At 50.0% G+C, this 288,358-nt stretch overlaps 3 protein-coding genes and 1 non-coding gene across 5 annotated transcripts in view; 1 reads left to right on the top strand and 3 right to left on the bottom strand.

Annotated features, from left to right (window-relative positions):
- Positions 1-7,594: 7,594 nt before the first annotated feature.
- LOC144173602 (uncharacterized) lies at positions 7,595-29,020 on the bottom strand. Its single transcript, XM_077701956.1, has 4 exons — positions 28,813-29,020; positions 19,829-20,948; positions 19,164-19,631; positions 7,595-7,975 (listed from the first exon to the last, which is right to left on the bottom strand). Exons 1-4 carry the CDS (start codon positions 28,905-28,907, stop codon positions 7,769-7,771), a joined length of 1,890 nt encoding a protein of 629 aa, XP_077558082.1. The 5' UTR covers positions 28,908-29,020; the 3' UTR covers positions 7,595-7,768.
- A 75,815-nt stretch (positions 29,021-104,835) lies between these two features.
- On the bottom strand, positions 104,836-211,048 carry LOC144156215 (max dimerization protein 1-like). The gene is made up of 6 exons (XM_077688097.1): positions 210,847-211,048; positions 210,577-210,664; positions 209,722-209,751; positions 132,933-133,047; positions 119,847-120,021; positions 104,836-110,011 (listed from the first exon to the last, which is right to left on the bottom strand). Exons 1-6 carry the CDS (start codon positions 210,899-210,901, stop codon positions 109,875-109,877), a joined length of 600 nt encoding a protein of 199 aa, XP_077544223.1. The 5' UTR covers positions 210,902-211,048; the 3' UTR covers positions 104,836-109,874.
- Positions 205,296-205,368, top strand: Trnat-agu (transfer RNA threonine (anticodon AGU)). Its single transcript has one exon. It is a non-coding gene; the product is annotated as a tRNA-Thr (tRNA).
- A 52,220-nt stretch (positions 211,049-263,268) lies between the features above and the next one.
- LOC144156213 (pseudouridylate synthase TRUB1-like) overlaps positions 263,269-288,358 on the bottom strand; it is a 356,387-nt gene continuing 331,297 nt past the window's right edge. Inside the window, exons 2-8 of one of the 2 annotated variants that reach the window (XM_077688096.1) lie at positions 287,707-287,902; positions 281,445-281,525; positions 279,075-279,130; positions 277,057-277,138; positions 275,856-276,053; positions 269,682-269,738; positions 263,269-263,538 (exon numbers count right to left, since the gene is read on the bottom strand). In XM_077688096.1, the coding sequence (XP_077544222.1) occupies positions 263,324-263,538; positions 269,682-269,738; positions 275,856-276,053; positions 277,057-277,138; positions 279,075-279,130; positions 281,445-281,525; positions 287,707-287,848 (831 nt within the window). In that variant the 5' untranslated portion in view covers positions 287,849-287,902 and the 3' untranslated portion in view covers positions 263,269-263,323. Of the gene's footprint in view, positions 263,539-269,681; positions 269,739-275,855; positions 276,054-277,056; positions 277,139-279,074; positions 279,131-281,444; positions 281,526-287,706; positions 287,940-288,358 lie in introns of those variants that run through there. The other variant, XM_077688095.1, reaches the window with a different exon arrangement.

Genomic DNA, 288,358 nt, shown 5'->3' with positions numbered 1-288,358 from the left:
TATACTGGTTCGCCCACTCCCGCGCAATATGCACCCAACTTACCACAGGGGGCGGCGGGAGCAAAGAATGCGCGCGCTCAATAAGCGACTCCCCGTCCGACCGGACATTCTTTATGTGGACGCGGCTGACTACCGCCACTATGATGCGTATGCGGTAGCAATCATTGACCGCCCTAATGCCCCGCCAGTTGACTCAATTTCTGTCCGCACCATCAATCCTGCAACGGCGGAGGAGGCGGCAATAGCGCTTGCGTTAACCCACCGGCCGACTCCCACATTTGTGATCTCCGATTCGAAAACGGCCATTCAAAATTTTGCCAAGGGGCTCGTATCCCCACAGGCACTCAAAATTCTCTCTCAAAATCCCCCCTCCACCTCAGTAGAACTGATATGGACCCCTGCTCACGCCGGGCTGAGAGGTAATGAGGCGGTACATTCTGGTGCTCGAGGGTTCACTTTCCGAGCCGGCCCCAGCCTCGTCCCCTCGCACGGTGCCAGGCCAGCGAGAGATAGCCTACTCAGCTATCACGACATACCGACATGTTTCCGCCTCGCCCGCCGTGTATATCCCCCTGCTCACGTCAGTCTCGACAACGTGCAAGAACGCACGTGGCGCCTTCTGCAGACAGGCAGCCTCCCCTGTCGCGCGCTGCTCCATCGCATTCATCCGTCCTTATTTCCCTCCCCGAACTGCCCATCATGCGGAATTCCCGCCACCCTATCCCACACCATGTGGGCTTGTCCCAATGATCCTTTTCCCTCCATCACCTGCGACGAGCACTGGGAGAGGGCGCTGGGCAGCTCTGATCCGGAGGTTCAAGCCTCCCTGACGAATCGGGCTGCCATTGTCGCCGCCAGGCTAAAGCCAGCGGCCACCACATCCCCGTAACAGAGCTTGGCTAAATAAAGTTTACCTCCTCCTCCTCCTGCTGCTGCTGTCAGCCATTTCTCAGTGAGGCTTCCTCGGGGATGGTTTTAGTAGCTTTTTCTACGCATTTGTGTAAATCCGTAGTCCAGGACTAGATGTCCAAAATTTAGCTACTCGAGCTCTCTGCTCTTCTGATATCACGGAAATAATCCCATTCCGTTATCCTTATCTTGTTACCCTTTTGTTTAGAAGTAACGGCCTTCACAGCCGTGGTTACAATAAAGTGATCGCTTCCCAAATTTTCTTGAGTGTTCAGCCAATCGGGATCCGGCGCCTTCTTGACGAAGGTCAGGTCGGGAGTGGTGTCGCGGCATACCCTGTTACCCACCTTAGTGGGGTGGGCGGGATCGGTCGCCAGAGTGAGACCCGCCTGCTGTGCGTCCATCCAGCGTCCATCCAGTACCTTCAGGCTGGGTGGCGCGGGATAAAGTAGCCCACCACGACGAATGGTTGTCTCTTGACTATGTCTGAGACGTTACGGAATATGGTTCTGAACCTGTGCCTTTTCCTGGGACTACTATATATGTGTAGAACGAAAACGCTGCCTTCGCTTCCCTTTTTGGTTGGAATAATTTCGACGAGGACGTGGTCCAGGGTTGCGACGCCAGTCTCGTCTTCCATGACAGGTAAACGGCGCCTTACTAGAGGGGCGACGGGCGTCTTGTCGACCGAAGCTTATCGTTCGATGCCGCGCGTGGCGAGCAGTATACATTACTCGCCGTGGAGAGGAGTATTAAAGTTAGATGGCCATGCTTCACTGCGCGACATACAATGTGGGAAAGCCAGTTTACAAAGACCAAGTACACCGATCCACGGAGCAAGAATATATTCTTTCTCCGTGCAACGATCTCATTAAAGTCGGCTTCGCCGGTTTTAACTCTCTCTTTCTTTCTCTAAACGCAAATACATTTCTGGGAAGGCATTTTTTAACAGGCAATATAAGTAAAAATATGGAGGCTCTAGGGCTTGTTTTAAAGCCAAGCTTTATATGGCTAGGCGAAAGGAAAATCCGGTGGTCCTGTGCACGCAGAAAATTCCTCCGGCAAAACTTGCTGAGCATGCGTGATAAGAAAAGCGTTGGAAAGGAGTTAGAATTAAGTGGGGAGAGTGTGTCTAGGTCTATCTGTCGCAGCAGGACGGGCGCACAGCGAGACGTTGCGAAGAGAGAACAGATCAAGCGATAAGGGCGGTCAGGGGAAGAATATCGGAAGTGACGAATATCAACTAAATTCTAGAAATATAACTGGGTGAAACAAAAGCATGCATAATTTACGAAATATAAACCAAAAGGAAAAGAACAGGTAGTAATCTTCGAATATGTTAAGCACTGTCGCCTCAGTGATAAAAAAGGGAAACGATGAACTAATGAAACGGAATGAAATTCATTAAACAGCGATGAATATCCATTTCGATAAAACGGACGTAGACAATTCGATGAAACCGTGTGCAATAAAATTGATTTCGATAAAGCTGGAATCTTTTCGATGAAACAGCGTTCGATAAACTTCCTGGCAAACCCTTGGACAGCTCAATAATTAGGATGTTAACTTTTAATATGTAAGTAGAACCAAAAAACATACTAAATGGGCAAAATGGCTGACCAGCGCCAGAAAAGACTGCGGAAAGGGAAATAAGTTTGAGCAACCTTGAGTGGAAAAAAGCAAAGCAAAAGGTTTCCCCCCAGACAGCAGTGGGCCCGGACGGAATACCAATGCAACTGATAAACCTACTTGGACCTAAAAGTAAGGAATCGTTTATGAGGGTAATAGATAAGGTGATAGAAACCAAACAAATACCAGAGGACTGGTTAGAAAGTAGGATGAATTTAATATATAAAGGCAGAGGAGACAAAGCCAGTATTGATTCATACAGACCACTCACAGTAACGTCAGTGGTGTATAGATTCGTAATGCAGGCGATAAAATCAGAAATTCAAGCATGGATGGAAGAAAATGAAATACTTGGGGAACTGCAGAATGGATTTAGACAAGACAGGCGACTGGATGACAATCTCTTCGTGATAACGCAATGCATTGAAATTGCGAAAGCACAGAATAGACCACTATGGATTACGTTCTTGGACATTAAAGGGGCATATGACAACGTAAACAGAGAACGGCTGTGGAGAATGCTGAAACTCCAGGGATTAGATGACGAGTTAGTACAGTTCCTTATAGCAATTTATAAAGACAATAGAGTGCACCTTACTTGGGAAGGACAGAAATGCGTCCAGCAGGTCAACATCCATCGGGGACTGAAACAGGGATGCCCTTTGAGCCCAATACTGTTCATGCTTTACATGGCAGGGTTAGAAAAGAAACTGGAAGAAAGTCAAGTAGGGTTTAGCCTAACCCATATGCTGCAAGGCGAAGTGGTACAACAGCATATTCCGGGAATGTTATACGCAGACGACATTGTTCTTTTAGCTGATAACCAAACCGATATGCAGCGGCTAATAAATATTTGCGGCCAGGAAGCCACTGACCTCGGGTTAAATTTCAGTGCAGAAAAATCAGGAATAATGGTTTTCAATGACGCTACCACCGACGTAGTGTCTATCCAGCAAGGCGAATTACCTAGAGTGAAGGAATATAAATATTTGGGAGTGTGGTTAAACGAAGGGGATAACTACTTAAGTACTCACGAGGAGCAACTTAAGGTTAAGGGAAAGCGAAACGCAGCTATAATGAAGCATAGAGCTCTGTGGAGGTATAACAAATATGAAGTAGTAAGAGGAATGTGGAAAGGAGTAATGGTTCCGGGTCTCACGTTTGCGAATGCTGTACTCTGCTTAAAATCAGACGTTCTATCAGGCCTTGAAGTAAACCAGAGAACGGTAGGACGTTTGGCCTTAGGCGCGCATGGAAAAACAACTAACGAAGCAGTTCAGGGAGATATAGGCTGGGCGTCGTTTGAAGTTAGAGAAGCTCAGAGTCAAATATGCTTTGAGGTGAGGTTGAGGGCAATGGATCAACGAAGGTGGGCAGCTAAGGTTTTTAGGTACCTATACTTGAAAAGCGTGGACACGCAGTGGTTAAGAAAGACTAGAAGGCTAACGATGAAATACGGAAAGAACAGTGGGGAATCCAAAACAGCCAAGGTAACCAAAAAAGAGGCAAGGCAGATTGAAACGAATAAATGGAGGGAAAAAATGGAAGTTAAAACGTCGTTAGAGATGTACAGGGCTGAGAAGATGAACATCAGAAAGGAAAATTTCTACGGTAATTCCCAGGGCAGTGCTTTGCTTTTTGAGGCTCGAGCAGGTTGCCTGCGAACTAAGAGTTTTGTGGGGAAGTATTCACAAAATGATGGGGTATGTGTGGTCTGCGGAAAAGAAACAGAAACTATGCGGCACATAGTGTTAGAATGTGAGGGTATCCATCAAAATCTACATTAAGGGAATATTGGGCTTTCAGAAGCTCTAGGATTTAAGGGTATCAGAGAGGAAGTTAACTTCAAGGCTGTCGAGGGGACGAAAAGAAGATTAGAATGCTGGTGGACGAAAAGCAGCGAGGGGAATATAGCCTAGGACAGTTACCACCTGTAACAGGGAAAAGAAAGTATTTCGGGCCTAATAAGCTTTAGTGCCTGCCCTAAGCAGCGCTAGTTTTAAACCAAGAGTGTAAAACATGGTTATATTAGTCCTTTTTGGTAAGATGACATGTCATCACCCCGCTTCAAAGGGGAAACCAATAGGAATCAGCATCATCATCAGCTGAGAACCCAGCTGGCTCCATGGACTGTGATCTGAGATTCCGTCTCACCGGTCGTCTGGAAGCCGCTCTTCCCGAGACCGCGAGGACAGATATCGGATTCTGGGTGACTGCGGCTTGAGCGAGCGAAAAGAGCACCCCTCCCCACTAGCGACAGTCGTGTTGTCTGGTATGTACCCTGTATTTGCAGGCAATAAAACCTCAACTTTGATTGCCGGAGCCTGTCTACCATGCGCGAGCCTTTGGATCCCACTGGGGCTAGTGCACGGGCTGGTAGTGCTTTCTCTAGCGGAGCTAGCCGGGGTCCTCTGTTATCCCGTACGTAAGCCCACAGCTTCCAACTGAATCCCTCCGTTGTTCAGCCGCATCACATTCGTTCCTGACTATATCCCAAAAATTCTTTCCAGTTCTGCGGAGAACGGGCCACAGTACAACATCTAATGTGGGGCCATAGTACAACACCTAATTTGAACCCCTACCTCTCATCCCCTCCCTCGACCAGTGGGAAGCAGCGCTGGATCTCTCAAACCTGGGTATCCAGAAGGAGCTCGCGAGCCGGGCAGCCATAGTCGCGAAGCACTACGGTCTTCGACCACCGAGCTACACAAACCTTTGTTGAATAAGTTCTCTCTCTCTCTCTCTCTCTCTCTCTCTCTCTCTCTCTCTCTCTCTCTCTCTCTCTCTCTCTCTCTCTCTCTCGTATTCTTTGACAAGGAATCAAGGAATGTGTGCCGCAAATGCCATGCTATTATGGTTCGTTACTCCCCTACAAATATATATGCTGTGGTTGTCGCGGTCTGCGACTTATATTTCTTCATGCTCTTTTTTTGCGGGCCCCAAAATAAATCTAGTTCTTCGAGTGCCGCCCCAGAAAGAACACACAAGAGGCGTTCCACGCGTTGAGACATGCGTTATACGAACGGTATGGTCCCTAGAAGGTGGCTCCTCCGTGATGCATGCAGCGGCGGCGCTGCAGGCAATCGAAGCGCGGCCGGCCAGTGCCGGCGTGGGGAGCAGTGCGGCGGACGGCTCTCCGCATCGGAACTCCACAAGAATCAGGCAAGACCGGATGACCAACATCACCCTAACTCAACGCAAAAGCCTGATCCCACGCCCCCTACCCAAGAACATGCACCCCAGCCTCCACAAAGACCGAAGGGTTGCCAGAATCAAATACCTACGGAAATCATTCAGGCACCAGAGCAACACAGTCTACACGGATGCAAGCAGAGGCGCAAACCGGAACTCAACAGCAGTAGCGGTGGACCACCTAGGCGAGCTAATAGACTGCATAACTATCAAAGACCTAGACACGGACGAAGCGGAGTCAAGCGCCGTCCTACTAGCCATAAGATGGGGCGAACACAACGACTAAGCGCTGAACATCCACACGGACTCAAAAAGAGCCATTCTAAACTTATCGGCAGGCAGAGTTCCCAAGTCCACGCAGCGGATTCTTCCTGCAACGCTGAAGCAAAAGCACACCATCATTTGGTGCCCTGGTCACGAGGGGCTAGACGGAAACGAGATGGCCGATGAGGTAGCGAGGTTCCTAACGTACCGCGCCGAGTCAGAGCACTCGTACAGCCTTCCCCCTCCTGAAACCCACCAAGAACTCCTCGCCAGGCTTCGTCTCAGCAGGCAGAAGTTTCCCCCTCCACACAAAGGCCTTAACACCTACGAAAGCCAAACACTAAGGAAAATTCAAACGAGCACCTTCATACACAAGTCTAGACTTGCTCTAATGTTCCCGAACACCACAAACGAACACTGCAAAAAATGTGGAAAGGTGGCAAATCTCTTCCACGCATCCTGGGGATGCCCCGTTATATGCCCCCCGGAGAACGCCCACGAACCCAACACACTAGAGACATGGGAGGCAGCCCTGGCCAACTCCGCCCTCGGGACTCAGCGAGAGCTGATCCGGAGAGCGAAGATCGGGGCAGCTGAAACTGGGGCCCTGGAAAGAGGGCTCCAAGCACTTCTCTAGCCCCCCTTCCCCTTCCCTTATCCCCTTTCCCACCAATAAAGTTTACTGACTGACGGCTCTCCGCCGTGCTGCTTCGTAGGTCTGGGCGGTTTCAGCCGATTTGAACTGTGTGTTTTCGGCCTCCCCTCATTTCTGTCTACAACACAGATTAGCCAAATAAATTGGTCCCTACAAATACGAAGAGTTTTTTTTTTTACCGAAGTATGAATTGATGGGAGTACGTTTTCGTCTATTATGAACGATCGAGCCAAACCACGGAATCGTGCCGCTGCGTTCTATCCTATACATCCTCTTCCGGGCAAAAGGCTTCCACACATACTCGGGGGCATCGGAAACACTGTCGGCACGGCATCTTGTGCTCACAACCCAGTAGTTTCCACAATTAATTGGAACAAACTGCGTGTGGTGCCGCCGGGCTGTGTTTGAACATGATCTCACTGTCTCAACATTGCGCGAAATGGCTCCAGCGGCGGTAGTGAAACTGCTACTCTCGCCGCTGCGGTTCAATCCTTCGGTCTCACTCGCGAAGGTCAGCGGCCGCAAATAGATAGGCTCCGTAGCCCGATTCGCGAGAAAACCGGGCCACGAAATTAAATAGTCTAATAATAGTTCTATCGCAACTCAAATTGCGAGCTGATGTACCTCGAGCCATTGGGTTTCACCGCTCTAACTGGCTGACCAACCCGGTGCACGCCCGCTCTCCGCGGCAGTAGCGCGCGGCGCAGGCCGGCCGGCGGCCGCTCTCGCTCCGACTGCTCCGGCGCTCCGATTGCTCGCAGCGCCCTCTGCGCAGCGCTGTGTGTGCATTAGCGGCGCGGACACACCTCGCGGGGTCGGCAGACTAGCAAATATTGCTAGGGACCATACGAACGGGCAGGACGCATAATTCGCGTTAAAACGAAAATGCGGTCGCTGAATGTTGATTTGAAGCGACTCCATTTATTTCGTTAATGATTCGTCGCGTTTCGGGCAATTTTTGGTGGTACAAGAAGATTCCGGAGCTGTGGCGAGGGTGGCTAGATCTTGGTCTGCGAGCTGGACAGATGAGCTGGGGAGGATGACGCAGTGGTCAGTTCTCGAGGACTCGTTGGCGCACCACTGTAGCACCAAGCGGCTGCCAGGGCGTCGCGAGGGTAGCTAGATCTTGCTGCGCGAGCTGGACAGACGAGCTAGGATGCTGATGTCGTTGATTCTCCAGGACTCGTTGGCGCAGAACTGCTCCACCACAGCGGCCACGCCCTGGTAGCCTTCCTCCAGGCACGACGGCAGCGCGGCGACGCACTTGTCCAGCTTGCCTAGGTCACTGCAGTCGGCGCGCGCCCGCTCCAGAGAGGTCAACGCGTCCTGCGACCAACGGCAGACATCACCGCGGAACTGACGTCGAGCTCATAGGCGCCCGCTGCTGACGACGCAAGCAGCTAACATGACCGCTTCCCCGTCCCCCTTCAAAAACTCCGAACCAAAAGGATCCGCGTGCACGCACCCAAAGGGAACTCAAGAAGAACGGGCAGCGGGTTGTGGGCCCCGAAGTCGCGCCGAGATACTGCTTTGAAGGGGAGTGGTGGGTGAGAGGGACCAAATTTAGGGACACTGTGGTATCTCAGCTAGTCCTTTGTGGGATTATCTTTGGAGAGAAAGTGCCGGACCCCGTAGAAAACGAATGCAAGACGATTACCAAACACTCTGCTGTGAGGCTGCGTGCAAACTGAAGAGGCTGAATCAGTTAATTATGCGCAACCCAAACGACCGCCACTCCCTTCTCCCCCGACGGCACGATATTGGAAAATTAAACACGGAAAAATTTCAACACTTAAATTTTCTTTCATTCTGGATAAACAGAATCCCTCGACTGGTCTTATGTGGCAGTCAATTTGAAGCAACGAGGTAATTATTTCGGCTGAAACGTTTTTTATTGTCCCACTTGTTAATTTTTACATCTCCTCTCGCATCGACTTTTTACTAGCTGGCTGCATAGAGATATGGTATGGGACCTCTAAGGCTCTGTCTAAATAGAGTGCCACCTAGGTCGAATGGAACCTGCTTGTCCAGATGGCTGGCTCGGAGCTGATATATCGCAAAATCACCCCAGCTTTCCAGCACACTTTCAGAGCATGGGACTGTAACTCCGCGGCGCTTTTTTTAAGCGGTATAATCACAGAGATAAGGTATCGAGTGTTGCGCAGAGGTTGTCCGAACAGTTAGCGGTCACAGTATCACGCCGTAATTGCAGTTGTAATTTAGTTGCACCCAAACGGGCCAGTGCGATGGGGGTGCAAGCAAAGCAGACAGTTAGCGGTAAAAACTATTGCGAATGAGCACCTACAAGCCTAGCCTGGCACAGAGTGCAAAACGAAGAAGCACGAAAATGATGGGGTTGACGCAGAATATAATCTGGGAGACGGTTGTGGGGAAGTTAAGAAGAAGAGTAAGAAGGAAAGAACAGATCTAAGAGGTAGATATCGCTATGGATAACATCGATGACTAAAAGTGCATGGTAAAAAAGGGGAGGCGCTTGGAAAGAAGAAAACCTGGGGGAGGGGATTAGACTGGACGTGAGCGGGGATGATAAAATACGCGTGTCACTAGATCCCTGATTGTCACAGACTCACGCGTACAGCGTCTAATATTATTGTACAGCGTCTAATATTGTTGTATAGCGTCTTATTTCTGTTTTACAGTGGCTTCATTTATTGCGCGTTTCCTTTCTATTCACCCCCACCCCCCACCCCCCTAATGCGCGCTCCTATTAAAGTCGCCCCGCTACACCGAAATACTAATCACCCAGGCATCCACGACTGTGGTCGCACCGCCCGCCCGAACTACATCTGCACCCCCTATCAGCATCTTCCGGACACGCTTTACGTCGATGCATCCCCATACCCCAACCGATCGATATATGCCGTTGCCATTGTTGACAGCCAAAAACGAATCATCGCCACTGCCTCCACGCGGGCCTCAACACCAACTGAAGTTGAAGAGGTAGCCATTGCACTCTCCCTTGCCTCCACTCGTCGCGACTATCTGACAGTAATCACGGACTCGCTCGAAGCCGGTCGACATCTCCAACAAGGCCTACTTCATCGCACTGCTTTACGCATCATTAATTGAAACACTCCGCTTACCTCCCCGAGGAGTGCCACATTCTATGGACTCCTGGCCATTGTGGGTTGACCGGCAATGAAGCGGCGCACGACGCGGCCCCAATAGTGATACACTGGACCATTGCCCCCGACCCCCCTCCAGATGCCCTGATGCCCACCTACAACGACGTTCTCACACATTATAAGCTCTCTCGCCGCACCTTGCCGTCACCTCACCATCTCTAACAAATGCTGCCGAATTACTCTCAGTCAACATGGAACCCGAACCTTCCCTCACTATACACCATGGAATTTGATCTTACCCGCCTCTCACTCACCAGAGTGCAAGTTTTGCCCCGAAAGGGGCACTCTTTATCGCATCGTATGGGAATCCTCCCACACACCCGACCTGTCCCTCAATCCCAAACCCTCCCCTCCACAGTGGGCGGCGCAGCTATCCAGATCTAAACCCGGCTCCCAGCTTAACCGGTCAGACGGGCCCGGATCGGCCAGCCAGAGCCAGGGTTTGCCTCTGGTTTGCCTCCACACACGGAGTTGGATTGGGATTCAATGAGAGTATTCATCATTATCATCTTCGAGGCACGAAGCGTTCTAGCGCGAAGAGTAAACGAGTGTCCCGGTTTTTTAGTACGCGTTACGAAACGTTCCAACGCGAGGTGCGAACGAGTGTCCCGATGTTTTATCCCTGTGACTACATGAGACGACGGTTACGACGACGGCATTAGACGCCGACAGCCCGAGCCCCCAATGGGCTTCGCCCCTCACAGGCTGCGGGGAGGCTCTAGAAGCCAACTGCGCACATTCTCATTTCGCCGGAACTCCTCTGGGCAATGATAAGGTGTGCAAAATGCAACCCTTCTATGATAGAAAATTGTGACTCTTTGTAATTTCATTAGGAAATGTGAATCCACACACATCACAACCAGGGTCCGAAGGGGAAACGACAGCCCAGACTTTGGACCTCCTGGAGCCAGAGTTTGGTTCCGAAGGCGCACAACGAGAGTACATGAACGAACACTGTTGGTGGTGAGCCGCGCTCCGCCGCTACGGCCGTTCTGCCAATGCCGTCCAGCGAGGAGCAATGAGCTCTCGTCTAGGACGACAATCGTAGGGGCACCGGCGTAACCGGCGACCCTTGAAGCAACCACATTCTGATTTTGGACTTCTTATGAGGCGTAATTCCACTACTCAAATTAGAATTACGCCATTCATAATTATACCTTTCAGATTTCACTACCGCTGGCCTTATTCAGTGTGTATTAATGCCGTTTAACCCATTTTGCTGGTCACTCATTCCAGGCGGTATTTAGCGTCAGTGGTAGGCTTAAATATGGTAATTTCTACGTACTTATCTGAAGTTGGTTGCATTTGTTTGATAAGTATAAGCGTATTCTTTATCGGCCCATTTTATTGTTATTTCAATTGTGCTCAAAATTGTAGAAGTAGAAAACAAAAGTGTTTGTAATGCCTCTTGTGAGCCGGAACACTCGCGACCGGAGTCCGTGAAGAAACGCGGGCAGAGGACAGAGCGAGTACCTGCGAACGCGGGCGTGGTTCGGTCACCTGCGGGACGCGCGATTGGCCCAGCGTCATGCATGGGTATAAACTTGGCACGCTTGTGTGAAAACCTGCGGGCTTGGATCGCTTGTATCATGCCGTAGCTCGACCGGCTCGACCGCTATGACGCACTTCACCGAACTCAACCAGCAGTTAAATGAATGTGGAATTCCTTACCATCTGTCTAATAACCATCGCTATCCTGAAACGTTGCGCTTGCGCTGCAAGACTTTATGGGCCTGCTGGAAAGTCGGGTTTAGCCAACGTTTCTACAAACGTTGGGTTTAGCATTGCGCACGCGTTATCCGCGGCCTTCAGTTTTACCGTTGTACTGTTTGTTGAGGGTCTAACGAGGGGCCTAACGAAGAGCAGGTATGGAATGAAATCAAGGAAGGAAATTGTAAAATATGGGAAAAGATGTAGTGCCCTTGTACTCTGTGAAGAAGGGTGACCTGCAAAGCAGCCCGCCCTCCACGGAATGCACAAAAAAAACACGCTTGTTTGTCATTTACGTCTTAGCATACTTTCTAGCCAATTACCTGAATAAAATTCGGAAAAAACACCCGAGCTTTATCCTAGCGGACAAACGTAGAACTGCCTCTTTCCCTCCCGCATCGTAGGCATCTTACTGTTTGTGTACCACGCCAACACAATCCACTCTACCGCAGATGACACTGGACCGGTCGCATTGGGATGTTTGACGGACCTCACGCCAACACAAAGGACATGTCATCAGTAAGGTAGGGAACCTATACCTGCGCGTGCCCGCCCTCCTCTGCCAACCCGTGCACGCATAAACCGGCAACCGGTCATGAGCAGGTGCTTGGAAGTGTAAGATACTGTCGAACATGTCGCTCTGAAAGCCCTGGCCTACACGGCCTGGCCTACACGGAATAACCCTTCGCAGTTAGGCACTTCGCTTCTAGGAATTTCGTGTCTTACATATGCATTTCGATGTTTATGTTTTACTTAACTCCTCTACTTTGTAACATTCATTGTTAAGTCTCCACGTTTGTACCATTTCTGTAACGTTTGACTCCCTCGTATTTGTACTATTTTGGGTTACCTCTCGCCTATGTTCTATGTTCTCGTTCCAGTACCGTACTTTGTCTGTTGAAATATGAATCTATCTGTGTTCGTTTCTGGTTTCAAGGCTCCGTCTCGTTGTTCCCGCTCCTGTCGGCGAAAGCCGCGCATCAGCTACGGCCACCCCTTGTCACTGGTGATCTGTGGAGTCGATGGGTTTGTTTTTTCGACAAATTTTAGTACCCATCTCCTCGGCAGCTACCCTAGAAACGGTGACCCTAGTAAATGCCGCCTTTGTTCGAAATTTCAGCAGTTCATTACAAACATGTTTTCAGTATTCCAGGGATATTCCTACAAGCGTTCGTCTAAGCCGGGTATTTGTATCCCTATACCAGGCACGCTACCATTTTTCTTTATCAACGCTAAAAGCAATTTATTTCGGCAACTTCCGCTGCCACCTAACATGCTGTGTCGAAGCATGGGGCAATACTTATCATTCGTACCTTGAACCATTATTACACCGCCAAAAAGAACGCTGCGAATTATGACGTTCTCTGCATGCACGGCTCATTCGGCACCGCTCTTTAAGCAGATAGATATAATGCCATTTTTTACTTGCACGTGACTACAAAATAGCTTGTGTCACTCAGAACATATTATCAAACAATCCCGTCCAGCCCATTCTCAATATTTATAACACCGCTCAGAAATACAAGAACGCGTTCAGGCAACAACATCAACCTTCCTACACTACATAACTGTTATGGTAAACGGACTGTGCAATATATTGGAGGTAAACTAAGGAATATTATACCCCTTCGCATTAAACAAATTCAAAATTGTGAATTTTTGAATTTGAAACAAATTTAAAATTCAAAATTGTTGCAAACCCTGTAATTCTCATTTTCTATACTGTGCTTGTTATCATTGTATTTTTAATGTAATTTATGTGCTTGCAATGTTAAAACTGTATTAAATTGCATGGGCCCGGTACTAGCATTGTTGCTGAGGGCCCAGATAAAATTTTCACTCTTGTACCAACCGGTGTTTTGAAGTAGATAAAAATGAGAAATGAGAAATGAGAAATGTAATGAAGGTCCACACATGTTCGCGAGCATGGAACACTCTCGAAGGAGTGCGTACGCGCACGCACACGCGCGCACTCACTTTCTTAAGTTCTACTATGTGGTTTTCATGCTTCGGCCAGACATTAAAGGGTTAATGAAGACAAAATACAAGTTACACAGACAGTGATACCAATTTATCGCAAACATAGTTAGGTATTTTTGCGCACGAAAATAAAAAAAAAGGCATCCGAGGCAATGGAAATGTAGTAACATGTAAAGTATCATGTGAGAATAAAAATTATAAGTCATTCCACTCTGCGAAGGTGAACGACCAACGATGCTTATTTTAATATAGCACACGACATATAGTATACGTGGCACTGAATTTGGTTGAAAGGTATGGGCAAACTTCATTTATTTCCAGCGTTGACGGCGGTCATCCCTAAGGAAGACACATACAGTAACAGCCATTTTCTGCTGATCATTCGCGATGTAGTTAGCTTTGCCGCCAGGCGCTTTTCCGCACGCATAAGAAAAATGCACGGAACCCAATCCCATGTCCGTTCCGGAGCCCTTCATCCAGTAAGTAATGGAAGAAATGCTTTCTCGACGCGTTCGGGGCGTGGGCCGCGCTGGAGCCCAAGTCTCGAGCTCCTTTAGTGAGGAAAATGGAGATACCGGTGTTTTCTACAACTGCGCGGTCACCGTCGAAATCATAGGCCGTTTGAAACATGGCGGGACACACACCAGGACGTTCGTTTTTCCGGCGTTTCGCTCTATAGAACGCCTCGTGCTTCAGACACACGCAGTCTCGGGAGTTTTCGTTGACGGGCAACAAAAATGCCTGAAACCCGAACCCTATAGCCCTATAAGCTTCGCTTAAAAAGCGTTATGATGGAACAGTCGTGTCCTTACAGACATGCAAGCAACAGAGTTGGCAAAGGAGTGGGAATCAACGAAGCTTTGATTAATGTAAGAAAAGAAGGAAGAGACAGAAAAAACGGTCACGGGCGATAGCAATGTATAAGCACCTGGAAATTGAAGACGAGAACAATAGTTCCCCAACTGCTAGAAGTCGTTCAAGTATGTGGGTGTCTGGTAAATCAAAACCTAAGGTTTCATGAAAGATAAGCGGATAAAAGGCCGAGAACACTGAAGCTAGCTTTCTTGGGGGTTCTGAATGCGGAAGCATTAACGTCCTATCTAGCGTCGCTAAGTAAGCTACGCTTAAGAGTACCGCCACTTCGTGCACCCGAAAGCGTCTGGGGGCCATTTTGTTTCTGGCGCTTGCAGTGTTGCCATCTCTCCCCACGAAACCGCCGCCGGTTGTGACGGGCAGATTGTGACCGGCCGCTCTAGCGTCCGCGCAGCAGAGAGAGAGAGAGAGAGAGAGAGAGAGAGAGACGCTCAGAAACAAAATGGCTGCGCCCATATGTAAACAAATATCACGTGGTGCCGACCGACCAATGAAAATCCTGGCGGCACATAGTAATGAGAGAAAAGAGTGCCGATACTCTAAAAGCCTTTATTTAGTGACGCTTGTCCTATCGAACGGCCGAGACGCTTTTCTTCCACCCCGTGCTCTCGAAGCGCTTCGTCCCCGTCGCTTGAGGCGATTTGCTTTGCGATCCGCCTCCGCTTTAGAATGGCTGCGATAGATCTCCTACGCGATGCGCCGCTGCTTGTTCCGGCCGTCATGAAATGGGAGAGGATTTCGCTGTCCGCTCGCTTGGCTGCCTTCTTCCTCTCCCTCAGCTCGGCCACCCTTCGCTATAGCTACCGAGTTTCAGCTCGGGCTATTGGCGGTGAGATGTTTGAGTGGCGCCCTCTGGCTCTGACGTCGTCTTAGGGATTCGGTCCGCTGTCGTCTGCTACACTCCGCTTGTGAGGGGCAGCAATGCCTGTGCTGAAATCACCCGTTTTGTTACTTTTGGTGCATTAAAAGCGTATTTCTAGTAATTCAGTTGTTTTGCAAGCTCTGAATAATTTCAAGCTGTATCCCGCACAAGTTTTCCACACACGAGGAAAGAGAGAACAACTTTCTTCAGAGCATCGGTCAGAAGATCGTGTGTAACTCGTCCTTTCTATCTTATTTGCGAGGTGTAGAGCTCAGGGCTCCTCGATAAGTGTTCAAAATGTGTAGGCTTCGCTGAAGTATTTTTTGAGATTCTCTCATGAAGACTCAAGACTATAATGCTATCAAGCAGCAAGCCCCAACACGCGCATCGTACAGCAGGAAATAAAACGGCTCTCCTCTATTTTTTTCGCTGTTGTTGACTTGTATCAGATGGGTGTTTTTGTGTTCCCAACACATTATTTTCTTATTCTTCATCGTGACAAACGGGTTATTAGGAGGTTTGGGGATGTTTGGGGGGTTCACAGAGTTCATGTGATATTTTCTTCAGGCTGCATGGCATACATTACTTCTTCACAAATTCGCTTATGTTATGGCTGCGTGAAAGAATGTGCACATCTAAAGCGTGCGTTGTTTATTTACGTGCAAACGCAGTGAGAAGGTTTGTGCTACGCCATAGCGATCGCGCCTCAGACAACGTTGTCCAGAGTACTCGAAGTCGGCGTTTGGGATCCCAATTTCTATCGTAACCATCGTTATCATGACGAACTGACTCACAACTAGAATAGTTATGGCATGATTGCGGGGTTGGAGGATTAATATACTCGCTAACGAATACAATGAATAGTATACGTGCTGGTTTCCAGTATAACAAGAACGGATGAATATTTCCAAGCAGCTCTGTAGTTTTCCAACACTTCGAGGCGTAAAGAACAAATCCTGGAATACTCGGGATGTCGTTCTATGAATTGAAGAAAATTACTCTCTTGATATGGACTGAGGATGCGGCCCACTAATCAGCTCGATTTTACTGTTGAATAAAGTTTTCTCCTCCTCCTGCTCCTCCCCCTCTCGAGTGCAGTTTTCTTGTAACGCATATCTGAATATTGGGAAGATATGGCTGTGGGAAATGTACCGAAATATCCCTCCAGGTCTGAACAAACATTGTGTCACTGTATTTTTACCGTACACGTGACTTGTTTGGCTCAATAAACCTCCACACTGGTTAGAAGCCTGATATAAAAAAAGCGCGCGATTATTCACAAAGTGGATTATTTGGAACTCAACCTACCATTTTTGCGGCCCATAATGCATGTCGGCATACTTTCATGCAGTGACAACATAAAGTGATGTGATACAATACTTTCGAGCTTTCGGCAAGGTTGCGAAAACTATTTTACTTTACGTACGATCAAATTCCTTCTGTCAAAGCCGAGAGCCCCGAAGGGCTGGAATTTGTTCTGGTCTTGCATTTTAGCTGTTGTCGGTTATTAGCAGCTGGCTGTCCCCTTTGTTCCAAAGATTGTTGAATACAGAGGCTGACGCCTAGCTCCGACTCTTCGCGCTCCGCGCAGGACCGGTTTCGCAAGGAATGGGGCGACGCCGGCAATGTTTCTTCCGCAGCGGTATTCAAAAATTTATTTCAAATCACGCCTTGAGCTAGTGTATGCGATTTGAAGCCTATTATTACGATAAAAAGTTACGCACACGCAAAATCTGCTGCGGACAAGCATCACACGTCAACCGAGCGCAACGAAACAGCAGGGAGAACGAGCCCGAGTGAAGCAGACGACAAATGCGAGAATCCCTAAAGGCGAAACCACATGCGACGTTTTGGTCGCGTCTTGCGGCCGTCTGCGGCGCCTGGCGCCGACGCGGAACGGGCGTTGGAGAGGGCGAGCAACCACAAGAGACGCGCTATAGTGTACTATAGTGTATAGTGTACTAGTACTATAGTGTACTAGAAGAGACGCGCTATAGTGTACGCGCTAATGTACTAGAAACACTATAGACGCGCGAAGAGCGCTTCTCCGATCCAAGTTGCCAGACTTACTTTGGTAAAGGCAGCATCGTTCTGTTTAAGTCATTCCTAATAAACTGAAGAATAATCAAAACTTTAACAAACAAAACACGTTAAATTGATGTTCCATTAAATAAAGTGCTAAAGACCGCCAAATAAAGAGCCGCCATGTTGCGTGCGGTGGGGGACCGGAAATTGAGGATAGCAACATCCGGCGCAGACGCCGAAAACGGACCGAAAATCTGGGATGCGCAGACACCGGCGCTCCGAGCGCGCTGCTGTGTATTTGGTGGCGCGCGCTGAACGCGCGTCGCCGCGGACGGTCTCCAAACGCGACCAAAACGTCGCATGTGGTTGCGCCTCACGGAGGCGCGCTTCGCAGCGCCGCTTGGGGTCGCGCTCACCGCCAATAGAACGCCTCGTGCTATGGAACGCTTTAAAGGCACGTGGTCTAGAAGCTGTTTGCTGTTGCATACCGTCGACGCCTACGCGGCTTATTCGCTCAATGGGACATTTCATGTTTTCGGCTTAAAACCTCTTGCAGACGTGCTCCATGCAGAAAACGACTGAAGAGTTGTCGGCACTAGGTTCCCAAACAAAGATACATACAGGAGATTGCACCACGAGGAATTATGGCAGCACTCAAGAAAATAAAAGGAAATGAAGGTTTGCGTACACGTTTCCCTGAGAACTCCGTCCAGTGCGTGACGTGCGCGCATTCCCCTTTCCACTATGAGCAACGAATCGAGCGAACAAGCAATCAGGTCGGCGGAAAACTCTGCGGAGGCGTGAACATGCCCTGCCCATTAATTGGTCGACCCCAAGCCTAACCATGTGCCATGAGCGCATATGTGGGCATAGTTCTTTTGCAGCTCCCAATGTAAAAATAAGCTCCTTATAGTAGTTTTACCGTCGATGTATTGAAATAAAACAGTTTATACCCGCATCGGCGGCTACCCTATAACCATTTCAACGTTCCAGCAAAGAATATATGGTCGCATAGAGCGGGTTTAGTTGAATGTCCTTTACGGGTAGCCCGGTTCCCTTCGCTACCTCACTAACTGGCGTATTCGGTTGGGCGTTTGCGAGCGCTCTGGAGTGCTCTGAAAAGCGGCCGCACCTACGGTTGGTAGAATTCGAGAGCTCGAGCTACCTTCGGTTGGTTCTTTCGGAGCGTCAGCCTCCGACTCGGAGCGCTCCCGACCGCTCTGACTTTGAAGTGAGAGCGTGGCGCGATCTGGCCGGGAGGACGGGTCACGTGACACAAGACGCCGCGGTTTGGCCATAGAGTGAGAAACTCTATGGGTTTGGCCACCTGATCGGCGCCATTTGTCGATGCAGCGCAGGAATGTTTGCCCGGCGGCTTCCCGCGCTGGCTGCACGGTGGCGCTACGGGCGCGCAGTTCCTGTATATAGCTCCCGCAGGGAGCTAGAGGAACTTTAGCTGCTCCGAGATCACCGATGCATTCGGTTGTGGTACGCTGCCTCTCGCTCCCGCCTTGGCATCTCGCGACTCCGAGCCAGAGTACCGGAGCGGCCAACCGAATACGCCATAAGTACGCAAATGCAGGAACTCGCGATCGCCTGAACGAAAATATTCGATTACTTGAAAGCTTTAACACACTAAAGTTGTTTTTCGTAATACCAAAATACGCACACAGATGAACTCTTAACAATAGAACACCACACCAGCTCGGACCAACCATGGACATAACTCGGACATAACACGCCTGGGAAAACATAAAAGCAAGCTTTTATGTTTGGTCTCCCTCAAAAAGGCGACGGAGAGGAGTCAAACCAGTGGGAAAGAAAAAAAAATCCCATTCAAGATTCTTCGCGATGCAGTTATTGTTGCCGAAAAGATCCATGATCGAGCAAGTTTCAGTGCTCGTCAACGTGGTCTTACCTGACGGATGCTGCTGACAGCCAATTCGAGTCCGCGCAGCCAGTCATTGATGAGGGAGCGAAAGAGCGTCACGTAAGCGTCGGGTACGGTTCGCTCTTTCCGAAGGTCCTTTAGCTTGGACAGAAGATCCCTCTTAATCCCTGCGAGGTCCTTTTGAGGTCTTTGGAGCCTGGACGGCAGGTCTTGGTGGAAGCCAACCGCCCCTAGGCATCCGACCAGCGCCTGTTGGATCTTGTCACAGGCGCGGCTGAGCTCCCACGTGCACGTCGTGGTGTTCGCCTCGTATAGCGCAAAGTGACGCAGCAGGCAGCAAGCCTGCTCGTAGCGCTCCAGGCAATTAGCGGCGCCCTGGTAGAGGCGGCTTAGAAGCGCCTGGTCTTTGTTCGCCCTGTCCTGGCGCGCCAGCAAGTCACCCAACGTCTGCACGCTCTGTTCCACAGCTTGCGCCAGAAGCAGCCAGTTCTTGTACTGGATAAAAATCGACATGAGATATAATTTGCACACCTCATACGTCCGAATGACTGCATGGTTCAACACTAAAGGAACGTTACTTTATTTGTAGTATTGTGACTTTGAATACTTTGTAATCATGGTATTTCAAAGTCCAAAGCTAAAGGTAGCGTCGCAGATAGCCTGTCATACCATTCGCTACTTATATAACTCACCCAGTACGCGCAGTTTCCCAGTGGAAAGGCTTCTGTCGGCGGTGTGGCACCGGCGTCGTCGTTACAGTACGCATCAAGCCGCGGTGTTCTGATCAAGTCCGTCTCGTGGCTCAAGTCGGCAATAATGCCCGCCTGCACGGCCTTCACTGTACTTCGTTCCAGCTCCGCTCGGATGAAGTCGCCTTCGAGCAGGTCTGTCGCCACCATAACGCTGCACAGGGTGCGTGCCCAGGCGCCATGAAAGGATTCGAGCGCTGTTATGTAGACATCGCTGATGGTGAGCCGCGATTCCTGCGTCCATGCCCGCATGAAGGTCCCCAGCAGCTTTGTGACCGTATCGTTCCAAGCCTTGAGCACCGTCGTTTTCGCCTGCAGGACGGCAGCGCTAGCCACGCAGCGCTCCGACATGAGCACGTCGTCGTGCAACTGCGAAATCATATCCGCCTCCAGGCTCTGTCTCATGTCGCCGGTGCAGACGCTGTACAGCTTGTTCATGAAAACAGCCTCCGATGGCACCTGCTCGTCATCCACGAGAGAGGCGAGCACGGAGAAGGACTCTTGGAACTCGCCACACGCACCGGCGATGTTCACCTGCGACTCCTCGGCCTGGCGTATCCAGGCCTCGATAACCGAGCTGTCCTGGCAGTTGTCTCGCAAAACGCTTAGCATGTCCCGCAGAAGGGCTAGGATGTCGCTGACGCCCTTGTTCCAGGTAACGCCAACCTCGCTGCAGAAGTTACAAAAGCAGGCGATGCAACTGTAGATGGCGTGTTGCTTGCTCCCGGCCGACTTCTGGAAGGTCTGGCCAAGGACGTTTGGGGCGTGCCGAACGTGCCCGATGATGGCGTAGAGGATCTCGTTCCAGCACGTCGTCAACCTGAGGTGCATTGACTTGGAATAAAGCTGAAAATAGTGTTTCCCTTCGTGGGCGAGGAGGAAGGCACGAATGTTTTGAACCACTCGAAGCCACACTTGTATCACTTCCAGATTCAAGGAGAGTACGGTGGAGCAGTAGATTTCGTTGAGAAGCTTCCGTACCTCATCCACGTTGTAGTTTTGCGAGATAGACTTCACAAATGACGAATCAATGCCCGAATTGTCTATAGTCCTATACTCAGACCTGCGGAGAAAAGAGGGATGGTCAGAAGTTTTAGTAAAGTGAGTAGCAAGCGCTGCATTTGGTTGAATTCAGAGTAAACAAAGCTTGCAACATTTGGGCACTCATGTTGCGAACTATAGAAAGCATGCGTTGTGCGAAGTTGTTTTATTATTGACAAAGAAATGTCAAGGGTAAACATTCTCACGGTTACGTCTTACCTGTTTATTTGGCGATAATAAACATTTGTTTAACTGTGACATCTCGGGCTTTTTTGGTATTTTCCCCTTTATTGATTCACGTATTGATGAATTGATAAAATGGATTATTAATTTGTTGAGTTATTTATTTGTTTATGATTTATTTATTTCAAAATTCATAAAGATACAACCTATACGAGATGGCGACACAAGCACTTCATGTAATTGTACATAACTATATACAGTATACATACAGTGAACAGCTGCTGTAACACTTGTATCTTGTCTGTGGCGTATCTTTCTTTCTTTTCCCGGTGATTAGGGTGCATGCCCTACATCCCTTGCCAGTCCCAATCCTGGAAGGAACCAAGGTCTGCAGGGCTGCCTGGTCCCGTACATATATTATCATCTAATACCGGTGACGCTACGCTAGGTATGTGCAGACATACTAGTCTTGAAGTGGACACAAAAAAGACTGTGAATGAAGGAATGAATCAAGGATTCAATCATTTGATTCCGTATGTGTATCAAAATACGAAAAAATAAATTAAAATTTGTGCCCTTCCACTCTGTAAAGAAGGATGATCTGCGAAGCTGGACTATGGAGTGCACCAAACAAAACACGCTTGTTTGTAATTTGCGATTGATCATAATTCCTAGCCAATTAGCTGAATAAAACTTGGAAGGACCCGAGCTTTATTCTGTCAGACAAACATAGAGCTGTCTGTTTCCCTCTCGCGTTGGCACCTTATTGTTTGTGTAACACACCAACCCAATCCGCTCGGCCACTAAGGACACCGGACAGGTCGCACTGGGCTGTTTGACGTCCGCGTTTAAATCTCCCGCCAACACAATAAACATGACATCAATAAGGGCATGAAACCTATAGGGAGGCGAAGCTAAAGTTTGCCGAGCGAGGGAAGCGCTGCCCTCTCCCCTCCGGGGGAGTACGCCGGGCCGGCGGCCTATTCGGCACGTGCTTTTTTCGCTGCGCGCGTGCTGCATTTCTCGCGCTAGGAAGAGGGCTGGGTAAAATTTTCTTTCGACTTATGAAAGCATACACATGAGCACGTGTCCAGCAAGTTCGGTTTACACGTAGAGTAGTTACTGAGTTCATTTTTGTCGACGTTTGTCTTGTCGTCTGCTACAGACGCGCCGCCTGCCTCCCGCCGCTCGACCGGCAGACTGCCCCGATTTTAAGGGGGGAAACGTGTTGCTCGGCGGTCGTCGGTTGCTCTTTTCTTCTGCAAGGCGACAGCTGTTCAGCTGGTTACAGCGTACTTTTCTCTTGTTTGTTACTCCCTTCGCGTGCTCGCGCTTCTGACATCCGGACTTTCTGGACTGCAGAAACACTGACGCTTGCAAGAAATGTGAGATAAACGTGATTGATTATGGTTAATAGGTTATTTCTTACTCTTGAAACAATCAGCTGCATCTTATAAAAACGCATTAGAAAGGCACACGCTAATAAGGGGTGCGCTGACAGCGCCGCATTTCCATTTTACTTGTCCTTGAAGAAATTTTTGTTTGCAATGTTTGTCACCCGCTTGGAGTACAAGTATGGGTTAGCGTGACAGTTCGCGGAAACAACAGAGCAGCTTGTGGCGTATAACTTTTAATTACTATAATATACAGAATTTGATGTATACCTCTTCTAATTACCAGTATTGCTAAATGTGGGAAAAAAGCGAACAACGCAGAAATCCCGTCCAGAACACAAGTCACAATGACAAGACGAACCAGAGCTACTACACCCAGGTAAATCGCTAGAAACTATTTTTTTTTACCCATGCAAAATGTCAACCTATTGTGTTATATATGGACGATATAGAACGGCACCAGCTAAACAACTCCGAAGTTCATTTATTATAGCGGAAAACAATCATTGGCAGCATGCATTAAAAAAAGTGTAGAGGGGAGGACTCGTTAGAACACTAGTTTGCATTTTCAAAGCGTAAACTGAAAGCACACAGATACAAACAAAAATGTGTCAACTTATTTCACCTTTCGAACCGCAGTGATCCATGCTTACCATCTATCCTTTTGGTGCGCTTTTGCGGGAATATGCAGAATTTAACGAATGGATCCCCTTCTTTCGCCTTGTTACTGTCGTGGCAGCTTACCATGCAACAATATGGGGGGTTTGCTTCACTTTCAGTTAATATTTTCCTTTCGGGCGAGTGAGGAGTGTTCCCGCCGCCCTTTGTACGTGCTGGCTTAAGTGGCTCGCGAAGCAGGCGGTCGCTTTCTTCGCATTCGTGAGTAGGGGGCTGGATGCCTCAGGCGGTGCGGGAGACAGCGCGAGCTGCGCGTGCACTTGCCAGACGCGGAGGAGCGGGCCGGGAGGCGACTGCTTCACAAGAGCACTCTTTATCCTGTGAAACCGCCGGGGCGCTCGGCCGTTCGAGCGGCGCGTAGCAGACGACGCGTCTCTAGCAGACGACAAGACATGCACTGGCAAAAATGGACCCAGTAGCTACTCTACGTGTAAACCGAACTTGCTGGACACGTGCTAATGTATATGCTTTCATAAGTCGAAAGAAAATTTTACCCAGCCCTCTTCCTAGCGCGAGAAATGCAGCACGCGCGCAGCGAAAAAAGCACGTGCCGAATAGGCCGCCGGCCCGGCGTACTCCCCCTCCGGGGAGAGTGCAGCGCCACCCGGCGATCGTTCCGGAGCCTATAGCTGCGCGTGCAGCACCCCTCCCCTCCACTGCCAACCCGTGCACGCATAAACCGGCAACCGGCAATGTGCGCGTGCTTAGAAGTGAAAGACACCGTCAAAACTGCCGCTCTGCTGTTTTTAACATATGTATTCTGTTCATATAAATGAGCTGCCTACTAATATTGGCTCACGCCGGCGTTCCAAGCGGGCAAGTTATTGTTCATCAGGGAGAGATTCGCACCTACTCGGCGAGCTAGAATCTGAGGCGGCAACGGCTGCAGCAGCGTTTTCCGTTGTTTTCGCGCCTATTCGCGCTTCTGTTCGCGCCGACGTTTCTTTAATTTTTGCTCTTGCTCCAAGCGAACGACATTCGCCCGTTCTATAGTGAGTTAAAACCTGGAAGGCCTCGAGCTTTATTCTAGCGGACAAACATGTGGCTGTCCCCCCCCCCCCCCCTTCCCGTCGTAAGCATTTTACTGTCTGTGTAACACATCAACGGGACCCAAAAATGCTCGATTAAGGAGGAAAGCTGACAGGCCATGAGGCTTCCACGTTTAAATCTCCCCCCAGCACAACGGACATGTCATCGGTAGCGGCATGAAGCCCAGCTGTGGGTGCATGCCCCCCTCCTTCCACCCCCAACCTCTGCACGCATAAACCGGTAATCGGTGATGGGCGCGTGCTTAGGCGAAAATACACCGGCGAAAATGAAGCTCGGAAAGCCTTTCAAGCTGGAGAACGATTATGGTCCCAAGCCAGCGTTCCAACCTGGCAAATTGCTCTGCATCCGAGAGGGATTCGCAGCTACTCAGCGAGCTGGAATTTGGGGCGGCAACGCTGGCGGCTACGTGTTCAGCGGCGGCAGCTTTCGGTCGTTTTTATGCCCATTCGCGATTCTGCTGATTATCCGCAATCATCTGATAACGGCACTACCGCCGTTGTCATCCGATTGTGCAACTCTTGAAAGAGGCATCGGCGATGGCGAGTGGAATAACAATTGTGAAAAAGGGGTCGGTGGTGTCGAGGAGAAGTCCCGGAGTGGCGCCGAATAAAGCGGCTTCACCTGAATGAAAACTGGTGGGGTAAGACATATACTGGTTCGCAGTAAAAAACAACCATTATACAGCAAATATTTAAGTGCATACAGCAATGATACAACAAATGCAGTAATACCTCGTTAACTCGAAGTCGTAAAAAAAAATTGGGCCCATCTCCCCGCGAGGGGGACTCGAGTAAATGCGTCGCATAGGGGGTGGGTGTATTGCGTTAACGTTTATGGGAGTTGGTGGTAGTGAATGCGTTGTATCAGCAGCTTCTTGACGTAGTTTGAATGAGTCAAGGATATAAGGCGCGTTCGTAGCCTCCCATTCTGTGTCGGCTTTGTGGCGCAGTGGGTAGAGCACCATGTACATTGCGTTCCGCCCGCAGGGTCGAGGGATCGAAACCAGGCGCCGGATAGTATTTTTTTTATATATGGTGTTGGGGGAGGGGTGCGGACTACGACTACGGACGTCAACGCGGGTGACATCATGAGTTACTGAAATGCTGTGCATTTAAAATCCGCTAATAATTTAGAGATAAGCGGAGTTTCGAGTATAGAAATGCCGATGTGGCCAGGTCACTGAAATAAGAGCTAGTGCTGGTAACAAAAGCTCCACTGCACAGGGAAAGCTTACGTGATAAGGGCATAATAATTCGCAGGAAAAACGAATTTTTGTTATTGCGGAAGAAAGAACTGTGCGATGCTCGCCTGTTTCACATTCTCACTTGACCCCAGCAAAGTGTTCTCGAGAAGGCATCGCTCAATCGTTGGTCGCCACCTCTACATTCTACCTTGTTGCGAAGGAAGCGCAGCAGCAGGCACGCAGCTTCGGGGGCCAGTAACATCGGACGAGCATCTTCGCGTCGCACAAAGCAAGGTTTAACGGCCCGCCGAATGCACGCCTGATGCCCTACATTTGCACCTGGTGCCGCCGATTCCATCCAGGTCTCGCTCGATGGCACAATTATTCCCCATGTCTCACAAGTTCGCATCCTTGGCTTTATCATACAATCTACTCGCAGCAGCACACACACCATCGCCCAGCTTCGCACTTACACCACGCAGATCATTGCCCTCATTAAACGCATCACGACCCGTAAAAATGGCCTCGTTGAATCTGAGCGCCTTCGCCTCCTTCATAGCTTCCTCATCTCTCGCTTCTGCTACCACCTACCGTATGCCACCCTCACCCTCACTCAGAAGCAGTCCTTGGACGCTCTTTTAAAACGTGCCTATCGTGCAGCGCTTCTCTTGCCTACACACGCCCCTACCGAACGACTTCTAGCCCTAGGTCTACACAACACGGTGACGGAGCTACTCGAAGCGCACCGCACTGCCCAAATCACTCGCCTATCCCAAACGCCCACCGGCCGCTGCATTCTTGAACGAGCGCATCTCGACCCACCCATTCTACTCGATCCTATGGCTACCATCCCTCTCTCAATCCGCTCCAGCATCCACATCAAACCCCTTCCTCGCAATATGAATCCCGCCTTCCACATTGGTCGCCGTTTAGCCCGTGCCCGGGATCATCTCAGACGCTACTCCCCTTCCCCGAGCGTCGTATATGTAGACGCGGCTGAGTATCCGAGCAAGCTCGCTTTTGGCATTGCGGTCATAGGAACACCTGGTGCCGACCCGCAAGCTTCAGCCACGGTGCTCACCTCGACCTCAGTTACCGCGGAGGAGGCGGCAATTGCCCTCGCTCTTACCCAAACACCCACCCCTCTCATTATATTATCAGATTCGCAACCCGCCATCCGAAATTACCTCAAGGGCACCATTTCATCACTGGCCCTCCAAATTCTTCGCACTCGACCCCCTTCCGAACCCGTGACGCTGCTGTGGACCCCGGCCCACACCGGCATAGGTGGTAATGAGGCTGCCCACCACCAAGCCCGAGCTTTGACACACCGGGCAGGCGCTTCTTTTACACCTACACCCGGCGTTCCCGAGATGTCCCATTCGGTACTGCTCACATACCGGGACATCACCCAACATTACCGCCTCCTTCGCAGACAACTTCCCCCTCCCCACCCCTCCCTCACCGCCGAGGCTGCCCACATGTGGCGCCTTCTTCAGACTCACTCGTTTCCTCACCGCACTCTATTAATGCATACGCACCCTCACCTCTTTTCCTCTCCCAACTGCCCCTTGTGTGACGCACCGGACACGCTCTATCACTCGCTCTGCGAATGTCCGCGCGATCCTTTCCCACCTCTACCCTCCCCCACCCTCTGGGAACAGGCTCTGGGGTGCTCGGACCGCGACCTCCAAGAACTGGTCACCGGTCGTGCCCTCGACGTCGCGGCGTCCCTATGGGCCACCGCCACTCCCCCACCCTAAAACCAGAGTTTCAATAAAGTGGATTCTCTCTCTCTCTCTCTCTGCAAATGGCGCGAGCGCGCTGCGCAGGGGCTGGTGGCCCGAGCATAGTCGGAGCGAACGCTCCTTCCCTTCCACCACCGAGGGAGAGCGATGAAATTCCGATCTCCCTCTCCTTGGTAAACAATTATACTGCAAATATTCTCATTGAGCAACAATCATACATTTAAGATGTTTTAATTGTTCTCTAGAAATTGCTACAGTGGTGAAAATGACAGGTTGTAAGTGTAATCTAAAAAATGGGTGCCATCCCGCCCTGCCAAAGTGGATGTCCAGCGCAGCTGTTGTAAACCACACACATGCTGATGGGGGAGGGTATGAAATGTTCCTCGTTGTGTCGGCGGGCTTGTCGTTAGCAATCGGCTTCTCTGGCGAAAAATGCTGGGTCCTTATGCATGCGCTCGGCGTCTTGGGCGAGACCTGCTAAGTCCTGCCTAGCCCTCGAATGGCGTCAACCCCCCTTCCCCACCCCCCCTCTTTCGAGAGAAGCTGCAAAGCTAATCTTTGCCAGAGCACATTGGGGGGGGGGGGGGGGGGGGTTCCATTGCTCACCGGCGCCTTATCATCCATCATGCGGTTTCGATGCTTGTTTTACACGAATACTGAGCTCTGTGCTGCACGCCTGATTATCCCGACGCATGCGCTCGGCGTCTTGGAAGAAAACTGCTGGGTCCTGCCTGAGTTTTTTGTTTACGACACGAAATTTTCCGACCAACGAGAGGCTAACAGCTTCGCTGTAAAACACCTACAACGGTACGGGGCAGCCCGTTTCGCGCCTTGCGCGTTTCACGATGCAACTGGACATGGGCATGCTGAGGTTGTTTACCGCTTGTATTTCAAGGTCGCGCTTGAAGACAGGGCAGCAGAAGAAGGGAGGAAGCAAGCAATTGTGGAAAGAACAAATAAAGTGGGTTGCTTCCAAAGCACATTCGACCACAACGCTCAGTGCAAAAGACAAGAGATGGCGAAGCTTGTCTCTTGTCTCTGTCTTTTGCTCTGTGCTTTCTAGTCGTTACCCACAAGCACGAGCTTCCACTCTTTCAAAGCACAATTGGTGCGGGACGCCTTCTCGGGCACTTTCGTTCAAGCTTCCTCTCCTTGGAACGTCAGCACGAGGATCCACCACTGAGTCGACCAGCGCACTTCTCAAGCGGTACTTGATTATGCAATGATTCTACACCAGCACTCTGTCTGCTTAGTAGTTTCAGGCTGTTCGCAGTCGAGCTCTCGTGAATGCCCGCTAGGAGTCGGTAACGTTTATTCGGAATAAATTCAGTCACAAAGGTAAATCAAAACTGATCTTCAGCGTTATAACAAAGTGACATTGGTCAAAGACGTCCAACGTAGACTAGAGTAATTGATTAAACTGGATGGTGCGAGGCCTGGTACGTGGGCGTCAAATTACTCCGGTAACGAACCAAAGTATCCCTTAATTAAAATGTTCCATTTCCAACGAGCGACATCGGTGAGTTCGTCGCACCATGTTATACACCCTGCGTTGTGTTTACCAGGCGCGGCAAGCCGTAGGGTTCTTTGCAACAAGCACGGCCGCGGAGGTCCTTGGCCTCGGCCGAAGAGGAGGGAAAGGGTGCGTACGTGGTTTCGGTGACGGACGCCGCGTCCTCGAGCCCTGGCAGGATGTCGGGCGCCCTGGAGGGAGAGCTCCCGGCGGCTGCGCCCGAAAGCGCCATCCTGGCTCCGGCTGCGGGGCCCTCTCAAGCTGCACGTACACGCATGCATGCATCGCTGAAACAAACCGCACGCGCCGGCGTGCACAGCAGTCGGTTGCTTTAGGTTGCTTGCGCCGCCGGCGCCGCGCGTTGAGAAACGACGAGTTGTTCCTCCTGTTTAAAACAACACTGCGCAAGCTTCGCGATCCAAACACAACACCGCCTACACTTGGGTTGCAGGAGTCGCTGTGATGGGCTTTCAACTTTTTTCATGCTAGATGTATTAGTGTGACGTTTTTCTTGGTGTGCCAAAGCGGAGAACGATGAGAGATGAGTACCCGCCGCCGTTAATTGTGAAATGGGCCCAAAGCAGTTTGTGGAACTTGGCTGTTGCCGACTGAACAAGAAATAATAAACAATGATTTCGCTTCAGCCGTGACGCAGACTTTTCCTCCCATTTATAACACAAAGCTAAGGAGAAAATCTGACCGCACCTAGAGGCAATCCGTGAATAAGCGTGCGTTCACGGGCTTCCCGGAGCTGCAGTAGAGGATATATGTGTGTGAGATGCGGTCTGCTCTGGCGGGCGTGTGAGAACAGAATTCCGCATATAATGGAGCACTGAGGGAAGCAAGATGGAGAGCCACCCTTGCTCCCATCTTTCCTGACACCGAGACGCCCCGAAGCCGTGGGTGGCAGCCGGACAGCTCCCCAGGTTGCGCTTGTAGGCTCCGGGAAAGGTATACATGATGCATATATGATCTCACATGCGGCCTTCATCCCAGAGCTTGGTGTCAGGCAAAAATAACGCCGACGGTGCAGCCTAACTTATTCACAGGGTGGTAAACCTTGTCGGCGGTCCGCCCGTGACGCGATCAAACATGCACGCACGCATACTGAGTTTTAGCGAAATTAGGTTGATAAGTATGTTTAGCAACGAAATGATACGATCGCGTAACCACGGCTGGAGGCAGCCGACAGGCTCTGGTGCCATTCTATGAGAACATTTTTTTGCCCGCACTCCCGAAAAAGGCATTAGCATGTGTTATCAAAGGAGGAGTCTAAAGATTTCGAGTCCAACGTGTGCACTTTGCTCACGAAGCGGGTTCGCTTCCACTTGGTTTTGTACGCAGTTGCGCTGTCGTGGTTTTCATTCACCGCTACTTCTTACTGTGGCTACCAACAGATGACGTGTGAAGACCCATGTTGCGAAATACGCGCTGCCACTGGCTTTAGGCGCCTTCGCCTGCGATAGCAATTCGCGCTGGTTATTGTCTCAAATAGGCCGAATTCCGCAGAACGATTGTTCGTCGCCTTCAACTGAACACACAGAAGTTTGGGGCGCTAAAACTTGTGCGCAAGCGTGGATGTGTGCGTTTGAGTGTTTTCGCGCGTGTGAGCGTCATTTCGGCGAAAATAATATGCCAGCCAAAACGAGCCTGTTGTAATGAAAAGGCAATCCAGCTTGTAATATTTGTTCGCGCAGCGTATTTTGACCACGCGTATTTTAAACGCATACTAGAGCGCCTCTAGTCTTGGCTTCGCACCGTCGATTACGCCTTAAACAGTTTCACAGAAACGGAGGAACGCGTTAAAATGCCGCATACTAAAAAAAGTATCAGCTGTTACAGGTTGTAACAGAGGCGGCAATGATAGCTGCATCCCTGTGTCGGGCCACCAAGTACAGTCGTCTGATTATGCTTTCCGAGCCATTGGGTTACCAGGGTATGTAGTAACCATGCACGTGTAAAAAAAATAATTCCCGACAAGAAAAAATACCGATAAAATGCTGTCAAGAAAAAAATGTCCTAATGCAATATTGCAGAACACAACTTCGTTGAAGCTCACTCGCTAATATTGTGCAAATACAGGTGTTCAAGGACTAAACGGTGTTGCAGTGAAGTTTTTTTTTTTTTTCTAATCAGACAGCGCGACGTTTTATGGGGTATTCTTGTAAATTGTTTGTCGCTTACGGTGGTGTTATAAGTGATATTGAAACGAAAAGCAAAGCTGAAGGTTGCATTAATAATTTGAACTGAGAGTTCAATTAAGAGCTCTTGCTATTATTACACTGCGTTTTTCAAACAAATTGATATGCGGGAAGAATGTCGGGATCTCATAGCTTTCATATTAAAGTACAAATATGATCAAATGATGGGCCAGCGATGCTGACCATCATTTTATGTCATGCTCGCCGCCATTACAATTCAGTCGGAAAATTATAGTTACGGCCATACCGTTCCTAATTAACTCCATTCCTGCCCCCTCCCCCCTCGCCTTCTAGAGGGAAGATGCAGTATCGCGAACGGCGGCAGATTTAAGAGGTGTGCGTGCGCTTGCAAGTCGTAAAAGGTAGGGCGGACATTCCGCTCCTCGCCAAGGTAATCCGGCTCCCTCTCCACAAGGAGGGACAATGTCGTATCACCCGCTCCTTATTCCGGTGAGAAGACGGGCAGATTCATTTTTTGTTGTTGTGTTTGTTGACAGCTTCGCTGTAAAACCTGTAAAACCACGCCGGCATACCCAACGCCATTATACTGAAACGCAATCTTTCTTGCAGCCTTACGTAAAATCGGCTGCCAAAAAAGTAAACATGTGTTCTCACGTCATCAAGACTTAAGTGCGTTCGAGAATTAAAAAATATGTATATAAGGGAGAGATCACACGGCGAGCGTTCAAGCCGCCGACGAAGCACGCCAATATCATGAGCATTCGCTGAAACGTCTAGCACTGCGTTTCGTAAAGAGTGACCGCGAAACAATTCGCGCAGAAACCGGGATGAACGTCTTGCTTGTAATGGCAGCAGTGCTGCCCTTTCTTGTGACGCTGCAACCTGTCTGGGGCGCCCGTTGCCTCGTGTCAATGCATCCGGCCCTGCAGTGAGCGAACGCCAGCTAAGGCGGCCGCGCGTCTGTAAGCACCAGCCAACGCAACTCGGAAGCACCAACGCGTGGTGGTGGGACAGGAATCTCGTAAATGAAGTGACGTACTTACAGCTCAGTCCGACCCGGGCAAGCATGGGCGCGGCATGGAGCCAGAGAGCGTGCGCACGCCCGCCGCCATTTGTGGGCCATCGCGATCATCATGATCATAATCTGGCGCTGCATAGCGCGGGTTGTGCTTTCCAAATCATCGTTCCCGCAGGGAACCGTTCATTCCTCGTTGGGAGCTTACTCCTTGTGATGACTGACGGTGTCCTAACCAAAAAGGCACACCATGAAAGTCAAGTTTACATAATGGGAGGGCCCATAATAATAATTATAATGATGGTGATGATGATGAAACAAGAAAACAAATGCTTTCCGTGGTCGGAATCAAACCTCGGTCCCTCGCGCTATGAAGTCGACGTCTATCCGATTGCGCCAACATCACAGTAACTTCATTTACAAATATAGATACAGAGCCACGTGAGATGATTTTAGATTTTTCAGAGAACAAAAGAACATAGCTTTACGCACGCAGAAAAATACACGGGTTCTCGAATTGCGTGTACCAAACAAGGCAGCATGTTTTGCCAGGGTAGTGAAAAAAGTCGAGGGGAAATGCTAGCAAAGCCGCAGAGGGCTGGCGGGATTTTTTCTGGGAATTCTGCCAAATGGGCGGCGGTGTCATTTGTGTATACAGCTTGAAGGAAACGGGGTGGGAGCAAAGGGATGGGGAGGGAAGCTCTGGAGGAAAGTCCGTTGTGGGCAGAAGAGGGCTATAACGCCTTCCAGGTTCCAGCCCTCAAATTGAGTCCAATCTCCTTTGCTGTTTTACCCTGAACTCCATAAAAACTCGCCTCCCCCCCGTGAGTGCGTCATGAAGCTCAGTCTGAATCAGGCCCGTCGATGGCGGCCACTGGCCACATCGCCTTCTGCACAAAATGCGTCCACGCCGACCGAGGGCGTACAGCACAGTCAACAACGTAGACTCTCGCCCTCCATAGTGAGTGGAGACCTATGCCATAGACGCAGTCACAGAGGAGTGGGCATTCCGAGGCCGCATCCAAGAACCTCAAGTTCATCCACGTGAGCTGCCAGTGTCAAAGCATTCTGCAGCTCGTCCCAGAAATATAACGCCGTGTTTCACTCCACAAAAAACACGCTCGGGCGCCCCCTGCCTTCCACACAGAAGACAGTTGGCCGACAGCAGACGGTAAGGAAGGAAACTCGCTCCTCCCGTCTTGCCTAGTAGCTAGAACCCCTGTGCTCAAGCGGAAGAAAAAATTCTTTGAACCAGTCGGAATCCGTACACGCCGTAGGGCATCACTTTTCAGGTTACCTAGAGGTGGTGTGCGGTACAGGAAGGGTGGGAGGATCTGTTCCACCAAGTTCCATTACAGCTTCCTCGGTTTCTCTGCGCACAGGTATACTCCAAAAGCAGAGTCCCTGCAAGAGAGCCACCGCCACCGAAACTTCTCTATAAAAGCTCGTTTCACGGTCACCATGTGTTAGCTCCGCTGTTGTTGCGAGCCAAGAAGCCAGGTGTAAGGCTTGGAGAGCCGCCTGGAGGAAACCGGCACGATGATCGCGGAGGAACGTAATTCGCTGCTTTGTCAGCTTAGGCGCCACATTAACGAGCCCAAGACCCCCAGCTTCCACACTTCAGAAAATGTAGGTGCCGCGCATAGGCTGATATATGGACCGCCAGACAATTACCGCAAACGCCCTGTGAATCTTGGCAACTGAGCCTGCGTCGATATTCGATACTCGGGCCGCGTACAAGATGGCCGGATATACTACGGCATTGCAGACACCTCCACTTGAGGAAAAAGCGATTTGTCGCGCTCTCCAGGGCTCCAATTTCCTTTCAGCGGCTACCAGCTCCGACTTCGAACGGAGGACAATGGCTGTGACGCTGTCCAGATTGATCCCGAGGTAGCAGGTGATGGCCTCCCTCCATCGAACTACGTAGAGCTGTTGTGGTTTGCTGAGCCATTCGGCTACCCATGCTTCCTCTGACTTCGAAAGATTGAGCTGAGCACCTGAGACATGGCAGAATGATCCCGCAAGTACGACGACCTCTATTGCCTGCTCTCTCGATGAGCACACAAACGCAACATCGTCCACCTAAGCCAAGATCTCCAGGTCTTCGTCACCGAAAACTAAGCCTTTGATTGACTTCTACGCGTGGTTCTATGTACAATTCGAAGAGAATCGGGAACGTGGGGCTCCCCACCTCCCCGTCCATGATGATGCTGGTAGTGATTTCGGTATAGCAGATCTTTATCCACTCCACCATTTCGTCACCCATCCCACACAGTCGGTGCAGCATGAACAGACAGGCGTGGTCTACCTGGCCAAAGGCCTTCCTGAGATCGAGCTGTAAGACAGCCAAGGGGAGAATGCCTGACTCTGCCACCTCACAGACAGTCCTCATGCGGTGTAGGTTAGTGTTGATGGAGCGACCCACAAAGCTGCATGTCGTATGTGGGCCCACCACACTGCTGAAGGTCATCTCGAGTCGTCTGGCCAAGATACAGGCTATGATTTTTTAGTCCAGTGGTTCTCAAATTGGGGTCCGCGGACCCCAAGGGGGTCTGTGAGAGCATTTGAGGGGTCCGCGAAGCCTCCTTCAAAACTTTTCCCCCGCCATTCTTTTCTCGATTTTGCCAGCACTTGTTTGCAATGCAAAAAGGTGGCTTCGCCGCAATACATGTACGTTTACTTTCTCCACATTACACATATTTTAACATGTGCTTTTTGCACAACACTCCAGTTACGAGAAGGAAAAAAAATAGGCGCAAAAAAGGCAGCATATGGGTGTTTAAAAGACTTTTGATTCAAGAGCAAATTGTTTAACATTATGACACGCATCGTCTTTAACGTCACGCAGAAAAGGCGGGCATCGGGTAAGTCCTTGGGCGACGTAAGCTTCAAGTGCAAATTGTTTGACATTATGACACCGATCAACTTATGCTCCATCGTGGTTCCCCCATCACTTTCGGAAGCCCAAAAGGGGTCCCCGGGGCAGTCATGGCTGAGAACCACTCTTTTAGTCTGTCGATACCAGTCTGATAGGCCTGAAGTCTTCCACATTGGGTACCTTATCATGAAAGAATTTGTACTGCGAAGCAGTATAGTATGTCTAAACCCCTCCAATTTTCATTCCGGTGAAGCCGCTTTATTCGGCGCCGCTCCGGCGTTCCTTTTCGCCGCCGCCGAACCCTCTTTCAAAACTGTTATTTGACGGTGTCTTTCACGTTTAAGCACCAGCACGTAAGCGGTTTGTGCGTGCACGTGCGGGGAGTGGAGGGAGGAAGGGGTGCACGCGAAGCTATATGTTTGACGCCCTAACTGATGACATGTCCGTTGTGCTGGCGAGAGGTTTAAACGTGGACGTCAGACAGCAGAATTCGACCTGTCTGGTGTCTTCACTGGTTGGTATGTGTGTTAAACAAACAATAAGATGCTTACGACGCGGGAGGGAAACAGACAGCCCCATGTTTGCTCCCTAGAATATATATCGAGTCCTTCGAAGTTTCATCCAGCTAAATGGCTAGGGAGTATGTTCAATCGCAAATTGCAAACAAACGTGCTTTGTTTCGTGCACTTCGCAGGTCATCCATCTTCACAGAATGGAAGGGCACTATTTTTTCGTGGGGAGGGGGGGGGGGGGGGTATGTGAGGACCAGATTACTGATCCGCATTGAAGGTGGCAGCAGCTTTGTGTTTTTAGTGTTTTCGACCAATAACAAAACAGGGCTGATCTCTTAAAGGGGCCCTGAAAGGCGTTTTGAGCACTTTAAATGAACTAGCGCAACTTGGGTCGTCAACGTCAGCGGAAAGCTCACACTTTTGTTGCAAAGTTTGTCGCTTTTTTCTCACCCTTCCCTTCGTGGTTTTGGACGCCGCCATCTTCACATGTCTACGTCATCAATTCCCAGATGTTCGTCATGAGCTAGACATCCTGCTATTGGGCGGCTTTTTCACGCACTTCCAGCGTCTGCTCATCGTCGGCTCGCCGGCTGATCTGCCAGCGGAGTGCCGGAGTGCTTGGACATTTGACGACAAACGAAACAAGTGTAAGCAAACGCTTAACCGTTTGTATCGAATGCAACACGGGCATAACACGGCATGGATATTCTCTTACCTGAGTACGTTCCATATAAAAAGCGTTGAAGCCTCGTGGCACTTCTTTCGTGTAATCGCAGAGAACGCCCTGAGCCGAATGCCCCGGTTTGACGCACACCTTTTATTCAACTTCAAACGTCTCTGCCACAAACTCTGATCCCCTTACACACGTGGTTCACGGCATGGCAAGAAGTGGTGGCGGTTAAGGTGCAACTGCCCCGGTGCGCTGTGATTCTTGTGTCGTGTTATGTGCGCCCACACAGCGGACGTGCACCTCGGCTACGATTGGGCTGGCTATCCTCCCTGCGCCGTTCGAACGCAGCCTGTCCCATATTTGTGGCTGGGGACTTCAATGCTCCTCATTGTGACTGGGGGTACCCCACCTCAAGTGAACGCGGGCGTGTGCTACTAGAACACTTCAGTGATGCTAACTTTACGCTTCTTAATGACATTTCATGCCCTACGCGCCAATGTATTCATCCTCGGATGCCACCGTACTCACCTGACTTAACATGGTGGCTTGGGGGTGATACGGTGTCATGGCAGCGAGAAGCAGACTGCTGGGGCAGTGACCATCACCCCATTACGATTGGCATTACCCCGAGCTCGACGCGTCGTCTTCGGCGTAGCTGCACGGTTGTGAATTGGGATGACTTTCGGGGTAAAACCAACACACACCTCACGGCGCTCAGCCCAGATCCAATCGCTGTTATTAGGCATGCTCTGAATGACGCCTCTCAGAAAACGTGGGTAGAGGAGCCCCGGCCAAAACCTGACCTCCGACTCTTGCAGCTATGGGCCCAGCGCAAGCAAGCTGAAGTGGCTGCCTCACGAGATCCCTCGTCTGTGGAGGCTCGAATACGCTTGCAACGCCTGACTGCGGCTGCCAGGCGTCATGAGAAACGTCTGTCAAGGCAGCGATGGCTGAGCTGGTGTGAATCACTCGGCCCATCGGCGACTACATCATCCATCTGGCGCACCTTTCGGGTGATGGAAAGTGGAGGCCGCAGTCCGGATGCGGCAGCCAGTGCATGTCTGGCATCGGGCAAGACTCCCGACCAATTCTTCACCGATGTTGCCCGCGCCTTGTACCCTGCCTATGACATCCTTCCAGCCAGTAGCCCGTGCCCGTTTCCTCTGTCACATCGGGTTGGTTCACCGCCCTCTGACGACGCGGCTCATGGAATTCAATCTACTTTTACAATGGCTGAATTCCTAGCTGCGATTGACCACGCAAAACTTCGGACGACTCCGGGACCGGACGGCATTACATATGAGGTGTACGAGAACCTCCATGAGCCAGCGCTTAGCCATCTCCTCAACTACATCAACGAGGTTTGGCTCTCTGCCCAAATACCAGAGTCGTGGCTTCACGCAGACATTGTGCCTATACCGAAGCCAGGAAAGTCACCCGACCATCTTCCCAACTTGCGCCCAATCGCCTTGACGTCCACGCTTTGCAAGCTTCTGGAGCGCATGCTGGCAGCCCGCCTTCAATGATGGTTGGACACCTTCCAATGGTACCACCCAGCCCAGATCGGGTTTAGACCTCGTCTGGGTACAGAGGATGGGCTGGGCCATCTGTCGTCAATGGTGCTACTGGGAGGTCGTTCACACAAAGTGCGGACAGTCCTTGCTATGGACATCCACAAGGCCTACGACAACGTCAGCCACGGGGCAATCCTGGAAACTCTCCGAAGTCTTTGTCTACCAGACAAGGTGTGCGCTTTCATCGAGACCTTTCTTACTGGAAGATCCTTCTCTGTACGAATCGGCGGGGCAAGCTACGGCCACTTCACACCAGTTCGCGGAGTACCTCAGGGGTCAGTTATTTCACCCCTCCTGTTTAATATTATGATGTTGCCGCTTGCCTGGCATCTGGGCTCCATACCGTACCTGCATTTCCTCGTCTACGCGGACGACATAACGGTATGGACCGTCCACCCAGACCTGCATCGCCAAAACGTGTGCCTTCAACAGGCCTTGAGAGACACGCAGACATGGTGTCAATACGCTGGAATGACACTTTCAGCGGCCAAAACAGCCTTTCTGCCTGTGGCCAGTGCTTGGGGCCGTCGCAAACTAGCGATTTCTCCCCTCATACTGCAACTTTCCGGCCAAACCGCACGCACCGCCGCATCTCTTCGCGTGCTAGGTTTGGAAATCTCTGCGTCTGGGTCGGCTGCCATGTGGCTTCGATCTGCCCGACAAAAAGCAGGACAGATGCTTCACCTGATTCGACGCATCTCACAGAAGTCTGGTGGTTCCTGCTCTAAGATGGCTCGCCTCCTGGTGAGGTCAGTACTGCAGCCTCGACTGGTTTATCAGGCCCAATTCCAGTACATGACTCAGACGGAGTGGGCCCGACTTGAGGCTATTAACAGAGCCGATTTGCGCACCATCGCCTGCCTCCCTCGAATGACCCCGATACCATCGCTCCAAGATGAGGCTCAGCTGAACACGCTTGGCGAACTGGTCGAACAACGTCGCTCAGCCCGTACGCACTGTTGCGGATGCAGCGGCCTCAGCTAGTTATATGGGGTGTTCCCTACCTGCTTCACCAGATCGCCCTGTAACCAGGCCGCCGTGGCGGTATCACCAGGTGACCGACAACCGACCACTGACTAGACTGCACACTCGAACTACCGGAAAAGCATGTGCGAAAGGACCACTACTGACGGCTGCGACCCGTACGAGGCGATAGAGGCCTTCGTGGACGCTGGTGCCCAGGATGGCGTTTTATCTACGGCGGTACAGTGTCCCGTTTATCCTGACGGCTCTCAAACTTGCCTCTACCAAACCATCTTCACCCTGCCCTCTCTACTGGCGGAGCTCACAGCCATCCAGGATGGCCTACAGGCACTAACGCCGGCCCTACAGCGCGCCCCCGTGGGTTCCATCCTACATCTTTATACGGACTCCACCGCGGCGATACGGGATTTACGCCAAGTATCGAACAATTGTACCATTTCAAGGGACATCCACACACTACTAGACACGTACCCCTGCCCTCTCAGGCTGGTGTGGGTTAGGCGGAATACGCTCCCCGCTCACATTGCAGTGGATATGGCTTGTCACCCGACGTATATTCCTCGGCCGCTGCCAATGTTAACAACCGGTCCGATAGAAAACTTTCTCCAACGGAAGGACGATCTGCGTCGCGCCACACGTGCCCTCATCCCCCCGTGTGGAACGGACCTCCCCAGTAGACTCGCTGGGAAGAGGTTTTGCTGCGCAGACTTCGCGTTGGAGTGGCGCTTTCCCCTGCTGTGCCCCGTTCGTGGCCACCACGCTACCATGCCCCGTTCGACGACACCTGCCCCTTCTGCACAGCTCCGGCCGCACAAGCTGACGCGGACCATCTCATATGGGCGTGTCCTTCACTGGCCTCAGCCAGAAAGCGACACCTGAGAGGCACAGGCCTCCATCCTGGAAGACCCCCCGACCTTCAGCGGTGGCTCTGGGGACCCCACCACCGCTCCCTTCTTGACTTCCTTCGAGAGACTGGGGCCCATGTATATTTGTAAATAAGTTATTTTATGCCGCCGGGCATTCTATCGCAAAAAAAAAAACAATCCAGAGATGCGTTTCGAATGAACACAACGTCACAACATGCGTTGCAAGTCTGAACCGCGATTGACAGACGATGGGTTGCCTCCTCCTGCCCGTCGTAAATTCGGCACTCACCTCGCGCGCGGTTTGCGGGGACGAACAGCAAGTCACTTAACTCTGGCGCACAAGCCGAGATGGCTTTTTGCCACGCACACTGCACATACCCCATGCGAGGTTGAGTCGTACGTCGCCCGAGAAAGATAATCCAAACCATGGGAAGCACTATCCACCCGCAGAAGCACAACGTCGCATTTCATCACGAAACAAAGGCGTCCACAACACACACACCATCGCCTCCTGTAATGCCAAACGCACTTCCCAATGGGAGTGAGTGGTACGCCTGTACTGCCCACATGTCGCGAGATGGGGCCCCGAGCTAAACCGGGATCACGCAACCGTAACTGACTTCTAGAGCGGTTTGTGCCTTGTTGCCAAGGCAACCGATGTTTGAGATTGTCAAAGAAATGGCGCTCGCTCCAGCGCTAGAAAGCTCAGAGCCGCGGCGGAGCCTGTTTTGCCAACGTTACCGCTCTCCACCACGCGTCGCCCCCAGCTGAACTGGTCACATGATTGAAGCGTTTTGTGCACGGGTTCTGTATCGGTTTAAAATGTCTTTTTCACATGCCGCCGGCAGGAATTACCACCGCCGGAAAATAAGACCCGGCACCAGTGGGGCCACATCTCATACGGCGCTTTTTGGATAAACAGTGCGCGGTGCATCAAAGGGAACGAGCGCACGATCCTCCCCGTGCGGCTGCGAGTTCGCCGCCGATAAAAAGTCACGTGCCGCCGATAGCAACTGCAGCAACGTACACCATGAAAGGGCAAGGCCAGGGCGCCGCACACACGCGCAATAGCGGAAGTACGTCACCGCTGAGGAGCGCAGCATCATGGGAGGGGAGGCTCCCGCGCCGTCAAAAGCGAAGAATAAGTTGAAAGAAGACGGAAACGCGGCACGACGATAATGCGTGGTTTTTTATTTACGATTGCTCAGCTAATACTCATCGCTTTGACATAATTCTTGCTGGAGGAGATTGCTAATACATTGCTTTATTTGGTTACATGTACATCCATGCATCGGCGAAAGGTATTTCAGGGCCCCTTTAACAGATTACCTGGTAGAATTCTGAAACGACCTTTTCAGACCCCGGTGACATAATCTTTGAAAGTTTCTTTATGGCTCTTTTGACCTCTCCTCGACCACTATCGGTTTGTTTATTAGGGCCTTAACGTCCTCTGGGACCGTACGTGGGCAGCTCATCAAGCACATCCGACGAAGGATCATCAAGATTATCGTGCAAGGAAAACATCTTCTCATAGTACTCGCTGAAGGCAGCCGCAACCGTCCCGCTCCCACGAGCAGGACCACCAGGGAGATTCACCTCTGAAACCGTTGTAGTGGCAGCCCTTGCCCGCTCTAAACACCAAGACGTTTCGACGGATTTAATTCGGACAATACTCGTTGCCCTCTGCTCCGCACAAGAGTCTCCGATACCGGTTTTCGAGCTCCGATCGGATCTCCTCTTTGACTCCGCAAACGTCCGCGGAGCATTGCCCCGACCTTTCCTCATCGACTTCTACAAGAAACCCCATCCATTCCACCAGTCGTCTTAGTTTTGCCTTATTGTCTCTCGCCTCCTGTCACCCGATTGTAATTGCTGCACCTTTGACGCGTTGTTCGAAGCGCTCCCGCGCCACTCCATCGATGGTTCAAAAAAGAAGTGAGCGCAAACAAATCGACAGAAAACCCAGAAAGACCAGGAGGGACTAGCGCTCACTTACAAATGCCGTTCACTGAGCGCTCGCTTACTCAGTTGTAAGTGAGCGCTTAGTTGTAAGTCAGTTGTATCAGTTTTACTCACTTGTAACTCAGTTGTGATTTGCATACTCAGTTGTGAGCGAGCGCCAGCCCCGTCTGGTCTTTCTGTGTCTTCTGTCGATTTGTTTGTGCTCAATTCTTTTTCGAATCATGAACCAACTAGCCCAACAGCATGTTCTACCAAGTTATCCGTCGATGGCTTCATGCAGCATTGATTGCTTCAATTTTGCGTCTTACGCGATCAACGAAGGTCGCGTTTTCGAGGACCATAGAGTTCTTCAGCCAACAGCTGCCTACCTTTCTCTTAATTTCGAGCTCAATTCTGATGGTATAGATGTCACCAAACCAACCATGGTCCGAGAAAGCAACAGAAATGACGGCGTAATCAATAGACAATGGCAACGCGTCCCCCGTGAAGTAAACCCGGTCTAAGCGAGCCTGTGACGGGCCACGCCATCTGATGTAGCGGGTGGTGGAGCACCCTCGTTGAAGGGTCACGTCGATCAGATCACCGTCTCGAAGGACCGCTTTCAAAACACGCGCCGAAGCGTCCACCTAACCCTTAGCTCCTGCTCTGCGCTGGCATTGACCACGCAGTTAAAGTCGCTCGCTAGCACGAGTCGACCCGGAACCACCAGAATGTCCCAGATAGAAGACAAGTCTTTACGCGCCGGCAAATCATAGATAAAGCGTGTACGCTCCCCTCTTACCAGGATGTCAACGGTAAAAAACGCCCCTCCTTCGCCAGCTCGCAGTCAGTTACGGTTAATAAATCGTGTTTTCGGATTCGAAATGCTGTACCACCCGCTCAGGTAGGTGTGAGGTTGTAAAAACACCAAAATTAGTGGGCAAGAAAGAAACGTACGAAATTTTGGGCTTCCTCTCGAGAGGCAATTTTAGGTTATTGTAGAAAAGCAACGTCTATATTTTTTCCTTCAGCAGGTCGTCTAACCAGTGTTTCTTATCTGTGAGGTTAGACTAACCACATTTAAAGTGGAAAGCGTGACTGCATTCTGGTGGGGTGCCATATTGTGAAAGGTGCTTACCAATCAGGCCGTCAACTCTGTCTTCTTCGGCTCGTTCAGCATTTCGTTTGGGTTCGTAGTGCGGGCCATGGCTTTACACTTCGGCATTTGGGGCGACGACGATGGTCTAACGACGACGATGGGTGTGGGGGGTTACTTTGCTGTCGTCCGAGTTTGGACTTTGACTCGCAGGCAGTTTGCACTTGAGATCGCTGACGCTTGTACTTTGATTGCAGCGGCCGTGACTTTGGCACTTCGCCATTTAATTTTCGCACGCAAGGAAGCTTCGCGTTTCAACCATCGTCGTCATTAGACGGAGAGGCTTCTGATTTTTTGTCTTCAACTATTGCACCTGGATTTGGCTACCGTGCAGACACAGTTATTGTGTACAGCGATAGGCGCTACGTCACCAGCCGCCGTGATACACGTAAGTCGGCGTATTGATCCATTAAGCTCATAGACTTCTGGTTCTGTACAGGTCTTGCGGCTTATCGTCGTGAATGCCTTGTCAGTTTCCTTCTGAAGGTGAACTACTTTTTCGGTCTTGAGCGAATGACTGTAAAAAAATGACGGTTTTTTTTAAAGTCTACTTCTCGTGGATGAATACGGCTGCCAAGTGCAGTACACGCTAGAAAAACACAAGGGCCAGGAAAAGCGTCTATCTAGATGCTAATTTGACTTTTCTCAACACGAGGGGCGCGGTTCACCGTTCCAGCTATTTTCACATTTCTCGAAGTCGCTAAGCTTGGCGCTTTCGTTCGGGGATATATTGTCGACCAGCAAATCTTTTAACTTAGCTAACGAAGCATACGTATTCTAGAGCTGACTATTGCAACTTCGGGAATGGAAATCTCAGAAAGTGTGAATTTCAGTTCTTTCTGCATGCGTACCTAATAAAACGGTAGATTGTGCTCGCAAGCTGTCGTTGATCTCACAGTAAAACTATCTTTATGAGGCCAGGCTATAAACCTTGTTCAGCTAGAAAGCTTGACTTTTTTTTTTTTTTGTCTTCGTTCAACGAGGCTACTTTGAGAGTATGGGCACTTGCAAATCGTTCGCTACTATCGCTGTGTCAGAACGGGGAGTGCCTGCAGTGCTTGCAACGACAATGTTGCAAGCACTGCAGGCGTTATCAATGGACAAAGGCCAGTGCTGAGAAAAGCGATGTTAACATCCTTTTTATGCATGTGATCTTATCGTAATGGCAAGATTGACCTTAAATTAGATCATGCCAATTCATGGTCATGGTCAACCTCTCTCAGCAAGTTTGCGTAAATTTTTGTATAAGGAGACGAAAAAGGTCGAGTGAATGCGCAAGTCGCCTGCCTGACCTATAGAGTGACATGCTATCTTGCTACGTAGCTGTTTTTCTGTAATACCAAGTCCACGTCTTTGGAAAGGGTAGAATGTATATATTCTAGCCTGCCACATATTCGAGCTATCATATATTCAATTCTATCATATATGATATTTGGTTTACTCTAACAGCTGTAATAGCAGACGTCCCACGCTTTTTTTAGCTAGCATGCACGCCGGGAAATAATCTCGTGAAGGACTGCAAAAACCCTTCACTGGCGGCCGGAGTAGAGGACATGATGAAGCTGAACGCAAACCATAAGCAAGTCCTGTAATGACGTGTCAACACAAAAACTCGATGGGGCGGTTTGTAACAAACAGAGCGGTCCGATTGCACATATACCTTTCTGGGGGATTACCCAAGAAGATTAATATCGACAAAAAAGCAAGTTCTATAAGAGCACTTCAATCCTATGCCTGTGAACTGCAGCTGTCGTCGCCATGGAGTTCATACCGCTGAACACGCTGTGGGAGCTCCTGCAACAGGAAAACAAAGAACAAAAAGTGTATCGCAACTCGCTTTGCGAAACGATAAATTACGCCTCTGTCAGGTCGGTGCAAAAGCCTCGCTGTGCGAAGCGCTCGGGGAAGGCACGCAGCTCCGAAAGACCCTATACGCAGCAACTGGCCCAACGCGCTGTCTAATCCCGCACCATGGGCATGGGATTTATGAGGAAATACTAGTTGTCGGGAGGAGTAAAAAAAAGCCTCCAGAAAAATACCGTATTACGCTACTGTGAACATTGAGAAAGCTGAGCATATCGAGCTCGCAAGTCATCTGTCTTCTATAGCTGATGAAATTGCCCGCGTAACAAATGGGTCTTTCCTGCTCAGACAAACCATTTACAGTCAAAACATAAATAGTTCTGAATGAGTTTGACTTCATTAAATAGCTCAAGCTATTTCTTTTCTAAATGATAAATTTCTATTAGGTGTTTGAAAATAATGAATTTCTTGTGGGTAGGTAAGCAGGTTAACCGGTTTATTCAGGGAGGAGAGAGGTCGGAAGCTAATATAACCCCGCTCCATTTCACTGAATGAAGGGTCATGAATCCAGTTGAGAAATCGCAAGTTCACGACCACAATGTTCGTGACGTCCAGTTGGTGTCCATGAAGCGTCCTCCCGTGTTTGTATTCACGCGTTCGCGGTGAAAGGCTAACACTGTCGGCTAATATTTTGAGGCGATACCTATCTATGTGAAGAATACATTTAAGGCGTGAAGAACCTTATTTTGAAGGCCAGCATCAGGCCATGGACCTAGTATAGTTGCTACACACACCATACGATGGTTGTAGCTATATACAGCCGCAGTTTGTGGTACAGTCCACGTCTTTGTCGGGAGCAGAATGGGCAGTCTAATAACACCTGAGTAACGTCTTCCTCGGGTTCTCTGCATGCGCAAGATGGGGAGTTCGCACAGTTAATTCTGAACAAAAAAAATATTCGCATAGGACACGCCGAGTCGCCACGGCAGCTCCACATTCAGTCGGAACTGTAAGGCTGGGTCTAATGCGTACAACAAGGGGCGCTTCGTGGCCTCATCAAAGCACGACTCTGCCGACCGCTACCCACTCAGCTTCCGTATACCATCGGCCAGGAGCGGAATGGCGAGCTCGTCACCTTGGTCGTATGTCTGTTTTGCAAGTCGGTCTGCTCTCTCATTTCCTAGCAATCCGCTATGGCTGGGTACCCATCCTTGTAACGTATATTTTACTACCGGGGCATACCGCTAAACATGGGGGTATACAAACAATGCGTGCTGCCGGTGACGATCCACGGGGCAGAAACTTGGCGCCTTACTAGAGACCTTGCAATAAAAATTAGACGGACCCATTGATTTGTGGAAGAACAATGATGGGAATGACGCTTGGGGATAGGAAGCGAGTGCCTTGGAATTGGGAGCAAAGTTGGATGGAAGACATCCTAGCCTATATTAAGAACAAATGTCGCGCACATGATATGCGCGACAGGACAACCTGCTGACTGTTTGGGTAACAAAGTTCACCGAGAGACGGGATGAGAAGTAAGACGGGATGAGAAGTAAGTGAAGACAATTGACTCGATTGAGGGATGAAATAAGGGAATTTAGAGGTAAATGCTGGATTCGGACATCGCAAGAAAGGAGCGGTTAGAACTTGGAAGTTTATGGTAGAGTCTTTCCTCCTGTAATGGACATCATTAGGCTGGCGACGACGACTCCACAACGCACCACGTGATTTCCGTGTGGCTTAATGCTTTACACACCTTTCACCGTAAAATGATTTTTTATCTTGGCTAATCCCCGTAAGTGGGTGCGCACCAACCAACCAACATTGTTGTAATCAACCTGCAAGTCATCGATATAGCCGCGGGACAGGCCAATGCATATTTATCCTTTGCGGATTCATTCACGCCCCTTTGCTAGCCTCGTTGCTATGCTCGGCGGAAAAGCTTCGCAACGGTTGTGACCTTCTTTCGACGCTCTAGATACATCCGCGTGTTCGTAGCCGCATTTTAGTTTGAAACACTATCGGTCACATTTCAGCAGGATCTCCTGTTATTAAAGCTATCCTCTTCTCTGTTTTGCTTCGGCTCTTTTGGGCATTTGGTTGGTCTCTTCTTGGTGCAACTGCAGGAGCTCGTGATGAAGAAAGCCACTCGGAGTTCGCCGCGCGGGATACTGGCCCTCGACTTAAAGGGGGCATTTGAAAACGTGTCCCACGCGAGCGTTCTCGGTAACCACAAGAAGACGGGATGTGGCCAACGCACGTTCGGCTACGTTAAGGATTTCCTGAGCAAGCGCATGGCGGTCATACAGATTGGAGGAGAGAAGTCGGACCCGATAGAACTGGGAGACTGCGGCACCCCACAGGGTTCCGTCCTGTCGCCCCTGCTATTCAACCTGGCCCTCCTCCCGCTGCCAAATCTACACAAACAGATCGAGGGCGTGGACCACGCGTTCTACGCCGACGACATTACGGTGTGGACGAGTCGCGCGGGATCCGAAGCCTGGACGGAGGAGGTCCTGCAGAGGGCAGCAACGACGGTCCACGAATACGCCAAGACCTGCGGGTTGTGCTGCGCACCCCAGAAGTCGGAGCTCCTCATCGTGCAGCCCAGAAGACGCAAGAACGATGCCGAGCCGAATGTGGTCGTTACAATCGACGGCGTAGACGTCAAGCCCACGCAGCAGCTGCGAATCCTCGGTCTCTTGCTACAACGAGACGGCAAGGCGGCAGCGGCCATTGCTAAGATCAAGATGGCCTCCGAACAGGTCACCGGAATGATCCGACGCGTTGCGAACCGGAACAGAGGACTTAAAGGAGCCATGAAGATGCAAGTTGGTTTTATTCGAAAGATTTCGTGTTTTATAGTGCCCCCAGCGCTTGTCCGGATACAAACGGTGCTTTATTCACTGAGAAATTAAACAATTTAGGTTAAAATTTTGATTTTCCCGCTCAATCGTGCGTTTTCGTGGTCCCAAATGACATCACAGGAACCGACCGCTCTGCAGCCTAGTGTACCTTCATTCACGCATCCGCCGTACAGGGTAGAGACACGTATACGCTGGCGCCGCCATTTTCGGTTGCTCGCTCGCCGCCGAAGCAAGTCATTGTGTCAAAACCGCGCTAAAATTATCGCCGCAACGCGGTTTACTGAAGAAGTTTGAATCATATTGTCTGTTTCGCGTTGCTAGGTCTCGTGGGAAACGAAAAGAATAACGCGTTGAGCCCGTTGGCCCAATTGCGGCGGCACGGGACCGTTCAAAGGTTGTCTCCACCCTGTACAGCGGTGTTGGTTTGTTCCCGCGTTTCTTTACGTTCCGTAACCTAGATGGCGCCACCATACCGTGGCAAGCGTTTGGTTTGTTTTTGCCCGCATTTAAACCTGGCTTGTTTTTGTTCTGGGAGAAAATATTCGTTCCCTGAAACAGTGCTCGCTCGACAAATGGGGTCACGTAAGACACCGTTGCTTGCGTCAATCGGCCAGTGTCGTCTGAGACAACCCCAAGCCCCGTAGTGCTGTGCAGCTAAACCAAGCATGCTGTGCGCAGTACGAACAGCAGAACGCATCAGTACCCTGTTGAAAATTCCATCAACCAACCATCAAGATTCATTGCTGGAAAGGTTGATTGCGTTTGATGGTCGCCTTGGAAAGCTTGATGTACGTAAGAAACTGTAATGGAAGCTGCTGGAAGGAGACGCTGGAAGGTGCTGGCAGGCATGATGGCATGCCTGCCAGCACCTTTCAGCACCTTCCAGCACCTTCCTCCATGCTGGCAGGCTTGCGGCGCAATGGCGGCAGATGTTTGCGTGACGGCAAGCTTGACTGCCGAATTGACGATGGAAAGGCATTTTCTGAATGAATGACGGCAGAAAGCCAAAACTTATACGAGAGCGAAGCGCTTGTCATAACAGAAACATAGCTTTGGCATTGACCGTTGCGAGAAAATTACAAAAGCTGCCTTTTTGAAAAGGTGTTGACGAAAACTTGGCACGCACGCTGCGCGATGACGGCAGATGTTCGCGTGACGGCAAGCTTGACTGCTGTACTGATGATGGAAAGGCATTTTCCGAACCAATGCTGGCAGCAAGCCAAAATTCATTCGATAGCGAAGGACTGATATAATAACAGAAACATAGCGGTGGCATTGGGAATTTCGAGAAGAAAAAACAATAACTGCATTTTTGATAAGGTGCTGCTGAAAACTTGGCATATTAGAGAAAAGCTACTTTGATTAGCGCTTCTTGTTTTTAAGCCAGAACTTGGAGGGCTGGTATGAAACTGTATGCCCTTTATTCGCCGTTTTTGGTGTAAGGATGGCAGTGCGGACACTTACGTTGAAAACATGGGCAGCTTTTTTTCGCTGCGACAGGGTCAAACCGTCAAACCGTACGTGTTCATTTTCGCTGCGCTGAGCCCGCGGACAGAACCGTCCGTGGCATGGCTTAAATTGTACGCGGCAGACTACGGGTCTAGCGCTTCGCCGATCCTGCTTAGTTGTAATCAGCTGCCTTGAGACAGATCTAAGCACGGTATTATTACACAACATAATTTTAATTCCGGGCGCCCATGCCATTTCCCTCTATGCCATTTCACTCATAGCTACGTTGGCTTTCGTCGGGGAGAACGGGGATGTGCGATATCTCTTTTAGGTTGAGATAGCTGGCTACACTTCTCAAGGTCAGCCTCGTTTCGGAGACTGGTGCGTGCCCAAGAAGCGGTATGACTGCCGGAATGGGTTATATACGAGAAGCAGTAAACATAACTCACAATATTTATGCATTCATGGGCGATTTAGATTGACAAACCAACTAAATGGCACTTGTTCGGGCTTGATTTCTGATTGTAGCGGTGGTGCAGTGGTAACGCGCTCGTTTTTTGTTGCAAAGTTGGTGGTTCGATCCTCAAGTGGTCTGTTTCTTTTTTTTTTTTTTTTGCTGACAGCACGATATGATTTTTTTTTAACGAAAAATGTGCCTGTTCTTGGTAGTTTTTAACCAAAAGTGATTTCCCCCAAAGTGATGTCGGAGGTTTATTCCACAACTCAATCGCTCATATACAGGATAGCCCAACAAACTCAACTTTTTGCTGGGTATGGCAACCTTATCTTTCTATTTACATTGCTTTATGTGTCTATGTTCAAGCCAGAATTTGTTTCGACGCATTTTGTTCACTTCGCGCCGTGTATGAACTGCGTTACGAAAACACCAAGGCACAGCCGAAACCGAAACCCGGCCTCAGTACTCCACTGCTCCATCCAGCAACATCGCCACGCCATCACGCCGCCGCATTCCTTTCTTCCTGGCCGCCGAGACGGTGGAGTTGTACGCGCTTGTCGAGTGGCTTTGTTGTGGTTGTTTTGAAGACAGCGGATTATTGTTTCGACGAAGATATGTCGCCTGTGATTTAAGGTAAGTGACTAGTCAACTTTTTGCACTTTACTTGTGTATTTAACAGGGCAGGGCTCTTCCGTTCCGTGTTAGACGGTTGCGTCGTCGGTTAGCCCTAATGTTTTTTGACAGCGACTGATTTTGAGGGTTACGTAGATCTGCCTTTCGACCGCGGATATTGCGTGCGGGACTAGAAACAGTAGGGCTGTTCGATTTACAGTCCCGGACTCACCGCCGATTCCCTGAAAGCAGTCAGGCATTCGATTTTCTTGTGTATCCTTATGGCTTCGGGGAATCATCGGACTCCGGCGGAATATCCGCGGTGAATTCGAGTCTGTAAATCGAAGAGCTACTTCTATGTTTACATGTGCTTTCGTAACTTGCACTGTTTGTCCCATCATTCTTATTGCTTTGTAAAGAATGTGCCCTAAATTTAAGCGCAAATCGCTCGTTCGCCTAGTTTGTAAGCTCTACCTAATTTGCGTCTGCTTCTGCCAGCCTTCGCCAATCACAGAGCTTAGCTCATGTGACATCATAGGTTCTGTTGCGGGAAATGCACTGGTGGGTCGCATGACCATTCCCGTTTTTCCTAATTATGTAGCTTATTTAAGCGAAGTTTACGTTAAAAGTGGTGTCAGTATGATTCTAACGAGACAATCTTTTGAATGAACCAAACTTGTGTTTTCTCTTCATGGCTCCTTTAAAGAAGACGACGCCTTCCGCCTGGTCAGAGCGTTCATCGTGTCTCGCATCACCTACTCGGCCCCGTATCTCCAGCTAACGAAGGCGAACAGAAACACGCTAGACACGATCGTAAGGAAAGCCACCAAGACGGCTATGGGCCTGCCCCAGTACTCGTCTATGCAGAAGCTGCTGGACATGAGGGTACATAATACGGTAAACGAGCTCATAGAGGCTCATCGTTCCAACCAGAGAGTGCGACTGAGCCAGACTGAGCACGGCCGAGTAGTCCTCCGGAAGATTGGTTGGCCCATCGAACCACAGATACCAAAGCACCCTCTACCTCCGCCGTGGAGGGAAGCGCTCAAGACTAAGCCCATGCCGCGCAATATGCAGGCCGGCAGGAACGACGAGAGGCGTGCCGCGCGGGCACAGGCACTCGCCCGACAGCTGGAAGCAGACCCCCCGGGTCCTCTACGTGGACGCCTCACTTCCCCAGCACAGCAGCAAAGCAGTGGCCGCCGTCACGGCCATCGACAAGCTGGTGACCAGCGCGTCGCTACGGACGACAGATGCCAGCCAAGCAGAAGAGGTGGCCATCGCTCTCGCCCTCACGCACGGAGACGTGCATACGATCGTCACAGATTCCAAGACGGCTTACGGCAACTACCGCAAGGGGATCGTCTCCCACGCGGCCCTAGCAATTCTCGCAAAGCGCTGCCCACCGGGACGAGACGTAGAGCTCGTGTGGGTTCCGGCACACTCGACAGTGGAAGGCAACGCCCTCGCCGACCACTACGCCCGCGAACTAGCAGACCGGGCCGAGGACGAGTCGGAGCTACCGCCCCCAGTTACGAGCTACCGCGAGATTACCACGCTGTACAGGAGCGCCAGGTGCAGGCTTCCCGTGCCGCACCAGCAAATCGACCGCAAGCAACAAACAATAGTGCGCCGCGCACAAGCGGGGTCACTGGCGCACCCAGCTTTATTGAACAAGATGTTCCCGGCAGAACACGACCCCATCTGCCCGTTCTGCAAAAAGACGGAAGGCACCCTGCCGCACATACTGGCGGAGTGTACTGAGCTCAAGAATCCCCTACCTTCCCTCCCCCTTCCCCTTCCCCCCCTACCCGAGCGATGGGAGATCTTGATGTCCAGCCCCGACCTGTCGACGCAGCAAGAGCTCGCGTCCAGGGGCCAGGAGCTATTGGACTCATATGGGACTCGTGAATAAGGTTCCACCCCGTCTGACGCCTGCGAGCGTCACCTGAAATGGGCTCAGCGAAAGTTCTCTCTCTCTCTCTCTCTCTCTCTCTCTCTCTCTCTCTCTCTCTCTCTCTCTCTCTCTCTCTCTCTCTCTCTCTCTCTCTCTCTCTCTCTCTCTCTCTCTCTCTCTCTCTCTCTATCTCTCTCTCTATCTCTCTCTCTCTCTCTCTCTCTCTCTCTCTCTCTCTCTTTCTTTCGGCTCTTTCGGTATTAATATGAACCGACTAATGCGCTTCCCACTTCCACAGCCCTTGACTATCACGTTAACTGAAAAAAATATTCATTTTAATTACAGGTTCCATAGCATGTGTTTACATTAGAAAACTAGAGGCAAGTAAAAATTTAGGCGAGCCCTATTTTTTTTAAATCCTGATCATTATTTCTTGTTACAGGTATGCGTCCCTGAAGTTGACGCTCGAATACATGGACGTTCTATAGGCTTATATTATACGTTTAAGGGCGGAGTACATAACGAGAGTTAGAGCCCGCTGTTTCTGAGGGTGGACATTGGAATGATCATGCTCAAGCGTCGTGCAACTCTTCTTGGGTAGAAAAAGGACGGCGCAGTGAGTTCTTGTGTAGAGATGCGCTTAACAAGGTCATTCGTTCCATTACGGCGACAGCAGAGAAGTGACGGCAACTTTTCTTGACGACGGGATTCCTGCCCCGAGGTGCCGGAGGGAACTGGACACGCGAGTTCTTGGAACGCCGACAAAGAGAGGGCGGTGCGAATGTATACTGCAGACATGGCCGACGCGGGTCGCACAGCGGCAAATTTTTCAGAAATATTTACTATCTATTATAACTTTGTCGAGCGCAGTAAAGAAAACACAGGACGAAGGATACATGGACGAGCGCTACTTACAACTGAATTTTAGTAACAACCACGGGACATATAAATAGAAAAGAGTCACAACACGCTCAAATGACTATGAAGGTGCCTCAACAGGACAGCCTGAAGTTTTAAGTGCGAATGCACTTCTTAAGCGAGCCTGAATCGTCCGCCGCCGTTGTCCGCATAGCAACAGCTGCGGGTGCGCGCGCTCCTCGTCTTCCTCCTCGTCTTCCCTAGCAACGGGGGGAGATGGGCGCGCGCTACTCTCCTCCTCCTCTCTCCGCTCAGTGACTGCGGGTGTTGGGCGCCTCCTCTCCACTCCAAGATCACGATATCCACCGTAATCGCGCAATCAAGAACCGTGCATTCGCACTTACACACTTTCCCCCTCGGGGAAGTGCGAGGGAATTTTTTTAGATCTGTGTCTGAAATTCTCTACTTCACATGCGTGTTGGTTGTACGAACCCCGTTGCCAGAAATCGTTATTGTCGTTTACGTCCGCGCACACTAAACTCGTGAAGAGGGGCATCGCCAGCACGTGTCTTACAAACGCGCTAAAAAAATCGTGCAAGCACCTCATGAAGTTTAGTTTTGATGCTCAAATCTGTCGCCTTACATCAGCAGGATATCCTGAGAGCATGATAGCAGTGGCCAATTCAATTCGTATGGGGAAAAGAAGTCGCAGTCAGACCCACAAGAGGGGACCCAGGACAAAAATGTAGCCGTCATCGCGTATATGCATCGCATATCGCACAACCTTAACAGGATTGGTGGAAGGGCTGGCGTGAAAGTTGTCATGCCGGCCCCTGATAATAGGCTCTGCAGCCAAACGTGCCCTGTCAGGAAAGAAAAAACAGATGCCTCGTTAATCACCAAAACCAGTACGTGCGCTGCACGCAAGGGGTGGTCTACAAGTTGCCGCTCACCTGCAAAAAAGCATACATTGGGCAGACTGGACGGTGCCTCAACACTCGCCTACGGGAACATTGCAACAAGGTACGGAAAGGCAAAGAGAGCAATTTGGGTATTCATTGCCAGAAGGGCGACAAGTGCGAGCCTATGTACGATGCGTGCTCCGTCATTTTTCGAGACGCGGATCAGCGCACGCGAGATACTTGTTGAGGCCGCAGAAATGCAACGGATAGGTGACTGCGTCAGTTCGACGTCCATATTTTTGAGTTCGAAAGAGCTGGCCTTCCTGGATAAGCATTCATCACACGTGTGTGCCCTCTGTGTGCGTGCCTGACGAGTGCGCGGGGGATGTGCAGTGATGTGGCAAATTTCATAGTCATTTGAGCGTGTTGTGATTCTTTTTTATTTATATGTCCCGTGGTTGTTATTAAAATTCAGTTGTAAGTATAGCGCTCGTCCTTGTATCCCTCGTCCTGTGTTCTCTTTACTGCGCTCAACAAAGTTATAATGGATTACTAACTCGCTCGTATCCACACGTTGCTAAACTTTACTATCTACCCGATAGTCTACTGATCTTGAAAATGTCGCCTATTGATAGTTCTCTACTCAAAATGCACTTCCATCGAAGATACGGGACACCTAAGCTTGAGGTAAAAACTATGTTTTGAACGACGTGCGACTCTGGAGGTGAGCGCGTGCGTGCACATCGGGACGTTTGTTTTCCCGTGGATGGAACTCGTGACTTTGTCTCGAATGAGGCACGAGACGCGACTGAAGCTGAGTTTTTGCCCACGCACACGAAAAATCCAAGAAACCATAGCCGTAAACTGCTTCGCTGAAAGCAAAATCATGAGCCATTCCACTCTGCTGAGGCGGATTAGTAGCGAAGCACACGACGAAAGTTTCGAACAAAGGCACGAACTCATTTACTGTTAAATAACTAATTATGTCAAGTAAATGAGACTCAGCATCATGATAGAGTCATTCTAGAGACAAAATGGTATAATTTATGTTGAAAAAGTTTTGATAAAACATGAGTCACAGCCGTTTTCTGTAACCATACTCCTCCCATAGATGCCTAGGTATTGACAACAGACGGGAATTCTGTAACGTTTACAACTTCACTGTGAGCTAACTATAGTTATGTCAAGTAAATAAAACTTAAACTAATGAGAGAGATAGTTATCTTAGGGACAAAATGTCATATAATCGTCTTTGAGAAAGTTTTGCGAAAACAAGTCTAAGAAGTTCCAGAAGGGCGTCTTCAGCGCAGAGCTCCAGAATCACCAATCAGTGTCCTAGTGTGCTAATTCGACGAATGACGTGGCCGAGCATTCAAAAAGTGCGTCTGCGCAGGGATATTGCGCAATGCAAAACGCCTTTCGCGCCTAGCGTGTTGTCCTTGGGCGCAGGAGCTTTTTTTTTTTTTTTTTTGTCAAATCATATGCTGGGCTTCGACCTTCGCCTGATTTTCGCATTTGGTCACTTAAATTGGTCATTCTGGAGCGCTGTGGTGAATACGACCAACGGGAACTTCTTAGAGTGAAGAATTACAGCTGTTTTCTTCTCGGCATTCGCGCTACAGTTGGCTTTGCCGCAAGGCTCACGCACAGGAAAAATGCACCCAACCCCAGACATGTAAAGCTTCGCCTTAGCCATGTTGCCGCCAGGTCTGCATGCACAGTTCGAGGGGCCGTCCACGCCGCTAGGGGCACGCCGTTTTCTTCCTTTTCCGCTCAGGTGTTCGTCGGGAACAGGGCCGAAGCGGCTGATGTTCTCCGTGAACCGACCGCAAGAACTGCTAGTTAGCTGATAATTAACGCCTTGTGAACCCCCTTGTACACACTTAGAGACGGGGTAATAATTGCCATTCCAAGGACAGTGTTTGTTCTCCCCGTGCCTCTCAAACCTTGTTTTCGCGGACGCAGCCCTGGCTCCTGGCTGTACTGGACTCATCGATTCAGCTTTCTATCACAAAGTGGCTTACGGTGGTGGGTTCATAAACATCAGAAGACTAAAATTGAAATGAGACGTGTGTTTGGAGGAGCTGCCGCCAATCAGAAGGAATGATCTACGTAGTCAAGGACAAGAACGACGCAATTACAGGGATGGTGACGTGGGAGGCCCTTGTAAAGCATTATCTAACGAAGCGCAGCAGAGCGCTGTCTCGACAGCAGCACGTCGCGCGCGCCAAGCGCATCGCTTCTGCAAGCGCTCCTTGGTTAAGGGTGTTCGCTTATTTCGAACTGGGAAACCAAATACGGGGTGATCATGTGTGACCGCAGCAGAGTACCGTGCACTGCTTCAAAAGTTTTCGGATTTTCGGGGAGGGGAGGGGGAAGGGGGGGTGAGGAGGCCAAGAGGGGAAGGAGCAGAACGCTCAAAAAAACTTGTTTCCCCCTTGACGCTGAAGCGACAGCCTTCTTTTACAGCCGCTCTCTGCTTGGGATGTCGCGATAGTTTCTCTGGTTAATGAGGCGAGTCGTAAAGCCACCAATCTGCCCCGTGTACAGACGGCCTTTGTTCGGTGGTGAAAGGGGCAGGCACCTGCGGAATGAACTACAGTCCGTATAACGAGTGGCACGATTCTTGTCATTTGTTGGCTAATCCTGGGGGAGCTCATTAGGTCGGCTTAGGAAACGTTCCAGCTCTGCGTTGCCCACACCTTTGGTCGGGGGAGTTTTCTCCAGTTGAGTCCTCGTGTTCCCCTCGGCGTCACAGAGCGCGTAATAACACACAAATCACGCCGGACTTGCCGTCGTGCTACCGTCAGCGATTGATGGCTGGATGGCGGAACGGAAGGCGCTGATTAACATCCATTTGTTTTTTTGTTTTGTTTTTTTTATCTTCCTTCACTTTTATCACTCGGAAATAATTCCTGATTGGCAATCGTTCATTTGTTCTAGCTTTTTATTTTCTCCTTTTACCTGAGAGCTTGTTGTATGCCTGGATCCAGTGAAAATCAGCTTGCGTGTGCGTAAGTGTATTGAGCGAACAACTAACCGGATGAGAATTAAAATATTTTCGAATTCTGTACACGCAAATGCCAGGATTGTACCATTCTTGCATATCTAGAATAGCTGGTGTATAGCAACCAAGTGAGGTCATCTCTGCCGCGTATAGTACGGACTCCAACTTCCCTGGTCGTCCACTTTCGCAAGTGAATGGCTCATGCGGCTCGCGTGCGTACTGTATGGTGCTTCAATTTTTACATCCCACCGATGCTGACTGCCCATTTACAACGTGCCTGTTCTGCCCTCCGTGCCGCTGTCAGGCTTGCGACATCAACAAGTGATAACGCTAGCATACAAGCCTTGCATCACGATGACCAAACTACTCTGAGTTAAACGAATGCTCCGCTACTATGGAAATGATGTAAACTGAGCTGTTTTAGGTGCGGAGTATCTTAGGACCGCACAATGTCCGTCCGCGGCCGTGCGCATAGCATTTGCAATCGCAAAAACTCACACAGGCACCGGCAGGATTCGAGCCTGTGTCAGTCGACTTACCCATTGGGCTACGACCATGAGTTAGTACCCGAGAGTCGAACGGCTTACTCCCTCGCCTGTAACGGTGCGGAGTACTTTAGGGCCTCCCAATGTCGGTCCGCGTCCATCCGAGCGCACACCACCATCAAGCGAAAATCAAGCGAAATTCGACTTGAGCCGTGAGTTGCAGTTTTATTTAGGGAATAATCAAGGTGGAACTCACGGCTCAAATCGAGTGGTGGTCGGGGCGCAAATCGGATGTCACTCGGGGCGCAACTTGGATGTCATTTCGAGTCCCCGCACTCCGCACCCTCGCCATCATCCACGGAGTGGAGATGCTGCCATTTTTTTTGGCGTCTACCTTTACTACGCTGCTACGCGAGGCTCCTAACGAATACTAGGGACCTGTTCATGATCGTAGACAGCTTAAAAATGCACCTGCTTTTCCGCGTATGAGGGAATTCGATTCATCCCCGCCCCCCTTTCGCTTCCTTCCCGTCGCGATAATGACCATTCAGATTTGGGTGGCATCGTAAATTTTTCCCACAGAGCATAACAACTATTTTACTTGCGCTGAACAATCTGTCCCGCGTGGTTATATATCTCAAACCTAACATAGTGTCTTGTTACCCCTGTTTCAAGTTTCAACAGTTTCAAGTTTACTGATTTTTTTTTTTCTTTCCTCGATAGGGCCAACTGAATGTTAAAATTTATTACCATTACCAGAGTCCGTCAATACCTAAAAGCATTGACGGACTGTGCCCATAATATTCGTTCATTGCCTCGCCGTTTGTTCACGCACACTGTCACAAACTCCTCCCCCGAGTAATTGCGTCCGCTTGCAAATACCAAAGGAGGGGCGCGAGACAACAGTTATTTATATTTTAGCAGGGTGGTCGGCCCGTGAGTTTTCACGTGTGCCGAGATTGCTGGGGTGAAGGAAATCACAACGGAGATGCTCGGCTACGTTTTGGACTATATAGGTTTACTGTACAAACAAAAAGACTACAGGGCAACGCCCGACACAAGAAGAGAAAAAAACCTTCACAATGCCATCGGCCTGTGCGCGCAGGCACTAATCCGCCGTGGCCTACGACTTAACCTTCTACCTCGAAAACATACTCAGACAGCCGTACGCGACACACTCTAGAGGCAAACACTTGTTTTAACCCCGACAACGCAACTACAACAAAAGTACTAACAAGTACGCAACACGCAAAAACACTCTAGAGGCAAACACTTGTTTAAACCTCAACAACGCAACTACCAAAAAAATACTAACAATTACACAACACGCAAAACCCTCTAGGGGACAAACATTGTTAGTTACGAGTGACGCTAGAAAAAAAACTGAAGGCGGATACCTTAACCCGATACGACAAACAATTCCGAAGGAGGGGGCGCGGGAAGAGGAAGTCTCTACGAGACAAGTAGAACCCGCCGGTTGAACGGCAGAAAGTCACGACGAGGTGGAGACGGCCTCGCCGGGCAGCAGCTCACGTGTTTCGGGGCTCCGGGGTGCAGAAGCTGGTCGGCCATGGGACTCGCGGCGACGGGCGAACTCGAGCGCTGAGCCGAGGCGTGGACCGGTCCGTCGCGAGCCTACCGATGTGCTTCTGCTAAAGCGCGTCACCCCCGGGCCTTTCCCCGCGTAGCACGTTCTGAAATCTTCGCCGACTGCCCCAAGCAATCGCTTGCGTCCGCTTAAATAACCTCCGCCGGCCGTCCCGTAGCCCCACTTCGAAGTATTCCCATTGTTCCTCTTTTCCCCCTCCTGGGGGCCCTTGCTTCCTTCGCCACGATCGCAAGCGCGCGTCCACGCCAGCGACCGTGACGTCACCCTCGGACAACAGCGCTGGAATGCGGCAGCTCGCATTGTCCTGGTAGCAGGCAGGACGAAACAAAGGAGGTGCGCACAAAGCTGAAGGGGGTACCCCGAATTCCCTCGCGCGGCGCAAAATGGCCGACTCCGTCCGGGAGGCCGTCCGAAAATAAAAAAATGGAGGGTCTGGCCTGCAGTTTGTGACACTTGCCCCCTCCTAAAGAATATTATCCCAGAATATTCAAACACACACAAACAACAGGCCACCACACATGCACACTGCTCTATACAGTCAATGAGAAAAAGCAAGAAAAAAGTTCGTGGCGAGTCAGTGTCCCTTTTGGTCGCACAGCTCCGAGGAATCGTGGAAACGCGCACTCACGAATCTGAGCCCGCGCTCACCTGCAGAGCACTTTTGGGCGACTGCACTGCGCAAGTTCACACGCCACCACATCGCGCACACAACTGTTCAAGTCTCTCCCTTGCACTCCCACACTAGTCTTAAACAGGGAGAACTCAACGCACAAATCTCATAAGGTGAATGAAAATAAAACTCTTCAATCCTACACCAACACTCTATCCACGTGCGGAGAAGATGCACGCCGCACGGCACACTCAACAAAGAGACTGTACAAAATGAACACATATGAAAAAAAAAATGTATCCCCGAAGCAATGCAACCGCAATGTGTTTTTTTTTCCTTTTTTTTTTTACTCGCTTCGGCAGGTTACTCCCTCATACCATACGGCTCAGGTAGTCAGCCCCCACGTTCTCACTTCCCTTGAAGTACTCTACCCTGAAGCTGTACTGTTGGAGTTTAATACTCCAGCGAAGGGCCCGGCTGTGGGCGGACCTGGCCTCCTGGATAAACCTCAGGGGTTGATGATCGGTTTGAACGAGGAATCTCGGGCCATACAGGAACGATTGGAATTTTTCTATTCCCCAAACCAGAGCCAACGCCTCCTTTTCGATAGTGGAATAGGCTGTCTCCCGGGGGAGCAACCTCCGACTGGCGTAGGCTACGGGATGCAGCTTTCCGTCGTGCTCCTGCAAAACCACGGCCCCCAATGTCGATGGCCACCCTCTGAAAAGGGGTGCCGATTATGGGCACCCGCACCATCGGCGCCCTCCGGGTGTGCCCCTTTGGAGTCGTACGCTGACACACGTCACACGAGGCCACGTATCGTCTTACATCTGCTTGCATCGCCGGCCAAAAGAACTCCGCCCGCATCTTCAGTAGCGTCCTCTTTGTTCCCTGGTGTCCTCCCATCACCCCATCATGGGCGAGCTCCAAGACCGCAGTCCGGTATTTCCTCGGAACGACTACCTGCGTAACTTCGCCGCCCAACCTGGTGGTGTACTTTCGCTTCAGAACTTCGTCACTGATAAAAAAGTGTTGGCCTTCCCCTTTCTTGTTGTTGAAAATTTTTCCGACCCGCTCGTAACATCCCTTCAGGGTGGGGTCACCCCTTTGTTCCCGGACGAGCTCACCGCGTGTAACTTCCGGAAAGTCTTCAGCCACCTTAAGCTTGCGGAACGGCGCCGCGTCGCGACTCTGGGCTCGGGTAACCACGGGGCTTGCAGTCGCGCCGTACAGGTCCGGCGTCTGGGTGCCCATGCGATCCTGCACACGCGCACCCGCGGCCCGCCTTGACAGTTTTTCCTCCGACCCCCCTCGACTGTTGCCTGTTGTCGCGTGAGAGCGGGTTCTCTCCCCCCAGTCGGGGTCCGGACAGTCGACCGGCCGGACGCCTTCAACGTTTCCCAAAACCAAGTCATACAGCGGGCTGTCTAGGCACTTGACCCTCAAGCGACCAGTGAAGTAGGGTGTGTCAACAACTATCGAGGCCTCGGGGAGCATTAAGACCGACCGGTCTAGGAGGCAGACGGGAGAGCTCGTTCCTGTTAGGTCTCTGTCCCGAACTAGACAGCGTTTCACGATGGCCGTGTTGCAACCCGTGTCGCGAAGTACACGAACCCTCTCGCCCCCGATCAGACCCTCTACGATAGGCAGCCCCGCGTCCGTTCCTGGCGCCTTCTGACTGAGTGCCGCGCCAACAATCGGCACCTCTTCTCCATCTCCGAACTCTACGGAGTGGCCCTCGACGCCTGCGGCTGCGGCTTCTCCCCGGAACCCTGGGGTCTGCTGCGGTGACACTAATCTGCAGTCCCGGCCAACGTGGCCAACTTTCCCGCACTTGAAACATCTCACGGGAGCCCCACCCCGACCAAGCTGCTCACCTCGACAGTCCGGCGCCAGGTGTCCCACACGGGAACAAAGAAAACATTGCTTTACCCTCAAGCCCTTGGCGGGGAGAGATGAAGGCGGGGACCCCGTTTTCCCATTGGTTCCGGTTGCGTCTCCCCCTGGCCTCGGTTTAAGCGCTGTGCGTCCCGCAAAGTTGCTCCACCCGTGAGCCTCGACATACTGCTCCGCCCGGGCCACGAGGTCTGTCAGACCGGAGTCCTTCCTTTCCTTCAAGAAAAGCTGCAAACTCGGGGAGCAATTGGCCAGGAACTGCTCTCTCAAAAACAACTCTAACAGGGCCTGGTAGCTCTTCTCCCCTCCCGAGAGCTCAACCCAACGCTCCAGGAAATTTCGCAAGCGCGTAACAAACTGCGTGCATGTCTCGCCGTTCAAAGGCGCGCTTTCACGGAACCTCTCGCGACAACCTTCCTCGGTCATGCGGAACCTTAGCATTAACGCCTGCCGCAACTTGTCATAATCCGCACACTCGGTTGCCGGCATGCGGCTAAAGACACATAGAGCCTCGCCACTCAGGCAAAGGCTCAGGGCCGTGGCCCACTGTTCCCGAGGCCAGTTCTGGCCCTCGGCCACACGTTCGAACCGTCGCAGATATGCGTCCAGGTCGTCACGCTCTTCGTTGAAGGGCGGCATGAATTTATGCGGGCTTATCCTGCTCGCCCTTGAAGCAGCAGACCCGTCCGACGGTGCATCCGAACCTGGGCTCTCGCGTTCCCGGCGTTGCAACAGCAGCTCCTGCTCCTTTTCCATCTCTCGAATACGCAACTGCGAGTCGAGCTCCTTCCTCTTGACTTCCTGTTCGAACGCCTCCTTCTCTCTTTGCCGTTCTTCATTACGCCCATCTTTAAGCCTTGCTCTCTCCTGCTGGACGAACTCCATCAGCTTACTTCCTTCAAGTCCGAAAATTCGGCCCTGTTCGATCAACTTGTCAGTCTCCGCCATCTCGAGCGCCGGGAGAACACAAAAAAAAATATCTGCTAGAAGCACCCTGTTCGCGGCGGCTAGTTAAGCTACTGTGGAGCCTCAAAGAACAAATGCGCGAGCCAGCGGTAAGCGTTACTACACGTGAGCCTCTCCGATTCCAGCAACCTCAGCACGTGGCCGACCGGTCCTGCCGTGGACGCCACTTATTGTCACAAACTCCTCCCCCGAGTAATTGCGTCCGCTTGCAAATACCAAAGGAGGGGCGCGAGACAACAGTTATTTATATTTTAGCAGGGTGGTCGGCCCGTGAGTTTTCACGTGTGCCGAGATTGCTGGGGTGAAGGAAATCACAACGGAGATGCTCGGCTACGTTTTGGACTATATAGGTTTACTGTACAAACAAAAAGACTACAGGGCAACGCCCGACACAAGAAGAGAAAAAAACCTTCACAATGCCATCGGCCTGTGCGCGCAGGCACTAATCCGCCGTGGCCTACGACTTAACCTTCTACCTCGAAAACATACTCAGACAGCCGTACGCGACACACTCTAGAGGCAAACACTTGTTTTAACCCCGACAACGCAACTACAACAAAAGTACTAACAAGTACGCAACACGCAAAAACACCCTAGAGGCAAACACTTGTTTAAACCTCAACAACGCAACTACCAAAAAAATACTAACAATTACACAACACGCAAAACCCTCTAGGGGACAAACATTGTTAGTTACGAGTGACGCTAGAAAAAAAAACTGAAGGCGGATACCTTAACCCGATACGACAAACAATTCCGAAGGAGGGGGCGCGGGAAGAGGAAGTCTCTACGAGACAAGTAGAACCCGCCGGTTGAACGGCAGAAAGTCACGACGAGGTGGAGACGGCCTCGCCGGGCAGCAGCTCACGTGTTTCGGGGCTCCGGGGTGCAGAAGCTGGTCGGCCATGGGACTCGCGGCGACGGGCGAACTCGAGCGCTGAGCCGAGGCGTGGACCGGTCCGTCGCGAGCCTACCGATGTGCTTCTGCTAAAGCGCGTCACCCCCGGGCCTTTCCCCGCGTAGCACGTTCTGAAATCTTCGCCGACTGCCCCAAGCAATCGCTTGCGTCCGCTTAAATAACCTCCGCCGGCCGTCCCGTAGCCCCACTTCGAAGTATTCCCATTGTTCCTCTTTTCCCCCTCCTGGGGGCCCTTGCTTCCTTCGCCACGATCGCAAGCGCGCGTCCACGCCAGCGACCGTGACGTCACCCTCGGACAACAGCGCTGGAATGCGGCAGCTCGCATTGTCCTGGTAGCAGGCAGGACGAAACAAAGGAGGTGCGCACAAAGCTGAAGGGGGTACCCCGAATTCCCTCGCGCGGCGCAAAATGGCCGACTCCGTCCGGGAGGCCGTCCGAAAATAAAAAAATGGAGGGTCTGGCCTGCAGTTTGTGACACACACTCAAGGTATACCTTTAAGCAGCGCCACCAAGACACTCTATACTGTAGATACACCGACGCCTCCGCCTTCAGTCAACTGAAAGCGTACGTTTTCACCGTGACTGACAACCAGGACCGAGAAACCAATTGTGCCACCACCTTGACTACAAACTTCGAGACAGCAGAAGAAGTCACCAAAGCCCTCGCTCTCACCACACATCAAGGGTACATCCCAATCATCACGGACTCTCAGACAGCCTGCCGTAATTACCTCATTTGCAGCATCTCAACTCAAGCACCGCAAATTCTCCGACGACTACCCAAACTTCCCCTAGCCGACATCGCGTGGACCCCCGGCCATAAGGGCCTGCGAGGCAACGAAGCGGCCCAAGATCACACACACAGGGCAGTTAACTCCACGACCCATGACAGCTCGTCTCTTCCCTCATCCCCGCCCGTGTGCACTGCTTCCCTCCCCACCTGTTCAGACATTCTCGCCCACCGCCGATTATCCCGCCGAAAATGCTCGCCACGGCGTCCGCAACTGCCTCGACACGAAGCTGCCGCACACCGAAAACGACAGGCCAACACATACCCTCACACCACTTTTGTGCACATCATGCATCCCACACAATGCACAGCTACATGTGAACACTGCCGATAATTAGGCACACTTTGCACATAAAAGTCACATAACACCAACTCCTCTCCTCCCCCCCCCCCTTCCTAACGTTACACCAACGTTACTAGAGCGTTACACCACAGCATTGCGTGGAGCCGTCCAGCGCATGCTGGTGTAGAGGGTCCATCTGGACTGGGGACACCTCTCACTAATCGAGCGCCCCAAGATATTGCTTGCTGTTGCATAAAGTTCATTCACTCACTCACTCTGCGTTGTTAATATGGGCACGTCCACTGATACATATAGCTCCTGCACTTACATGGGTAACCTGGTATATAAGCAGCTGTGGAAAAGGCCTTCCCAGAGGGCTCCCTCGCTGAGAAACGGTCTTCCTGCGTAGATTTCGAGTTGGGTAGCCCTCTTTTTTGCGGTAACCCGGGCGTGGCCACCACGATACCATGACCGTTTACCAACAACTGCCCCTTCTGTACGGCTCCTGCCGAAGACGTTGACGCAAATCACTTACCATGGATGTGTCCTTCCATGAATTCAGCGAGATCAGGACACCTTCGCGGCACAAAAATCTTCATCCTGGCAGACCTCCCGATCTCCACCGATGGCTCTGGGGGCCTCACCACCGCTATCTGCTGGACTTCCTCTGGGAAGCAGGAGTGAACTTGTACCTCTAGGACTGTTTTAAGTTATGTCAAAGGACATATTATTGAAGAAGAAAAAACTTGTCTGCTGCGCATTCTTATACATTCGGTTGTATTTTCTATGGTAGTTTTAATATCTACGCCAACGTAGTTACATTTCTTAAACAATACTTAAACAATTTTGTTCACATTTTGCCTTGTCTTTTGGTACATGTTCACCATTCCTTTAGTAGTGGAATAGCGTGTTTCCAATGCGCATTTTGATAAATTGGGGTATGCATGCGCTCTCTCTCCTTTCCATGCATTTTCCTTTCTCTATTTTCTCTAAATATTTTTCTTCCTTACTTCTCACACCCCACCGAAGTCTTCAGAATGTTTTTGTATTCCAGCTCTGTCCGAATGTACTATGTCTTGCTCCGGTGCCCCACTCCTAATGCATAGTCCTCAAGGACGGCTGCAGTGTTCGTAAGTAAGCAATTAAAAAAAAAAAAGTCGGCCGCGTATCTGCTCGCTTCGCGGCAGATAAAGTTGGAAGACGATAGTCTTGTGCCACCCCTTCAGAATGTTTTTGTATTCCAGCTCTGTCCGAATGTACTATGTCTTGCTCCGGTGCCCCACTCCTACTGCATAGTCGTGAAGGACGGCTGCAGTGTTCGTAAGTAAGCAATTAAAAAAAAGTCGGCCGCGTATCTGCTCGCTTCGCGGCAGATGAAGTTGGAAGACGATAGTCTTGTGCCACCCCTGCCACGTAAGTGCCTCTCCTCTCTCCCCCGCCCATGGACCCTCACGCTGTTCCGCTACTGTCTCCGTCCGCCCAAGATAAACGCAATGGAGCTTTGCTAGATTCAATTAAATTTTCCCGCGTTCGCCCTGCTGGCGCGCCATCTGTTGAAACTTTTTGTTACTGTCTGGCATGGTGCTCGAGCCATGATCATGCGGCTCGGGCGTGAGCCTTTTTTGTATTTAGTGCTTAAAATATTAGTTTAATAAATTTTTGTTTGCTGTCGCAAAACGTCCCCACGTCTATTATTAATTTAGAGAATACGGCTAGTATTTACGTTTGCCTTCAAATAAACCTTTTTACTTTTTGCTGAACAATGTTGACAAGTGTGGAGTATGCTACCAGATTTAGAAATTTTGACATTTTTTGCCTATATAAGCGTCTAGTTCAAGAGTTCTCTTAACTTTGGCATGGCAGCTGAATCGAGAGACATACATACATACATACATACATACATACATACATACATACATACATACAGACATACATACATACATACATACATACATACATACATACATACATACATACATACACACACATACATGCATACATACATACATACATACAGAAATAATACTTTGGAGAAGGTAGTGGCCTCAGACCCCTGCCAACGTTTTTTCAAGGCGTGATACATACATACCGGTGCAGTCAAAAGAAATTGGAGCAAGGGTCTGCGAATATCACAAAACATTTCTCTTACTGGCCTAATGACACCCATAACCACTTTACAGGAAGCTTTTTCTGGGAGAGGGGACTCTTTTAAGCATACACCAATGCCACAAGGCAGTTTCTGGAGAAGAAATTTGTGTAAAGTTACGAGACCCCGGTTCCAATTACTTTTAACGGCACATGTACATACTTACATACATACATACATACATACATTAATACATATGCACATACATACATACATACATACATACATACATACATACATACATACATACATACATACATACATACATACATACATACATACATACATACATACATTCAGCACCTGTGCTGTGGTTATTCTTCTGTCTGTCCCGTCTTTCGCGCTGTGATTAGTTATGAACACCTACCAACTCGCCCAACTTGGAACTGTCATACATACATACACATACATATACACATATACATACACACATGCACACATGCACACATACATACATACATTCACACGTACATCTACATACACACATACATGCATACATACACACATATACATAAATACGTACATACACATACATACGCACATACATACAAGCACACATGCATACATACATACATACATACATACATACATACATACATACATATACAAACATACACACGTACATACACACGTACATACACACATATACACATACATACATACACAAACATACACACGTACATACATACATACATACATACATCCATACATAAACACATACATACATACATACATACATACATACATACATACATACATACATACATACATACATACTGTCACGAAGCCAAAGATGACGCAGTTGGCTTGAAGGAAAAAATGGCTGCGGCTTAGCTCCGCTAACCGTTGATATCCGAAGCAAAAGCTTGGCTTAGTCTGGTTGAGTCTTGCTTTCACTTGATTAACCTTTGATTTAGCTGTATTGCCGACCACGTCTCAAAGCCGTTCGGTTCCGTGCAATGCTCACAGAAGGAGGCCGGGCGAACGCGGCGTTCATTCATGGCGAACGCACCGTTCCTCTTCGCCGGGCGCGAGACGAGTCACGTTGCCCGAAGCGACCCAGCGCCGCATGCATGGGAGGCTGCGGGGGTGGTTGGCTGCCTCGGCCGCAGGGGAGGTGGTGACCGCAGGCGCCAACAGCGGGCTCGGCGAATCACGCAATGCGCTTCGAGGGGTGTGTCGCCGGGGGGGTGTCTCCGGTCGAAAGGACATTTGCGCATCCTCCACGAAATCGCTGAACGAAAGTAGTAAAGCTTTGCTTCAAAACAAGTTTATTGAAGCAAACTTAGGCACACCTAACAACTCAACAAATACACAGGCGGCGAAGCAGCAGTCAACAAAGTGACGTGCACAGGCGAGTGTCGGCGAAAGGAATGCCGCGGCGTCTACTCTGTGGAAATTTATCTCTAAGCGCGGGTGTTTCTCGAACCGTCGAATTACATCGAGAACACTGTAGATAAAAGAAGACTATTCTAGGCTAGTGGCGTTAGGACGAAACATTCTCCCGCGGTATAAGAAAGAACGGAACGTTCGCTTCGCTCTGGGCACAGATCACACAGCCCGGCGCAGCCGGTCGACAAATGCACAAACATGATCGAATAAACAAAGACAATGCATGGTTCGCGGCATTACACCCCTCTAAGAGTGCATCGACCCGATGTTAAAATAAAGCGACAGTCTGAACAAACAAAAAAATAAAGTCCGTTATCGTGCGTAGAAAGGTTTTAGGCGAACCACGTGGACAACTTCGGGCCGCTTGCGTCGTCGGGATGTTCTGGAATCACCATCGGGGATCACCTCGTAGGTAAGTTGGCCAACACGTTGTAGAATCCGGTAGGGTCCGAAATACCGTCGTAGAAGCTTCTCACTGAGTCCACGTCGTCGAATGGGAGTTTAAACCCACACACGATCCCCTGGGCGGTACTCGGCGTCGCGGCGTCGGAGGTTGTAGCATCCGGCATCCACCAGCCGCTGGTCGGTCGTGCGAACTCGAGCGAGCTGGTGGGCCTCATCCGCACGCTGAAGGTATCCTCAGAGGGGGGAGGGGGGGTAATGCCCCGAACCATGCGTTGGCTTTGTTTATTTGTTTGTGCTTTTACCGCCCGGCTGCGCCGGGCTGTGGTGTCTCTGCCCCGAGTGAAGAGCATGTTCCATTCTTCCTTTCTTATACCGCACGGATTATCTCATTTGATAGGGAGAATGTTTCGCCCTAACGCCACTAGCCTAGAATAGTCTTCTTTTATCTACAGTGTTCTCGATGTAATTCGACGGTTCGAGAAACACCCGCGCTTAAAGATAAATTTCCACAGAGCAGACGCAGCGGCATTCCTGTCGCCGACACTCGCCTGCGCACGTCACTTTGTTGACTGCTGCTTCGCCGCCTGTGTATTTTTTTAGTTGTTAGGGGAGAACAACTTCAAACCAATAAACTTGTTTTTCCTTCAAGCCAACTGCGTCATCTTTGGCTTCGTGACATCTGGTGGAGGTGCAGGGTACATGCACCGTAAACCATCTGCAAGTCGCCAAGCAAGCCCCACTCGTACCAGCCGACGACTGCAAGGCCTCCTATACCCGATCTGGGCTTACTACCGGAAAAACTGACGAAGGAAGACGTCGTGACCAGCACCATGGTCAACCAAGCCAATGCATGGTTCGCGGCAATACATACATACATACATACATATATACATACATACATACATACATACATACATACATACAGAGAGACAGACAGACAGACAGACCAAGATTTTGTGCTTAAAGGCTAACTGTACTCAAATTACACACCGGCAAAATTTATTTTGAACGTACAGAACGTACCACCAAACCAACTGGGACATGACTGGTAGCCCCGTAAATGCCTTGTTAACCAGTGGGAAAAGTTTAAAATAGCTCCGTCGCAGACGACGCTGCACCTGCCAACGGATCACGCAAACAGCCATGAAGCGGAAGTGACATTGCGGCCGGCCGGGTACTTGGTCGTGCGGCTAGCCGGAACCGGTCGAGTTATGCTGGACACGCTACCCCTAGCGCTGCTGGGACCGCGAAGCGTTTGCGCGTAGGTTTGCTCCGACCGGCTGGCCGCTCGGTCTCCCGTGCTCGCTGGCTGCAACGTCACTTCAAGGACCCCTGCGACGCTTTTCTTTGAGGTACTTTTAACCCTTTACGTCTGTTGTTCGTCTCATGCAGAGACAGACGCATGAAGAATTATCAAGATCCGTACAAAAATGAAAGAGTAATTCTATTTTTAAATTTAAAAATACAAGCAAATTGAAGGTTGCTCTTTCTCTCGAAAATCATGGGGTCTGCTGCTCGCTTCCCACTCTCGCCATGACAACGCATCGCGGGACCAATGGGGGCAGCGAAAAACGCCGCCTTCGGGAAGTTTTAAGGACACGGTTGTTTGTCCTGGGAAGCTCCTTTCTGTGCTTCTTGGCGGCGTCTTTCGGCGGCAACAGCGACAACCACTCCGACCGCGCCGATACTGCGCCGACAAGTAGAACGCGGAGACAGCCCTAGTCACCTGCCCGCCGCTGCGTTGACGTGTGTTGCTAGGCTTACTTTTGTGAGCTCTACCATACTCTTCAAGCTATTTTAAAGTAAAGCTTTCTACCCCTACCAGCCAACGGTTCTTTCGTGGCGTGCGGGACAAGAACCTCCCAACGCGGCTGCGGAGGGTAGGGCGGTTTTCACTCACGGAGCACAGTGTAGATGGCGCGGCGAATTTACCCAGCGTTCCCCGCGCGCTCACACCGGCGGTCGCATCGGCGAGACCCGCCTTTGTCGTCTGCTTTAGCGACGTTTGTTTTAATTGAGCCTGTTTAGGCGCAGCTTCGCGTCCATTGCGCGCTACCTTCGCACGGCTTGATTATATTGTTCGACAGCACCTCCTGGGTAACCCGGACACGACGGAATTGAGTGGTCGTACGGCAAAGATACGTTAAAGATTGCTTTGCAGGGCACGAAAACAAAATGTAGAGACCACATAAAGACATCTGGCAACTAAACACACCCTACCTTTTGCGCACTGCTTGCCACGAATGGGACTCCGTTTTCTAAATTGGTGAATGCCAGTTCGGTTGGGTTTTAACAGGTATTACAAAATGCGAAAGGAGCAACTGGTTCTGATAAATAGCGATTATAAGAGTTCCCTCCGCTTTCTCGCAATTCTCAAACTTACTAAACTAACTAGTTTAAATCGGTATAAATGGGAATCACTAAGCTCACATGCCGAATTGTTTCGGTGTCCGCGCTTGTGTCGCGCGGTGATGTAGCCGCAAGTTAGCACATCAGGATGACTAGGTTCCGCTGTCTCACCCTTGGAATGACGGTGTTTTCTGCCGACGCACGTCCGGGCAACGGCGGCGGCGTCCACCACTCTAGCCCGGCCGTGGCCGACGCTGCTGCGCTCGCGACGCCGCCCCTACGAACTCTAGGCAACGGCAGGCAGAATCACTGGTTTCACTCTTTGTTGAGCCACGTTTGTGAATTTAAGTGACGTCGCATGGGCAATTGTTGTGGGTGTCGTTTACAGCTTTTGTTTCCAACCACCTTTACACCGTGGATTGCAGCCTTTTTTTTTTTTTGTTAACAGGGTGGCTGTTCATAACAAGGCTTACCTTGAAGATTGCTCCGAGTGACTCAAGGTGTGAAGTGTGTGCGCTGCCTTGCTACTGAGGCTTGACGGGAACTCTCGCGTCACTAAATAAAGGCTAGCTTATTTAGTGGCTCTAGGGAACTCCACTTGTGGATTCACAGAAAGGCGAGAAACAGTCGCATATACTGGTTAAAAAAAAACTTGTCAGACCCCCCCCCCCCCCCAAAAAAAAAAAAAGTAGCCGCTGCGGGGTCGAACGACCAACCTTCAAAACAAAAACCTGGGGCCCAATTCTCTAAAGCGGCGGGCCGTCGTTTTGAAACGATGGGGTAGCGCCATGCAAATGCATGTGTTCTGGGGTTGGGGCCGTCGCTTTGAGGGGCGAGAAAGCGGGCAAAATGGCACTGCGGCGCACTGGCAGGAGGGCGCAAAGTGCCAAGCAAAACGACGGGGGGCAGCGCGTGTCGCTTTGCGCCCTCCTACCGGTGCGCCGCAGTGCCATTTTGCCCGCTTTCTCGCTCCTCAAAGCGACGGCCCCAACCCCAGAACACATGCATTTGCATGGCGCTACCCCGTCGTTTCAAAACGACGTCCCGCCGCTTTAGAGAATTGGGCCCCAGGTGTGTTTACCACGCGGCCATTCCGGCACTATATGATGGGGTGCTGGAACTCAGCATACTAGTGCACTGGGCGTCAATTAGTATCTGTGTGTGCGTGTGTGCAGTTTTTGTAGTTTTTCAGAAATTGTGGCAGTGATAACGTTTGCTCATCACGAACTGATCTTGCAGATGAGCCCCGTCATGCTAATACTACAAGAAGTTAAGCCACACTCTCTCGTTTAACCCCCCATAAAAAGCTATCGCACATCGCGATCTCCCCGACGCAGGTGAAGGAATGCAGTTGTCTGCTTACAACTTTCCAACAAAAATAGCTTGGTTGAATTTGTCTCATGGCAGCCGATTGCTCCTAGAGAAACACGAAAGTGTTTTATCCCCGGTTACACCAAGATCTCACTCACATCATAGCCGTTACGGAAGTGACGTCGCCAGAATGGGTGCCATTGACGCTGCGGCGCCCGGATTCGAGCCCATGCCCTCTCGAGCCCTCGCCGCAACGGGAGGTGGTGGCGCTATACCGACTGCGCTATGAGCAGCTTTTTTTAAACAAGAACAGGTTTATTAGCGTAATAAATATTCAGAGTACAGAGAAAGGGCACATATACAGACTAATCGACATATACAAGGCCACATATAGGCATGATCAGGTGACGTACGCTAGGAATAATTAAGCACTCACACGTATCACTGACTCATGCAAAGCGTCGCGGTTGACGAACGTACGCGTAGTGTTTAATGCCCCCTCCTGGTCATTGCCTTCATAGGCGCGTAAAACGTCCTGCTTTTTTTTTTTTTTTTTTTTTGTCTTGAAGGCCACCGTGGCGCGGCAGCAGCGCGCGAGGCCTTCGCAAAGTTCTGTGTCCGAGTCGGGTGCCCCGAGCGCGCTCACGGTCCATTCTGTTTTCTGGACGAAATGCCGCCACGCTGGCTTGGCGTTGGGAGCAGCGACACGGGCAGCTCTACCACGGCCGCTGGATGAGAGTGCGCCTTTCATCCCGCGGCCGTGGCTCTACGAACGCGCCTTATGTCCTTCCCTATTACTCATTCAGATGGTGCTGCCGTCTAAAAGAGGCGAAGCAAAGTAGCGCATCATGACGCTAATGAGCGCCGACAGCTGGCGTCTCGATGCCAGCGCCTTCGTGTACGGGAGACGCGCGTGTACGGGAGACGCGCGTGCATTGAGGCACCCTCCGCTGTGGCGCTGTTCCCATGTCCGCTGTGTTTCAAGCTGCTGTTACTGTGCATGTCATTTTTGGTTTTGTTGTCCCGGAATAAGCCGGTTATTTTTTCTGTTTTAAATGCAGAGTGTGATGGACTCGTTTGGCCTTGTGGGTGAACGACGCGTAAGAACGGTACTCGAGAGGGTAAGAGAAAATAAAGTATATTAACAGCGCCACCAGAAAACGAGTCAGCGAAAAAGCGGTACAATTGCGAAGCACAACAGCAAAAACACACGAGTCCGATACCCCTGACCAGCGTTCAATCGAGGGAAAAAAAACGTCCTCACAGCCGCCTCGACGGTGGATGTTCGGCGACGTCGATGGCGGGTCGTCGCCAGTCCGACTCACGGTCGAGCGCTGGCCATCTGTCGCCAGCTTTGCCCGATCGAGACGGCAGAAGATGCACCACGTCCTACGTGGTGGGTGCAGCGGTGGTTCCGCCCTGGGCCGTCATCCCGAGTCTCGGCCAGTCGCACGATCACGCCCCGGTCGTCTGCGGGTCCCACACGGGTTGGCGGGCCCCGACTCACACGCCTCGAACTACTCGAACGGGATCACAGGAACTGCGGGTCCGCCCCCGGTCCTTGCCCGCTCGTCAGCTCCGAGTCTCCGCTGCCGCCGGAAACGCGTTCCACCTCCAGCCCTTTTCTTTCTCCTTCACGTCCTCCCGCGCCAGCGCGTGGTCCACTTTTCCCCACAATGATGGCCAATCCTCACACAGAGCATTTCAGTAACTCACGATGTCACCCGCGTTGACGTCCGTAGTCGTAGTCCGCACCCCTCCCCCTACACTATATAAAAAAAATACTATTCGGCGCCTGGTTTCGATCCCTCGACCCTGCGGGCGGAACGCAATGTACATGGTGCTCTACCCACTGCGCCACAAAGCCGACACAGAATGGGAGGCTACGAACGCGCCTTATATCCTTGACTCATTCAAACTACGTCAAGAAGCTGCTGATACAACGCATTCACTACCACCAACTCCCCAACACTAAACGTTAACGCAATACACCCACCCCCTATGCGACGCATTTACTCGAGTCCCCCTCACGGGGAGATGGGCCCAATTTTCTTGCGTGTCGGCGTCACTTCGTCTGGCGGGATCAGGCTCGCGAATCCTTCGCACATGAAGGAGGCTCCTTTAGCATTCAATCGCTCCTGTGAAGGCACCTTTCACTTTCGTGTTTTACCGATTCCTATGAAAGAGCGATCAACCACAATTTTTTTTCAGCGAACGGAATGGCGCTTCCCAATGCAAAAAGCACGTCCCCAAACGTCGAGAGGTGCTCGAGACGGACTGAAAACCACAAAGCTGCCACCCGCTCTGCGATGCTCGCTTCTTTTTTTCTTTTTTTTTTTTTAAGTTTGCGGGGCTCACAGACTGCGCTATAGAGCCACTAAATAAGCTACGCTTGATCTGGTGGTTCTAGACTCCGCCTTTTCTGGCGTCGACGCTTATATCCGCCGTGCATAGAGATCGTCATATGGAATGCAGATAGACAATTTGGCATGCATTATTACCGAAGCGCGTAGGCGCCGGACGTCGGACTATGCTGAGAGCGTAGAAAGCGGCCCATGGTAACACGGCTTGAAAGGACACACAAGCGCTCGAAGCGGGGAGTAGTGCCTGCCCTTTTCACTATCTGCGGTTAAGTTTTTATGCTTCCTTCAAGACAAAAATACGACCTAAAGCATTATTTAGGTTCGCTTGGTCGATACAATGACATTTACAAGATATTGCAAGCTCAGCCAATCAGGGTCTCCACGTTGCGTCATCATATCCGGAGGCTTCGGGTGTGACATAGGCAGTGCCGCATTTGCTTGTATTTGTAGACGTAAAAATTGAATATATTTCTTATTTGTGCACTGATCCTGATAATTATTTTTGCGTCTGTATCTGAATGACACGAAGAATTGATGTAGGGCCAGAAAAGCACCTGTAAAAAAAGCGTTGCAGGGGTCCCTTTACCCTGGCGGTAATGGCCTCGCTATATTTTGTATCTTGTCTTTTTCGGTGAACTATACGGAAGTAAGGTTTTGAAGAGGTCGAAATTTTGAGTGCAGTTGGCCTTTAAGTAGCTCGAGAAAGACTATCGTCTCCAAAATCGTATCTCACTAGCCCCTAATAACGCCGTCCGGTGCATGGAATGCACCTTTGCTTTTCATTCTTTGTGTATACAGACTCAGGGGACACGGAAAACGTTCAAGGACACCTAAGCACTTGTTCTGAGCTACGAATGCGAAAGCATTAATTTATAATTGTGCGCAAAGTGCAATGATGTTGACAAGGTTGAAATATAACCAGCCGAACTGCCGGCGCAGCAGCGGTATAAGGCCATGCCGACAAAATACAAGTTTGGTTCACTCGAAAGATTGCCTCGTTAGAATCATACTGACACCACTTTTAACGTAAACTTTGCTATAATAAGCTATATAATTAAAAAATAGAATAGCCATGCGACCCACTAGCTCATTTCCCGCAACAAAACCTATGATGTCGTATGCCCAGCTCTGCGATTGGCTGAGGCCGGCAAAAGCAAACGCAAATTAGGCAGTGCTTATAAGTTTGCCGAACGAGCTATTCGCGCTAAAATTTAGGGCCCGTTCTTTTTATATCAGTAAGAATGGTGGGGTAAACAGTAGAAGTAACGAAAGCACACGTAAACATAGAAGTACCGATGTGTACTGCTGTTGGTACTGCGCGAACTATGTTTGTTTTAGCTACACAGCAGTGAAGCGCTTTGGGGTTGTCTCAGACGACACTGGCCGATTGGCGTAAGCGACGGTGCCTTACGGGACAATATTTGTCGAGCGACCACCATGTTTCACGAAACAATTATTTTCTACCTTAACAAAAACAAGTCAAGTGCAAATACGATCGAAAACAAAGCAAAGGCAGAAAACATCCCGGGACGGTATGGTGGCGCCATCTAGAAGGACTGACGGTAAACAAGGCTCCGCAGTCCGCTGCCGGTCTTAAAGGGATCCTGCAACACTCTTTGAGCAGTGCAAGTAAACCTGCGCGACGTTTAGATTACACTGCCAGGAATACCTGAGCCAAATATTACACGTGCACATGAAGCGGTGAGCGCGCAAATCGATGTGAAAGACGCGGAAAGACCAACCGCTCTCTCTTCAGTTGTCCTCATTATGCAACCCCTGGCATGGCCTAAGGGACGTCACATAGGCCATGGCTGCCCGATCGGCTGTCACTGGTCAACTTCGCGGCTAGATTCTCCCATTTCCGTCGTCGTCATCGCTGTGTACGAACCTCTTCTATGCCTGAACCTGGAGGCACAGTTTTGCCGTTTCTTTTGTGTTTTGAGTGCGCGCGGAGTTTGAGTGATGAGCGCAATACTTCCCTTTCAACGGGACCACTCGACTACAAACGTTTATTGCTTCAAAAACGCCCTACCTGCCCGAGCGCGCACTTGCGAGCAGGCACCCATGCCTGCCTTTTTGTGGCACCAGACCGGAAATAGGCCCCTCAGCGTTGCGGAGAAAAGGAGAAAACTACCGGGCATGTGATATATCGAAGGCCGCCGAAGAAAACGCCGCGAGCCGCCCCCCTCTGCGGGAGAGAGCGCGCAGCTTTCGTCGCGTTTCCCGCGGTCGAGTTGAGATGGAACGATTATGCGCGATTTCTCATCGCGCGTAGTTTCGTTAATTGTGAACGGATTTTCATAATTCTTGCGGGAGAAGATTTCTGGGACAATAGACTTTAACCCAAAATACATTACTAGTAGTCGATGGCAAGTATTGCAGGGTCCCGCTAATGGTGCTCTAGGTTTCGCTTAAAGGCCTGTTCTAGTGACGCCATTGCAGACATCACGAAAACACACGATTTGGCGGGAGAATCAAAATATAACTTAAATTGAATAATTCATCAGTAAATATACCATCGTATGCTTCCGGACAAGCGCTGCAGGCACTATAAAACGCGAAATCTTTCGAATAAAACAAACTTCTATTTTGTCTTCACGGCCCATTTAACGTCATGATTTGAGGCCTAGCGTCGTCAACCGGTACCCGCAGCTTGACTTCCAATGATTCTGACGTTGCTGGGCGTGTCGTTAGGCTGAGCGTTAAAGGACGCGGGTTCGATTCCCGGCCGCGGCGGCCGCTTTTCTGGTGGAGGTGAAAAGCAAAAACGCCCGTGTGTTCGAGATTTCGGCGCACGTTAAAGATCCCTGCAGGTGGTCAAAATTAATCCGGAGCCCTCCACTACGGCGCGCTTCATCGCCTGTGTAGCGTCGGCGCGTTAAACCTCATAATCAATCAAGGCTAATCGTTAAGGTTACCTAACGTTAAGCCTGAATATAGGCCCAACTTAGCTTAATGGTTCCTTGCAGCCGAACCTTCGCAAAGTCGTTTTTTTACAATTCTCACTGGAAATTTTAGTAAGGATCGGCGCAATTAAGACTACTGCGTAGCTTCCTAGTTTGAAGCACAAAAATAATAAAAAAAACTAAGGCTGGACACGTGGTGGGAGAATAGCGCATAAACAGGAACCTTGATACCTGTTTCCTCACCCTCGTATGCTTAGCGGCCTATTCGTTTTTACTGCAGTCATAAAGCAACAGGCTCATCAGAACGTTTTGTTGCATCGTGTAAAAATACAGGCTGGCAACGAAGTGTGAAGTACTTCTCTCCCTCTATCTTTCCTTCCATCCATCTATCCATCCGTCCATGCGTCCTTCCGTACCCCCCATCCATCCATCCATCTCACTTCTTCCTTCCTTCCTTCCTTCCTTCCGTTCTGCCTTACTGTCAGTGTTTTTCCGAGTCATTCTTTCTTTAATTTGTTTACTCCTAGCTTATCTTGCTTATTTATCTGCCTCACTATTGTTTTGCTTCTTTTGCCATGGCCATCTTGGCAATCGGGAGCGAAATGCGAAACGAAGGATCAGCGCATCTTTATGTGCAGACCCAGCGTTGGGGGCAACCACCGCTTGGTCAGCTGGTTTCTCCAGAGTGATGAGGCCTCTCTTCGCTTTCCTTTCTCTCTCTCTCTCTCCCTCTGCCCGCTCGCCTGTGTGGCCCTTTTGTGCGGGTTGCCATGACTCCTTTGTTGAGCTTCTTTCGAGCGAAGAGCGCCGGTGACGGCAGCGGCGGCCGTAGGTTGTGCCTTTTGTCTTGGGGCACCGTGTTTACGCCCACGAGGCCGGCCGGGCATGTCGCAACGTCCCTTTGAAATCGTGCTGCTGTAACGGCCGTAGCTTCTCTCTGGCGACAAAAGACGCGAACGGACGAGGTCAGCCGGCTGCGAGCGGGTTTTCAAGAATCAGGCCACTGGTCACCAGGCAGCATGTAGCGTGGGACCGTTACACATGTCACAAAGCCACTGGTGTAACTTTAAGCGCAGACTATACAAGCATATACGTAGTGGGATTAACAATAACAGTATAGCGGGAGCTAGCGTTAAGCACGCTATTCCTTGCGCGCGCACTAGTGCGCATGCGCTGTCCGCAAAAGGCGGGTTTGCGTTTTGCGGACGCACGCAATTTTGGAGACTTAGCGGGCGGCGCTTTGCGCGTCTTGCGGGGCTTGCGCGGGTCTCGCGAGACGCGCGAGAGGGCCATCCCCGGCTTCTCAGCAACATGGCCATCCGGCGAAATGGTTCCGCGCGTGCTCGTTTTAAATGCAGAGCATTTCTTTAACTCACGATGTCACCCGGCGTTGTCGGCGTGCCTCGGCGTCCGCAACAGCCGTTCCAGGTGCGCCCTCTCCCCCGCTCCTCCTCTCCCGCATCACGCTACCCTCCTCGCTCTCAACAACAGGTCCGCACCCCTCCCCCTCCACTATATAAAAAAATAATACTTACCGGCGCCTGGTTTCGATCCCACGACCCTGCGGGCGGAACGAAAGGTACATGGTGCTCTACCCACTGCGCCACAAAGCCGACACAGAATGGAAGGCTACGAACGCGCCTTATATCCTTGACTCATTCAAACTACGTCAAGAAGCTGCTGATACAACGCATTCACTGCCTGTGGGCGGAACGCGAGGTACATGGTGCTCTTCCCACTGCGCCACAAAACCGACACAGAATGAAAGGCTACGAGCGCGCCTTATATCCTTGACTCATTCAAACTACGTCAAGAAGCTGCTGATACAACGCATTCACTACCACCAACTCCCCAAACACTAAACGTTAACGCAATACACCCACCCCCTATGCGACGCATTTACTCGAGTCCCCCTCGCGGGGAGATGAGCCCTTTTTATTTCGGCGATGACCTCGCGCTGCTGAGGGAAGTGTTGCTTCTAAACCCATTTCGGGATGCCTCCAAGTGGGAAGCCGTGGCTGGTGTGCTTAAGGAGGTCACCGGCAAGGTATTTTCCGCCCGATCGGTGAGGGACCGGTGTGATTTGCTGCTGGCCCAGTACTCGGCAAATGACAGGGCCAACCTGCGAAAGTAAGTTGCTCGCACGGACTTGAGCAATGGAAATTATGTACAAGCGGGATTGGCTGCAATTACGTGAACATCATTTTTTTTAGATCGGGAACCGAGGAGCAATACGAGAAGAAGAAGCATTTGCTTCAGAAGTTGATTGATCTCGCCCGGGAATACAACTACAAGTTTCGGGTCCGAAATGCTGCTCGACAGCAGACTGCTGCTGCTACGGTGGCCACACAGCGGGCTGCTGCGCATTCAGCACCCGATGCGGCAACAGCTTCGTGCACTCTGCAGGATGCTGTGCAGGATTCGGACCTATACAGCTCATGTAAGTAGTGTGCTATTTCAAATGTGTTCATTCGAGTGCCCCACATTAGCCTTCTTTTTTTTTAAGCTGAAGAGCTTGGGGAGCTAGTTCTGTTTCAAAGAGGTCCCTTTAAAGGAGTACTGACACGAAAATTTCGTGTTGTTTTTTTTCGCTGCATGGGTACGTACGAGCCCACTAATCATAGAATGGCACATTATATGGTGGATAGCAGCGCAAATAAATATGTACAGCCTCGTTTATTTGTGTCCGTTTCAGATTCGACTAAACGAACACCAAGGCGGCCGCCATGACAGGAGGCCGCTTGTGACGTCACCGTTATCGTCGCACCCCCGCCGGTGTGGACGCGCGCGCGCTCGTGCGCCAAGACCGGCGTGGTCTTCATCATCTCCATGCGCCGGGCAGCGTGATATCAGTCCCCAAGCCGTGAAGTGTATACACGGCGGACGTGGCCAGCGCGTTGGCCACGTCCGGGAGCACTCATGTCGGCAGCTTGGGGCCAGGAGGAGTAGATGGCGTCATGCTGATGCCGATTGCGAAAGGGTATCCGTTCTGAGCTTTCTCTTGCGCGCAAAGATTGAAGTGGATTTGAAGTATGTTATACTGAACGGTTACTGTTCAAACTTTCTGGGAGATATGTCCATATACAAAGGAAGCCTTTTACGTAGTTATTCCTGCTTTGAAATTTTGTGTCAGTACTCATTTAAGGAAGCAAAGCCACAGTATCCGCTGATAGCCGTTATCGTGACCCAGCTGCAAGAGGTAGTAAATTATGATCATTTTTATATAACTATTCAGCCAACCGATCGGTTCATTTGCGGCCATAAGATCATTTTTCGAGCCAGTGAGCTTGCAGCTTCTTTGCTGCAGACTTCGGATAAAGATGAACACAGTGGCAGTTCCTGTTTTTGTTCGCGACGGACGAAGACAGCAACGATGGTCAACTGGAGTCGATCATATAACAGCTACGCTGCAAAAAATCCCCCTTGATGTTCCCTATGGTCCTGCTCCACACCTCAAAAAGTGGGAGGTCCACTGCACTGTAAGAAGTCCCCCTAGCGCGTCTCAACCGCAATGCTCCAGATTGACGAATCGAAGTGGCCTCGTGCGCAACTTCGGCGAATGACGAGGCCGTGCATTCAGTTTGAGTGAAAGATGGCATCTGCGCTGGTAATGCAAAGCGTCTTGCACGCCTTGCGTGTTGTCCCAGCGCACATGCACTTTTTTAGTCAAATAACATGTTGGACTTCGTCCTTCGCCGAATGTGCGCACTACACACGAAACTCTTTTACACCCTCATTGCCTAAAAAAATGTGTAGGATAAGTGGAGTAAGGGTGTTGGAAATTCATTAAGCATTTTCTTAGGTTCCAACACCCTAATTTGTAGCTTTACACTCGTTTTATGTGGCGAAGAGGGCGTTGACCGTCTGCAACACCCTTGGTTTTCTGTAGGGTGTTTAAAGGGTGTACAGTTGCAAAAAACACAGCCGAACTGGGGGGCCGACCTAGCTTCTTCCGGTGTATAGGTTTTGCTAGGCTTTGCTAAGTTTTGTTGGGTTTTGCGATGTTCTTGCTACGCTAGGCTAAGTGCTGAGGGGTGAAGTCAAGTTTAGCCGGATTTTACAAGGCTGTTCCAGTGTGTCCCCCTCCCCCCGTTGACAGCGGATCCAAGGGGAAAACAAGCTAGGTCGGCCCTAGCTCCGCTGTTTCTCCAGTCTTGCATTACTAGTGCAAGCTGCGGCATTTTTTTTTTTTGCGTTTTACTGTCCATCTCCATCTCCTCCATCTTCCCCAACCTGCATACGAGCAGTGGGTGGCACGGCTGATCAGCTCCGACCTGTCCTCCCAGCGTAGCCTGGTGGACAGGGCCCGGGTGGCCAGCGCAGGCCAGGGTATCCCGGACCAGAGGAAACCCCCCACCAGGCGGGTGCCAAGACATGACCACCTTGGCTGGCCTAAATAAAGCGTACTCCTTCTTCTTACTATCCCAAAAGGCTAGTATACTTTAAAATGGTACAGTGAGAGGTGCGCATTCGCACGCGCCCCTTGTGCTCACACTCGAACAGGCTCGAAAGCCGCCTTCACTGTTATAATACCCTATTTGCGGTGGTGCACCCTTTACAGGCGGCGCATTCTTTTTCTTGGTATTTTTTTTGCTAACGCCACCGAACCTAGCTCAAGCTTAAACAGCTCTGCTGGTAATAAATTATGCCAATTCATATTGTTTTAAACATCGTGAGGTACAAAACATCCCGCCGCTTGTAGAAAATGTTCAGTCCACCCGTGTAAACGGGTATCAAATACCTCCAAAGTTAGAGGTATATTGCACCTTTTTTCTTAGTTGGCGGTCTTTCACACCTTTTTTCTTAGTTTCCAACAACCGAATTTGTAGATTTACACCTTTGTGGGAAAAGGGGGTTGAAATAATGAACACCCTTCTTGGTGGGTGTGAAATGGTATGGAATATTTGTTTGGTATTTAATAAAATTCTAGGACTTATTAACATAATAACCACCTCACGATTAATAAGTTTTTTTTAAATCCGCATGCTGACTTGTATATGCTCACATTAAAATGCATACTTCCAAAATTAACTCTAAAATATCTAATTTTTGGGACAAGCCCACCGATTCTATCAGATGACTTTCCTCTGCTGGGTATAAAAGCAAGAAGAGCACATGTATTACCACGTAAGTATGCACTCGCTCTCCCCATGCATCCCGTTGGTTCTCTTGCTCAATTCATTTGTGGTCCAAGCGTGACTTGTGCATTTTGAATGTGTCTGTATACCATGCTGCGCGCTCAGCGGATCCACATTGTCACGCGTAGCTGCGCTACCCATACCCTTTTTTTTGGTGAACACCCTTTTTCTTCTTTTCACCCTTTTTTCGCCAAAACACCTTTTAGATGCAACGCATCTCTTTAACTCGCCTTGTCCCGCGTCGTTGTCGCGGCGTAGTCCGCATCCCTCCCCCATTCTCCTCGCCGCGGCAGCTGCGCGCTCCGCCGCTCTCACCGCAGCGCCATCTGTGCGTCAGCGCGGTCAGCGCGCAGCTTGCGCTCGGCTGCGCTCGCTCCCGTCGCCGTGCCAGCTGTGCGTTAGCGCGCAGCTTGCGCTCGGTTAAAAAATTTACACCATCTTCCCGCGAGGGGAACCATGGGGTAGATGCGACGCATCGGGGGTGAACATGCTGCGTAAATAGGATACACAACAACAGCAATCCACACACTGACATCGCTAACATAACGGAAACGCAACGGCAACCCCCGATGCGTCGCATCTACCCCATGGTTCCCCTCGCGGGAAGATGGTGTAAATTTTAAAGGTGTGCGCCATGGGACAAGATTTTTTCCCCCTTTTCGGCCAAAAATGGCGTAAAAAAGATTCGTGTGTAGGCCACTCCGGTTGATCATTCCGAAGCGTCGTGGTGAAGACCGGGGAGAGGAGAGGGGGGAACTTCCTGGAGTGTGAAGATTGCGGTGGAATCGAGTGGGTTGAATATGGGCCATAATTTCTTCAGCGCTGCTTGAGAAGCAAAATCAGACGCGGAGACGGAGACGGATACAGTGTATACGTAGCAAGAAAATTGACAAAGTTGGCGAGTGAGAACCAGCTGGGTCGCAATGCCTTACTTTCGACACTGGCAAAAAAGAGACGTTTCGAGAATAGAGAGACGCAAAATAACCGCGTCCTTTCCTGTGGTTGCCCTCCACGCTTCTATTTTCATATCAAAGCCCTATCGCCGCGTGCGTCCTTCGGTATACAGTACCAACGCCGCCTGTATTAACATTGCCTGACGCGTCGCGCGCTTTTCAATGGGAAGGGTAGGTACGCTTAGTTCAGGCACTGATCCGCTATGTGGCGCGTGCCGGCGGACATCTCGCCTGACGTCACTGCTCGCGAGTCGCGAACGCTACACCCACTTCTACCACGTGTGTCTGTCAGCTTGCCTGTTGGGCTTCAAGGGCCGTTTCGCTTACATCTTAGCCGCGACGGGGCGCTAGTTCTGTGGCGCACTGGGGATCTCGTTCAACCTGTCGCTCGCTTCATACTTGCTGCATTTTTCCAAAGATAAAGACGGAGGCGGACTGAAATAGTGTAAGAACATACTGATTGCCGGGTAGACATATAGCCAACAGAAAAACGATATTTTCGGATGGGGCAGCCATTATTTTACTGATATTTTTCTTTCTGGAGTATTTAGAGAAGAAAAATTGCGTGCACGTTTTTTGTTCAGGCGCTCACTTCTACGATTACTTTCCAATATTATCACGTGCTTGTAAACTTCAGAAAATTATAGGAAACAAAAGGATAAGCAGCTGGGATCCCGCCACGCTGTCCGGGCGCTTCTACAATACAGTCCTCAATTTTAAAAGTGCGTACCGATGCGGAGTGCGAACAGCGGGGTCAAAACAATGCCTAAATGCGGAGGGGATAGAGGTGGGATGCCCCACTCAGAAAATTTCAGGGCCTGTGATCCGAGTAGATAAGCGCGCAAAGCTGGCATCAGCCTGCGGCAGCGCAAGGGATTTTGCTTCGTGACAAAGGAAGTTTTATCAGTGACAGACCAAGACAGACAGGCATGGTGAAAAACAAGAAGGCGTAGGAGCGCCGCCTCGGGAACGCTAAACAAACTTTCCACTATTTTGCATAGTCTCCGAGAAGCGGCGCTGGCTGGCGGACACGAAAGCACGCTGGAAGGCTACGGAGCGGGGAAGGGTAGGAGAGAGCAACGGGAGAGTGGCTGTTTGGCCATTTTTCGCTCATGCGTTAGGCACTGTTTATACAGGCGGCTGTGACAGTACCCACGGATCCTTCGATGGGGGCGGGAGGAGTTGGGTAGCCTTCGCACGACGCTCGGCGCTTCGCGCAGCGGCGACACCGGCCGGCATTCACGCGATTGCGGCAACAGACAGGTGCACAAAGAATGAAAGCAAGAGAAAGTTGGCGCGGCTGGCGCGGCGCTCTTGGCTCATTTGTTGTCTCGCGGAGGCTGCAGCTTGCCAAACCGCGCGCCGGCTCGCCGGCGTCGGCATGCGCGTGAGGCGCATCCGCGACGTCGAAAAGCAGCCGCCGGCCAACGTCGCTCGTTCGGGCGCCAACACCGCTGCACTGTCCGGACTATGTCCTAGTTGAATCCGTAAACACTGTGACTTTAAATAAAAACTGAGTCCGTACATCATCATCGACAGCAACAACAGCACCATTGCAGGACGAAGGCCCCTCCCATAGACCTCGAACTGACCCTGTCCTGCGCTGCCAGAGTCCATTCCCTGCCTCTAAATTTTCTCATTTTGTCCGTCCATCGAGTTAATGGCCTTCCCCTTCTCCCTCGGTAGCCACTCTCACTCCAGAATCTCACACGAGAATGTCGGTCCGAAGGCTGTCTTGTTGACGCACTACATGACCAGCCACTTCTTTCTCCTAATTTCATCTATTTTGCTCCCCGATTCGAGACGCTCGTTTCTTGACTCTGGCGTTACTCATGTCGTCGTCCGTTCAATCGCTCGTTGGGCTGATCTAAGTTCGTCTTCCAGGTGGAATTCAGTGAGGCGCGAAGGTTCTGCCCCATCAGTCAATATTGTCGAGTGCGCACCAGGGGCCGAATTCTCTAAAACGACGGGGCGTCGCTTTGAAGCGACGGGTTAGCGCCATTGAAATGCGTGTGTTGTGGGGTCGGGGCCGTCGCTTTGCGCTGCTCCTCATGAGGAGTGACCCTGAGAAAAGCAGCGTGGCAAAAGCGCGAAGCGACAAGTGAAACGATGGGGGGCAGTGGGTGTCGCTTCGCGGCCTTGCCACACTGCTTTTCTCAGGATCACTCCTCATGAGGAGCAGCGCAAAGCGACGGCCCCGACCCCACAACACACGCATTTCAATGGCGCTAACCCGTCGCTTCAAAGCGACGCCCCGTCGTTTTAGAGAATTCGTTCTAGTACACACCTGTTCTGCGCCGGATTTCTTTCTCGTGGTTGAGGCCGTAACTGACAACCTGTTCAATTCAAGGTCGTTATATTCGTCCTCGTCTTCAATCATTTCGCTTAAGAAGGTGCTCCCTGCATGTCTAATTAACATTGCTTTCAAGATATTCGCATTTATTTTACTCTATGCTACCGAGCTTTCTGAATGCAGGTCCTCCAGTATTTTTTGCAAATGTTCTCCAGGCTCACTGAACGCGACGATCTCACGTAGCTCAAATATTATCTACTCATTTGTAGTATTTGCTTCGCCCAGTCAACCTTCCTGATTACCCTTCCAGGAAGGCTGGAACAGCTATACAAGGCAAAATATTCTTACAAGGCTTAAATAATTCTATAGAACATGGTACTATCGTGGTAAATTGAAATACGAACAACGGATCCCGTGGCTTTCAGTGCATGCCGCGCTTCCTGGCAACGGGCCGCGCATGCGCAGTAACAATTGTTACGGGAGTTAGTGACCAACCTCGGTATGGAGACACCATCGCCGTTCCATCGTTTGTTGCGCGCTCGACTCAAAATTAAAAAAAAAGAGGCACATAGCTGCGTGCGCCGTTTTCACTCAGCGAAGCGACGAAGTTAGATCACGCTCGCTTGAGCGGGCGCCGAACGTGGCGGAAAGACAAACCAAAATGCGCACACGCCGAACGATGGTCTTTCTATACCAAGGTTGGACACGAACTCTTGTAACTTGACGGATGAAAAACCAGCGAAAAAAGGACGCAAAACACAAGGAGAGACGAGGCAACCCACACGCTGCACCCGACTCGATGCAGAAGGACGTCGACAGGTATACCGAGCACGTGTGGGCGATAGCACTAACAAAAAAAAAAAAAATTGACGCGGCCGTTCACAGGTTGTACACAAAGAAAAAGAGTCCAGAGGAGAAGAAATGTACTCAAGAAGCAAGGTGTGCAGCTTGCTAGACCAGTTGGGAAACTGGCCCAGCAAGCTGTGAACGGCCGCGTCAATTTTCTTGTTAGTGCTATCGCCCACACGTCATGCCGTGCTGTCCTTCTGCATCAAGTCTTGTCCAGCGTGTGTGTTGGCTCGTCTCTCCTTGTGTATTGCGTCCTTTTTTCGCTGGTTTCCCATCCGCCAATATGTACCAACTAGCCCAGCGAGATTCACTTCTCGTAACTTGTTCGTACTGCGCATATGCGGCTCGTCACCAGGATGTGTGGCATGTGCATTGAAAGCCACGCGCTCCGCTGTTCGTATTTCAATGTATCACGATAGTACACTTGACAGCTGAGAGGCACGCTGTCGGCCGGGCAGATCAACAAACTTAGAATCATAAAAGTAAGAAAATGCCTTAGGTCGTATTCTTTGATCTGGAGAAGGCCAACGACATATGTGTGTTATACGGTATCCTACGGGACGTGAAATGTTTTGGTATTTGGGATATGCTTAACACCATTGAGAGCTTAAAACACCGTTACCACCAGCGCTGGTGACCTATATATATATATATATATATATATATATATATATATATATATATATATATATATATATATATATATATATATATATATCAGGGTGTCGAACCGGAACCGAACCGAACCGAAAACCGGAACTGAACCGGTATTTTTGCCGGAACTGAACCCGAACCCGAACCGTTATTTTTTGATCACGCTGAACCCGAACCGGAACTGAACCGAAAAAAGAAATAACGGTTACCGGTTCATGCCGAAACGGTTCGACCCTCTGTTGTTGACATTGCACAGTCAATGCAATTCAGGCTTTTTTTTTCTTTCACGTACCATCAACTTCGTACCTGCTCGCTCACTTCCCCCTCCAGACAATTGAACACTATCACGCTCTATGTAACAACAAGGGAAATGAATGAGCACCAATGTAGCAATGGTCTGTTGCTGCTGGAAGCGCGAGCGTAGTGGAAGCTGACCAAAGGAAATGTCATTCTCCGCAGCTTGCAGGGGATATAAAACGATTTTGCCCTTCCCTAGCTGCAACTTTAATGGCTGCAGGAGTGCTCCAGTGTGCAGCAGCGAAAGCCCGATGTGTGCAAACCTTTTCCATTTCATAATTTCTTTAAAAGGTCCGACACCTGCAAATTGTAATATTTGACAAATTTGACCGCAGGAGCTGCTCAGTGGCTAAACCGCTTGATGCTGACCAAAAGTGGCTTCGATGTCCCTTACCCACGACTATTTTTGAGGACAGTACCGTGGACAAGCTCCGTTTTTTACAAGTACAAATAACAACAGATATGTCAGGGAAAACTGTTAAGGTGCGCACTTAATCTCTTGGCAAGAAACTGCAGTCCTCGACCTTGTCTTGGAAGCAGCAACAGTAATAAAGCAGATGACACGTGCAGAAAGGACGGCCGGTACCTCACACTGTCCCATTCGCCGAGCGATCATCTTTTCTGCTTGTTCTGCAGTTTTTTCTCTTTCAGATCTGGTTTTTTTTCGAAGGTGCACTTGTACTGACTGCCCAACTCGCTACATTACTTCTACTGCTACTCGATCCGGAGGGGAGTACTGATTTGATTTGATTGTGGGGTTTAACGCGCCGACCCAGCACAGGCGATGAGGCGCGGCGTAGTGGAGGGCTTCGAATTAATTTTGACCACCTGGGGATCTTTAACATGCGCCGAAATTTTGTACACACGGGCGTTTTTGCTTTTCGCCTCCATCAGAAAAGCGGCCGCTTCGGCCGGGAATCGAACCCGCGACCTCGCGCTCAGCAGTGCCTTAGCCACTGAGCCACCGAGGCAGGTCAGAGGGGAGTACTGCTGTGGACGAATTAAAGAGCGCCTACCCAAAAAAGTTCTTCTCATGCTCCGCGCGTAAAATTTCCCTTTCATTTTGTAACAGCATAATCTGTTATAAGATTACGCAATGTAGCACACGGAATGATGGCCGGGGGTCAGGCGGTACGATGACATACTGATTGTAATGCACACATCCAGTATAGCTTTCGCAAAAGGAATTGCAGTGGTCAGAGCAATAATGCAGTGACTGAGCGTTAACTAAAGCTTACTTTTAACAAAAGTGTGGCTAACACATTCGATAGGGTGACAGCTAAGAAATTATTCAGGGTGACCAAATGATCTAATTCATTGGTAGTATTTATGTGCCTGTAGTAGGGTTTTTCTGTTTTGTTACAAATATAAAAAAAATGTGCGCCATTGGTATTAAGCGCTGATATTTCAACACGCCAGTACGCAGACCTAAATTTAAGGCTTCAAGGTAAGCGTGATAGGCGATTCCATAGCGACGATTGCGATTTCACCAAAAAATGAAAGGGCAGAATATATATCCCACCGTCATATCTCTTGGCGGTGGCTTTATGAATAGTCGCTAGGACAACATAAAGTCTGGACGAGAAAGTAGGTAGTAAATCGTCACCACTCCATCTGTTTTTCTAATATCTCGTGATTTTTTAAAGTTTGCTTTGCAATTGCGCCACTGCCCTTGGGGAACAGCAGCATTTTGAATTTTTGTTTGTGTTTTGACTTTACTGTCGCTTTAAACTACTAAATGTTTTTTTTCTAATTTCAGTGACAATTCAAATCATCGAACCGGTTCGCGAACCGGTTCGGCACGTGATTTTGTCGAACCGGAACTGAACCGGAACGAAATTATTTCACCCGAACCCGAACCGTAACCGAACCGGTATTTTTTTCGGTTCGACACCCTGATATATATATATATATATATATATATATATATATATATATATATATATATAGTGAATCAGAATAGGACGCACCAGACTCGCGAATCGCACCAGACCGGTATTCTGGAGGTCGTGGGTTCGGATCCCACCTGGCGGGCATTTTTCCTCCACTTTCTTATTTTCCAAATTCTTTATCTTGACCAACTACATCCTCCCCTTTGTTTTCCGAGGTTTTCTTGACTGCCAATTCTTACTTCTGTTAGATTTAATAACGTTTCGGCCGAGGGATCGGCTTTCGTCCGATTACAGTGGTGGCATTTGTCGTACAGCTTATGTGTTTCAAAACCACAAATTATCAGAAAAACGTAAAACAGCAGTTGAATGAGGAAAGGGGAATTGATTGATTGATTGTAGGGTTCAACGCGCCGACGCAACGCAGGCGATGAGGCGCGCCGTAGTGGAGGGCTCCGGTTTAATTTTGACCACCTGGGGATCTTTAACGCGCGCCGAAATCTCGTACACACGGGCGGTGTTGCTTTTCGCCTCCATCAGAAAAGCGGCCGCCGCAGCCGGGTATCGAACCCGCGACATCGTGCTCAGCAGCGCAACGCCAGGAAAGGGGAAAAAAAGAAAGAAAGAGGCGAACACGAGATACAGGCGCTAGTCTAAAACATTACATAGACGCTATGGAGCCCAGCATTATCAATAAAGGTTTTCTTTACGATATCCGTGCTTATACAAAAGCGAGGCTATATTTGCAAGGTTGGCTATAAAAACACCAAGAACACGAGCAAGGACCCTAAACAGCGATAACGCGAACAATTACCTATAAATATCTAGTGAACAGCAGAACACAGTGGAATCAGATTACTACGTACTCGGGCAGCTTAATTATCATTTAGACTACGTTTCAATAACCACAGGGCACATGTAACCTCCCTTCCGTAGGCTTCACTGCTGCACACACGATGTGGAAAAGCCAGCCTACAAAGGCCAAGCAAGTATGCACCAATCTCTCAAAGTAGGCTACACTTCTGAACACAAATGCGTTGCTGGGAAGGCAGTTCTCCCGGTGCAATATACGTCATCGTGTATCACGACATGAACCTCCTGAGGCGAACAGGTGGCCGAAGGAAGACAACGCCAGAGGCGAACACACGCTGCCAGCTACGTAGCGCGCAGCTGAGAGGGCGTGCGGCTTTTCGCGTCTTACGATCGCGGAAAAAGCTATCGAACATGTTAAACGTTCTGATAAACGATAATCTAGGGCATGGACGGCCAGCTGAGGGATGTCCCACCCACGTTACAGTGTCATTTTACGTCATTACAGAAACGAGAACGTAAAAATTGGGCAAGTTGCGCAAGGTACTCTTTGGGCGAGGTCCACTGAAAAAAGTTGAAGACAGAGCTGCGCTGTGTTTTCCGCTTCCTGTGGCGCCGTCCTTGGTTCTGTTTTCATAGTAGAACGTAAAGGAAATACGGCACGAGTGGCCCTTTATTTCTGTGCTGCAGATAGCTGGTGCAGGAAACAAACTCCAACTTGTCACGGTTTTTCGTTTACGTAAGGCACCTCCACAACACTGTTGCACGCAGCCAATCTCTCGCCGCCAATCTCTCGGCGCAGCGGTGGCCGCCTGCGGGGCAGACGATCGGGTCGTCTGCGGCGGTGCGCGCGTCGCCTCGGCCGTTCCGTCGGCGTCGCCATGTGGCAGCCACGTGCGCCGCCGTCGCCGGCTCTTCTCCCAGGCGCCCTTTGGCACAACGCGGCGCCCGCCCGACCCCGGAAGAGGAGCGTCGATAAACAGTCCGCGCCGCACCAACGACCGGCTTGCTGGCTACGTACAACGCCAGCCCCTCGTCGGGGGAGAAGGGTGGGGGGAACAGCCCGATGCCTGCAGGAAAACACGCCGCGTGGCGCGGCTCCCTTGAGAAAACGAGAGGAAAAACCCAACTCTCGCCTAGCTTGGTGTTCATTGGAACTCAAACTGCAAACTCCAGCCTGCTTGATTTTCACCGCTCGTGGCTTAAACATAAGAACAGTATTCAATTAGGAAAAAATAAAAAGTAGGTACAGCGCTTCCGCAGTCACGACGGTATGTCGATTAATCAGAATACAGACACGTTTCGCTGATATCTCGATGCATGATAGAAGGTTAGTCTGAGCTGTCACGCTCGCAGAAATTTCGTAGCCATGGGCGGAGTCTACGGGGGGGGGGGGGGGGCGCACGGGGGCCCGAGCGCCCCTCCCTCGCTCGGATGCTGATCCCTGCCCCCCCCCCCCCCCCCCCACACACACACCCCGAAGTGCCATTACCAATGCCATTATCAGTTGACATTTCTTTAGAATGGCCTCTACCGTTTCACTTAATATTTTATTGCGGCTAAAAGCTTACTGCGTCATTGAATTGGCGCAGACGTGGACGGCTTACTTTCACACTTTCCATTTATTCCTTCGAACCTTGCCAGAGGAAGACAAGTGCACAGAACTGCACTGGAAGCATGTATATGTGTATGTATGATGCAGATATATATATATATATATATATATATATATATATATATATATATATATATATATATATATATATATATATATATATATATATATATATATATATATATATTTAGCGAATCAGAATGGGAAATGAGGGGCTCGTTGAAAATAATACAGAAATAAGAGTTGGCAGTCAAGAAAACCTCGGAAAGCAAAGGGGAGGATGTGGTAGGTCATTGAAACAGATAAAGAATTTGGAAAGAAAGTGGAGAAAAAATGCCCGCCAGGTGGAATCCGAACGCACGACCTCCAGAATACCGGTCTGATGCGATAACATTTTTTCTCCACTTTCTTTCTTTCCAAATTCTTTATCTGTTTCAATGACCTACCACATCCTCCCCTTTGCTTTCCGAGGTTTTCTTGACTGCCAACTCTTATTTCTGTCTTATATATATATATATATATATATATATATATATATATATATATATATATATATATTAGGGATGGGCGAATATAGATTTTGAGGTTCGAAGCGAATTCGAAGCGAATAGTGATTTGGTCGAATAATTTCGAATCGAATAGTTCGAATAGTGCACATTGCAAATCACAAAGACAAATGAGCAACTTGTGACCTGACTAATGTACACATTTTTTTCTAATAATTAGAACTCACGTAGGCACAGCATTGTGTAAAACTATTACCAGTTGAACATTTATTTCGAAATCTTACACACAGCTTTCCTTTGCTGTATTCACAAGTTTTCATGAAGAAATGCCTGTTGCGCCACATGCTCTAGGTGCAGCAGTTTCCGCCGGCTGCTCATTCACAAGTTTAAGCGCCGCCTAGAAACTCGCAGAGTTAAGCGCCGCCTAGAAGTAAGGGGGCACAAGGGTCTTTGATCAAAAACTTTATTTTTGCAGTTATGATGATGAAAATTGGGGGGGCACATGTAGTTTCTCATTCTAATTGTAGATATCAAATTTGTTTTTGAGTAAAATGATTATGTTCAAATTTATTTGGATTTTTATATTCAATTTTTTGACAGCCTTTGTAAAAGAACTGCTGGAGGGATGCAGCTAAACAGGGAACCAGTAAACTGCGCACAAATCAAAGAGTGCAATAAGACTAACATTATCATTATATCTGGTCTGTAGCAGAAGTTACGACCACTTGAAGTTTGGGCCTGGAAGGCAAAACCGGTTTTTCTGGTTGCCATCTTCCAGGCCCAAACTTCAAATGGTCGTAACTTCTGCTACAGACCAGATAGAATGATAATGTTAGTCTTATTGCACTCTTTGACTTGTGCGCAGTTCACTGGTTCCCTGTTTAGCTGCATCCCTCCAGCAGTTTTTTTTACAAAGGCTGTCATAAAATTGAATATAAAAATCCAAATAGATTTGAATATAATCATTTTACTCAAAAACAAGCTTGATATCTACAATCAGAATGAGAAACTACATATGCCCCCCAATTTTCATCATCATAACTGCAAAAATAAACTTTTTTGGTTTAAGACCAGTGAGCCCCCTTAAAAAAAGAAGTATTGTAGCCACTAGTATCCTCGGCCGTAGCCAAGCAAAGCGCAAGTGGCTGGCCGCCATTTTGAATAGGCTCGCTTAGTGCGGCGTACTGCCGCGCTGTGCGAGCCTATTCAAAATGGCGGCATGCCTATTCAAAATGGCGGCCTGTACAAGTCTGCTGGCTTGGTGCCGCGATGTTCGGAGCGGTGTCGTTTCAGTGCCGCCTTTTTTTTTTTTTTAACCTAAAGTGTGCTGGCGGCCGAGAGCTTCGTGGAACCTCTAGGCAAGGCAGCAACTCGGCAGTGCCGGCACTGATAATAGAAATGTCCGCGTCGGTGGGTCTTGAGCCAAGCCTGGGGTAACTCTCGGAAAGCTTGACCCAAAAGCTTGGCTTTCAGCTGCCTATTCGGGAGCATCGAATAATTCGAAAATATCGAATACCTGCATTCGGATCGAAGCGAATAACGAATAGAGAGCTATTCGATCGAATATTCGACAATACCGAATATTCGCCCATCCCTAATATATATATATATATATATAGCGAATCAGAAATGGGAAATTAGGGGCTCGGTGAAATAAGACAGAAAATAACGGTTGGCAGTCAAGAAAACCTCGGAAAGCAAAGGGGAGGTTGTGGTGGGTCATAGAAACAGATGACTTTTTTGAGTCAGAAAGAAAGTGGTGAAAAAATGCCCACCGGGTGGGATCCGAACCCACGACCTCCAGAATACCGGTCTGGTGCGATAACCACTACGCTACCGGCGGGGCTGTTTCCCCAGCACTTTCTCGGTGTTCATGTTAAGGTAGTTTTGTTTCCTGCACTTGGGGGTGGTAGCCAGCGCCACTCGGACTACTCGGGGTGAAGGGGACCTTCTTTTTAACACCCGGGCCGTGACTCGAGTGTCTACGACATGTCGAGAGTGGTCGACCAGCGTTGAACCCCCTTAAGCTCCCTTTGGCACCAAGACTGCCAGAACAGAGGCCCTCGCTAAGCATGTAGCGAATCAGAAAAATGGGAAATGAGGGGCTCCGTGAAATAAGACAGAAAATAAGGGTTGGCAGTCAAGAAACCCTCGGAAAGCAAAGGGGAGGTTGTGGTGGGTCATAGAAACACATGAAGAATTTTTTGAGTCGAAAAGAAAGTGGTGAAAAAATGCCTGCCGGGTGGGTTCGGATCCCACCCGGCGGGCATTTTTTCACCCCTTTCTTTTCGACTAAAAAAATTCTTCATCTCTTTCTATGACCCACCACAACCTCCCCTTTGCTTTCCGAGGTTTTCTTGACTGCCAACCCTTATGTTCTGTCTTATATATATATATATATATATATATATATATATATATATATATATATATATATATATATATATATATATATATATATATATATATATATTATTTATATATATTTATTTATATATATATATATATTCTCGACTTCCTTTCTGTCTTCCCAAATTCTTCAATGGTTTCAATGCCCTACCGCATTCTCCCCTTTGCTTTCCAAGGCATTCTTGACTGCCAACCCTTATTTCTGTCTTAATTCAACGAGCCCCTCATTTCCCATTTTGATTCGCTATATGCAGGGCCTCTTTTCTGGCAGTCTTGGTGCCACAGGTAGCTTAAGAGTGTTCAACGCTGGTCGACCACTCTCGACATGTCGTAGACACTCGAGTCATGGGCTGGGGGCTAAAAAGAAGGTCCCCTTCGCCCCGAGTAGTCCGAATGGCGCTGGCTGCGCAGAAAACAAAATACCTTCACATAAATACCCGAGAGAGTGGAGGGAAACAGCCCCGCCGGTAGCGTAGTGGTCATCGCACCAGACGCGTGGAGCAATAAAACTAGGAAGATGGTAGAGAACACAAGAAAACTTCGAACAAGGTAGAGACCACGATTTTAGTCAACGTATCAGCAGAGCGACTTGCCTTCGTCAAGGCAAACCCTCGCCTGGCTGGAGACTTATTTCAGCGCTCAGAAATTGCTTTCATAAAACCCTATTCAACGTGTATTTCTAATTGAGAGAACGGCATTAATTCTCGGTTACTCAGCTGTGCCTCAAATGTGTCCGAGGTTTCCTTTGCGCTGACCAAGGTTGAGATGTGAGAGCCGAGCCACCAGTGCCTGTAGCCGAGCCACCAGTGCCTGTAGGCAAGCGTGAATCGTCAGGTTCCGGAATGAGAAATGTAGGCGTCCAGTGGCCGCACCAAGCTCCGTCCGAGATTTTAACGAGCCGATTAGGAGCAGATTTATTATGAAAACACACGTGCGACGGTTTCCTTTTTATTTCCTTTTCCTTTTTCTCGCTTTTTTTCTCTTTTTTTGTTTTCCTTTTTTTCTGTCAAAATATCCCAGGTATGGAGTGCTGTCTGGTCCGGAAGTAAACATTATCCCGGATACCCGAGAGGCTACACTAGATAGGGTCAACCACGCTAGGAAGGCTCTTGGGGACACAAACAGCACTCCCTCACCAGAGAAGGATCTGGCCACCCTGGTGCAGTAGTTGGCCCCACCTCCCGTGACTGACCAACTAAACTCTCAGCTTTCAGTTCCCAACAGCAGAGGGTGTTAAGAATTTCTGGGTCTCTGGAACTGTGGAGCTTGAACTTGGCAACGTTCAACGGATGAACTCTCCCTAGCGAGGGAAGCTTAGCTGTACTATTACAGGAGCTCTCGGACATTAAGTGGGACATCATAGGACTAAGTGAGGTCAGAAGAACAGGAGAAGGCTTCGTGGAGTTGAATAGCGGGCATATTCTGTGCTATCGGGGACAACACGAAAAGAAAGAGCACGGGGTGGTATTTTTGATCAACAGGGAGATAGAAGGGAACGTGGATGAATTCTTCAGTATTATCGAAAGAGAGAGAGCGAGGGTAAACGTGTTTATTGCGAAAAGCAATGGTGAGGAGTCCTCAGTCCAAGACCCCTTGAGCTTCCCAAGCCTCAACAGCCAACACCAGCAGTCGCTGGTCATTGACGTCGGAGCTGGTCAGAGCTCTCTCCCAAAGCTTGTAAGAAGAAATGGATGAAATTCGCGAATGTAGAGGGGCGTGGGCAAGCACCCTACCATAAGAAAGAGCGTCCCAGGGGCTTCGCAGAAGCGGCATATAGCAGGGAATATACGGTGGGGTGAAACATATGGCATTTAGTGCGATGGGGAAAGGTATTCGTCTGGAGTGCACGGAGCGGCCGTTCCTCCTCTTTCGTTAGGTGTTAATGCGGTGCTGGGTAGGTGATACGTCCCAACTTATAGTGCTATGTTATCTCGTGATACGTGATCAGCGGGGTTGGCCTCTCCTGCTCGCTTCCCGGGGCCCGGTGGGATGACTCTCGGGCCAACAGGTGGGCGGTTTCGTTGCCCGGGGCGGCAGAGTGGGCGGGTGCCCATATAATCATGATGGATCTGTCTGGTGGACGCTGGCAGATGATTTGGTGGGATGCCCGGTGATTTCGCCCGCACGAGAAGTTACGGCACGCTTGCTGCGAATCTGTGATGATTACTCTGGCTTTAGTTTGCGTCATGGCGAGAGCGATAGCCGCTTCTTCCGCTTGTAAGGGGTCGTATCCGGGTAGGGTTGGGCTGATGACGTGCTTATTGTGCTGGACAACCACGGCTGTCATTGCTCTTATGCCGGGATACGAAGACGCGTTCGTGTTTGCTGTGGTTGGTTCCCTCCAGTAGTATGTGTGGACGGTCTTGGCTCTTGCTTCCCTCGCCCAGTGTGATGCACGGGGTGGGTGTTTCTAGGGACCGGTGAAACGTACAGCTATTTCCTGATATTGCGGTCGAGATTTCTCATTTGAGACGTCTGACGGTGCATAGGGGATGTGAGCCCCCAGACGAGAAGAATCCACCCTGTGCTTGTGACTCCTAGCCTCAATCTTTGGCTCGAAAGATGGGCTTGTATGAGATAGTCGCCCGTATTGTGCAGGCCAAGCTTCAATAGCTTGTCGGTGGCTGTGCTGACGGGAAGTCCGAGGGCCTGTTTGTACGCCTTCCGAATGATGACATCCAGCCGTTCCATTTGTGACTTGGAGAGAACAGCATAGGGTATGGCGTATGTAATTCTTGAGATTATGAATGCTCGGACGAGGCGGAGGGTGTCCGCCTCGCGCATTCCCCATGTTTTGGTGGTTACACGCATGATCATATGTGTGACTTGGTCGAGGTATGTTTCAGTCTATTTATTAGGATGGAGTTTGTTCGATCGGTTTGAAAGGTCATACCAAGGATCTTGATATGCTAGGAGGGAACGATGGTGTAGCCCTCCATGTGGATGGTGACAGTGGGTTACCTCTGGAGCAGTTTCTTTCTTGTAGAAACTAGGAGGAGTTCCGATTTTTGTGGAGCACATTGGAGGCCGCAATACTTAGCGTAATGATTTACCATGTTGGCTGCAGTTTGTAGGCGCTCTTATATCTCGCCTAGGGATCCTGTATTCGACCAGATGGTAATATCATCTGCATACAAGCCATGATGTATGCCCGGAATTGAATCCAATAAGGGAGGGAGACCGATGAGCGCAATGTTGAACAACAAAGGGGAGAGCACGGCCCCTTGGGGTGTGCCGCGGCTGCCCAGCAGGATCGGATCTGTGGCTAGGTCTCCCACTTTAAGTACTTCCCTACGACCTGTGAGGAAATCTCTGATGTACTGATACATTCTAAGCCCGCAGTCGAGAGTATTTAGTTGCATGAGGATGGCGGCATGTTTAACATTGTCAAACGCCCCCTTGAGGTCCAGCGCAAGGATGGCTGTGGGTGAGTTGCAAGTGGCAGACAGCATTACCTCTTCTTTGAGCTGGAGTAAGATGTCTTGCGTAGACAGACGAGGGCGAAAGCCAAACATGGTCGTAGGCAGCTTATCGTGATCTTCTAGATATTTTTGTAGCCTGTTTAAAACGATGTGGCCCAACAATTTCCCTACACATGATGTGAGGGAAATAGGTCGAAGGTTATCAGTACTCGGTGGTTTGCCCGGCTTAGATATGAGCCTGACTTCCGCTGTTTTCCATTCATCTGGGAGTAAGCCCGCCTGCCAGATGTGATTGAGATGATCAGTTAGCTCAAGTAGGGAAGGGGTGTCCAGGTTAGCCAGGGCTTCGTTGGTTATTTGGTCCATTACGGGCACCGTATTGCGGCGAAGCTTGCCCAGAGCAGCCGTAACCTCATGCAGATGGATGCCGTCGTCCAGGAGCGGTTGGGGCTTCCATAGTATGGGGGAAGGGGCTCCGTAGGGTGAGTGGGAAGATAGCGGGCCGTAAGAGTGGCGAGCAGGTTTTGTGTGTTTCCTGAGGGTTGAAGGATTCTGGCCATTGTGCGTTGGGATTCCGTCTTGCTCTTTCCGGGGTCTATAAGAAAGCGCAGCAGCTTCCACGTTTTTGAAGTGCTAAGGGAGCTACGCATTCCGTCGCAGAGAGCGAGCCAGTTTTCCTTGCACAATGAGGCGGCATAGCGCGCCGCTTCCTCTGTAAGCTGAGCAATGCGTTTTTTTTAACTTACGATTGAGCTTTTGTTTCCGCCAGCGTTTAATTAGTCTGCGGCGAGTTTCCCACATGTGGAGGAGCCGCGCGTCCACGCAAGGGGCGGTGGTCGCCGTCTCAATTATTTTTGTGTGGTTTTGGACAACCTGGCGGAGACGGGATATCCACTCTTGAAGAGCGAGTGGTGGATGATTTGTCGGTTTCTCTCTTGTTTGTCGTTCTTCTTGCAGTTTGGCCCAGTCAGTGAGACGCACCGTGCCGAATTTGACTCGGTACTCTGTGCCGTATATGGTGGTGGCCAAGATGGCATGGTCACTTCCTAAATATTCTCCAAGGTGCGCCCAGTCCGCATGAGGGATGTGACCAATGATAGCCAAATCTGGTGAAGTGTCCTTGGTGACGGTATTGCCCCCATGCGCGTGTGGGAGGCGGGATTGTTCAGGAGAGTTAGGTCATGGTTTTCGATGATGGCATGCAAAGCATTACCACGTGTATTAAACTACGTATAATCCCAGAGCTGGCGGGCCACGTTGAAATCGCCCGTTATGAGAAGAGGATGACTTCCCGCTTTGCGGATGGCCTGAGTGATCACATCGTGGAGGCTTGCGGCTTTACATTTTGGTCTGCAGTAGATGTTTAAAAGGAAGAGGCTGTGTATCGATTCTGTGGAGCGTGGGATGAGCTCTAGCAGGATTCCCAACTTCTCTGCTTGTTGGAGAGCGTGTCGGATAGCAGTGATTGGTTTGCTCACCAACGTGAAAAGTCTATTTCCAGTGTCTTCTCCGTACGTCACGTAGCCGGGAAGGCGAGGGGGGAATCGGTCTCTTGAAGTGCTATGACATCCGGGGGTGAGGTAGACGCAGCGACGAATTGAGAGAGTGAGTCACACTTGTTTTTGAATTCGCGGCAATTCCGTTGCCATATGGTGGTTTTGTGGTTGAGGGTTTGTTTATTCTTGTGTACTGCCATCTTCGATCCTCTTGGGGGGAAGGGGGGGGGGTGGGGGAGGGTGTAGGTCTGCTGTAGGGCTTCATGTCGCGCCGCGCTGGACGAGCCGCAGGGTGAGTTTGAATGTGAGCTTCAACCTTTTCAAAGCGGATGTAAGTTCGTTGCATGCATGTAGTTCAGAATAGTTGCGAGTTGTGAGATTTCTGCGAGTTGCGGTGCGGGTGTGAGCCGTGATGGCGGGGGTTCGACCGGGTTTGGTGGTGAGCGTTCTGTCTTACTGCGTTTCTCTGGAGTTAATTGCGGTTGCGCCTGCTGCCTGATTTCATTGCGAAGGGCATGTAGTTCTCCCAGACTGGTTATTTCCGCTTTAAGTTGCGCATTCTCTTCCATTAGTCGCGTGTTCGCAGCCTGGATTTGTTTAAGCTCAGCACCAAGAGGTGATGGGGAACGAGCTTTAGGAGAGAGCATCTGTGCCCAGCTCACCTGCGCCGATAACGGGTCTCTTCGCCTTGGGGTGCTCCGCGCTCCGCCGCCTTCCTCGGAACTTCGAGCGTGACCGAGATCTCGAAGTGCGACGCCCCTTGCCCTGGGACAGGCGTTGACCGCTCCGAGATCTGGATCGGGATCGGGATGGGGATGAGTGGTCAACCTTCTGGCGAGAGGGCGTTCTCGACCTCCGCTCGGTGTTAGGCTTCCCCTGTTTCCTCTGGTTGACTGGTGGCAAGAAGCGCTTAAGGCAGGTCTTGCTAGCTGTCGGGTGGTCGCCGCCACAGAGGGCGCATTTTGGTTTCCACTCGTGAGGATCCGAGGTGAGTCGGGTTCCACAGTCCTTGCATGTCGGCAGAGCAGGCGGATGAGGGCATACGTCCATGCGGTGGCCTATTGTGTGACATACGCTGTAGCGCGCGACGGTGCGTATGTAGAGATAACATCTCGTCTCCACTCCACCAACGTATATTGTGAAAGGCACTTTCTTGCCCATGAAGGTGATGAAGATGATGCTTGAGTCCTCGAGACGGCGGCACGTGAGGGGTTCGTATCCGGGGGCTGAGATGGCCTCTATTATTTCTTCAGGGGTGGCTTCCTTGTGAATATTGTGAATCACGCCCTTGCAGGAGTTGTCGGGAGAGGTTTCATACGACGCAAGGGCGTAGGTGGTTTCACCAATAGTCAGCTTCTTTATCTTTCTCAGCGCCGAGGCTGCGGACTGTTAGGGTGTGCTTGCTACAAGGATGTTCTGATCCTCACTGATGCGAATTTTCATGCCTGCATCTTGGGAGCGTAGCTTGGCTCCTCGCAGTATGCAAGTAGGAAGTACCATCGGGCTCAGCTTGCTCAGCATGAGACCATTGCGAGGTCGGATAGCCAATTTGAAGTCGCCGGACGGGAGAAGTGGAGGTTTCGGCTTGCGCGCCTGGCGGCTTGGTCGGAGAGCCGGCTTTGGCGGCGTTACGTTTGGAATTTGGGCTGCGAGGCTTGCTTGCCGTTTGCGGCGAATGGCTCGGTTGGTGTACCGAATTCAAGGTGCCGTGTCGCTTTCGTCCTCTTCTGTGGCATTTGGAAGGTCCTGCGACGTGCGCTCGTCCATTTCTTCGTCGTCAGCGTTGCCGGTATAGCGGCGGGTGGAGTTGAACGACGCTTGACAGAGTAGCCCGCGGACGCCATAATCGATGATTTGGCCGCCTGATTCGTGGCTAGGCCCTTCCAGCGGCGTTAGGGTTAGCGGGGCATCTCCGCCTCGAAACTCACAGTGGCTGCAAACAGAAAGTTTTTGCACTTACGGCCAAAAATTTGATATCTTCGTGCTCCCAGTAGCTTCAGACACGTGATGAAAACGCTCTTCGGGGTCTCTAAATGAGAATTTAGCAGATATTGGTCTTTGTTCAGGGAGCCGATGTAGCTACCATCTCAAAGCCTCAAATGCTGATGATGATCTTCGCATTATCGAAAGAGTCGGAGTCGTCGTGATCATGCCAAACAAGCGATACAGGTTGAGGGGCCACATGGGTCTTTGACGAAAAACTTTATTTTTACAGCTATGATGATAAAAATAGTTTTTCATTCTGATTGTAGATATAAAATTTGTTTGTGTGTAAAATGGCTATACTCAACTTTATTTAGATTTTTATATTTGATTTTTTTTACTGCCTTTGTAAAAAATACTGCTGGAAGGATGCAGCTGAACAAGGTCCCAGTGAACTGTGCACAAATCAAGGAGTGCAATAAGACTAACAGTATCAAATTATCTGGTCTGTAGTAGAAGTTACGACCGTTTGAAGTTTTAAAAATCAGAGGGAAATTTTAGAATAGTCACTCGCAACAGTCGAGGAAATACCCTGGTTGGCTGTGCAGAGAGAAATAACCTGAAACAAATGAACACATTCTTCCCCAAACGCAAGAGTAGAGAATGGACATGGCAAAGTCCTGACGGGATGACAAAAAACGAAATTGACTTCAGTTTGAGTGACAACCCAGGTATCGTGCAGGACGTGGAGGTTCTAAGCAAGATTCGGTGCAGTGATCATAGGATGGTCAGGTGCAAAGTAAGGCTAAATCTCAAAAAAGGAAAGAAGGAAACTTGTAGTCAGTCGGAGACAGGACGCAGGAGTTTAAAATAAGTCTTCAAAACTAATTCGCGCTTTTAGACGGTAGGACCGAGGACAGTGTTGACACCACAAATGACAACCTAACAACAGCAATCACAGAGTCAGCAGCGGCTATTAAAGAAGCAGCATGTAGGAAACAAACTGGAAAAGTGGCTCAGCGAACAGAGGAGCTTATTGCGAAGCGTCAGAACCTGAAATTGCCGAGTACGGTGGATCAAGTTGAATTAGCGGAGCTGTAAAAATTGATAAACAGAAGTAAAACAAATGACATTCGTGCGTACAACATGGCGGTCATCGAGGAAACGTTGGAAAAAGGAGGAAGCGTGGAGGAAACAAGAAGGAAGCATGGCTATTGGCAGAGACAGAATGTATGCACTTAGAGATGAACAGGGTAACATAACGCGCAATATGGACGAGATAATAAAAATAGCGGAACGATTCTACACGAGGCCATACGCCAGCGACGTTGGACAAGGGGAAACTACTGCAAGCTTAACTTGCGGTGTTCTGCCAGTAACTAAAGAGGACGTAGAAAAGGCGCTTAAGAGCATGAAAAGAGGGAAAGCTGCAGGTGACGACGGCATAACCATAGACCTTCTAAAGAAGGGTGGAGATACATAATACTAGAAAAGCTTACTATTCTCAGAATGTTTGAGGACTGTGAAGTTTGAAGGTACGCAAAGCCTGGAAAAATGCCAACATAGTTTTAATTCACAAGGGACGTAACAAAGATCTTAACAACTGCAAACCCATCAGCCTCCTGTCGGTTGTATACAAGCTGTTTAACAGGATAATAGTTAACCTCATAGACGACAGCCTAGACTTTCAACAACCCAGGGAACAGGCTGGGTTTAGAAAGGGATACTCTACAATGGATCACATACGTGTCATCAACTAAGTAATAGAAAAACGTGCAGGGTATAATAATCCGCTTTACAAGACCTTTATAGACTGCGTCACTAAAGCCCGTTCTACATGGTGCGATTTTCCCTGCGAATTCGCAGATGCGGCGCCGCTCGTGCGGCAAAGCGACATTTTTTCGTTGGAGATACGAAATACAAAACTCGATGGAGAGACGAAATAAGAAAATCCGGAGGCGAAGAATGAACTCGGGCAGTGCGGGACAGAAGCAGGTCCCGCACTGGGACCTGCTTGGGGGAGGCCTTCGCCCTGCAGTGGACCTAAACAGGCTCTTGTTGATGATGAGTGGCGGCACGCTCTAGTGAGAGTGTGCGGAATTGAGAGCTCACTAATACCATGCTCCGCGTAGCGCATTCTATTTATGACCTTGCGACCTGCGCACCACAGGCATGCTTCTATTCTCCTGAGCCTTCACAATGTGGAAGACTTTATGCTACCACAGCCATTTTAACTGCAGGACACGGCCATAGGCAACTCATTCTTTCTTTGCTTCTTGAAGTGCAGAGGTGCTCTGCCTGACACGAAACGTAGGACAGGGTTAATACCACAAAAACAGACAAGGTGAGGCGCAAACTATCAACTGTTTATTATCTTGCACTTCAAGAAGCTAAAACACCAACTAGCCCACTCCCAAGCCTTGCTGAACCTAATTTCTTTGCTTACGCCTAATTCAGTACGATACGTGCGCTTGCGATTTTCTCAATGCCGCCCTCTAGTTGTGAGCACGACCTAGCTGCAGAAGTCACAAAATTGTGCGAGGAGGATAGACAGGTTTTACGTATGGCTACATTGTGTAGTTAACCCATGTGATCCGCTACTTAACCTGACAGTGGCGGTCTAGTGTCCTGTAAATCTGTAATGTGCGACAGAACAAAAAGCACCATGCCCCATTTGCAGCCGCCAACTACCATACTGACATCACATTGGTTTCCAATGTAGTTTCATGCTATCTCTGCCCTCTAAATTTTGGTTTTCAGCATGTCATGGTTCTTATGGAATTCCTGGTCATTCACTCGCAGGTTCTACAGGTAGAACATGCTAGCCAATCACAATTTCGCCATGTATCGACTTATTTGAGCATCATTTTGGCTGATGTCAGCAAAAATCAGCGGGGAGGAAGGGACAAGAAAAACAGCAAACTTTTTGTGAAAAAAAAAAATGTAGGTATGATCAGTAGAAAAAAAATATGAGCCTGGCCAACACATTCTCGACTGTGATCCGGTAAGTTTTATCTCCAATGCTTACTATTCACGAAAAGGGGTTTATCCAGAATTTTGGTTTTTTTGGGGGTATCAATTTTCCCGCCATTTTTTCGCGGGGCTACCATGGTTGCCAGACCAGGACTGCCCTCTGTTGATTAGCTGGAATCATCCATAAAGGCCGCGGATCTGTCAGCCCGCTCTGGTTACAAACCCCTGCGCACTCGCCGCGCGGGCTCGGGCTTGAGTCCGGGTTTATTTTTTTGCTTCGTCCCCACGGGAGGTACTACAAACGTATGGGGCCCGTAAAGGCAGTCTGTAAAGGGGAGGGCAGTAATGGTCTGGCAACCATGGGGACGAAGCGAAAAAAAACCCGGGCTCGAGCCCGAGCTTACGGCGCGAGCGCGCAGGGGTTTGTATACGCAGAGCGGGCTGACAGATCCGCGGCCTTTACGGATGATGCGAGCTAATCAACAGAGGGCAGTCCTGGTCTGGCAACCATGGTAGCCCCGCAAAAAAATGACGGGAAACTTTTCGGGTACGCCAGCCGAAATGCTACCAAATTCTCCCGGGGGGGACGTGCATAAATCCCTGGGCAAGGTGCTCGTGGTTGTGGAATCCTTTTGGGAGTTGTATAAAGCCCTGGTCACGACTCCCTTCCGTGCCCCTTTATTTGTATGACCGGGCCTTTCATACTGCCCTACACAATGCTGCGGCATGAGGCCACGCTGCCAGTTAGCGGAAGCAGCTGCTTTCCACTCGGTGGAGTGTGCGAAGGTATGAATTGTTGCCACAGCTATACAGAAATGCAGTTAAACACACGAATTATGCTGGCACCATCAATGCCTGGCAGAATTGTGTGAGGGAGAAACTGCAGGCACCGTACGTGAAATAACGTTTTATTTTAGGAAAAATGAAACAGAATAACATCATATAGACACATGAAGTATGTACAGGAAAGTTGATTCTGAAAGACGCACTACTCTTAGAGAAGGGGGACCCCGGAGCAGCAAAGGCGGCGGGGAGCCCGGGAGCGTCCGCCCGTGCACAGTGTGATTGTGGGGTCGGGAGAGCTCGCCCAAAACACAGAGGAGATGCTCATCACAAAGCAAATCGCACGCACACACACACACACACACAAAAAGGACGCTCGCTTTCTCCTTGTACTTGCCTCACAGTTGCTTCTAAAGACATTCATTATAAATATATATATATATGTACGTATATATATATATGTATATATATATTATCATTTTATGTACATATTTATTACAGTCAGATTCTAAACACACAGCATAGGGGTGTGGGGAAAGGGAAGTGAGGAGACAGAAGAGGGCAAGGGTACAGAGGGTGTGTGTACATAACTTTGTTTTGTCGCAGGAACATCGCAAAACTGTGCTCGAGATCCTTGGAAAATGACTACTACACATTTCGAATGTCAAAGGAGGCATGGCAGCAGACATTTCTATCTTAAATGAAAGAATCACGGGGAAAGAACACGGCAATCTTCCCCAAGTCAGTTAAAAAATAACATAAAAGACAGCAGGTTTCCCCAAGTCAGTGTTATACAGAACATGTAAAGCATAGCTAGGCGCACTGCCGGGTCAGAAAAGCATGGTAACTCGGGTTGTAAGGCAAGGCACAACAAAATCGGGTGTCATAAAAACCAAAGCACGACGCTCTCCTAGAGCGTCTTCATTCAAGGAAACCTTCGCTTCACATCAGAAATTGTATCGAAAAGGGCACACAGGCCTTCGATGAGTGCAAAAAGCGGTAGACAACGTGCGGACACTGCACACTTAAAGCAGCGGCAAATTTGTTTGCTTTTCAGTTCTTCCTTCTCCGACATGGCCTACATTATGGCAGTTTCTTAAGAAAGACGGGGCCAGAGACAGCGAGATTGAGATAGAAAGAAAAGAAGGAAAGAAAGAGAAAAAAAGCACATGAGAATGAACGTGTACCTGTAAACGTTTGAAGAACCGCAGCAGTCGACAAGTCGCTTTCACAAAGCCACACACGGGAATCAAAAGAGCCGTGAATGGGACCGGAATACAGACCACCCATCCCCTCAGTTCGAACTGGCTTAATCATCGCACTCAGATATACAGCGCCCTTACACGCACTTCCTCAGGAGTATCTCAACGGCATGGAAAGTAACAGGAAGGGGGAAGGGAGAAAAAAAGGGAACGGCAGAACTGCGCGCAATGTGTCACCGGCATCTTGAAACAACGACGTGGCAGCCACTTTCAGCAGTTGTAAAGGAGAGCTGTTTTAAATGTAAACGCTTGTCAAAATAGTCTAGGCTCAGGCGAGGTGCAAAATCACACATCGAAATAGGCCCCCCATGAGAAAACCTGCTAAGCAGCGCATGTTGCAGGCTATGGATATGCTACGGCTGCCAGCCAAGTGGTTCTACTGCACATTTTCAAAACTACCGGAAGTGGTTCTACTGCACATTTTCAAAACTGCCGGCAAACACTGCACACTGTTAGGCCGACCACCGAGTTAGGCTGCAGCTGGCCTGTGCATCTGTGCACTGGCACAGTCGCGGAAGAACCACCACAGGGAAGAAAATAACAGGGATTAACCATTTAGCAAGAGCAGGCGGACTTTGTACTGAAGGCCAGGAGGCCACCGGCCGAGATTCCGTTTCTCCCAACCAGCTGTCCACGAACCTGCCGACGCTGAGGTCGACTGGAATAGAGGCCTTTCTTTGCTCTTCCCCACAGAAGCACTCTCACTTTCCTCCTTTTTTGCTCTTTTTTTTTTTTCACCTTTGGACGGGAAACTTGTCGGGCGACAATCAGGACAACACAGTTCAAAACGAAAACAACAGAACAAAACCACAGGGTTGCATGAAATGACAGGTGCGCAACACGTGACCATGCCTGAAGGGCGAAGGTGGTTGAAGGCGGGGTACGCGATTTGGTGCGATTAATGCCCATAGGTTACGCTAACATGCATATGCTCTTCTGAATTACTTGAAAGAAAAAAAAAAGTGAGTCACACCGAAGACGGTGACACCAGTTTCTCAGTGCCCGACATGGCACGATTCAGACATGGAGCCATTCAGATGTGCTCTTCATCAGTGGCCGACAGAGCTGTTTATCTGAAATCCAAGCTCTTTAGACCTGCATCCCAGCTCAACCCCACAAAGGTGTGGCAGTAGCAAAACTGCAGGCATTCTCAGAGTAATTGCCTGCATATCCCTCCGGTTTTCTTATAAATAGAAAGAGACCTGTACCTACTGCATGTTCATAAACCAAATGAGAGAAAGACATTTTCACCCAGAATGCTAGCAGTTTTGAAGCCACCACTATTCTGAAACAGTTGCTACCAAAGTCCGTGCCCGTGCTTCTCTGTGAAGGAGGTCTACACAAGGGCAATGCTCCTTAAATTATATTCTGTGACTCACTGTTTACGCATCACCGAGTTTCAATAACAACAATTAATGACAATGTGATTTTGGTGATCACCAAGGATCGAGGTGGGTAAAAGGAAAGTATATACTACAGTTTGTTCGAGAGGCGCTCTCTGCGATCAGATAATTAGGGCAATACCTCCTCACATGGATTATAGTGGGCAGCTGCACAAAGTTTGAGAAAGGCGGCTTCCAAGGAGACACCTTCCAATCACTGGGCCAGTTGTTGACTTAATAAATCACTGGGACAAAATTTCTCACCAGAGCCCATTGTATGGAAGCCCAGCAGAGAGAGAAAAAAAAAAGAGAGAAAAGCAGCACGCCACACCGCAACCAAACTGGGCAAAACCGCACAGCGAAACGGGGAGGGTCGGGCTGGGAAAATGTGGGGAAAGCTAGCACACGCCTGCTGCAAAGCACGCGGTGGCGGCGACGCTCGCCAGGCGTCCCAGGTACGAGGGGGCAGACGCATAGTTAGGCCTAGGCGCTGCAATACTGATTCTCACACAGCCGCCCACCCCAATGAGAGTCACACGGGTGGGAAAGTCGTTCCCCTGAGAATGCAGTTGTTCCCTAACAATCCCGCATTGCAGTTGATGCAAGAGCTGCCTCCAGAAATGCACTTCAATGGTCGAACGACCGTGTCGTTTTCTCCCTACATTCCCCGGGCAGCGACCACAACGCTCTTTCTTGGGCAAGGTACACGAGTCTCCCCAGATGGCGACACCGGCTGGAACCCTCCCCAAGGGCGCAACTATCACAGGGCACTCCCTCCGGCGGCCAACAAGTCCGCACTCCTTCTCATTGGATCCCTCAGCAAGAAATGCCAGCTCAAGATGACCGGGCAGAAGGCAGCAGCACTTGCCGCTTCCAAAGCTTTTCCACGTGTTAAAGGCCTTCCAGCTTTCGCTCATGACAGCCATCTCCTGCCTTGACAGTTCAAGCAATGTTCCTGGTTCTAGGTGAATAAAACATGCCTAGAGGTTTTCTCAAACCAACATTCCTCACAACGGTGACCTTGTGCCCTATCACGACCACAGCTTGAAGGGGCATTTCGCGTCTGCGCTGTCAAACGGGAGAGTGCCAGCCTGCTTCGCCCTCTGGTGCGTATGCGCGTAGAACAGAAAAATATACAATGATCATGGCAATGAAGAACACACACACAAAATAAAACAGAGCCAAGAGTGAAAAACCAAAGGCTTAGCATAAAACGAGAAAAAATGTACAATAAAGCGGTCGCTTGATGCCTCTGACAGAGCGTGCACAGTGAGAGAATAAAATTAAAAGAAGACTGCGAGCTCTACGTGCAGAAGCCAAAGCCGACACTTGTCCACACAACCATATAAAACAACTCTCACCCTGTTCTCTTTGGACACGCATGCAATCACACAACATATGCACCAGGATGTATATATTAGTTAAAAGGAACGACACACCCTCGACATAAATTGTAGAGAAAAAAAAAAAAGCATGAAAAGAAGGGGGGTGCGCCTTTGTGTGCTCGCACAAAAATTCATATGAACATTTTTTTGTTTCTTTCTTTCAGTATACGAGAATGCATGGCTCCAGCCACAAAAAAAATTCATTTTCACACAAAAGGACATTGCGTGTACATTCACTAACACTCACAAGCACACATACAAACGAGTGAGTATACATAGACCCACACAGCCGTACAGACATCTCATGCCTAACAAATATTGCAAATAAATAGTTTGTATTTGCTACAAGAAAAAAAGGAATTGCTGCTGCCCCTTGAAACCAGCAAAGCTTAAAATCATGACTTGGCTTTTTTTGTTTGCTTTTTACCCCCTTCAAAATGCGGCCCCGCAGAGGCATAATTCGGATGTGCCAGAGATGCTTAGCTGACATATTGCATCGTCAGGTAGGACACAAGATTAGAGAAAAAAAAAAGGGGAAGGGGGTGGAGGGGGGGGGGGAGGCATGTGCAAGGGGGATCTAGGACAGCATGGAAGGTGTAACGAAGCACAAAAACACAGCACAAAAGGACATTCAAAAAAAGAACAAACATTGCCCCCTTCAACTCACATTTTCTCTTCTCTCGCTCAGGCATCAAAGGGAGTGCGGAGAACAGCAGCCAGCTGTTTCACAGAGGTCAGTATAAACGGTATATTGCTTGCTCACAGCGATGCTTCGGACAGCCCGCTACACCGGCATTATTACTGGACACTTCTTACTAATAGGACTGTTCTGGTGGCGAGACTGTTTTGACAAAGAGACAAGGGAAAAAAAAAAGACTAGTTGGGAAGAACCGGGGAAAGGGAGGAGCCTAGGCACAGACCCTCAGACACTTTCGAGTTCACTTGCGGATCTGGTGGGCTGAAGCATACCGCCAACAACAACGAATGCTTGTGTGGCGGCAAAGCCAAATCGTCTAGGTGCCGTCACTCGCATGGTGCTCGGGTGCGAAGAGAGCGATCAAATGCAGGAAGGAAGGGGGGTCGTCGGTGCACAGCAGGAGGAGCAGGGCAGGGCCTAGATGGCATGCCCCTCTTCTAGACACAGCCTCTTGGTCGAAATAGCCATGCCCCCATCGCTGGTCATGCTCTGGATGCTGCTGTGGTCGTCCGTGTCGCTTTGGTTGCTGTTGTAGCCCATGATGTCGACCTCGTCTGCAGCAGTGCAAAAGGACAAGAAAAAACCGCACGTCAACCACTGCTCCCCATGTACTACTAGCCAGTATAGAAAGCCCCCATGCATGAAATTCCAACCAGCACGAATCGGATAAGAGCATGCGAGCCCCAATATGCAAAGTATGTGCATCCTATATGCAAGATATGCGCATCCCTATAAAGAGGAAATGCAGGTTTGCCATACCAATTAAACCATCAAGCAGAAACACCATTTTAAAGTCACAGCTCCTGCCAGAGTCATGGAAGGCTGAGGCACACATGGCAAATCCTCTCTTTTTCTGCTGTGTCAAAAATTGTACTCTGGTCACAAGCCTCAATAAATGTTTCAACATTCATTCAAAATGACTGCAAAGCTTTGTCAAGGCAGCAATACCTACAGCAATCACCATGGCACAGCGCGAACTCCCGAGCACACCTTATGAACAAATTTAATTTGTAATGTTGAGGAGGCACAGTAAGTGATAGCACAACAGTGTGCTGCAGAACCACATGGGATTTCTGTCGCTGTATGCAACGTCCACTTATTTTTGGTGCATTGCAGCCTGACCAAGCTCGGCTACAATCCCAATGGCTGTAAACAGGGGAAATCACATGCTGAAAAGTCAGCCAAGGCCTCGAGGCCTCACCCTGTCAATTTTATGGTGGGTCAATTGTTTGGAAAAAAAAAAAACAGTAAGCAAGGGCACATTAACTTTGAATAAATACATAGTCAAATAAATTATTGGATAACTTATAAACAACACGTCTTTTCAAAAGGACACGAACTTTAGCTAACAAACATTGTAAATAGAGACCTGATTATAGACAAATGCCTATTTTGTTCCATCTACGCCTATCCTATCACCCCACTTTGATATATGAGCATGAATTATAGTTTAAGGGGTGGTTTTACCACTATATGGTGGTTTTATAGTGCCTATAAATGCCTATGTTCAAAATCGGCCCCTATATGAAGACTATTAAGCCTAAAGTTTCCCTTTCAAGTGCAACTTAAGATCATTATATATGTTACCGGGCAGCATTCACTGTTTGGAACTCTATGGGGCTCAACATAGTCCTCTAGTTCAACCAACTCCTGAAAAACAACCACTAGCAGCATTGGAATTGTGCACTCATTCTCAGTGACAAGAGGCCCAATTTTGAATCCAGAAATCTGGAGATGGCGGTAGTTTGATATTGTTTCCACAATTTTTGCATTATTAGACTACATTCCCCATGCTCTCTAAACAGATTTCTAACATGCGCCGTGGCATCTTCGTTTCTAGAAGCGTACTCAATTACAACTCTATTTCCTACGCAACGGTTGAGCATCGAACACGTCATTGCTAGCAGATCAGTCCTATATTGAAGAGCCAACAGCAGAACGTCAATGTTCAGCTGCATTTTCTCAGCCTTGAAATTCTCACTACCGACGGGCTCTACAACATGCTTTTCCATCCAAAATCTGTTTGGCTGCTAAGCACCTTTAGAAAAATTATCTTCAAATGTGTGTAAGTGTATTTCGCAGTGTTAGGACGTCTTGTTCGAACAATTTGGGTAATATCATTGTATATAAGAAAATTGCCAGAATTACTTAACCGTTTTTATGTGCAACATGTTCATTCCTTGATAAATCGTCATCTTTCTTGCATTATTATCTCGGGCTTTTTTTTTTTTTTTTTGTGGTGTTGTACTGTGTCCGGCAAACATACAGTAGCACTTTTTTAATCAGTATTTCCACCTCTCGAGTATTCTTTTTTGTGCCCGTTTCACTATACGAGGCGCTCGAGAAAGCGACAGTAGCCATTCAACAAGAATGTGAGTAGTTCGCTTGTTGAATTAAGCCAATTTATCGCCATTTGTCCAGCAGTTTTATGAGACAACTGAGTGGTTACGTTAAACTGTTGGTGCCTTTGCGCCGCCATAATAAAATTTTTGGTTTTCCTGCCGTAGATACAGGTTGCGCATATCTTCGATGAAATTATTTGCATTGATGTGAAAATTTGTGGTGCCTATATTTACAACGTTGGAGGCCTAAAATGTTGTTTTGCCTGCCTATTTTAGGTGCCTAAAGGGCGCTTTTTTAATGCCTAAAAATCCGGCCTCCAGTTAAAAAAAAAAAAAAAAAAACGAACAAAAAAAAAAAACAGCCTCACCACAGGCAGTAGACTTTGTTTCAGTTATAATCTCGATAAAATATTTCACCGTGTTGCTGCGTTACACATGCAATCAAAAGGTGAAAACAGAGCCCACCGTACCTACTTACTATCCCTGCACCTATATACAACAGCCAGCAGCAAAAGCATGAGATTATTAACGCAACTGGAATGGCATTATATACTAGATGGCCAACTACACCCTTTTCAAGCAGCAGCAGCAGTCCCACACAAGAGCAATTGGCTATGGCCAGGCTCTAATTCGATTGAGTCAAGAAGGCCCTTTCACAGTTGACTTTCAGCCTTTGTGACATAACTGAAAGCCAATCCAGACAGGCTTTTGGGAAGATGGCAACAATCGGGAGAACAGGGCCCTGGCTCCCTCTGGGCACTTTGTGACGTGCTCTTCAACCTTGCAAACAAGGTCTTTGGCCATCAAACAAAAGCTGCTGGAGTTGCAAAGGGTGGGGATCTTTCGGTTAAAGCAAGAAGCTATTCAGTGTTCAGCATCCCTTTAAGGTCTTAGTTTCCCTGACCGCACGCCTGCGTGTTTCGCTCAAAAGATGCTCTACCAATACAAGTTCCAGGGAGAAAGTGTTACGAGGAGATTGCACGTGCTTTACGCTTTGCTCGACTTCACCACCGAAGACGGCGTTCACAAATGCTTTAATTGTATCGCCTTCCCACCCTAATCTCCAATCATCCCTTCCTGCTCATTCTACTTCCAAACTCGGGTCCGAGGCTTCGGGCAATGGCAAAAAAGGCTTTGCTTGTCTTTTTTTTTTTGTTATGTAAAGGTGCATATATTATTATATTCCTCCTGCACGCTAATTGTATAGGTTATGGCGGCTGCTTTGACGCTTTTTCGTGTGAAAAATAAGACAAACTCGACAACCACTCTTATATTGTTATTCTTTATATTTACTTGTATTATTTATTTAAATTTGTCTTTATATTTGTTCTTTTATATTTATACACTATTATATATTTGCTGTCAAATTTTCAACCCCCCACCCCAGACAGAAATCCTGGGTGTGCTAATGACAAGCACACAGCAAAAAGGGGGAGAGAAAAATGCGCTCCAGTAAAAACATCAAGAGCGAGAGAAACGCTTAGCTGCCGTTCCAGGACAGCGTGCGAATCACTAAAGATGTTGAGTCCAGGGCTCAAATCGCCCGGTGCAGCGAATCCCGGGCGCCGAACGCGGTTCCTGAGCGGCCGGCAAGATGGCGCGGCGCAGAAGCGGGGCGTGCCGCGAGCCCGGATGGCGGGCGAACGACCTCGGCCGCAGCAGCGCGCGCCGGAGTGGCCCCCTTTTTTTCTTTCCCCCGCACGCGGCCATCAATCAGGGGGCCCGGTCCACTGGCCTCCGCGTAGTAAACAAGCCGGTCCCCACGGCTTCTTCCTTCGCGCCCTGAAGACGAATCCCGGAGAGAAACGCGCCAACCCGCTGCACAACGTCCACGCGCATTCGCGAGAACGGTAGGCTCGGGCCGCCGAGCCGCCCGCGTGACAAGTCTCAGACCGACAACCTGAGAAGATTGTGTGGCCTCCAGTCAAGCTGGCTGCCTTGAAAGTTTCAACACACACCGCACCTCTCTTCGTACGCCAAACAACCCGACACTTTCGACACATTGCCGCCCTCGCTCCGTTCGTGCCAGCCGATGGAGCAACGCCCGCGGCACGAAGGTCTACAACAGCACGCAACGAAAGCAAAACGAATACCGCCGGTGAGGTGTCAAATTTCGCTAGGCTACCTATAATTTGGCGTTCGCTCAATTATTAAGTAAAACAATAGCAACAGACAAAAGCCATAAATCATTCCTCTGGCTTTGGGAAACTACTGTTTCGTACTGGAACCCACAACTGCGCGTAACGTCGATTTGGACGTGTGGCACGCATGCTGATGGACGCTACAGCGGCTACAGACAAGCGAAGCGAGGGATACACGAAAACTCGGCCTGTAGGCAAAGTAGCCATTCTCTCACCCCCGCCATTTTGTCACGTGCTGCAACGTTGTGCCTGCAAAATCTCTCAAATCACTTCCGAAACAGGGCGTCAAATAACGCGCTGATGCCCTTAAAATGCAAAAATGAAAACCGTTTTTTATCTTGAGGAACTAAAGGGCGTTTTCTATCCAAAAAATAAATCCGAGTGCAACAATACGGAAACGTTTGCACAAAATGCACTCGTACACTGTCTTCTCGTGCACCCGCGCTGTCGTCTGGTTTCTGAAAGGTAAGTCTGCTGAAAACGCCCACTTGGGCGAGACGAAAGAGACTGCGGAACTTCACGCGTAGCCATGACGTACGCGTAATGCCCACGTGACAGAAAGGCGGCGCCCGGACAAAGTCGATAACAAAGCCGGCGAGTATACCAAACGCGCGCGCGAGAACAAACAATTAACCAACCCCTCTTCTACCGGGATGCCCGCGAAGCTTGTCCAGCCCTGTGAAACCGTAAAACAGTCCCTTGTGAAATACCTGTAAAAACAAATGACCAACCCTTGAACAAACACAACCCAAACCTTTTTCTGGAGGCGACGTGGCGCGGACGAGTGCGTTGGCATGTGTTTGCCTGTGTGCTCATTCGCGTGGCGCCATCTGCGGTCTGCGTTGCGCAGCACGCGGCGACGTCCCCACAGCAGGTGTACCAAATTTCAATTTTGTTTCCTGTTAATAGGCCTTTTTTATGCGGCATGATATTTTGTTTTCTCTGGTCGATTAGCTCCGTCCCAGTTCATGAGAGATGCTGCTACCCGGTTTCTGTTTACTTTAATCTCACCGTTCCTCATTTTCTTTTTTTCCCATTTTTCTGACAAAAACGGTACGCGCGGAGCGTGCTAACCACCCTTTCCCTCCTCCGGAGAGAGGAAGCGCCTGTGATTGGCTGGGCGTATGGCGTGATCCGGCGCCAGCTGAGAGCGAGGTGCGAAAGGCGCCAACAGCATCACGTATGGCGACACGAGTAAGCCAATCCAAGGTTCGCTTGAAAAATAGAGCGAATTTGCGCGACTATTTGCTGAGATTTCATTGGCCACTGCGCGTCATAACTTCCGCCGCCGTCAAGGGGTCGGTGAAAAAGCGCGCAATCCCTCCAAACTCAGCAGATCCCGCCGCCGAACGCGCCACCGATCGCACGTGAAAACACTGCGTGCAATTTAATATGTTTAGTCTTTAGACTAATGCGCAATGTCGCACGCAAAGCACGTTACGTCACGTGTACATACACAATTAGTCACCTAATAGGTTGCCCAAATACAGCCTGTTTGTTGGGCGGCGTAGCTCCCGCTCGCACATGTGACGCGTATTGGGTGCAGAAGCTCATAGTATCCGGGCCGACGACCCCGATACACACAGGCCTTCAAGGAGAAGCACCAAGCCTCCATCTGCATGCCCCACTCGTGCGTCAGCTCACCCTTTGCGAACGACATGAGTGCCGGTGCCTCGCGCGGCGACGACGACACTGAAGCTAAAAATACTGGCACACCTCCACCGTGCGGGCAGAAAAAGTGCAAGGGGGATTGAGGACACTGCGGCGGCGTCATGCCTGCATGGCGACGCAGCGGACGGACGCTTCAAACGCTCCCCAAGCTCCCATCCCCGATAAATGTATCGACCAAAACTGCGAAAGTGCGGCACAAACAAACAGTTCACCCGGTGAAACCGGCTGCCAGCGTGTACATTTCGCTAAAGATGTTCTCTCAAAATCTGTTCTTCCTCCATGCCAGCAACTCACGCTTAGTGACACGCCAAAATGCTACAGAAGCACTCCTGGGGTGGGAAGCCCGGTCCGAATATCACCAGCTTTGTTTTTCCATCTTTACGCTGACAAACGTCACCGCCAGAACGGCCAGGAATCGAACCAGTCGCCGGAGCTGCCAAAATTAGGCGCACGCGTAAATGTGTAGGCATACAGTCGAGGACATTTGAAAACACTGCACACCGTCAGATGCACTGAGCCCACCATGACAGCCGTTGCCCATTCACACACCGAACGCGCTCTGCCATACATGCAGGAGCCCTCCCCAATCTCGTCGCCGCGGCGTGACACGCTCGGCGCTGACGGGAATGACGTCACCGGCGGCCGATCGTTAAGAGCACAGGACAGTGTCATCGCAGAGGCTCCGTCGCATACCACTCGCTATCTCATCTACTTTTGGGCGGAGTTCCGAGGGACTCGACCACTGAGTGTGGGAGTAACGGCGGCCGGAAACGCGCATGTGTACCCAAGCCGTGGTAGCTGCACTAGGGATGCACGCCGCCTCAATGTGGAGTGGAGCGAGTGAACGAAGGGTGCGAAAGAGGAGGCGGACGTTGCCAGAGGCAAGTGAGCACCAGAGCATTTGTAGGCAGCGGAAGGGCGCCATTTTATCGGCGTCTTCTCAGCGAGCACACGGGTCAGCTCAGCCCCAGTGGCTTTGCTCAGTGGCCTGCACTGCGCCTCGTCCCGCACAGCAGAGTCGAATGACACACGCGCCTGCCCAATGGTGGCTGCGTGAAGCCTCCCCGTGACTCAGCCAAAGGAGGGGTGCGTCGGTCCTGCGCGCTGCTGCTCCCTCGGTGGCTTTGTCACCACACAGTCACGGCGAGAGCGCTGCGGAGCGCGTTACGCCCGGATGAATAGTGCGGGCCCTGTGCGCATCAATCACGCGCGCAACGTCGATGGGGCCACACCAACGCCCGCGGTTCAAAAGGACCCTGCGCAACTGCGCGCGTTATTCTGAGGAACCAAAGAACTAACTCACCCGCTCCCTCGATTGCGCAGACGTAGCTTCCATAAACGACACTAACGAGTACAATCGATTGGACCTGTATCGTGAGATTAGTGCCGAGAACACAAGTACACCATTCGCGGCAGCAGCAATTCAACAGCGCAGCAAGTGCCGAGTGCTTCGATGCGACCGCGCCATTTTCCGCACAACTTCTCTGATGGCCGAGTGACTGTTTTAGCTGAATGATAAGAGTGATTTCTCTTGCTTCCGTTCCATTTTTGCGTGACGCACGTGACCACGTCACACTGGGACCATCTACGACGTGATTCAAGGCATTTTCATCAAGGGAAGTGCTGCCAGCACGGCGGGTAACAGTAAGGCACGTCGTTTAGCCACGTGACTGCACTAGGAATTTCAGTTTTGCCGCCGGCTGTCGTACTATATAGATGAACATGGACAGCGAGAAGGTTGTTGTTGTTGTTCCACGTCTTTATTTCACTTAAATTGCCCCTGGGGGGCTGCTGTGAAATGAAAAAAAAAAAAAAAAACCTTAAGGGGATCAAAAAGGAAGAAACGAGGTCCTGGGCAGTTGCGGATCGGGGGCCCACGGCGCCATAAGGGGCAACGGCTCTCGCGTCTCCTAACGGTACTTCCGACTACGCAAAACATTGGACCCAAATCGAATCTGAAACAAATCTTACCGGCGGCGATAACAGTAAAAGAAGCTGCTTAATAACGTCTGACAGCTTGTCTGACAGACAGTTCGTGCCTTTCTTATACATGTGCTTAGGAGTTCCCGCTTGCATTCAACCTGAATGTATCTGCTTTCATGTATTGGGACGAAAAAAAATAAATAAAAACCGTAGTCCGCGCAAGGCATGTATGTATCGGTGGCGATACCCGTTTTCACGCTTTTGCCATTTTCTGCGTTAGTAAGCACCTGCTGTTGCTGCATTCATCAGCCGATACAGGCCAAATTACGTGTGAAGGGGCGCGTTTGTTCCGTTTCTGCTCTTCCCACATCCGCCCCCAACTATGGCCAACTCGGTTTTTGGGTTGCGTGGGTCGGGATTGACGCCGACGAGATCCCGATCACGCGACGCAGTTTTTCCGGAGGGTCAGTACACGACAAAAGCCCGCGCACTCCCGAATGGCGGGAAACAAAGCGCGGTAGAATCGGTTACATGCGCGCCTCTTGTCGGGGGGAGCGTGGGCTCGGTGCCAAAGCAAGCAACTTGCGCGAAGAGAATGTGGGCTACCGCCGGAGTAGCCGCGAACTGCAGAGGCAGTAGTACCTCTGCACGGTGCGCGCGCCGCTTTCGATTGCCTACGCTCGGCGCCAAGGTCAGTCGGCCAAGCGCGACGCTCCCACTCGCGGATGGCAGAACGCCCGGGAACTTTTAATAGCGCCTCGCGAGATCAGGGTGAGACTGCAGCAACGGTGTGGCCCGGCGTGCACGGCTCGGCGCGCCCTATACACGGTCAGGCGGGGGCCCGCCGCGTTGCAGAGCCAACCGCTATTGCCCATCTCGTAATGAAATTGCCAGCGAACACGCAACTTCGGCTCGCAGTCTCTGCAGAGGGCGCCGGTAAAAGGACCAAGTGCATGAATGACAAGCTAAATCATCCCCCGCCCTGCCATAGATTAGGCCAGACTGATTGGACAAACCAAGGAGTACATAGCATTGAGAAAAAAACCTCCGTACGCTCAGCAAACATGGTAAGCAAGAGCTTCAGTGCGCGAACGCATTGCAGGAGGGACACGTCAAGCATTCCTTTCTGCCAAACCTTCCCTCGGACTCCAAAACGTCACCTGCGTCGTGACATCACGCAAGGCAAAACGACATGCTGGAATTGCGTAATATCACGGCACATTAGTTAAGAGAAATTAAAATCGTCACTGGTCTACTCAAAGGCTTGAATCCCATCAAATGCGCTGCGGTGAACGAGACCTCTACAAGTGTTGGCACACGATATGCGGCAACGCCAAATGTTAAAACTTGGCTTCGCCGCATCGCTTGTGAAATTTTCTCGCTTCTGCGTAATGTGGCCGCTATTTGACTGGCTGTTCTGCTGCTGTGCCGAGAAAACAAAGCATGCAGCAGAGTGAGCATAGAACTTTAGAAAAAGTTGCCTTGATGCACAAGCAGGCATCCTATCCTATCTGTACGATTTGAATGGCGCATAGCAGCTGCAGAAGGACATTTAGGTAGACCTAGTTTCAGGCTACGGGAAAAAGCAAACTAACCACGAAGCGAACGCTGTGGCTGACAAGCACGAAAACAAGTCTGTCGGTGCAGCGCCTACGCCACGGAGTAGCCTATGCGTGCATGTGTTCCCGCTTCCCACGACGCAGCTTTTTTTTTTTTTTTTTTTGCGCAACCGTGCTGCTCGGTTGGAAGGAGACGAGCCACGCCTGCAACGTGGAGAATATCGTGCTGAAATCGGCTGGCTACGAAGGGTTGCAAGGAAAACAAAATTTTGCTGTAAGGTTCCTTAGGGCAAAAAAGACCAAGACAGAGAACACACGACACAAAGCCCAACTTTCAGTTTCTGTTCAGCTTTGTGTCGTGTGTTCTCTCCTGCGCCTTCGTCTTTTTGCGCAAGTGAACGTGCAGCATGGAATACCAACTATCCCAAACCTACACTCTAAAAACATTCAAATTTTAACAAACCGCAGCTCGCGTAGTATTGCACTGATTTTCGCGCGGCTTGCCGCAATTTCGCGTTGTCTGCACGTTCTGCGGGATATCGGGTCTCACGTGCCCGTCTTCTTACAAACAAGTCCCAAACGAACCTCTAAAGTTTCAAATCGTTTTTGCAACCCGCTCGAGAATCCAGATACAAGTTATAATTAACCGCTATGGGGGGAAAAATTAGTTGGCGGCCTTTTGCAGCGGACAAGTGCGCAGCAAATAAGCACCCAGCAAAGGCGGCAAACCACAGAGCAGGCATGCGTACTGACCCGTCTCCGAGGTGGACGAGCGGGAGGAAGAGCTGCTGCACTCGCTGACGCTGCGCCTCTTGAGGCTGGGCGGGACGACGCCGTCCAGGTGGTGCAGCCGCCGCCTGAGGAACCTCTGCTCGCGCATCAGCTGCTCCTTGACCATGAGGCTCTTGCGGTCCCGCTCCTCCAGCGTCTGCGGGAAGCCAACCTTGGTCACTGCCCACTCCCTGCCTCGCGAGAACAAGGGTGGATTATGCTACATCACGGGGAACGGACGTCATATCACGCCGCGCTGTGCTGGACCCATGAGGGGTTTCTCAAACGAGCTTTGAACATGGTCAGTGAATTCGCGCAGCGGTAAGGCTTCTCGCTCAAGGTCATCTGAGCCGAGCATGGCTCTTTAACGAGCAGTAGAAAGCCCTTAAAAACACTACCGTGTTTTGCAACCCACCTCCTCTGTCTACCACGGGCCCCTGCCATTCCTAGCACCACGCACTATGGAGAAAAAAATCTATACCATTTGAGAGCGTTTTTGTGTGCGCACTTTCAGTAAGGCGCAAGCGTATTTGTTGCACCGTCCGCTTGCTGCAACAAATTTCCGTTAACCGGCGTTGCCCGGCAGAACGCCTGCGCGTTATCTGCTCGTCTGTGTTTAGCCCCCATCCCTTTAAAGGCACCTTATCGTGCGCATGGTAGCAAGGAGTGCAAGCAGGCGAAAAGGAGTTGTGAGCTCGGCTCTTTTGTGCATCGCGGCTGCTCACGTAGAAACACATCATCGGGCAGGGGGTACCGAAGCATTTGACGATAAACATATGGTCCACCGCCTCCCAACAGTATTTCTCCGTGAGTGCTAGAGGACTTAAAAATTCCTGCAAGCGGCAATGGTTGCCTGAGTACCCGCCGCGGTTGCTCAGTGGCTAAGGCGTTCTGCTGCTGAGCACGAGGTCGCGGGTTCGATTACCGGCCGCGGCGGCCGCTCTTCTGATGGAGGCGAAAAGCAAACACGCCCGTGTGTACGAGATTTCGGCGCACGTTAAAGATCCCCAGGTGGTCAAAATTAATCCGGAGCCCTCCACTACGGCGCGCCTCATCGCCTGCGTTGGTCGGCGCGTTAAAACCCTACAATCAATGGTTGCCTGAGTTCGCTATCATAGCCAAAGTGGGCGACTTTTCGTTTCGTTTGGGTATTATTTTTTGTTACAATTATCCCCACTCACACTGTCATAACGATTAAATGTCTTAAGTTCGTCAATCACGCATTCTGCGCAGACAGCCGGCATTATACACTGCTCGCGTTGAAGCACTCGGCAACGAATGCTTACGCACTGGAACTCAGCTGCTCGTGGCATCCGCTATGATCGATTTCGCTCCTCGTGCCCGCAAAGGTCTGATGGATGCTCCGTTGACGTGCGCAGCATAAGGTCGCTCATCGTCCGAGCCAGCGCGGCGAAGAAGGGACGTGTGCTCTTTTCATACACGGTACACAATACTCTCTAACAAAATTCTTGCGGTAGCGGATTACGCGAACAGTGTCAGAGGCGGGTGCTGCAGGGTCGCTGAAAGAATAATGTGCCAGCAAAAGGAAGCCCAGGCCAGCCGAGGTGTGTACTTTCAACGGAACTGCACGCGCGAAACGACACACAGTCGTCGTCCGCGCCACTCGACTCGGGACGCGCAAACACGTGGTTCGACTAACCTAGTGGTGCCACCTCCGCATGACGGAGGCCGTGTCCACGCATGCGCGCACTCCCGTCTCGAGCCTTTTTCGGCTTGCGACTGAATAGGTGACCGGTAAAAAGCGCAAAGGCTCATGGGTGCGTTGTCTGCTCTTGCCACTTCCGGTTCGAGATCTCGCCTGGCCTCCCGTACGCCGACGGCTTTTACGCGCGCGTGTGAGTGTTGTTTATTCGTCCCAGAGTGCTTACCTTTCAGAGGAGCCCCTAGTAGAATTCATCGTTGTTATTCATTGAATGCGCGAGGCATGAGCGTTTTTGTTTTCGATGGAAAAAGACAAACAACCAGCACACGTTCGCGTGAAAGCCGCCGGCATACGGGAGGCCAGAAGAGCTTTCGAACCGGAAGTGGCGGGACTCCGCAGGAGCAGACAATGCACCCATGAGCCTTTGCGCTTTTTACCGGTCACCTATTGCTTCACGCGTATTCGGAAGATGACGCGAGCTTTTATGCAAACAAGCACAATTTGCCGCACCTGTGGAAAGCGCAGACTTGCGACGGGGAGCACAACGAAAGGAAGCTTCGACGTTTCGTGGTCCTTCCGTTGTGTTCGCGCTTTCCAGTAGCATCACCTTTCACCAGCTCACTTTCTGGCTTGGAGCTGCAGCCAGCCTCCATGGGGAGGTGGTAACGTCACACGGGTGATCTCTCTCCCGACGAGCGCACCGTTCGCAGCGGGAAAAGACTGCAGAGCACGCGGGGGTGGGTGGGGGTGGTTGACGTTGGTAACGTTGCGGGTGGGGAGGCCAACCACCAAGAAGCAAAACGATCGCCGTGGCACCGCGGCCGCAACACGCCCAGCCTAGCGCGGGGGCACATGTCCGTCCGAGCAATCCGGTTTCCGACGCGGCGCGTATATCTAGCTAGTGTCACTATATACGGTTTTATTTAGTGACCTTATTTAGTGACTCTATATCTAGCAGGTTGGATGCGCGCGGGAGAGGGCGACGCGGCGGGTCATCCGGCAGTTCTCGGCGCGGAGACGCGTGCGGGAACGCATGCTTTTCCGCCCATGTGTTCGACCCTTTAAAGGGTCGGACGCATGGCGCTGTGTTTACTGTTGAAATTATCCTTAGCGATGATTGAACCCCACACCGCGTATGTAGAGTGTGCGCGATTTTTTAAAAAACCTTCTCGGCTCGCACCGGAGTGAAGTGGCTTGTCCGCCCCCTGTAAATCGCAAGAAGCGAGTGCTACCCTTACAACGAACAAGAGGCAATCCATCGCCTGGCTTCGGCCTCAAAGCGCATGCCGTGACGAGGTGTTTGTTCGAAACTATTTCTGGATAATCTTGTGCGTCAAACCGGGTCCTTAGATTAAGGGTGCTGCGTGCTGCTATGCTTCCATTATGGTGCGCACTTAGGTAAAATGATATTTGTATCATGTTATGCACGTTTTTCATTCCATACTGGCGCCAAGGCGCTTGCTAGTAGTGGTTTGGGCATTCGTAAAATCTCTAGGCACACTTCTGGCAGATGGGCCAGAAGTGTGCCTTTGCGCCATCTGTTGAATGTTTGCTTCGCAAACATTCAACAGATGGCGCAAAGCTTTACCATATCGCAACGGAAAAATTTTAGCGGTGCACGCTTTTACAAGACAAACTAACAGATGGCGCAACGTTGTTAAGCGAGTGCACGACCAGTGGCTCCTGCGGCCGCGATGGTTCGCACGGTAGATTTTAGTTTTCCCGCAAGACCACACCGCTGTCTCACTCGTTTCTGGACTCCGTTGAAGTCACGCGAAGCGTAATAAAATGGCGCAAGGAATGAAGTGCGTTTTCAATGGGCAATTCCTCGGCAATTAAAGCATCTTCGCCGCCGAATAAACGCTGCAGAGGCTCCGGCCAGTTTCATCGTAGCCCAACTTGCTATTTGCCTTCAATGTCCCTTTAAGGCCGGGAAATTAAAAGACTTTACAATTTGTATTTTTTCGTGAAAACAATTGTCCCAGGGCATTTATCGAATTACCAACACCTAGGTCTTTCAAGTGAAACCCGCCCCTTCAACTGGAGAACTATCCAATCCTGGACCAGCACATTTTGTAGTTTGCAACTCCCAACGTGGAACCAGGCCACCGTGTCATCACATGGCGTATACCACTGCTAGTTGTTCTTTGCAGCGCGTTTGACAAGGAAAAGTGTACGCCTGCCAGGGCGATATACACAGCCGAAGTTTCGTATTTTCAGCTCACGACCGCAGCCTGCTCATCCCGAAACTTTCCTACGAGCTTTGACACAAACTGATAAGCCCCCGTAAACTTCACACAAATGATTTCACATTGAAGTCAACAAGAAGGCTTTCCGATCTCTCTCTCTCTCTCTCTCTCTCTCTCTCTCTCTCTCTCTCTCTCTCTCTCTCTCTCCTCTCTCTCTCTCTCTCTCTCTCTCTCTCTCTCTCGTCTCTCTCCTCTCTCTCTCTCTCTCTCTCTCTCTCTCTCTCTCTCTCTCTCTCTCTCTCTCTCTCTCTCTCTCCCTCCTTCTGCAAATGCGGCCTTGCACTGTCATCACACAGCGCCCACGACCGCTCACGCTTCCTCAGCCGCGAAGAGCGCTCCGGCAGCAGCCTGCAGGGCCACCAGACGACGACGAACCGGCCGCACAGGGGGTGTGCAACCCTTTCTGTGCCTTGACGTCTTTCGACGGTGCGTGTCACCCTCGTAATCTCGACAATGCTCTGCTGAGCAAGTTGAATCGTCCGTGTGCCGTGAATGCCTTCGGAGGAGGGAGCGCCCGCACCTCGCGCGATGACGGTCCGACCACACAGGGCCCCCGCGCCGACACAATCTGAACTTGTCGTCGCAACACGCGGAGTATGCCTGACGATACGCTGGAATAATTTGACCACACGCTCCACTGCGCTCCGCCGGTATCGGGCCGCATCTCGTCTTCGACCGTTGCCCTTGCTGCTGCTTTCAGGAGGGACGTAGGAGCACGGCGATAGGCACTGCGCCAGCGACAGTTTCCTTCTTGCGGCGAAACAGCGAAAAAACAACTTTGCACACAACCCCGCGAGTCCCAACATTCTCCCGGCACCCATTTCGTTGGTGCGACCGACAAGGCGCGGCGCAACTGTGCATGCGAAAAACACCGTTTCGTCACTACCAGCACGATGAACACAAACGCACCTATGAGACGCCGATGGAGTGATTCAACGGAGAAGGCCTGTAAGGATAGCCGTCCAATTCCCCGACAGGGACACAAACGCACCTATGAGACGCCAATGGAGTGATTCAACGAAGGCCTGTAAAAATAGCCGCCGAATTCCACGACAGGCGAGCGGGGACGCCAGGTGAGCGGTTTGAAGGACGCGTTCCCTCCAGATTTTGTCGCTCGGTTTTATTCAAACGCCAACAACTTCCGCGCACCAGCAGTTTCTCCACAAATCCCTGCCTTGTCCGAAGGAAGGACCGATCCTCTGATGGTGAGGGTGACGCTCACAGTTCTTTGCTCGGTGCAGATCGACCTACAATAACACGAGCTAGGAGCACGTATGATTGCGCATGTCGAAACCTTAGTACGCGATTCGCTATCGTAACAAGAGTAGCAAACAGCCGTATGAGAAGCATGTCGCACGCGCCTGTCCCAAATGTGACAAGTGAACAGCCCGGAGGTCTGCTAAGAAGGCTTGAAACCTAAAAGCTGCGCTCACACTCAATGTGACTGTCACCTCGGATCAGATCAACCGACGAAAGTAACTTGCTCTCTCTCTCTCTCTCTCTCTCTCTCTCTCTCTCTCTCTCTCTCTCTCTCTCTCTCTCTCTCTCTCTCTCTCTCTCTCTCTGCAAACACACACACACAAAATATATATATATATATATATATATATATATATATATATATATATATATATATATATATATATATATTGTGTGTGTGTTATATATATATATATATATATTCCAGTCCCAAGCCACCTCCAAAGCGCCTTGATCAACACCGGATGCAACCATATAAGAGAAGGCCAGGCCCCCGCGCGCGCTGAAACTCGATTGAAGGCAGGCGATTTACGAGCGAGTAAAGTCGAACAAGACCTTTTTTACGACTACCCGCACACGCCCGGCACAGCAGCCGAAGAGGGGGTGGCAGCCGCCCGGCGACTTATCGTTTCCGGGCGGCGGTGCTTCGACCGTACGCGCGCGCTGCCGCTGCGGAAGGGACCAACGACTTCCGAATAAACGCCGCCGAGCACGCGCTCGCAAACACCCCTTCCAAGGAGTCCCCGCAGAATGTAGAGGCGAACGTTCGCTCCATATCTGCTTGCCGCCAAGGGTCATTCGCTTAGACGCGCACCCACTTCGAGCAAGGCGGTGATGGTATACTCGTCGTACGACATCACGGGGGATTGTTTACCTAGATGGTGTTTTTTTTTTCTTTCAGAAGCTCGTCTCGGAGTGGAGTTGCTGTCCTACGTCATCATTTTGCTTCACATGTTGCCAGCCTTGATCGTCAACGGAGTTCACCTAAACAGCAGCAACAACAGCAGCAGCAGTAGCAAATACCGCAGAATTTACACCCGGTCTGATTTTTAATCACATCGAGGCGTGGAAGAATCATGGAGACACTTTCGTTCCACACGCTACGAGCCTTCAATCATAATAATACAGACCAGCCGAATTTACGGCAAAGTCACGAAGGCTACGGACAATAACTTCGATTATCTCAACGCGCGCCGATATCTCATACCCACGGGCAACGGGCACCAAACACGCGGCGTTGCCAGCACGTTGCCTTAGCAACTGAAATGCAACAATGCAGAACTGTGTGGCCCTTGCGCTACTTTCCCACCACCCACGGTACGACGTTCGAAGGCGACAATGAACGGATCGTGTTGCCCTGTAAGAACCAGCCGTCACGGAATGACTGTACAGCAATCCGCGTCCAGTGGTCTGACTGCGCGCGTGTCGTCCAGTCAAGGCCAAGGCGTGGTATTTTGTGAACCTCAGGCCAAATGAAGTTTTGACAAGAGGCCGTTAAACTCGGCGCTAAATTCGGCATCACGCTGAGTGCAGTGACGCAACGGACCCTCGAGCCGGTTAAGACGAGACCCCGCGAACTTTTAAAAATAAACCTCCCTCTAAAACCTGCGTAAAGTCCGCTGCTCCGAGTACACTCGTGCAACACAGAATGCAGCACAAGCCTTGCGTAGCACGAGTCATACATGCTTGACGAACCTAGCCGGGGATACACGGAGCTACAGCGCGGTGTATACTTTTATCGCCGTTCTCGAGAAACTCCCAGTAAAGCGACTGAAGGCAGATGGGAAACCATCTCCACACGGGCTCTCGCCCGGTTCGCTGTCACCACGGCAAGCAGCCTCACCGCGACTGAGCGTGATACGGCGGAGGGTGGCACTGCGGCTGCGGGTTGGTGTGCACTGCGATGGAGAGTCGCCTCGCGACTGAACGTGGCGGTAAAGCTACCTTTCTACACTTTTTACCTGCATACGTTAGCAATCGCCGGCAGAAGTTTTAATATTTATAAGCGCGCACTGAGGCGGAAAGTGGCATTGCGACTGAAAGTGTGACACGGCGGAGCGCAGGGTCCCTTAACGGCAGGGAGACTCGGCATAACTCTCCACCATCGCGAGAATCGTAATCCATGTGTAGCTATGCCTGGTCAAGACACCCTTGTTTTGTTCATTGCTGCACTAAACTTCGGCGCACTGGAAAGACCAAAATACAGCTTACTTGGAATGCTCTAGCCGTATCGAAATTTATTTGAAAATTGAGCTCTCATCGCCAAACACTGCCAGCAGTAGAGAAATTTTATGAACGCTGCGAGGCGCGATATTCAAATCAAATTTGGGGTTTAAATTGCGCCTAAGATTGTGCTGACTACAGGCTTTCGTGCACGCAAGCACGGCAAGAGGGATAAATAAGAACGCTGGAAAGGAAGGACAATCTTTCCCCTGTTGTGCGCAGCGCCGCAACTGTGGGTTCCCTGGCTGTGCAATTGTGGGCCAGATAATCGACCGATTGAGCGCGTCAAACGCTCCAAAAGGTGCCCCTTCACCATGCCACACGTAGCCCGTGACACAGGTGAGAGCTATAGACCACCCGGGGTGCGCTTAACGTGCGTACCCCGGGTGGCACGCACGTTACACACTGTGGCGCTTTCGCGTCTCGGCGCCCAGGGATTTATACACCCCCCCCCCCCCCCCCAACACCCCAAGACACCCCCCCAGGAGGATTTCGACAACACCCAAAATCAACATTCTGGGTCAAACCCTCTCGGCGCCATAGTTGGGTATGCGCTACAGATGACACTGTAGAGATGCGGGTAACGACTGCGCATGCGTAATATAATACGCTACGCATCAACTTCGGCGATTTACACGGAACGGCTGGGATCGTTTGATGCCTAGTCCTGCGCGTCGCATGCAGTGCACGCTCAGTATTTGCGGTCCTGGCTGAATAAAATCGAGGAGCACCGCCTGTTGCTTCAGAACGTTGGTGCTGCGTGAATGGGCAAAGCATGTAACATGCCGCGTACCGCGGAAGCTACGCGACGCACCTCCCCGATCAATTACCGCAGGCGCTGCCCTAGCACTGCATAGTTCGTAAAAATACATTTGTATGCTTCCACAAACGAAAGGACAGATGAAGGATTCCGCCAGTAGCGCAAACATTACACGCTTCGCAAGAACCTCAGCGATTGAGGCCCCCAAGGAACAGAGGTGCCGCCCTTGCCCCACACATATACAGAGCTTAAGAGGTATCTGTGCAGCGAGTGTTACTGTCCCCCTTTCTTAAAAGCTCCGCTAAATCTAGCACTCCGACGTTAGCCAACCCTGTATGAAACCGCTGTAAGACGTCTTCGTACGCAGCTGCTACGGTACATGAGAAGCAATAAGTTCCGCTCTGCATGGTTACAGCCGAAAAAAGACGCTGGCTCTACAGCTTCCCGCAGAACGGTCCTTGAACCCTAAAGGGAGCGTAAAGTGCGAAACAAGCCGCCTTTCACTGTAATCCAACTTTTTACCCACTCTCGGCAAGTGACAGGAGTAGTGAATGATGCGCCCATTGTTCATAAAAATAGCTGCGTTCCCAGCGGATTCCGAAACAGCAGAATATTGCAGAGGGTCTCGCAACAAGTTATGAAATGTAGCCCACGATTTCCTCCCTTGAACTACTTACTCAGTTCTTTCTCGGTCATTAGTTCTTTACGACAGACAGGGGGAAAAGTCTTGATCATTTTTTTCCATTGGAGTTTTACTCGTCGGAGCTGCAGCGGTTATACGAGAAGCGCCGCAGAGTACCCTTACAAAAATGCTTTTTTACATTCTGTAGACGTTCTGTTGACATCCTACCAACTTTATTGCTATCCTACATTCTCTTACATTCTATTGACAGTCGTCTGTAAAAAGTCTACTGAATGTATGTTGACACCCGTCTGTTGACTGTTGTATGTAGAAAGTCTACTTAATTCACGTTGACATTTGTCTGTTGACGGTTGTATATAGAAAGTCTACCTCATTTTTGTTGACATTTGTCTGTTGACGAGCTTCTGTAGGATGACCACTAAAAGTGTTTTGACACGCTTTGTCTCAAGTTGAATTTAACGCAAACATCTTTTTCCTTCGTCCTGGAGTCCGATTTCAAGTAATTCATATTGGTTTTTGCTAAATACCAGGACAGGTTCACAATATTTGGGGACAAACTATTTACTTGACTTTAACCAAATTACGTTGCTTTGTTTGAATCAGGTTTTAAACACACACACACACACACACACACACACACACACACACACACACACACACACACACACACACACACACACACACACGCGCGCCCGAGCGCCTGCACGCACGCAGGCAGGCACGTACGCACACAGACACACATACTCTCGCTCTCACACACACACACACACACACACACACACACACACACACACACACACACACACACACACACACGTATCTTTCTCTCTCCCTCTCTCTCTCTGCATGTATCTTCACACTTGTGCAGCCCGAGAAAAAAGAAGTAGCAAAAGGGAGCAACTTTCACTGTTCGTACCTCGAGCCGCGCAGTTTCTCCCTCGGAACAACCAGTTCGTCCCACAGCCGCACGGGTTGGTACTTCACGACCCGCTCGCTTTCACTCTTCACGGTGATAAACATGACTATTCAGCGGTTCCGAACAAGCGCCAGCCAGCGGCATCAACCACGCGCAACCGCTCGTCACTGTGTTTTGATTTGCGCAAGCTAAGTGCCATGCATGGTTGAAAGGAACGAATTATGCCAGTAAATATTTTCGACAGACTACTGGACGTGTCTCCAACAACGGCGATAATCTAAAATCGCCTGCTATGCCCACTTAATACGGCCGGCGCATATGTTTTGGTCGCTCTCGGCCAACCGCCAGCGGCGCCCCTCCCTCTTTGCGTACCTCCGGGAGAAACGCGTCAATCACCGGAGGCAGCCGAAACGCGGCGCGCAACCCATTCCAGATTTCCGTTTTGTTTAGTTACAGCTTGCAACAATAAAGTAAACATGAAGATATGTGCAATTGCTTACGTTCCAGTGTTTCACGGTAATATATTTTGGAAATAATAACGCGTAGTTTTGTAAACATGCAATGAGAGGCGCGCCTCACCGCGGCATCGGCATCCCGCGGCTGGCGGGTATATATACATGAAGTGCACTGCTAGCATTTGTGCGGTGTCGGTGTCCTGCTTGCAAGCGCTTGTGGTTTTTCGGATGTAGTAAGTTTGTGAGCTGGGGTTGTGTTGTTTGTTGTGTTGTGTTTCAGAAAGTGCGAGTGTGAATGTGTGGCTCCGCAAAATGTGAACCCTCGCAGACGAGGTTCCCGAGGCCTAATCTGTTTCTGCTTTCTTTTTTTTTTCATTTTTGCTCCCACTAAACGATCTTTTAAAGGGCAATAATGACGACGTTCTATTAAGCTGTATTGACACCACGGTCTAGGAATGGCCGGCTTTTCTCACTGCATCACGTTTCGAATATCCTGTCAGAAACGCTTCGGTTAGCAACAGCGATTGAGTATAAAGTCTACAAAAAACTTTCTGTAGAAAGTCTACAGAAACGTTTCAGTTCAAACACGGTGGCCAATGGTTGACAAAAAGTTGGTAGGCTGTTGCTAGGAGGTCTATAGACAGTAAGTAGACAGTCTACTCAATGTTGGTACCTTTTGGCGACTTTTGTCAACAAACATTGAACTCAATGTTGGTAAAAAATTTTATGAGGGTAGGACTGCGGAATAATTTAGACCACCTCCGGGGATCTTTAACTTGCGTCGATATCTCGACACAAATGCACTTTATAAGCGACCCCAAACCATCCACCGCCGGCGTCGGCGGCGTCCGCAGTGCTCCTCTATATTTAATAAAGAAACAGCATCCGGTGCCAGGTTTCGATCCGAGGACTTTCGGGCCGCAGCCCGACGCTCTACCGAATAAGCCACGGACGCGACGCTGATATCGGTGTCAGAACGCGCCTTATATCTTTAACGCATTCAAACTACGTCGTCAGCGGCGTGCGTTGGCGACTCAGCGGCGTTATAGCGGCTTGATAACTGCGTGGTGTACACGTGATACTACAAACCCGATGGAAGAGATGGAAGAGGAAGAGAAGGCGGCGAGGCGGTGGGCTGCGGGGGCCGAGCGCAAGCGCCGCAAGCGGGCCGACAACCGTGCATTCGCACTTTCACATTCTCCCCCTCGGGGAAATGCGGGGGAATTTTTTCTTTGTTGTCTCCGTCCAAAAAACGGCCGCCGTGGTGGAGATTGATTCCGCGTTCTCGTGCTCAGCAGCACAACGCCTTAGCCGTTGAGCTACAGCAGTGGAAGCCAATTGATCTAGAGCGACAGCGCTAGATGTTTCGTCTCGTAAAGTGCGCGAGCACAGCTCCTATGCGTGACCTCTCTTCGGTACAGAGGGCACCAACCTTGTCTATCACACAGGTTTCGTCCTTATAGCCTTATCTTGCCTCGGTCAAAAAAACATTTGAAGAAAACTATCGTGTCATTCTGAAGTCTTGACCATATATTTTGACCTCAACGTCTTTCGTGACAAGTTTGAGTCCGCAGTTTTGAGAGGTAACCACTTGAAGTTGAACTCAGTGTTATAGACAAGGGTGTTGCGCACTGTACTCTTCAGCTAACACGTGGACGCTAGGAGCTCCCTTTGCGACTTGCCTTGGCGGAACAGACTGCAAGCTTTTCAGCGTTGACTTCAAAGCGACGTTTGAGAGACGTTCGAAAATCATCGAGGTACGGAACGAACGCCGCTCGCCTGTACCGGTTGCTGAACCCGCAGGCCGATTAGGCCGGTATTAATGAGTTCCGATTCCTCGAGGCATTTCGCAATTTCAGTCAAGTCCTGCAGCTTTCTGACACAGGCCTGTCAGGCCGCGAGACTGTGTCCGGCATGCGGTTGTTTCGTGTTTATTTTAGTCGGAAGTGTTAAACTACAGGCAGCTGGCTAATTTCAACACCTGGCAAATAACACTAGGGTAGGGACGATAAAAAGGCACGACGAACGAGCTATCCCAAAGCGCATTTCCATCTCGTGTATATTTGCTCGATCGGTTGACAAAACGCCCCGCGTGTAAGTTGATATTTCAACAGTAAACGAAACTAACGATATGTTAGCCTTCCGTCAACAGCAAAATGGAATCGCTGGGACCACTCCCCTATCCGTGTTACGATCACTCTTAATAAAAAAAATGCCGTAAACGGGTAGTAACAGCCGTGTTTACTAACTGCTTACGAACCTTCCTACCCCACGGTACGGTACGTATATGCTCTGCCACTAGAAAGTGCATGGTTAGGAAATTAACTGGGTGTAGGAAGTAGTATACACTAGATTAAGGCTGTGCTTATAACTAGGTTATGCATGACCAGTTACTAAACGTATGCAGCTCAGAAGGGTGTTAGCGCTAGGACTTTACTTGTGAAGGCAGTGGTGCTTACTGTCTGCTCCAGTTAGTAACCCTGACTAGTGCTGCATTTTTTTACTACCTCCAGTTACTAAATACCCAGTGTATATAGGGACAAGTAACTTGATAGTGTTCCGTTAGCACAACCTTTTTTTTTTTTTAATGAGTGATCGGTTAAGCGCTGCTTGGTGCGTAGTGTTTCTTCCCGCTTTGCATAGCGTACGCGAGGTCCTTTAAGGGCGAGATTTGCAAGGATACATTGTGTAGGCCATTATTGTTACCTGCTTCTCCCGACGAAGCTCGCCACCGGCACTGCGGCGCCATTAAGAGCCGCTATCTGCGCCACTGAGGAGGCCACCGACACTGCAGCAGCGCACGTGGGGGGCAAGGCTGCGGCGGCCCGCTTCCGGCAGCCACCGCAACGGAAGCCTCGCTCAAGGCGCGCCCACGATAAGAAGGGGCACAGCTGCTCACCTTGATGAAGACTTTGGCCTTGTTGAGCAAGCCTAGCGTGGTGTGGCGGTTCGCATCAGGTCCCAGTGGCACCATTTCCTTGAGCTTCTCCAGGCAGTTGCGGAGGTGGGCCCGTCTGCGCCCACCAAAGAAGCGGCACCGATTAGAGCAGCAGAAGAGCGGCTCACAGCGTCGGCACCAAGTGTTGCGGCACTTCCCGAGACCAGACTACGAAACTGGTTACAGGCTCATGTTCTGGCCACTGCGCGCCTTGGCATGTGCACAAATACCTGAGAATTTCGACCGTCTGTTTTTGATCTATTTAGATAATCAAACCACCGATTTAAAGAGGTGAGCGTAAAAATGGTCAGGGACGGTGAAAAGAAAGGCGACAGGTGCGTGTCTTTTCACCGTCCTGTCCATTTTTGCGCTCAAAATACCAACTAGGCCAATCGCTCGCGTTACCAAACTAATTATTTGTCTATTACTGCATCTACCGGTGAATTGCACTGTGTGGTCAAAGTGCAACAGAGTGACTTTTTTGTAGGCGCCCCACGGCGGGCAAGGGGCGCTCACGAGCCACCAGGAAGAGGGCGTCCCCTCCCCCCCTTTTTTTGACGGACATGATCAACAGACGCGGGCGCGTGAGAGAGCAGGTAATTAGTACAACTTCTGCGAAGCCATTCCGAAGCTTGTAAAAAAAAAAAAAAAAAAAGTTGCAGAAAAGACTACACCGGTTGTCTACGATATGCAAGAGCATTGTGTACATGACACTCGATCACGACGTAACATTTTAAAATTGAGTAGATTCTGTGCATCCACACTTTCAACGTTGTATTCAGTCATTGTGAAATGGGTAATGTTACTATTCTCTTGTAAAATACAACTCCGACGCAAATTTTGAGTGAACACTTTACAGATGCAGCCGTCGATGCTGTAGTCTTGATGGTTGATTGCTAGTGTCGATACTAACGGAGTTTTTAAACGGTCCACGTTGACATCTTGATATCAGCACGACTTAGAAATCAGTTTTCAGTTATTGCTTTGCAGCTTGGGTGCGAATTTGAACGAGTGCGTACTGCCGCTCCATGTATACGCGGCGCACGCGTTTAGCTCGCGCCGCCGCTAATCGGGCGTAGGAAGAGGGTGAAAGAATGCAGTGCTGCCTCTCCGTTTGCGCGCTAGGGCTGGTGTAGCTCTTTCATTACGAGGCCAGAAACGCCAGAGGAAGTAGTGTCGCTCCGAAGTTGATCTCGCGCTAGGATGATCAGCGGTCCGAATAGCGCGCCGCAAGGGTGCGAATAAAACACTTGGCCGAGTGACAAAGCGAGCCAGGCCCAAGGTATGAGACCATCCGCCCCTCCCCCTCGGCAGCTGGTCGCGATCAGGGTCGCTGCCACGGCCGTACGCAGCGGGTCTGCAGGAACAATGCGCTGCTCCCCAACCATTTCCCCGAACGCCGGGTCGCGATCACAAAGGGGATCATGCGAGCAGCTTCCCGTCCATGCGCAAGCATAGAGCCAGGCGTTGTGGGCAAGGTACGGCACGTTCCTTTCAGACGGCTAGCGCTGACGGAGCGTATAACGCAGAAATCATGGCTCACGCATTCCAGGTTTGTTTCGCCGCAAATATGCGCTCCACTGCTTTTAAGCCCTCTTGACTTGCTAAACGAGCTCACCAAAGAGAGCGACAACCGAGCCGAGTACTGAAAAGCGGCTCCCAGAAGGCCCCTCGTGCGCCGGAGCTGCGAGGGGAGCCAGGGAACGGCACTCGAGAGAGCACCAAAGGTCGCCTCCCTATCGTCCAGGTGGACCGAACACCTGGACGGGGGGTGCAGCTCTCCTCTTTTAACGGAACTCCAGATGTCGCCAGCCGGTAATAACGGTTCCTTTTACCGAGGCACGCGCCGCCAACGTTCCATACACCACGTCACCGAAAGCCGCCGGCCCCGCTATACAATTTCCCCTTCCACCCAGCCTCAGCATTTCCTGACACTTCCTAATTTTGCCCCCAGGCAGCACGACTGTTGCAAGCTCTGATACCTTTGAGCGCGAGGTTTAATTTCAGTCATGCGCGACAGAGCTGGAACATTCCGCAAAATAATAATTATTATAAAAGAACCCGCAGTGCGCAACAAATTTCGCGTCAAACGAGAGACAGCGAAGTGGCAGGTGTGTCAGACGAGTGTTTTCACTTAAGCCTCAACGGAAGGCCTCAACAGAAGACCATCACATGTGGCCGGCAATTTGCCATCGCGTAGCACGTGCCATTTCGTAGGGAAAAGAAAGAGGAGGAGTAGGAAAGAGGAGGAGGTATCGCAACTACAACACCGGGGTTTCCGCCAGCATTTACGCGGTAAAAGGGGTGCCACTTATACAGCTCTCTCTGTCCAAAAGACTGAAAACCTAGCCTGGGAATGACTTGGAGCCCGCTATCGAAAGTGTGCGGCGGATCACCCCGGGCAAAGCTACCGTCATGCTAAGAGCTATGAGCAACCTCTGCTTCCTAGCAGCAAACACCACAAATAAGAATTGGTTGGTTGGTTGATTGATTGATTGATTGCGGGGTTTAACGCGGCGAAGGTACTACCCGTGGACTATGAGGGGCGCCGTAGTGAAGGTCTCGGGATTAATTTTGACCACCTTGGGATCTTTAACGTGCACCGAAATCTAAACACATGAGCGTCTTCGTCCCCACCAGAAAAGCAGCCACAGCGGCAGCGACCGAACCCGCGTCCTTGGGCTCAGCAGCACAGCGTCAACACCCCAAAAAAGACACGGAACAACTATTGTTCTAGGTGCCAGCTAACGACGAACGTATTTGAGCAACAGACGGGGCTTCGGCCTGCAATCGCGATCGGTTTGATATGGTTAAGATACCACAGCAGACGTTCTTGGGACAACTAAAAAAAAAAGCGACGAAAATGTAGCTCGTTAAGTGATCCAGACCTGGCGTGAGGAGGTTCGCGCAGCCCGAAGAGAAGTTTAATATTTCGAGACAGCACGGTTTCCCCCTCCAGGCAGTCACGTCCGCTTAGAGCGGCGACACGCACCAGCGGGCGGTGGCCAGCCAATCAGTGCCACGACGCGACTTGACGCCGCCGCGAGAAGTCCCCAAGCCGCACTCGGGTTACAAAAGCCAGGGCTAATTAGGGCTGCAGTTACGAGAACCATTGGCGCCGTAGCTGCGCTGAGCGCGACTTCCACTCCTGACCGGAACCGGAGGCTACATTGTTATCAATAGTGCGCCCACTGAGGGCGCCTAATCCGCCGTGAAGGGGGTCCTGAAAGGACACTCCCTTCTCCCCTCTCGGCAAGGGGCACTGCACGGCCCCAGCGCCTTTCGTCGCTTCCTTCGCGGTGAGTTAGGCGCCCTGAGGGGGACAACAATGTAGCCTCCACAGTGCTGCAGCTAGCTTGTGATATGAACTATACTTGGGCGGGCTTCGTTCATCGTCGCCAGGCATAAGGTACAGCGAAATGAGGGAGGGAAAGCGGGAAAACAAAGGAGGCCGTGTGGAAAAGGGATTGGATTGCGTTGGATTGGGCTGGCTCGAATGGAATTGGAGTGGATTGAATTGCTAGAAAGGAACCTGGCGCAGCATCAAAGCTACTCGCTAGAAGCCGTCCGTGCTTTCATTAAAATAATGGGAACAGCACAGATTTACATAAGCTACGCAAGCGGCCTGGTACGTAACGTTTTCAACACAATAAAGTGGAGTGCCACAAAAACGCTCTTAAAGTGTTCACTTACATGCGTAGAAATGAGAACACGCTGTAGCAATAGAAAATGAAATAAGGCACAGTTTCGTCAGTTTTTCTTTCTTTTTAGCAGAACGTCTGCCTGAGCATTGTGGTCAGCGATCCTGACAGCCAAGCACATTTTCATCTTCTCACTATCATTTTAAACGGATACATGAACGTAGCAGTCAGTAAAAAATGCATACGTAAGACAAAACATCTGCACCGCGGTCAAACTACCCTCAACCGACGCGCACTTCCGATAGCGGCAAATGAGCTGCGCCGACACCGGAAACAGTGGCGTTCCAAGCGAAAGCCGTCCTTGGTATTTCTACGTGGTAAACAATGCAGCTGGTAGTGAAGGTTATTCCTGCTCCTAAAGATATCATTCATCTGGTTAGTTTTTCCACCAACTCAATCCTCATCAGTGAGCATTTCTACTCTAAGCAGGTATCGATGCCGGGCGCACCCAACATCAATGTGATGCATGCGAACACCATGAATCACGAATGCGGCAGTCCCACACACGAGAAAACTGTTTTCATCACGGCACTATAGATTAGGACACTGAGCGCTTCAGCAGCCCTTCACTATCGTGTACAGAACTTCCCAGGAAACGAACGGTTGGTTATTAAATCACGGCTGCTGGATCGATCATTCGGTCAATCACACAAGCATGCCCTTGTGTTCAAGCGATAGGATAATTGGCGAGATCGAGTAATTTCGCATTTGAGGCGTGCTTTAGAAGACTCAGGTTACCAAAAACAATCAGCCACAATTCGCACCTCCACCACCAATAATAATAATAATAATAATAATAATAATAATAATAATAATAATAATAATAATAATAATAATAATAATAATAATAATAACAACTAAAGTGTAGAAATTCTGAGAATTCTGGGAGACTGAGCCCCTTGAAAGTCGGCTTTACCGTCATGCCCACATGCACTTCTAGCGCGCATCATGCCACGAGTTTTTTTATTATTGTTAATCAATTCTTTCTTGTCGATTCTGAAGGCACCATAATCTAAATTTGCCCCATTACAGCGATTACATGCGTTAACCGTTCGATTCCCGGCCGCGGCGGCCGCTTTTCCGATGGGGGCGAAAAGCGCATTAATCCGGAGCCCTCCACAACGGCGCGCCTCATTGCCCCACAATTAATCAATCAAATCAATCTGTCAACAAATAATGCATTTATTTTGCAGGCACAAGGCATCAGGCTTTTTCGGCGAGGTACTCCCTAAAGAGTGCCCACGCATTAAAATCCTTCGGGGGGTGATTATCTGCGCAAGTGCGATTAGCATCGGATTGGTGCGGTAGGGATTAGATACCTGGCCCCCCGCAGGGGCCAAGTACGGGTAACGAAGAACGGTCACCACGCGAGAGCTTACTGCGCATGCGCACACAGCACGCGGCGGCATCTCGATGCACGGTCATCTCAAGGGGGCAATCATTACGAGCTGATGCGGTGCCACTCCGGTTGCGTCGCATACTTTTTTCCCACGGCCAACTCACTCCACCCTCTCCCTCCGTTCCAACCCTTCACGCTCTTCTTCCACTCCACACCGGCTAAGCAGGGCCACGCACATTGCAAAGTGGGGGGCCATCAGCGGTACAAGCACACGCACACACTACGTGGCACGGCCACGAATGAACGCGGTACGTCCAGCAGCGCCTCGTGTGACGTCACCGTCTACGGCGCGATGCTGTATCACAAGCACTCGTCATTCTTCCCAACAATCACCTGCACAGGGTGGGTGAATGGGTAGCGCTCCCGCTTCCAACGCGCGAGACGTGGCTTCGATTCCCCGCAAGTAACTCTGCCCGTTCGCCACCCCACTCCCCCCTGGCTGTTGATTCCAATTGCCTCGATATAACAGGCTCGATCAAACAAGACACACCGTAAAGTGGGCCAAGTTCACAACGACTGCTAATCGCACTAATGCCACAAAAACCTGCACGCGCTTGAGAGGAAAACGGTATTCATGCACGGATAATTTCGCGGCTGGAGGAATTCCGCCGCGCATCCATCCTCTCCGCTGACACGTCCGCGCAACGGAACGACGACTTCATCTGCGCCACAAGCAGGGCCGTGGTGACGACGATGGACGGGCCCGAGAAAAGTGCGGACACGCGTCAATGCGGCGCGGTCATCTGTCATCATAACACGTCCACAGCTGCCCTTTCCGCCTCCCCTCCTGCTGCGCTCCGTCTCGTCACGCCACCTGACAGCGAGCTTTTTGTGCGATTTTTTTTTTGTTTTGTTTTCTTGCAGCGGCGCGACAAAACGCGCGGACTTATTAACAAAGCAAGGTCAAGATACGCAGCACGGACGGAAAAGTTGCTCGCACTGCGCATCAACATCTCCGAACGACGCGAGGCAACCTTTAGGCGTTGCGGAGAAAAAAAGAAAGCGCTCACAATCTGTCCCGATAAACAATCGCCAGTTGGTGAAGACGAATCCGCGATCTCGCAATAGGCGCCCGAAGGCCTCACGGCCGGTCCGCTGGCGAGGAAGTGGGACGGAAGCGGCGGGGTGTCCCCGAAGTGTTCTGCAAACAAGTCGTGTATGGACGCTGACATCAGTAAAAAGTGCACGTCGTGGGCACGTCTATTTCTGGGCCATCCTCCGCGCGACGGTGCCGTTGCTCGACAACCGGCGAGGCGGACAGTTAGTCGGCGCGCCCGGCAGCTGCTGCTGCTTGCGTACGCGGGGCACGTGCACAATATCAAACAACGCCGCCGAGAAGGGAGCTGCGTGCGTGCGTGCCATGGCACCGAGAAAGAGTGATGCTATTGCGCGGCGTAGACGCGTGCGTTTAACGCTATCGCAACATGGCCTTGGCCAGCCAAGAATGCGAACCCCTGAGATCGCTCCACCTATCCGTCCAAACTGATAGGAATTGTTGGGAGAGAGGTTCCCGTGACTATCCCATCGTTGTTGAAAATGAGGCAATCGGCCGCGAGGGCCGCCAGTGGACAGAGAGACGCTGAGATCGTTGTGATGTCACAGGTATACGATGCTGGATCCTACCCCGCTCCGGCGAGCTCCACGCTCCGTGCCAATGTCATCGCACTCATTTTCCCTGTTCATTCTGGGTGTGTGCAGCGCAATTCAGTCACACCTGGCCTTTCTTACCTCGTGCACGGTTAAGCGCACGCCGTTCATTAAAAAAGAAAAAGAAAGGCGGATGGTAAATTGCGGAGGACCCACGTGCTGCTTCTCATTTTCACTTATATTGCCTTGTGCAGTTCACAATACGTAACACAATAACGCACGTCAGGTTTTCTGCCCCCCCCCCCCCCCCCCGAAAAAAAAAAAGGAGTGTGTGCACATCTATATGTTCTACTTTTTCTGTCATTGCTGATAGCCGAAACTGACTGATTGATCATGAGGTCTAACGCGCCGACGCAACGCAGGCGATGAGGCGAACCGTATAGTGGAGGGCCCCGGACTAATTTTGGCCACCTGGGGATCTTTAAAGGAGCCATGAAGAGAAAATACAACTTTGTTTAATTTGAAAGAACTCGAATTCAGTATCTCACTCAGTTCCATTACAGCCATAAAAGATGTTTTTTAACGAAAAAAAACCAAGAATCATTTAAAAACTTTCAAATTTTGCGCCACAGTGACGTGTTATGAGCAAGAATGACGTCATACGGGCCAACAATAAAACATGATTTTCAGTGCGTTAACTGCACGTTAGCATTCAAGTGATGCGGTCAAATGGAACTAGAGGCCCCATTACAGACGTCCAGACATGTGTCGTCGCGACAGGTCAGTTAGGCGGCCGCCAATCGCACAAACAAGGTTCCGTGACGTCATAGAAAAGTTGCGGGAAATTGGCTAGGGAGTCGCGACTGCTTCACACGTTTTCTTCAATATCTCCGTTATTTGTGCGAAGATTGCGATGATAGTGGTATCATTGTTATCGGCGCTAAGCAGTCTTTCTAATAAACCTAACTTGTATTTTGTCTTCATGGCTCCTTTAACGGGTACCGAAATCTCGAGCACGGGCGGTTTCGCTTTTCGCCCCCATCAGAAAAGCGGCTGTCGCGGCCGGGAGTCGAACCCGCGTCCTTGGGCTCAGCAGCACAATGATAGCCGAAATTCGCAGAACGCACAATGATTGTAGCCAGAGTAACATCATCTTTCGGCAGTTCCACGCTCCACACTGCGGTATGCACTGTATCGTACACTGGCCAAAGTTATGACAGCAGCCGTAAATTCTCGAATATCTTCAAATAAATTAAATAATGCTCAGGCTTACAGACCACCAAGCAGACATATGCGGTTGCAAACAAACGAAGTACAGGGAATTGGTGCGCAGCACGAATGACCGTTGGTTAAAAAAACGTAGAAGGAGCAGTTTCGCGTTATATTTGTCGTACAACGTTTTTACGATCCAGCAATGTTTGGGAAAATGATGGCTGGCCCGGTGGGTGGGCTGGTTCGCGACTCCGCACCGTTTATAATCTCCTGCTTATAATATACAGTTTGAACCCGATCTAACGAAGTCACTGGAACCGTGAATTATTTCTTTAAATCGAGAACTTCGTGAAATCGGGACTGTCAGTTTACAAGCAGTTGATTCCATAAATTCCATGTCTACAGGGGGGTGCTTCCCAGCAGCTACCATGACATCGCAATTGCCGCAGCCGCGGCGCTCGCCTGCCGGTAATTTAGCAATGCATTAAAAGTCCGCGGTGAAAATAACAATAACAAAAGGCTAGGGCAGGGACGTAGCCAGAGGGGGGAGGGGCTGGGGGATCAAACACCCTCCGAAATTTTGTCTAGGCCACGCGTACGCGAGAATTACTGTTCCTTTCGGCAAAACTCAGCCCTTCCCAGAACTCAAAACCCCCTCCGAAAAAAAAAAAAAATGGAGGGGAGGGTGGGGCTACGGCCCTGTGGGATACTTGGGGAAACGCATTTATTTCCTGGCAAGAAAGCAGATGATTTTCGCCTGCATGCGCTTAGTTAGCCTTGGGCGGACAGACTTTTCGTAGCATGCAAGCGCGTTCAAAGCGTCCTCAGTTCTTTCGCGAGGAGCCCCAACAAAGCGCCTGAGCAAGTCAAGCAGCGTACATCACCTCGCCCGGAGCGGGCACAGGAGCTTTAGCAGTTTCCGGGTCATCAGCATCCTCTGACAACTCTTGTGCGCCGGAAACGAACTGTACTAGATGCCCCGTTTCTTGTGTGTTTTTTTCCTGACATTGCGCAATAATGTTCGTGGCGTTTTGACAAAAAACATTCGAAATTACCACTTTTTTAAATGGTTATGTATCCGAAATACTTCGTTAAATCGGGAATGGCGCTGAGTCTATTTCGTTGGTTCGAGTATATAAAAGCATTAGGCAGCTGCGGGGGAATCCGAATTTGTTCGTTAAATCGGGAAATTCGTAAGATCGGGTTTCGTTAGATCGAGTTCTGACTTAGTACATGGGCGAACACCCGGGCGCACATTTATGCTCCGGCAATATTTGCTAGAACGTTAGAGGGTGCTTCTTTCAGCTACAGTTGGAAGTATCACAAGTGAACAAACAAAATGAAGGCCGCGTCCGAAGTTAACTCACACGGCACGGTCACAACGAAACATAAGCCAAACCAAAACCGACCCTCCAAGGCATTAAACATAGTCACTGACATATTTCACACGTTCTCCACCCGTTTAAGGAAACGCAGAAAGTAAACACTTTTCCTGGAGTAGACGAAAGGACGGTGATCGCTAACCGCACCAGACAGTCGATAAAAATAACATTAGGAGAGGAACTTTGGGCTGAACTTCAGAATTGTCACATCGAACTTTCTAAAAGAACTGTTAAGCATGTAGGCGATGTAATGAGCTCATGTGTTTTTTTTACTTCGGACGCTGCCCGTGCGCCGCGCTTCCATTCTTGTTGCAAGGGCACTACTATTTTAGTTGCGCGCAGTTTGAGATAGCAACTTGGCCTCATCGTGAACGGGTTCCGAAACGTCTTCTGCTATTCTCACTCAGTCAATGACTGTTTTGCCGTTTCATTCGAATAATGACTGACCAACCTTCACTACTTCGCAAGTATTTCCCAATAGATGAACATTCCGTTCTTTAAAGCTGTGTCATCCTTCACGAGTCGCGCGACGTGGCAACTACCACGGCGGGGCGTCATCGGGGGCACAGATCCGTGTCTCGTCCAGCGGACATTATTACGCAGTTAGCAGGTGCGAAGGTGCATGACCCGGCATCCAGCCCGTGACGTGCACAGCCGGCGACTCATTGGGAGCGTTACCACGCGGTGCACGAGATCACACGTGGTTCTTGCTTTTGGCCAGTTCAGACGCAAGGTCCTCCGACCAACCTGAGAGCGCGTCCCGAAAGCAGCGAGGGGCCACGCGAAGGGACTCGCGCTAAGCTGACAACCTCTTGCTCCAGCGTACCACCCTGCAGGGCAGCCGGGCCTCGCAAAGGGGCTTGAGTGACAGCAGCGATGCCCAAGAGGCTCGTGCACAGAAGTTGCCGGCGAATCGGCGCCGATGCATGACGAAGGACCCGCCAACGGGGACCCAGAGGGCGGGTGAGTGACCCAGGTCAGTGCCGGCCGCCGCCTACCGAGCCTCGGCTGTTCTGGGGACTGGACGTGGACCAGCGGGGGTTGCCGACCGGCGTCTTGTTTTGTGCGCCCGGCGCTCTAAATACCCGGGGCCACGCGAATAGGCACTCGACGCGCGGTCCTGGCCAATCTGAGCCGGCGCGCGAGGCTCGGAAGAATCTAATTCCCACTGCGACGTGCTTGCCACAGGTGAGAACGAGGCCCGGGGTGATGCGAAGCAAAGCGGGCCATCGCAAAGGGCCGGTCGACAGCGCCTGACGCGTCGCTGAACGCCGGGGGGCTCGCATTGGGGGCCGCTGCTATCGCGCTTTCGATCCCGGCGCGGACAAAGCCTGTCCGGCAGCCGTGATGCGAGCCGAGGGGCCGTCACGAGAACGAAGCCGGCCGGAAGGGGTCACGACCCTTCATCATACGTCACGTGGTGCGGCTCCCAAACGCGGGGCCTCCCGCTCCGGGGGAAAACCGGGTTCCTCCGGACACGCGCAGCGCCGCCGCCGTACGGGCGACGGCCTCCTCCTCCTACCCCGTGGTTACGGTTCTATCTCACTACGGCGGACAGTCGCATTACGGCTAAGAGTGCATTACGGCTGAACGTCGCAACACGGCGGAGAGTCTCACTACGGCTGAAAGTGCATTACGGCTGAACGTCGCAACACGGCGGAGAGTCTCACTACGGCTGAAAGTGCGTTACGGCTGAACGTCGCAACACGGCGGAGAGTCTCACTACGGCTAAAAGTGCGTTATGGCTGAACGTCGCAACACGGCGGAGAGTCTCACTACAGCTAAATGTGCGTTACGGCTGAACGTCGCTACACGGCGGAAGGGGGACCCTTTCAGCCGATCAGCCGTTCAAATGATCTGCAGCTAGTTGCGTTCAGCATTGTCGCAGCTGGGCGTTACGGGCAAGAGCCTGGATATATATTTCGGCGTGTCTTTCCCGCATTTTCATTGCTTTCGGGCACTTATTTTATTTCTTGCGTATTTCGCGTGTTTATTTTTTACGGCTGAAGTAGTGGTACGGCTAAATACGTGTTTAATTTTTAAATACGTATTATTTATAGAAGAATTTGAAGTATCAAACAATATTCCTTTACTCAAAACAGGTCTCGCGGGGTTTATGCATAATTATCGCCAGAAATCTATCCTTTTCTTCTCAGATAAGGTTTAAAAAAAAACTAATTGAAACCAGCCTTTTTCGACATTTTAAAAACATCCGCTTGCTCCCCCTTTCTCAGTTAGGTTTTCGTGCTGTCCTATGGACTAACATTATGACTGTGTGCCTAACAGACAAAATTAAATCGTTCATTGACCGCTGTGACGCTGCTGCTGGGTTTTCTTAGAGTTCTCGGCAGCATTCGACACAAGGGACCATGACATTCTTTTCATTTTGCTTGAGCGTTATGGGGTAACAGGTCCTGCCACAACTTGATACGACGCCGTCTACTAATCATGCAACATACATTAATTTCTACAGGAATATCATACCCTGTCATAGTTACTAGAGGAGTTCCACAAGGCTTGATCTTGGGCCCATTGCTCCTTTTAATTTAACAAATGATCTTCCTCTCTGTTTTAATTCCTCAATGCATACTGCATATAGATGGCACCACCGCCTTTAACTGCCATCAGAATAGCTGTGCCTTGATCCAAGTGCTAAAGGCTGACCTGTTTTCCTTCCAACTATTGCGTCCTCTTAAGAAATTATCTTAACGTACCTAAAACTTGCTTTTAGATGCGAAGCTGCTTATGGAGATGACACCGGAGCATGAGATCAATTGGGTTTAATAAAACAAAATGAGTGGTTAACAAATGGCGCAGGATGGGCGAAAAGTGGACAGAGAAAACACTACAGCATTCAATCTTTCAGTCAATCTTTCAAACAACCCGCCGCAGTGGCTCAGTGGCTAAGGCATTGCACTACTGAGCACGAGGTCGCGGGTTCGATTCCCGGCCGCAGCAGCCGCTTTTCTGATAGAGGCAAAAAGCAAAAACGCCCGTGTGTTCGAGATTTCGGCGAACGTTAAAGATCCCCAGGTGGTCAAAATTAATCCGTAGCCCTCCACTATGGTTGTGGTTTGCGACGGGAAAAGGAAAGGAAATTCACTGGGGATATTTTGAGCTTCATCGCCTGTGTTGCGTCGGCGCGTAAAACCATCAATCAATCAATCAATCAATCAATCAATCAATCAATCAATCAATCAATCAATCAATCAATCAATCAATTTTTCAAACAGACAATCTTACAGGCAATCTTATCGCTCTTACGAAATCTTTGACCGGCATTTGTCGGCGATTCAGGAAAATGCGCATGATTCTGTCTTGTGCAACGACTGCTTTTTTTTGCGTTGGCGGCTTCTGGCTTTGGCAGCTTCTGCCACAATGTGTATATTTTACAATAGCAATCTAAATACACTGAAGAACACAACTAAGGGATATTGCGCGCGGGGTTAGGGTTGATGGCATAGTGGCTACTGTTTTTAATGCAAAAACGTGGAAGATATACGTTGGAGATGCTATTAATTAACAAACAAAAAATAAAACAAGTCCCAGAAAACAATGAAAATGCGGGAAAGACACGCCGAAATATATATGCAGGCTCTTGCCCGTAACGCCCAGCTGCGACAATGCTGAACGCAACTAGCAGCAGATCATTTGAACGGCTGATCGGCTGAAAGGGTCCCCTTCCCGCCGTGTTGCGACGTTCAGCCGTAAAGCACATTTAGCCGTAGTGAGACTCTCCGCCGTGTTGCGACGTTCAGCCGTAACGCACATTTAGCCGTAGTGAGACTCTCCGCTGTGTTGCGACGTTCAGCCGTAACGCACATTTAGCCGTAGTGAGACTCTCCGCCGTGTTGCGACGTTCAGCCGTAATGCACTTTCAGCCGTAGTGAGACTCTCCGCCGTGTTGCGACGTTCAGCCGTAATGCACTCTTAGCCGTAATGCGACTGTCCGCCGTAGTGGGACGATGCCGTGGTTACGTCGCAGCACCGGGGCCCCGGCCGCTGCTCCCGTCTCATTTGCCTCTGTGACTGCGCCCGTAGACGCCGCCAGCCGTTTTCACGAGCGGTACGCGCGGGCCGGAACGAATGGCCGCGCCAGGGGCCGCCCAACGAACCCTTTTCCGCTGCACGTCGCGACTAATTGCGAGCACGCGGCACAGCCTGCCGAACGGCGGGAGTCCTGTGTCGCGGGCATCATCTCGAAATCGGAGACGCTGCCCATTGTTCGCTGCTGTGCGAGCTCTGGGGCATCGATCGCCGGCGAGCTTAGTCGACGGGATGAAAACACGCTGCGCATGACGCCCGCCAGACATAACATTCCAGCGCAAACCGAATACTGCGTTTCTCATCAACAGACGGACCATTTAGCGGGATTCCGAGCAACTGTATTGCGTAATTGTGAAAGCAGTCCCGCACACAGCTTGTCATCCAGTGTTCAAAATTATTCCTAGCGCACACATGCGCTGTGGTGGGTGAAACGCCAGCGGCCACCCCATCGATGGGTAGTCTCCACGCGCCGTCAGGGTTGTAGACCCCAAAGGCGGACACAGACATGGTGTTTGTCCACATAATTAAAAAAAAAAAAAAAACCTGTGATGCTCCCTTAACTGCTGTGCACGCGAGACTCTGCCGTTGGCCGCATAAGGTGCAATGCCTGCACTCGTTCCCGTAAGGACGTGTTGCGGTGCCTTGCGTCTCCAGGGACATGATAGTAGAATGGGAGACAAATGTTTCCCGGTAAAGCGGCACACGCACGCGGCGATGATCACGCTTCCAGTATTCAAAACGTCGCTAGGCTGGAATAAAGGGCCACTGCGTTCAGGCTTCAGGACCTCCATGAATGGAGTTCAACTGGGGGTCGACACTACACCTGGGCCACTTCGAGCCCCTGAGATTCATTGAACGCGCAAGGGCGGTTCGTTCATTCGACTCCATCAGGAGACGACCAATCTGCATCATCAAGACCGCAGGGGGGAACATGATCGAAACCGGGCCATGGAACTGAACTCGGAATGGGATTGGTGCGAGCAGGTTTCTCTCTTTGCGAACAACAGATGCACCACACATGCTTTGCATTTCGAAGATGCTACTTCAGCCATCGTACACTATTCTCATACTCAACAGCGGCATATGACGGTCTCCTCAAAGAATGCCCATTAACGCAGCGCCTGTCTACAGTGTCCACATTAACTTGGAGGAGATGGGAGAACCTCCACCACGTCCCGCGTTTTAAACAGCGACTGTGCACCGGAACGCTCGAGCCACCGCTGCACTTCGCCCGCCTAACCTCGAACCAGCAGGCACAAGGGCCCGCTGAGAAGAAAGAGCGCGCTTCCACGAGTACTCGGCGCGCTACAGCGCTCGCGGGTGCGACAACCATTTGTAACACTCAAGCGTTGATCCGTTCAGGAAACCACACCAGTTTGGGCAGAGAAGTGGCGCTCTGACAGAGCGCTAGTCATCGCCCCCTTAAGGAGAGCTCATTAGTCGGCGCGCAAGCACGAAAGATGGATCCCCGCCAGTAGCGCCATCAAGACTGATTTATTCTAACGGCGGGGCACCAATTTAGGGGCAGCGTTTTGTTCAGCCCCTCTCCACCGGAGACAGGTTTTCAAAAACTTTTTGGGCGACGCACCGGCGGACCGGTCATTTGTCAGAGCGTGCGCGCCTGGAAAGCCACTGCCCCGCTCGCAAATTAAGGTGTGCCCATAAACCACTGACATTAGGTTTGTCCTCGACCCCCTGACGCGCGAGGCACGAGCTCCATTCCCGTAGCGCAAGGTTCTCTTTGAAAGGGATTTTTTTTTCTTCCGTCTTTCCTTCCCATTAGCACCTCCACGAGGGCACCTTTAAATACAGTTTGTTTCCGCGAACGACAGAATACTGAAATTCGTTGCCAGGCCACGTGTGCTCCTTAACTCGGATGCATTCTCGACTTTTCTGACGCAACGTCAAAATTGCGAATGACATTTTGTGAGCCAGAAGCAAGTGACACACCTGAAAAAACAATAAAGGTGTTTTGTTTGTTTACGCCTTAACCTTCGTACGCGCCTGTTTTGCGCCCTTTTCAACATGAACACCTGGCAGCCTACCAGAAAACGCTGCCGGTCAAAATGGCGAATTCCCGGAAAATTCACGAAGTAGGGCCGTGAAGTTCGATTTGGATGAAGGACAGGCAGCAAAATTTCAGTGCTCACGTATCCGAAGACAGCTTCAAAAACGGACACGGAAACCAGCCTTGCGAGCTCATACCGGTAGCACACGTGAGACGAAAAGCTTCATTGGGCCCTCTTCTCGAAGATCGAAGTCGATTGTAAGGAACGGAAGTCAGATACCAATGAAACGCAAATATAAAAAATAATGAACCCTTTGTGAAGGTGGACGAGTAGCGATTTCTAGCGCACGACATATGTGAAACAGAATTTAGGCGAAAAGTACGAGGAAATTTTGTTTCTCTTGGGTGTTGACGGCGGCCATCCCTACGAAAGACACACGCACACGCGCCACACTCTTATTTCGACTCGACTTATCTTCAGGATGTTAGTGATGATCTACTCAAAATGCCTAACCAAGTGTTTAGGCGTACAAGCTTGAGGAGTCATATTTTGACCTTGAAAATGGTGCCTATTATTAATTAGTCTCCTCAAAATGCATATCCAAGTGATGAGACGTATAAGCTAGAGGCGCAAACCATGTTTTGAACGGCGTGCTATTAACACACGGCGACCGCGTACTATAGTGCACACGCCGGGACGACCGTTTTCCAACGCGTATACAGACACGTACCGCGTCGGGAATTTTAGGGCGCAGCCATTTGGCGGCCGTCTCTGGGCTGAGCCGCGTTGTCGGCGTAACCGAGTGAACGGTGGCAAGACCGACGAGTGAAAGAAAAAGCGAACGATAAGAGAAAAGCTAAGGAGGAGAGCGTCGCGAAATTGGGAGGGGAGGGCGGTTCGCCGTGGTGGCGCGTGCCAGCGCTCTCCGAAAGTGTGCGGTGGGGGAGGGGGCAGCATGCTGCGCCCGCACGAGGCGCTCGACGGTGCAACACTTGGCGAAAACGGGAGAGGGGCGTGCGCGTGACAATGATGTGCGTTCGCTTAAGACGCAGTTCGCGGTCCCTTCCTGAGACGCACTTCGCGCCGCCGACGCTCATCATCGCTGCCGTAGAGAGAACCCACGAGTGAGTGCTGCCTCAGCGCACTGCTGCTGCGCCCAAATATCGCATTAGGGAGAATCGTAATCGCCAGCTAATTTTTTGTTTACCGAGTGAAGAATACACTAAACCCCATATGAGCTTCGCTCAGGATGTAGAGCTAGAGAACCCTCTGCAAGTCGGTGGCACGCACAACGAGTGCGCCCGGTCTCATATGCAATTTCCTCAACAGTTTCGGTTACCCTTCTCCAAACGTCGCAACAGCTAGCGTGCGCGTGGCCCATCTGCTGTGTGTGCGACAACCGGGCCGTGTTCCTGCCACTGACTTGTGTTCGTGAACTGTCACACCGCACTTTCCCGCGTCGGGCCCAAACTACGGACGTGCCACGGATAACTGGAGAGTTGGACAGCACGAACTGCTGCTGGTCTCGCGGAAAACGTCTCGAAGGGCGATTCCAGAGAAACGCTGACCGATGCCAGCATTTGAGCATCAGTTCCCAAGCAAAGTTGTCGCGTCCAAAGGCGAGAACAGCAGCGGTGCTTCTTTGGCATAACGGAAAAGAGCCGTTCGCTGCAGCCTGGCAAAGCGGTCTTTAAGGCAGCTGATTATTTCCCTCGCCCCGCCCTGCTGCACGGACAGATCGATTGTCTTGAAACATCCGCCTGGAAATTCATGGCAAACAATCTGCGTCGACCGCATTACGGAAGGCCGGGCGGGCGGCACATGCACGCGTCGGTAAAAGCAGAGGGGCAAGCGGGCTGCCCGCATAATCGATAAGGGGGGCGAGCGCTCAACGGCGGCATAACTCTTGCCGGCAGCAGCAGCCAAGCGCCACGGGTTGCCGCGCCCGATCGACGCGCTATTTACATACGCCCCGACGTCGCTTCGGAGGAGCTGTTGCCGCCGCCGCATGCGTGTCATCGTCGAGCGAGAAGGCCGCGGCCCACATCGGACAGACTGCGCCTCTCATGGCATATATATATATATATATATATATATATATATATATATATATATATATATATATACAAAGAAAGCCGCGCGTTCTTATTGGCAGGATAGGAGCGCACGAGTAAGCAACAGGGCGGCGATGGTGGCACCACATACTGCTCGAAATCACCCAGGCTAGACGATTAGCCGCAAGAGAACAGACGGGAAAGCGCAGTTCGATTGTTTGCCTACTTTCCCCAGAAATAAACTACTAACGGTACGATGCGGCACGTATAGGACAGGGACACGCGAAACTCCAGCCAGAATTGAAAGTGCGCAAGACGGACCCAAGTTGTGCCGGTATCCAAGTTCATGCAGGCCGTAAAGGAAATGCCTTGTGAATCACCACGCGGCAGCTGTCACAAAGTGCGAGGAACGGCGGCAAAGGTCCCAATGCTCCTCCTGCCGAGAAGAATGCCGAGCGGCGTGCATTACGAGGCAGAGGAGGAAACCGACGGTTGCAACAGCCAGGGCAGTCGACGACAAGCAACGCTTCGAAGAAGGGCACCGGCAGCGAAATACAGCGTGGCACGAGTGAAGAACCGCGTGCACGAAATACAAGTGCAGATACTTTTACATTAACAAATATGCCGGTGATTACTAAATAAAATCGGCAATCTATGCGGGTTCATGAGCGCACACCTTCACAATAATTCGGTTGCCGTCCAAACTACGCCCTGCTCCGTGACCGCTGGCCAGTCTCCTTAACGTCAAGCAGCGGCCGTCATCTTCGGCCACGGACACGAGACTACGTTACGTCTTCGCCTTCTAATACGGGGGCAGCACGCCGTTGGCGAGCCACTATATCGCCATCCATTTACCGATAGCCGCGGCCAGAGCCAACCGACCAGGCCCCCCAAAAGTGCCCGCGGCGGGCCATGTGCGGAGAGCGCGGCGTCTGTTGTCGTCCTACGGCTGGCCGCTGTGCGCCAAGCGGGTCGGACCAACCTGGCCGCAACCCGGGCACTGTTCACAACCCGATCACGTGGCTTCTCCGTGACGTTGAGGCGCGGAGGGGAGGAGGGAGGCGCCTGGCGCGACGCCAGATGACACAAACGCGCGGGGGAGAGGTCGTCGAGAAAACAAGGCGAACAAAAGGGAGGGGGCGACAAATAAAGAAAACAGCGCAACTACCCCCCCCCCCCCCCCCCCCCCCCCGCAACTCGGCCGACCGACTACAAAGCAGGGAAGGCGCGCAGTCACGCCGATAGCGAATCACGCGATGTTGACGTGGTCCGACGGTTTCGCAACTGATGGCGGCACAGGCAGCAGCGGAGCCACGCCCGTCGGCTGTTCCGGCTTGTTTGCAAACGAGCCGCGTCAGGCCTAGAGGCGCGAGGGCCCCCGCCGCATGCCGGGGCTTCGATCGTCGCTTCCGCCTATCCCCTCGCACTGCGACAGCTGTCTACTCGAATGCAGTTGTGGTAAAACCTCACTCGAAGTTTGCTTAAAGTTGCCCGCTAACCGATGAGGAATCAATACTATCTAACATGAGCTTCGAAGTCCCAAACTGCAGTTCTCAAACAACGATGGAGCGGTTGCGTAGGTCACAGGGTTAAACGGACCGCAAGACAAAAGCGCCAGACGAGAAATGAGCTCGCTCATTTGCCCGGGACATTTACTCCTATCCCGGAAAAGTATGCTCAACTGCGAGGCTCAACGCGGGCGCGACGTGGAGGCGCAACCACGAGGAACCCTCACAACGGCCGAAAAGTAGCATAGCCGCGGCATGCGAAGAAAAAGCCCGTGGTATACTCCAACACTGCGAACGGCCTAGCGTCGAGAAACGGGGGAAAACAGGGTGCTCTAGGGGGCAGCACCCTGTCCTGCCTCAGGCGCTGCTGGTGCACCAATGTTCACCGACATCACCGGTCATGTTGAGGAACGACCAGTTGCACCGCACACACCTGACGACGGCACTGTCTTCAGCGGCCACTCTCTCAAATGAGGCAGACCTTTGCAGATCGCGCCTTCGGTCTTTTGAATCAATGCGGCTCAGCGTGGGACGTTGAACTCCCCAAGAAGACGGCCAGGCATTGCGAGGGGCAGAGGCTATTTCGGGCCGCACGTGGTCCCATCGCCCATGCGATTCCCTCGAGCGCGGGAAGGACGGCGCGCTCATCCGTGGCGCCCCGAAACAGCCCCGGGCCCAAACAGCGCGCCTCCTTAACGGGGGCCAGAGTTGCTGTGAAATCGCTCGCGGATGCGACCGGGTTGTTCATCACATGGGCTCGCACCGAGCAGTCGTCCAGGCAGCTGGTGCTCGGTGGCGTATTTCTCACGTCACGCCGCGCGCAGCCACGTTTTGCGGAGACAAGCTCGGGAGCGTTGGGAACGCGCCACAGCTGCCACGGGGAGAACCTCATACGAAGCACGAGGACGGTGCTCGCTGCCGACGACGTCGCTCGGGCGCAAAGGATTAGCAGCAGCTGCAGAGCGCGGCTTTGCCCGGCGGCCACAGAAGTAGCCGGCTTCGCTAAGCCCCGCCGATCAATGGCAAGGCCGTAATAACTTGGCCCCCCGGATTAAGCCCGAGCCGCCAGCCGCTGACATAATCCGGCGCTCAATTAGCGAGTGCGCGCCGGATGCTCACATTTCGACGCAAGGCGTCGTCGCGAAGAAACGCGCAACGCCCACTGACTACCGCCGACCAAGGACGACTTGCCGAGCCGGAGGAATGGAACGCGTAGTCCGGTTGCTGAATGCTCAGACATGGCGGGTTCTATAGCGAAGGGTATCAGGCGATGGGACTTCAAATGACATTGAACATTTTAAAATGTGATGGCTGTGATAAAATCCTCCTTCTCGAGAACGTGTCATCATCAACAGCCTATTTCGGCCCGCTCCACCAGCTCCCGTCGTGCGCTGCCAGAGTTCACTCTTTCGTCCCTCCATAAGAGTCAATTCCCCTTCTAGTCCCGTCTCTCTGTACACGACGGCAAAAGTGGGACTTATAGCTTGTGCAGCCGCACAAGTTGCGAACAGTTGGCACTACTGTTTTTGGTCCTTCGCACCACGTCCACACGATGGGCATATCGAGCGGAAGAGCCAGGCAGCCTGCGATAAAAACAAGACTTAAACTTCAGACATCCACTTAAAATGCATTCGGCCAGCGGCTACATCTGGTCGAGGTTCCTCACTGCCGAGGTCTAGCACGATTCGGGGCGCAGGGCCACCGGCGTGTCCCCGCGGCGACGTCCGCCACGGCGGCGCCCACAGAGGGCGGGGCGTCGCTGCGGACGACAGACGTGTCGCGCGGCGCAGGCCCTCGTCTCGGGCCGACGACGGCTGTTTGCCTCGAGTGCCGGGCCAGAACCGGTTGCCAGCGCGGTGAAAAATGAGGCTTTTGTCGAGCCATCGGTTACGCTCGTTTGCGTCCGCAATCAAGCGACCCGTCTTCCTGCCTCGTCTTGGCTGCGCGCGGCCGACGGGCGGCCCGCAACCAAGACTTGCGTCCAGCGACGCCGGGCTCGGGACCAGAGCCCGAAACAATGCGGCCGGCCCGGAAAGGCGCGCACAATATCGGCCGCACGGAAGCGGCGACAAAAGGCGCAGCCAGGTCAACCAACTCTGACGCCGCCATTAGGGACGCCAAATTAGCATCCCCGCCGAATCCTGGAGACACAATGGCGCAGCAAGCGTCCGGACGCGTGAATCGTCCGAGCGACTTCTCTGCATCGGCCTCTCTCGAGCACCAAGCACCATTATTTATTTATTTGAAGTGCTCACCAACAGCACAGGGCCTTCTCGGGTGATACACCGCACACATAGGTACAAAGAATACGAACAGGCAACATACATAGATGCATGGGTACAAGGAATACAAACAGTACAAATATGGGCAGCGTATAAATCAAAAATTGGTAAATGTGGAAGTGCAGATAGATATATACAAAAGTGTAGTGTTATCGAAGGAGACACAAACATAGGAGCGACCTCTCCACAGCATGCGTATTCAAAATATCATACATTTCAGAGAGCGCTTAAACCGTACCAAATCGCTGCAAAAAACGTCTATAGGAGATAGAAACAGACTGTTATAGGTGAGCTGGCACCGGCTGGCTGGTGCCAAACTCATTGATCTGTCTACATCAAAGCATCCATGCGGCCGGTCTGCTTGGCACTCGCAGATGGACAGAGCTTACGAGGCAAGGGCAGTCGAACTTCGAGTGAATACAATTAAACAGAAAAGCCAGGTCGCGCCTGGAGCGCCTCGCTGATTGCTCATCTAAATTCAAGATCTTCAGAAGCCCACCGTGCTCATATCGGCTCATAGGTGAGTGGCGAGAAAATACGGTTCTAGTAAAGCGCTTCTGAATCCTTTCTAGTCGAAGGGAGGACGAAGGGCTTAAACAATTCCAAATTGCACTAGCAAAGTCGAGCTTGGGCAGAATGAGAGCGCGATACAGTGAAACAAAGCATGATCGGTCGGTGAAATCCCTGGTCGCGCGGGAAATTACGCCAAGCGTACGGAGACAGGAGTTGGTCAGATAGTTCACAGGCGCGTTAAAAAGCAGTTTCGCATCCATCATTACGCCCAAATCGCGCACTACGGTAGCGCGTTTTACAGGTTCACCGAGCAGCAAGTACGTAAAAGTGAGCCGGGAAGACTTGCGAGTGTATGATATTACGACGGTTTTCGAGATGTTAAGTTTTAAATAGTTGCAGTCACACCATGCAGAAACTGCGTTGATGTCATTTTGCAGCAGTACACGATCGTAAGGTGAAGAAATAGTGCGATAGAGCTTCATATCATCGGCATACTGGGATAGCGAACAGTGCTTAATAGCGGGGTGTATGTCATTAACAAAAATGTTAAAAAGGAGAGGGCCCAGTGTCTAGCGTTGAGGTACCCCTGAGGTCATCGGGAAGGGCCGGGAAGTAGCGCCTTCGTAACTAACACAATTGGACCTGCCTTTTAAGTAGCTGCCGAACCACTGGCAGAACTCAAGGGAAAGACCGTATGCGGACAATTTGCGAAGTAGTAGATCGTGATTAACAATGTCGAAGGCCTTGCTACAGTCAAAATATACAGTATCTACCTGTTGGCGAGACAGTACTGGAGGGCCGATGTCGTTTAGAAAACAGGCAAGATTTGAATCTACCGACCTTCCGGGCATGAAGCCGTGTTCGTTGGAATGAATTAGTGTTGGTTGGAATTATCGGCGGCAGTCCAGTCAAGATGTCTCGCTCATCTATTTAAAGAACACCGAAAGAGAACATTTGGTAATTAGCCTCGTGAAAGATTTCGAGCTTAATCTTATCTATTCGATATAAATGCTGGCAATGGTCCTCTATCAGTAACTCCCAGCCAGCCAGCCACCCTGTGAACATGCAAGGGTGTTTGTGGCAGCGCAAAGGAAATAAATCGCCCTGGAGTTTGCTCGAATGTGTGAAGCATGTATTGGTTTACTGGCGTAAGTAGTATACAACCACAACAAGCAATAATTTGCTGTCTCGTTTGCTGTCTCGTGCACTCCGATAAGGAGTGCACATTTCTTCGCGTGCTTAAACACGTCAGCATTGGCGGTGAGAGTGAGATTACGGCGTGACTACTTTTACACACGTGTCTTGCGAATGAAACCAGTTGGAAGTTAGCGCTGTGTAATGTCTCTCGCCTCCCGTGTCCCTGCCCGCACGCCATAAAATTTTTCAAGACTGCAAATTGCGCAAGAACCCGTACTCAGCTTACTGACATTTCGCATGGTCTGCAATAATTTTTCTTGGCAAGATGTCGTTCGGAACGGAATTATACAACCGTAGAACACCGTTCTTTTCCCCCATGGGGCACACTTCAGCCCTGATACGCCCGGCTTGAGAGGCCCAGGTGGCCTAAACTAACCCCTGTAGCCCTCCACTACGGCGCGCCTCATAGCCCACGTGCAGCCTCGGCGCGTCCATGCCTCGGCATGGACGCGCCGAGGCTGCACGTGGGCTATGAGGCGCGCCGTAGAGGAGGGCTACAGGTTACTTTAGGCCACACACACACACACACATATATATATATATATATATATATATATATATATATATATATATATATATATTTTTTTTTTTTTTTTTCTTACGCCCTCACTCGAACTCACGCTCGCCAATAGCCCTCCCTACTCGCGTTCATGCTCACCACTCGCTCTCACTCGCGCTCACGCTCTCCACTCGCCGTCACCACTCGCTCTCACTCGAACCTACGTCCACCTGCCACGCAAACGAGGTGCGCCCGTCGCCAGAAGCAGAACTTCAATAAATCGCTTCTCGTTCACAGGCACACACCGGAGTTTTGCGATCGCCGACAAATGCGGGAAACCAACTTCTGGTCACACCAAGCGGAACATATTGAGTTCAATAAAAGTGCGCTGTAAACTTTGGAAAGAAATTTTTCGGGACATATATCATCGCCTAGCCGCACGCACTGCAAAGCGACATAATTTTGAAAACTTCATATCGCGATAGAAGTGCCTTGAACGTGTCGAAAAACGTAGAAATGACACCGTAATTTATTTAAACTCATTATAAATTCCCAGGTACAGCAGCTTTGATGCTTTTGATTGTCCGCGCAACAATACAAAAATGCGGATGACGCCACAATCAATGAGATTGTCCTTACCGCATTCGCAGCGAAATTCAGTATTCCCAACTCTTACCCTTCATAGTAAAGTACAATGTAAAATTGCCAATACACCCCCGAAACGCCAACGTAGCAGGAAAATATTTACGAATTCCTCAAATACGCATTCGCCCTTTCGAGGCAATAAAGTGACGATTTGGTATACATATACAGCGCGTCTTCGGTGGGCGGTCGAGGAAAAAAACCGGCGTGTAATGCGAAGGGTTACAACTCCGGTGACAAAGCGAAATGCGACAGTTTAGCCGCTATTACTCGGGGCAACATACCAACTTGTGTCGTAACAAAACGCTCACACATACAACATTCACACACAATACTTAAGTGCTATTCACCCTTTGAAAAATTAAAAAAAAAAAAACACGAATGAATGACTGCTTTGTCTTTGCATGAGTTCAAAACCAAGTTTTCGATGCCAGGGCAACCAGTTCACTGCTTCGATGCGTGCACACAGGTAATCGGCTTTATTTGTTACTGCTAGTTATATAAGGATGCAAATGTGCACCTAGAAGCGGCAAATGCAGCAGATATTTTCCGGCAAGGACAACAAAGAGTGCGAATTAACCTGATTTAGGCAGTGAAGCAGTTTGAATTCATCGTCATCACCATCATCAACAGCCTACTTGGGTCCACTGCAGGACGAAGGCCTCCCCCATTGACCTCCACGCGGCTTTAAAACACACTGAAAACATCGCGGGCCAACCAAAATTTCGATTTTTTTTTTAATTAACCGAAAGTTTGATCACGAGTCTACTGTAGTCTTCTCTCTTAAGACCGCCGCAAGGCTAAAAGGCTGCCCCAGCCACAGCCATTTGCCTGAAACCTTAAACGAGTTGTGGCCGCGTATCATAAACGGATAGCGCAAACCTCTACTGTGAGACGACAGGCGCCACAGACAATATGAAGCTACGTGGATTAGAGACAAGGTCAGCCGGAAAACGGCAACATGGAGATATTCTGGCTCTCCACGCCATGCTTACAGATGTCGAAGAATAGTCTTCGACCCGCAGGAAGTGCTTTGTAAAATACAGAGTGGACAGAGGATAGTCTCAGAGACGGCTCGTTGTGTCGTACTGGAGAGTATTTGGATCGCATACGCCTCAGTAAAACAACGTCCAAATGGTACGCTTAACTGCGCAGCTTACTTTCTAAGACGCTTAACACCCCAACACTCGCCTTGTCCGGTGAGGTTAACAAAATAAAACTGCGTGCCAACGTCGAGAAATAGGGGTATTTTTAAGCGGAAAAGGAAAAGAGAACTGGCCCAACGATCCCAAATTTATATTTGATGTTTAAAAGGGCCAAATAAGCCCAACGGAGGCGCGCTGCAGCTGAACAACGCCGATAAATTTAGATTCACTGGGGCCCTTCAACGGATGCCAAACTCGGTGTTTTGCACTTGATGCTAACACAGGGAGCCAAAGCCGCACCCGTTTTTCCGGCAGCAGAGCGCTTCAGATGCTACAGAACATATCAGACAAGCGAAATATCGTCAATAAACTGAAGGGGGTGCGGTGGGGTTGGGGGGGCTGGTGTGGACTGACGGCGAGGTGGTCGGCGTTTTGCTATTCCGTCACTAGTTGCGGTCGGGTTGGACGAGGTACGGCGACGGGAAGGCAACCTGTGGCTGCTCTTCTTCGGGCCCGCGGCGAGCGCCAGCCGGCAGCCGCGTAAGGCGACGGCCAACCGGTTCATTTCCGCACTCTTAGGCAAAAAGGACTAAAAGTTCGTCCTTTCGGGGACTAACGGCCTCTGCCACAATCATTAGTCCCTTTGGGGACTAAGTGCGAGGGGACGAACGGTTAATCCCCCACCCGGATGGTCCGTTCCGATACTCCCCAAGGACGAACTGCGTAGAGTGCAGAAAAAAGAAAAAAACTTCGCCACCGGCAGGGGTCGAACCCATGACGCTCGGAAATATACCCAACAAATCCGACGCGCTAACCACTAGACCACGCCGCCGGGTGGTAGCTGCGGTAGATAATATTCAAGTGTACAGCGTGTAGTTCTGTGCATAACGCAACAGATCCATTGCAACTGGTGCCCGAATTTCTATCTGTTCAAGCGAACGTGACCGCGTTTTGCGCCTTGCGCTTGGCGCTTTGCTAGATTTAAGGACTATTGCTCAGTTCGATTCGAAGTAGAGCCGCCCAACCATAGTTTTTCTCGTAAATAACAATCAACTCGTCGTCGCCTAGTTGAGATAGGTAGCTGGGCGATGGGACGACTCATTTGTTTCCCCACAATTTAGCGCAAGCTAAGTGCTTTCTTAGTGTTCGATACATATGTTAAGTGCTCTATGTAACGTATGTGAAAGGTGTCGTCTGTGTGAATGTCAGAATAAGGAAACATGCCATATTTTCCTTCATCGGCGAAAGCGAATTCGGTGTTGCTTAGCCTGAATTCTTCAAATTCGCGTGGCTAGACGATTGCGACTGAGAAATGCAAGCGGGTTTTACAGCAGTTGCAGCATTGTCATAGCTTTGGTGCCCAAGGCAATTATGTACCGAGTGTAAAAGATAACTTCGAGACGCTTACCTGTAGCGAGCATTTTTGTTTTGCAGTTGTCATCAGCAACATGCGTTTTTTTCGTCTGTTAAACATATACATATTCATTACGCTCAGGAATCCACTTTTGCTATTGTCACTAATTTTTGCGTTACTTTTAAGGCGCTTGAAAGCTTTCATTGGCCGTTATTACCTCGCACGAATCGTATGCAACACAGCGTATCAACATAACCTCGTCGAGAAGCATATGGCAATCGCGCTTCGCCGCTCCTTGCCATTGCCCGCCGCTCTACTAACCCTAGGCGATTTTCTTATAACATCAATATTTTCTCCCGTGGCACCATCTAAAGCACCCAGTGACTGCAATGGCTTATGTTTTGGAAATACAAAACTGTTCGCAGACATATGCGCGAAAGGGCGACGACGACGCCATTAGGGGATTAACGACGCAGCAAAGAGACTAACTGCATGCGTTTCGTCTTCCCGTTACTCCTTATAGATCGGCGGGGACGAACAGTTAGTCCGCATTTATGCACACGGCACGTAATCTGCCGCAGATACTCCCCTTGAAGATGAACGGTCGCCCGCGAAGACTAACGGCTGTATTTTAGTCCCTATTTTAGTCCTTTTTGCCTAAGAGTGCGGGGACCGGTGGGCGCGAAAAACAATCCCGGCGCGCAGCGCAGCGCACCACGCGAGCGAGCAGCCTTGGCGCGGCTCCCGAAGCGATTCCAGGTCACGCAGCGAGGCCGAAAAGCGAAACCCCGAGTCTTCTTACATAAGCGCGCCCAGAAAGCCGCTCGGCCGGCCCCACGCGCGTGTGTGCTTTGGCGCCGACAACACGACGCGATGCCGCCGACCCCGGGTCTGCCTGCAAACCGGGCGCAGCCCCGTTTCGACAGAGGCTGACGCCGGCATGCGGGCAGCAGAAACGGGTCGCCGAACAGCCTCGATGGGAGGGGAACTCCGCTCGGTGCATGCTCCAAGCGACCGCGCGTAGTGGGCGGGTCCAAAGCAGCTCACGCGTACCGAGAAATGACATTTAAAGGCAGATACGCGTGATATGTGACCTTTTCATAATGCTCCTAGCCGATGTTTGCTTTCTTGGAAGCGCACGCGTTTCCGGTGCGTCACGCACTCGACACCCTCTGCCTCGGGGGCCGAAACGTTGGGGCCCCGTGAGCACTGATCGCAGCGAACAAAACACTCAGTCCGAACAAAACTTGTTGAGCTAGTTCGTTCATGCTTATTAGAAAGAATAAAAGGGGGCGCTAAGCAGACGAAAAGGATGTAGAAACACACACCACATACAGGCGCCAGCGTATCGATTCTTCCGCTCCACACTCCTAGTGGTTATCCCCAAGCGCAGCGTGCAGTGGAGCAACCTTCCCAGAAACGGAGGGTAGACCGTTGTGGCCAACGGTCGATACGCGCACCCCGACCACCACGTCTCTTCCCTGCGCCTTACCGACCTGACCGACTTCCAACCATTTACAGATCCGAGAGCCGCTGAGCGTTGCCCTCGGTATCCTGCCTAAACCGATTCCAGCCTCATTCAGCGAGAGAGAGTTCTCGGTATCGCATCGTTTGCTCCCGTCCTGGCCCTTTTGTTAGCGCTCCAACCGCTGGGTGTTCCGACGGACTGCACAGCGGCAGCCGCGAGCCACTGGGCAACTTCAGTTGCCTCCCACTTGCGAGGCGGGTCCCTTCTTGGCATGCACCTTCCGAAACCCGGTGAAGAATAACAATGCCAGGAGTTCCCGTAGAATGGCAGCAATCGTTGAGCTCTCGCGCACATACGACTTACCCGAGGGGCGGTAAATCATGTAGTCCAACTTGCGTAAGAGATGATATTAAGGACGTAAAAGTGAACGCTGAAATAGCGGAGGGCATTTTTCTTTCGCCAACGAGCCCCGGAGGCGGTACTGCAGGCGGAGATTATTCGGCCGCGGCGAGATCGACGGAAACAGCACGAGGTCACCTTTCACGAACGCGGTGAAGAAGCCAAGCTCTAATTACGTCACCATCACTACCACGAGCCAAATGCGTACACACTAAAGCGCACCTATTGTCACCTTCACGGAGAATCAACCAGGCTCCCCCGAGTACCACGCCAGATCTCCCACAACTAAACCCGCTCAGGCTTATGTAATAAATCATTGAATACTTAACAGTAATTGTGCTCCCAGGCATTATGGTCACGACGTCGCGGGTTCGGTCCCCGGCTCCGGAAGCGGCGTTTCTGTTGAATACCGCCACTACCCCCTGTACGTGAAAAACAACAAGAGGAGAATACCCCCGGCCTGTCAACCACACCCCCGACGAATATCGCTCCGCAGGAAGCTGGTAGGAACGGTACCCAGTGAAGCAGGCCGCGGAGGTCAGAGGGGGGTGGTGCAAAAAGACGTAAATGCCTTCCCAGCTTTCGTTCGGCACTGTCCGAGGCCGGCCCTTATTGTTAAAAACTATTACACGCGTAGAGGCGAGCCAGAGCACCTTATTTTTGACGCTTCCTTTGTGCGCGTCAGCTGATACGACTCTTGCGCTCGTTCCTAGCTCGTTTTGCTCGATATTTCATGCCCAGTAACTGGGCAGTAAACTTGTCGGTCATAATTCTCTTTTTCAAGCAACCTCGGGAGATTTTTATGTTCGCGTTGTGTACATTGCTAATTTGACGTTCTTATCTGCGTCCGTGTTCTGTGTTTCATGCACAAAGTACGGAAAAGCAAACGCTTCCAATATAAACTGCTTATTCGGCGACGCAGACTAGTAAGGGTTTATTATTAGAAGCGTATACTTTGCCAAATATATTTACGCACATAAAGCGGACACGTGAGCTGGGGTACCACGTCCATCCCTTGTTAACATACCATGCGTTCCCGCCAATTCTTTTAGAAGAGCAATTTCTGTCCTCTCTTGGCTTCCCCGTCCAGACCGCGGGTTAAACGTGGAATAAAAAGAGCGAACAAAACCAGCCCGCTTTCTTTGACCCCGAGCCGCCGACAAAGCCGAGAGGAAAGTGCCAAGCACCGGAAACTGCGCTACAAAAGCAACGGAAGGCAGGAGACCGGGTTATTTCTTTCTGTACTGCCGGGTCTTGCCCCCAACGATAGCGCCCCCAGCCCCGAAAATACACTCGGCTAAAGCAAAACGAACACGCCAACTATTTCCGGTACTCGTGGGAAAGCCGTTACGATCCCCAATGACCTCCGGCCTTGGCAGGAACCGCGGTGGGCTCATTAGAGCCTCGCGCAGCCCGTAACGGCATGCCGGCGGCTTGGACAATGCGCGCCTTGTCCGCCACACCGGCAAACATCTGGCGACACTTCTGCTCCTGCGGGCGGATACTTCGTTCCGGGATCGAAGCGACTCCCTCCTCCGAGGACGAACTCGAAATAGAACCCCGACATCGCTTCGCCAAATGGCTTGGATAAGCGAGTCGCAACTGTGACAAGCCTGCGAGGAAGACGGACGTGGCGCTACACTGTCTGCGACGTCGAACCAGAATCGAGGCCCCGTTGTGTGAAGGTCTACGGCCTACCCAGGCTGATTCGGCCACTTCCTGCGCGCACAGATCGACAATAATCGACAATGAATTGCTGCCCCTACTTCGTAACTGCACAACAGGCCCGAAATGGGCACACGCCCTCTGCCTTCCAAACAATACATTGGAACAAAATCAAATGTCCCTCGTTACGCAGAAGAGGAATCTTTGAGATAATTACAAAATTCACTGGAATCCGGCTCGCACAAAGAAAACAATGGCAGAAATACATACGGCAGTACTCAATGATGCCGTTAACAACAACAACAAAAAAAAGAGTACCGCGTAGACAGCCTCCAACACACCTCTTCATCCTGACCTCCCCCCTCTTCACCATCTCCATCCCGCTCGCACTGTAATCCTGCCGACGAGCCCTAACATGCCGAACCTCAGCCATGCTCTGAGCAGAAGACTGCTTTCGCACTCGTAGACTAGGGAAAAGAATTGAGATTTGGTCTAGAACTCGCGGGGATCGTGCTCAAAGGTTGCCATGGAATGCTGCAATAGCGAAATTCCGATGACATCGGCGAGTTGGAAGTCCTCGCGAGAAGCCTTCACACTTCCGGTGATGGCCTCTGGTGACGACGACTACCGTGATGGTTTTGATGGAGTTTTCTTGACGCACGTACGGGTAAATTTTTGCTCGTAACCAGACGTACACCACATAACAAGAAAACGAAAACAAACGTCGGTACTTAAAGGAGCCATGAAGACAAAATACAAGTTGGGTTTATTAGAAAGACTGCTTAGCCCCGATAACAATGATACCAATATCATCACAATCTTCGAACAAATAACAGAGATATTAAAGAAAACGTGTGAAGCAGTCGCGCCCCCCAGGCCAATTTCCCGCAACTTTTCTATGACGTCACGGAACCTTGTTTGTGCGATTGGAGGCCGCCTAACTGACCTGTCGCGACGACACATGACTGGACGTCTGTAATGGGGCCTCTAGTTCCATTTGACCGCATCACTTGAATGCTAATGTGCAGTTAACGCACTGAAAATTGTTTTATTGTTGGCCCGTAAGACGTCATTCTTGCTCATAACACGTCACTGCGGCGCAAAATTTAAAAGTTTTTAAATACTTCTTGCTTCTTTTTTGTTAAAAAAGTATCTTTTGTGGCTGTAATGGAGCTGATTGAGATACTGAATCCTAGTTATGCAAGCTAATAAAACAAAAACCCAGCTCCGGCCCTGAATGCATGGCTGTCCAAACAGTCCAAGCAACTGTGCAGCAGTAACGTCCGTGAAGCGCTCTCCCTTCCACTGTTTCGTACGGCAAACAAGCAGCGGAACGTACGGTTTAGGCCATTTCCAAATGCAGACAACGAGTACAGTACATCAGTGCTGTTACTTGAACGGCAAATGGCGCACTTCCACCCTGCCCGAAAGAGTAACACCGAGTGCTTGGCGAATAGATCGATAGCGCGGGAGAGAGACATTTTTTATCAGATAAACCTTGACCGGCTGTTGCTGATGAAGCGGCGGCGAAGGGAAAAGTGCCGAACCAACTGCGCGCCAAACAAACAGCGCAACAAACACCGAGCGCTCGGTAAATCGATGCGGACGCCAGACACCGACAGGACATGCAGCCCCCGTTCTAAATGAGCAATAACGACATTAAATACTGCGTTGAAAAGTTGCCCGCCAGTTGCAAGGCAATACACACACCATACGTTGAAATATATTTTTAGAAAGAAATTACATTGCGACGCTAATTACTTCTACACTAAACGCGATGGAAGCCGGAGTTTATTGGTATGCGGGTCATGCGTCTTTGTGGCAGTACAAGACCTGCCGTTGCTACATGTTAGACGTCGACGAAGCTCACGTTTTTCACAAAAAATGCGGCGACAATACAACGCTAAAAAACATGCCGCTGCGGACAACGCTGAGAACAGAGCTAACCATTTTAGATGCGACGCTGAGAGCATCTCTTGTCGGCGGCCCTGTCCTTCCCGCTTATGGTCACTAGATCCAACGTGTCATTAGATCCAACGAGTCGGGAGATCCACTAGGTCACGTGATGACCGAGTCAGAAGATCCAACGAGTCATGAGATCCAACCGAGTCACTAGATCCAACGCGTCAATAGATCCAACGAGTCAAGAGGTCCATCCGAGTCCCTAGATCCAACGCGTCACTAGATCCAACGAGCCATTACATCCAAAGGGAGGAACCGCGCGTGCTTGTATTTCTTGGGATTGGGTGGTCGTTGTGTTTATCGGTTTCCTTTTGGTTACTAGCCTCCATTAATAATCGGTTCGCGAACTACTTGCGCTCTTTACATGTCTAAGTGTGAAAGCAACAACGAATTGACTGCAAGATTTTTTCACCATTGAAGTGGTACTGATTTGGTACAGGCCACAATTAGGTCTCAGCCGTGAATTAGATGTGCATACATTTCGCAATTGAAAAAATAAACAGAGGGCCTAACTAAGTCATCATAAATTCGCAATTTCAGTAATTTGTTTCAGTAGTTAGCGCTACCATTCAAAGAACATTTACAAGAAAGGTAATTAAATGAAAGAGGATTGAGGAACAATTATTAATAAATAACTACAATATCAATCATTAAAAAATATCCGGATTCATAATTATGCGTAAATCATACAATAAGAGAACAGACGCCGTTTTTAGGAAAATATGTCCTTGCGATACTGCCTAAACACAAATCAATACAACGCGATTGAGGAACCGTCTTTAATACACAATTAGTGGAGTTTAAGAAATTGAGTGCACTTATGATTATGCCAGGATAAAGAAAATATTAATAACATAAAAAAACGGTAATTGATTGCAACTGTTCACCATGTTTTTTTTTTTTTTTTTTTTTTTCCTATCACGAATTCCTGAATCACCTGTTTGTACCGAAATCGCCCTGCACTGGAACGTGTAGGTGCCTAACTGCGTGTAATGGTATGTGCATTCATCGAAAAGGCCTTGTAAAAATGTCCCCAAAACAATTGCGTTATTCTATTTTTTTTTTGTAGGGCAAATTTTCGATTCCGAATCCCGATGGACGTTCGCCCTAACGGTCAGCCACCTGTCCCTCCCCGAATTTCCCTCCGCACATGGGAACGGGGGAAGGGGCGTGCTTGGCGCCGGCTTCTTCGGGAGCTCCCCTAAAACTCTTGCACTTGGATCAGGACACCGCTATCATTCGTGTCGCTTAGTACGCGCGGCAGCGTCCGCTAGCCAAGGCAACCCATTCAGGAGCTGAAGGCACAGCTTTCCAAGAACGCACCGAAGCGGACGGCGGGGGCGACGGAGGGATGAGAGACGCGAGGGTGAAGCTGAAAATTTTTTAGTATTCCGGTATTTTCGTGCACGGAGCTCTGCACTATCGGATTTGGCCAACATGAATTTGTTCCCAGGTCGTCAACATGCATGCTTTCCCCTGTTTTACTAACTTGCACAAATGTAAATATGCGTGCATAAATTTCGTTGTCATATTGCAAACTTCGTCTTCATGGCCCTCATTTTACTTTGGCAACGAGAAGTCCCCGGAGAGCGCAAAGCCACCCCAACCTACAGGTGGCGTGCAAGACGGATTATCAAAGAACAATCACTCTGCTATTAATAGAGAGTTGTAGCAGAACGGAGAACTGGTTCCGGTACGGTACTCGGTAGGCGACCAGCGCTACCGCGCGTGCGCAGAGAAGGAAAAGCTCGTTGTGCGCATGTGCAGCTGTCCCTGGTACCGCAGCGGAACCGGTTCTTCGCTCTGCTATAACTCTCTATTGATTGCTCCCAAGCTTTCCTGCTGAAAATATAACTGGAAAGGAACCCAGTTAATTCACGAGAGAAAAATGATATTTCGCACTGACCAAGGAGTGAACTTGGATGTGAAAATCCGAATAGCTTGCGTAAATATCAAAAGTTACTACTCATACACTTCAAAGGGATATTCCAAAGGCCAGGAAGCCCGGGAGAACAACGTTATAAACTTGAAACTGCGCACAAAGCAAGCTTTTGCCCCCATCAGTGGCTGTGCGAAAAGTCATTGCACTGCGCTCAATAGCTTTATAGTAATCACATCTGGAAGAATTGCGGTAAACCGGAAAGCTGCACCTGGTCTGGTCTGTTATAACCACTTTTTTAGCGAGTAGGTGGCAATGAAGTTATTTTTTACGCTCGCTCGTGTTCATTTCTACTTTGCCCTGTTATGTCAGCAGGATCGCTCAGCAGATTACACTTTGCGGCAAAGCCCAAACTTATTCGGGAAACTGCTGTAGCTTTAAATCCAGCGTAGACATCTCGGGAAAAATGATGGTGCCGCCTGACAGATCTTTCAACACCGCGAGTTCATTTACTTGTCGTAATTAGGCGGTCCACAGTGAAATGGTAAACGTTGAGGGATTCTCTTTTGATGTAAACATGTAAACATATACGGGATGAGAATGGTTACAGAAAATGGCTGTAGCTCTTGTTTCGGAAAGGAGACCTCGAAACATATAAATGAAACCTGACCGTTGAGGCGGCTGCTTAGGCGATATCACGGGTAATTACCAGTAGCAGTTTTGATAGAACGAACCTAAAGCCGCAGCTCCTAAGACATTCCATTGGCGTCTCGAAAACAACGTAAAACAGGCAACTTCATGTTTGTCTGTTAGAATAAAACTGCAGCCATTTCAAATTTGATTACTATACTGAACTGAGAAATAGCTTAAATCGCAAATAACAATCGTATTGTGTTCCTTGGACTCGTTCGAACTACGTCCGGTGAATACGTTCGTAAACAAGATACAATCGACTTTCGATAATTAAAAGGCGCTTAATTAGAATTTTCGGTTAACTTGAAGGGATGTTCTATACTCGGTGACAACTTAAGAACGGCACCGGAAGTTGCCGCTGTGCCTTATCACCGTAGCCGGATGTTTCTCCGCGCGGCGCAAGTAGGGCGTTACTGGGAATATTTTGAACATGGCGTGAGCCGTTCCCGTGAATTTTTTGGACTTAATATGCTTTAAACGACTCCAGTGACGACAAACAAACTGCGTGAGACAATGCAGACGATATCACGCATTCATAGCAAACCCCTTTCAAAACGCGCGCGCACTGACGTCACGGGTCCGGCGCTTTGGCGGAGTGATACACTACATGAGGTGGTGCCGTTCTTGAGTTCTAACCGAATATAGCTCGTCTCGGCAGTTATACGTGCAATTCAATGGAAAATATGCCCGATAATTCGAAGCCAAAACCAATTATGTCGGTTAATTGGAAGGTATATTGAATAAAAACATACAGGTGGCCGTCATTTCTCGGTGAAATTCAAAATTTTTCGCTCCAAAACACCACCGTGCACGGCGTTATGTCGGCGCCATGGCAACTGAGGCCGCGCGCAGCCAGTTGAGTTGAAAATCGCGCCAACGTACGCATCCCCACGTTCTTTGTACGTTCTTTGCTGCACACAACTCCGTGTAAGCAGTTTGCGTGCTGGGCGTTAACACTACGGACAAACAATGTCGTGCGCTTGAATTGGCGAGGAAAGTCGAGGTTGCGACCAAAATCAAGGAGGCAGACGTACAGCGTAGTTATGGCAATGCTTCCATGGTACTTTCTGTTTCATTGATTGATTGATTGATTGATTGATTGATTGATTGATTGATTGATTGATTGAGAGGTTTAACGCGCCGACGCTACGCAGGCGATGAGGCGCGCCGTAGTGGAGGGCTCCGGATCAAATTAGACATGGAAATCTTTAACATGCGCCGAAATCTCGAACACACCAGCGTTTTCGCTTTTCGCTTCCATCGAAAAAGCTGCCGCCGCGGCCGGGAATAGAACCCGTGTCCTTGGGCTCAGCAGCACAACGACATAGCCACTGAGCCACCACGACGAGATTCTGTTTATTTGACAGTTGTGTTACTTCAAATCTTTTTACGGTCCCCATGGAGTTCGTATTAATAGGAGTCAACTGTATTATGAAATTGCAATTCAAAGCGCTTTTGTAACCTGTTTCGTAACATCATTTTCATGGTATCTAACAACTTCACCGTTTAATCAACTGAGCAGGACTGAGGGCCAGTTTTTATACCAAGCTTTCGTATTTTGCTACCAACTGTGCGCATCGATGCTGAAGTTGTTCGTTTTGGCTTTCTGCTTTTTTAAAGCGAAGCTTCCGAAAGGTTCAAATATTCCAGCAAATATTCAACAAATAAACTGAATTTTTTGGCTATGCCGCATAACCATCCGCTGGCCTAAAATAACGCAGAATTGTGAACAAGAACATTTGTAATAAATAGGTTCGAATGAAAACGTCAGAGGGTCGCGTGCGGCCAGCGGGCCCGTTTTTGAGACCCCTGCTTCAGAAAAATAGCTCAAAAGCCCGGCGGACCGGGAACGCCTAGCGGGGCTCCGGCCGCGGTTGGAGTCAAGAAGACGACGTAGGCCACGTCTGAAGTCTGCAAGCGGACTTTACTGCAAGATTAATACATGTTTTTCCCAAAGCAATCGGAGATATACCGAAAGAAAAAGAATCAAACGTGATCGAGGAACGATTCTCAACAAATAATTACACAAAAAATCGTTTCAAGGAAGTCGAGTGCGTTTATGCCGTCCGACGGTATTATAAGCCCTCCACTAAAGCGACGCCCACCGGCGTTGTTTTGATGAAAAATGCCCCGTATGGCTGTAGTGCATATACTAGGTACTGTAGTCTGGCACTGCTTCGCCTTCCATTAAAGGGGTCCTGAAATACCTTCCGCCGATGCATGGATGTACATGTACCAAAATAAAGCAATGTATTTGCAATCTCCTCCCGCAAGAATTTTGTTAAAGCGATGAGTATTAGCTGAGAAATCGTAAATCAAAAACCGCGCATTATCGTCGCTCCGCGTTTCCTCCTCCTTTCGACTTACTCTCCGCTGTTGACGGCGCGCGAGCTTTGCATCCCATGATGCTGCGCTCCGCAGCGGTGACGTACTTCCGCTATTGCGCTGCTACTGTCGTCTGCTACGGGCAAGCTTTGTTGACACCATGAATCCCGCACTTCGCTCAAGGCTGGAAAACCGAACGAAAAATCTGGCCGCATGCGTGCGGCGGCCTCGCCTTGCCCTTTCGCGGTGTTCGTTGGTGCAGTTGCTATCGGTGGCACGTGACTTTTTATCGGCGGCGAACGCAGCCGTACGGGGAAGATCGTGCACTCGTTCCCTTTGATGCACCGACACTGTTTATCCAAAAAGTGCCGTATCAGATGTGGCCCCGCTGGTGCCGGGTCTTATTTTGCGGCGGTCGTAATTCCTGCCGGCGGCATGTGAAAAAGACATTTTAAATCGATACAGAACCCGCGCACAAAACCCTTCAATCATGTGACCAGTTCAGCTTGCGGCGACGCGTGGTGGAGAGCGGCAACGTTGGCAAAGCATGCTCCACCGCGGCTCTGAGCTTTCTAGCGCTGGAGCGAGCGCCACTTCTTAGAGAATCTCAAACATCGGTTGCCTTGACAACAAGGCACAAACCACTGTAGAACTCAGTTACGGTTGCGTGTTCCCGGTTCAGCTCGGGGCCCCACCTCGCGACATGTGGGCACTGCAGGCGTACCACCCACTCCCATTGGGAAGTGCGAGATGCGTTTGACATTACAGGAGGCGATGGTGTGTGTGTGTTGTGGACGTCTTTGTTTCGCGATGCAATGCGACGTTGTGCTTCTGCGGGTGGATAGTGCTTCCCATGGTCTGGGTTATCTTTCTCGAGCGACGTACGACTCAACTTCGCATGGGGTATGTGCAGTGTGCGTGGCTAAAAGCCATCTCGGCTTGTGCGCCAGAGTTCAGTGACTTGCTGTTCGTCCCCGCAAACCGCGCGCGAGGTGAGTGCCGAATTTACGACGGGCAGGAGGAGGCAACCCATCGTCTTTCAATCGCGGTTCAGACTTGCAACGCATGTTGTGACGTTGTGTTCGTTCGAAACCCACCTCTGGATTGTTTTGAAGTAGAATAAAATGTATGCGTCAAACCCGGGCATTCGGCTCAGGGCGTTCTCTGCGATTGCACGAAAGAAGTGCCACGGGGCTTCAACGCTTTCTTTACGGAACGTACTCAGGTAAGGGAATATCCATGTCGTGTTATGGCCGTGCTGCATTTAATACAAACGGTTAAACGTTTGTTTACACTTGTTTCGTTTGTCGTAAAATGTCCAAGCACTCCGGCACTCCGCCGGCAGATCAGCCGGCGAGCCGACGCTGAGCAGACGACTCATCTCTTTGCCGGAAGTGCGTGAAAAAGCCGCCCAATAGCAGGATGTCTAGCTCATGACGAACATCTGGGAATCGATGATGTAGACATGTGAAGATGGCGGCGTCCAAAAACACGAAGGAAAGGGTGAGAAAAAAGCGACAAACTTTGTAACAAAAGTGTGAGCTTTCCGCTGCGCGTAAAAGAGTAATACTTGGCACAGATGACGTTGACGACCCTATCTAACGATTGCGCTAGTTCATTTAGTGTGCTCAAAACGCCTTTCAGGGCCCCTTTAAAGTAACGTTAGTTAAACGAATCAAACACAACATAACGAACAGCAAAAAAAAGTTAGGACACCGAAAACTAACCTAAGCTGTGAAAATTCTAATTATATCTGAAAATGCAAACAAAAAAATAGAGAACCGACAACGACTCCTGCGCTATAAGGTTAAATGCACCTTTTTCCAGCACCAGTCCTCTTAACGCCAGCACGGCGAACTAAAGCGAGCAGTAAGGCACCCCCCCCCCCTTCCCAAAGTTGTGCGTTCGGAGAACCTCTGCACAAAATACCCCCCTCCCGCAGTCCCGCCGCACCCCTCGTCACGTGCACCTTTCACATGAACGTCACGGTAGCAGGCGCACTTTCCCATGACAAATCTGCAGTAGTAGAAGCGCCCCTTTTTCCTAATTTTTGTACATTTTCCTTATTCCCTGACTGATCGCTGAGTGCTCGCAGCGTGGGCAGTCTAAAAAGTATTTGCCCCTTTATTTTGAAAGTGCATTGTGCACTTACGAACACACCACGAGCTGTGGAAAGTGCGAATAAATAAAAACGTGCAGGGCTAGAAAGCATACCCGCTACCGAAGCAGTAAGCTGAGGGGCGCCCCTTTTGTTCATTCGTAAAGCGGGAAGGGTAGGCGGAGGGGGCAAAAAGGTTTCTGCCCTAACTATCCTCCTCTCCCTCCCGCCCCACCGAGTCACTAGATCCAACGAGTCATAAGATCCAAAGGGTCGGTACATCCATCCGAGCCATTAGATCCATCCAAAGCGTCACTAGATCCAATGGGTCAGTAGATCCAACCGAGTCACAAGATCCAACGAGTCAGTAGATCCACGAATGGATGTAATGACTCGTTGGATCTACTGACGCGTTGGATCTAGTGACTCGGAATCGTCCTTCCTGCGTGCGTCCGTTGTTGTCCGCGTGCGTCCGTTGTTGTTGTCCGCAGCCACTCTCCCCCTCTCCTCTCCGATAGCGAACACTCTCTCGCGAGGGGCATTGGATTGGATTAAAGTGGATTGTGTCGGATTGTGTTGCTAGCCGCGGCACTCTCTCCGCGGTCTCCTCTCCCTCGGGCGCGCTGCGCATATAACCGGTGTGCCGCTCTCCGGCGGCCTCTCGGTCGACGGTTGCTCTCCGCTTGCGCTTGAACCCCCCTCAGCGTCGCATCACACCAGGGTTCCCGCGAGGGGAGGTGGGCGTAATTTTTTTTTTTAGCTCCCGCCGATCCGTCAGCCCAACTCTAGCGTCAGCAGCAGAAAGGCTTTTTTTTTTTTTGTAGCTAACCGTACCTCCCTTGAGGGAGAAGCATTCGCGTAGGGTGCCTGGATGTTCCTACATCCAGGCACTCTAAATTCGCGCTGCTGGTCGCGAACCCTTTGCGTGTGTAAACCAGAACTTCAGCCAAACAGGAATATAACTGATATTACGGTCACTCGAATAAAGTAAGATACCGTGTTCATTCCTGTATTTCACCTTTTTCACTTAATTTGTCGCTGACACAATATAGTGGTCATAAATTACAGAAAAGCAGACTTTCGAACAGCCAAGACGAGGCTGCCTTTCTGAGACCTGCATAAAGGTGGGCTTTCTCGCTTGCATTCTAAGCCCCGTCGAGGTGTGTGTTATCTCAGCCGATGTTTCAACTGAAAAAAAAAAAAAGCGAGCTGGCAATAGTGCTCGCCACGCAGGGGGCAGACATCTTGAAATTCCGAGCGGGAGCGTAAGCTGCCGTGGCTGGCCGTGACAGTCCGCTCAGCGAGACCGGTAACGGTAACGCTTCCTTCATCTCCGGTAACGCCGCTTGCGCCGGTGCGCGCCACGCATGCGCAATGGCGCTCCCGCTTGCTACGGAGCGGACCGCCAAAAAATGAGCATTAAATTAAGCTGCAAGAAAGTAGAGAAAAAGCGCACCACTGCAGAAGGAGGAACAAGGTCGCGACAACAACATAACTTAGGTCAGACTAAGTTATGCCATATAGGGTAAGTTATTATGCTAGGGTTTGCGTGATGTAAATAGGCCAGCCACTTGGGTGCTTCTGGGTTGAAGTCTACGAGATCAAAAACATCCTCAATTGCGAATGTTTATTTCGTTTTTTTTCAGCAACATAATTATAAGCGTCGTAAAAGCATGGGGCTGTCCTACGGCGTCTCTATTTGTTCCATGCTGAAGGACAAACAGTCGGTAATGCCCTTGCAGCCATGCAAAAAAAAAAAAAAACACCGCGAGAAGGTTGCACAGTCGGGTAAGACGGATGCAGCCCTGGGGCGGGTGGGCTCGGAACGGAGCCAGCTTGTGTAGCGACCAGCGAGCTGAAGCACTCCGTGGATCAGGAAGCGCCTTGGCGACACTAATAATGAAAGCCTCAGGGAGGTGTCAAACGCCACTTAAGTTACTCAGCTGACCTGATAAATTTTTTTTTCAGGGCTCCGTGGAAAAACCGCGCGGCCGACGCAGCAAAGCGCGGCTTTTCCAGTGCCCGGAGCGGCGATGTGCAACCGGTATGACGGACGGCGAAAGGAAATAGTGGGCCGCAACCTGGGACTGCTCTGGGCGCCCGCAACCCGTCTCTGGTGCAGCCTCTGTCCGAATATCTCATCCGAAAGGGTCAGCGGGAAAACGCGTGCCAACCCGGGACACGGAAAGAACTCTGCCCGCGATGGCCCCGTGTGCGCACTGCGTGCACAACACTTGCCGTCGACATCCGGTTCGCTGCTCGCCCCGTCTGCCGCGCTGCTCGAGCGCCCAGCGCGCACGTATCGATCGCGGCTGTCACTTCGACGAGGTTGGGACACGCTTATCGCGACAGGGCCGCGCACTGGCGTCGCTGCATACGTCGCGAGCCAGGTGCAGCCAAGTACCACCTCGCTAGCCGGCCCCGTGTTTGCAAACAGCGACCGGCAACCGAGAGCAGTTTGCGGTCGGGAGGCTGGGCCTGCAGCGTCGGCAAAGTTAATCAGCACTTCTCGGACCAAGTAGATAGCGCCTCAACTGCAAGGCGCGCCGTTTAGCTTTCTCCTCCCTCCCTACAAGGCCACAACGGACGGCGGCAGCAAATTGCGAGGAGAATATCGACCGACAACGGTGTAAGCGAAAACGAAGGAGCCACGATATTGGATCCAGCGGAAATAAAGTGAAGTTTCGAGCTGACCGGACTTGGTCTTAAAACGGCCGCCACAACAAGGCTTCCAGTAAATTGCCTATCTCCTGCCTTTTAAAGGAGCCATGAGGACAAAACACAAGTTCGGTTCATTCGAAAGATTGCCTCGATAGAATCATACTGATCCCACTGTAAACGCATACTTCGCTCAAATAAGCCACATAACCAGAAAAAAACGGAATGGCCATGCGACCCACTAGCTCATTTCCCGCAACAGAACCTATGATGTCATATGAGCCCAGCCGTGCGATTCGCCGAGGACGGAAAAAGCAAACGCAAATTTGCCACGGCTTATAGGCTTTCCGAACGAACTATTTGCGCTTAAGTGTAATGCATATTCATTTTACAGCAGTAAGAATGGTGCAGTAAACAATGAAAGTTACGAAAACGCACGTAAGCATAGAAAAACCGATGCGCACTGCTGTTGGTACTGGGCGCACTATGCTTGTTTTAGCTGGACAGCACTCCGCCGCTTTGAAGTTGTTTTACCGGACACTGGCCGATAACCCGAATGACGCAGTAGAAGTTCGCTTGAATATACGCGCTTCTGACGTCATTGCTGACATTAGGAAAACCTACGATTTGGCGGGAGAATCAAAATTTTAACCGAAATTGATCAATTTCTCAGTGAATACGGCATCATTTGCTTCCGGACAAGCACTGGGGGCGCTATAAAACGCGAAATCTTTCGAATAAAACAAACTTGTATTTTGTCTTCATGGCTCCTTTAAAGACTCGTGCGCGAAAACGGAGACAGTATCGCGAACGCCACGGATCGAATCCAATCCGTTGATTTTGAGCCCGAGGAGGCACATCGCGCCTGGAAAAAGCATACATTTAAATGACACGAGCAAGCAAATGAAAAATGATCGGGAATTCCGCTATCACTACCGATTCATTTTTCCTTTTGTGTTCGTACTGCACGCAGGCTACCCTAGTGTCTCCGCACCGCGTGATCATCGTTCGCCCTTCACGACAGAATAGCGAAGTGGAAACAGTCCCACGCGATCTTTTATACTGCGCAACTGCTCTCGAAGAAAATAAAAAAACACTTTTTCATTCTCTTCATGCCAGAGCCCCGTTACGCTTTCCGCCCACAGTGTACGGACGTCAAACGCTTCTGCAATAACGTAGCCAGCACGAAGGACGTCACACATTTCTGTGCTTACGTTTAGCCATGGGTGCTGTAATAGCCGCCGGAAGAGCGCGGCCGGCACTGTACGCACCCACGGACGCTTTTACAGAGTGAGTGGGTGCCTCATTTCTCGCCCTGCATACCTGTCGCGGATAAAAGTGTTTGACGCCAAACGAACAATCGCAGACTGCGCTCGCAGCGTCGTTCCGAGAAAGGGCAGCGTCCGCCGGGTGAGATAAACGCGAGCGACGAACTTGACGCCCCGTAATCGCGCACACTGCGTCGACGGCTCTTCTAGCAGCAGACGCTTCCCAGAGGCTCGAAACACACCACCTGAAAATGTGACCCACAACTAACGTCAATACCAGACCGCCGCACGTGGAGCACGCTTGAAAGCTGGTTCTCGCTGACAGCACGGCTAAGCGCCACGCCGTGTCGAAGAGCACGGCGGGGGACTTGCCAGCCGGCACGAACGACGTTACTGCAACGGAAGACGAGACGCTATGTGTCGGGTAGAAATTTGACGACTTCGTTTTCCCCAGTTCACGGGAAGCCTTCGGGCAACGAAACGTCAAGCAAAAACATTCGTCAGGTTGTGCTAACCAGGCGGCGTTTAACGCGCCTCCCATGACAACTGCGGGCGACACAATCGTAAATTACGCGTCTGCAACGCCAGACCCCCGGCTTGCAATGCTGCAAACGATTCTTCACTGTTGAATTTGCTTTCAAAACAAAGCTCGAAAAGCATGTGACAAATAGAACAGAACGAAGAAACGCATGAGAAGCATATGAAGGAACGACGTCGACGTACGTAAACAAATGGGCAAAGTCGCTCGCTCCTCGACAAACATTGCTTTCGACAAAACATTTCACTTCATCCTGACAGCGCACGAACACGCAGCGGGATATACAAACTCCACAAAGAAAAGGGGGAGGCGGCATCGGTTCAGGCAATGTACGCCGCCGTAAAAGACCGTTCACCCTCCCTCTGCGGCTTACAGCTACTCACTGTTGTTTCAAACATAAACATCACGCCATCCTGCCAGACAGAACTCCGTAAAACGCGCTATATAACCAGCAGATGGTTACGCTACGCCAGCATCGCATGGAGCAGAAGTGCCCGTTGCCACATCGACGCGTTTCCTTTTTTTTTTTTTTTTGCAAGCTGTCACGACAATTTTTATATTTGCCTTCCGGGACCCGCGACCACGCAGTGTTCTTGTCGTGCCCTATTCTCATCGTGTTGTTTTCCTTCTACCGGGCACGCGTCAACCGGCTTTCTTTACTTATTTACAATGAAAACACAATGGACATAAGAATTCCCTCCCACGTCTGCTGCAGCGATGAAAAAGACACTCAACAAGGAGGGGTGGGGGGGGGGGGCATTGTGGGAGATACCCCCACAATGGCTGTACCGACGCGCAATTTAGCTCCAGCATGGTGCAACTTCGGGTAGATGCTGAGAACCGCAGCTGCATTGTTCGAGCAGCGGCTATACACTAGGGAACACCTGATAAAATGTAAAAAGGAAGAAAAAAAAAACGACGGCAGCTTCGCTACCTTGACTCAAACCACGTCACAAAGAGTGTCTCGCGCATACAAATGAAACAAACATGCTTCACACTTTGAAGCGACATATGCATCAGGCGGCCCCGCACCGCCGCCTCAGAACTGCACCAAAGTCTATCAGACGGCAGGGACGACACTCAGTTCCAAAAGAGCGCCATCCGGAGGCCGGCCGAAACCAGGTCACCCCTGGCGCTGCCTTCTGGCAGAGCGCGAGCCGCGTCCGGTTTGTTCCACAACATGCGACGGCTCTCGGCTTCACGAAGCACCGCCCCGGGCCTCGTCTCTCTACAATCGCCCACGCAAAACGAAGCGGTTGCGGGGACGCTTAAGATGCACCTGGCTAGAGGTTTATTTTGGAAGCTGAGAAGAAGCGAAAACATCGCGGCGGCAGTGGCATCGCAAACGTTGTCGGGTGATTTCTGAGTATTCAAATCGGTTGTCCACCTCCCGCGTCGGCCTCGCGTTAGTTCACATTGAGTTTTTACAGTATAACGTTCCTGAAATCTGCTAAATGCCTGCCTGCGAACTCCAAGTCATGCCGTCAGCAAGGGCGAACGCACCTTCCTTGCGATAACATGGCCGTGAATTGGCCGAAAAAACACATGGTCAGACGCTCGCAGCTAGCTAGCACCTTGTAAAGACACAGCGTCTACAGCTCGCTTCCGTGCCGAAGGCGCAAATGGCGCTGCTGACGAGCGCGCTAGGAGCTGCTCGAGCAGAATGGCTACCGAGGGTGTGTTGTTGAGAGATAGCCGCTTGCAAACGCGGCAGGCTGAGCCGACGAACACTAGGGCCCAAATTTTAAAACCTTCCTTACCTTACTAAGGTCGCCTTAGAACTCGCAAGGAGGCCTTAGTTCAATTTTGGAACGTTCCCTACTGAGGCTTCCTTACGAAACGCTCCCTTGATGTCTCCTTACTGCAAGGTCGCTCGCGGGCTACCTTGATGCGACCTTACCCCGCTCTTTCAACTGGACGCACACTTCTCCGCAGCACTTGGCACATGCCTCGTTAAGGCGCGTTCCCACTAGGCCGACACGACGGCGACGACGACGCGACGGCGACGCCGACGAGTCGCCAAACCATCGGCCAACTGCCGAGTTGACCGACCGCGCCGGGTTGACCGAGTTGACCGACGCGTCCGGCGACCGGTCGCCCGACCGGTCGCCGGTTGCGTCGTCGGGAATCGACCGAGAAGCGAAAACTGCTCCCCGACAACATTCGTGCCGCAATGAATGCGGCTCTATTTTGATAGTTTCTGGAGTGTAATAAACTCAGTAACGTCCACGAAGCCCATACAACTCAACACTAGCGCTAATGCAATCCGTATTTTGGCGTTCGAGGCTTCGGCCGTGCTCTTCGGCGACGCCGCTACCCCGGAGCTGCAACCTGCAAATGCGTGTGCGATCGGCTCGCCTGTAGAAAATGTAAGGTCAGTTTCGTGCAGAAGAAGAGTTACGTAGGGTAATTTGGGTAATAAGGCAGCAACATCGGCCAAGGTTTTTCATGTGAAAAGTAAAACCAAAGTACAGCAAGCACTATCCCCGCAGTGGGAAATCGCAGTCGCAGCCGGCAGCCGTGCACACACATTATTGCGAGCGCTTTCGCGAAGCAGCGGAGTTGATGGCGATAAGCTATTGTGGGGGCTTCGGGGAACGTTGCTGTGCAAGCGCTATTTAAGAAATTTCAGTTTACCAGCCAGGAATTGTGTAAACCAGCTAGTAAACACCGACGTATGACTAAGAAGGATGGGCCTCCATCTATTACCCAGGCTATTTCGCAACGAAGCACCATTTGGGCAGTGGCGCAGTGCTCTCGCGCGTCGCGCCGGTGCGCTGAAGTTGGGGGTTCAATTCCCGGCGGGGTAAGGTTTTTTTTTTTTTTTTTTTTTGCGCGCGTGTGTGTGTGAGCGGTTGTTTAGAGGGTATGGTTTGCGCATCCAATTTGGGAATCGCGTGATTTTGAGAAGCAACCTCGTCAACGTTTCGCAGCCCACAGTCAGCAATGGGCTCTGGGTAGTTGCGCAGGCGGTGTGCTTGCGCCTGTTCCCGAAGTACGTCGGCTACCAAACGCAACGAAGAGGAAACGCTTATGACGCGGAGTTGTTTTACATCACGCGGGCACACGTTGGACATGCTGTTGTATTCGTCGCAAAGTCGCTTCCACACTTTAAGTTTCGCGTGCAGCGACATGGCGTTGCTCTTGTTGCACTCTACAAAGTTTTTGTATTTTCGTACCAGTTCTTGGAGAAGTTCTTTTTTTTTTCTTCTGTGCAATACACTTTCCCGGGCATGGTTACACTGGCGCTATGCTCGCACAAAACGTTGGCTCGCACGTTTCGACGCTACATGCGATGTTGACAAAAATCAACGTGAGACTGTTGCCAGACTAGATTTGACTTACAAGCAACTGCAGTAACCGACCGGTACAACTTGTTTCAAGAACTGCGCAATAAGCAAACATTAAATATATATGCCCGTATAAATGTAAAACACGACAAATTACATGCCTATCACGGCTAATGAAGGCACATTTTAAGAACAAATTGCGCTTACCCTCGCACCCATGTGCACGAATGTCTTCCTTGACGGGAGTAAGGGCGCCCTTTGGTAAGGAAGGTTGAGGGAGGCTTTAAAAATGAGAATCGGAGCTGCAAGGTCGCCTCACTGTAAGGGAGCATGAAGGGCTCCTTCAGTAAGGTGAGGAAATGGGGTAAGGTAAGGAAGGTTTTAAAATTTGGGCCTAGGCCTTCGGCGCATACCACGCTGCAGGTTCGGTTGCAAGAACTCGCACTTTGAACGCACACTCGGAAGCCAAACACTGCACAGGCGCGTTGTTTGAAAATGCGATTTCTAGACGCACTTCAGCGCCCCACGAGACCGCGCGAGGAGGACAAAGCTGGTGCTTTGTGAGCACGGACGGCCTTTTGTGCGCTGCACTCAAAGTAAAAAACAGCAACTGGCCGACTTTGCAAAGCGCGCACAGGTACGCGGACGAGGAGCGCAGACGGCCGCAGGGAGCCGCAGGGAGACCCGACGTGGGAGTGGCTAAAGGCATCCCACACTGGGCCGGCCAGCTGCCAGCGAGCCACAGCTCGGCAAGCTGCAGCCCCGCGGTTTTTGACGGCACCTCGTGCCCAGCACAAGCCAGAAGACCAGCCGAGTGCGGCCAACCCCCGCACTGAGGGTCAACCGACCAATCAAACGGCGGAGAAGGGAATGAGATGAGGCGACTCCAAACGGGAGGGTGCGTGGGCCCATTCGTTGCGATTCGTGGCACACGGCACGATGTGACGTAACGGATAACCAAGCTATGGACAAGGCACATGCACGATTAATTCCGAAACCAAGTCAATGCACACGCAAAGTAGCCCAGAGGCGGTGCTTTCTTCGGCGCAAAGCAAGAGACGCACACGGCAGGGTAAAACCAGAAAACGAGGTCAAACTGGCGAGCCAATTCCCAAAGCACACCGGTTCCGGCCGAATGGCTAGACTTGGTGCTCTTAGCAATAGCTGAACGCGGTGGGGTTAAGGCCTAACCACATGCGCGCGTAAAATCGACGTACTCGCGCAACGACGTACGCCTGCGGCGACATACGCCGCTGCCTTTACGCCGACCGACGACGTCGGGGAGGGCGAGTAACCACATATCGCCGCAACGGGCGCGTAAACCAATGCGCTGCGCAGTGTGGCTTTGTGACTCAGCTTTGTGGCGACCAGTTCAACTACATTTTAACTCAACGAAAACAAATAATGCCTATTCTCACAAAAGTACATATATTTAATACAGAAACACCTAAAACAGTTCTTGGGACATTAAAAAACGTTAAGGATTAGTATGCGTACTTGGCAGGCACAAAACCCTTCGGTACATTTGGCGTAAACTGCCTTGCTCCCGTAGTTGCTCGTTTCTTCGCGTGTTTTGTCCGGTTATTTGGTCTCCGTATTTTACAAATTACTTCGTTTTATCGCATCATTAATAGTGAAGTTGGCTTATTTATCAATTCGTTGTCTTGTTATGCGACCTGACCGGTGATAACATCACCGCCAGAGGTCTACGTCAACACCGTGCGCTCGAAAGTTTGCGTCGATGTCTGGCAGGCTCTGACATGGGCGTAACAAGCGCGTACCAATGCATTCGGCGTACGCCGGAGTATGCCGGTTCTTTACGCGCTTACGCCGGTTTACGTCGTTGCGCGAGCACGTCGGTTTTACGCGTGCATGTGGTTGGGCCTTTAGTTTTGCTAACTCCAGCGCAGCTGAGGAGGAACGCGATTAGCGGACCAGCAGCGGCCATTCCGCTGCTGAATGGACGGCGTCAAGAGCGGGAAGAAGTGGAGTCCTTCTAAACTGTCGTGTAATCAAGCAGCGGCGTGCCCCTGCCATTTCCAGTGTTTTCTTGAGGGCTGGTTTCCTGCAGGCCTGGGAAGAAGAAGAAGCGGCGACCGGAACAATGGCGCTGCCGATGGGGGCGAGGAGCCTCCGGAAGAACAGGTCCGACAGCGAGAGAAGAGCCACGTAGCCGGGGTCGGTCGTTGGCCAGGCCAGGGAAAGGGGAGCCGCCGCCAGGAACAACAACTGCACGCGCCACACACCGCCGCTCGGAGCCGAGAATCCTCGACCGCTGCAACGACGCTCCAATGTGCACCCTGACGTCGGGCCCCCTCCAAACACATCCACGCACAGAGGAGACTACGCCCTTCGCGCCAAGATTCTCGAAGGGCGCGGTTGCAATAAAAAGTATCGTTCGTGTTCTTTTCTTCGTTCCTGAGACTTGTTTCTTGAAATGTGCGGCTACAAGAGACGGACGATACTAAAAGCCACACAGTTTCGGCCGCGTCGACGTCACGGAAACGCCAAGATGCGCTGCGCCAGCAAGGTCCGGATGTGACTTCGCTTTTGAGTAAGGCATGTAAACCCGGCCTCAGCAGAGCGAGGGGTTACGGAATCCATGTTTCACTGTCTGTCGCTTGCGACAAGCAGCGTCCACGGGAGTACAAAAGCCATGCCGTGTGCGAAGATGGGAACAGCGGGGGAGACGCCTGGTGGACGCGCCGTCGATGGAGCGGAGGCCGTCCTGCTACGCATGGGGCACCACCGTCGGGGAAGCTTGGATGCCACTAGTTTTCTGCCACTGCACTTGACAGACAACCACCAAAACATAGTTCCCTGTTTCGGTAAAGCATGCTTTCTACCATAACAATCGATGGAGGCGGTGCTCGGAAGGGCGTGACCGATTCGGACTGAACTACCCAACTTCTTCCAAGGTCGTGGGCTCGAACACAGGCGGCAGCGCTTGCTTTTCGAGTCGAGGCGAAAGGCAAAACGGCGCTCTGCACAAGCTTTCGGCGCAGGTTTGGCATCCCCAAATGGCCTTTAAACGCGTGTCCCCCAATCATCAAGGCCCAAGGGGTAGCCTCGGTGTGTATAAAACAGATTTGAACATCCTTTTAGCTAACGAAATACCTGAGACAAATATTACGGTTTATACGCTCATCGGACAATTTATGAACTAGCGCAAGCAACTGTTCCCCTTTACTCTATTCTTTGTCGGCTGAGGAGTCGTCACTAGGGCCATTTAACGGGCCTCCTTTCCTCGCCATAAACATAAAGGTAACGAGTTTTCAAGAACAGTGCAACAGAAGCATGGCACAGCAGACTAAACACCACCTGCGGCGTTGCGCAAATCACGGAAGACATTTGGTGATGTCCATATCATTCACAGTTCTTTCAGCCACGAATGAAATAGAGTAAGTGTTACTTGGGCCCTGCTACAGGGACACCTGGCGATGTCCATATCATTCACAGTTCTTTCAGCCACGAATGAAATGGAGTAAGTGATACTTGGGCCCTGCTACAGGGCCCCTTTAATTTGCGATTTCTGAGCAACGAAGCTCTGCTCGCGCAGCCGAATAAGCAGTATGAGTTGTACGAAATGGTCAGACATCAGGATGAAAACACTTTCCAGTTTTTTTTTTTTGTACCGTTAAAGTAGTAACGGCGAAGCCTTGGTTGCAACTTCGCACCCGTTAGTTCGAGTTTCGCTGAAAGCTGGAGAATTGCTGCGGACGGAATCTTTGAAACGGTATGCAATAGAGGGAAGGTTAGACCGCAGTATGATCGTGCAGAACTGCGCACACGACAGCTGAGTGAAAGATCAATCTGCGCACGTGTACGCCCAGCGTAAGGGCACCCGAGAGGAGAAGGCTCCCCGGTCGGCGCAAAAAACAGTGCGGCGGACAATTGCGCCCGGCCGCGAGCCATCACAAACAGGCGGCGTGACGATAAGAGAATCGGCCTGCCCTTTTCGCGTTCTGGCCACGTCGGCGCCATTTCCCCCGGACGGCTGCGAAATCTGGCCGGGGGGGAAAAGGCAATCGCGACGTCCAGTCAACCGTGGCCGCCGCGAGCTCCCGCGGGACTTCTCCGCTGGCGCAGGAAGAACGTTCCCGCTCGCGCGATCGTTATCCGCATCCGGGGCAGCGGGGGAAAAGTGATGCGCGCCCCGGGCTGACGATAACACGTCGCGTCCCAAGGCGCGCAGTAACAAACACGCGGCTATACATGCACGTACGACACTTGCGGGTGCGCCAGGGACAAGTTCCATGCGACAACCGCACGCCGACCGTATCCCCTCGAAGAAAACTATAAACGCGCACTATTGCGTGTGCTGTTCGTTTAACCGAAACAAAAATTTGGCACGATCGCACAGTGTGCTGGGATCACCAGCGTCAGCTGGAAACTTCCCAGATAGAGCACACAACGCCGACCATGGTGGATTAGCTCCTTGGCCACTCTCGCGTCGACAGAGGCTTTTGCGATGGTTGACGCCATGGCCGGGAACGGAGCATTTCTAGACAGCACGTCAACATGCATCGCCATCAGCGACGGCTCACTAACCATCAGTTGAGCCGTTGTACCGCTATCCCGAATGAGGATCAATTACCGGCATCAGGATCCTCGACACGTGTCTATCATCCACACTTCGCGTCTGTTTGTTCCTTTGCGTATACGCGTGGAAAGGGACCTTCTAAGCGCTTAAGTCGGCAACCATGAAAACAATGAGGTAACTTACGGAAGGCGCGTCAACCGCCGACTGGGCTCCCGGGAAACAACAGCCAGCAGGCAATCGCGAACATCAATGAGGCGAGCGCGTGTACTAAACATGTCTTCAACGGACACAGCAATATAACTAGCTCCGACACACCGGGAAGTTGCCAACCAACGAGCCGCGGCTGGGAAAGTTTTCATTCCATTCCACGTGTGTTTAGCAATGACGCGATTTCCGTTCTCCCTTCCCACTGCAGGTGAGGGAAAATCTGTGGATTATGACGAATTCCGCCCACTCAGCAGCAGAGCAGCTGGTGCGATCATGGCCAGTAGAATGCAGGTTCTATTCACCACACTGGTATGTCGGAAGCATCTGCGCTGACAACACCCAAGAATGCACGTACGCACGAAAATTGGGGTAGAGCTGAAGGGATTTTATCCCGGAGAAATAGCGCGTTCAGGAGGTTCAAAGTCCACCGCACGGGCACAAGAGCTTAACTGCAGGCAAGGTTGCGCGATATTGTTTTCGGGTAAGTAGTACGTACTGCAGTAATTTGAATGCAAAAACGAAAACACGGGCACGCTCAGTCGCATTTAACCGTTCGGAAACAGACAGGCTGCATCGATGTGGCGACCAATATTCTTAACATCGATTCTTTGGGTACGGTGCGAGTGAGCCTCCAGTCGCCTTCATGACTCGCAAACCTTGTCTGCGAATCCGACCTCCGAGTCATAACCCAGCAATTGTAAGCAGCGCCCACAAGGCGCGCTGAAGTGGAGCATGTGTCCAGGTGAAGAACTTGCGACGAACTTATCTTCGGCGGGGAGGACACTACCCAGTTGCTGCCTGCGCGCCGCCATGCACTTTTTTCGCCTTCCGCCCCCTTCACCATCCTCAACACCGGCCCGTTTGTGTTCACTGCGGGACGAAGCTTGCGCGACAAAAGGAACTCGGAAAGGCAACCCATGCCTCACTGCACTGTCCAGTTTCGATCCCGACTCCAAGCTTGTGCCAGTGGAAAGGGCCGTTGCATCCCCAATGCAGTCCTGAACTGGGGATCCCATCCCACATCTGATGCTCTCATTAGAGGGACACTGAAGTGAATTTGTCAAGCTCCCGGTTTTACTTGCACTGCGTAGACTGGCTCAAATTAACACACTTTTCATCGTTTATCCGGTTGATAAATCGGTAATTATTTTATAAAGCGCGAAAGAAGAAAAACTACCATGCCGGCCTGCGGCGGCCGCACCAACTAAAGGCTGTGACGACGGGAGGAGATGCACCTTGACCGGACGATGAGCAAGGTTAGCATTCAAACAAGTTTCGGTTTCGGTTCTGTAAAGCAAATGCTTGAAATCCGACGGCATCGTTGGATGGGCATTCTCGATATCTCACTGGCGACTAGACACAAATTATGCAACTGACCCGTTGTCTTGGCAGAATTAGGCATCAGGAAGACAATCGTCGTACCGCGCTTCTGTCATGTTGTCGGCTGTAAAATGAGATAAGCCTCCCCGAACGGCTTGGAATCGTAGCAATCACTAGCCGAGGCAACGCAGTGAATGAACGCCCTCCGCGTCACCGCAGACGCTCAAATGCCATGCGCTTTCCCCCCATATTTGGAGCTTGCCTCACTCATGCCTGTATCGTAAAAAGGTGTTCGCACCAGGCCAAGGGTCTGTTGATTCCGGCCTGTGCCCACTGCCCGCAAGCAGTCGGTGCTTATGGCAACAGCACGCCAACGAGAACTCGCTAGCGCGTCAGTGTCAGCCTGCGCGCGTTCTGTGAACTAGTTCGTGGAGCAGTGAACGTTACGGCCCAAAAATGGTGAACTCACTATAGAAAACATCGGCTGAAAACGAAAAAGTCAACTTACAAAAAAATTACCCTCGGGGATTCGAACTTGTGACTTGAAAAATAACATACCTAGCGCTCCAGACCACTCGGCCACGGGCCAGCGCTGCCAGATATGGAAATATAAGGTATATAATGTATAACCAGTTTCCACTTTTATTTAGTTTTAGCATTTCAATCAGCTTAAGTGACTTTGTTGTATAGCGCTCGTGCAGTAAGCGTCCCCAAAATTTGCACAATATGTCACGTCTGGCAATTGCATTTCTTAGACGGAAAAACGTTCGCAGATGTGTGGTCGTGCTGCTTACCGCTGTGCTCGTTCACCCAGCACAAAAAGTGCTTCCTGCTCCCTAGTTTTACGCTGTACGTAAAAGTTTCAGTTAATTTTATTTCCTTAGTACCTAAATTGACTTCGCTGACTCTTTTCCCGCCTTCAAGTGGCCTTAGATTTTCCTACTAGCGTACCAGTCAGCGAAGCGTCGCATGTGCGCTTGTGTGGAGCGACCTTGACTTGGAGCTAGACACAGTGTACAAACTACCCAAGTAAAGAAAGGCAATTCTTCCATTCACAAACGTGCCGTGGCTCCGTTTCAACTGAGCGAACGAATTGCGACGAACCGTCGGCGGCCGGCGGACTAAACGCTGGGCCGACTGACTCTGCCGGAAGGTGGGCGAGCCGTGCAGCAGCTCAGTCAAGCCAAGTCATCTCCTCCTGACGTCACGCGAAAACGCCACAGAAAATGGCCGAGGATCCAGACCAAGGAGGTTGTATAAAACTTCTGGAGTGGAGGCCGCCCATAGCGGGCAACGCGGGGAGGTGAAGCCGGGTGAAGCCGAGTGAAAGGCGCTGCGCCGGCAGGGACGCTGAAGTGCGGTCACGTTTTTTTGGCTTTACAAGGGAGAAAACGATGGTAAGCTAGTTTATCGATTACGACATTTGAGGGCAGACTGAATTTTGCCTTACGCGTAAGGTTTTGACGTAAGATACGGTTCAAGCAACGAGTTCGCGTGTGTATATCTTACGGTGGCCAACAGAGCTGTCGATGCGGGAAAACGCGCAGCGCTATGCTAAAGGCACCACCCCTGATTTTATTTCAATAAACGTTTATTCGGTATAGCTAAGGCTATAGACCGCCCCCTTAACATTAAAATTTCCTCATGTTGCGCGCCATGGCAAGAGATTCCGCGTCATAAGGTTACTATTAGCCGTGATTTCACGCTGGAAGTGCGGGACACGCGAAAGCGCGATTATTTGACGCTTGTTTCTTTTAGCGGCGTTGCTAGGATTAATGAATGCTTATTCATTAATGATTAATAAATAATAACGCAGTAGCGGTTCGAATGGTTTTTAAGCAGTACTGCAAGAATCATATCCATCAGGATATTGCAATCTTTTTATGTATTGCAAATCCACGTTTTCTGGTTTAAACAACATGCCCAGTTTTGCCCTTGCCGAAGAAGACCAAATTAAGCACGAGCTTTTGATTGATTGATTGGCTGATTCATTGATTCATTGTGGGGTTTAACGCGCTGACGCAACGCAGGCGATGAGGCGCGCCGTAGTGGAGGGCTCCGTATTAATTTTGACCACCTGGGGAATCTTTAACGTGCACCGAAATCCCGTTCACACAGTAGTTTTCGCTTTTCGCCTTCACCAGAAAAGCGGCCGCCGCGGCAGGGAATCGAACTCGTGTTCTAGAGATGAGCAGCACAGTGCATTAGTCACTGAGCCAACGCGGCGGGTCTATTTCCAGCTTTTCAATCGTATTTTGCGAAATGGATTTGGCACACACTGAAGCACATTAAAGCAGGTTTTTTTTTATTCCGCGTGCACTTTACAGAAGGCATGGGACTCGCATTGACTTTATTTTTCAAATCCAGATAGTCATGTACGTTGTGCAAGATGCGAATAAAGACAAACAAACAAACAAACAAACAAACAAACAAACTTAATTGGATGCACGACTACATTAACCGCGCACGTTGGCACAATAGTAGCGTGCTATTGATAAGAAAACTACTCGCAGGAGGTTACTCAATCACGTTCACAACCTCGTTGACCGCGCAAGTTCGGACGCGAGCAGCGTGCTATTGATAAGAAAATCATGTGGACGAAGAACGCGGAAGAGCATTGCGGTGCATCAAAACCTTCTATGAAACAGCGCTAACGAGAAACGTCAGTGTATTCATGTATGGCCGGATGTAAAGGAAATATATTAAACAAGAGTGCCTTGATTTTTGACGGTAACTGCCTTAGCAATACTCTGCATTTAAATTAGTGCGGAAAAACAATTTGCGCCCCACATATTTACAAACATGTGATTTCGCGCAGCCAAGCGACTACAGGACCACCACAACCACGAGCGAAAACATTCGCATATCTGCGTAAACAAGCGCGTACGGTGTGCTCAGTAAGCGGACGGCAGGTGCTACGGCAAATTTTCCCTTTACATCACGCACAAACGGCGGGCAAATGTGCACTCATAACGTTATAATACTAGTACAGTCAAACCCGGCTATATCGAACCCGGGTAGAGCGAATTATGCTATATATCGAACAAAAATAATTCAGTTTCGGAAATACAGGGGAAACATATTCCTTATAACGAAGTTCACATCCGATATATCGAACTCTGCGCGCCTAGAATGGCCGCCGAAATGCATGATCTCGGAGCGGCGATTGAGGTGTGGATAGGCCGCGACCACGGAGCAAGAGCCGCAACTGAGACATTGCGCCTTGCAGGGAGCAACGTGACGCCCGACACTTTCCGTAACTGCTTCCGACGTGCGGGACTCACGACGGAACTCGCCCACTCAGCGAGTCCGGACCAAGACACCAGCATCGGTGAACTGTGGGGAAAAAAAAGGGGAAAAAAATAATGTTCCGGGAAGAGCTCGCCAACGTTCCCGATGATGTCGCGAGCGAAAGCCGTCCGACGCTTATAATAAAGCGCTTTCGGCAGTCGATGTGCTCCGCCAATGCTTCTTGGATTTTGGAGGACGCGGACTCGAACTGGTGCAAACAATGTTTCGTGTGGAGAATACTATGCTAGTTGAAGCCGCCAAAATGAAAGTTAAAACAAAAATCACCGCTTTTTTTGCAAAGTAGGCAGTTAAGGCGGAAAGTAGCTTTATTACTTGCAACAAATTGATTATTTTGGGTATGGTAATGACTTTACTGTGTTCGTTTCTGGATGCGGGGATGGCGGAGTTGGGGTGGGGGGAGTTGGGGTGCTCCCGCGGATTGCGAACTCGTAACAATAAGTTCGTTATAGGCGGGTTCGGCTATATCGAACTATTGGATATATCGAACTAATCGCGGTGCATATTGCAGTTCGCTATAAACGGGTTTGACTGTAATGCCCTCAAAACCCAAAACAAACAGATACCCTCAGTACTTACAGATGAAAGGTGATCCCCGACGCCTTCTTCGCGCGATTAGCGCAGCCGAACGCGACGCACGAGCAGACCATTTCTGCTTTCTACACCTTTGGAGCATCCATCCGCGAACGAGGATCGAACGAACACGAGTTCTGCTCTTTGGCAAGAGAGAACTCGGAAGAACGACACACGGGGCAGAAAAAAATGTCATTGTGTCTACTGTTTATTTTAGTTGTTAGCGCCCAAGAATGTAAATAATTACCAGATGTGTACGCCCCCGGCGCACGCACGGGCAACTTGCGGAGCGCTTAACTAGAAACACGGAGAGAGGAGCATAACCGAAACCACATGCCGCGAAATGAACGCGCGCAAGAAAAGCTCGGTGCGCTTTAAGGTAGCCGCATGAGAGAATCAACTTGCAAAACAAAACAAAAGAAAACAAAAAAAGAACGGAAGCAAAAATATAACGTAACCCGCCGCAAAAACAAGTACATTATGCGACGAATGCAATGCGTCTGCTACCGCGGAACGAGTTTTGTACCCACGGCAAGATGGCGGCCGTCGGCGTCAGTTTTCGAGCACCATCTCCACTCCAGAAGTTCTATACAACCTCCTTGATCCAGACAGGAGGACAGCATTTTCGAATTGATTTTTATACTAAATAAATTCGCGTAAACGCGCTTAGAACGGTCGAAACATGGCCTATGGACTCCGGACTACAATTTGCGCTAGTAATCCCGCAATGTTTACAAATCACTTCAGAGTCCCTTTAAAGGTCATTCTTTCTCCATCGCGGTCACGCCGCGACACGCGACCACGTCGGCGGTTGGAGTCCCGCTCGCCCAGCCTGCACGAATGGCCCCGTTAAACAGCGAGGCAGGGGCCGATGAGCTTTGGCCACGACGAGGCCCGGTGCGAGCAAGCCGGTCGGCCTTGGCCAGACCACGGGTCCCGCTATTTCTGGAGGAACGTACACGTCCGATGCCGCCACGGGCGTGTACGGAGCAAGGAGAGCGCTTCCGCGACGTGGGCCCGGCGCAATTAGGATCGGCCTTGGCAGCGCCCAGCTTCGGGAGGCCTTGCATGCGCACTGCCAAGGACGAGGAGCCCCGCTGGCTGCGCCCGCAGCGGCGCGTGCGAAACCCACGCGCCGGAACGACGGACCACCCGGTCCGCCGTCACAGCGCGAGACGCGACCACTCCAAATCTGACGCAGCTCCATACACGTTTCAGTGCCCCACAGCGACGATGGGGCGTCAAAACAGGAGAACTAGCTGAGCTCTACGGTGAACCAGAGCTGGCTGGTATTGCCACTCTGAATGCAAGAAAATGGGGGTGAAGCGGGAGAACACCTGCGAGCATGGTCCTGTCTGTTTGTGTTGTTCTTTTCTGTTAAAGTCCTAAAACAGCGCCATTCAGCGGTGTGCGAGCAATTATGGCGGCATTGCGTGGCTAAAAGCGTCTTCGCGGCCCGTCTGCCCTAAAACGTAGCTCAGCCGAGCACGCGAAAGTGAGGAGGGGAAGAAACGTTGCAGCCTCCCCGACGGTAATTGCAGAATCAGACATACCCAGAATTAGAGTGAACATACGGGGTGTCATTAGAGTATAAGTAACGAATACATTTTAGCGATATTTCCCCCACAGAAAAAGGGACATTCACCCCTCCTCGATTTGGGAACAAATAGTCCAGAACATAAGAATGCCTCCGATGCAAAGTTGGAACGCAGTGCCTCCCAGATTGCCACACAGTTTCGAATAACTGAGGCAGCAATATGGTTGCTCTAGGCTGAGCCTGTCCGGAAGTTGCTGTGTGAAGTGAAAGTTATAGCGGACATCTTCGTCGCCCGTTTTAAATCCAGGCCTTCGGTCAGGTGTTAATACGGGTTCGCACTCGGCACTGGGGAGGTGGTTTTTTTTTTTTCCCTCACCAGCAAGGGCGCCTCCCCCGTTGACCTTGGCACACAATTCTTGGGCGCTTCAGAGTTCCCTAACCAATGTGGCGCAACAACAAAGTCTGCAGAAATTCTGAGAATTGCCTGTAGCGTAAGCATCCATTACAGCCGCTCTGTTATATACAGAGTCCCTTTAAGTAGGTTTCTCTAGTGTACACAAATGCATTACTGGGATGACGTTTTATCTTTGGCGTTCGCCAAAGCTGCTTCGCACTAAAACAAAAAAAAGTCGCGTTGGTTCAACGCATGACCCACAGATGGTAAACCGGTTGCCGTAGACAGCGTTTGTGCACGTGAGGCAACCCACATAAGCCGATTCCAGGGTGCAAACTGGTTTGCCCGTACACAGCGTGTTTCGGCTGTTCAGAGTAAAAATAACGCCCAGCAGTGGTTGTGGTACGTGAGGAGCTGATGCCCTTACGAACGCCGACAAGTGCTCGCTACGGACGCCACGGGCCCCTTTAGCGAGCACGGTACGCAAATTCAACAGGCCCAAGCCCGGTCGGTGCAAGATCTCGGGAGTAGTTCACCTTGTCCGTACCTGAGAGTAATCTAAAGTACGTCGCGTCAGGGAGCTTTGTCCGCTGAGCACATCGTACGACGACCGAAGTGTGTGCGTCACGCTCTAACAGCAAGAAGCACTGCCTGCCGGCGGCCGCCGACTGGGAACGCTGACTGCGTAAGATCTCGGGAGTAGTTCACCTTGTCCGTACCTGAGAGTAATCTAAAGTACGTCGCGTCAGGGAGCTTTGTCCGCTGAGCACATCGTACGACGACCGAAGTGTGTGCGTCACGCTCTAACAGCAAGAAGCACTGCCTGCCGGCGGCCGCCGACTGGGAACGCTGACTGCGTAAGCGAGTCACGTTAGGCTAAGGCCGGTGTCGCATACTTCTTCGGGACCGCGTCAACTCGGGACGCCCTCGAGTGGGTGTTTCCCAAGTCGGAAAGTCTTCGAGGATGCAAGGCGTTTCACCGCCGAGGTCTATGAACAGCCTTGGAGCTCGACCTGAATAGCCGCTCTACCACGCAACGGCAAGGAAGCCTCGCCCGCAGGCGCCGATCCAAGCCTCGGAGACACGCTCTGAATCGCTACAGGCAGTAAACGTTTACGCTGGGAACCTCGGCGTCCAGCGTAGCCCGATGCTACAAGCGACTCCTTTCTCGCCATCCTTTAAATAGACACACAGCAACAGCGAAGATGGTTCGCAAGTCACAAAACCCCAGATTAGTTTTTTTTCTTGCTAGGGACGGACACGCATCACTTTAAAATAACCGTGGGTGTGCGTCACCACAGTGCAAGCGAATGGAGCCTGGCGATCGAAGCGGCGAAAAGCGGGCCAATGAAAACGCCCTGCCGACGATTTGACCCCAAAAGCCTGGCTTGCGCTGTGGCATTACGCAATACAAGCACGGTGGTTTGCATTGCAGTGCAGCGCAGATTACCGTTTTGCACCAAACCGCCAGTCGAGCCAGTCGGTATCGATAATTCAAATTCGCTGGCTTGGACCCCCAGCGGTGCATAGTGGCCAAGTGACTAGGAACTGTAAGATTGTGCGCAAGCATTCCTTCCAGAGGCCCCCCCCTCAGTCCCTGCGCCTTAGGGCTTTTAAATCAGGCGCATTTAATTAAAAGTACTTTATACGACCCACGAAGTGCACATGCTACGCGTTAACGACGAACGGACATAATTCTGGGGGGAATCACCAAATAATGCTTATGCATCGAAAAATGGAGACTGCGGGGCAAGACACGCACGGGTCATACGAGAAAAACGGTGTACAGAATACAACTAGACCGAAAGCGAGTACATCAGCCTAACGGTGGAACATCAATACAAATGCGAACTGGACATATTTTGGCAATCTTCCCTCGAACTAAACATTGCTAAAATAATGTGAAGGAAGAGGGAGAGAGAAGCAACCGACCTCTCCGAAAACGCCCTTGTGGCCGAGGTTTCGGCGCACGTTGAAGATCCCCTGCAGGTGGTCAAAATTAACCTGGAGCCCGCGACCACGGCGCAGCTCATCGCCTGTTTAGCGTTGGCGCGTTAAACCTCATAATCAATCAATCAATCAATCAATCAATCAATCAATCAATCAATCAATCAATCAATCAATCAATCAATCAATCAATCAATCTCTTCTTAATGCCACATCCTGCACTATGGCAGAAAGGGATTCGGTTCCTCGCACTTGAGCATTGGTGAACAAGCACGACACACGCGCGCCGTTCGGAAAGTGTTTCGTTTTGTTATCCTTCATTGCACGCGTGACGCCGAGCCCCGTGAATGAAAGCCTATTGAAATGCTGAAAAACCTGCGTGCGTTCCGTGCGTGAAGTTTAGCGCGTAAGAAAGGACGGCTAAAACCCCCCAAAATGTAATCAACAAAGTCCGCACCAATAAGAAATTCCTACTGATTTTAAAATTCCTCCTTCCATCCTGTTTTGCCACATCGGTTTCCCTACGCGAAACGAGGTTGCAATAGAGCTGTACTCCCCCTGTGCGGCCGGCGCTGAGAAACGAGAATCTCGTCAACATGGCGCCTCGTGTCACGTGTTCCTGTCCACAGGGCGTCATTTGGCGCACATGTTAGAGGTGCCGTTCTGATCTGCAAACGCAACTGTTCAGAAACACCACCTGCAGGGCCGACCAAGCAGCAGCAGGGCGGAGGTGGCACCAGCAGCCGGCCTGACGTCAGGGAAGAACAGGTTCGGTCCGAGCGGCGTACGTGACGACGCATACCGCGCCGCCAGGCGAAACAAACGGCCAGAGCTCTTCACGCGTCGGGCCGCCGCCCCGCAAACAATGGGCGCCAGGCCGAGCCTCGCCGGGGCCGCACGATCGTCCGGCATGACATTTTCCCGAAAGAATGGAGGCCCCATCGAAGGGCTGAAACAAAGCGACGGTGAAAACTGCGGAGCATCATCGCCGTTTTCACAACAGGTGTTGACGAATGCCCCCTCCCCGTTCACTCTGTGCCGAGTGGCACGGGACCAGGAATTTATACACCCCCCCCCCCCTCTCCAGAAGGATTTTGACACCTTCCCAAAGAGATCCCACAACCACGAACACCCTGACCAAGGATTTATACACCCCCACCCCATCAACAGCCCCCCAACACTCCCCTGGAGAATTTCGACACCCCCCCCCCCCCCCCCCCAAATCGAAAAAAAAAAAAAATTGGGTAAACCCCTACGCGGGACCGTGAGGGAAGAGACAAGTCTAGTTTTCCGGAATGGTACTCCATAACGAACTCGAATTGTAAAACGCCCGTGCCATATATACTACGCTTTGAAGAACGTGGTTCCACTAGGTCCTCGAGAAATTCGCTATCTGCGAGCAGGCCTTCTGTGCCCGTGCGGCGTTCGCCGTTAACAGAAGCCGAATCGACGAGGACTCCTGAGCTTGACTGGGCTGGTGAGATTTTTTTTTTTTAATTTTTGCTGGAAAACCTTCAGCTGGAACGTATGGAAACGAAAGACGGTCAGAGAAACACGGGCACACAATGCTGTCCGTGTTTCTCTCGACTGGCCTTCGTTTCCATACGTTCCAGCTGAAGGTTTCCCAGCGATCATTAACCAACTCGCCCAATCCCAAGCAATTTATTTTTGCTTTTTTTTTGGGGGGGGGGGGGGGGGGGGGATTTCGCCTTTGGCCGGGAAGTCTGCAAGAACTAGTCACATTTTAACGCCATCAGTGTGGGGAAAAGGGCTGAAAATCGGCGGGCCAGTTGGATATGGCCCATCATAAAAACAGCAGCGCACAATTAGGCGTGACGGGAACACAAAAAGACACTGCACGTTCCCGTCCCGCCTAATTGTGCGTTGTTGTTTTTATAGTGTGGGGAAAGTTCCAGGTACTCCACTAGTACCGAGTGAATTCGCAAACGCGATATGGTTTGCGCCTCAATCTGCCGCACCGCTGGGTATGGAGCGAGTGACGTCGTTCGGTCATAGGGAAGCGGCATTTTACGGGGCTTCCCTGTAGTCGGGAACAAGTTAAGAACGGCAATAGCTCATGCACGGTATCACTCCGCCTAAGCGACGGACCCGGATGTACACAGACGCACACATTTTGAAAGGAGATTGTTATGAATGCGTGATACCGCCTGCTTTTTCTCACGTAGTTTGATCGTCGTCGCTGAAGTAATTTATACGCATGTTGCGTCCATAAAGTCACAGAAACGGCCCGTTCCTTGTTCAAAATATTCCCAGTAACGCACTACTTGCGCCGCGCCGAGTAACATCCGACTGCGGTGATGAGGCACAGCGGCAGCTTCCATCACAGCAACGGGCACAGCAACGGGCTCACGGTCCCGTGAGCCCGTGAGCAAGCAGCGCTAGTATTGAACCAAAAGTGTAAAACATATGTATATTAGTCCTTTTTGGTAAGATGACATGTCATCACCCCGATACAAAGGGGAAACCAATAGAAATCATCATCATTGCCGTTCTTAAGTTGTACCATCGCCTCCTGTATTTTACAATGCCAAACGCATCACGCGCTTCCCCATGGGAGTGAGTGGTACACCTGCAGTGCCCACATGCCGTCAGGTGGGGCCCCGATCTGAACCGGGATCACCCAACCGTAACTGAATTCGAGAGAGGCTTGTGCCTGGTTGCCAAGGCAACCAATGTTTGAGACTGCCATGTAATGGCGCTCTCGCCAGCGTTAGAAAACTCAAGAGCCGCGGCGGAGCACGTTTTGTCAACGTTGCCACTTTCCACCAGGCGTCGTCCAAGATGAACCGGTCACATGACTAAAGCGCTGGGAAGGCAGCAATTGGGGGAGAGTGGCCGGAGTAGAGGGAGAGGGTTGGTCGGCCGCGTTCGGCATTGTAAAAAAACAGGAGGCGACGGCTGTACCCGGGTATAGTAGCTCCTCAAAAGACGCGGCACGGACGTCTGCGAAGTAGCTCAGCGTTGCTTACAGCGTTTAAAGCACTACAGCATTGCTGCTCATGCACGCAACGACAGCGGGGTCGCGAGGGCCTGCGCTTGATTTGCCGCCAGTTACCGGCGCCCGTTGCATCCTGCACTTCGAGCACGGGGCCGATATCCGCACCGAGAGGGGCTTCCGGCGAACGAGAGGCGACGCAGGCGTCAGCGCCCGATTCCACTCGCACGGAATTCTCTGCAGCTTGAAGGGGCAGCACACACTGCTAGCGCAGCGGGCGCGAGCTGTGTCAACGCACGCCGCGTCCGTCCTTCCTGGCGAATGACAGCGGAGCAGGAGACGTCAACGCTCGGCGCGAGAATGTCAGCTGGGGTCAAGTGCAGCAGCCGCACAGGGAGGGGGCCGGCAACTGGAGCAGCGACACGCTAAACGACAACCCTCGTGGGGGGTGAACGAGAGACACTCGGTGCACACAATCGCCGAACGCGCAGCGGGAATGAGCGAGGGTACGCCGGCACTCTTGCCTCCTCCGACCGAGCATCGCGCGCGACGCGCCACTAATTGACACCTGTTTTCGGGCATGCCCAAGTCCCGAGGGCGTCAGCCTTGGAGTTTTTTTCTTACTATTTCTTCTACATTCGGCGCAGCTACACTTGCGATGGACTATTACACAAGCGCCGGCATTGTTCGGTTCAGGGACAGCACTAATGTGAATTCGACATATGCGCGGAACACGTGTGCTGCGTCCTTTTTTTTTATGCTCTCAGCTGAAGCTGCAACGCACGCAATGTTCGAACCGGTAAGAAACGCGCATGGCGCTCGTGCACGACTCCGACGTGACTCCCTATGTCCAAAAGAGCCGAGCGAGACAGCGGGGCGAACCGGTGACGGTGTACGGTGCCCGGTTTGGGCGCACCTGCGTATGAGTAGTCGCGCCTGTCGACTGTCGTGTACCTAGAGCCCCTCTGTATAGCTACGTGTACCGTACCGGGGCCATTTATCCGCTTTGGTTGAACTCTTACACAGGGGTGAGACAGCTGAACAAGATTTGGGAGCAGTTTTTGGAGCAGCGAAATATCGATTTTGGAGCAGAAGAACCTTGATTTGGAGCAGAAGAACGACATTTATTAAATCACCTTAGGAGCAAAAAAAATCAAATTTTTGGCAACTCACGGGTGAAAAGTGCACTTTTTATTTGATTTTGAACGTACATACAACTGAAACAGCTTTTCAATAAAGTTTTTTTCTACCAGAGTATCACAAGGTACGAACTGTGCTACCTTTTTACTAGCCATTTTTGAATTGTTAGGCTCTATGCACACATAGCGTGGAGTTCCATTGATAATATCGAATTGAAAAACTAAGCGATCGTAAGGCATTTTTATTATAATGTAAATGCCAAAATTGTTGCTTTTGTAATCCTATGCAGACTCGTCTATGCACAAGTGTTGAGCCACGGCCAAAGCGAGATCACAGTCGTCGCATCCCACCAGCCTTCCATATTAATCCCCAAGGTGCATGTTCACTAAAATCGTAATCTGAGTTACGTTGGTATGTTTATCCACCTCCCTTCTTTTGGCAATAAATTTCACTTCAGATAAATGAACCATTATTACTAGCGTGCAATAAAAGCCCGTCCCGCTATCGAAGACTGCTTGAACATTTTGTGGCGATGTAGCCTGTGCCGCCACTTTTGCAGCGTCGAGCGTCCCATTCCCGTCGCTCGCAAGTCCGCTGGGAAAGGCATCAATAACTTAGTGTTTTATAACATCGCAATGAGTCCGAAATTTCACTTCAGCCTTGTACCGGCCTCACACTCAAGGCCAAACACGGCGAATTCGCGGGCGCCATGTTGTTTTTAATGAGCTCCAGTCTTTTGAGTCGCGCCCCTTCCAGCAACCGATCAAAGGACTAAATGTAAACCCAGCCACCCCCATAACTAAAACCAAGGTAGAAATTGGCGAAGAGCGCTCTGCCTGAACCACAAGGAACTGCTTCGCCCGGCGGCGATGTTGTCATATCTTTATCACACCAAGGAGGCGGTGCCCAGTAATGTCGTTCTGGAGATACGGCGCTCCAAAAATTGCCGTTTTTTTATCAACTTGCACAAGCGGTTTGACTCCTACGTACACCTAAGGATTTTTTCTACAGGACTTTGCAATGGTTTTTAATGGGAAAATTTTAAAAACGAACACAATATAACATGCGCAACCAGACATTGTGACTTTCAAAAAAAACTACCTCGGGGACAATTTTAAGCAGGTTTTTCATGGAATGATCAATCAATCAAACCTTTACAAACAGCAACACCTTGGGGGTGCTGGAAAATTATGCCGTCAGTAAGCATTTTTCCGCACTGGAACTGACGGGAGCGTTAAAATCCTTGGCTCTCAGAGTGTTTTGGAGCAGTTTGGCGCAAATTTTGCGATTTTCAAGCTTTTGGAGCAGCCTGGCGCAGGAAAACAATTTTGTATCAAATCTGCGCAATATGCGCAGCTGTCTCACCCCTGCTCTTACAGCAAGCAGAGCGGACAACACCAGACGCGGCCGGTATCTTCCCGGGGCGCACATTTCGATCCCCTACCGAATTCCGACGGCCGGCTGACTGGTTTTGTAGGCGGTTTCGATCGGCGGGCACTACTACGCCCGACTCTCGATCGGTCGATGTGTTTATATCGTTGTCGGCGCAACGCGACAAGGCGGCTTGACAACTCAAGAGTCGGTGACTGCGGCGTCGCCGTCTTGTTGAATATCGCCGTTTTGTCGGCCTAGTGTGACAGCGCATTCACCAACAAGCCCAAACCGAGGCCTCGTCGTATCCCCCAGTAATCTTACAGCTGTCGCTGGGAAACACTGCTACGAAGAACATTACGCGCATGTTGAAGCTCCTCGGGTTGTCTAAATTATTCCGCGGTATACCTCTGCAACGCGCTATAAATAAGGATGTAGCATGGACCAGTTAAACAAAATTTGTATCGCGGGATGCCACTTCGGTATAAACTAATGTAACAACTGACTTTGCGTCCTCAGAATACTCGGATTGCCAACCGCCCACCGTAAACCGGTAAATCTAAAGATCCTGTTGTACCTTATCCCGCTTTCCAATAAAAAAGAAGCCACAGACTCTTACGTTCCTGAAGGATGGGGCTTCTCCCTGACTAGGACGGCGACAAAAAAGCGGCAGCAACTCCACTGGTCCATGCGTTCAGAGCGCATATCAACCCCGGTTAGGGCGCCCGGTCCCGTGCCCGTGAGCAAATATCGAACGACCGGAGAGTCGATATCAGTGGCAAGTGGATATGCTGAATCCCGGAACTGGACTGAAAACAGGGGCCAGTGCATCAGGCCATTCCCAACAGACGGCGGGCCCCCATCTTCGCTTCCGATCCAGCCCAAACAAAGCCCGGAGAGGCTCCGGATCGCGGCCGACCCTTGTTTTTCCCGCCGCCGCGGCCCAGGTCGGGGGGACTTTCTCCACGACCCGGAAGGTCCGCTGAAGCAGGCCGCGGTACGAGGAAGAAAACTGCCGACGCGCCTCGTTGCGCAAGAGGTCGAGACGCGACTCCTAGAATCTGGGACGGCGCCTGTCAGTCGACGCTGGCGGATGCGTGCGACCCGGTCAAGCGGCCCCACGGCCGTCGAGAAAAATACCCGGCTTGCACGCACGGCTCCCGTTTCTTCGTGCGCCGGCGAGTGAGGCCGCTATCCTATACAACTTCGCCGGTCGCCCGAGACCGGCCCTGTCGCAAGTTGACCGCGCCAGTACTCGGGCTTACGTGCGCTAAGGAACGAAAAAAGCCCGCTTCACAATTTCATGTAGAAAGCTGAGCATCTCAGACTCACCCGAAAAACACCGGATGGCTTTGCCTCGAAATAACCCCCGAGAGCGATCAACATAAATTGCAGGGTACCTAATCGGCATTGATCAAGCTAACGTACCGATGGCGCAGTGTCCTGAATAACTAACATCCCTGATAGTTTCGCCGCCTTCTGGTCCGACGCACTGACTTGGTTTCTCAACCACAAACGAACAAAGCTTCCTACGTCCGCTTCACCACAGTGTACTTGAACGACTAATCGCTGATCCCATGGAGCGACGAATAACGAAGCCTTGTACTCAACCTCGCTCAAAAATGGCAGAGTAAGTGATTCGATTTGCCAGACATGATCACCTGAATGGACCTCGAACGGCTACGTCGTCTCACGTAACAAAGCTGCGTTCGTGCCGTGACTCACTCATGTTCTCAGTTGCGCGGATAGGCTTCACATCGACCGCGGAGTTCGCCCCCGCGTCGGGGTACCGCCCGCTCGACGACACCGGCGAGGCCTAAACGCGAGGAGAGCGGACACGACAGGCCGGCCGGCAGACCCGAAGCGTCAGGAACGCCTGCAGGAGACGTGAACTCGCGGAACCCCTAAGCCACCATGGACACTACGGCACTCGCAAGGCGTTTTTCGTTCGAAATAGAAGAAACAAGTCCTCACCAACGCGGCCTTAAACGGATACGCGGCCACGTCAATTAGATTTCGCAGCGACAGCCTCTGCTGCAGAATCCGCACGTGCCGCTATCCGGTACGGACGCACCAACTGTGCACGTTGACGGCAAGAAAAGACGACCACGACCGGGCGCCAATCACGCTACAGAGACCGCGCAACCGCTCATACTACAACGGTCCACAAGTTTCCACCCGGCCGGCCGTTCCTTGTAACGCGAACCGTTATCCGAAGATTTTAAGACACAAAAAAGTGTAGCCTGGATAGAAGGTGGCGAGGAGGAGGTCCTGCCGCTGACTGGCTGACAGGTGAGAGAGAATTTACAGGTGGAGGGGAAAACGCCTGGTTAATCGGAACAGATGGTTGAGAGAGAACGTTTCGCGTACGCAGCGCTATCGCCCAGCAATTTGGCGTACATTTTTTTACTGTCACATCGTTAAATTGTAAATCACAGAACGCTTAATTCAATGCTTGTTAAGGCAGTAAAAAGACGAAAGGAAAGCACGGTTGAGCCAGAGGCGCTGTCATCGTAAATAACTGCACAGGCGACGAGCATTTTTGAGCCCGTGCTTGTCTTAAGCTTTCCGAAAACTACTACTCACAAACAGTAACAAACGCAGTATCTTACGGGCCGCTGCACTAGCTGTGGAGCAAGTTACGAAGTAGCCCAAGGGTGCTGATTAAAAAACATAATTTAAAGAAGCTCATTACCCCACCCACAACACCGGTTCGATCACGTTAAAATCAAAGTCGGGCTCAGCCGGCATTGACGCTGGGCGCTTTCAATAAATCATGTGGAATATTCCTTTAGATTCCCGACTACCTCAGCTGTTAGTATCCAAGGGATCCCGTTGCGCCCCGGCAGCACGGCGCCACTTGCCGTTTGTGACGGCATGCTCTACGTCACTCACGCGAAAAATGAGGGGTACACGAGAGAGAGAGAGAGAGAGAGAGAGAGAGAGAGAGAGAGAGAGAGAGAAAACTTCCGGCTTTCACTTGTTTTGGGGGGGTGTGGGAATTTTGAAGCCGGTAAATCCCCTCTCGCACCAAACACATGTAAAGATAGCTATAAACGGTATGGTCTCTTTGTCGAAACGAGAACAGCCGTTAATACCTTTTGAATTGCCACCGATTAACATGGGGTCTCCACCTTCTCACGATTGAAGTTTCCACAATTCCCTGTACTGAGGAACAGTATGCAGTGGGTGAAGAGTCTCTCTCTCTCTCTCTCTCATTTGTGTGCGAGCCGCAAGAGGCTCGCACACGAATGGTGAAGGAATTAATCGCAACGCTTGCCGCACGCGATACGGCACTGAAGGAAACAGCCCATTCGCAAAACAGCTTGCGACCATAAATCAACATCTGTTGAACTAACGCAGAGTCGGCATTCATATGTTGAAGCGATTACGATAAAAAAAAAGCGAAAACACAGCACAGTTCCACCGGAGTGCCGCTATGGAAGATATCCTTTGTTTTATTTTATTTAAAAAATGCTTTTTTTTAACAATTTGTGGGGCTTAAGGACACTATTAACGTGACGAAATACAAAGGGCAGATACAGCTTGCTGTAAGAAGGCACGCACTGTAGTTGGCTTGGAGTTCAAGAATACTGCACCAAATCATCGCGAACGCGTGCACCGGGTTCACACTCCGACGGTGCAGTATCGCGAACTCGTCGTGGGCAGTGAGCGCAGTTATCTACCAGGCTCAGAGACGATGCAACCAGGCAGCCATGGAAGCGGGAGGGGGAACGCGGAACTCGGAGCGAGAACGGCACCCGTTCGGATCAATCGCGAAAGCGGCTTGGCATCGCGCGGAGAACCCGGCCCGCTGTTCCGTCGCGCTTCCGCGCTGGCTTTCACGTCTAGGCGCCGGGCATGGCAAACGCGCGAGCGACGGAAACAGAACGAATTCGGGGACATTAAGTAATGGCCATACGAGAAATATTTCACGCTAACACCTCCGCAAAAGGCGGAGATTCGCTTCTTGCAGAACCGCCAATTACTTTTCCATTGTTCGGCGAGTCGCAGCAGAAGCACCCTATTTGCTTTTCCCTAGACTACTCCCACACAAGTTACAAACAAAACAGCCGCCGGCGGGTCATCGCGAACGCCAGACTGCAACAGTTGGTTATGGTGCTGTTGCTCGGCTTCCCCGCTGCAGCCTCCGTGTCGACAGCGGTAAAGCGCAGCAGCAGAAGTTTTCGAAACGGCACCAACAATAGGGCGTTGCATGCGGCCCTTATTAGCCGGCTATTGCGAGACTTCCGTTGCGTGAGTACAGCCTTCGCGCCATCTGCCGCTAATTAGGCACCTCCCCGTCGTCAGTGTACCGCCTCTGGTAATGCCGAAGCACTGCTTTCGCGCGGCCTTCTCGTTTTCCCGGTGCGCATCTCGGAAGACAATGTGGCAGCAGTCGGCGTCTGTTCAGCAACATGTCTTGCAACATACGCTACAACTAACTTGACCATCTTTCAGAACTGATTTCGTAAGGGCGCGAAGCTACAGCCAACACACGATAAAGGTGCAGTGAGCGCTGTCCCCATCGCCCCTATTTTATAGATATATATATCGAAAGGCGTGGGTTCGGTCCCCACTCTGGGCCCGTGTTTTTCTTTCTTTCTCACGTAATTACTAAAAAAGTAATAATGTAGGTCACTAGCGGTAAAAAATAGTCGAATCATTCCCCTATGCCTTCTTTGGCGTTGTAGACTGCCAGCATTTCTTTCTGTATTTCCTAACGAGCCCCTCATTTCCAAACCCTATTATCGTGCGAAAGCTTAGCGAGGGCCTCGGTTCTGGCAGCCTTGATGCCAAGGTAGCATAAGAGGGTTTCCTGCCAGTTACCCGCTTATGACAGGCTGTAGACGTTCGCGTCACGCCCCGGGGGTTGAAAAGAAGGTCCCCTTCTCCCCGTGTAGTCTGAGTGGCGCTGGCTACCACCCTCAAGCGTCAGATGCAGTTGTAGTAAATATAAATACCCCAGAAAGTGAAGGAGAACACAGTCGCCCAGATAGCCGAATTGGTAATGCATTCGAGTTCTTATCGAAAGGCGTGGGTTCGGTCCCCACTCTGGGCGCGTGTTTTTCTTTCTTTCTCACGTAATTACTAAAAAAGTAATAATGTGGGTCACTAGCGGTAAAAAATAGTCTAATCATTCCCCGATGCCTTCTTTGGCGTTGTAGACTGCCAGCATTTCTTTCTATATTTCCGAACGAGCCCCTCATTTCCAAACCCTATTTTATATATATATATATATATATATATATATATATATATATATATATATATATATATATATATATATATATATATATATATATATATATATATATATATATACACACACACACATGAAAAGACGAAAATTCGGGGGGCAGCCTTTTATTCGGCGATCGGGGCACAGAACGCCAAAGAACACGATCATGATAATATACAAAATGGAGTGGCCTGAGGCCACTGCGTGATGACGGGGATTTACAGGTGATGTATAGAAACGCGCCCTTGTGACGGGAATCAGTCCTGACACTAGTTTGCCCCTCCAGGCGAGGCAGCCGCCTGTGGCAATCAGTTCTCGCACGAATTCCTCCCTCTGGGTGAAGGCAGCCGTATACTATAGGTCGCAATCAGTCGTCACAATACGTATGTTTAGGAATGAGCGGCTCGTTGAGGAAATACAGAACCCAAGGCCGGCAGTCTACAACGCCAAGGGAGGCAGAGGAGAATAGTTAGGTTTTTTTTTGTACTACGATTAGTAAAGTTAACATTTCACCCGCCGCGGTGGCTCATTGGCTAAGGCGTTGCGCTGCTGAGCACGAGGTCGCGGGTTCAATTCCCGGCCGCGGCGGCCGCTCTTCTGATGGAGGCGAAAAGCAAAAACACCCGTGTGTACGAGATTTCGGTGCACGTTAAAGGTCCCTAGGTGGTCAAAATCAATCCGGAGCCCTCCACTACGGCGCGCCTCATCGCCTGCGTTGCGTCGGCGCCTTAAACCCTACAATCAATCAAAGTTAACATTTCAAATTAATGTAGGGAAAAAAAAGTGAAGAAAAACGCGCGTTTAGGGGCCCACTCTGGACGTGTGTTTTTGTTTACTTCCTAAAAAATATAGAAAGATAGAAAGCGGAGAAAAACACGCCCACCGGGTGGGATCCGAATTCACAACCTCCCCTTCACCCCGAGTAGTCGGAGTGGTGCTGGCTATCACGCCCAAGCGGAGGAAACAATTACCTTAACATAAACACCCAAGAAAATGGAGGGGAGCACAGCCCCGCCGGTAGCGTAGTGGTTATCGCACCAGACCAGTATTCTGGAGGTCGTGGGTTGGGATCCCACCCGGCGGGCATGTTTTTCTCCACTTTCCATGTTTAAAGCCTTTAAAAAGAAGCTACATCTGTTCAATGAAGAATCAATGACCTACCACATTTTCCCCTTTGCCGCCCTTGGCTTTCTTGACTGTCTACCCCTATTTTCAACGAGTCATATACAGGGTGATCAAAGTTAAGTGGACAGGTTTTTTATAAATTATGCGCCCAGGGGGAGACAGAATGAGGTGGTAATTACTGATGTGGGTGGCGTAATTATTATAGTTTACTAATGAACTTTAGTGGCTGCCGTCAGTAAGCAAGCATGTTTGTATTGAACAGTTAGACGCAATCGTGTTTCTGTTTCATTTGGCAGAATTCTTGTAGCCCCTCCGTACCACAAGATATCGCAAGCAAAGTTTAATTGCCGTTCCCAAGATTACGCATGCAAGGCCGCAAGAACCGGCGCAACCTTTCGTGACGTGCGGTGTTTAGTTAGGCAACGCGGCGGACGCATAGGCAAAAATGATAACTGCCCCTCTTTCATGCTCGCCTGGCTAAATCGCAGAACAACAGCGGTTTGGAGCACTGCAGTTTGCGGTTACGCAAGCCAAGACTGAAAGAGTGCAAGTTATCACTTTTGCCTACGCCTCCACCCCGTTTCCCAACCGTGCAAAAGGAAGGAGCTGTACGCCGGTTCTCGCGGCCTTGCATGCGTAATCTTGCGAACGGAAATTAAACCTTGCAGTTCGATCATCTCGAACTGCAGCCACTAAAAAGTTAATTAGTCAATTTGAATTAATTAGGCTACCGACATTAATAATTCCCACCTCATTTTGTGTCCCCCTTGGAGCATAACCTCACTGTAGAGGTAGTCTTCACAAGATATAAGCGCCTAATTTTTAAAAGCCCATCTTTCATCACCCTGTATATATATATATATATATATATATATATATATATATATATATATATATATATATATATATATATATATGGGTTCGGATCCCACCAGGCGGGCATTTTTTCACCAATTTCTTTGTGACTCAAAAAATTCTTCATCTGTTTCTATGACCCACCACAACCTCTCCTTTGCTTTCCGAGGCTTTCTTGACTGCCAACCGTTATTTTCTGCCTTATTTCACTGAGCCCCTCATTTCCCATTTCCTGATTCACTATATATATATATATATATATATATATATATATATATATATATATATATATATATATATATATATATATATATATATATATATATATATATATATACAGCGAATCAGAATAGGAAATGAGAATAGGAAGAATAGGAAATGAGGGTTCGGATCCCACCTGGCGGGCATTTTTTCTTCACTTTCTTTCTTTCTTTCCAAATTCTTAATCTGTTTCAATGATCTACCACATCCTCCCCTTTGCTTTCCGAGGTTTTCTCGACTGCCAACCCTTATTTCTGTGTTATTTTCAACGAGCCCCTCATTTCCTATTCTGATTCGCTACATGCATAGCGAGGGCCTCTGTTCTGGCAGTCTTGGTGCCATAGGAAGCTTAAGAGGGTTCAAAGCTGGTCGACCACTCTGGACAGGTCGTAGACACTCGAGTCACGACCCGGGGGTTAAAAAGAAGGTCCCCTTCACCCCGAGTAGTCCGAATGGCGCTGGCTACCACCCCCAAGCATAGGAAACAAAAATACCTAACATAAATAGCCCAGAAAGTGAAGGGGAAAATCGCCCCGCCGGTAGCGTAGTGGTTATCGCACCAGACCGGTATTCTGGAGGTCGTGGGTTCGGATCCCACCTGGCGGGCATTTTTTCTTCACTTTCTTTCTTTCTTTCCAAATTCTTAATCTGTTTCAATGATCTACCACATCCTCCCCTTTGCTTTCCGAGGTTTTCTCGACTGCCAACCCTTATTTCTATATATATATATATATATATATATATATATATATATATATATATATATATATATATATATATATATATATATATATATATATATATAAAATGCCTTTTTATATCAATCACCCCGCAGCACCTGCAGTCCAAGCATAAGGGCAACGACCCATGCTCACGCGCACGGATCACTGCTGTTGGCAACGTCTGCACGGGCCTCGAAGCAGCGCACAGGCCAGCGCTGAACAAAGAGCTTCTGATTCGCGCACCCAACAAAACAGGCCGCGGGTTCAGCGGAGCGGAGCATTTCCGAAGTGTGCGACCGTAAAAGTCCAAATATATGAGCCGGCGCCGCCCGGACAGCGGCACTACAAGCCCAAGGAAAACTGCACGGGTGACCGAGTCACCCGACTCCCCTCAACACCTTGCTGATCAGTCACGCTCCCGCCTCGGCGAGCGCCTCTCGACGTCGATGCAAAGCAGCCCGGCCACGTCGGCCGATCACAGGTGCAAAGGCCGAGTCCACGCTGCGAACGACGCTGTGCTCGGTCGGCCGCGCACGCACGCGTACAAATGAAGCATTCGCCTAGCGAACGAGTCGCGTTACGCTAAGCGACGATGCAGGCGGCGCTGATTTTCTCCTTATTGCAGCCGTGCTATGCGGCGGTGCCGACTTGGGAGCAGGGATTACCTACTCGGGAGACGCAACCCATGGCGAGAAAACCGCCCTCCGGATGCCGCGTGATCGAGGGTCTTACAGCGACTTTGAAAGGCAGCAGGCGACAGGAAGCTGGACGAACGATGCTCGGACTCGTGCAGGCTTATTTCTGTGGGAACTGCGGAATACTACGAAATACAGCCGTCGTCGCTAAGTCGCTCTGCGCGTACGGACGAGGCTCCCCACTAGGTGTTGCTTCCGCGCGATGGTTCCTACCCTTGCGTCCGCTTCACTGCAACGCACCTAAATGACCTAACACTGCGACCGAAAGAGAAAACGAGGCCCTGCATACGATTAGACTCGAACAAAGCGACCTGCAATGAGTACGCAATGAAGGCGCGCTGTTTTGCATTTGCGGGACGTCACGGCGCAGTTAAAATCTCCGAGTCAAATCACACGTCAGGCCTCATTGTTCGTCCCGTTCGTTTTCTCGAATTTCTGGGCCAAATCGGCTTCGTTATTCGCCCCATTTGTTCTCTCGAACTTCGCCCTAATCCCGGAGCACCTTGGGGAAGCACATTCACCGAAGTTTTCCTACAGTGATTTTTTTTTTTTTACTTTTTCGGGAATTAGTACCGAAGCGCAATCGCTTCTCGGCGATAAGCGCCCAGATACTTCATTTGACAATCGGTCGTAACAGCAAGAACACGCTTAGACATCGAGACGAGCAAGGCCTCCCGATATTTTTCACGGAGAGCCCTAGTACGACCGGGCGGAGATACGGGCGCCCGCAGCCGCCGTGGTACGACGTTGCGCGGCACCCAGGCATCCCTGGCCAAATTCTCGGGCACCGAGCCGCGCGCACGGGCCGCGGTGGTGCGCCCTTGAAACGGCGGATCGTGGCGCTCGCACCGTGCGCAGCAATAATTGATAGCATCGATCTAAAGCATGTTACTGCGTGCACGGCGAGTGGATTTGTGTGTCGCGAGAAGCGGCGGCCCGAGAACGGCGATCGATGATGGCCCGCGCGCCGCCAGAAGAGCCGAGCGAAGCCCGCCGCCGCGCGCACGCACACCTCGAGCGTCCCACGGCAGCGCGGCCAGGTCAGACGCGCGTGGCCGTCGCCCCACCGCGGGCCGCTCGTTGGCACGGGGCCGGGACACCTGCTGGCATGACCGACGTACGATCGCCCACGGCGGCCGCCAGCGGACGGTGTAAAAATAGAGCATTCCCCAGGCAAGCGCCGCACACACGACCGTCATTCTCGCGTCAACCGCTCCCTTTCCCATCTGTGCAAAAAGTCCTGACGTGAAGGTCGACTCCAGCGGCGAGCGGTCACTGCCTAGCCGAATCGGTTAGTATGCCGCGGTTGCGCGCGAGGGCACGAAATTTGGCGCCAAACCAAGCACGCCGCCGGCGCCGCTTTCCCGAAGTCCGATCGAGCCTGCTCGTCATTCAATGAGAGCAAACACGGCAAGCATACGAAAGCTGAATCTGTAATGTGTGCGCTCAGCAGCGCGTCGGTAATAACGAATTGAAGTCGATAGGCGACAACACGACCGTACTAACGGCTACATCGGGTCACAGCGGCGCTTGGTTCAATAGTGCGAGAAACGGCACGCCACGACAGGCTAGAAAATCACCGAGATTCGAGGATACTGCCGTTGTAGCCGATAGCCATCACCGGGTCTATTTGTGCATTGTCGTCGCGGGGTATAGAAATTGAAACAACGCGTTAATTACTGCTCCACATTTGCTCCTTTCCACAGGCTGAGGCAGGAGGCGTGCGTGATTTGCACAGCTGCGTAAAGAAAACAAAGCCCTACACGATAAGAGCCTTACCTGTTTTTCTCCAGCTCGTTGTGGGTAGTTCTGTGAACAGAAAAAAAAACAGAACAAGTCAATTTCTGAATGTAGAAGTTAGATTTGAAGCTCTCATCAAAATGCCGTCCTGTTCACTTGTTTAAAAGGTCGACAAAGCGCAAACTGATGATATTCTCCCAGCGGAGAAAATTGGAGTGCATGCAGTGAAAAACAATGCCCCGCGACACCGGTTCGTGCCAAAAGTGCGCCCAGCGCTCACGTGACTCTGCCCTGGGCTTATTCTGCAATGGCTGATCAGCTGGTACAACGGCATGTGACCGAAATGTAGGCAACCAGGGCCGCGATGCTTCCAGTAAGCACACCTCGACGAGCTGCGAGAATAGTTCAGGGCGCGCAGAGTCCGCACTGCTCGTGGAGCCCCAGCGTCGTGCGGGCGCTCGTTCGGCGGCTGGCCGGCCTTCAGCGGCAGCTACTCGGCGCCAGCCGCTAACCCTAGCGAGATCGGGTGTAGTGACATTTAGGCTTACGGTACCTTCGACGGGCTCCCCGAAAAGCGGCGGTTAGAGCGCATTTTCCGATTCTCAACCCGCCCAATGCGACCGACGGCCAGTTGTACGCAACTGACGGCAGCTGCGCTCGGACGGGCGCTCCGGACGTGTTGCTACGCGCGCGAGCGTCATTTGGGCGCCAATAGTGGGAACAGCGGCCGCGCCGTGTTCGCGGCTATTGATTCGCTACGAGGCGGACGCAGATGCCACAGCGCTCTCGGCGAGCCTGACCGAGGCCTACGAGCGGGGCTGCACGCAAGCCGTCACGAGACCCCGAGCGCAGGGCTGTGCAGAGCGGAGGTAAACACAGGAGAGGTTTCCTGACCTGTTCCCTTGAGTCTTCTTCGCCTTGGGCTTCTTCTTCGGGATATCAGCTGGAATCGGCATAGTGGATGCATAGCCATGCTCGGCTTCTGCACGGCGAGAAAAACAACAAACGGCGGTCACAAAGGGGCTGCATACGGGCGCACACATGCCCCGTGTCAAAATCAGCTGATCAAAAAACGGTTGGCGTCCATGTTGGAAATGAACGTGCCCGTCGGAACGTAGCGGTGCATCAGAAGGTGACTACGCGCGCCAAGCAATCCAAACTCACCCCGTTCTCGCCGTTCGATGTACTCAGCAGCTTGCAGCAACGTGTGGATGCTCATAGTTAATCCAAACCAAAGCGATCACACTCCAAAGAATATGGGCGACTAAGAAAGCAGCCTCCGTGGCCAAAGCGGCGGTCGTGACGGCTCGGAACGCGCGAGACCGAAGCCCTCTCGCGAGCGCACCCGCAAACAAACTGACGTCGCGAGACGTCACGCACACGCTGATTGGCTCCGAGCACCTCCGAGCCTTGCCGAGCGCTTTCGAATACGCTCCTGGCGTTTGCGCGGGCTCCGAGCCATCGCCGAAGCGCGGGGGCCAATAGGCGACTGTGTTTATGAGGCACCACCACGCTCGCGTGGCCACGTGGTTTCCACGCCCTCAGCTGAAGTACAGCTGTCTCGCATAGGCGCTGCTCCTGGCCGTTGCCGCCGCGTGCCGCCGCTTTCGCTCGCTGGCTCTCCTGCGGGGCCCGGCTGGCCGAGCTGACCAGGGCGACCTGCGTGGTCGGGTCGATCGATGCCAGTCAGGCGCCAACTGCCCTGGGCCGCGCCAGTCATGCGCTGCCTCAGCGGTGGAGATCGCCTAACTGTGCACTGCTCACGTGAGCCCGTCAATCAAATCAAGCATACCGCTCGAACCGCTTGCGTTGTCGTCCTCACGCACCGGTTAACGACTCCCGTCGTCATGTCGCCTCTTTTCTCGTACGTGATGATGCAGGCACTGCGAATAGAGGTTCCAACAAGCGGGGTAGGAACTGCTTTCGGACAAGCTGGTGCGCGTGTTTTTGGATTACTCTCCGCTCTCCGATGTTGCAACGCGAAGTGTGGATAATACGCGGGAGCATGAAGGGGGAAAAATGCCTCGTGTGTTAATTGCAGCCTCTCGTGCAGCGTCAGCGCCCCCGATGCACTTCAGGGCTCCATTGTTCCTTCACGATGAGTGCACCAGAGACGGTTCAAGGCCGCCCGGTTGAACGCTCTGCGGTGTCAACGGCGCGTCGCATCTACAGTGCCCCCTCATGACGGCCTCCTCGGCGTACGCCCAAAGCCGTTCGGCCGGTCCGCCGCGAGAGCTCGGTTGGCGTGAAGGCGGCGGCCGCGCCTCTTGTTCCAACGACGGCCGAAGCTCGCGGCGGCGGCGTTGTCTTGGTTGCATGTTGTTATCGCGCTGCAGCTGCAGCCGGCCGACGTCACGGCGACCTTGGGAGCGCAGCGCCAAGCAGTCTGAATCGGTCGCGGCGGCGGTTCCGCAAATAGGCGCGCGCCTTTGTCGTCATGCCCACGCCACGTACCGCGCTCGGGCCCCGGCTACAGCGACGCCGCCGAGGCTCGTCGATCGGCCGCACGCTGGCTGTAACGCGCGCTACGCCGCTTCTAGGCCGAGGTTCGCGCGCCGCCGTGTGCACCCCTGGCCGACCTTGGGAAGGTTGCTTCTCGGGCGCACCCCGAAATAGCCGCCGTAAACGCTTATGTAAGAGCACCGCCCGGCGTCCGCCACACGAAGCCCGCGGTATCTGTCGCCGCCGCGGCTTCAGCTCGCGCGTCGACGTGACGATCTCCGTAGGGGCCCTTTCGCTTCCTCGTGCGCGACCGAATTGGGCGCAGCTTTTCTATTCATGTCATTTGGGTCGTTGGGTTCTTGGATGTAATGTGAAAATAAAAAAAAATTGGGGAACGCGTGCAGGAGCTGTAAAAAGTGCAAAGCAAGGAACGGCTCCATCGATATCGCTGATACGGATGTTATACCAACTGAAAACATGGAGCGTGAAGGCAAAAAAAAAAAGGGCACAGTGGGTGGGGTACAGTACAGAAACAAAAAGAGATCGAACAAAAACACGGGGCCCTTTAAAGAGCTAGGGTCAAGGGAACTTGCTCCACTAACGCAAGAGCACGCGGTATCTCGGGAGCGGCACGTGTGGAACTCGCGCCGTGTCCGTTTGTGAACGCTCGATCTGGCTGACGTGACGGCCTTACAACCGGCGCTGTAGATGCGCAATGAAGAGCCGAGACAACCCTCGGAAAAGTTACGAGAAAGAGGATTTTCACCCCCATCTTCGTTCTACTCCAAGGTATACTGTTCGAATGTAAGAGCTTTATAAGATTCGGCGTATGAATACTTCTCGTAGTACAGTTGTGACGAGAATAAATAGGGCAGGAGGGATGGGGGAGGCAGATGTAAGAAATGCACGTTCAGGGCGAAGCGAGCATTATTTGTATCGAATATTCACTTTCCAGATAATTAGAAAGTTCTGAAATCACTTATTTGCATATTTGTTTCATGGTCAATGTCTAAATTAGGAAAATGAAGCCAAGTAGTAACCAAAAACCCGTCATCATCATCATAAACAGCCTACTAGGTCGGTAAGCTAGTGAGAAACTCTATGACTAGGTCCGCTGCTGGGCGAAGGCCTCTCCCATCGACCTCCAGCCGCTGCTGTCCTGGCGCGCCAGTGTATTCGGGGGCTTCTCTCAGGATCGAAAACGGGCTGCCAGCCAGACTGGGAAACATTTTTTGAGAACTAGTTTTTTTGTTGTTGTTGTTGTTGTTTTTTCCCTCCATTTTTGTAATATATAAGCCTGTGGCTCTGTGAGCCGAAACCGGTAATTGAGAAAAAGTAACTTCTGAATTATTGGTAATTGGCCACTTTCGAAGCTGCATATTCTCTCGCGCAAAAGAGGGGCCGGGCCCTCAAACCCTAGCTGTAAGGGCGACATTTTCAGCATTGTCGGAGCTTGTACTATATCGTCGAAACAAATAGTTGCCTCATATACTGACACCAGCACTTTCAGTTGGTTTCGCCCACATCTTTTACAATTTACCTTACACATTTGGCGTTTCAACATTCTTTATTCATATTTGTATGAATGAACTCGTGTCACTGCAAGATTTTTAATATTTATACGTTTTAACCTAGTCAGGTGAGAAATTTCCAGAACTCCTGAAATTGTTTTTAAATCCTTGTAATGTGTAGGGGCAAAAAGCCAATTCACTGACTTTAGTGTTGGACGTACCGTACGAAATAAGGGGAAGAAGTACATGGTTGGTGCCCTTTTCAAGAACGAATTATGGCAATGAGAGATTGTAATTACGAATTGCCCATCTTTTAAGTAACCTGGCCGAAAGTGGCGTAGATATAAATATACTTTCTAAGCGAGATTTCGAGAAACGTTTACTGCTAAACATAGAACATTTTTAACTGTAAATATATCAAGCATTGCCCCTCGTGGGGACCTCGGTTTGGCGCAAAGTACTTTTCTTATTTTTCAAGGCTTTTAGCGGACATTGCATTCATTCCTTGCGCACTGGTACATACAAAAGTACCTAACACTGCCCTTGGCAATATTGCGTGCATGTATTTATGTGGATACTTACGTAGTGCAGACACTTATGTGTTTATGCATACCTGTACAAAGCTTGACTTTTTCTAACTTATTTTTTTTTGTTTACACGAGTGCCGTACAAATTCATTATTTTCTCTTTTTGTGTACCTGTATACCCTGTTTTGTTTTGAAACCTTCATATGTATTTATGTATAGGTGTCTATACGCGTGTATGTAATCATTTATTGAGTTTCTTTTGCAAAATGTGAGCTATAGTGCTTTTTAATAGTTTCTTTTATGTTTGTATGCAATATTGACCTGCTAAGGCGAGATTTATTTTTCTAGAACTGTATCCTGTGCGCATGCTTCGAACTCCTGTTCCTACTCTGTATACGTTAACCGTAAGGGGCAAACACCCCGTCAAGCTGCAGCTTTGCAGCTTTTTGTGTTTTTCCTTGCATTTCTATGTGTGAAATGCTCAATAAAGTTGAAGTAGTGGACGAAAAGATACTAAGCATTTGTCAAAATACATTTAATCCTTTCAATAACCTCGTTAGGAGAGAAACTTATAAAAATTCTGGCAATTGTTTTCCAACACTTGATCAGTAACTCTGAGATGCAAAAGCCAGTTCGCGAACTTTATGGTGCAAACCGATTTCGTGAAAGCACGTTTAAGCAGAGTGCTATTTATTTACCCTCGTTAATAGTGAAACCTCCAAATATTCTAAAATCTGTCCATAGACATTTGTAATCTTTAGACGCAAAAAACCTATTCGATAGCAGCTTTACGTGGCTAAGAAATTAGAAGGATTGTGAAACATGTTTAACGCTTTTATTCGCGTTAGTGCTGAAATTTCTAAAAATCCTGAAATACTTGTTAGACATTTAAGTAACCAGTACACATAAAACCCAATAAGTTTAAAGGATATTGCGGGATTAAGTTAAAAAGACGGTTATGCAAGACGTTCTGCATTTAACCTCATCGCGGCTGAAATTTCTAGAAACCCCACATCAGGCTCTAGGCATATGTAAAAGTAGTTATTAGACGCAAAAACCAATAGGACGACTTAACGAGCGTACGGAATAATGGTTGGGAATGCGAAAACATGCTTCGGCTATAGGTTTAACTCGGTCAGAAATGAAATTTCTAAAAACACCGAAGTTGGTTTTTAGGCATTCGTATTAGTGACCATGCGGGAGAAAACCAATGCTGCTACTTTACGGGCCTAAGTATGAGTTTGGAAGATGTAAAAGCACGGTCAAGCCGGGTGTTATTCATTTAGCGTTGCTAGGGACGACTCTTCCAAGAACCCATTTATTTTTACACGTTTGCAAGGGTATTCTTAAAACGCAAACACCAGTTCTATATATATTGAATAATAATTATTATTAAGTTTAAATCAAGTTTTTTTTTCCTGTTAGGAGTTACATTTGCAAAATCCCGCCTTGGTGATCTTCTGCGTCATGAAAGGAATAGGCTCTCCAAATTTCAAGTTTCTAGCCGGGCGGTTGGGTGTTAACGACGATGATGATGATCGGTCCTTCCGTCAATCCGCCAGCCAGCCAACCAAAAGGTGGCCAGTCGGTCAGTCAGTCGGTCGGTGGGTAATCCAACATATATTTACAGTACAGGTAACAGTTGATTTCAGGTTTGAACTGTACGATATCCGCCCCTCCTTTGTTCTTTTACTTCGGAATGCAACAGGGCTCATTGGACGTAGAATGTTACCGCTGGTTAAAAAGATTGCCTTCAAAATTCTGCAAAATGTCGTGCTTCTGGGTAGAGTTTATTTGGAGTGTACGCAACCTTTCCGCGTTCAATTAGTCTTAAGAGGCGTCGAAAGACACCTCCATCTATGCAGAAGGGATGGGTCAGCCTTGAGTGTTGTGCTCTGCGGGGCTGATCTTGGCCACGGTGGTTCATTCATCGTTTCTCGTCAGCCAGACATATTTTCTGTCGGTTTTATCACCTCTCTCCAGACCTTTCATTCTTATCTCCGCCGCCTTGGTCAAAAGCATCCTCGTGTGACAGATATAGTTGCACAAAGGAGGGCAGTAAAAAGAAGTAAAAACACTTGCACAATAGGATGTCGGAACACGCGGACTGTACGGACTGGCAGGCTCTTTCTGAAATCAGTTCAGTGGTGCCCAAAAAGTGCGATATATTGCCTAGGTGTAGGAATGTCCACTCTTAATAAGATCGTTTTCCCCCAAAATTGGAATGACTCCAGTGTCTTATCACTGCCGGTCACCCTCGCACATGCCAGGCAATGCCTCGTACTTGCACGAGTTGGAGCAATGTAAATTCGCTGCAGCGCTATGGATGAAAGATTATACAAAATCACATAAATGTAAGACTCAGAAGCATGTTCGGAGCTTTCACTTCGCTTTGCTCATTGAGGCGCCTGCGTCGCACAATTCTTCCGGCGTTAGCGTATTGGAGGAGGTCTGAAGGAAAAGCGTCGAGTAAATTTTTTTCTCATGCGGACGGTCAAGCTACGTTGGCCAGCTTTCACGGCCACCTTATGCGACATAAAAACTGCTGTGAATAGCATGGCCAGTCCAGGTTTAAGGGCCTATGTGCCGTGTTCTTTACATCTGAAAAGTACTCTTTGTTCTCTCTCGTCTACGTGCTGCAGTTTTCTTTGTCCAGTGCCCGTCCTCAGGATTCCGTTTTTATCACAGGAAGCGACCTATGTCAAGCTTTAACGAAAAATGTACCCATTCGTACGCCGCAAAACCTTCCTACCACAAAGCGACTAAAGACAAAAAGTACTGAAGAATATTTCGAAGCAAAGCTGCCATGTTGCCCCTGCGTTCTTTAGGGGACTTTTTATCTTGGAATATGACTGTCTCCGAGGTAAAATTTTCCCGTCACGGCAATCACGACCACCCGACGAACACGAGGATGCGGAGAGACCAAAAGACCGACCAAGTATTCGGGTTTAAGTAGACTAAGAAAGACTATCGTCTTAGAAATTCTAATATGAGTAGTCGCAAAACAACCCTCGAACGCTGCCCTGCACGCGCTGACTTAATTCATTTACCGGCCGAACATGTTCAGGCTAACAATAACATGACAGAGCTCGCGCCCTTCTGCTGCTGTGATTCACGCGCCGAGAGCTGGCGCGAGCAGAATTAAGTCTTCCTCTCGAGACACTACCTCCGCGCGCGAATCTGCGTGTGTGAGGAGGAAAGAACTTTGTTCAGAAAAGAGAGTAGAATCTTAATGATCCTGTGCTTGGGTGGTACCCTTAGTCCGGTATACCACGACTCGGCTGCTGTAACGATGACAGTGCCGATGTCCCCCCCTTCCCCTCGTTCTTGTTCACCTGCAGCCCCGTAGCCTTGTTCTGTCCCGCTCCGTCGGCAGGAAAGAAAGTGTGGCCGGCGTCAGCGTGTTGCAAACTTTTGTGATGTACGCGGCGTCGGGTAAGGCTTTCCTTCCCTCCTGACGGTCAGGGGCGGAGGGATGAGAAGGTCACAGCCCCAAGTGCTATGCGCGCCGCTGTGCGGTGGCGGCTTGGCTTCATTTGTCGCAACCATTGTTGAGCTTGTCCGGAGTCCCGTGGTGGTTTCTGGGCCCCACGTATTTTTTCGCCAACCGTTGCGTTGACTGGGCGTCTTTTGGGCTTACGGGCCTCACCCCAGGGTCGTGCCGGGATACGCTCGTGCGCTAAGGCGCAGATTAATCGTAACTGACTTTTCATGTCATCTTCAGTCGTCATTGAAATGCCTGTAAATACTTGTAAATAGACCTTTTCCTCTACGCCTACTTACCTGCGTCTCGTCATCGAATTTCACACTACTCCACGGCGACAAACAACCTCACCAACGAACCGAACTTTACTGCCGCTCCTCGAGCTCTGAACCACAGTCCACTGCGACTCAAGTCCAGAGCGATTGAGAAGGGCTGTCTCCCAGGCCTCACTTGTAGAAGAAGGGATAGGCGGAGAGAGGGGTTGTTTTGACAAGACCAAACAATGTGGAAATTATGGAAGATATCTCCACAGGAAGGGCATCGCCAATCCGTTCTGGGATCAAATATCTTAAAATGGCAAGACATAACAAAGTGTTGGTTTGCAGCCTATACATGCGTAAGATATGCCCTTCATCCCTGTTTATCCCCTTGGCGGGGGAGGGTAGAGCCCATGGTTTTCTTTAAAATTGTCTAGTATTTCTTTGGACTTAAGAAGAAATCCTATAGGGGGCGGGGGGAAATTCCGGTACGAAAGAGCTCGGGCAGCTACATCGGCAGCTCGTTTCCTCCGAGGCCCTGATGTCCAGGAGTCCAGATGATGCTTGTTGGTGGGGGTCAGAGACCTTGGTTGCAGATTCGAGCAGTTAGAATGAAAAAGGAGTGATCTTCCCAACCGTAAAAAAAAAAAAATGTTCGTGAGTGAGTGATGACTGCTCTAGGAGAGAGCGAGCGCTATGGCTATTTTGTCCGCCTTACCAGGGCTCGAAGCTTTGAAAGACAGCCCATTAATATATTTATTTTGATGGATGGTGGCGACCGTGAAGAACCCGGTGGGCGAAGGGCTGCTGGCGACATCCGTGTAAAAAACTCCGAATTTCAAGCCGTATTTTTTTGCTAGCATTTTAGAAAAAGCTTTTCTTCTGTCCTCATGGTTGGAGGAGTCCATGCTACAAGACGTTCTAGTAAGCGTCTTCCGGGTTTTGACTGCGCAAGCCTGGAGTATTTATTGGTCATGTGTGCCTCTTTGAGTTTGCGAAAAGGAATTATGGATACTAAGGGCTCTAAGTTTATTGTTAGAAGTACAGATTGGGAGCTCGATAGCCTGTTTTGTGATGTTCCTAATTATTTGATCTATACGAGCGGTGCGTGTTTTATTTATGCGTAGGTAGAGGCAACAGTGAAGCGGGCGACTGGTAACGATGGCATGTGCAAGCCTAAGAGAATCCTTCCCTTTTAGGCCTCCATGTTTGTTTGAGACTCTGCGGATCATACGTCTAACCTGGTCTCCTGGGCATCTGAACTTCATTATCGTAGATTCGGGATTTAATTTGTCGTTAATATAGAGGCCCAGAATATAGAGGCCCAAAGACTCTGAAAGCATAATAGTTATGCTCGTGGAGTCCTTAGGATTAGCTTTAATGAGAGGATGAGGAGCAAATGTTAATTCCACGAGCGCTGGTGCTGCTGTTAGGGCACCCGCCCGGTGGGGGGCGTCCCTATAGTCCGGGATGCCCTGGCCTTGGCTGGCAGCTGTCCAGGCCCTCTTCACCAGTATGCCCTGGGTCCCAGGGTCCGGACTTTTCAGGCAGGCCACCCACTGCTCGTAAGAGGGGGAAGGGTTGGGGGGTAGGCCTGGGGTTTGTCCGCACTCCCATACTTGGTGGGATAGAGTGCCCGGCAAGGGACAGAAATTGCAGGTGGCCGGGTATATGGTGGGGTAGATCGCGTAAAGAAGGGTGCGATGGGGATAGGAGTTTGTTTGTATTCTTCTCAGGCTGGTGGCTTCTTGTCTCGATAACTGGGGATGTGGAGCCGGGAATATTCTTCTGCTTTGGCGATAGTGGGCCAGAATGTCTCCATATTTGACGAGAGGTTCTACACGGGAGCAGCAGGCGATGTTTATCCCTCGTAGATAATGGCCCGGTGTACGTGCGCGCGGGCAGCGGCATGGGCCGCCTCATTACCGGCGAGGGATGTGTGTCCGGGTACCCAGACGATTTCTATTTCGGGTAGCTGAGGATGCGGAGGGCTGTTTTGGAGATGCGTCCCCGTAGTAATAGCTGCGGCACGCTGCTTGCGAATCCGTAAGCACTGTGATGGCGTCCTCACTAGTCGTTGCGGCTAGGGCAATAGCCACTTCTCCTGCGGTTTCCGTTTGTGTTGTATGGACGGTGAGGCAGGTCATTTCTTGTCCTGTTGAATTGGTGACGCATACCGCGTGGGCTGGCCGCTGAAGATAAGGAGACGCGTCAGTGTACCTTGTGGTCGGGCTTCGGCCGTACTTTATGTCTATGACCCTGGCTCGTGCGATTCGGCGAACTTGATTGTAAATTGGGTGCATGTGGCGTGGTAGCGGCGTTCTGTCGAATTAGTAGGGGAATCCTAACCTTTTGGTCTTGTATTGGCGGCGTTTTATAGTTCAATCTTCTTAGGGTCGCTCGTCCTGTTGGCGTTAATTTGAGGCATTCTATTTGAGAGGTATGATCAGCTTCCTCTATCCCTTCCCAAATATTGTACAATCTAAGTTGAAGCAATTTGTTTATCGATGTATTGGAGGGCAATCGTATGGCAGTCTTATAGTCTTGGCGGATAAAGATGTTTAATCTTGCCTTCTCATTCTTTTTGAGAGCCAAGTACGGTGCACCGTAGGCCATCCGGCTGACTATTGCCTGCACCATGCGCAAGGTGTCCGACTCTTGCAATCCAAATCGGCGATTTGATACGCGGTGTATTAAGTGAACCAATTGACTGATCGTCCTTTGTAGTGGGGCTATGGTGTGGAGGCCTGATCCATTTTGGGGGATAGTAAGTCCCAAAATGCGCAGATGGGATTGGGACTGGTTTGCCTGCTATGTGTAGTTCCGGTTCCGGGATGCACCACTTCCTTCGTTGAGCCGTCCCACTACTGAGAGCAAGGAGCGCTGACTTTTCTGGAGCGCATTCGAAAGATAATGGTAGCGGCTGATTGTAATTTAGCTTCTATATCCCCCAGGTTGCCACTTGATGTGCATACGATAATATCATCTACATAAATGGCGTCATTTATTTTCTTCTTTCTTTTCTTCTTTTTTCTTTTCTTCTTCTTCTTCCATTATTACCACTGTATAATGATGTACCGCTCTCTCGATCCTCTGCTGTATAGTCAATTTTGGTTGACTTTATAGGATTGTTAGTTTCCTGAGGGGGTGCGGACCAAGTCAAGCCGGTCCTGTGAAGGCTTTTTGTCCGTGCTCCCAACATCGCGGGGAACAATGTTTAATAAACATGATTTGATTTGAGTTTGGCTTTACAGCTGAGCACAAACCTGTAAAACAAAGCATGTTTGCTGACAGTATATGTCATTCCGTCCTGCCTGCGCCGTTGGAGCGCTGGGAGCAATCCTGCGCCAACTGAGGAAGATGACAAGGACTGTTCCGCTATTCTTGCTGGAACCATTAACCCGCAGCGAGCCCAGTGGTGGATTCAAGGTAACGAGGCGGTGCAAGCGCTTCACTCAGGTGGCACTCAAAACTTGCAATGCCAAGAGGACGCCGGTGGGAGGCCAAAGAGGGTCCGTGCTCCGTCGTCCTCGTTCGCAAGTCACGTGGTATCGCGGGTACGGCGCGCCACGCACGGCCAGCGAAGAAGCTAACACGCACGTGACCACGCCGCCGGCCAAGATGGCCGCCCCCACGATTGGCGAAGCCTAACCACATGCTCAAACGAGGCATGGGGGCCAAGGGGCCCCCACAGCACATGACATCTTATATGGTCACATATTGCCGTGCACCTTCTATAATTGTTGTTCCAGAGAAGTTGCGTCAGTCTCAGGACTTACCCACGACACGAGTGGCCACATAGGTAAGAAAAGTACTTTAAAGAAGCTTGAGAACTGATGTCGGAAATTTTTGATGGTGAAGATTTGGTGCAAATTTCAAAGACGTCCGCAACGTCGCCTATTTTGCCACTTACTTTCTGGTGCCCGGTGTAAAAAAGTGGTTCAGCGCCTACACTGTTCGTTCTTTTGTTATTAAACACCCGAAGAATGCCTATACGAACGTGGCCGTGAATTTTGAGCCCTTTGAGTTCAAAGGGGTTATGGTTGTTTATGGTATTCAGCAACAATTTTCTGTCCCTTACCTCACAGCAAGCAGCGAACTTCTTGAAAGAAACGAAACACCACTTATACCAATATTTAGAAAATAACGCAGTTCATATTCAACTCTTTTGGAAGAAAAACTCAGTGCTACGGGTCCCGCCTGTGAGTACAACCATGTATGCAAATCCACAAGAGTTTCGGCATCCAGCAGTCACAACACTTGGAGAATATGCTTCTGACCTTGTTGAACAATGAACCAACCCCTTCGAAACTGTGCCCAAGTGCAACACAACTGCAAGCGTCAATATGACGTCTGCGGTCGTGTAGGCCTGTATGCACTGCTCCGGCGTCAAGGTCCCGTCACTGATGCGAGTAGGAAGCTGGCCCCCCGTATAACGGCCCCTGCGGCATCACTTTGCAGGAGACAGCCGTCTCTTTACAACGCCACGCTTCGGCTCATCCTAACGAATCAGAAATGGATTACTACGTCCTCATAAAAATCAAATGAAGCTATTCCGCCCACTTTCTGCCGGCCTTAATATCCTTCATCAACAGAGCTCGTCAGTTTACTATGACGCAACTTCTTCCCAAGATAGCACTGATGATGGACAAGTTCCTCAAGGAAGTGTAGCAGATTACACTTCCTGGAAAGAGAACCATGTGGCTACGCACATGCTATGACAAAGTTTCCTTCCAGTGAACAAAACCAGGTGTGCACCTCGAGCACTCCACAGCATCACGTTAAGCATGAATGAGTGCGAACTGTAGTTTAAACTGGGGTGGTGTATGAGCTAATGATAACCCCAACGCGAAATGGGCTGTTGGAACTGACAGAGCGGCCACCGGGGGAACGTTGCTTGAATCTCGCAGAGAGGGGCCGGTGTGTACGTGTGCGTGCGTGTGCGTTTGCTGTCATAGTGCGTTGTAGTGTAGATTGTGCCGAAAGTTGTCAACGTTCTTGTTTCATACACGGCCATCTGCCAGTTGCCCCTTCACACTTTCTCAAAAACCGTCCCATGACTATCATGATGATGATACTGGCATTCTCGGAGAAAATGAACCGTACCCACGGATGATATTAACCAGGGCACAGAAGGATTGTTAGGTTTCGTTTGGTGGCCCCTAGTAATGGCAATGCCTACGGACATTGGTAAAGAGTATAGTAAAAAAATGTCAGAACAAAAGTGTCATTTTTTCTTCAATATAGAGTACAATAGCATTTTATTCTTGCGAAAAGTACATACATAACGCAAACTAAACAGAGAAAAAAGCCGAAGAACAGCTTAACTGGCTCCGGTTGCGACAGGCGACAAGCGGTATTGGCTACATCAGCACAAAAAAGAAACCAGAAAATAGGCAAGGTTTATACAATGTACACCGAGAAACTGTATGACCAACGTAGGAATACTCAATAAACAAAGATCTGAAGATGAAAAGTCGAAGGACAGCAACGAGAAAAAGGTGGGAAATATCAATACTTCAGCATAAAATACCTGTTAAAGAAGTAGCAGAAATTTCCTGAGAAGTATTTAATAAAGTCGCCAGTCTGTATCGCAACATTTGTTCTCCCTATATTGTCCGGCATCTTTTGCTAAATTAACCACTTGACCACTCACCTGAAAAACCATGACCTCTTCCCCCATACCACACTCGTCTTCCGTAATCACCTATCCACTCGAGACGTCCTTGTTCAAATCAACGAGCAAATAATCGACAAAATCAGTAAAACCAACCACAGCGCCGTGCCCTTGCCCGAGACATTCAGGGTGCCTTTGATAACCTGACACAAGCGGCCATCTATCAAGGTCTTCAAGAAGCTCACTGCGGCCCGGCCACATACAGTTCCGCGCATAGGTACACGGAGCACGCGAGCGGTGGCCGAAGCATCGCGGCGCCGCCTAGAAACGCCAACGGGAAGCGGCGTTCCGAGGATGCGCGCGGACTGCCCCCGCCACCCTATGTGATACGTTTAATCGTCGCTCTGCTGACCTGTACAACTACGTAAAGGCATTTATAACTAATAGAACGGCTTCCATCCGTATAGGCACTCATCAATCACCCACTCACACCGGCAAAAGGTGCACGTCAGGGTTCTGTCATCTCGCCTCTGTTGCTCAATATCGCCCTGCCCGGCTGCCTAGCTTCTTGCCGAAATTCCGGACCTACATCATGCATTCCACGCAGATGACCTCACTGTATGGATAAACAAAGGTTCTAACGGGCACCAGCAATACAGTCTCCAACAGGCAATTGATACCACTATGACGTACATCGCCACCCGAGGGCTAACGTGTGCGCCTCAAAAGGCCGCGCTTTTCAATCTCCAAGCCCGCACTCGAGGCCGCCCACCATAACCCACGCCGATTCCGACAGTTACCATTCAATGCACCCCTGTACCTCGAGTCTCGACACTACGAAAACTGGGCGTGCCCTTTCAGGCTGACGGCTGAAGTGCTGCCCTCTTACCGCAGCTACTCCTCAGTCACACAACTTATCTCATCAAGCGCGTTTCCACCCACTAATACGGTCTTCGTGAGCAAGACACCTGCCGCCGCATACAAGCCATTCTCATCAGCCACATCACGTATACGGCACCCCATACTTACAGCTCAAGCCCCAAGAACACTCCATGATCGACGCACTCATCTTCCGGGCGTACAAAATCGGCCTCGGTTGATTTGATTGATTGTAGGGTTTAACGCACCTCCGCAACGCAGGCGATGAGGCGCGCCGTAGTGGAGGGCTCCGGATTAATTTTGACCACCTGGGGATCTTTAGCGTGCGCCGAAATCTCGTACACACGGGCGTTTTTGCTTTTCGCCTCCATCAGAAAAGCGGCCGCCACGGCCGGGAATCGAACCCGCGTCCTTGTGCTCAGCAGCACAACGCCTTAGCCACTGAGCCACCGCGGCAGGTTAAATCGGCCTCGGTCTTCGTGCCTTCACATCCACCCAGAAGCTACTCCAGTTAGGAAACAAACACCCTTGCTTAAGTTCTGGAAGCCCGGAAGGTTAACCAACTTTCCCGCCTGGCCCTAACACCGACTGGCCAGATAGACTTCCGCGCTCTGGATCGTCCAACCCCTCCACCAGCCGAGACACTCCAGCTCCTCCCGCCACCCCTGCGTACCTTCATCAGAGTAACCCCGATACCGCGCCACGTGCACCCCAAGTACAACAAAGGCCGCTGGTAATTTAGGGTCACTACCTCAACCGCCCTTACACTGGTCAACCAGACAGCAGATACATAGACATTGCATACTGCAGTTCCACATTTCGTGCCACTATAGCAGTACGGACTCCACGGGGACCATACTCACCTCAGCCACTTTACCTAACGCCACAACCGCAACCCCATAAGCAACCGCCATAGCTTTGGCTGCTACCACCCCTACCAGTACGGGCCACCTCACCATCCTAACAGGTTCTCAGCAGGCCTGCTGCTACTACCTTTTTGGCCGCATCCCTCACCAGGCGCTCAAAATCCCCCAAGATCATCCAGATAGTGTGGACACCTGCCTCCCTCCCAGGGAATGAAGCGGCCGCTGCCCGCGAACTCAACTTCAGGGCTTCCCGTCCAAGGACAGACGACTTGGTATCCGCAACAGCCCTCCACCATCTACCACTCATATATACTGACCTCCTTGCCCACCAGCGCCACATGCACTTCCACTCCCCATCGCTCACGATACTGCAGAGGCCCGGACAGACCGGCACGTATTTCAACTCCACCATACTCTCTCCCACCACCTTCTCTGCCACTCCTACAACCTCCCCGCCACAACTGCCATCTTGAGTGGTTCTTCCCATCCCTATCCCCTACCCTTCCTCATCCCCTGGGCGCTGGGAATGACCAGCTTGCCTGCCCCATTCTTGTTTTTGCTCAATAAAACGCTTTCCTCCTCCAGCCTTCAGGATTTCGGGTAGAATTCGTTGAAAAAAAAGTCTAAACCACCTAAATTAATTAGTGAACGGTTATTTATTACTGCGACATGGAGATGAACAAAGAATCGGAGGAGTGAAAGTAGAGGCTTGAGGAAAAAGATTGTGGACCCCACACTTAAGTGCCGATCGGCGTGAAGCGAATACACTTGAGGAGGTGAGTCCTTAGGCCTTCTGAAAATAGTGCGGCAAGCTTTTTCAGTACTATATCTCCTCCCTCCTTCAAGAAATGCACGGTTATGCCATCGTCGCCTGCAGCTTTTCCTCTTTTTCCTCTTCAGTAACTAGTGGTACATCGCTCGCAAGTAAAACTTGTACTCTCAGTGGTTTCCCCCGATCGAACGTCGCTGGCATACAGTCTTGTGTAGAATCGTTCTGCTACCTTTATTATCTCGTCCATGTTGTGTGTAATGTTACCCTGCTCGTCTTTGAGTGCGAGCATACATTGTCTTTGCCGATGTCAAGCTTCCTCTTAGTTGCTTTCAAACTACCTCCTATTTGCAGCGTTTCCTCGATCCCTTCCATGTCATATGCACGAATGTCGTTTGTTGTACGTTTGTTAACATTTAGACAGCTCTGTTAACTCAACTTGATACACCGCTCTTTACACTTTCGCGTTCTTACGTTTCGCAATTAGTTCCTTCGTTTTCTTAGTCAGTTTTCCCGTTTCTTTCCTACGTGCTGTTTTTCCGACAGCTGCTGCAGATACTGATTGCCGTTTTTAGGTTGCCATTTAGCGTGTCTACACTATATTCGTTCCCTTCCTTTAGAAGCGCAAATTTGTTTTGGAGAGTTATTTTAAACTCACCCGTCCTGGCTCTGACTGACTCCATGCAGGGTTTCTTTCTTTTCGCGAGTTTCCTTCTTTCGCTTTTGAGATTCAGGCTTACCTGCATCTAACCGTCCTATGACCGTTGCTCCAAACATTACCTAATACCTCTACGTCCTGCACAATACCTGGCATGCCACCTAAAATGAAGTGGATTTCGTTTTTTGTTGTACCATCAGGACTTTTCCATGTCCATTTCCTATTCTTTCGTTTGTAGACGAATGTGTTCATCAACCGCAGATTATTTCTCTCCGCAAGTTCCACCAGTGAAGTCCCCGAGTATTGTGCTTGTCTATTCCAAAGTTTCCCACTGATCTCTCTCTGATTTTCTTCTTACCGACTTTTGCGTTACAGTCACCCATCACAATCATGAACTGTTCTGCACCCTGATTCATAGCTGATTCCCCGTCTTCGTAGAAAATATCCTCGGCTTCATCATCGTAGCTAGTTGTTGACGCATAGGCCTGTGCTATCTTTAACCTGTAATATATATTTAGCTTGATCACAATGGCTGCGACTTTTTTGTTAATGCTGAAGAGTTCCTCCACGTCGCCTGCTAATTTTTTATGGATTAAGAATCCCACTCCGTGTTCTTTCTTCTCATGGAGTCCTCTGTAGCACAAAATATGCCCGCTAGTGAGCTCCATGAAGCCTTCTCCGGTCCTTCGAACTTCGCTTAACCTATAATATCCCACTTAATGTCCGAGAGCTCCTCTAGCAGTAATCTAAGCTTCCCTCACTATACAAGGTGTGTGCGTTGAGCGTTGCCAGGGTCAAGTTCCACTGGCGGCCTGTCCGGACCCAGAGATTCTTAGCACCCCATGTTCAGGTGCTCTACAGCTGCTGGGACTGAGTGTCAGGAGTTGCAATGGTCAGTCATGGGAGGTCGGGGCCAACTACTACACCAGGGTGGCCAGATCCTTTTCTGGTGAGGGAGTGCTGTTAGAGTACCAAAGAGCCTTCCCAGCGTGGTTGAACCTATCTGGTTTAGCCTCTCAGTTATCCGCGATGATGGTTACTTCCGGAGCAGGCAGCACTCCATACCTGTGTTGGTTGGGCTCAGGGAGCCAGACGTAGGTGAAGTTATACCTGGAATAACGAGTCCCCGTACTGCGGTGGCGGTCGTCTGGAGAGGAACGCGTGGCGCCCGCCCGCCCGCCCTTGAAGCCCCGATTCCACTGTATGCCCTGGCCGCTTGACTCAGTACAAACCGCAGCCGTGCTAAGAGCACTAAAGGACCAGGGAATAGAAGATACCTACATAAGACTTCTAGACGACATATATAAGGGATGTACGGGCAGGATACACTTCACAAGCAAAGCGATAACTTCCCCATCCAAAAGGGAGTGAGACAGGGAGACACTGTTTCGCCAAAACTGTTAACAGCATGTCTGGAGTGGGTATTCAGAAAGCTTGACTGGGAACTGGGAAACCACACGAGTAAGGATAAACGGAGAATAGTTGAGTCATTTGCGATTTGCACACGACGTAGTATTTCTGAGTGAGACTGCAGAACACCTGCAAAAAATGCTTAAGGAACTGCAAAAGCATGGTCGTGGGACTAAAAATAAATATGAATAAATAGAAAGTAATGAGGAATAAGCATGCCGTAAGCACCCTCTTCAGTTTAGGATACGAAACTCTAGAAGTACAAGAGTATAATTACCTCGGACAAATGGTTAGTGCTGACCCAAACCACGAGAAGGAAATCCGGCGTAGAATCGGTATGGGCTGAGGAGCACTCGGCCAGCACTCACAAATAATGAAAAGTAAGCGACCTCTCTTACTAAAAAGAAAAATATACAACTAGTGCATACTTCTGGTGATGACATACGAAGCTGTGCCTTGGCGACTCAATAAACAACTAGAAAGCAAACTTCGATCCGCCCAACGGGCAACGGAACGAATAATGCTAGGAGTAACACTTAGGGACAGGAAACGAGCTATCTGGATAAGGGAACAAACTCGAGTAGATGATATCACAGTTCAAGTAAAGAAAAAGAAATGGGCTTGGGCTGACCATGTAGTGAGACGAACCGACAAACGGTGGAGAGCAAACTTCGATCCGCCCAACGGGCAACGGAACGAATAATGCTAGGAGTAACACTTAGGGACAGGAAACGAGCTATCTGGATAAGGGAACAAACTCGAGTAGATGATATCACAGTTCAAGTAAAGAAAAAGAAATGGGCTTGGGCTGACCATGTAGTGAGACGAACCGACAAACGGTGGAGAAGGCGAACAGGAACACGCTAGACACGATCATAAGGAAAGCCACCAAGACGGCTATGGGCCTGCCCCAGTACTCGTCTACGCAGAAGCTGCTGGACATGGGGGCACATAATACGGTAGACGAGCTCATAGAGGCTCATCGTTCCAACCAGAGAGTGCGACTGAGCCAGACTGAGCACGGCCGAGCAGTCCTTCGGAAGATTGGTTGGCCCATCGAACCACAGATACCCAAGCACCCTCTACCTCCGCCGTGGAGGGAAGCGCTCAAGACCAAGCCCCTGCCGCGCAATATGCAGGCCGGCAGGAACGACGAGAGGCGTGCCGCGCGGGCACAGGCACTCGCCCGACAGCTGGAAGCAGACCCCCGGGTCCTCTACGTGGACGCCTCACTTCCCCAGCACAGCAGCAAAGCAGTGGCCGTCGTCACGACCATCGACAAGCTGGTGACCAGCGCGTCGCTACGGACGACAGATGCCAGCCAAGCAGAAGAGATGGCCATCGCTCTCGCCCTCACGCACGGAGACGTGCATACGATCGTCACTGATTCCAAGACGGCTTACGGCAACTACCGCAAGGGGATCGTCTCCCACGCGGCCATGGCAATTCTCGCAAAGCGCAGCCCACCGGGACGAGACGTAGAGCTCGTGTGGGTTCCGGCACACTCGACAGTGGAAGGCAACGCCCTCGCCGACCACTACGCCCGCGAACTAGCAGACCGGGCCGAGGACGAGTCGGAGCTACCGCACCCTGTCACGAGCTACCGCGAGATTACCACGCTGTACAGGAGCGCCAGGTGCAGGCTTCCCGTGCCGCACCAGCAACTCGACCGCAAGCAACAAACAATAGTGCGCCGCGCACAAGCGGGGTCACTGGCGCACCCAGCTTTATTGAACAAGATGTTCCCGGCAGAACACGATCGCATCTGCCCGTTCTGCAAAAAGACGGAAGGCACCCTGCCGCACATACTGGCGGAGTGTACTGAGCTCAAGAATCCTCTACCTTCCCTCCCCCTTCCCCTTCCCCCCCTACCCGAGCGATGGGAGATCTTGATGTCCAGCCCCGACCTGTCGACGCAGCAAGAGCTCGCGTCCAGGGGCCAGGAGCTATTGGACTCATATGGGACTCGTGACTAGGGTTCCACCCCGTCTGACGCCTGCGAGCGTCACCTGAAATGGGCTCAGCGAAAGTTGTTTCTCTCTCTCTCTCACAAACGGTGGACAATTAGGGTAACAGAGTGGATACGAAGAGATGGTTCTAGAAGAAGGGGGAGGCCAATAACAAGATGGGGGGATGAAATACGGAAATTCGGTGGCCAAAACACTGGACTCGAGCGGCGTAGGATAGGACCTGTTAGAAGTCAATGGGAAATACCTTCTTCGCCCTACAGTGGGCCTGAGTAGGCTGTTGTTGTTGTTGATGATGATGATTATGATGATGGCAAATCACTTAAACAGACCCTCTTTCCTTCAATTATTGCAGAATTTGTGGCCATCTTGGATGGTCTATCCACCTTAGAACCTCGCCTCCACATTTTCCCGCTGCCATTGCTCTACATCACAGACTCCACCCAAGCAGCTGTTCGCGAGCTCCGACGCATCGCCCTAGAATTGACCTGCTCAAGAGGTTCGACATGCGATGTGCATTGCCTCTGCCGTTCGAGTACTGTAGTATCGACGGTCGATAAATACCCACGCGATGCTGAAGCGGGCTGCCATCGCCGGAGGGCGGCGCAGCCGCTGCCACTGCCTCAGTGCTCCGGCGCTCTCCACCTGGCGCTCTCCGTGGACCGAATCTCCCTGGTGGTTTATCCTGTCGCTAGGAGGTCGCACTTCGAAGAATCCGCGTTGGTGCAGCTTTAACTCTGGTGATCTGGACCTCCCGGACGACGCAAGCTCCCCCCGGAAACATGACCTTTCAAGGCGAAGACACAACGAAAAAAAGCCGGCGTCCGGGGTGGCCGTCCACGCCAGTACACCGCAGACGAAGGGAGCACAGTGGCGCAGCCACACGGGCGAAAAGACAAGCAGCAAAGTGAAATATACCATTGCCGTCATCCCTCCGTCAGTCTAAGACACCGCAGAGGGTGGGCTGCGCCACAAAGACCCGGAACGACCAGTCGGCGTCACCAAATCTGCAAAGCTAGCGAATGACGAGGCCACGTACACGGTTGATGTAATATAAAAAAATAGAAGCTGCACTGGTACAACAGCGCAAGGCGTGCCATGTGCGCTGTTGTCCCAGCGCAGTTTCTGTTTTTTTCACTTCAACCGCGTACGTGGCCTCGTCATTCGCTAGATTTGCAGATTTGGTGACGCCGACTGGTCGTTCCGGGGCGTTGTGGCGCAGCCCACCTCCTGCGATTTCTGCGAGAGCAATTGACGGCGTCTGGAACAAGCAGCGGCGCAACGCGTATGAGACGGATCGAAGCCATTCGAAAGCGTTAACGCGGATCGCGAAGCAACGTGTCCCAAGCGGCGAAATTACAAAGCTATTGGACAATGCGAGGCAGAAGCAAGGCGTCTCAGGCGTTCAACTGGACATTCATGCTTTCGCATTGACGAGGAGTACTTATAACTTAAGGTGTTCCCGGACTTTTTTTTTTTTTTTGCGCTGTACCTGCCACCGAGGTTACCCTAGCTGTACCACCTCTTGGGAACATGCCTGGGCCTTCAGTCGTCCCAAGTTCGACACGTGAGGGTCCTCGAATACCGCCCTGTGCGGCCCCTCCTGACCTTCGCCGTTAGCCGGCACAGCACGAGTCCCTTCTGGACTGTAGCCTGGAGACGGGCCCAATCGGCTTCGTTCAGATTATGCCGTTGGGTGTACTTGCGCAATAAAAAAGACAGCGGACATTATATTCCTCTGGCACAGACCAAGGGAGGCAGCCGAATAGCCGGGACATGTGCAGCTTTCCCGCTCATTGCAGTCCTTTCAACAGTGATTACTCTGCAATTTTTTAGCGAAATGAAAAGTTCTTTTCCACAGCTAATATTTGGGGTGAATAGGTGCTTTGTGCACAGTTTCAAGTCGCGCACGTTGCGCGACTAGGTTCCTGAGCCATGGAAACTATCCCATAGAAATGCATAGGGAGTAAGATTTGACAGCGAATTACACAAAAAAAGTTCAGAATCCTGGAATGTTCTTTTTGCCTTTTCATCTTCATGTTGATTTGTGGCTTTATGCCAAATATCCCTTTCCTAAAGTGGTTTTGCTAGGTTCCTGAGAGGTTGGAATTTTGAGCGAGAAAGCTGGGTATGAGTTGAAAAGTGATAAAGAACCTGGAGCCGATTAATAATGGATATAAGATAAGCATGCCCATTGCACTGAAAAGAGGTTTATATAGTTGCAATGAGGGTAATGAGAGGAGGCGAGCTCAGGCAACATTTGTTTTGGTTGTTTTCTTTGCTAATCTGATGAGCCCCATACCCGCCGAGCTACATTGGTTTCTTGTGTGTCGAAATTCGCCTCCAAAGAAACGCTCCCTAAAACACACTTAGGAATTGCCACGGCTTAAAATACTCACGCAAAAAGGGGGCAAGAGTGTTCGTAACGCGGAAGGTTCATTAACTACAAAAAGAAAACAAACTGTCTATTTCTTTAGGACCTCTCAAAGGTGTTCTAAATGCTAAGCATTTAGTGACCTTCATGAGTTGCATCTATGTGGGACGATGTGGGAGTTCGGCAAGCTGTACAGCCCCACGACCATGATTACTTCCATGTCTCTATCTACTGAGATGTCCAATCACAGTATCTTGTGGTCAAGAGTTTTTATGGCTGGGCGTTTACGAATATTGCCTACGAGTTTCAGTCTCTTATGTTTGCCGGGTTTCGTTGTGCAGGGGCTCATTCGTCATAATGGTTAATAGCCTGCAAGAGTATATGTGTTCGCGTTGAGCAGTAGAGGTAAGCAAAGCTAATTGAACACGCACGCTTCATACGAAAGACTACGTTTGTTTCACGAAAGCCACTTGCTTCCGACCGCTTCTAGCTCAGCGCACTAAACTTCTGCGCGCACGGTGCGTATCACGCTGGTCACGAACTCATCACGCGGCGTCTGTTGGCGTCACTTTTAAAACTTCCGCAACTGCCGTATTTAGGTTAAGAAACTTTCAAGAAGCGAGGCTCAGAAATCAAGACACCGGAAACCATATACTTTATGTGCGAGCCGGAGGAGTACAGCTTCGAATAGTCGCGAGCCGGAGGAGTACAGCTTCGAATAGTCGCCTACGGTGGCACGTGCAGTACTCTGTGGATATGCAGCTATAAAAATGGCAGTAGTGCGTATACGTTTGCGCAGGGTAGTCGCTTCTAATGGGGCTACCCAAAACATTTTGCTACCAGGCTTACCACCAGAAACATGCTGTAAGCATGTAAATATTGCATTAAGCCTGCCACACCACGAACGACTTTATTCGAGTTTTGAGAGAGAGAGAGAGAGAGAGAGAGAGAGAGAGAGAGAGAGAGAGAGAGAGAGAGAGAGAGAGAGAGAGAGAGAGAGAGAGAGAGAGAGAGAGAGAGAGAGAGAGAGAGAGAGAGAGAGATGAAAATAACGTTTCTTTTCGCAGTGAACACCGGGACGTTGTCCCCTGGGTACGCTCATGCAAGGCGAACTGGGACCCAGGACCCTGACAAGAATGAACTGCTGGTAGTCATACGATAGAACTCCTTACAAAAATAAACTAGAGTGGCGTACACAGGATTTCTCTTCCTGGCGGGGTCGGGGGTGGAGAGGGAGAACGTGTCAGGGGGAAAGTAAATAAAACAACAAAACAAAAAAGAAAAGCCAAAGAAAAAACATTCCAATTTAAAAAAAAAACATCGGGAAGGTACCATCCTTTTAATATAACTTTCCTTTTTTTGTTCATTCCCCCCACCCCCCCTTTGACGTTACAAAATGGCTGATAGTCTTGGTGAGAACACACATCGAAAGCGCATACGGGCGGTGCGTAGCTTACAACACACACACAAAAAACCGGGCAATCTCCACTACGTGAGACCTGAGGGGGAACGAAGCATGCAATGTATACCGTATTTTCGCGCGTATAAGCCGCCCTTCATATATTCCGCACCCCCCCCTTCCTCGCGTATTGCCCGCACGTTTCATACAGGAAAGGCTGCACCAAAGCTGCTGTTCAAGCAACGCATATCACATACTACGTAGACATAAAAAGCGTATATTTAGCAAGTAGAATGCACTGACTGTAAGGTGAAAGTCATAATTCACTCAGTGTCACTGCTCTCGCTAGAGCTATCACTTGAGCCGCACTCCTCACTGTTGTACACAAGGTCTTCCTTGCCCTTGTATGTTTTGCGCAATCGCTGCCATGGAAGGCTTGTCAGTGTTACTGCGTAGGAGCTTCACGGCACAACGCGCATTGCCGTGAAGCTGCAGTAAATGAGAAACCCAGTGTGTTATCGGCACCCCTACTTTGCCACTGAAATTTTCGCATTTTTGGTGCGGGTAACAGGCGCGAAAACACAGTAAGTGTATTCTTGGCCCCTTGGCGTTTTTGTCCATAGAGCTGACTCCGTTGGGGGTAGAGGTATACAGCTTTGCTGTAAAAGTCTCGTGTCTTTGAAGCACGAAGCGTTTTAGCGCGAGGCGTTGGCAAACGAGTGTCCCGGTGTGTTCTTCTAGTACGCGTTACGTTCTAGCGCGAGGCGCTGGAAAACGAGTGTTTCGGTGTTTCAGTACCGCGACTACATAAAACGACGACGACGACGACGACGACAGGAGACGCCCGACAGCCTAGAGCCCCTAAGGGGCTTCGCCGCGAAAACAATTATCGGTAGTCATTATTATTTTGCAACATGTAGACTCAGTGGCTCCGCCATCCCCCCCCCCCCCCCCCCCCCCCGTTTCTTTATTTCGACACGGTTTTACGCACATAATGAATTTCACCATTAATAAAAAAAGGCCGTCTCCGCTGGGCTAGACTGATTCGTATGCGCCAGTGAACAATCGACAAAACCACCCGGTTAAGTTCAGGTTAAATGACGGAGGAGTGCTGTTGGATATGTTGGCGGAACATGGGTAAAGCCGGCTTATCAAACAATGCCGGTGTCAAGTTTTTCTTTTATGAATAAAACCATTTCCTGCGACGTGCAATTCTTCGTGGGAAGGAGGCCGGCTAAGTACTGGGGCAACCTTTAGCCAGCTTGCGCGCACAACAGCTTGATGTCGGTAATACTGAGCTAGCACTTCCGATGTTCTGCCGTTAGTGACCATTGACGGAGTAGCAGAAAAGCCAACCACTCAAGACAGGCTTGTGAAGGCTTTGCTGTATGACAGCTAAAAGTTTCAAATGAACGACTATAGTTATCGCAGTGCTTCGCCGTGAGTTTTAAATGCCCGCTGAATAGCAGCATTCGAAGCCGTGGCTAAATTGAGCCTGCCTCCCAAATCTCAAATTACGGGTGAATGCTGGAAATCGTGGGTCAGTACTCGGAATTTTAGGGCACCTATGCCGAAAGCATATATCTACGGATGCATGTGGGGTAATAACGAGTAATTATTCTCAGCCAAAGAACGCTTCGCATTCAAAGACAACCATCGGAGGTTGAAGACTGCTTCTAATTTTTGTCCTGTTTCCCATGTTTCACCAATCTCATTGCATGCTAACTGGCGGCCTGCTTAGTTCTGGTTAAGCCGCCGTCGTCAAGGCTTCATCATTTCGTCGAGGGCATCATCATCGTTTATTCACACGGCGTGGGTGCATTAAAACGTGGAATGTTTATCTAGGGTGTCGTCGTTGCCACCATCGTCATCACTTATTTAAATCCGTAAACCTTCATCTACAGCGTCATAGTCGTCGTTGCTAACATCCGCAATAGTAAGTAACGTAGTTACCAACATCCGAATAACATGTATTTTAATTATCATTGGCATTCAGGGCGTCCTAGCTCATGAATTAAGTGCTCTCTTTACGTGACCCTGGCGGGAATCCCAAAAGATAAATGTGGGGAGGAACAGCCCCGTTCGTCAAAAACCTCCTGCAAGCGAAGCCTTTCTGGCTGCTGAGGAGCGACGACAATGGCGACAACAAAATGGCCGACTGATCCCGAGACCAGGCAGTGCGCACACGTTTCCGCGGTAGTATCGCGGACGCGTACGAATATAGGTCTGCAAAGACGGGAGAAGCATGTCAAGGCTACCTCGCATTGGCGTGGAATGCGCTTGCGAGAAACTCTCAGCTGTCCATACCCCTCGTGAGACAAGGTCGCATCACGTCGAACAGATTCTGTAGGTGCCAGAAACACCGATTCCTCGGCGATGTGGAAACCGCAAATTCGGAACCACCGCCAGCACTGGAGCCTGAATTACAAGACCCGACAATTCGACATATAATTGCTTTGCCCTAAGGCGAACTTAACTTTAAAAATGAGCGCCAAATTAGTCATTCATGTGTTCTGGGATAGACTCAGTCGCGAAGACAGACTTCGATTTGAACATAATGAAAAAAAAAAAAAAAAAAAAAAACAACCGCAGGTTTCTCTGCACATTGAGAAGCTCGTGTAACGGAAAACGAAGAATATTAGGGCCCATAAAAAGTGACGTTACGAACAGCTCCGTACTGTATAAAATGACATCTCAAAGCAAAAGTTAACTTTTTGCTTGGAATGTCATAGCAGAAGAATGTTACTCAAGCTAGGAGAAATTCCAGATATGCATTTTACACGTACCCTAATTGAGGAGTATTCCGGTTCTTCCAAGGAAGGAGGGAAAGTAACCTGCAAAGGGCGCAGGCTCAGTAACGAATAACTTTGCCTCGCGCATGCCGAGGAGCAATTGAAACCTGACGCCGAGCACCCGAATACGCGCTTCTACGAGCCAAACCCCGGACATCAAGGGAAGAGTGAAGCAGACGCTGTGAGTCGCTCGAAAAGGTGCTCTCACGGACAGATGAAATGCGAACACGAAAGTAGGACCCAGAACACGCAAAGTTGAAAGAGAAAAAAATCCAGGGAAGCTTGCAGTAGCTCATGCGCGAGACTTGAATCGCGAAGCTGTTGCATTGACGGACACATAGTTTGAGAACGCCCCCCTTTCGGTTCGCGGGCTCTTCCTCGGCTATGCCAACAACTGCGAAGACGTTGCGCACGAGGTCTCTTGCACGACACTGAGCGCATGAGCACGACGATGCGGGCTCCCGCGCGAAGGGCTCTCCTACGATACTGAGCGCAAGCGCACGCTCCTCTCGAGCGTCGCGGCGGCTGCTATTCTAGGTGCGGAGTGCCCTAGGACCGCTCAATGTCTGTCCGCGTCCGTAGCATTTACAATCGCAAAAAATCGCACTGTCACCGGCAGGATTCGAGCCTATGTCTGGTAGACCAGACAGAGTTTGTGGCAGTCGTCTCACCCATTGGGATACGACCGTTTTTTGTTTTAACTGCCTGCTTCGACATTTCTACAGTACATCACACATCATGTCATATTGTAATCATCCGTCAACCCTACTTGGCTGACCCAGTGGCTTTAAAACTTTCTAAGACACACTAAATCGTCAAGCACAGGCAACCACTCAGGGGGATCAGATCTGCACGAAACACTTCCCGTATATACTGCATGCTTTCAATGAAATTTTCCCCGACAGGCTGGGCATTTATATCCGCATTCCTCACCGCCATTCTCGTCCTCCATATACTATGAAGACTGAGGAGCGTGATCAAATCGTACGGCACACCGCCCTCATTTTTCACGGGTAGGAACCGAATTCCACGCGGTGTATAGTCTTTCTTTAACGCACGTTGGAGGACGTCCCAGTGGAACACTGGGTCCCAACAGTCGATGAAGACGTGATTAATAGTTTCCGGCTTTTTGCACAGACTGCAGTCGGTTGTCCACGGCACGAAAATGCCTCTTTCTGCTAACCAAGTATTTACGGGAAGGGTTTCACTGTGTAGTTAAAAAAAAAAAAGGACTTCATTGCAGGTTTCACCGGCATACTTTTCACCCGCCTTAAAACATCAAGCCCAGTGGCCGTACCGTATAAGGACATATACAGCGGCACGGATAAACAAACATCCGCTAAATCTTTGTACAGGCGCTTCCTGAAAACACTACACAGGTAGTCGAAAGAAAACTGTACCTTCAAGAATTCAACAGACAGAGCCACTTCTTGCAAATATCCTTTCACCCCCCTGCAAACAATATCACTTGAGGACACAATAAAGTCAGGCAGCACATTTTTCAATCGCACTTGGATTACAGTGCGCAAGAAGGCGTCTTTTCGATCCCGCACAAAACAAAACCTTGCGGCAACTTGTAAAAATAAATGACAAAGACCAAGTCCTTTTGGTCTTTTGGCTTTTTTTGACTGGCCGAAAAATGTTAGAGCGACTGGTTCTTTCCCAGCTGGAAGGCCTAATAAAGACAGAAAATACCTTGTGGATTTTTTGGACATTAGCACGTGACATACACAACACTTGCAGCACGTACCACACTCTGGCTAACAAAAAAAGGTTGCAGATAGTGGCACGGGCAAACATAGAAAAATTGCGCTCTTGCCAGTTTCTGGTTTTGTCCCGTGAGTTAGTGCTCGAGAGTCAAACGGCTTACTCCCTCGCCTGCAACGGTGCGGAGTACCTTAGGACCTCCCAATGTCCGTCCGCGTCCATCCGTGCGCACACCACCATCAAGCGAAAATCAAGTGAAATCCGTTTTGAGCCGTGAGTTGCAGTTTCTTTTAGGGAATAATCAAGGTACAACTCACGGCTCAAATCGAATGACGGTCGGGGCGCAAATCGGATGTCATTTCGAGTGCCCGTACACCGCACCCTCGCCATCATCCACGGAGTGGAGATGCTGCCATTTTTTCTTTGCGTTGCAGAGTGGGTAATGTAGAGTGGGTAGTACGTTATCGCTTATATACACGATAACGTTCATCGCGGGGAGTTTTCGGAGCGCAACATTAGGAAAGCCCCATTTCCCAACTTGGTTGCTGTAATTAAGTCATGCGTCAATTTAAGTTGCGTGGAAATAAATCGCGCTAGCTGCGTGTTCTGGTTCAAATTTTTGTGATCGCGTTTCATTTGTCTATGACTGTACAGTGGTGTCGATTTATCCCGAAAACAAGGCACCACCGAACGCCGTGGCGAGAACCTCTCCGTTTACATTTCTCCGTGTGACCGCAGGCTTTCTCAGCGTGGATGACGGCGCAGTCAGCACCGCAGGAGCTGGGGGGAGCTCGTGCAGTCAGTTATGCCAACGTGACGTTACGCGCCCTTGTCGTCGCAGGCATGCGCCGTTCTCTCCGCCCGAGCGCCAACTCAGCGCATCTGCGGCGACGGAGGCGCTCGTTTTCTTTTTCCCTCTCCCATTGTCTGCATTCGTCTACAACATAGTGACTCCCGGCAGCGGCTGCTTCGTGCACGTGCACAGCATAACACCGATGCAGCCGGCAACGCTGGCGTTGCGGTCGTCAGTGACGAATGTCTTTTTCACAATGCCCTGACATTTCTGCCAGATAAACAACGAGTATTTTGCGTCCGAAAACAACAAGCTTTTGCTGCAGCGTGTGCCGGTGTTGGTCGTCGGGTTGCCAAGGCGAACGAGATCCAGCCAGTCGGGACCGATGGAGGAGACGGGGCTCGAAACGGTGTCGTTTTCAATGCGAAAGCATCAAATGGCCCATTCAGCGAAAAAGCCCGCGCCGGCGGCGTCTGTAGCAGCGAAACGACTGCTAAAACCACGTGACTGGACATCATTTTAGACGGCGTGCTTCGCATTAATAAAACATAAAGGACCGCGCTGCTTTTACTTTTGCATACGTGTGCATTTGACATATCTGTGCGTGCAACTATGTGTACTGATTTACGCAGTGTTGGAAAATTAACGTGTTTTTTTTTTATGTGGTTTACAAGAAAATGCTGTTGTATGTGCTGTGCTCAGTGTTGCCCACGTTACAGGGAGCGGGGGCCTCGTCAAGTGGCTTTCTCTCCCGCCTCCTCGTGTACCAAGAAACATGAAGTAAATGAAAATGAAAAATGAAAAGTAACGACACGAGCGGTTCGCTGATGCAGGGGATACGCACCTGCTGCGGATAACGCGGGGCGCGAGATGTTGCGCGTGCGTGCTGATCACGACGTGCGGCGACTTCGCAGCTGCCGAGAACCGCTGCACAGCCACACGCAATGCGTGCAGGGTTTCTCAAAAGCTCATTGTTGTCCACTCAGGCAGGCCGCTGTGAACGGCCACAGATCCATTTGGACACTCTCGGGTTGCTTAAACCGCATCGAGGCCTCGCTCACACGGACATTTTTGTAAACCATCGCCATCAGAAATGCAGCCCCCTCAGCCGAAAATCGACCCCGCTTTCTGGCATGCGCAGAAGTAAACGCCCAGGAGCTACCGCAGTGGGTGCTCGGCTGTTCTCAACGAACGGGTACGAAATATTTTAGGCTCCAGGTCTCGAGGACTTCTCATTAAACGTGCACGGCCTGATACCAAAGAAGGGGGAAAATGCGCTTGTAGAGTCAGCGCTACAGCAAGACGCTCACACATACCAATTGCACTGCAACTGCATGCACCAAATACTAGCAGCACGACGCTTAATCAGAAGGAATAGCATGAGCCCGCAATTGAGCAGGCAGGTCATCATAGCATATATGGAATGCTGAGCAATAATTTGCATCGCATCGAACGCCGAATATGTACGTTAAAATAAAAAGGCTCTTTCATCACACCACTGTATAACTATCCTCCCGCGGCCAGTAGCCAACATATTTGCTTCACCACGCACGAGAAGCACTAGGTGGCCACGCTGCACAGTGCGGCGTAGCCGTTCCATACGGGCACCTCAAGAGGTGATGCTATTATCATACTTGTCACGAGCAATTCGGTTACCGCATTCGCCGTGCGCGGCCGACATCGCCTAATGAATTGCACGGCCGGCAGAAGAAGGCCGTCTCCTTCGCCGCAGACGGCCCCGCTCCCGTCCCCAATTATTATTCATAACGCAGTGCGCCAAATGCGAGCTAATGACGCCTTCGGCGCCGCTCGTCCCCGTGTTCCCGTCTGCGAGCCGACGTGCATATGCGCTATCTGCTATGCACAGACGTGCGCATATACGGCCGCCCATCGGTCGCTTCCGACCAAACCTTGCCGGCGGGGAACGTGCTGCGCAGGTGTGCCGGTTTCCGAATCCACTGGCTTCCTCTCAGCACCCACCCCTGCCTTCCGAAGGGCTCCGACGAGGCACGTCTCGTTGAACGTCGTTCGGACTAACGGCAAACATCGGTCAATAGCGAACTGCAGTTATAACGAGAACTGTTATCGCAGGCAAGCAATAAGCACTTACCGCACAACGCGAGGACATCTGCGGGGGCCAGCCAGTAAGGGAGTGCATTCTGCGAGTGCCTGTTGATCTCCATCACTCGGACGAAAACTGCTTTGATTAATTAACACACGCCTCCGGTGCTCATTTATGGTGCCGACAGTTTGTCTTACGAAGTACCTTGAAATAAAACTTAGGCCAAATTGCGACTAGTGGCAAAAAGATAGAAAAGCAGAAATTTTGAATTTGGCTTAGGGCACCGCGCTGTGTCTGGGCTTCGAGGCGCGTCACAGTGGAGGACTGTATGAAGAGGCACCTAGGGTTCCTCACTTGTGCCCCAGTGAATTCCTTGACGGCTAGCAATTGAACACACAAGCATCTTGTGTAGCACTGAGTCTAGCCGTCACTGTGGTGGGGTAAAATGAGGACGATGGGTGTAACGCCTTAAAATAGGAAATGAGCACCGTGAAATCTCGTTGATGCGTTTTTCACGGGAACCGGAAATTAAAACGCATTATCTGGAAATCTCATTATACAAATAGGCTTAAAAAAGTAGGAAAGTATGTATGCTCCGTCAGCAAGTCCCTTTTATGGAGCAACATTAAAGTAACTGCTCAATTTGTGCTGCCCTTTCTTCTTTTAAATGTCCCGGAGTAAATTCTTCTAAGACATACAAAAAGAAGCTGCCGGCATTTGTTGCTTTTGCAGACACTGTATTGTACGACAATCCCCATGTTCTGCCGTAAATCGGTTAAGGCAGCCTCCAGATGCTTGAAAGTTTTGAATACCCAAGGAGAGCGCGATGTGTCAACTGTTTGGCGTAGGACTGACCCGTCGAAGTTCACTCCTGTCGCTAAAACTTCCTTGAACCATGTAAGCAGGATGTTTTCCTTTTACTCATGCTTCGCACCTCGCGTTTGTTTGACACCATGCGCAGGTCCAAAAACTTGCAGCTTCTATATAAGTTACTCTTGCTGAGTGACAATAGTGTGGAGCGTTGACACTGGCAAATCGAGCTCGCTTGCTAATTCCACGCGCTTCCTCTTCGGGTTCTGTTCTAATTGGCGTACAATTTTCACTTGCGCCTTGCATTTCTTTGACGTTGTTGCAAGCCTGGAAACACGGCCGCGCGTAGCAACAAGGCAAAAAGAGAACAAATCACTGCGCGGGAAGCACGGTCCGTGGAGAAATCGGGGAGGGAAGTCGCGCCTGCCGCGAGCATTGCGCGCCGTCTTCCTCGATTATGATACGATTTTCTACATGGCGGGGTGCATCGCCTGACTTATCGCAAGCCTTGCACGGAAGGGCCCCGCATTTCAGTGATGTTTCTGCCGCAAAACCTGCGCTATCGCTTCCTGGGCGTCTCTGCAGCAACGTGCAGGTCGTGGCTTGTTGGAATGCGGTTTGAGCGAGTATACCCAAGAATAAACGTAAGATTACTAGAAGTGTCGGTCGAGATCCGCTTCCGCGATCGTATTATCCAATTTTCGGCAAACATCTGATCGTAATAAACGCACAAAAATGCATTATTTCTAAGGGGCATTGGCAGGGAACGAAAAAAAAAAACGTATTAGGCCCGAAAAACGTAATATGACGAATCGTATCAACGAGATTCCACTGTGCTGTCGTGAATCTGACGAAAAACTCCCGTAGAAGACATCCTAGCTCTAATTAAAATAAACGGCAGCAGGGTCGGCCCAATGGACGACGGGCTTGAGGAGCAAGGGCGGTTAGGTGCAGGGGTGAAGAAGAGAAGAGAAGGTCGTGCAGCAAAGGCTGTGTTTGATTGGCGCACTGCAGGGGGGACTTCGTCCCCGGAGGACTTCGACAAGCCGGAGGTGATGGGGGTGACGAAATGCAGTTACATGCATCCGCTTTGCATTGATATGAGACACCGCCTCGCAGTTCAGAGCGTCGGGCATTATACAATGCTGCAGATGTGCCAAGCTTTGTGCACAAAGAACCCGCAGGGTGAGAGCGCTGGCAATGACGTTGTGACGTAAACATCAAGGAGCTTTACAAAAGCTGAAAGCTGAGTAGGGGGCAACAGGTAAAAAAAGCAATCCCGATTTTAATTAAATAAAAAAATAACGTGGAAATTAAAGCCACGTTATATTTAGATATAGACTAAACGTGCTTTTCCTAAAAACACCACGTGGGAAATAAAGCCACGTCCTATTTAGATATAGACTAAACGAGTTTCTCTTCTCTGTGAAGTAGCATAGCACGGTAAGTTGTTTGTTGAAAACAAGATATATGAGCTATGTAAGCACTTACAAAATACAATCCAAATGATTTTAAATGAGCTTTCGGGTAACGTATTGTTAGTAAAGTGTAGTGCATGTATATCTTGCGTAAACATTGCCTTAGGCTATGTTCAGACTACCGACGTAGCAGCCATATCGTGAGCAATAGACGTAAAAAAACGGCGTGTCACGCAGTTCGGTTGGCTGAGACCTGAAATGACGTCATTCTTTAACGATATTACGACAGTTGCGGCAAAAATCTGAACCCGGCCTTAATGTCGATATCGCGAGACTATAGTTGCGAAAAATTACTATAGCTCAGCCATTACTACACCATGCATTGGAAAAGAAAGCGACATTGATTAAGTCAGAAAACTGGGCCATTAAAGATGGTTTAGCAATTACAAGAGACGTAGATGTAACGATGGAAAGAATTTGATATAAATATTCTGAAATCATTTTTTTAGAAAAAAGTGGTTAATTCGTGTGTCGGCATGAAATATGCACGACACCTAACCGAGTTGCTGACATTTACTATACCGCTGTAGTATACGGTGTCGTTCTTGTCATCATATTTTAATCTGTGCAATTGAAGATCACTACGTACTTACACCGATTTTAGACATTCAATATTAGATGAAACTTCAAAAGTAACATTAAAAAATGCGTGTCAATCCACCCTGTGAGGTGGTTGGAAAGCGAAGCTGTAAGCGATACCCACAACGATTACCCATGCGACGTCACTTGAAGTCACTCCCGTGGCTATACAAAGAGTGAAACCAAAGACAAGTGAAATATCCTTAACCACACTTTTTGTTACTTCAAAAAGATATTTTTTGCTAAGGTTAAATCAATGCATGATCCATGAATGGTGGTTGGTTGAGTTGTATTGGTGAAGCACATGAGTTGGAACTCTTTTTTTTTATATAAAATAAAAGGAAGTCCAACCCCCGTGTTAGACGATCTCAGTTCTCCGTCTCTGCCGCATCCGACGGAGGCGACGACATCCGCGGCGGAGATGGAGGACAAGTAAGATGTCATGCGTTGGTGTGAGCTTTCATTTTTTTACTAACTCCTAGCGCATTTACAAAGTGTCCACACGGCCGCTACACGTACCGTGGGCGGAGCGCACAGCGGCGCGACAGGTCGCGTGACGGTATCACATGCCATTCAGCGAGAACCCAGGAGGTAAACCCGCAGCTGTGTTCGGTGAGTACACCGTCTGTATCCTCCGTCTCGCGTGCGCTCGTAACTTAACTGGTAAGAGAACGGGCTCTCGCTCAGTTTCTCTATTCGTTCCAGGTTCGATTCCTGGTGGTGCCAGTATTTTTTGTGTTGTTTCTTTGCGGGAGTTTTCTGTTGACGCCAACGGTCGTGACAGAACCCTTGTCTGGTAGAGGTAGAAAGCTTCGCTTTAATATATTTATTGTTATCTGATATGCACCCTACTGACAATATTGCAATAAGCGATGAATTTTTACTGACTCTAATAACCACTTCAGCAAAATAATGCAGTAAATAACACCGGACATCAAGCAAGCCCTTGTCGCTACACGGACATCTGGACGTGCAACAGCCTGATCGAACTGACGTGGCAAGGGTTCGTGTGCGGAGGTGACCTGTCACACATGATCAAGCAATTTAGTTTGCCCAAAGCACTCGATTTGTTATACCACCGAAATTATATAGACCCCCTCCTCGCCTTTCACGTCCTCTTCCCAGCAGGAGGGCCACAAGAACCCCACGGCCAGCCCCCCACAAAAATCAAAGCCATCCCGCCCCGCGAAGGTGGAGGACCAGCGGAGCTCCGCAGCAAGTCGTCGTGAGAAAACTTGTAAACATCATCGCATCACTCACTGTCCCTTAGCAATGACAGTAACAATGGCTTTGTTGCCGCTATGATATACGCTGATTGGCATACTAACAACTGCAGACAGATACTTCATCATCATCATCACCAGCCTATCTACGCCCACTGCAGGGCAAACGCCTCTCCCATAGATCTCCAATTATCCCGGTCCTGTGCTAACTGCGACCAATCCCCGCAAACTTCTTGATCTCATTGCCTATCTAACTTTCGGTCGCCGCCCACCACGCTTGCCTTCTTTAGGTACTATATTAATGTCAAATCGATGCACGTACTCCGCTGGGTTGGGGCCGTATCGGTGTTGCATCACAAGCACAACGTCTCCAACAAGTTGAATAATTTGAGGCGCTAAACAACGGGGACCAGAAGAAACGCGTGGACACAGACAAGGCGCCACTTCGAACTTTATTAGTGAAAAACCCTAGGTCTATAGTTGGCTGAACGTGCCGAATAATTTGAGGCGCTAAACAACAACAAGAAAAGCGTAAGCCACTCCCTTTCGGTCCCGACATACCCGCATTGAAATCCCCGACTGCGACCACGGGGGTAGTGTTACCGCAACTAACGCATGTTCCCAGGACAAGTCCAGAACAACTCGCCGCGGTGGCTCAGTGGCTAAGGCGTTGTGCTGCTGAGAACGAGGACGCGGGTTCGATTCCCGGCCGTGGTGGTCACTTTTCTGATGGAGGCGAAAAGCAAAAACGCCCGTGTGTACGAGATTTCGACGCACGTTAAATACCCCCAGGTGGTCAAAATTAATCCGGAGCCCTCCACTACGGCGCGTCTCATCGCCGGCGTTGCGTCGGCGCGTTAAACCCTAAAATCAATCAACCCAATCACTCCCAGAACACCAAAGCGCTTCTTAAGGATTCTGAACGCGAAGACATTGAGTGGGGCTCACCTGATCACATTTTTATGGGACTTCATGTCCCACGGGCTTAAAAGCATCGTGTACCGATAAGAAAGGTTTTACAAATTCGTAGACATGACCCTAACCGCCTAGTTTGCTTCTTTTGACATATATTAATTTCTTGCTGAGATAAAAAATAAACAACTGACGCATTTTGGTTTATCCAGTTTTCACTAAATGGCGCTAGCTGTCTGGCAAGCAACCGTTTTATCTTTTTATTTCAGTACAGAAGTGACACATCTCTCAAATAAGCAAACTAGGCCGTTGTAAACATTGGTATGTATTTGTAAAGCTTTTCGTATTGGTGCGCGATGATATTTAAGTGCGCGGGTCATGAAGTAGGGAGTCCCATAAGAATATTAACCGGTCAGGTAAGTCCCCCTTAAGACCCTATCGAACGCCTGAGACGCTTTGCTTGAGAAGAGCTTCGTCCTATCGCCGCTTGAGACGATTTGTTTCACGATCCGCTTCTGCTTTCCAATGGCTTCGATCTATCTCCCATACGCCGCGCCGCTGCTAGCTCCTTCCTCCGTGTATCGGGAGAGTTGACGACGTGGGTTTCGCTGCCTGTTTGCCCGCTGGCTTGGATGCGTTCCTCCGCTTTCTTACTTCATCCGCGGTCTGCTGGCGTGCACGGCTACCTTCCCTTACTGCCGCGTCAAAGCGAGTGCCCCTTGTTCTTCAAAGAGGGCCCCGGGAGTTTTATTTGCGATTTTTTTACACGGGCAGAAAAATGCATGGCAACCTAGTCACATACACCGCCGCTCTAATACAATGGTTCAATATAGCGCGCACGCAACACTGCATGTCGAGTGGCGTGACCGGTGATTAGATATACACAGCGCGTGAATGATTACGGGACATGCGTGTGAACACATGCACGCTGTCGTCTATGCATTTCACAACGGTACGCAGGAAGTGCCGATTCCTACGGAGTGCATTTATTCTCAGTCGTTTTCAAATGTTTTCAGTCGCTTTCACTCAAGCACGACTGTAAATTAGAACATGTCCAGTTGTTTTTTTAGATGCGAAACATCTCATGCTCGGGGCTGTGTCCCTCCCTCCCTTGTTGTTGTCCGCCGTCCGCACTCTACTGCGCATGCGCGTCTCTTCAGCCCCGTCAGCGTTTGGGCTGACGTCATTGCAGTCCACTATAAAAAGAAACAATTAGGCGGCGCCCGGTTTCGATCCCACGACGCAACGGGAGGTACGTGGCGCTCTTTCCACTAACCGAGACGAGAGCATGTGCTACGAACGCGCCTTATGTCCTTCACTCATTCAAACTACGTCGAGAAGCTACTGATACAACGAAGGCACGCGAAGCTGAACGTAAACGGAAACGACGAACTGAAAACTTTAGAGGAGGATGTTGAATTTCCTGCGGGAAAGCTGCGACGGGAGGCGCCACGCGCCTTGCAGCTCATCCAGAGAAGAGACGAAGAGGGCGGTCAGCGGGGTAGGAGCGTGAGCACGCAATAAAGAACGACGAGAACTAGGACGTGTTTGATCAGGTAACGCGGGTGTCGGTCTCTTCGCTGTCTCTACATGGGGGTTCCCACTACGTTCCCATTCGTGCTCCGATAAATGAAACAACATAACGGCAACACAATGGAACCTACACGGAACCCCCATGATGCTTCGCATCCTCCTCGTGGTTCCCCACGGGAAGATGGTGTAATTTTTTTTAACTAGTATCTTGTATTAGTTAAAAATATATGTGAAACGCAAAAGGAACACAAACATGCACCGATATTGCGCTGGAATGACTGAGAAAAAGGCCAACTTACCGGAAAAAAAAAAAAGACACGTAGATTCTTGGTTAAAGCGAAAAAGATAAACTGAGTTTACAAAAAAATAAAAACCAACGACTCCAAACCGTAGATTGATATCCATGCATGAAACATAAGCAAGAAAAAGCAACCAGAAAGATAAAGTGGGTTAATCACGTGATCACATGAACTAAGTGAACGTATTGTAGCATTGTTTTTAATGTAGTTACAAATCACAATACATGACGCGCTTAAGTCACGGTTGCTACGAAAGGCAGTGAGAAAAACTTCGGGATTACTTTTCAATTGAGCTGTATTGGCAAACATCTGACTTGGATTCTGCCCTAAGTTATGATTCCTTGTGCGCGGCATGCGTGACAACTTGGGATTCAATATCTTTTTTTGCTTGTTTAAGGGTGCTGCATTCTCGGGGACAGTATTGCCGATATTGGAGGGCCGAGGCAGACCCGAATATAGTGATGTGCCAAGATAAACCAGGCCGTATGTTTATTTCCTGTGGGTTGTCGCATTTACCGAGGTTCCTAAAAACTCGCGGGTGATTTACAACGGCAAGTGGTCGAACTACGGTGTCAAATTCGTACGAAAACCGCCAGAAATGCTAGAATCGCCTCCTCATGAAAAGAGGCCTGCAGCTGCGGTAGGCTGTCCGAAGAAAGCACTGATCCTAAATTTCAAAGTTGAAATAAGCGCATAAATCACTTTCCGCGAATGTGAAGGCGTCTTACAACAAAGTATCAATAGCAGGCGTTTGTTATGACACATTTAAAAATAAATTTTACATTTGATCACTCGCGAGAACACGCAGCTGAATAACTCCCGACATCGCCGGCATCATTGCGACGCCGCATATGTACTAAGCACCGCACAGCTAGCGTCATTGTCTTCACGTGGCATAGGCAAAGCAATCGTCCGTCCTTTTCGCTAGCGGATCGGCCATTTCGGCGCCCGCGACGTAGATTACCTTTGGCTTAAAATGTAAGGTTCGCTTAGGTGTTAGGTTGAGGTCGTTCTGCTCAGTTACACGCGTATGGCCAAACCACGTCATCCATCCTATTAGCCGCGGTTGACGCCAAGTCGAGCTCCCCTGCGTGAGCAAACTGTGGTTCCGCGTCTCTCACCGTAGCTTCTGTACGTAATTTTCGAAGGTGTACGTCATTGTCAGATCAAAGTGACGAGTCTCTGTCGCACCCCTAAATACAGAACTGAAAACTGAACCAAAAGACCTCATGTAACAGCGGCCAGTAGAGCGGCCGCTTGACATCCAAAATGCTTCGTATACATAGTGTTCGGTGTTTGAAAATTGAAGGCTAATCAGAGGCAATTCGCCGGATTCGAGAGTCAAGTGTCGTGCATGAGGTCGACCTGACGTTCGTCATGGGAGCACAATCATTTATTAAACAGGATGGCCCTAAGCTGATTTGGGTGAAGCTTTGGAGGTGGAAAACTTCAAAGTATGGCCCCCTATCGAAGCCTTACACGCAATGTTCTATTCAGTTGACTGTGTCCTTGGTGGCGCGGTCGAACCCAGTCCCAGTAGAAAGTCACTTGCTGAGGTTCGATTATTGTTGCAGATTGTCTTTTGTCATTCATCCTCCACTGCAAACAAGACGCAGCAGAAGGTCCCGTAAGTACATAGTACACTTCCGACAAAAATAAACTTTGTGTCGAGGAAAGCCCACCTCGTAAACCTTGCGCCGCCGGGGAACGGAGCCGCGGGACATTCCGACCGAAACGTTTAATGGCGAAGGCAAAAAAAAAAAAAAAAATGATACCGGTGCTGTGTGTTCCAGGAGCCCATCTTTTTCCTACACAATTCGCAGCATACTCCCGGCCACAAAACAGATGCGGAAAAAACATTCAAATCTGAAAAAAGAGTCTTGGCGAAATCATAGCACTGTAGGTCTAGGTAAACACCAATATACAGCACGGTTCAGACTATTGTCTTTTCGGCCCTCCTTCGGGTTGCTTCCATTTTTTGGTCGTGAAATCACGAGCCCCATCTTCCAATGGTTTGTGAAGCTTGACTGATTTTCTTGACCAGGACCGCCGAGGTGTATGTCTGTTCCGCTCGATCAATGCACTGTTGTCTGACGTCTGTCGAAGGCACCGAGGCGGGACGGCCTCGCAGAGGTATTTTTTTATTCTCAAATACTACTTTTGGGGTCTTCAACAGCCGTTCGCAGTCGAAATTCCCCTTGAGTATCTTTTTTCGGAATCGTGCCCTATAGACGGTTGTTCCGAAAGTGTTCCTGCGGCAGGCGTTACGAATGCCAGCGTTGCCGCTCTTCAAAGAACTTGCATCTGAAGATTGCCGATGGTTACTTGCTGGGAGCTAGATAACATGCTTTGTTTATGGGCTGAACGTTGCAGCGTCCACCCAAACGCAGTTTTTAGAGCAAGTAAACCGCTGACTTCGTGGCAACGAATTGTGTCCCCCATGGCAATCTGGGAGCCTACGAGAAGGCCTACGCCTGGCTCCTCGCATATCTATGGAACCGTTCATTCGTCCGCCTGCCGATGGCGTGACTTCCTAAGCCGTGCAGCGAAAAGCACCGTTGATGTCCGTATCCGCAACGTTAGGACAAATCGTGGGTGTGGTGAGTGCCTAAATCACTTGCTGTGCATCGTCGAACTGGCTTACGAAGTCGCGGCCCAACTGTCTCGCACTCTTGTACTTCAGAAGGGACGGCTGACGCAAACGCATTGACAACTAGGCTCGTCTCTCCGACGACTTTTAAACCTAATTTTACCACGAGTTCTTCCTCGATGAAATTTCGGTGGCTGCAACCACCCAAAATGTCTCGTATATAGAGTGCACCGCTGGGTCCTGTGATCCACAACAGGAAAGTCTGGAGGCGGACTCCTTCGTCCAGCTGGCAGCTCGTAAGGGAGGTGTATGTCGACTTGACGACCTGCGTCTGCGCTGGGGAATTGAATGTGGTTCCGGCCTTCACCTCGTTTCGCCTTCCATGCCTTGTAGCCTGGGTCGCACATGAAAGACACATGCCTGCGCTAGCATTTCGAGCGCGCTATCGCACGCCGACACTGCTTTTACCAATGGCCCGTCCACGTACACCGGTAGCACCGCATAGCGTTAGCCAGCCGCTCCTTTGTTTCTGTAATGCTCGATGACGTCTGGCATGCATCGGTAGTATGCTTCGCCTATTTGCACAAAAAAGCGCTCGTTATGTGCAGGCATCGATGCGTGAGAGGTGTGTAGAAACGATGTCGATTGGCCGTTACGTTGGTGGGGGCCGCTTGAATCTGTAGAAGTTTCAACTGGAGCACGTCGCTATCTTGCCTCGAGCTCGATCTGCGCGAACCGCAAGAGTTCCAGTTGGCGGCATGTCGTTGATTTTTCTCCTTCAGAAGAGGAAGGTGCCGTGCAGAGCATTTTCCCCTGGAGGCCGATGTGCCGGTGAAACGCACATCGGCCTCCAGGGCCGATGTGCGTTGTGAAAACGAAAGAAGATGTATCTTGCCCCGCCAACAACTGAAATGTATTTAAACCCAACTGATCTGCACTATTTGTATCTTTGAAAAAGACCGGCCCCCAGTCGAAACGTTAGAATAAATATTGTTATGTTTTTCAATTTGACTTCTCTTATATATATATATATATATATATATATATATATATATATATATATATATAACCTGGTACAACCTTCGAACTGCAACGGAAGCAACGGAAGTTGCCAGTGCGCCTCATCACCAGTCGGCTGGTTGCTCCGCGGAAAGCGCGCCTTACTGCGAATATTTTGAACATGACGCGAGTCGTTTCAGTTATTTTTTTCACACTTCATCTGCTTATAAATTGCTGCATCGACGACAAACAAGCTACGTGAGAAAAAGCAGGCAATGTCACACATTAGGCGCAATCTCCTTTCAAAACGCGCGCCCGCGCTGACATCCAGAGCCGTCGCTTCGGCGGAGTGACACACTGCATGAGGTATTGAAGTTCATGCACCCCCCGAGTGCTACTTTCCCGAGAACATCTCTAGTCGGTGCTCGTTTCGACACCCCGCAACTTCGTAATTACCTTTCTCGGCTGAGTTCACTCATTACAAGTTTATTACTTAATCACCATAAATGATTGCTAAATATTTAGTTTGGTGCTTACGTGAAACACCCTGTGTTAGGTTCTGGGACGTGAAGGTCCTAATATTGTTACCGGGCAGGCCGGAGCATTACCCCCACACGCGAGAAACTGCGCGAGTACAAAACAGCGGGCTAATTTTGGCCCCTGCCAACGGGTTCCTTAGCGCGCACAGAAATATCGTTCCCCGTGGTGGGATCGAAGTGCCCGGCACAGGCGCTGATCGAAGGCTGAGTTCAGCCAGAGTCCTTCAATGCTTTACTGGTCACGAAACTTCGGCGCTAGTTTCATATAGGGACCGCGGGCGCCACTACAGGCGCCACCGCCGCACGAAGGGCATCCAGCCGCCGCGCGTGCGGCATATTGGCCAGCTCTTGGCGTGCAAACGCTCGCTGCTTTTGGTGTCTGCGCGCTGATTAAGTGTGCTTTTTTTCGTTTAGCGATGAATAGCCCAGTCATTGTGTATATCACCTGCCTTCAATGGGGTTTTATTTTTCCAAGTAAATTATCGTAGACTTCGGCCGCGAACGGCAACGGCTTATGCGTCCTCTGGCACAAGCGCTGCGCCGTCGTGTTTACGGATTTTTAAATCTCTATTGCTTCTTTTCTTAAAGCAAAAGTTGTACATACCACACATACGGTAGCTCCGTAGTCCCGGACTGCCGCGGTCCTATCGATAATACAATAAAAAGAAACTGAAAGAAACCAAGTACGCGTCGTTCAGACTACGCTTAATGAATCCGTTGATTGCTCTCCATCTCCACGGCCGCTTGTACCTGGGCGGTGGACGAGAGCAGTCTGGAGGCCGTCCCGAGAGCTGATGCTATATGTGCACATCTCTAAATGCCGCTAAGAAATTCGCTTTCCTAAGACACTGGCCGTTCGGGTTTATCCATACTAACAAGCTTTAGAGGACACCTGTACGTTTGGGTCTTCAGATGTGAGGCGCGATAACGTTGCTGGCTCCAAGCGCTGGTGGTCAGCTGAAAGAGTACGTAAGACTAGCAGCAATGTTTTCATACGCCGCGGCACACGAGCAGACCCATCGGCACGAGCGCGACTGGGAGAGAACGAATACCCCACAGCGCAGACGCGGCGCGTGCTGCAATCACGTATTCTCTCTTCTTTCGCACAACGCTGCACTATGCATCTTTCCTACCTCGGGGTCCATGCGACGCACTCTGGTGCTCCAGTAAAATTGACGCCTGGCTGCGCAGCAACTTCCGCCAGCGTTTGCGCCGCCATCGCCAGAACTCTCGTCTTTCAAATGCGTTTTTATGTGGACCCCACGAGGAAACCCGTGTGTAACGCTTCATGTGTCTCACTTTGGCCGCAGGAGAAAATGCTATTAACGAAACACGCCTTTATTCGTTAAAATCAACTCCTTTGCTAGCCCCCCCCCCCAAATGTTTCCCAGCAATGCATTGGTGTATAGTACTAAAGCCGATTTTAAAAGGTTTCGGTGTATAGTGCTCCATGTATGGAGCGCCATAAGGATATGCATGGGGTAAGAGGCACTTACCATACTTTGATATCATACGGGGTCAGAGGCACTTGTTTGGGCCACCATACTTTGATATCATACTTTGATACTTTGGGCCTGAAAATTAATATGCAGAAAACTAAAGTAATGATCAATAACCTCGGGACAGAATAGCGATTTGAGATAGGTGGCGAGGCAGTGGAAGTGGTAAGCGAAAATATAAACTAGGCCAAGTTGTGACCCCGGATCCCAACCATGAGGCAGAGATAATTAGAAGGATAAGAATGGGGTGGAGTGCATTCGACAGACATTCTCAGATAACGAATAGCAGCCTACCATTGTCCCTCAAGAAGAAAGTGTATGACAGCTGCATCTTACCGGTACTCACCTACGGGGCAGAAACGTGGAGGCTCACTAAGAGGGTTCAACTTAAATTGAGGACGACTCAGCGAAGAATGGAATGGAAGATGATAGGTGTAACATTAAGGGACAAGAAGAGAGCGGAGTGGGTCAGGGAACAAACGCGTGTTAAGGATATACTAGTAGAAATTAAGAAGAAGAAATGAACGTGGGCAGGGCATGTAATGCGAAGGCAAGATAACCGTTGGTCATTAAGGGTAACAGAGTGAATCCCTAGAGAAGGCAAGCGTGGCACGGGGCGGCAAAAGGTTAGATGGGCAGATGAGATCGACGTTTGCGGGGATAAATTGGTCGCAGTTAGCACAGGACCGGGATAGTTGGAGATGTATGGGAGGGGCCTTCGCGCTGCAGTGGGCGTAGATAGGCTGATGATGATGATGATGACTTTGATATCAAACTTTTTGTATTGCCCCTGGGAAAATGACTACCCAGCAACGGTATAATAGTGAAGTCGACTTTAGAGGAGCTGGGTATACAGCGCGCTTCACAGGGATACATCAGGTCTTACAGGGAAATTTCATAAAAGGCCCTAGTGCCTTCCTACTTCCGTATTTGAACTCCTTCTATAGCGCATAAAAGAATGTCTTCTCAGCAATGCATGTGTGCGCAGTACTGAAGCTGAGTTCGAAGAAACTCGGTGTATAGCAGAGGCGTAGGTGCTTATTCGCCAGTATTCCCACTAGGGAGTTCATGCAATTTTTTTTTCCCTTCAACTTACGCTTTTGCGAAGCTTACGTAAAGCAAGCTAGGGATGAAAATTTGAGCCTCTCTCGCGCGCTTTTCCGCGCCAAGTTTTGTTGAGCTGCCAAAAACGCTTGCGCCGCAGTTCCCAAGGCTCTTCGTAATGCGATAAGCGACGGACGTCGCGGTAGGGGGGAACAGATCGAAAAACCCGTCCCGGTTCGGCATCGGTACAAGGTCGGCACACCTGCGCATGCATTTTGCGCACGCAGGTGAGCCGTACAGGAAATGAGACTGCTCCCGTGAAAAAAAAAAAAAAAAAAATCACCGCTGCATACAACCACAGGAATTTAAAAAAATTGTATTTGGAATACAATAGGTCGTGATAGCACGCATTTCCTTCCAAAGTCGTGTCAACTGCATCCACAAAACTCGCAATGCAGGCCAGCTTGTGCAATCCGTACCAGTAAAGAAAGACTGTTCGGTAAGCGCCAAGCGCTCGGCAAAAATCAACGCGTGGGTTAACGGATTCGCTCATTTAGCCTCTAAAAGCGGAAAGACGCAGTGTGGCTGGCATGCGCATTCGAGCTGGCTGCCTGTGCATTGAAGCGCAGCAGCTGCATGCTAACTCCGCTCGCTTGTCGTGATACGCGCGCTATTCGGCTTTGTGTGGTTTTGAGAGATGTGTTGCGGAATCCGGTTTTATGTTTGCGAACCCGGGTTGCTTAGCTCGCGTCGAGGGTGCGGCGTTTCACAGAGCTGCATGCTTTCTGAGGGTGACACGCGTGCAACATGCACGCCGAGTGTGACATGCGTGGGCGGTTGACCGCGATCCATATTTTAATTTCCCACGCCCTGGTTTTCGCTAAAGCTGTTGCGTGAAGCTGACGCCATCCCATTGGAACCACACAAGGTAACAATTTCACGGACACAAAAGAAACCTTTGCACGCTATTTGAGATATAGCACACAAGAAATGTTCGCTCTTTTTCATTTGTATGCGTACGGACGGCTTGTGTTTTCGTTTATCACGACTTTTTGGTCGAATAGACCTTTTTCCGCGATCACACGTTTCCGGCAGCGCGTAGGCTGTTGCTCCGTTCTTACATGTATGATCGAGGTTCCCTTGGTCCGACGGTATCAAAAACCTATTGTAGGCAGGATCAACTGCCGAATCTCCGCGCACCGCGAGAAATACATGCTTCTCATTTAGAGAGTTTTCTTATGCAAGGAACGCGAAAAGCACTAAGTGTTGACAACTGTGTGCACACACGAGCTTTCCACAGAGGCCAGTGCTCGACGCATCGTTTGTGATGTCCCCAGGTTTTGTGTTTCGCGCGCGGCAGCAACCCGGGTGCGGCGGCGCGTGATGGTGCGCACGCATCGCGTACTCGGCCCACTGCGTAATCAAGGAAAAAAAACTCCGCCACAAAGCATCGATCCTCTGTTGCAAGGACTGCACCTCATTTCATTAGTGGACACCCAACCACACATCATTGAGGCTGTGTATATTGTCACGTTGCCAAAGACGACGCAGTTGTCTTCAAGAAAAAAAAAAAAAAAATTCCCGCGCCTTCCCGCGAGGGGAACACGAGTAAATGCAGAGCATTGGGGCCTCAGTACTGATTGAAGGCAGTGTTGCTTCCATCGCTTCTTCCGTGATGCTGGAGTAGCAGACACGAGTAAACGTGGGCACGGAGCAAGATAGTATAAAGAGGAGCGCCGACTGTGGCCCAGAAAAAATATTTTGCTCGGGCCGATAATGTCCACGCGCCGCCGGCCACCCAGCTTTCCCTTTGCTCTCTTCCTCCTTCGTTCGCCCTCTCGTCACTGCGCCTCTGTACATAGCTCTTCCCTACTTCGCTCTCCCCAGAGGCATCTTTTCTTGCGCAGCGACGTCTGTCTTATGCCTGTCCTACTATGCAGGAGGCATGCGTGCACGCGCGGAATTTAAACACCCGTGCGCGGCACAATAGACGGCGCAGATAATCGCACGCCGCCGCATACATGGCGATCGCTTATTCCCGGAACGTTTAGTCTGACATTATGAATATCCACTAAAAATATTGTACTAACCCAGCACATGTAAGATGCAACTGAACGACGACGACTTCAGAAGCACCGAAGAATGACCAAGAGTAATATGGAACGCCACAACATAGTCTAGCGTGATTCTGCTTACGACGAATCGATGCAGCGCAAAGGTTATCCCGCTCTCCGGCCGCGTGCTTAATTATTTATGCTGCTTCTGCGCGCGAACAACGCTTACGAGGGTCGCCCGGAGACTCCATCGGCAAACGGCAATGATGCACATTTCTGTGCCAATGACTGAATTGGACGGCTGCCCTGTTGTATCAAGTGTACAAAAACACTGTCAGCTTGATAAGGAACCCAAGAATATCAAACGCATACTTCATTTTAACTCATGCCGCAACTTACCGCCCGATGTTCACTGTCGCTCTACGGCCGTGTTATCTCGTCGATAACACCGCGGTCTCCAAATAAAATGCTGCGATTTGTATGGCTGCAATTTTTTGGCCTACCAGGGTTCCCGGCGTTTTTTTTTTTTTTTCGTTAAGCGGCTGACCAGCAAAACAACCGGCTCGTTAAACCTTTTCTTTCGGCGAGTTATCGCGAAATGAAGGCTTGTGAAAAGACCGGACTGTCAGGGACTTGATCTTGAGCAGATTGCTACGTCGCGGGCAGTCGCGGGTGATGTTATCGCATTTCTGTTCTTTTCTGATGAGCGTGTAAGTGCCGGCCCGTGTTCTAGGCACACTCTGTTTTGGACGCAAGTTGCAGAACTGCGAGAAAGCTGAGGGAACTTTTATAATCGCCAGTGATCAGAACCAGTTGCTCCTTTCGCCTTTTGTAAAACCTGTTAAAACACAGCCAAATTGGTATTCCCAAATTTACAAAACGGAGCCACATTTTCGGCAAGCACCGCGCAAAAGGTAGTGTTTGTATAGCAGCCATATGTTTGTATGTGGTCTCTATATTTTCTTTTCCCGCCATGCAAACCAATCCTTAACGTATCTTTGCCGTACGGCCACTCAATTCCTTCGGGTCCGGGTTACCCGGAAGGTGCTGTCGAACAAGTTAATCAACTGTGCGAAAGAGGCGCGCAATGAACGCGAAGCGGCGCCGAAGCAGGCCCAAAGCAGTCCGTGCCCAAAACTGCCGTCGCCGAAGCAGACGACAGAGCCGACGAAATGCGTTCCGCCAACTCGCCCGCCGGCGCACGGGGAACGCCGGCCGCTTAGCCACCGCCGGCTAAGGTCCCTTTCGCTGCGCCATCTACATTGTGTTCCGCGAGTTATGGACATTAAGAGCCCGCCGGAGAGAGCGAAGTCGGCGCTCCTGTTTATCTTGCTCCGTGAACGTGGGCACGAGCGTCAACCAAGGAAGGAAGGAGCAATGCAGTGACTGAAACACGAGCGACCGCTAGCCGCTATATTTGCAGCGCGCGCAGTAGAGGGAGAGCAGTACGAGGGGGGGGGGGGGGGGGGGGGGGGGGGAGAGCGCGCATGCGCAAGCAGCGCGCGCCCTTCCACGACGACCCACCGCGCTCTTATCACGCACCTGTTAGGCCGAGACCGCGACGGAGCGAACGGGCTGACTACGACGCATGCGCGCGCCAGCTGCTGTTGAGAGAGAGGAGGGAAGGAGAGGCGCACCTGCTGCGGACGCGAAACTGTTGACACCGTCCGACGCAGGAACAGGCGAGGCTAAGAAATGCTCTGCATTTAAAATAAGTTTATTGGAGCGAACTTGTGCTCCCCTAACTCAAATAATACACGGGCGGCGAAGAAGCAGACAGCAAAGTGACGTACGCAAGCGAGCGTCGGAGATCGAATGCCGCGGCGTCTGCTGCGGCGCAAGTGTTTCTGGAACCGTCGATTCGCATCCAGAACATTGTAGATCACAGGAGATTATTCTGGGCTAGTGACGTTAGGGCGAAACAGTCTGCTTATCTGAATATGATAGCCCGTGCGGCATAAAAGTAAAGAATGGAAGACGCGCTTCGTTTGGAACGCAGATAACACAGCCGGGCGTGGCCCGGCAGTAAAAACAAACAATAAATAAACAAACCCATACATGGTTCGCGGCATTACCCCCCCTCTAAGAGTGCATCGACCGGATGCTAAAATAAAAGACAGTCCGAACAAACAACAAAAAAAAAGTCCGTCATCTTGCATAGTAAGGTTTCAAGCGAACCACGTGGACGACTTCGGGCCGCGTGCGTCGTCGTGATGTAATGTACCGGAATCACCATCGGGGATCACCACGTAGGTAAGTTGGCCGACACGTCGTAGAATCTGGTAGGGTCCGAAATACCGTCGCAGAAGCTTCTCACTTAGTCCGCGTCGACGGATGGGCGTCCAAACCCACACACGATCCCCAGGGTGGTACTCGGCGTCTCGGCGTCGGAGGTTGTAGCGCCCGGCATCCACCAGCTGCTGGTCCGTTGTACGAACTCGAGCCAGCTGGCGGGCCTCCTCCGCACGCTGAAGGTATCCTTGGACGCCGGCGTTGAGGTCGTCGTCTTCTACGTGCGGAAGCATGGCGTCGAGCATCGTAGTCGGCCGTCTTCCGTAGACAAGCTCGAACCAACGTTTATAGATAGCTCGAACGGCGTCATCTGCGTAGTTTCCTGGATAGCCGTGTTGTACGCAAAGGTGACATACGGGAGCACTTCGTCCCAAGTCTTATGTTCAACGTCTACGTACATTGACAGCATATCCGCGATTGTCTTGTTCGACGTTCCGTTAGTCCGTTCGTTTGGGGGTGGTACGCCGTCGTTCTTTGGTGATCCGTGTTGCTGTAGCGTAATATCCCTTGCATCAGCTCCGCTGTAAAGTCCGTTCCGCGGTCTGCGATTAGGACTTCCGGGGCTCCATGTCGTTGCAAAACTTGGCTTATGAAGAACTTTGCGACTTCTTGTGCAGTCCCCCCGCGGAAGAGCGGCGGTCTCTGCGTAGCGCGTCATGTAGTCTGTTGCTACGACAATCCACTTGTTCTCCGATCGTGACGTAGGGAACGGGCCCAGAAGGTCCATTCCAATCTGTTGGAAGGGCCTAGATGGGACGCCGATCGGCTGCAGAAGTCCGGCGGGTCTCGTCGGTGGCGTTTTTTGTCGCTGGCAGTCACGGCAGCTCCGGACGTAGTGGGTGACGTCGGATGCAAGGCGGGGCCAGTAGTACTTCGGAGATCGAATGCCGCGGCGTCTGCTCTGCACGCTTTTATCTTTCGGCGCAAGTGTTTCTGGAACCGTCGATTCACATCCAGAACATTGTAGATCACAGAAGATTATTTTGGGCTGATAGCCCATGCGGCATAAAAGTAAAGAATGGAAGACGCGCTTCGTTTGGAACGCAGATAACACATCCGGGCGTGGCCCGGCAGTAAAAACAAACAAACCCATACATGGTTCGCGGCAATATAAACGAAGGCGCTTGCATGCCTTGTCCCTTGAGGTCGGGATGCACTAATCGAGGATGATGGGGTGATTGCGGAACAGTACCACGGATGGGTGGTGTATGGTATGCGGTTGGACTTGGCACAATGGGCCCGGAAGGGGACGAGAAGCTGTATGCTGTTTGGACTGGCTTGTTTCCCAAAGCGTTGGTACTAGGCCCAGCGATTTCGAACGTCGTGCTTTGCACAACAGTAGTAGCGGGTGCTTGACTGCAGCAGAAGCGCAGCGCCAGAGGACCGCGTCCAAGCTTGGCGCAGTGAATTCGCTGCGCCTTCCGACGAATCCTGCCGAGTACATGTCGACGCGGTCATAGAGATGACGCGGTGGAAGCAAGAGTTCACTGCGCTTCTGTCGCAGCCATTTCTTTCCTCCATGGTCGCAGCTAGTGTCACTAGATAAGCTACAGAGTACCGTCACTGAGGCCCATGACTGAGGCACGCAAGTGAGCAACGGCGGCCATTTTGGTGTTTATCAGTGTTGCCAGATTACCGGGTCTGCGGCCTCACCGCTCACTTAGACGAGGTCATTTGTAAACAACCCTGCCCAGGATGCAGCAACACGGCATCTTCGGACACACTACTGCAGCTGAAATGCTGCGAAGCGCGTTATCTTTGAATCACGTTCGGAACGACGGCAGTCGTGCGCAGCCGCAGAGCAGGGCGGACATTCTGAGAATACCACAGTTGACCGACAGAAAACGCATAAGCAACAAAATGGCGGTGACCATGAACCGTCGCAGTGTAAACAAGTGTCACATGATGCGAACTGACCAATGATCACGGCGGCGGCACAGAACAATAGGAGAAAAGAGTGCCGATACTCTGTAACCTTATCTAGTGACACTAGTCGCAGCCGTAGCACGCCGCGCTCCGCTTGCCGACGTTGGCAGCCGCTGGAAACCTGTTTCCGTCGAGAACGGAGCGTTTTTCTTGCCGCAGAGCGGACAGAACCGAGACCCATTTCTGCCGTTCCGCAGAGCGCAAAGACCAATGAGGGACGGCGGTTGTGGTGACGCGGGGTGACGCCTCGCGCCAATGGGGACACGCGCTTCTCATGGCGGGAGCTTCGAAGCGCTCGGGGCAGCAGGCTGGCACGGCGAGAGACGTTTAGGCTTGCCACCGCCGTAGATATTTGATGGGCGCTTTCACAAGCACCGCGAATGACGTTTTATAGTGCACTTTTTGTCCAGATTATAAGGTCCTTTCCCGCATGAGCAACTTCATTTGCACCTCGTGCTGCATTTGAACAAGCGGTTAGAAGCGATCGCTAGAGCTGCCTGCACCACTTCGCGGCCAGTGCCGACGCCATGTTGCCCCCACCTTCGGAGTTGGTGTGGCCTCTCCATGTGTGGCCTTCGCCTGCGGAGCGGCACGACGCCGCTGGCGGCCGTTTGAGCGATTCGATCGAGGGGCAAGATCGTCGAGATGTCATCGCCGTAGTGTTTCACGAGTGCGGCGATCAACTTCCGGGGATTGGAGGGTCGAATCTTGTAACGCAGCTTAAAAAATAGGTCGCGTATCTACTCACTTTACTGCAAATGTCGCCAAAAGATGATAGCCTTCTGCTGCCCTGCCATGTTATTGCCTCTCTTCAATACCCCGCTCACCTCTCATGCTCTTCCCCTCCCTTTCAACACTCCCACAATAAACACAGAGTAAGTTTGCGATATCCAATTCAATCAGCGCTCTTCGTCCGTCCACTGATGTGGTTTTTCTGCGTGCCTGGTAAGTTCTGCTGCGCCCACACGATTCTTCGCGCACTGGTAGCTAGATTCGAGCTAGGTGAGCCCAAGGCCTTTTCGTGTCCTAGGAGCCTGCCAGAGAAAACACGCCTGCTTGAAACAGTTGTCCACAGATTTCGTGTGCTATCATTTAAGACAGCTGTTTGGTAATGGGGCACATCATACAGGATCTCGGAACTCAGTACTGCGCAATAGATTGTGCACACTGTCGGCGGCTGAGAAGTACAGATCATGTCGTGCACAGGCGTTGCTTTAGATTTATGCGCTCAAATGCAACCATCGAGGAAAAAAAAAGCTTCGGTGTCCATCGGAGACCACTGGCAACCGCGTCCTAGCAACGGAGCCGAAGGCCGGCCCACCGAGGCCCTACGTCACTGCACGGCCCAGCCGGTAGCAAATGGTCGGCAGGCAGAGACGAAGCAGACAACAGTGGAGCGAGTGAAGGCAGAGGAGGTGGCGCGTGCGCGCATACTACAAGCAAAGAGCCCATTCTGGTCTTGTAATGGGTAGACAATTTACGAAAAGAAAGAAGAAAGAAAAAAAAAAAAAAAAAACCCGCTGTAGTGGCTCACAGCTCAATACGACTTAGTAATTTTGACAGAACGCACATCCCGGTCTGACCGGACACCAGGGAACAGTCAGTCTGGCCTCAAGAACAGAGGAGACGGGCACTTGAACTTGAGCCAGTGATCGGAAGGCACCTTTACCCAAATTAGCCTTTCTTTGCCTGCCCCTCGTGCCACTTTCCTGGCCTGGCTAGTTAGTCTTGCTGATGAACGAGCAACGTGCCGGCACCATTTACTGAGGTCAATAAAGTGCACTGTTGGCAATTCCTGTGTCTTGTATGTTCCTGGCAGTTCCCTACCTCAGTGCCAGTTGGCCGACACAGTGCAGTCGAATGGAGATGGCATTGCGACGTAGCCTTGAGAGTTAGGCTAGGCCGCCTTAAAAACCCTACGAACACATTTTTACATTAAAAAGCAATCACTCAACAAAGAAACTTTGTTCTTTTGCATTTTTTTCATCAGGGGCACAATTCATATCCAAATGAACCTTGCTTCAAAACAATTATCAAAGGTTACTTAAAGCTCGAACGACCACCAGTTTTCAATTGAGCCACTCAACCCAATTATACTTACTTTGTTAAGCTACAACACAGCTTTCGTCGTACTTGTTATTTAATATCACCTCTGCCTCAGAGAAAGTACACTCGCATACAGTGAAATTCAATGCGAAAATAAAAATACCCAAGGGCAATTCATGTCAAGCCAAGGCCCACAGCAGACTTGAAGATCATTCTTCGATCAAGTAGGCAGAAGCTCAAAACGCAAGATGGACTCTAAAGGCACCTACAACATTTATTGAAAGTTCAGCAATCACTGGGTGCCTCAGTAGTACCTGGCGAGGCCTTGAAAGCGGTCAACCTTGTCCTTCATTTCATCACGAACTTTTGCCACGTGCGGATACCACAAGTCGTGCAACTTTTCCGATGCTGCGCTGGCTTCCTCCCACGACCAGCGGTAACTTGGCAGTGCATGCTCCAACACGAAAGGGCCCTGCTGTACTTGTTCCAGGTGTGTCAAGTGGCCACAACTGCCCAGCTCTGCAAAACAGCCACACATCTCATGTGTCCCAAACAGCACTGGTTGAGCACAGGCCACCGGCCGAGATCACCCTGCACATGCATGCCCAAGCATGTCTGCAGAGGTGGTCCCACATTTAACCGCCACTGGAGCCACGCAACTGCTTACGATCGCAGCACTGAAAAAGCAACATGGCTCACACCAATGTGGGAGGCAAGCATTGGCTGCTAAGCAATTGAAGTAAATGTGCAGCCCATAACAGCATGTATGTTTACACCTACATCCATGAAAACCATGCCCCCCCCCCCCCCCCCCCCCCCCCCCCCACCGGTTCACTAATTGCCACACCTCAGAAAAAAACAGCTGAAGATGCGGCAAGGTTTACGTGGGGCAATCGAGCAGATGCCTGAATGAACACTTAAAGGAGCATAGCTACAATGTTCGTAATCAGAAGGGGGGCTTTCTTGATTTGCTTTGCAAAATGTGTGGCTGTTTTCCTCCCCTCTTTGAGAAGTGTGTTGTTGTGGCCAAGCACCGACACCCCCTTACACGAGAAATTTTGCAAGCGAAAACCATCGCTGAGTTGGGGGATCGTTGCGTTTCGAAACCGTCAGTAGCCCACGGGGCCAAAGAGATTTTTTAAGGTCAAACCCGTGAATTGTGATACTTTTATCGTTTTATGACAATGTTAAACTTCTACGCAGTTTTATTTGTGTTGTTGTGATATTGACTACATCCTGGTTGGTTAAAATGAGGCATATTGGCTGATAAGAGCACTATATATGTGGTGGTTGGGCTTTTTGTGACATTAAAGTTGCAAGTTAGCGCTCTGTGTGTCGTCTTCTGTGTTTTTGTCCTACGTCTTGTACTGCGCTTCGATACTTCGAAGATACATTATTAGGGTGTCTACCAAATTCCAATTTCAAAATTCCCTCTTTTCCAGGTTTTCCGTGAGTGTTTCATTTGAAATTCCCCGATTGAGTGACATCTTACAAAATGCATTGTGGTAGCTGCGCAGATTACATTGCCAATCCATTTTTTTCTAATTTCTACTGAATAAAGGTTGCCTCTGTATTTCAATAATTTAAAACTCATGCACAAGGGAGACCAAATAAAGAATCCACTTATACGTAATATAGGAGTTTTTGCTAATGATGCTAGGAGGCATTAATATATGGTTGTTAATTTTCTCAGTGATCAAATAGGGAGCTTTGACGAATCTCTTCAGTTAAGACTGCTTTACTTACAAAAAGAACGTGGCAAAGTAAATTATTTGTGCTCTAAAGTATGGTCATGAGATAACCAGTATTTGCCTCCACGCATTGTTTGGCGTGCATGCCAAACAATGTGTACACACAGCATGATGACAGATAACTCAACCTTGAAAAAGCACACTGGGTATCTGGATCACAATGTATATTACTGGAACCCTGCTATGCAAAACATCCGGCTTGTCTCCAGAACACATAGCGTTAAATGGAGGTAACCTGAATATACTTCTGTTAAGCTGAAGCTAGTGTCTGAGAAGCCAGTTTACATTTTACCGTATTTACCAGATTCTAACGCGCACTTTTTTTTCTGAAAAAATAGGCCGAAAAATCGCATGCGCGTTAGAATCGGATACAAAACCGAAACTGCCGAAACAGCAGAAATTTTGTCCCACCCATCGCCATCGCCATCTCAAGATGGCGCCAAAGCTTTTAGCAACGATTTTTCGGATGCAGCAAGCCTCGGCGCCTAGGCTTTTCTATCGGCGTTCACACAAATCGTCAAATCGTTTCACTTGCGCGCTTGATAACAGCAATGGCAGCAGCGGCTCCCACGTGTTCAAAACGAGCGGTCGGCTGAAGCGTGCACCTCTGGAGAAGCTCTCGGGATGGGCGTGCGAGGCGTGGGCCACGATCCCATCGACCATGGTTGAACGTTCGTTCAGAAGTGTGGCATCGCGAACGCGCTTGAAGGCACCGAGGCCGAGATGTTGTGGTCAGCTTGAGAGCGACGAGGAGTGAGATGAGTGAAATTACTTCGGGAAATAAATCGCCCGTTTCTCTCGCATTCGTTTGTCTGGGTCACAAAGTCCCGTGCGCGTTACAATCGGAGGTGCAAGTTTTTTCGGTTTTTTTGCCAGGAAAATCGGGTGCACGTTAGAATTGGGGGCGTGTTAGAATCGGGTAAATACGGTAAACATTCACTATTTATAAAGGAATAGGAATGTGACACCCCTGCATTCAGAAATGGATAATTTCATAGCCCTATCATGCGGGGGCTTTGGATTAAGAAAAAGGAGCACCGCATAAATTTTACTAAAAAAAAAAAAAAGAAAGAAAATTACCAGACCACAATCATGCATACAACCAATGACAAGTATATATTGACCACACTTGCCCATTGCTATTAACTTACTGTAGCACTGAAATAGGCTAGCCCACTGGATAAATTAGTTGTTACAGCAACTCTTGTATACAGGTGGTGGTACTTGATATAAACCACAGACCAGGCTAAATTTTTTTTCTTCAAATTCAAAGTTATATGAAAAGACACCTGATAGATTTGCCCAGAAGCAGTTTGGCTGCATATCTGGCAAATGTCAAATTTTCCTTTGGAGAGAGGAAAAAGTCTGGAGAGGAAGCAGTTAGGAAAAAGCAGCTCCTGTACAAGTACCCAGCTTACGAGGGTTGCAAGGTGTGGGAATTAAGCGACAACAAAGTGAGGATTTGAGAAAGACGTTATTCTTCACGCTTTAGAAAACAAACTCCGCAGTGCTGACGCGGTCAAAACTAGATTTTCAAGCAAATTTCCTAATGTGCCTGAAGTCTGTTTGTTTCATGCAGCTTTAAAGGGGCCACGAAGGCAAAATGCAAGCTTGGTTCATTTGAAAGATTGACTCATTAAAATAGCACTGGCACCACTTTTAATGCAAACTTCACTCAAGTAAGCTGTATAATGAGGAATATAGAGAATGGCCATGTAACATCTTAGCTACTTTTCCGCACTGAACCTATGACATATTACGGGCAGCTAATGGCTGAGGCTGACAAAATCCAAAGCAAATTACACAGGGATTATAAGCTTGCAGAACGAGCTATTTGCGCTTAAATTTAGTGCACATTTTTATAACAGCAAGAACGGTGGGGCAAACAAGAGAAGCAAGGTAAACAAGAGAATTGCATGAGCGCAATGTATGAAATAGGCATCTAAGCTGCTTGGAATGCTAAAACTAAATAGAAATGTTAACTCTCTATACATTACATACTGCATATTTCCGCCTCTGGCCGTGCTGGCTTGTGGCCGAGTATTGTGGAGCACTACCTATTTTACAATTCGCAAGTTTGAATCCCTGACAGTCGAAGTTTTTTTTTTTATTTGATGTATTTGTGTTTGGGCAATGTTTTCTATACTGAATTCACCATTTTTGAATTGTAACATTCATTGCTCGACGAGCGAGTTTGCAGAACGCGTGCAGACTGACACCGACTCTCTGGCGAGTTCTCGTTAGCATGGTGTTTCCATTACCACTGACTACTTGCGGGCACAATCTCCAATCAGCCGACCCTTGGCATGGTGCGAACACGCCTCTTACGATACAGGCACGAGCCAGGCAAACTCCAAAGATGGGAGAAAAGCGCATCGCATTTGAGCATCTCCGGTGACGCGGAGGGCGTTCATCCACTCTGTACGCCTCAGCTAGTAATTGTTACGATTCCAAGCCGTGCTGCAGGCTTATATGATGCATTTTACAGCTGACAACATGGCAGAAGCGTGGTATGCTGATTACTGAGATATCGCTAATGCCCACCCAACGATAACGTCAAATACCAAGCATATTGTCTCACAGAACCGAAAACGAAACTGGTTTGAATGCTAATCTTGGACATTGTCCAATCACGTAGCACCTTGTCACTGCTGTTAGTTGGTGCGGCCGCCGCAGACCGCGCATGGTAGTTTTTCTTCTTCTGGGCTTTTTAAAATAAATACCACCTTATCGACCGAATAAACGATGAAAAGTGTGCTTATTTGAGCCAGCCTACGCAGTGCAAGCAAAAACAGGAGCTTGACAAATTCACTTCGGTGTCCCTTTAACGAGCACATGCTGGCAGTAATGTCAACAGACCGCGTATATGCTTTGCACTACCACTGGGGTGTTTTGAAAAGGCCTCAAGGCTACAAAGTGAACTAAGGCCTTCCTTTCCTGCTTCTAGGCAGTACAGCCTACAGGTGACAGAGTCCATAATGCTTGCATGCACATAAGCTACGCTACAGAAAAAAAATAGGGGCAGGGGGGGGGGTGGGGGCTCATTAACGAATTGTGACTTTGTGTACCCTACAAGTGTTTCTGAAGATCCTTATTTCAGAACTACTATGCTATAGATATGAACACCATTATTTCACTTTCATTATGCACAAGCGTCAGATCACATACATGTCATCAAAAAAGTACTAATAGAAAAATCCACAGAGTATAATAAGCCCCCTTCACACGGCATTTATAAACTAAGAAAAAGCATTTGATTCAGTAAGCACCGCAGCAGTGTTAGAAGCATTAATAAGAGACCATGAAACAGAGGAGACCTACATAAGACTCCTAGACGAAATATATCAAGGATGTACGGGCAAGACAATCCTTCACAAGAAAAGCGAAAAGTTCCCGATCAGAAAGGGAGTACGATAGGGAGATACCACCTCGCCAACACTGTTCAAAGTGTGTCTGGAAGGGGTATTTAGGAAGCTTGACTGAGACAATGCAGGAGTACGGATAAACACGGAATACTTAAGCCATCTGAGCTTTGCAGACGACAGTCTTGCTCAGTGGGTTGGCAAAGCACCTGCAAGAAATGCTCGAGAAACTAATCAGAAAGCTCAGCCGTAAGACTAAAAACAAATATTAATAAATCCGAAGTACTGATAAATAAGCATGCTGAAAGTGCTCCCTCCAGCTTAGGTAACACAACGCTAGAAGAGTACAACTATCTTGGACAAGTTGTCAGTACTGATCCAAACCACAAGGAAGAAATCCGGCATAGAATAGGTATGGGCTGGGGTGCACTGAGCAAGCAATCCCAAATAATAAAAAGTGTCGCTGAAAAGAATAGCATACAACCAAAGCGTGCTACCGGTGATGACCTATGGAGAGGAAACTTGGTGCCTTACTAAACAACTGGAAAGAAAACTTAGGTCGGCTCAACGGGCCATGGAATGAGGGATGATAGGGGTAATGCTCGGAGACAGGAAATGAGCCTCCTGGACAAAGAAGCAAACTCGAGTTGAAGACATCATCGATCGACCAAACCATCAATTGACCAAAACGAAACGCTTTCATTTTGCCAAGCTTTACCTGAACGCAAATGTTTGGCATACGTTTTTCAATGGCCACCCGATCTTCCAATTTGAACCACGTGCGGCCTAACCATGCCACGCTAGCAGCTGAACTGCCTGACAATTGAGCGACCACACCTGCAATGTGGCGTGTTGCGAGCGACAATGCTAATTGGCTCGCATGGTGGCACGATATAGCGGGACACTTGTGCGTGCGCACCTGTGCCAGCTGCAAACGGCAAGTGAGAGCTGTGTCGGAAAAGCCCGTGAATATAGCTGCCACAGTCAACACTCTACCCCTGGCCAATCCCCTCAAGTGGGTACGTGCCAAACATTTAAGGGCATCAGCATCATCATCATTATAGCATGTGGATGAAATTGGCTTGGCACAAGGCATTCCGGCATACACCACCAACGACGTTAGAAGTCAGCTAATACAAGCTTTGTTTGAAAACAAATAAATACACACCAATGCACCTCCCCACTCCCTACCGAAAGAAGTACATGCAAGTCATCCAAGACTGCAGGTTCAAGGTCACCCCACAGACACATGAACAGCCAGCTGCACACCGCCGCTTGGGTGACCACTGGAGCAAGCGTCGAGCATGAGCTGAACAAGATCGCCAAAAGGGGTGGGCTAAGCGTGCCCAGGAGGCTTGTGTATAACCAGAATTCACAAAGGAAAACTTCCCTATAACTTATTTATTCACTGAAGTGCACTAAGAGCACTTGCACAACTTATACACAGAAAGATGCTGTTATGAATAAACCATGTAGAACACAATACAGGCTTTCCTAATGAAGAGTAGGAGCTTTTACAGACTAAGAATACAATGCAAACTGCCCTTACCTTTTCCTAAATCATGCACGAACATTCGAGGTGAAAATCCTGGTCCACACACTATTTCTGAAATAAAAACACTAAATTAGTTTGATACTGGGCTTGTTGCAAAACATTCGAAAACAGCACGGAAAACAGGGAATAAAGAGAGGACATACACAAGCGCTTGTGAACAATTGGTGAAGGTTTGTTAAAATTAAAGACAGACAAAAAACATCAGTGCAAAAACGCAAAATGATAGGACCAAGGCTAGTGTCTAGAACGACCCATTTTTTTTTTAACTGCCAGATATACTATCTCCCATTCGAAGAGTGCCCCAGAAAGCGAGCTCATGCAGTTTCCACCAAAGACATCAACAAAAGAAACCTCATAAATTTCGCAGGATTGGGTGCTGACAAGATTAATTCAAGATGTGGGTTTCTGTACGTTTTGGGTAGCAACTACATTCACCTCAGGGGATGCCAGTATGCTTGCTCTCGAAGCTGCTCATTAATGTATCTGCCACCCTGGCCTATACAGACAAACACGCATATAAGCCGAACTCTGTTGCTACGCAGTCCTTACACATGAATTGCTTTACATGCTTTTTCCCACATGTGGCTCTTGGGGCTTTTTCATTGCTTGGTGCTGAAAAAGTGGTTTGCATGCCTGGAAGACTCTGTTCCCCACTTTGGCTGACGTGTGCATGTGATGATGCGTCTATGCTGCTGTGTTTCAGTACAGAGCTGAGATATTAGCAATAATGTTGCTATGTTAAAGGTGAAAATTACACACTTATACGTGCTACAATAGCAGTGTTGAGTAGTGCCAAGAGCACACCATCTTAGATGTAGTTGAGCTATTTCAACCAAGGTGGTCTCATCGAGTGCAAGGCAGAACATGTGCACCGGGTGGCTGGTCACCCCCTCATCATCCAAAGGCGCTTCTCAATGCAAGAAAGCGTCGACATGTGGAAGCGCGTATGCCGGTGCATGCATGTGGTCATTGCTTTAGTGCCAGTACCTGGATCTTTGAACCGATACAGTACATGAAATGAAAATGGTAAGTGCTTTTCTGTTTGTTTTGAATGCACACATTTTGCCCAATCACTGCAGGCATAGAGGCACAAAAACCTTCCAGTTGACTGCGCCCACTGGCAGGTTGTTGTTGGTATTTCCCCAATGGGTGTCAACGTGTTGTCAGAGTTTGCTTGGAAGACAAATATCCCTATACGCCTCGAGCGCGGCCTGTAGGGGCGCCACTGAAATCCCCCTAGCGGCCCGTTTCGAAAGCAGCCGCGGGAGTCTCCGTCCCGTTCCCCACTGTCGCCGCTGCTTTTGCGGCATGTTCACGACTGAGATTTAGCATTTGCGAGCGTTGGAAATCTATGTTTATGTCGACCAGTCACTATGTTCGCAAATGGGGTGTGTTTACGAGAGTGTAAATGTTTCTGACGCGATCTTAGTGTGGTATATTCGGTCTGTATAAGCGCCAGGTGCGTGTCACAGGCCAGCGTCGCGTAACCGGCGTATGCACGGACCTGATTGTAGTTACACTGCCCTGAATTTACTAGCAGTGTCTCCGTAACCCCCGGTTCCTGAGATGTTCATGCTACGGGTATACACTACGATGTTAATCAGTTTTGTGCGCTTACATGTTCAGCGGAACACTCATACCTGACAGCACGCCAGTTACGTTTGCCAATAATATACCACAGATATTGATCACCACCATTTACAAGCCAGTGTGTGTTAATTTCGGGAATATTCAACGTTAGTGCGATAGATAATGCAGAATTATACTAGGGGATCAGCACACGACAGGGTCGTCTTGCCGTGTAGTGAGCGCCCGCAAACATTCATCTGCTACATATATCCTCTGCGAGCAGCGCGGAGACGGGCTTAGAATATAATCCGCGTCCGCGACTAAATGCTTATTCGAAATATCGTCATATGGCTCTGGGACCCTGCAAAATAAAGCAGAAACTGAAATCAAAGGGCCTTATCACATGCCACACTCTTCCAACGACACCTTTCATCGCTTGTTGAAATGCCTACCCTGTATACTTCCAAAAATGCGTCCGCCGTACGATCAGCTGTTCATCGAAGTCGAAAAACAAAAGGAAAGTGAACCCATGATTTGTGTGTGTGATTACTAAAAGGTTCATTTCTTGATTCCGCTCCGCGTTTGTATACAGCGTCCCCCTCCCCTTCTTCCCCCCCCCCCCCCCCCCCCCCCGATGTCTCGCGAAATAGCAGTGCATTTCGCGTATAGTTGGTCAGGTGAGCCCTACCTGGCTTAAGTTTCGACGAACGTCTTTAACATGTCAGAAGCTGCACTGTATTTTTTTTTTTCATTTCCGTTAGAGCTATCATGTTTCTTCCGCACTTGCATAGCATTTATTTTTCTGTGGTTTCATATTAGATTGCCTTGGTTCTTGCTATAAGGCGTGTGTGGGCACATATTTAAGACGTACAAGCTTGAAATATACTTAACATTTTCGCATGGCTTATATTCTTATAAAATATGCCTAAGTTATTGTCCGGGATTGGCTTATCACATCCCCGAAACATATTTTTCTGCGACATATATATATTCGAAACGAAGCCGCACTCGTTGTCCACGCTGCAAAATGAAGCCGTGAACCTCTCACTGTGCCGTCTAAACGAGGCGACAGTAGAATTCATTTGTGCCTGACGTATTTGGAGGTGACAGGGGTGATATCTGCTACCGTCGCTGACGCCCGGAAGAGCGGCGACGATGCGCGCAGAACCGCGTCCCTGGGTAGCTCTTGCAGGCGATCGCGTGCTGTACGAAGACGCAGCTGCTTTTTAAGTGACCTAAACATACTCTTTGGTTATACAGTCACCATGACAAGTTTTTGTAGGGCGCGGAAAGGCGAAAAGAAACGAAACAGAATCAAAACGCTGCACGAGCCCCTATCAGCCACGCGCGCACATCCCGTCAACGCCGCGGAGAAGCGGCGGCAGGCGGCGCAGCGATCGCGAAGCTCGAGGCGTATAGGCTCCGTGCGGTCAAGTTTGCCGAGCGAGCGCAGCGCCATCTACCGCGCCTCCGCGCAACACTGGGTAGGCCGAGCCGCACCGTCCTGGCCGGCCGCCTGCTTTACGCACTGTGCACGCGCCCTTGCAAAGGCGTCTATCAAGTGGTTAGGTGCGCTGTAAGTGGCTTAAGTTTGCGGGATACGCTGCAACGGCGACCGGATGGAGTGTTATTGACTGAGAGGCGTTAAAAGAAACAGCGCAGATAGAACGCTACCGCCTTCGCTGCCCTCAATCGTCCGAGCTGGGAAGGCTGGTCACAGCCTCACAGGCGGCACTTGTCTCCATGAAATTTTTAGAAAATACAACGGCGATGACTACCAAGCAGATTACATGCTGCTGTCAAAGTAAAGTTTTTCGGTTTGCCAGCTGTACAATAAATTGGTTGGTTTCTCTGCTTTGTGCATGCGTCTTCCGCGGCGTTTATAATGAAAATTCATGCGGCACGCAACACTCAACCGTATTTTAATTGTAAGAGAACTAATTTATGGCTGCAACATCTCACCCCTTTTTTGAAAAAAATATGATTGTTTTTAAACAAAGTAGGACCATTTGTTTGAAAATAAGCTGTCAAAAAGTCGAAATACCTACGTCAGTACAAGGTATAAAAGCAACGCATGTGGGATTTTCGCGCTGCAAATAAATGCTGTTCAATAAAACGAAGTCGTTTTAACGGGGCTCACAACAGCAACTTCAGAGAACAATAAAAAATAAACGGAGTTTATGATGATTCTAATATTTGGAGGTTCTGCGTACCCCGTAAAAAGGAAGAGGTAGTCTTAAATTGTTCACGGGCATTTCCTGGCGGGCTTGCAGCGAAACCCGTGTACGTTGTGAATGTATTCACGGAAAAGGAGATGGAAGGCACAGAGGTTGAGTCTTCCTTTCGCTCATGAGGCCATACTGCTTGACCTCGTACGCGGAGCAAGAAAACGTGCTCGCTCCGTGATCTTGGGGTGGGACGAACTGGCTCCAGCGGAAACGAACTGTCACGGGCGAGGAGCAGGACGCATTCTATGAATATTTGGCGATAATTCAAGCCGTGAAATTGAAAATCGTCGTCAGGTTCGTTTCCCGGCCGCAGCGGCCGCTTTTCCGATAGAGGCGAAAAGCGAAAACGCCTGTGTGTTCGAGATTCCGGCCACGTGAAAGATCCCCAGGCAGTCAAAATTAATCCCGATCCCTCCACTACGGTGCGCCTCATCGCCTGTCTGGCGTCGGCGTGTTGAACCACACAATCAATCATCGAAAATCGCCGCCAGTTGGTTCGCAGTTCTCGATGCTTCCCACCCACCTGATACACATTGGAGCCCGCGTATTTAAGGTAATTATACTTGCTTTGAAGTCAATGCTACTAGCATGTAGCGCAGCGTACAGACCACACTACACCCAAAGAATCGATCCTGTGAGACGGAACACCGTACTCGCAAAATCACGGCGATCCGATTTCAAGTATGCGAACAAAAACGGCTTCTCTCCAATGCTGTGAACAGCTAATTAATTTGTGCTTTCTAGCGGAAACACAAATTCACTGGAAAAAAACTATGTGGAAACGTGAAAACGTGCGCACGAAATGCTCCACCAGCGTTCTGGCTATGCGTGGCACTGGGAAGTCAATATCGCTTGCCCCCCCTCCTCCGTACGCGTAGTCAACAGTTCAGTCCTTCAGTCTATTCCTAGCCCGGTGCGGTAGAATTACTGCGGTATGTTTTAGTTAATATAAAAGTTGAAAATTGCGTATACTACATTTCATTCGGTGCCGCCAATCTGGAGCGCAACCGAAACACGACCATGCTGGCGAGCGGCGGCCGACCCAGTATTTTTCTTATTCCCCGATGGCGGCGCTGGGTGTCGCGGCTCAATGTCGCCCTCTGTTCACTGCACGGCGCCTATATATTAAATATAAACACACCTACAACACACATCTTGACCTGAATTAAAATCCTTGGGAAATCTTGCTTGGGAAGCAAGCACATTATGCACTACGCCAGGCATGGAGGGGTAACAACAGCAGCATTGCTCAACAGTCGGACTGCTGCCCCCTTTTGACTCCTTTTTATCACAGGGGCCTCATGGGGCATTTGAACCACTCTATTCTTCCAGTTCACTCTACATGAGCGGTGCAGAACTGCCACTTGTTGTACACACCCACCACCACCTACAGGTTCACTGGGAACGCTACTGATACATATTCCCTTGAGAAACTGCCGAAAAATACTCGCCATTAAACTCCCATGGCCTGCCTGAAGGTACAACCCCTACTGGTAACGGTAATGATGTGGGTTTGAGCCTGCGCCGTTCTGATTGCTTTTGTTCAGACAAGTGGCTTACTTTTTTGCCCCTTCATAGATAAACTCTACATGGTTCTTTTTTGGAAGTACCTTTGAGGTTGCTGTAGGTGCAGGACACAACTTATCATCATGCTAAATCGTCGTTGTGCGCCAAGCATATAGTGCCGATTCCGTACGGTTCGGAATGGAATGTTGCAAATGCAGACAGCATCCGCTGTGAGATTCAAGCTAACGACTGCCATTGCCATCACTAACCTCATCATTACTGCTCTGAGAGTCTTTTTGAGTTGATTCTTGTTCTGAAATTAATGATGTCCACAAGCTTCAGAATGCCCGATGGCCATTTTCTAGCTCTCAGGCCGATTCATTGTGACAGCATGTGCAATCTCACAGCCAGCACAGGCACGTGTGGTAGGGCACCTCAGTCATTTGTAGAGGGCGCAGTAATAGCACACTTTTTTTAGGACTCAGAAGGTGCAGGTGCGAAACTTGGCCACTCAGCATTAAACTGTTGGCCAGCCTTTGCAACTATCTAAGAAATACAGTTACACAACACTATAGATGCATTACATAAAACAAATTGATAAGAACGGAACAATGTCCCTGACTGTGGGAGCCGCTCACTCATATTTCTGACGAGCAGCAAGATAATGATCCCACTCCACCTGCTGACTAGCATGAGAAGCAGAACAAGGAGACGAATTGCAGTGGGCCTACACTCGGATGAGGGACAGTGGCACTGCATGTGTTGCCTGTCCATAATGCAGACTTAGGGGCATCAATTGACTATTTCCTCAGTGCCCGTTGAAGGCATTAACTTGGGAAAAAAAAAAAATTTTCCAGGTTCTTACCTAGGGAAAAGTGCGGCAGACTGAGCTGGGTGCAGCTGATGCTGTGGCAGATGGCCGGTCGCTTCATGACAGCCACGAGGTCTGGCAAGGGGCCCTTCTCGGGTGGCCGTGCAGGACCGTCGAAAGGGGGTACAGCCTGGACGATGTCGCCGAGGAACTTCGAGAAGGCGTCCTTCAGCATCTCTTCCGTTATGTGATCTGCAGTGCACGCCTTGGATCGTCACCTCGAGAAGACACAGCTCCTTTCATCCTTTGCTTTTGATTTCCAGGAATTCTTGCCAATACTACGAGCATCTCAACATCCACACACCTTTCATTCCGCGTGCTCTCTTCGTATGCATGCAACATCATGCATAGACATGCGTGCCCATAACATCAGCTCAAGTGTTCCGATGAAGTTCACAATGCTCCATTCACAAGCAATTTTTAAACAAGATAGTGCTCTCTAGTGTTTAGGGTCTTCCTTCACTGCACATTATGTGTTTCCTATTAATTAATAAAACCTGGAAACAGCACCATCTCGTCTAGGTGCAGCGCAAGTATTGACACAGGTAATTAATAAGGCACTGCAAACACAATATTCTATTTAACAGTTGAACGTGCATGCAAACTTTGTTGAATGCCTCTTGAGCCCAGAAGATATCGCAAGTGGATAACCATCGCACGTTATTCTGTAATTAATTGAAGCCTTTAATTTCCTCCATAGCTATAATGGTTTCCAGGCAGATGTTAAAATTGCAAAACTGGAGGCAATCATAACTTAAAGCTGGTTCAACTTTAAAAGTTTTTAAACTGGCCAACAACCCCATTAAATCGACCAGCAGTAAGGTTTGTATGCTACAACTGGGGCAATGTCAGAAAATGAGCAGGCATGATACTGTACTAAATTTCATTCCTGGCACTGAATAATGCTTCAATTAATATGCCTGTTCAATCACCTTTGAAATGTTCATTGACTTTGAGTAAGTCACTGAATAAGGCCTTTATTTAGGGACGCCAGACGTGAGCAACCAGCTTTGATGTTAAGGTTTGAACTTGAGCTTAAATGCCAGCAATTAAACTAAATAACACATTTGAAGAAACAGGTAATTTAACAGTGATGTACACATTACATGCACATTCATGTGTGCGTGTGTGTGCATTGCACATAACTTTTTTATGAACTTGTGTATTGCTGTAAATAAACTGTAAAAATGCTTACCATATGGGGCAGTCCCAACGTTGTCTCCTAGTGAATGGTACAGTGAAGTTTCCGTGCCAAAGCATCCTTTCACAACAAATTTCTGAAAATTTCACAAACAAAATAAACATCAAAGTAGTCTTTACAAATTATTCAGTTGTAAGTTGTGCATGCACAGACATAGAGTTTTAATTAAAAGGCCCCTGTGAAAAGGAACTGCCACCATTAAAGTTATCATTTGTGTGTATATACCTTTGGTGCAGTTTAGTTTCTGCACCAAATACCATGTTTAACAGATTGCCTTTTTGCATGGAACATAAAAACCATGAGTTATGACTATTTCTCTAGTATTCCCATGTTGCCTTTTGTGCCAACATAGCTTCACATTATCCACGCCTATGGTTTCTGAGATAAATTTTGCTTTGTAGGAAATCTAGGCTATGTAAAGAAGGTCGTGATTATGCATTAGACACAATGCTGAGACTAAATGCACAGTGTGCAGCACTGAAAATGTGTACAAAAGGGGGAAAACCCAAGAGAAAACCAAGCGTAAGCAACGCTAAAGTTAAAAAACATACTGGTGCTCCCCCCACCCCAAAGGAAGTAAAAATGTATCAGGAATTTTAGTGTCATTAGATCTCAGCATTCTTGAGCACTGTAGTGGAGGTATAAAAAAGCTAGAAGGTTTTTAGCACAGGATGTACAAAGTCTGGTTGAGTGTGCTGGTGGCAAAACAGCTATACAGTTGACTCAACAATTCGAAGTCGCTTAATTGGAACTTTCGGCTAACGAGAAGTGACATATGTGCTGGTCCCGGAAATCTTACATGCAATCCAATGGAAGAAATTGCTCGATAGTTTGTAGATAAAACTTTATATCGGTTAAATGGAAGTTATTTTGAATAAAAAGCATCGAGCTGACCGTAACTTTTTGGATAAAATTCAAAACTTGCAAGCACAAAACCGTGCCATGTCCTGTACTGATGCCGGGACCATTGCAACTGAGGCAGCACATAGTTGATAAAGCGGCAGGCCAGTTGAGATTGACGCCAGCACAAGCATTTCTCTCTTGTGAGGTTCTCAACCTTCTTTGTTGCGCATGTCCCGTGTGAGCAGGGTGTGTGATGGATGCTTCAGGCTTTGGCTTTAGCGATACGTCTCATCTACCATGGCCACCCGTGTCGTACACTCCACTTGGCCCCGAAAGTCAAGATTCTGAATGGAATTAAGAAGACATGTTGCAAACTAATAATAACGCTGTTCTTGTACTTTTTGTTTAAATGAAACTTGAAATAATTCGAAGTGTTTTGCCGTCCCTGTGGACTTTGTATTAACGAGAGTTGACTGTACTACAAATACTAAGAATTTAACTAATGTGTAAAGTTTGTAATGAATGGATATTCGTATCAAGATAGCGCTCGTATCAACACAGCGCTCTTTTTTTTTAATAAAAAGCAAGGTAGGCAACTCATTTCATTAAAATTTCTGTTATGGACTGCAAAGCCTTTCAGCGACAGCAACCAGGAGGGTGTGCCATGGTGTATAATTAGAAGTGACGCGCTAACTTCCATTATCGGTGAAAGCCTTCCACCTAAGGGGCAGTTAACTCCTCCATGTGTAGCGAGGGGGTACTGCTTGTCCCAAAGCAGAGCTAGTCGCTTGCTCCTAAGCACAACATCTTGGCTGCAAATGAAGATAGTGATCCCTCAGAGAAATATCTCTAGGCAGTGCTGGAAGCATTACATCGCTATGTGGTAAGAAAGGAATAGCGTTGCTAAGGACAGCAGAGGCCCACGACGTTACTCTCACTAGTGAGGAGAAGAGGGACAAAAATTAGCATTCAGGCAAACTGGAATTGCATTGAAATCATGATAGCTGAAGTGAACAGAACTTTGTTCCAGTTCAGTGTTCCCACGACACTATGAAGAACAATGCACTGACGTGCACAAGCAAGAACGTGGCTACTTATTACACCAACATTCTGGGTAATGAGCCCGCTCACTAAGCATCACCTCTGGTCTGGTCTAGGTGTATGCTCACCCTGTTGGCAAGTCTAAGCCAGCGCAGCACTGAGAGGCTGGTCCCGACGCTGTAGCCTAGAAGCAGGGGGGATAGTTAAATTTGACCTCGTGTGCACATCATTTACACTACAGAACAAAGAAAAACGGTCTCTTCTGTGCAGCAGAACAGCCTTAAATCACAGGAAAAAAGAGCGAAAAAAACATTGGTGCCTGTCAATTAGAAGACAGTTGCCAATCATATTCCAAAGCAAGCTCTACTAAAACCTAAACACGGCAAAAAAATGAAAGTGCGCCAAACGTTTGAAATGCAATTTCGGAACACAAAAACTTGAGGCAAAATGTGAGACCATGACAGTGGCTTGGTGGATAAGGGCATATGTGGCTGAGTGAAAGGTCTCTCATTAAACTTCTTACAGCAGCTGTATTTCTGAGAAGAGCACAGCACAGAAATGCCAATGCACACGGTCATCCAGGGTGCGCATGAACACGAGATATTGTACACGGAACTTTGCAGAGCAGCTAGCAGGGCTTAGAAAGCAGTCATGACTACAGCGTAAAGTGTGCCACAATGCTAGAGGCACTCAACCGCTATACACCAGTTTCCATAGGCCAAATTCTCTAAAATGACAACCGTAGTTTCAGAAAATTCGGCCCTATGCTTCTTAATCCAAGAGCAGATGACCCTCCAACCATTTGGTCTGCATTATAGAACACTAGGTGGGCCAAGTAACCTGGAGCTATTTACTAATGTACCAGCATAGCTGTGGCTTTGGCACTAGATATTTAAAGGGACCCTGCAACACTTACCATCGACTACTCGGAATGTATTTTGGGGCAGAGTCTACTGCCCCAGCAATCTCCTTCCTCAAGAATTATAAAAATTTGTTCACTATTACCGCAACTACGTGCGATGAGAAATCGCGCATAACTGTTCCCTCTCAACTCAACCGCGGACGTGACGAAAGCTGCGCGCTCTCTCCTGAAGAGGGGGGCAGCTTGCAGCGTTCTCTTCAGTGGCCTTCGATATATCATATGCCGGGGAGTTTTCTCCTTTTCTCCGCAATGTGGAGGGGTCTATTTCCAGTCTGGTTCCACAAAAAAGCAAGCATGGCTGCCTGCCCACAAGTGTGCGCTCAGGCTGGTAGGGCATTTTCGAAGCAATAAACGTTTGTTGTCGAGTGGTATCGTTGGAAGGGTAGTATTGAATCCGTCACTCAAATTCCGCGCGTACTCAAAACACAAAAGAAACAGCAAAACTATGCGTACAGGTTCAAGCATAGAAGAGGTGGCTACACAGCACCGACGACAGCGGATCGTCACAGGAAATGACAAATAAGCCGCGAAGTTGACCAGCGACAGCCAATAGGACAGCCATGGCCCAAATTACGTTGTTTAGGCCATGCTAGGGGTGCATAATGAGGAGAATTGAAGAGAGTGTGGTTTGTTTTTCTACGTCTTTCACAGAGATTTGTGCACTAACCGTACACGTGCACGTGTGATATTTGGCTCAGGTATTCCTGGCAGAGTAATCTAAACGTCGTGCAGGTTTACTTGCGCTGCACAAAGAGTGTTGCAGGGTCCCTTTAAGGGGGAAAACAAGTAAGCAAATGAAAGCATGGGATGGATGGGCTCTCGCTCTTAAAACCACTATGACAACCAAGCTTTGTTAAAATGGGTGACTTGAATCGTGCATGATTTCCATAGCATCCAAACTTTTTCAATGTGTTTGCACACTAGATATTGTAATATGATAATTGCATTCAATATTCATATCAATTAATTGAGATAAATATCTATTAATTATTCTCTGTTTGAAAACCAGGTAGTGCACTGCAACCTTTGAAAGTGCAAATAATGTAAATGCCAAAAGATAAATTTATATGCAGGCATCAAGAAAATTTATGAAACGACGGTAAATGAAATTCAGAATTTTACACCTTGTATGTGAAAATTTCAAGAACCCTTCCAAGATAAAAAAATTATGCAAAAGTTTTTCAGATCAAAAAAGAAAGAAAGATAAAGCACCTTCGCACTCATGGTGTCCATGTTGTGCAGGGAAACAGATCCTCAATTTTAGGTGGCTTGATTTCGAATGGTTCCCCTGAAGAAACGTGTTGGTTTGAGATCACTGGCAGCAGAAAACCCTCCCCATATATGATGTAAAAACTTTGCAACGACTGACTTTACATTTAAGACCACCATAAGATACTAGGTCAAGGACAAAAATATGAAAATGACGGCAAACAGTGCCATAGGAAAACATGCCATGAATTTCTGTCCCAGCCTTCACTAAACCACACTGCAACTTGTGCCCCTAGTTACATGACTGCTACTCTACCCATACGTGGCCTGCATTGCTTTCTTCCTGAAATTCACCAATGATACTCACCAACTACACCCCTGGCAAAAGACTCCAGGTGCCCGATTGGAAGGATGTTGACGCCATATTTCTGAAGCCGTATGTCCAGCTCTGAGCGAAAAAATAGAGTTTAGGCTTTCAGACAAAGCGACTAGCATGATAGCAAAAGCTGAGCGACTGCGATTTGGTCTGTGAATTCAGCTTATATTATCACGACACTAATGAAGCTAATAAATTCAAGGCTAGCCAGAGCTAGCAACCCTATTCGGATAAGTTTTGACAGGAAAGTCACGGTAAGCAACTAAAAATGGCAAGTATTTCATGCACATATATGTGCTTAGTGTGTATGACTAGAATTGTGATTTCATTATTTGCAGTTACATATGACTGATGGTCACAGAAATTTTGCTAACACATTTAGTCTTTACGGTGGGCACAGAAACACAACCAGGTCAAGCACAGACACACACATTTTACGAGCTAGAATACCAGCATAAATTACTGGTAGTACTGACATAGCCAGCTACTAACTGGTTAAAATTAAGCAAAACAACTACAACAACAACAACAACAACGAAAAAAAAAGAAGTCGTATAGGCTGTCCGAAAAACACTTCATAGCTTTGTGGCATGCCTGTCCAGTGCAGCTTTTGCGTTTTTTGTGCACTACTGCAGCTTTAGCAATAATCTTGCACCAGAGTCCTTCAATGCTGCTTTGTACTCAGGCTGCCTTCTCCTGTATTACCGTCTTATTGCAGCTGTTACAAGTTCACATTGCATGCGTCGCCATAGTTACCATGGTGCCGGAACAGAATGAAAGCCAGAAGTGAAAAATGACAAAAACAATATTTTTGTCCAGAGCGAGAACGAAAACAGAACATCATTTATTATTTCATTCAGGAGTGAAACAAAAAGAATTTCACTTTGGTTTTTTGTCCAAGTGGAAATTTTTCAAGATTCATTTCAATTTCCATACAGCGAGGTGGGAGATTGCACTTGGTTGGCTGGCATAAAATCGCCTTTCATCTCACTGGTGCCCTCTGTCCTTCGTCAGACTTGCCGCTGGCTTCAATCTGCCTCAATGGTCAGTGCTGAGCTCCCCGTGTGATCGCCGCGCGCATCTGGCTGTAATGCAGACGTCACGGCCTTATTTATTTATTTACTGGCTTATTTAGCTATTTATTTGTTTATTTATTAAAACACCTACACCCACCCTACAGCATTGTTGTGCATCTGGCTGCGATACAGACATTGTGGAATTATTTATTTACTTGCTTATTTATTTGTTTGTTTGATGGGAAGTGGGGCTAGTCAAGCTGCTAGCTACAGCACAGCTTTTTTCCCACTTTTCACAACACAATTGTTTCTGTTTTGTATAAACCACAGTTTACTGTGGTTTATATTGTTTCTGTTTTGTATAAACCACAGTTGTGGTGAAATAAACTTCAAACTTATTAAAGTACCTGTACCCCGGCCGGACTTGACTCCCATTCCACACTCTGTATTCCCACGACGGAGAAATTCCCCGCGCGGCTCCTAGGAGTGTGCACCACGTGACCCCTACGTCACTGTTTCTCGCCAGCTTGCCGCTCCGATCCTTGGCGGCCGAGGCGGCGGGATTTCGGCGGCTTATCGGGCAGCTGGCCGTGACTCAAGTTCTGGAGTGGTTCCAGGCACTACGTTTCATCGTCACCATCATCATCATCATCATCAACCAACTCAGGTGCACTGCAGGATGAAGGCCTCTCCCACTGACCTCCAACAGCTCCTGTTCTGCACTGCTCAAGTCCAGGTTGCCCCCGAAGTTCCTTACTTCATCCCTCCTTCCCTTTCTTCTGGACCCATCTCTTGGTATTAACTCTGTTACCCGGTTGTTGGTTCACCTCACTACATGGCCAGCCAAAGTCGATTTCTTTTTCTTTATTTGAACTATGATACCCATACTACTCTAGTTTTAATGTCTGAAGGGGGGCCAGTTGGTTCATTATGAACTGAACTGTGTGTGTTCTCCCTCGTCCTTCGTTTTTTTTCGCGCTGTTTTGCTTCAGTACTCTAGTTTGTTCTCTGATCCAGGTAGCTTAATTGTTTCCTGTCCCTGAGTGTTACTCCTAACGTTATTCGTTCCATGGCCCGTTGAGCTGACTTGCTTTCTAGCTGTTAAGTAAGGCGCTAAGTTTCAGCTCCGCATGTCATCACAGGCAGTACACACTGATTGTATATGTTTTTTTTTTTTGAGTGACAGAGGTAGCTTTGGGGGATTGGCCAGGGCTAAACACTTTACTGCAATTCGTGACGCCCTCAAAATACTAGTTTATCTCTGGAAAGACAGAGGCCGTAAAATGACAATTCGTTAAGATTAAAACCCCAATTACCCAATCATTAGTACCCTTCAGCAATTCAAGCGACCTGAAGCAGAAAGAAAAGCTTGAATGCAATTATACATATCCCTTTTTGCATACCCCAAATTTCAAGGTTTATTCTTGTACTTCTTCTAGCGCTTCATCTCCTAAGCTGAAAGAGGGCACTTACCGCATGCTTATTCTTAATTGCTTTAAATTTATTCATATTTATTTTTAGTCCCACGCCCATGATTTTTTATTGTAGTTCCTCGAGCATTTTTTGCAGGTGTTGAGCAGTCTCACTCAAAAATACTATGCCGTCTGCAAACCTCAAATACCTCAAGTATTCTCCGTTTATCCTTAATCCTGTGTTTTCCCAGTCAAGCTTTCTGAATACCCCCTCCAGACATGCTGTTAACAGTTTTGGCGAGATATTGTCTCCCTGTCTTACTTCCTTTGGGATGTGGAATTCATCGCTTGGCTTGTGAAGTGTTATCCTGGTGTTACAACGATAATTGGAACACTTCAATCTTTTTTTTTTTATGAGCCAACCGCTGCTCAGTTCGCCCTCAAACTTCACAGGAAGGTCGCATCTTGTGGTCTACACTGAGAACGATGACAGTACTTACCTATTTATTCTGCAAAGAAATAAAAACAATTTTTGCCTATAGGAAAATGGCGGCCGATCTGGATGTGCAAGCCAGCGCAAGCTGATGATGATCATCATTAATGGCCTCCCCTTTGAATCGGGCTGACAACATGCGCCATCTAGCCTATCCTAGTCATTTAATTAAATTTAGTTAACCCTCAGCTCGTATTTATTTTTAATTCTGCCCTGCCGCTACTCGTGGCTGGGATGACCCTTTATCGACTCCTTCCCTGCTTTTTTCCACCAATACTATAGCCGCTGTTTAGTAATACCTACTGCTGACCAGTTAATGCTTCCATCAACTGCGAAGCCCAGTACCTCAGGAAGTTGGACTTTCCCCCCAATTCTAGCTGGCTCAATATTTTGGCATTCTATTACTTTGTGGTCGATTGTTTCTTTATCCCTGCCACATCCCACACATGCCTCATCCTGCGACGAATATTTGCTGATGCAGGTTCGAGTTCTCAAGCAGCCAGCCTGGGCCTCAAAGAGCAACGCACTATTTTTATTGTTGTCATAAAAGTTCTCTTCCCGTATCTCTTTTTTGCTTGCTTTGTAGATTCCCAGCGATCCCTTCTTTTCCATCCTCTCTTTCCACATGCGCGTCTCTGTTTCCTTCACTTGCTATTTAACTGCCCCCCATTGTTCATTTGCCGCAGTCAAGTTATATTTAGTCGCCAGCTTTCGCCTCCTCTTCTGCCATTGGGTGTCCACACTTTTAAGGAACAGGTACCTGCGTACTCTGGCTGCCCACTTCTTTTCATCTAAATGATGAACCGCCCCTCAAAAAGTATTTTACTTTGCGCTTCCCTCGCCTCAAATAAAGCCCAACCCATATCGCCTTGTACCGCCTCATTCGTAGTCGTACTGTGAGCTCCGAGTGCTAATCTGCCGACTGCCTTTTGGTTAACCTCCAGTCCCGACAGGATATCGGACTTTAAGCATAATACGACATTAGAGAACGTGAGCGCCGGCACCATTACCTCTTTTCCAATGCCTTGTACTACCTCGTACTTAATGTATCCCCAAAGTGCTCTATGTTTCGTTACTGCTGTGTTTCGTCTCCCTTTCAGTTTGAGGGGTTCTTCATGGGCATTCAGGTAGCCTTTTCCTTCATTAGGCCAGATCCCCAAGTATTTGTACTGATTTACTATGTTATGCCTCCCTGTTGAATCCTTACTGGTGCTGTATTAGCTTCCTCGTTAAACACCATGACTCCAGATTTCTGTGGGTTAAAATGTAGGCCTAGGTACGTTGCCTCATCACCACAAATGTCGGCCAGTTTTTGGAGGTCTTCCGATTATCTGCCAGAACACTATACCGTGCACTTACATCAATCCTGGGATCCGTTGCTCCACCAACACTCCATTGCTTCGGTACGGCAAGTCAAAGCCTAATCCACTCTCCTCCAATCGTCTTTCCATTTCTCTGACGTAAAGTGTGAACAGCAATGGCGAAAGGGGCACTCCTGTTTTAAACCTCTTTGAATGTACACGGGCACTGTGCCCGTATGCCCTTCCCATGTAACCTTCGCCTTGTTATCCTCATACATTGCCTGAGCAGCCCTACAATTTCTGATCCAATCCCCTCTTCTTCTAGTACATGCCACAACAATCCCGTATCTACGTTGTCATAGGTTCCCTTTATGTCCAGAAACGTTAGCCATGTTGGTCTGCCTTGTGCTGCCGAAATTTCGATGGTCTGGGTTAGTACGAAAATATTGTCTTCCAAGCGCCGACTCGGCCGAAATCCATTTTGCAGTTCCCCTAAAATACTGTTAACACCCACTTCAACAACTCGGATTTGATGGCCTGTATAGCTAATCTATAGAACACTGACGCGACTGTAATCGGCCTGTATGAGCTCGCCTTGTCCTTCTCTCCCTTGCCTTTATAGATCAAACTCATTCTGCTTTTGCGCCATTGCGTTGGAATTCTCTCAAATTTTTATGCACGCTCGATGGCTTTACACAAGTCCACCTTTCCCGCTGGTCTCAACTGGCTGATAATCTCTACTGGGATTCCATCCGGTCCAGTTGTCGTATTTTTGGGAACATTGCGTTGTGCCTTTTTCCAGACCAATAATTCGATATTAAATTTTTCATCTGTCGTGCTCCTATTGGGACACCTGTGTCCGGTTAGCAAATATCTCACTTGTTTGGCAAAAAGTATTTGCAATGGCTCCATGTAGGTACCTTAATGCACTGTTCCCCAGAAGAACATTACCGTCACCGTCCTGCATCTGAGTCTGCACCTCTTTAGTTGTCATTCCCAATGCCTTTAAATTATTCCAGAATTTAAATTATTCCAGAATTTATCCTTCTTACGTATACCTGATACCCATTTTTCACTCGCACTTTTAATTTTCGCTTGTACTAGTTTTTGCACCTCTAATTTCTTTTCTCGGTACTGGCTCCACCATAACTGCACCTCTTCATCCTGATATCCCATTTTTTTGCCTTTCTGTGCAATCTAGAAGCTGATCTTGGAACGATGGCGCCAGCTGGGATATGCAGAGCGAAATGGACGGTGGGGATTCACGGTAGGAATGAGCCAAGTGGTGCAGCAGACGATCAGAAAATTTCTTTCGTCCCTACTTTACGAGGATCCCAAATAGTTTCATAACAGCTGATACGAATCATAATAAAATATTCCCACAAATCACCGTTTCCAATAAACGTTGCATTTGTTTCCTCACCTGCTTCCACATTTTCTGATCGTCTGCTACTGATTTGGCTCCTGGCTACCATGGAAGGAGCCAAACGAGGCAGCAGACGATGAAAAGACCTTTTTCACATTTTGTGATCGTCTGCTACCCCACAGAATTTCTCACTAGCTATTGAGAAACTAAATGCTACCCCATTTGGCTTCCTCCTCCCGTGAATAAGCATCGCCCGTTTCGCTCTGCATACCCCAGGTAGCGCCGTCGTTCCAAGATCAGCTTATACTGGCTCGCGGGCATGGAGGTTCTTCATGCTCGCGCGTCCAAATCGAGTGCCATTTTCCCATAGGCGAAAATCGTTTTTATTAATTTTCAGAATAAACAGGCAAGTACTGTCGTTGCTCCCGGTGTCAAACAAAATAGACCACAAAATGCGATCTTCGTGCGAAGTTTGAGCGTGAACCGAGCAGCGGTTCGCTCAGGAAAACAGTTTAAAGTGTTCCAATTATCATCGTAACACCCTGACGGCACGGGCTTGAGCGGCAAAGTCAAGCACAACCTTTTTATTCGCTTTTAAAGTTCAAACAAAATACTTCAACGTTTGACAAGAAGCTTTGGGAGCTGAGAATAAAGGATAACATTACCGTGATTGAAGATCAGCGTCAACTTCTCAGTAACATCCTTTAGGTGTTCACCTTTCTCCTTAAGCACAGGAAATATAGCGCGCACAGTTTTCCTAGCATTTTTCACTAAGTTTCGCCCATTCACAACCGTTGCCGTGCTCATAGCGTTCCTGAAAACTAAAAAGTACTTTGGCACACAGCAGAAAAAGCACGCTTCGCACCACTGCACAGATAGAGTGTACTCTAGCACAGAGAGGATTTTGCGCTGGCAAGTGTCTGCTACCACCCGGTGGATATAACGCTTTTCGGCCAAAAGCGTTATTCTCACCCATGCGTCACATCCGCATCCGGCTGTGTTTTTGCATTAAAATGTTCTACAAATTTGCCAAACATAAATATTTTAAATGAAGCTTAATTTTATGAACGCTTGCTTGCTATGTTTTATACAATTATTTCTTTTCTGTGATGTAGCCGTGTGGCGGTGTGGCTAGCGTTGTTGTCATGCGAGCCAATGTGCGAGCCATTTGGCCACGTACCTGGGTAACGTTTCCCGCGTCGTTGAACGTTCTTTCTACAGTGGTAAGTGGTTCTGTTCATTGTTCAATCGCTTGTTTTGCTGCGATACCTTAGCGCTTGACCTTGTGCAATGTGTAAAATTATACAATTCCCATTC

Source organism: Haemaphysalis longicornis, unplaced genomic scaffold (assembly GCF_048455015.1).
Source record: "Haemaphysalis longicornis isolate Haplotype H1 unplaced genomic scaffold, Haemaphysalis longicornis Haplotype H1 scaffold_1, whole genome shotgun sequence".
NCBI lineage: Eukaryota > Metazoa > Arthropoda > Arachnida > Ixodida > Ixodidae > Haemaphysalis > Haemaphysalis longicornis.
Note: the sequence above shows the minus strand (reverse complement) of the source record. Positions and strands in the feature narration are given on the sequence as shown.

Coding starts and splice junctions, on each gene's coding strand:
- LOC144173602 (XM_077701956.1), bottom strand. CDS start 28,907: ATGGCGCTTTCGGGCGCAGCCGCCGGGAGCTCTCCCTCCAGGGCGCCC. Junction 20,949..28,812: donor GCGTCCGTCACCGAAACCAC/GTACGCACCCTT, acceptor TTTTCTCCGCAG/GTCTGAGTATAGGACTATAG. Junction 19,632..19,828: donor TGGGAAACTGCGCGTACTGG/GTGAGTTATATA, acceptor ATTTTTATCCAG/TACAAGAACTGGCTGCTTCT.
- LOC144156215 (XM_077688097.1), bottom strand. CDS start 210,901: ATGAGCATCCACACGTTGCTGCAAGCTGCTGAGTACATCGAACGGCGA. Junction 120,022..132,932: donor AGGCCAAAGTCTTCATCAAG/GTGAGCAGCTGT, acceptor GGCTTCCCGCAG/ACGCTGGAGGAGCGGGACCG. Junction 110,012..119,846: donor CTCGTCCACCTCGGAGACGG/GTCAGTACGCAT, acceptor GCACTGCTGCAG/ACGAGGTCGACATCATGGGC.